Source organism: Heptranchias perlo, chromosome 3 (genome assembly GCF_035084215.1).
Source record: "Heptranchias perlo isolate sHepPer1 chromosome 3, sHepPer1.hap1, whole genome shotgun sequence".
In the NCBI taxonomy this organism is placed as follows: domain Eukaryota; kingdom Metazoa; phylum Chordata; class Chondrichthyes; order Hexanchiformes; family Hexanchidae; genus Heptranchias; species Heptranchias perlo.
This window is the reverse complement of record NC_090327.1, coordinates 39,038,273-39,326,630: the sequence shown is the minus strand read 5'-3', so window position 1 is coordinate 39,326,630 and position 288,358 is coordinate 39,038,273. Positions and strand designations below refer to the sequence as shown.

General features: G+C 44.1%; 2 protein-coding genes across 4 annotated transcripts; both read right to left on the bottom strand.

Annotated features, from left to right (window-relative positions):
• Positions 1-3,868: 3,868 nt before the first annotated feature.
• Positions 3,869-67,583, bottom strand: LOC137308059 (chondroitin sulfate proteoglycan 5-like). The gene is made up of 5 exons (XM_067976995.1): positions 67,481-67,583; positions 63,004-64,285; positions 52,719-52,907; positions 10,565-10,640; positions 3,869-4,066 (listed from the first exon to the last, which is right to left on the bottom strand). Exons 1-5 carry the CDS (start codon positions 67,581-67,583, stop codon positions 3,911-3,913), a joined length of 1,806 nt encoding a protein of 601 aa, XP_067833096.1. The 3' UTR covers positions 3,869-3,910.
• Positions 67,584-91,805: 24,222 nt separating this feature from the next.
• Positions 91,806-288,105, bottom strand: smarcc1a (SWI/SNF related, matrix associated, actin dependent regulator of chromatin, subfamily c, member 1a). 3 transcript variants are annotated; one of them, XM_067979058.1, is made up of 28 exons: positions 287,923-288,105; positions 282,590-282,709; positions 280,011-280,096; positions 270,953-271,034; positions 269,538-269,630; positions 267,403-267,472; positions 267,086-267,155; positions 253,608-253,683; positions 251,832-251,963; positions 246,328-246,452; positions 243,959-244,083; positions 240,366-240,425; positions 235,322-235,359; positions 232,996-233,123; positions 229,027-229,098; positions 226,270-226,383; positions 223,294-223,447; positions 222,272-222,388; positions 220,266-220,325; positions 216,049-216,307; positions 193,270-193,431; positions 167,120-167,181; positions 165,546-165,672; positions 151,965-152,131; positions 142,652-142,786; positions 127,864-128,101; positions 109,410-109,586; positions 91,806-98,998 (listed from the first exon to the last, which is right to left on the bottom strand). In XM_067979058.1, exons 1-28 carry the CDS (start codon positions 288,052-288,054, stop codon positions 98,925-98,927), a joined length of 3,255 nt encoding a protein of 1,084 aa, XP_067835159.1. In that variant the 5' UTR covers positions 288,055-288,105; the 3' UTR covers positions 91,806-98,924. The 3 variants fall into 3 exon arrangements, with proteins under 3 accessions (XP_067835159.1, XP_067835174.1, XP_067835167.1); XM_067979073.1 differs by having other exon boundaries at positions 109,416-109,586; XM_067979066.1 differs by having other exon boundaries at positions 167,120-167,178.
• Positions 288,106-288,358: the final 253 nt, after the last annotated feature.

Sequence of the window (288,358 nt, the reverse complement as noted above, 5' to 3'; positions counted from 1 at the left end):
CCCACAAATCAGCCCAAGCCTGGATGTTGTCCAGGTCTTGCTGCATGCAGGCATGGACTGCTTCATTATCTGAGGAATTGCGAATGGAACTGAACACTGTGCAATCATCAGCAAACAACACCATTTCTAACCTTATGATGGAGGGAAGGTCATTGATGAAGCAGCTGAAAATGGTTGGGCCTAGGACACTGCCCTGAGGAACTCCTGCAGCAATGTCCTGGGGCTGAGATGATTGGCCTCCAACAACCACTACCATCTTCCTTTGTGCTAGGTATGACTCCAGCCACTGGAGAGTTTCCCCCTGATTCCCATTGACTTAAATTTTACTAGGGCTCCTTGGTGCCATACTCGGTCAAATGCGGCCTTGATGTCAAGGGCAGTCACTCTCACCTCACCTCTGGAATTCAGCTCTTTTGTCCATGTTTGGACCAAGGCTGTGATGAGGTCTGGAGCCGAATGGTCCTGGCGGAACCCAAACTGAGCATCGGTGAGCAGGTTATTGGTGAGTAAGTGCCGCTTGATAGCACTGTCAAAGACACCTTCAATCACTTTGCTGGTGATTGAGAGTAGGCTGATGGGGCGGTAATTGGCCGGATTGGATTTGTCCTGCTTTTTGTGGACAATGACTTTAATGTATTTTTCACTTCACTCCTCCACTCCACTAGCTGAACTATGGAAGGGAAGCAACAAAGGTGCCTCCCGTTGGTGATTGTTCACCGTGAGCCTTTTGAAACACCCGGACTCGTGGAGTCACGCACGCATGACCGAGGCTGACTCAGTACCTGCTCATACAGCAGCGCTGTGGGACTGTGAGCTGCTACGCAATCTTTGCAACCTGGGCCAGTGGTGCAATGGATAACGCATCTGACTACAGATTAGACAACTGTAGGTTTGGTTCCTACCTGGCTCAAAGGTTTTTGCAAATTGCATATTATTTTATGACTTGATACCTTGCAAGCTCTCCTACTTGGTAGTTTTGCCTGGTTCCGTACATGGCAAGTGCCTTCTTAGCGCAGCCGGCAGTGCGTCAGTCTCACAATCTGAAAAACCTCAGTTCAATCCACAGAGAAAGCACCAGGGCTTGTGAAGCTATTTTTCCATCTCCCACCTCATCATTCCATTTTTGCTGGATATCAAAACCAAGAACACTGCAGCACACCAAAAGTTCTGCTGTCCCTTGACCTCTCTGTACCATAGAAAGCGGCAAAGCTTAATAAGTACCTGGGCAATGGGCTCACTGACAACTGACGCCACTTTTGATCTGGACAATTTCCCCAAGGCAAAAGGTGAATGGAGAATGTGGGCATCGATCCGATTAAACTAATTCCCCAGCTGCTTCTTGTCAACTGCCCTCACAGTGCAGTTGACAAGAAGCAGCCCCCATCGCACGGCCCCCAAGCTACTCCATGACCAGCGGGGAAATCTTGCCTTGGGTTGGCCCGCTCCCGCATGCAGCAAGACCTGGACAACATCCAGGCTTGGGCTGATAAGTGGCAAGTAACATTCGCGCCAGACAAGTGCCAGGCAATGACCATCTCCAACAAGAGAGAGTCTAACCACCTCCCCTTGACATTCAATGGCATTACCATCACCGAATCCCCCACCATCAACGTCCTGAGGGTCACCATTGACCAGAAACTTAACTGGACCAGCCACATAAATACTGTGGCTACAACAGCAGGTCAGAGGCTGGGTATTCTGCAGTGAGTGACTCACCTCCTGACTCCCCAAAGCCTTTCCACCGTCTATAAGGCACAAGTCAGGAGTGTGATGGAACACTCTCCACTTGCCTGGATGAGTGCAGCTCCAACAACACTCAAGAAGCTCGACACCATCCAGGACAAAGCAGCCCGCTTGATTGGCACCCCATCCACCACCCTAAACATTCACTCCCTTCACCATTGGTGCACAGTGGCTGCAGTGTGTACTATCCACAGGATGCACTGCAGCAACTCGCCAAGGCTTCTTCGACAGCACCTCCCAAACCCGCGACCTCTACCACCTAGAAGGACAAGGGCAGCAGGCACATGGGAACAACACACCTGCACGTTCCTCTCCAAGTCACACACCATCCCGACTTGGAACTATATCGCCGTTCCTTCATCGTCGCTGGGTCAAAATCCTGGAGCTCCCTTCCTAACAGCACTGTGGGAGAACCTTCACCACACGGATTGCAGCAGTTAAAGAAGGCGGCTCACCACCACCTTCTCAAGGGCAATTAGGGATGGGCAATAAATGCCTGCCTCGCCAGTGACGCCCACATCCCATGAACGAATGAAAAAAAAAATACATTAATTGCTTTGCCCCAATCTGCAGTACTGAACATCAACAAGCGAACAAGAGCAGAACGGGAAGCCACAGTAATCCAGAAGAGAATAGCCCGAGCAGACGAGGTCACCGCAAAGGAACAGCCGCCCATGCTTGAGGGAAGAGGCGACAGCCCTGTCTGACTGACTGCCAGAAGCATTCTTTTGCCTGATAGTGAGTGCTGAGTGCTTTGAATTGTTGCTGCTCGAAGGCACTCCCTGCTGGTGAGCAGAGAGAAATGCTCAAACAAAACAGATATGTTCGGGCAGACACAGAAAGCTTTAAGGTTTGAGAAAGGAAAAGAGGTGTTCTGTGCTTTAGTGGCAACATGTTAAGCTATAAGCTGCCTACAAAGTTAATAGAGCTGCCTTGAGCTAATTGCTGCTTACTTGCTCCTCCTAGCCAGAATTGAACCAGTAACCTAAGGATAACTTTGATTTATTTTATCACAACAGTCCTCCACTCCACGAGCTGAGCTATGGAATGGAAGCAATAAAGGTACCTCACTTTGGTGATTGTTCACCATGCGGCTTTTGACACACCTGGACTCATGGAGTCACGTAAGCATGACCGAGGCCGACTCGGTACCTGCTCATATTGCAGCACTGTGGGACTGTGAGCTGCTACTTGCTCTCCTCAACCAGGGTCAGTGGCGCAATGGATAATGCGTCTGACTACGTATTTTATTGTAGTTTCGACTCCTACCTGGCTCATCATATTTGAAAAAGTAACGTAGTAAATAGCATAATGATTAGGTGATGCCAGGTTACATAGAATGTGATTATATCCATCTGCAGCTACCTGTACAATCCTCAATCCCATTCCTATCTGGGAATTTGGCTGGGAGTCTATTCTATACATCTACATTTGTGTGTGTTGGTGGGGGGAGGGAATCTTCTTTGATCCTTCAATCGTTCTGTTCTGTGATTAGGTTATTTCAGACCAGTAGCTGAGTACTAGCTTGGCTCAATGGCCTGGGATGTAAAGGTTGTGTGTTAAAGCCCCACGCCGGGATTTGAGCACCTAATCCAGGCTAACACTCCAGTGCAGTACTGAGGGACTGTCGGAGCTGCTGTCCGTTAGATGAAACCAAGATCCTGTCTGTTCTTTTTGCAACCTTACACTTGTGTACCCAGGGTAAAGGTGAGGGGTGAAAACCACACAGAAATTTTCCAGTCACAAAGAGAAGGATGAAAAATAAACACACACACTTGCTACCATTAAATTTAAAAAGATTTATTTCAATAATCAATATCTTTTGTTTTCAGATTCTCAGGTCCAAACGAAAAACCCAAACAAAAGAAAAAAAATATAGCCAGATAGGCTAAGTACAAAAACTCAGCAGCAAATGTAAATCACGCCATCAAACTGCAACATATGGTCAATCGAAGCAAGGGGCAGTTCACAATTCAGAGGTTCGGGGGTGGGGGGGATTTTTTTTTGCTGTTTTCTGTCTTTTTTGTCAAACGAATAACAAAGGATTTCTTGTAATTGTCTCTCTTTATATATATATTTATATAAAATACATCAAAGCATGCTAAGTGATTCATAAGGCAGGGGAAAAATGTAATTTTTATTAATTTACACCTTTGTTGTGATTGATTTACATCATGTTGTTCTGTAGCGAGTTTACCTCAGCGCTTGCGCTGTCCTTGTTGTCGTGTTTTGGCGTCCAGTTATTTTGCACGTTGAGTGAATCTTCGTCTTTCGGGCAGGTTTTTAATGAATCTTGGGTTTTATTTTGTCCGTTCGCATCGTCCTGGAGATAGAATTGTTTCAAAACAAAAAAAAACCCACACACACGGGGAAGAAGAAAAGAGAAGAGAAGGTAATAGTGGGTGAGTTGTTCCTGGGAGTGATGCGCAGTCCCTCAGTCCACTGGAGAGTGTTTGAGAAGGAGAAGCATCTGTTGCCAACCACAGCACATTTGGCAAATTACTTCCTTAATTCAGGAGAGGAAGTGATCTCATTTTAGTGGGGCCCAAGAGTCTGTGTAGGGTTACAGCCATTCCTAATGATTAACTAAATGAAAATAATTGAACCGATGACATCAATTTGGTGCCACCTGGGAGAGGTTACTGAGTGACAGTGTGAGGGAGCTGGATTAACATCAGTAGAGATACAATCAGTAACACAGGGTGCTGGGGGGATTACTGAGTGTGAGGGAGCTGGATTAACATCAGTAGAGATACGGTCAGTAACACAGGGTGCTGGGGGGGGGGGTGGGATTACTGAGTGTGAGGGAGCTGGATTAACATCAGTAGAGATACAATCAGTAACACAAAGCACAGGGGTAGGCATTACTGAGTGACAGTGCAAGGGAGCTGGATTAACTTCAGTAGAGATACAGTCAGTAACACAGGGTCCTGGGGGGGGTTACTGAGTGTGAGGGAGCTGGATTAACATCAGTAGAGATACAGTCAGTAACACAGGGTCCTGGGGGGGGGGTTACTGAGTGTGAGGGAGCTGGATTAACATCAGTAGAGATACGGTCAGTAACACAGGGTCCTGGGTGGTGGGGGGGGGGGTTACTTAGTGTGAGGGAGCTGGATTAACATCAATAGAGACACAGTCAGTAACACAAGGTGCTGGGTAGGGGGGGGTTACTGACTATGAGGGAACTGGATTAACATCAGTAGAGATACAGTCAGTAACACAGGGTCCTGGGGGGGGGTGATTACTGAGTGTGAGGGAGCTGGATTAACATCAGTAGAGATACAGTCAGTAACACAGGGTCCTGGGGGGGGGTTACTGAGTGTGAGGGAGCTGGATTAACATCAGTAGAGATACAGTCAGTAACACAGGGTCCTGGGGGGGGGGGGGGTGGGGGTGATTACTGAGTGTGAGGGAGCTGGATTAACATCAGTAGAGATACAGTCAGTAACACAGGGTCCTGGGGGGGGGGATTACTGAGTGTGAGGGAGCTGGATTAACATCAGTAGAGATACAGTCAGTAACACAGGGTCCTGGGGGGGGGGTGGGGGTGATTACTGAGTGTGAGGGAGCTGGATTAACATCAGTAGAGATACAGTCAGTAACACAGGGTCCTGGGGGGGGGGGTTACTGAGTGTGAGGGAGCTGGATTAACATCAGTAGAGATACAGTCAGTAACACAGGGTCCTGGGGGGGGGGGGTGATTACTGAGTGTGAGGGAGCTGGATTAACATCAGTAGAGACACAGTCTTTAACAGAGAATGCTGACTGAGAGTAGTTAGTATGAGTGATCAGGAAGAGGAACCTTGCCTAACCCAGGGGCACTTGGTTCCATCATATCCCCCCCACCCCCTTCCCACTACTGTCCTGACTGAGACCAAGCTATCAGCACGGATCAGGAATCAAACCTGGAACCTTCCTGATCTGTGCCTCAGCAAATTCACCCTCTGAGCCGTGGCTGAGTCAAGTATGTCTGTACAAATAGCACCACACAGATCACCCATGTGGCAATAAAGTGCACAGAAGAACATCTGCTGACTCTTAGAGTGGGCTTGTAGTCATTTCATTGAATGTAAATTGATCAACGTGTCAGCACATGCTCTGTGTGATATCATCACTTTGCCGATGGCATTACCTGCGCACTTCTAGAAACATCAGTGACAAACATTCCAAACCACGATGAGCAAGTCACTAAAGAGACACTCTCTTCAAGGCAAAGCGTTTGGGCAAAGCTTTGTGTCAGTTCAAAGAATCATCGAAATTAAGCACAGGAGGCAACTCGGCCCATCACACCAGTGCTGGCTCTTCAACTGGAGCAGTCTACTCGAATCCCATATCCCTGCCCATTCCCTGTAATCTTTTATATTCTTCCGTTTGAAATCCTTCTCCAATTCCCTTTTAAATGATCAACCTCAATAGCCTCCTGTGGTAAAGTGTTCAATGGAGATGATAATTAGGAGAGGTGTATAACGGGCCGCCGATTTGATATCATCCATTTTACATAATCGCCAAAGGTTAAAATGACCCCCTCCATGTTCTAGTAGCCCACTGTGTGAAAATATTTCTTCTCACTTCCCTCTTTGTTCTTCTAGTGAGATTCCTCAGTCTGTGTCCCCTTGTTACTGATTTACCAACCAGTGGATACAACATTTCACTATTTACCCTTCTGAAACCTTTCATAAATTGAAAAAGATCTATTAAAGTTCCCCTTTACCTTCACTGTTCCGTAAAAATAATCCCAATTTTTCCTCATTACTATAACCTCTGGATTGTGGCGTCATTCATTTACAAGCGCACTGCTCAACAATGTAAATCATATCCAAAACTTCAATGCGTCATTTCATATAACATCACCTAGCTCTTCTCCCTCCCCCAAACAAAATGTGCTCTGCCCAAATGCTTTGACATGGAGAAAATGCCCCTTTAAGAATGACGTTCTACATTTTAAAAGCCGTGGGCTGATTAAGCAATGAAATCCAGCAGGAATGAACGCGAGAATCACATCCCAACTCATCCTCAATCTTTAAGCCTGAGGGTTGAAGCCTTGAGATGAAGATGAAGGTGAGACCACCTCACGAGGATGTGATGTCCCACTGATGTCACAAATCAGCTGGGTTGCTCTAGATGCTCTATAATAAAGCAATACAGTCAAACTCTGATAAACACATCTCCCACCTCCCAAGATGCTTCATATTCTGTAGGGTAGGAAAGGGAAGGGAATTGTTACACTGGGATTCCACATACCCGAGGTCAATGGGATATAGTCCTGCTCATTGGAATTTCATGCAATGGGAGTGAATGGGAAGGGGGTTAAGTCAATTATAATTCTGTACACTGTGCGTGAATGGGAAGGGGTTAGTCAATTATAATTTTATTCAACGGATGGGAATGGGAAGGGGTTTGGTCCATTGGGAGTCCATGCAATGGGAGTGGATGGAAAGGGTTTGTTCAATTGGGATTCCACTTAATAGGAGTGAATGGGAAGGGGTTGTCTCCATTGAGATTCTATACAATGGGATTGGATGAGAAAGGGTTTGTTCCATTGTGATTCTACACAATAAGAGTGAATGGGAAGGGATTTAGTTCATTGAGATTCTACACAATGGGAGTGAATGGGAAGGGATTTAGTTCATTGGGATTCCAAACAGTGGGGGAGAACAAGATGGGATTTGGGTCGAGATCTGTGTTTATCTGGACTGTAGCAGCAGCTAATCTGTTTATGTAACTACAGGGCAAGATGAGCAAACAGATCTTATTATTTTCAGTCCCCTTTAATGAGTAATGCATCACCTCCTTTTCATTTTGGCAGTTTTTAATTTACTGCAATTTTAGCAATATTTAACATTCAATGACCATTCTGTTTCATTAGAGAAGGACAAACACATATCACATCATCCCACCAGCTACATTCTGTAGGCCAATGCTAACTGGCTTTAAGATGTAGCACTGGCATCTGAAAGATGGATGTCTACTCATCAATCTCAGAAGTCTGCCTTTAGAAGATTTGATTTTGTTCTTTCTCTCTTGCCCGATTCCCCTCAGTTTTTTTCCCTCTCATAACTCTCTGACTTTTACTGGGCAGTCCCGTGCAGTGATTCTCCTTTCAACTTTTGAGCGTTGACAGGCAATTCAACCATGGAGTGAGGATATTACAATCAATCCTGTTCTTACCCAACGTACACGAACATGCACTTTTGCCGGTGGGGGTGGATTGGGTGGCAGGCAGGGGAGGGGGGGTCACGGATCATCAGGAAGTACCTACTCTGGCTACGGGATGCTGAGCAAATTGCAACATCACCCCTTCACTCTAGCTGGGATTCACCCATTCAACGTAAATTGGGGATTTGGACCTAGGACATTCTGGACTACTTAGCTCATTGCCGAACCAGATTGTGCATCTCTATTATCAGATTTTCCTCAGGATGAGGGCGACACTGACAAGGTCACATTTATTGCCCATCACTCGTTACCTCGAGGACATTAAGAGTCAACCATATAGTGTAGGATTGGAATCACATGTAGATTAGTCCAGGTAGGGGAGGCAGGTTCCCTTCCCTGCAGCACATTAATGAACCAGTTGGGTTTTTACAACAATATGGCAGTTTTCAAGATCATTTTTCTGGTGCCAGCGCACTGAATCCGATGTACTGAATCCAATTTCACAACTTTCCATGGTGGAATTTAAACTTATGACTTCTGGACTGCTTGTCCAGTAGCATAACCACTAGGCTACCGTATCTAGTATAATTAAGTTATTGATGGGTCAAGTTGACAATTAAGCAGCAATGCTTGGGTGGGTCATTGGTGGGTCATGGTGGATGTTTCTGAGCACTGGCCTAACTGCAGTCTCCTGTTCTACTTTAGTGTTATTGGGTTGAAACCTGCTGGCAAATGGACCAACTTCCATGAAACTTGTTGCGCACTTATACCACCGCAGGGGTTCCCACTCCAAATCTCCCACACAGCGTGTTCCTAAAATGAGCCATCCCGCTGCAAGCTGAGGATAGAAAATCAGAGTGAGTAGGATATCCCTGGCCATTTTAAGGTGCCTTCTGGAGACCATGTGCAGAGATCTTTGGCAGCATACTCGAATTTGTGATCGGAAATTGGTGCCAAGGACCGGGAAGAGCCTTGGGAAGCAACTAAACTTTCAAAATGGAAGAAACATTTTACAAAGAAAGGCCCTTCCCCTTCTCAGAGAGCTACTCCATTACCCACCCACCCTCAAACCGTATCCTGTAATCCCTCCACTGAAAGGGTGATGGAAGCAGATTCAATAGTAACTTTCAAAGGGGAATTGGATATATACTTGAAAATAAAACATTTGCAGGGTTATGGGGAAAGAGTGGGGAAGTGGGACTAATTGGATAACTCTTTCAAAGAGCAGCACTGGCACAATGGGCCGAATGGCCTCCTTCTGTGCTTTATGATTCTATGATTTACTTTCCCCTGAAAAACGGAGGTTGAATTTCCATGAAGGTTCTCCCGCTTGTACACAGTAATTGCTGTGAAAGAGATGTGGAAACTCCGAAAAAATGGCATTAACACCATTCTTTCAGAATTTAAGGGGAAGCTAGATAAGTATATGAGGGAGAAATGAATAGGATATTCTGATAGGGTTAGATGAAATAGAGTGGGAGGAGGCCCGTATGGCGCTTAAACACCGGCACAGACCAGGTGGACCAAAAGACCTATTTTTGTGCTGTAAATTCAATGTAATTTACATGGCTCTTCTACATAGAATCTATAGCACAGAAAGAGGCCATTCGGTCCAACAAGGCTATGATGGTGTTTATACTCCACAAGAGCCTCCTCCCACTCCAATTACCTCTTCCCACCCTGCCCCACATCCCTCTATTCCTTTCTCCCTCCTGTATGCATGAAGCCTCCCCTTAAATGTGTTAATACTATATGCCTCAGATAGCATTGATACATTTAGGGGGACTATGTCTTGCCTATGTGGGCGTAGCGATTGTGTTACTGGACTAGTAACCCAGAGGCCTGGACTACTAATTTCAAAACGAACATGAGTTCAAATCTCACTATGGCAATTTGAGAATTTTAATTCAGTTAAAAGTAAATCTGGAAATAAAAGGCTGGAATCAATAAAAGTAATCATGAAGCTGTTGGATTGTCATAAAAACTCAACCGGTTCACTAATGCCCTTTGGAGAAGGAAACCTGACATCCTTACCCGGTCTGGCCGATATGTGACTCCAGTCCCACACCAACGTGGTTGACTCTTGACTGCTCTCTGAAATGGTTGGGCAAGCCACTCAATTGCATCAAACCGCTACAAAGAAGAAGGCCCACCACCATGTTCTCAGGGCAACTAGGGATGGGCAATAAATGCCAACCTTGCCAGCGATGCCCACATCCCTAGAATGAAAGAAAAACTCCACGTGGCAGCGAGCTCCACATTCTCACCACTCTTTCGCTGAAGTAAAGATGGACGAGAAGGACAACCTCCACAGAAATTCATCCCCCACATCTCTTGAATCCATTTACGCTGCCCACTGCTAACTTATCCTACATCTCAATTACAGTTTAGGAGAGAAAGCTTCCCCTGACTTTAGCGAGTTTCTTTTTTCCGAGCACTGCTTTAGAAATTCTCAAATTTCCAAAGGTGATTAGAGAGGGGCATTTTTCAGCTGTAAGATCAGACTTGCTCTGGATAGCAGGTTGACTCTGCTTCTAGCTGCGGGATCACAGGCATTTAGACAATACACAAGTAAAGAGATTACCTGACATATAATATTATCATAGTAAGCCAACGCACGGGCATGGGGTAAAAGATTAGATGAAGTGGTGCATAGTTTTCTTACATTTGCTTGGGAGCCCTCGGCAATGGTGGAGAGAGAGAAATTGTCATTGTGTTGTTCCAGCTGAGGCCTGTATTTGCTGAAAAACAGAGCAGAAGTTTTCATTTACTGTATTATATCAATGCAAAGTACCGAGGGACAGACGTGCAATCTCACCCGCAGGTTATGGTGATCTCCCCAGCTCCTTGTTGCACGATTGAAATCTCACGCATGTGTGCCCTCTGTAGGCAATTCATGGCCTTTAATTCACATCTTTGTTCTTCTAATTTGTTTTTAATCTTTCTGCTCATCAGGTGAGGGATGTTAGTGCTGCAGACTGGAACACTTCTCATTGCAGGTACCAAATGTTAGCATCAAACTCCCAGGGAAGGTACAGCACAGGTTAGATGTACAGCAAAGCTCCGTCTACACTGTCCTATCAAACATGCCCAGGGCAGGTACAGCACAGGTCAGATGTAGACTAAAACTCCCTCTACAATGTCCCATCAAACAATCCTAGGGCAGTTACAACACGGGTTAGATACAGAGTAAAACTCCATCAAACATTCCCAGGGCAGGTACTGTAAGAATACAGATATGTTTTTACATTATTCTAATACAGAACAGGAAAGAACAGCTAATATAGCAAAATTGTTTAAACTGTTCGCTCGCAAATCCTGTCCTTTCCCCCTCAATGACGCTGATAACATTGGAGAGGATGAATTTCAAGGCCGAGGACATAGATTATTAAATAAATAGGATTGTTGGATAATATGGAGCTAAAAGGGTTGTTAGGATTAAATCACAGGCTTTTGATCACAGCAGCGGGGAGTGTAAGAGAGGACATTGCTGCAATATAAAAGGCAATGGGTTCCTGTTGCTATGTTACATCAAAGGTTTGTAGAACAAAAACTATGACTCGGGAAAAACAAGGTTGGGAAGCAACAGTATAGTGTGGGGTCCCTCATCCCTGTCTAGCAATCCGATCAAAGAACTAGGGGTCATAAAACACCCAATGGTGTTGCATCCAGCAGGAATTGGACCATAAAAGAAATGGTATAAAAAGAGATACAACATTTCGCTCAGTAGGAACTTTGCCTACCTTCAAGAACAGGTAACGTGAATTTTTTTTTTATTTGTTCATGGGATGTGGGCATCGCTGGCAAGGCCAGCATTTATTGCCTATCCCTAATTGCCCTTGAGAAGGTGGTGGTGAGCCGCCTTCTTGAACCGCAGCAGTCTGTGTGGTGAAGGTTCTCCCACAGTGCTGTTAGGAAGGGAGTTCCAGGATTTTGACCCAGCGACAATGAAGGAACGGCGATATATTTCCAAGTCGAGATGATGTATGACTTGGAGGGGAACGTGCAGGTTGTATTGTTCCCAAGTGCCTGCTGCCCTTGTCCTTCTAGGTGGTAGAGGTTGCGGGTTTGGGAGGTGCTGTTGAAGACGCCTTGGTGAGTTGCTGCAGTGCATCCTGTGGATGGTACACACTGAGCCACGGTGCGCTGGTGGTGAAGGGAGTGAATGTTTAGGGTGGTGGATGGGGTGCCAATCAAGCGGGCTGCATTGTCCTGGATGGTGTCGAACTTCTTGAGTGTTGTTGGAGCTGCACTCATCCAGGCAAGTGGAGAGTATTCCATCACACTCCTGACTTGTGCTTTATAGATGATGGAAAGGCTTTGGGGAGTCAGGAGGTGAGTCACTTGCCGCAGAATACCCAGCCTCTGACCTGCTCCTGTAGCCACAGTATTTATGTGGCTGGTCCAGTTAAGTTTCTGGTCAATGGTGACCCCCAGGATGTTGCTGGTGGGGGATTCGGCAATGGTAATGCCGTTGAATGTCAAGGGGAGGTGGTTAGACTCTCTCTTGTTGGAGATGGTCATTGCCTGGCACTTGTCTGGTGCGAATGTTACTAGCCACTTATCAGCCCAAGCCTGGATGTTGTCCATGTCTTGCTGCATGCGGGCACGGACTGCTTTATTATCTGAGGGGTTGTGAATGGAACTGAACACTGTGCAATCATCAGCAAACATCCCCATTTCTGACCTTTGGATGGAGGGAAGGTCATTGATGAAGCAGCGGAAGATGGTTGGGCCTAGGACACTGCCCTGAGGAACTCCTGCAGCAATGTCCTGGGGCTGAGATGATTGGCCTCCAACAACCACTACCATCTTCCTTTGTGTTAGGTATGACTCCAGCCACTGGAGAGTTTTCCCCGATTCCCATTGACTTCAATTTTACTAGGGCTCCTTGGTGCCACACTCGGTCAAATGCGGCCTTGATGTCAAGGGCAGTCACTCTCACCTCACCTCTGGAATTCAGCTCTTTTGTCCATGTTTGGACCAAGGCTGTAATGAGGTCTGGAGCCGAGTGGTCCTGGCGGAACCCAAACTGAGCATCGGTGAGCAGGTTATTGGTGAGTAAGTTCCGCTCGATAGTGCTGTCGACGACATTTTGCTGATGATTGAGAGTAAACTGATGGGGCGGTAATTGGCCGGATTGGATTTGTCCTGCTTTTTGTGGACAGGACATATCTGGGCAATTTTCCACTTTGTTGGGTAGATGCCACTGTTGTAGCTGTACTGGAACAGTTTGCTGGAGGCGCAGCTAGTTCTGGCGCACAAGTCTTCAGCACAACAGCCGGGATGTTGTTGGGGCCCATAGCCTTTGTTGTATCCAGTGCACTCAGCCGTTTCTTGATATCACGTGGAGTGAATCGAATTGGCTGAAAACTGGCTTCTGTGATGATGGGGATATCGGGAGGAGGCCTAGATGGATCATCCAGTCGGCACTTCAGCTTCGTCTTTGGCACTTACGTGCTGGACTCTGCCATCATTGAGGATGGGGATGTTTACAGAGCCTCCTCCTCCCATTAGTTGTTTAATTGTCCACCACCATTCACGACTGGGTGTGGCAGGACTGCAGAGCTTTGATCTGATCCGTTGGTTGTGGAATCGCTTAGCTCTGTCTATAGCATGTTGCTTCTGCTGTTTAGCATGCATGTAGTTCTGTGTTGTAGCTTCACCAGGTTGGCACTTCATTTATAGGTACGCCTGGTGCTGCTCCTGGCATGCTCTTCTACACTCCTCATCGAACCAGGGTTGGTCCCTTGGCTTGTTGGTAATGGTAGAGTGAGGAATATGCTGGGCCATGAGGTTACAAATTGTGCTGGAATACAATTCTGCTGCTGCTGATGGCCCACAGCGCCTCATGGATGTCCAGTTTTGAGCTGCTAGATCTGTTCTGAATCTATCCCATTTAGCACGGTGATAGTGCCACACAACACGTTAGATGGTGTCCTCAGTGTGAAGACGGGACTTCATCTCCAGAAGGACTGTGCGGTGGTCACTCCTACCAATACTGTCATGGACAGATGCATCTGCGACAGCTAGATTGGTGAGGGCGAGGTCAAGTAGGTTTTTCCCTCGTGTTGGTTCGCTCACCACCTACCGCAAGCCCAGTCTGGCAGCTATGTCCTTCAGGACTCGGCCAGCTCGGTCAGTAGTGGTGCTACTGAGCCACTCTTGGTGATGGACATAGAAGTCCCCCACCCAGAGTACATTCTGTGCCCTTGCTACCCTCAGTGCTTCCTCCAAGTGGTGCTCAACATGGAGGAGGACTGATTCATCAGCTGAGGGAGGGTGGTAGGTGGTAATCAGCAGGAGGTTTCCTTGCCCATGTTTGACCTGATGCCATGAGATTTCATGGGGTCCAGAGTCAATGTTGAGAAATCCCAGGGCAACTCCCTCCTGACTGTATATCACTGTACCCCACTCTCTGGTGGGCGTGTCCTGCCGGTGGGACAGGACATACCCAGGGATGGTGATGGAAGAGTCTAGGACGTTAGCTTAAAGATATGATTCTGTGAGTATGGCTATGTCAGGCTGTTGCTTGACTAGTCTTTGGGATAGCTCTCCCAATGTTTGGCAGAAGACCCCAGATGTTAGTGAGGAGGGCTTTGCAGGGTCGACTGGGCTTGGTTTGCCTTTGTCGTGTCCGGTGCCGGGTGTGGTCCGTCCGGTTTTATTCTTATTATGACTTTCTGTAGCGAGATCGTACAATTGAGTGGCTTGCTGGGCCATTTCAGACGGCGATTAAGAATCAACCACATTGCTGTGGGTCTGGAGTCACATATAGGCCAGACCAGGTAAGGACAGCAGGTTTCCTTCCCGAAAAGGGATTAGTGAACCAGATGGATTTTTATTACAATCGGTAGTTTCATGGCCACCATTACTGATACTAGTTTTTTTTAGTCCAGATTTTTTATTTAATTAATTGAATTTAAATTCCCCAACTGGGGGAATTTGAACTCATGACTCCAGATTATTAGTCCAGTAACATAGCCACTATGCTACCGTACCCCTGGATAGGCTTGGATAAGCCATTCTCGCAGTTTCCCCCTGGAACTTCCCTGCACAGATGGATTTAGACATAGGGCTAAATGTGTACTATGCTGTATGAAGAGTTAAAGGATGAATGTTTTGAAGCAGGAATAAATTAAGTTAATTCTCAGACAAAGTACTTTCTCTAACTTTATGAATCTGTTTAAAGGATAAGGAAGGAATTATCCCAACAAGTACAACAGGTACAACACGGGTTAGATACAGAGTAAAACTCCCTGTTCATCTTTTATGGAGCATTGACAACTGGTAAGCGATTTCATGGTGGTCAGCAAGAGATATAAAGACTACCGAAAAGTTGCTCTGAATCAGTGCAAAATAGGCATCCATAATTGGGAACAACTTGCTCAAATTAAGAAAGCAAGGCAAAAAGCCACCCATGAAACTCCCTCCTACTTTGAAGCCTGTTGCATTGCTGATGCTGAATGTAAACGCTAGCTGAGGAAGTCTCACCTGAAAAATCAAGATTCCCAACCTGGTGCATCCGGGATCCACTGTTCACTCTGTGAACACTCATTCCGAGCAAAAATAGGACTCATCAATCATCAAAGAACTCACTGCAGGAAATGAGATGATATTCTGGCTGACTTCTTTGATATCAAAGGATGAACGAGCTGTCAACCAGCTATCCGACAGGTGCCACAGACCAGTTCACAGAGAGAAGGGAGCAGAGGGCGGTGGATCAGAGCAGGTCCAGTCTGTGTTAAGCCAGCCAATCACAGGGCCAGTACAATCAGCCTCAGCGTTCCTTGCTCCTGATCTAGGGTCGCCAACCTTCCCGGATTGTCCATGAGTCTCGCAGAATTAAAGATTAATCTCCCAGACACTGCTGTCTTGGGTCAGACACAAAGGAAGGTCATTTGGAACAAGATGTGGGAGGACAGTCAGCATCCGTGGAGCTCTACCTCAGCAGGAATCACTGAGGTAGATTTTGACTTTGTGCGATAGTGTAAAATGGATCAGTGGAAGTCGATGGAAATAAAAATCGGAAGGGATGTAAAATGTACAGCCAATTTGCTATCACGCGTTTTATTATCGCACAAAGTCAAGGTCTACCCCTGTGAGGGGAGAGGGGAGCAGAAGAGTTGGGAAATCACGGATGGAGCAGAGCCAGTTTAGTTTCAAGTTCTGTCAGAGCCTGGAATGGAAGGGACATCTCATTCCCATAGTTTCTAGTTATCTCTGGTGCTGATTCAGTGTGTAGGGGGAGGTGCGCAGATCACAGCAAGTCTTTCAAAATCACGACCCTGCCTCACTGGGGAAACTATGGCAGCCTCACTCAGTCGTGACCTGCTCAGGAAGCCCTTTCCTTCCTGAATCTAGGCATATGTAAATGAATCTCTGTGTCAAGCTGTCTCAATAGTCTTGTTTCTATTATTGGGGCAAGGGGGTGGGGTGAAGACTTTCTAAAGCAGTTTCTTTGCCCAACTGCTCGTTACCCTCTCTCTTTAAATGAAAAAGCTCAGCAGATGAGAGGATCCCACCACCACTGCACTGGCGAGCGTCGGGACACGAGGCTAGAAGGATAAGGTGATAGGATTAGATGAGGAGGCTCGTATGAAGCATAAACACAGTTGGGTCGAATGGCCTGTTTCTGTGCTGTACATTCTATGTAATTCTATGTAAGCTAATTCAGACTTTATTAGCCGATTCCAGGACACGATTTGCACATAATCTTATCAAACACCGAACACGATCGGGTAAATTCACCGATCCCATGCTCCCAGTGTGAGGCCACACAGCCAGGGAGCACAGGTTGGAGGTGGAGCTGTAGCCAAATCTTCGACTCTCAGTGCCTTCGAGCACGTGTCCTCGCTGTGATGGATCAAAGGCGGGTAAATGGAGTTGAGGTACAGATCAGCCATGGTCTAATAGAATGACATAACAGGCTCGAGGGCTGAATGGCCTACACCTGTTTTATGTGAATACGGGATCCATGAATTTACTCTCATTTTCCAATTATGAGTTCCAATTTCTCCATTTGTTATTTTTCCTCCTTTTTTTGTCAAATCGAGCTTTTTAATTCTGAGCAAAATCAGACTTTGTAGATTTTTAAGCATTAAAATGTTAAGCTTAACTCAGTTGCAGGATCCTCTCCTCTGAGTATAAAAGTTGTGGATTCAAAGCCCCAATCCAGGACTTGGGCCCATATCATTTTTTCAAAGAAAAAAGAGGGAGTTCTCCCGATGCTTTGGCCAACTTTCCTCCCTCAATCCAAACCATACTCCTTGGTCATTCATTTCATCCTCTCTGTGGAATCTTGCTGTGCACAACATGACTTCCAGGTGTGCCTACATATCAAAAGTTACTGTACTCAAAGTAATTTGTTGTACGTGAAGTGCTTTGAGTTGCTTCTGAGAGATACAATAAGGTGCCCTATAGATGTGTTTCCTCTGAACACAGAAACAAATTTTGGTACAGTCCCCACTGCATATAACGGGCGCGTTCGTACTAATGTGATTTGCCTGCTCTACGTGGTGGATGGTAAGTCCATATGAATGCACTAAGACATTGTAGCTGAGATTGGCCTGATTTCATGTTGACTGTATCAGCAGATTGAAGCTGCCTGAAGCCTCTGTTAGCTGTTCGCACTGTTAACTCTGTGGTTCTAACATCTGCCTGTTTATGTTGTAAGGTGAGATGTTGATTGGATGCAGCCATAAAAAAATTGGATTTTAAAAAGTCAGCTAGTACTGAACCACATGAAATAGTCGGCACGCTCAATATGTTTTAAGTGGTGCCTTTGTAATTGACGCCTTTGGTGATGACAAATGGTTGGCGCATTTGCCCGATATAGGCGGCTGTCCGCGATAAACAAGAACAGTGTAAGTGGTGGGGACTGTACCAGTAGCAGGAATTGGCTCCCAGTGCTGAGGGCACCTATGCACTCCTACACGAAGGGCATCAAAAACCATAGTAACTGTCAACAGTTCCCGGTCGCTTGTTTCTGCTGGAAATCAGTCAGAAGGGCACAAAGGATATATTTGAGGTGATCAGTGACACCAGGGGTTTGCCACCTTTGGATATTTTTCTCTGTGTTGCTTTAGTGGTTGTGTTTGCTTAATACCAAAAACTGCAATCCATAATTGGGAAGGAAAGAACTTGCATTTATTTCTCACCTTTCATGACCTCAGGACATCCCAAACCACTTTACAGCAAATGAGTTACTTTTGAAGCATTTTGAAACATAGTCACTGTTGTAACATAGGGAAACACAGCAGCCAGTTTTCACACAACGAGGTCCCACAAACAGCAATGAGATACATGACCAGATAATCTGTTTTAATGATTCTGTTTGAGGCATAAATGTTGGCCAGGACACCGGGAAGAACACCCCTGTTCTTTTTTGAATAGGGCCATGAGATCTTTTACATCCACCTGCGGTCGCTGTTGTAATGCAGGAGAAGGTGGTGGTGGGCTTTTTCCTTGAAGCAATTAAAACAGAGTGGCTTGCTAGGCCAGTAAAAGTCACCATGTAGTGTAGGACTGAAGTCACACGTAGGCCGAGACCAGGTTCTTTCCATGAAATTGGGTTTTTACAACACACAAACACCTTTCACAGTAATTTTTCTTGGTACATTGGTTGAGGGAGAGTGAGCAAAGATCATCAGGCCCTTCAAGATCATCACATCCATCAACATCGTTAAGCTCTTCAAGCTCATCGGGCCCATCAAGCTCATCGGGCCCATCATGCTCATAGGGCCCCCGCCTCACCTAGTCACACACCATTCTCCCAGCCCTTAGTAATACTGTCTCCCAAGAGGCAAAAAAAGAGGAAACCCTGCAGCCAATTCAAAAACTCTGTGAAATTCCTCTCCAACTCTCTATCATCATACAGGGCTCCAGGAAGCCACAGTTGTTGCATTACTCATTGGTGAGACCAAGGCCACGATATTAGCATGGAGGCGAGATGCCAGCGGGAGGGTGATTGGGCGCCCGCCCAATAAAAAATGTCCATTTCTCAAGCAATCGCAAGTCAATTGGGGCCACTTAACATGGCTTCCGGATTTGCCGTCCGAAAGCTGCGCAGCGGGCGGACTGAGCACCTGCATCACAGGCTGTCAGCTGATAGAGCTCTATTTAAAGGGGCAGTCCTCCAATGGCTGCTCCTGGAGCAAACACCCAAGTAACACAATGGAGCAGCCCAGGGGAAAGGCTGCTCCCAGATTCAGCGATGCCTCACTCCAGGTGCTACTGGATGGGGTGAGGAGGAGGAGGGATGTGTTCCACCCGGAGGACAGGAGGAAGTGGCCTACCTCTGCCAAGAAGGCCTGGCTCGAGGTAGCAGAGGTCACCAGCAGCAGCAACATCTCCCGCACCTGGATCCAGTGCAGGAAGCGCTTCAATGGCCTAACTAGGTCAGCCAAAGTGAGTACACTTACTCATTCTCCTACACTCCGTCTTCCGCATCACCGCCCCCACCCCCTCTAACTCATTCAGCACTGCCAACACTACCCTATCACATCACTCCTCACATCCACTTAAGGCTCATCTTCAACTTACCTGGACTTCCTCAGCACTTCCTCATCTCCCCATTATTCACCCCACCACTACCACTCAACCCAATCCTCATACAATGTCATGGCTCTGTCTCATACTCACCCTCTGATGCATCTCTTTCACGGTCAGCCGCACACAAACCAATGCATTCATCAGTTGGCCATGTCACCATCACTCACTCATGCGTCTGTACTTTCTCCCTTTATAGGAGAAGAGAGCCTAGAATGCACAGGAGAGGGCGAGGACCGGAGGGGGGCTGCAACAAATCGTCGTCCTCACAGACGCAGAGCAGGAGGCGCTGGAGCTGAGCCACACCCTTGAGTGCCTGTCCGTCGGGGACGCCAAAACTGGCACCCGACAAACGTCTGGTGACATAACTGTAACATTCAGCACACACAATATGAATTGATATTAACATGCCTTGCCATCTTCAGCACCTCAGTATGCTCATCGCAACATGACACATCTGTCATCATGCTTAATATTGCCTTCTGTTCTCTTACAGGGCCTTCAGCGACCGCTGTGACAGTGGAAGGCGATTCCTCAGAGGTCCTGCCGGCCTCTGAGGGCGCACCATCACATCTGACCGAGCCATCCACCAGCGCAGATACTCACACCTTGGCGGGTCCTAGTCCTCAGTTAGTTGGGTTGGCACCTGGTGAGTTACCACACACAAGTGAGCACGGGCAGACACTGGTGGCAGGGGCAGCTGCGGAGAGTCCCCGTCGGTGGGTGCACTCCTCTCCAGGCTCTGCTCAGCTGGACGCAGATGCTGAACCCTGGGGGCCATCCTTTAAAAGGAGGAAGATCGAGGGACAGCAGCACATTTGCAAGGTGCTGGAACAGGTGCCACGCGCACTCTCCACAAAAGCGCAGAGGGTGGAGGAGTCCAACTCCTGCATGAGAGGATTGGTGGCACAGGTACGGGAGGGAATCTCTGAGATAGTGTCACAGGGACGTGAGCAACTCCCTGAGATACTGTGATGTAGGCCTGGCCCAAGGGAAGGATGATGGCGAAAGGGGACATGGAAGTGGGGATGCCACTCAAAGTGCTCCCACGTCTCACCCGTTGCCTCCCTCTCAACCAGTACCCGTAATGCTGCCTCCGCTCCAGGTGGCCGAGTCTGCCCCTGCACAGGTGCAAGTGGAGCAGTCTTTGCAGGGGCCCTCACGGGCACCAAAGCCCAGAGGGTGTAGGTCCAAAGCATCTAATCGGTCAGGGCATGAACAAAAGCAACCTGCCACTACCTCTGCTGCAGCCACAGGGGTTGCACCACGTAGAAGTAGTCTGAAGAGAAAAGCGAAGGTTTTGTAAGCACGAAAGGTATGCACATGACGATTGGTCATGTTTTTTATTTATATTAGCTTTTTGTTAAACTCTCATTAAATATTATTATTGTCACCACTACTGCCGCATCTTGGCCATTCTTGACTGGCTTCTGTAATCGGGCCCTTTCATTAGGTTCACCATGAACAGCGACACTTGATGCCACCCATTGGGTCACTCTACAGTGGGTATATGTGTGGTTGCAGGCCTGTTTTGTGCAGGGGGGGGTTGTTGCTGGTGTGGGCGCTGCTCTATCCAGATGGTGTGAGGACTGGACTCTTCACACTGTCTGATGTTAGGAGAACCGTTCACATATCATTGATTCCCTGGCCACACGAGCAGCCAGGTGAGCCGCTGCTCTGCCCACGGGTTGCTCCTGCTCCTCCTCCTCCTCCGCCTCAGTGTGGGTGGCAGATGTGGATGGGGCCTCCTCAAGTGGCACCCCTCTCTATTGTGCCCTGTTGTGCAGGGCACAACATACGACTATAATGCGTCCCACTCTGTCTGATGCGTATTGAAGCGCTCCCCGAGAACGATCAAGGCACCTGAAGCATATCTTGAGCAGCCCTATAGCATGCTCAATTGTAGAGCTGGTGGCGATGTGGCTATCGTTATATTGACGCTGTTGCTCTGTGGTGGGGTTCCTCAGAGGTGTCATGAACGTGTGCAGGGGGTATCCCTTGTCCCCATGGAGCCAGCCCTTAAGGGTGTTCGGTCGTGGAAGAGGGGCGGGATGTTGGATTCCCGGAGGATGAAGGAAACATGGCAGCTGCCAGGGAATCTGGCGTACACATGAAGGAATCTTTTGCGGTGGTCACAAATGAGCTGAGTATTGATGGAGTGATAACCCTTCCTGTTGATGAACAGTCCTGGCTCGTGAGGTGGTGCTTGTATTGCTATATGCGTGCAATCGATTACACCCTGCACCCGTGGGAAGCCAGCCACAGAGTGCAATCCCACTGCCCTCTCTGTCTGGCTGAGGTCGTCCATGGGGAGGTTGACGTACTGCAAGGCCCTGCGAAACAAGCCATCGGTGACCTGCCTTATGCACTGCAGACGACTGAGAGACCCCGGCGATGTCCCCGGTGACACTCTGGAATGACCCAGAGGCGAAGAGGTTGAGGGCAGTGGTGACTTTGACAGCGACAGGTAAGGAGATGCTGCTCGGCCCAGCCGGGAGCAGCTCAGCATGAAGGAGGCTGCAGATGTCTGCAACCACCTGGCAACTCACTCTGAGCCTCCGTATGCACTGCTCCTCAGAGGTCCAGGAAGCTGAACCTCGGTCTGTACACCCTGTGCCTCCTGCGACGGCGCTCTCTCTGTTGTTGCCCTCTGTGCTCTTGTGCAGGTGCCTGTGGCGCAGCACTGTGTTGTGGAGCTCCACGTGGCGGAGGTGGACGTCGTGCCTGGCGAGGCTGGTGATGTTGCTCATCCTCGGATGTAGTGGTGAATGCAGCCATGGTGCCCTCCCCCACCCCCCCACCCTGATGGTGTGAGTTTGAGGGGGGTCCGCAAAGTAGTTGGATATGTTTGAACCACAGAATTTTGAGTGGAAAGTAAGAATTTTGAGTGAAAACACAAAGATCTTGCAGCCAAAACTTTGTCTGAAGTGACAGAGCGCCCTGCTGCAATAAATGACATTTTCTCCCCACCTGTCAAATAATCATTTGCATTTCCCACTGGCTGCTGGCTGAAACACGTGTGTTGCAACAGGGAGTGTTTCCCACCGCACGATCCTTCAAAATCGCACCCCTGCCAAAATGTCAAGACAATTAAGTACTTCAAGTTCTTCAACCAGCTCAACAACTATGTAAATGATCATCCCGCGGCTTTAATTGCCGGTGGGACTTCCGCATTCGGGAGGCGCGCGCACCCAGATGCGTCAATGGGGAACCTGGAAGTCTACGGGTTGGAGCTGGGCTCCGAACCCGTTCGGGATTTCCGCGATTTTCGGAGCCCCCCCGTCCCCAACGTACTCGCTACTTCACCCGAAAATCGAGCCCCAAGTGTGGAGTACCGAATGCAGTTGTAGCCTCTCTATTTTAAAAAGGCAGTGCAGAGAAGGGCATTTAGATGAATCGCAGAACTGAGGGGACAGCACTATGAGTGAAGGTTGAAAGCCAAAGGACTTTTCATACTTTTGAATAAGTTGTTAAACCACCCCATCATTGTAGCGTCTAACTGTTTCTTAAATAATTCCGGGGTTTTTGCCTCTACTCCTCTATCTGGGAGTCCACGCCAAGTGTTGATTATTCTCTGCGTGAAGAAGAATTTCCTGGTATGATTTTGTCTTTTACTAGTTTGAACCTATGTCCATTTATCCTATTCAGTCACTTTAATTTAAAGTTATATTCTGAATTTACCTTTTCCATGCTATTTACCATCCTATACCCGTTCTGTAAGATCGCCCCTCAGATGCCTCATTTCCAGGCTAAAGAGCTCAAGTCTCTCCAGTCTTTCCTCATAACCCAGATCACGAAAACCTGAGGACAGCCACATTGCTTTTCTCTGCACTGCCTCCAAAACTTGTTAAAAGGTTTCAAAACATGAAAGGCAGGAATGAAATAAAATTAGAAAATAATGGAAACATTCAGCAAGTCAGGCAGCATCTATGGAGAGAGAGTGATGATGACACTTTGTCAGAATGGTCCTCCTCTCACCTGACATTAACATGCATTGGTGTCAATTGGTAAGAATCACAGGGGCCTGATTATTCCCTCCTTAATTCAGAGGCTAATTTTAACAGCCAGCTGAGATCACAAGATAGATGTAATGAGAAAGGTTATTCAGCCCAACCAGACAGGAACAACCTACTATTCCCCCCCATCGCAGCAGCCAACTATTTTCTATCTGCATAAGCATTGCGAGCCACATGTAAAGTTTCAGTCCTTCTTCCCTTTAATTCCCAGATATCTTAACTTGCAGATACTAATAGATAGAAAAAAAATAGGAAACATAGAAAATAGGAGCAGGAGTAGGCCATTCGGCCCTTCGAGCCTGCTCCGCCATTCAATATGATCATGGCTGATCCTCTATCTCAATACCATATTCACGCTCTCTCCCCATACCCCTTGATGCCTTTTGTGTCTAGAAATCTATCTAGCTCCTTCTTAAATATATTCAGCGACTTGGCCTCCACAGCCTTCTGTGGTAGAGAATTCCACAGGTTCACTAGCCTCTGAGTGAAGAAATTTCTCCTCTTCTCAGTCCTAAATGTCCTACCCCATATCCTGAGACTATGACCCCTCGTTCTGCACCCCCCAGCCAGGGAAAACATCCTCCTTGCATCCAGTCTGTCTAGAGCTGTCAGAATTTTATATGTTTCAATGAGATCCCCTCTCATTCTCCTAAACTCGAGTGAATACAGGCTGAGTCGACACAATCTCTCCTCATATGACAGTCCTGCCATCCCATGGATCAGTCTGGTGAACCTTCGCTGCACTCCCTCTATGGCAAGTATATCCTTTCTTAGGTAAGGAGACCAAACCTGCACACAATACTCCAGGTGTGGTCTCACCAAGGCCCTGTATAACTGCAGTAAGACATCCTTGCTCCTGTACTCAAATCCTCTTGCAATGAAGGCCAACATACCATTTGCCTTCCTGACTGCTTGCTGCACCTGCATATTTGCTTTCAGTGACTGGTATACAAGGACACCCAGGTCCCTTTGTACATCAACATTCCCCAATCTATCACCATTTAAATAATACTCTGCCTTTCTGTTTTTCCTTCCGAAGTGGATAACTTCACATTTATCCACATTTATACTGCATCTGCCATGTATTGGCCCACTCACGCAACTTGTCTAAATCACCTTGAAAGAGCTTGGTGTTCTGATTTAGGATTTATCCACCAATTTGGCAACAGCACAAAGAACGGTCCTTTCCAAACTGCGGGGCCCATAAAATACAAACCAACGAATAACAAATAAGTACAAATAGGACTGAGATATCTGGGCTTCAAGGGTTAGATTGCCAGCACCCAGGGCTGGAATGCCAAGGCTCAGGAGCTCGATTGCCAAGGCTTAGGGGCTCGATTGCCAAGATTCAGGGGCTGGAATGCCAAGGCTCAGCGGCTCGATTGTCACGGTTCAGGGGCTGGATTGCCAAGGCTCAGGGGCTGGATGGCCAAGGCTCAGGGGCTGGATGGCCAAGGCTCAGGGGCTGGATTGCCAAGGCTCAGGGGCTGGATTGCCAAGGCTCAGGGGCTGGATTGCCAAGGCTCAGGGGCTGGATTGCCAAGGCTCAGGGGCTGGATTGCCAAGGCTCAGAGGCTGGATTGCCAAGGTGCTGGGGCTGGATTGAAAGACTCAGGGGCTCGATTGCCAAGGTTCAGGGCTGGATTGCCAATACTCAGGGGTTGGATTGCCAAGGTTCAGGAGCTGGATTGCCAAGGTTCAGGGGCTGGATTGCCAAGGTTCAGGGGCTGGATTGCCAAAGTTCAGGGGCTGGATTGCCAAAGTTCAGGGGCTGGATTGCCAAAGTTCAGGGGCTGGATTGCTAAAGTTCAGGGGCTGGATTGCCAAGGCTCAGGGGCTGGATTGCCAAGGCTCAGGGGCTGGATTGCCAAGGCTCAGGGGCTGGATTGCCAAGGCTCAGGGGCTGGATTGCCAAGGCTCAGGGGCTGGATTGCCAAGGCTCAGGGGCTGGATTGCCAAGGCTCAGGGGCTGGATTGCCAAAGTTCAGGGGCTGGATTGCCATGGCTCAGGGGCTGGATTGCCAAGGTTCAGGGGCTGAATTGCCAAGGTTCAAGGCTAGTTTGCCAAGACTCAGGGTCCAGATTGCTATAACTCAAAGGAGCCCACAGATGCCCCTTGCCCCACAGTTTGGACATGTTAACGATGACCAAGTTTTTGGCTCCACCACCCTATCCCAGAGCCCATCCCAAGAATTGAGTGATCTTTGATCACCTTTTTGATGCTATATCGAAGTGTATGTGCTGGCCCCCTGAAGGTGAGAGCCTTCTACAGCCAATGGCTTTTCCAGCTGTTAGCCTTACTGAATCCAGCAAGTTTTCTTTGGTGATACTGGTGGCACTTAGTCCCAGTCTAAGGGCAGCTTTTGTAAGATTAGTAGACACAGTATCAACTGAGGATTGAATCTGGGATCCTCTAGGTCTGTACACTCGGGCAGTACCATTCAAAGCTTTTTTTAGGATGGGTTCTCAGGATGTGGCGGTGCTGACAAGGCCGGCAGTTATTGCCCTTCCTGGGAAGCTGCTGATGCGGTACCAATCGCTTTTACAAATGTGGCTTGATATATTAAGAGTCAACCACGTACTGTGGGACTGGAGTCATGAGTGGGCCCAGACCGGGTTATAAGACCATAATAAGACTATAAGAGATAGGAGCAGGGGTAGGCCATTCGGCCCCTTGAGCCTGCTCTGCCATTCAATGAGATCTTGGCTGATTTTTACCTCAACTCCATTTTCCTGCCCTTTCCCCATATCCGTTGACTCCCTTGCTGATCAAAAATTTGTCTAACTCAGCCTTGAATGTATTCAATGACTCAGCCTCCACAGCTTTTTCGGGTAAAGAATTCCAAAGATTCACGACCCTCTGGGAGAAGAAATTCCTCCTCATTTCCATCTTAAATGGGCGACCCCTTGTTCTGAGACTATGCCCCCTAGTTTTAGATTCCCCCATGAGGGGTAACATCCTCTCAGCATCTACCCTATCGAGTCCCCTCAGAATCTTGTATGTTTCAATAAGATCTCCTCTCATTCTTCTAAACTCCAATGAGTATAGACCCAACCTGTTCTCATAAGACAACCCTTCCATACCCAGAATCAACCTATGGTTGGGGTAGCAGATTCCTTTCCCTGAAGGACATTAGTGACCCAGTTGTTTTTTTACGATAATCCGGCAGCGTTCATGGTCAATCTTTCTGATTCCAGCCCACAAATTACCAGATTAATTGAATTCAGTTTCACAATGTGTTGAGGAGTGTACATATTACAGAGAGGGAGGTGCTGGAAGTCTTAACGCGCATCAAGGTAGATAAATCTCCGGGACCTGATGAAATGTATCCCAGGACGTTATGGGAGGTTAGGGAGGAAATTGCGGGTCCCCTAGCAGAGATATTTGAATCATCAACAGCTACAGGTGAGGTGCCTGAAGATTGGAGGGTAGCAAATGTTGTGCCTTTGTTTAAGAAGGGCGGCAGGGAAAAGCCTGGGAACTACAGACCGGTGAGCCTGACATCTGTAGTGGGTAAGTTGTTAGAGGGTATTCTGAGAGACAGGATCTACAGGCATTTGGAGAGGCAGGGACTGATTAGGAACAGTCAGCATGGTTTTGTGAGAGGAAAATCATGTCTCACGAATTTGATTGAGTTTTTTGAAGGGGTAACCAAGAAGATAGATGAGGGCTGTGCAGTAGACGTGGTCTACATGGACTTTAGCAAAGCCTTTGACAAGGTACCGCATGGTAGGTTGTTACATAAGGTTAAATCTCACGGGATCCAAGGTGAGGTAGGCAATTGGATACAAAATTGGATTGACGACAGAGGGTGGTTGTAGAGGGTTGTGTTTCAAACTGGAGGCCTGTGACCAGCGGTGTGCCTCAGGGATCAGTGCTGGGTCCGCTGTTATTTGTTATTTATATTAATGATTTGGATGAGAATTTAGGAGGCATGGTTAGTAAGTTTGCAGATGACACCAAGATTGGTGGCATTGTGGACAGTGAAGAAGGTTATCTAGGATTGCAACGGGATCTTGATAAATTGGGCCAGTGGGCCGATGAATGGCAGATGGAGTTTAATTTAGATAAATGTGAGGTGATGCATTTTGGTAGATCGAATCGGGCCAGGACCTACTCCGTTAATGGTAGGGCGTTGGGGAGAGTTATAGAACAAAGAGATCTAGGAGTACAGGTTCATAGCTCCTTGAAAGTGGATAGGGTGGTGAAGAAGGCATTCAGCATGCTTGGTTTCATTGGTCAGAACATTGAATACAGGAGTTGGGATGTCTTATTGAAGTTGTACAAGACATTAGTAAGGCCAAACTTGGAATACTGTGTACAGTTCTGGTCACCCTACTATAGAAAGGATATTATTAAACTAGAAAGAGTGCAGAAAAGATTTACTAGGATGCTACCGGGACTTGATGGTTTGACTTATAGGGGGAGGTTGGATAGACTGAGACTTTTTTCCCTGGAGAGTAGGAGGTTTAGGGGTGATCTTATAGAAGTCTATAAAATAATGAGGGGCATAGATAAGGTAGATAGTCAAAATCTTTTCCCAAAGGTAGGGGAGTCTATAACGAGGGGGCATAGATTTAAGGTGAGAGGGGAGAGATACAAAAGGGTCCAGAGGGGCAATTTTTTCACTCAAAGGGTGGTGAGTGTCTGGAACGAGCTGCCAGAGGCAGTAGTAGAGGCGGGTACAATTTTGTCTTTTAAAAAGCATTTGGACAGTTACATGGGTAAGATGGGTATAGAGGGATATGGGCCAAGTGCAGGCAATTGGGACTAGCTTAGTGGTATAAACTGGGCGACATGTTGGGCCGAAGGGCCTATTTTCATGTTGTAAACTTCTATGATTCTATCTATGATTCTATGAATGTGCTCTGGTGGGATGTGAACTCACAACCTCTGTATTGTTGGCCCAGTGCTAGCACTAGTACCCTAATACCACCTGAGCCACCAGTCACGGCATTAGACAGGGATAAAGCTGCTTTATCAGGTAACATTCTCGTAGGGTCAAGTTTCAATCAACTACGTGTGAATTTCAACTTCCCCCCACCCCCCCATCTGTGCTTAGTTAGCTAATTGTTCTAGAGTGGGGTGACTGACCGCTGATCACTACAATTGGCCTCAATACCATTGGGCTAAGGTTTTGGGGGCGGAAACAACTTGAATCCCCGCTCCTGATCACTATTTTGTGACACCTGCTGGAAAGTGAATGTCAGATGGGAGTAGGATCAGTCTCGGCTGTGATGAATAGCCCATCGAGACCTGCTGTCTAGGCTCACACAAGATGAATGGCACCTTGGGGTTGAGGAACCAGATGATAGCCAAGGGCCCATGGAAACTGTACCCTCGAAAGAGTTAACTTCAGAGGTCAAGATGAGGAACCGGGCCCAGTGGCCCAGTCTGTGAGTAACTGAACCTCACAGAACAGGGAGGTCCCAGGTTCAATGCCCGTTCTGTGCTGAGTTACCTGATCTCAGCCAGGACATAGGAACAGCAATGGCCATTCAATCCCTCAAGCCTGTTCCGCCATTCAATTGGATCATGGTTGATCTGTACCACTGTGTTAGGGTTGCTACACTTGGCCTCAGATTGGCACCCCATCCACCATCCTAAACATTCACTCCCTTCACCACCGGCGCACAGGATGCACTGCAGCAACTTGCCAAGGCTTCTTCGACAGCACCTCCCAAACCCGTGACTTCTACCACCTAGAAGGACAAGAGCAGCAGGTACATGGGAAGAACACCACCTTCACGTTCCCCTCCAAGTCACACACCATCCCGACTTAGAAATATATCGCCGTTCCTTCATCGTCGCTGGGTCAAAATCCTGGAACTCCCTTCCTAACAGCATTGTGGGAGAACCTTCACCACATGGACTGCAGCGGTTCAAGAAGGCAGCTCACCACCACCTTCTCAAGGGCAATTAGGGATGGGCAATAAATGCCGGCCTCGCCAGCGACACCCATGAACGAATAAAAAAAAAGGTAAGTAGGGTAAAATCAGAGTGCCCGGTTCCTGATCCTATCCACTAACTGATGCTGGAAAGAGTGAGTTCATGGAGGTTAGGCAAGGACAGGAATGGTGCTCGGCTGTGCTGCCTTCTCCACCCAATACTCACCATGTGTGGTACTGGAAGGTGCCCTCAGGAGAGAAGGGGAGAAAATCGGGATGAAAAAATTAGTTGTGTTTGAAAATCTTTCGCAGAACAATCTCTGGCTAATTTTCAAAAGCAATTCAGCAACTCATCTCCATGGAAACCACAGGCCGAGGCTGGATCATTCCTATTTAATCCCCACAGCATTCCTTCACCAGCCAGTTCCCAGCACTAATTAAATTTTTTGCAACTGACTGACACAATCTTGAGTGACAAGAGGTTACGAAACGATCGCTTTAAAAATTGTTTCTCTTCATCACATGAAGAAAACAGGAAAGGTCAACAACGACGGGACTCCTTAATTAGATTTCACATAAACCGCTCTTTCATTATTGATTGCATAGAGAGCACTGTCCGGCTCTGTGCTAATGAGCATTCTGCACAGACTCTATAAACACCCCACTGAGGGGCCTGCTCCCAATCAGTGATATAACCCAGGTCCTGTTGTGCCAAGTTCACTTGGTTCATACTGTGGGGGGCAGGTTCAATGACAGCTATCACTGCAAGTTCTGAAGAATAAAATTCTCCATGAAGCCAACTGGCCAAAAAGTCCTGTTCACTGGTAAATTATTTTATTTTATTTATTCTTGGGTTATCAAACCAGACTGAATATTCACAGCTGAGCAATGGAAAGAAATGCACTGTGTTGCTGCAAAAAACACAGGAATTTATGTGAAAATGTGCTAATTTAGCCTGTTGCCTCCAGGAGAGATCTAACACAGTGATAGAGGAATAAGTTGAATACAGATTGAAAGAGGGAGGAGTAATATATAAAGAGAGAGGGAGGAGTAATATAAACAGAGAGAGGGGAGAGGTGTGATATAAACCTTACGATAAGGTTGTCTAAATTGGTCAGTGGTCAGCGACAGGAGGGTGTGACTGTGATCAAGAAGGTAGAAGTGGAGGAGCCTCAGCCTTTGCAATTGTCCAATAGGTTTGAGGTGCTTGCAGCCTGTATGGACGAAAGCAGGGGCTGCAGAGTGGATGAGCAAACTAACAGTGGCACCATAGTACAGGAAGCCATTCAAGCGAGGGGAGTTAGTCGGAATGTAGTGGTAGTAGGGGACAGACACGGTTCTCTGCAGCCGTGAGCAATAGTCCAGAAGGCTGTGTTGCCTGCCCAGTGCCAGGGTTTGGGAGTAGGTTGGAGAGGAACATGCAGTGGGAGGGGGGAGGATCCAGTTCTCGTGGTCCACGTAGGTACCAACGACATAGGTAGGACAAGGGAAGAGGTTCTGCTTAGGGAGTATGAGCAGCTAGGGGCTAAATTAAAAAGCAGAATCTCAAAGGTAATAATCTCTGGATTATTACCTGAGCCACGAGCAAATTGGCATAGGGTAAATAAGATTACAGAATTAAATTCATGGCTCAAAGATTGGTGTGGGAGAAATGGGTTTCGATTCATGGGGCACTGACACCAGTCCTGGGGAAAGTGGGAGCTGTACCGTTGGGACGGGTTCATCTGAACCGTGCTGGGGCCAGTGTTCTGGCAAATCGTATAACTAGGGCAGTAAAGAAGGCTTTAAACTAAATAATGTGGGCGAGGGATCAAGTAAGGGAAGATGAGATAAATTAAAGAAAGAAAACAAGCAAGAGAGCAAGGTAGCAATAAGGGAAATGATAATCAGAGAGTGGCAGGAAGGAACAGAGCATGCAAACTTAAGAGTGTACCAGCAGATAAGGCTAGAGGTTGCAAAAATAGTAAAAAGGCAGCAATAAAGGCTTTGTATCTGAATGCGCATAGCATTCGTAACAAAATGGATGAATTGACAGCTCAAATAGAAATAAATATGTACGATCTGAAAGCCATTACAGAGACATGGCTGCAAGAGGACAAAGGCTGGAACCTGAATATTCAAGGGTATTTGACATTTCGGAAGGACAGAAAGCTAGGAAAAGGTGGAGGGGTAGCTCTGTTAATTAAGGATGACTTAAGTATAATAGAGAGAAATGACCTTAGTTCTAAAGACCAAGATGTAGAATCAGTTAGGGTGGAGATAAGAAATAGTAAAGGCAAGAAGTCACTTGTGGGAGTAGTTTATAGGCCCCCTAACAGTAACCACACTGTAGGACAGGGAATACAGGAAGAAATAACAGGGATAATCATGGGTGATTTTAATCTACGTTTAGATTGGAAGAATCTGATTGGCAATGGTAGCCTGGAAGATGGGTTTATAGAGTGCTTTCGAGACAGTTTCTTAGAGCAGCACGTTCTAGAGCCAACCAGGGAGCAGGCTATTCTAGATCTGGTAATGTGTAATGAGACAGGATTAATTAATAACCTCATTGTAAAGGATCCTCTAGGTAGCAGTGATGACAATATGATTGAATTTCGCATTCAGTTTGAGGGAACGAAGAGTAAGTCTAAGACTAGTGTTTTAAATTTAAATAAGGGCAATTATGAGGGCATGAAGACAGAGCTGGCTAAAGTGAACTGGGAAATTAGGTTAAGGGATAGGTCAGTCGAGATGCAGTGGCAGACATTTAATGAGATATTTCATAACACTCAGCAAAGATACATTCCAGTAAGGAAGAAAGACTCTAGGGGAAGGATGTACTATCCGTGGCTATCTAAGGAAGTTAAAGACAGTATCAAATTGATAGAAAAAGCATACAATTCCGCAAAGATTAGTGGCAGGTTATAAGATTGGTCAGAATATAAAAAACAGCAAAGAGTGACTAAAAGAATAATAAGGAGGGAGAAATTAGAGTACGAGAGAAAGCTAGAAATATAAAAACAGATAGTAAGAGTTTCTACAGGTATTTACAAAAGAAAAGACTAAGTAAGGTGAGTGTTGGTCCTCTACAGAGTGAGTCTGGGGAATTAATAATGGAGAATAAAGAAATGGCGGATGAATTGAACAGATATTTTGCATCCGTCTTCGCTGTACAGGATACAAATAACATGCCAGAAATAATTATGAATCAAGAGATGAAAGCGAGGGAGGAACTTAAAACATTTACAATCACCAGGGAAAGGGTTTTGATAAAATTATTAGAACTAAAAGCTGACAAGTCCCCAGGTCCTGACGGACTTCATCCTAGGGTCTTAAAAGAAAAGGCTGCAGAGATAGTAGATGCATTGGTATTAATTTTCCAAAATTCTCTAGATTCTGGAAGGGTCCCATCAGATTGGAAAATAGCGAATGTAATTCTTCTATTCAAGAAAGGAGGGAGACAGAAAGCAGGAAACTACAGGCCAATTAGCTTAACATTTGCCATAGGGAAAATGCTAGAATCTAATATTACGGAGGTTATAGCAGGGCACTTAGAAAATCTCAATGCAATCAGGCAGAGTCAACACGGCTTTGTGAAAGGAAAATCGTGTTTGACTAATTTATTAGAGTTCTTTGAAGAAGTAACAAGCAATGTGGATAAAGGGGGTCCTGTGGATGTGGTGTACTTGGATTTCGAGAAGGCTTTTGACAAAGTGCCACATCAAAGGCTACTACACAAAATAAGAGCTCATGGTGTAGGGGGTAACATATTAGCATGGATAAAGGATTGGTTAGCTAACAGGAAACAGAGAAAACGCATAAATGGGTCATTTTCAGGTTGGCAAGATGTAACAAGTGGAGTGCCACAGGGATCAGTGCTTGGGCCTCAACTATTTACAATCTATATCAATGACTTGGATGAAGGGACCGAATGTATGGTTGCTAAATTTGCTGATGACACAAAGGTAGGTAGGAAAGCAAGTTGTGAAGAGGACATAAGGAGTCTGCAAAGGGATATAGAAAGGTTAAGTGAGTGGGCAAAAATTTGGCAGATGGAGTATAATGTGGGAAAATGTGAACTTGTCCACTTTGGCAGGAGGAACAGAAAAGCAGTATATTATTTAAATGGAGAGAGATTGCAGAACTCTGACGTACAGAGGGATCTGGGTGTCCTAGTACATGAACCACAAAAAGTTAGTATGCAGGTACAGCAAGTGATTAGGAAGGCAAATGGAATGTTGTCATTTATTGCAAGGAGAATGGAATATAAAAGTAGAGATGTTTTGCTCAGTTGTACAGGGCATTGGAGAGGCCACATCTAGAATACTGTGTGCAGTTTTGGTCTCCTTATTTAAGAAAAGACATAATTGCTTTGGAGGCGGTTCAGAGAAGATTCACTCATCTGATTCCTGGGATAAGGAGGTAATCTCATGAGGAAAGGTTGGACAAGTTGGGCCTGAATACACTGGAGTTTAGAAGAATGAGAGGTGATCTTATTGAAACGTATAAGATCCTGAGAGGACTAGAAGGGGTAGATGCTGAGGGGATGTTTCCCCTTGTGGGAGAGACTAGAACAAGGGGCCACTGTTAAAAATAAGGGGTCTCCTATTTAAGACGGAAATTAGGAGAATTTTTTTCTCTCAGAGAGTTGCGCGTCTGTGGAACTCCCTTCCCCAAAGAGCGGTGGAGGAACAGTCATTGAATATTTTTAAAGCTGACTTAGATAGATTCCTGATTAACAAGGGAGTCAAAGGTTATAGTAGGTAGACGGGAAAGTAGGGTTGAGGTCACAATCAGATCAGCCATGAACTTATCAAATGGCTGAGCAGGCTCGAGGGGCCGAATGGCCTTCTCCTGCTTTTAGTTCGTATGTTCATTTGTAAACAGAAAGGGAGAGGGGGAGGTGTGATATAAACAGAAAGGAAGAGGTGTGATATAAACAGAAAGGGAGAGGTGTAATATAAACAGAGAGAGGGAGAGGTGTGATATAAACAGAGAGAGGGAGAGGTGTGATATAAAGAGAGAGGGAGAGGTGTGATATAAACAGTGAGAGGGAGAGGTGTGATATAAAGAGAGAGAGGTGTGATATAAAGAGAGAGAGGGAGAGGTGTGATATAAAGAGAGAGAGGGAGAGGTGTGATATAAAGAGAGAGGTGTGATATAAACAGTGAGAGGGAGAGGTGTGATATAAACAGAGTGAGGGAGAGCTGTGATATAAAGAGAGAGAGGGAGAGGTGAGATATAAAGAGAGAGAGAGAGGTGTGATATAAACAGAGAGGGGGAGAGGTGTGATATAAACAGAGTGAGGGAGAGGTGTGATATAAACAGAGAGAGGGATAATTGTGATATAAACAGAGAGAGGGAGATGTGTGATATAATTAGAGTGAGGGAGAGGTGTGATATAAACAGAGTGAGGGAGAGGTGTAATATCAACAGAAAGGGAGAGGTGTGATATAAACAGAGAGAGGGGGAGGTGTGATATAAACAGAGGGAGGGAGAGGTGTGATATAAACAGAGAGAGGGAGAGGTGTGATATAAACAGAGAGAGGGAGAGGTGTGATATAAACAGAGAGAGGGATAATTGTGATATAAACAGAGAGAGGGAGATGTGTGATATAATTAGAGTGAGGGAGAGGTGTGATATAAACAGAGTGAGGGAGAGGTGTAATATCAACAGAAAGGGAGAGGTGTGATATAAACAGAGAGAGGGGGAGGTGTGATATAAACAGAGGGAGGGGGAGGTGTGATATAAACAGAGGGAGGGGGAGGTGTGATATAAACAGAGAGAGAGGGAGGTGTGATATAAACAGAGGGAGGGGGAGGTGTGATATAAACAGAGGGAGGGGGAGGTGTGATATAAACAGAGGGAGGGGGAGGTGTGATATAAACAGTGAGAGAGGGAGGTGTGATATAAACAGTGAGAGAGGGAGGTGTGATATAAACAGAAAGGGAGAGGTGTGATATAAACAGAGAGGAGAGGTGTGATATAAACAGAGGGAGAGAGAGGTGTGATATAAACAGTGAGGGAGAGGTGTGATATAAACAGTGAGAGGGGGTGGTGTGATATAAACAGAAAGGGAGAGGTGTGTTATAAACAGATAGAGGGAGAGGTGTGACATAAACAGTGAGGGAGAGGTGTGATATAAACAGAGGGAGGGAGAGGTGTGATATAAACAGTGAGGGAGAGGTGTGATATAAACAGATAGAGGGAGAGGTGTGACATAAACAGTGAAGGAGAGGTGTGATATAAACAGATAGAGGGAGAGGTGTGATATAAACAGAGGGAGGGAGAAATGTGATATAAACAGAAAGAGAGGGAGAAATGTGATATAAAGTGAGGGGGAGAGGTACGATATAAACTGAGAGAGGGAGAGATGCGATATAAAGTGAGGGGGAGAGATGCGATATAAAGTGAGGGGGAGAGGTGTGATAGAAACAGAGGGAAGGAGGGAGAGGTGTGATATAAACAGAGAGAGAGGGAGAGATGCGATATAAAGTGAGGGGGAGAGGTGTGATAGAAACAGAGGGAAGGAGGGAGAGGTGTGATATAAACAGAGAGAGAGGGAGAGATGCGATATAAAGTGAGGGGGAGAGGTCTGATATAAACAGAGGGAAGGAGGGAGAGGTGTGATATAAACAGAGAGAGAGGGAGAGATGCGATATAAAGTGAGGGGGAGAGGTGTGATAGAAACACACGGAGCAGGAGAGCTGTGATATAAACAGGGAGGTGGATGTAACCCTCAATGAGAGTGACGGGAAGTGTTTCATCCATTGGAATTGAATCTATTGGGAATGAATTAAAAGAGACTGTATTAAACTTAAATAAGGGCAATTATAAAGGAATGAGGATAGAATTGGCTAAAGTGGACTGGGTAAACAGATTAGATGGTGTGATGGTGGATATCCAGTGGCAAACATTTAAAAAGATATTTTAAGACTCGCAACAAAAATATATCGCTCCACAAAAAGGCTGAACCAACCATGGCTAACTAAGGAAGTAAAGGATGGTATCAGGTTAAAAGAAAAAGCATACAATCATGGTAAGACTGAAGATTGGGAAAACTTTAAAAACCAGCGACGGATGACTAAAAGAATAATAAAGAGGGAGAAAATAAATTATGAGAGTAAACTAGCAAGAAATATAAAAACTGACAGTAAAAGCTTCTACAAGTATATAAAAAGGCAGAGGGTAGCTAAAGTAAACATTGGTCCCTTCGAGGATGAGACTGGGGAAATAATAATGGAAAACAAGGAAAAATATTTGTCTTCACAGTAGAAGACACTAATAACATACCAATAATAGTAGAAAATCAAGGGGCAAAGGGGAGAGAGGAACTAAAAACAATCATTATCACTAGAGAAAAAGTACTAGGTAAACTAATGGGTCTAAAAGCTGACAAGTCCCCTGGACCTGATGGCTTGCATCCGAGGGTCTTAAAGGAAGTGGCTACAGAGATAGTGGATGCATTGGTTGTAAATCTTCCCTAATTCACTAGATTCTGGAAAGGTCCCAGCGGATTGGAAAACCGCAAACGTAACACCCCTATTCAAGAAGGGAATGAGACAGAAAGCAGGTAACTGTAGACCAGTTAGCCTAACATCTAGCATTGGGAAAATGCTAGAATCCATTATTAAGGAAGTAGTAGCAGGACGTTTGGAGGCTAATAATACAATCAAGGAGAGTCAACATGGTTTTATGAAGGGGAAATCGTGTCTGATAAATTTATTAGAGTTCTTTGAGGAAGTAACGGGCAGGGTGGATAAAGGGGAACCAATGGATGCAGTATATTTGGATTTCCAAAAGGCATTCAATAAGGTGCCACATAAAAGATTACTGCACAAGATAAGAGCTCATGGTGTTGGGGGTAATATATTGGCATGGATAGAGGATTGGCTAACTAACAGAAAACAAAGAGTTGGGAGAAAAGGGTCATTTACAAAATGGCAATCTGTAACGAGTGGGGTGCCGCAGGGATCAGTGCTGGGGCCTCAACTATTTACAATATATATCAATGACTTGATGAAGGAACAGAGTGTCTTGTAGCCAAATTTGCTGATGATACAAAGATAGGTGGAAAAGCAAGTTGCGATGAGGACACAAAGTGTCTGCAAAGGGATTTGGCAGGTTAAGCAAATGGGCAAACATTTGGCAGATGGAATATAATGTGGGAAAATGTGAAGTCATCCACTTTGGGAGGAAAAATAAAAAAGCAAAATATTATTTGAATGGAGAAATACTACAAAATGCTGTGGTACAGAGGGATCTGGGTGTCCTCGTACATGAAACACAAAAAGTCAACAGGTAATCCGAAAGGCAAACGGAATATTGGCCTTTATTTCTAAGGGGATGGAGTATAAAAGCAGGGAAGTCATGCTACAACTGTACAGTGTACAGGTGAGACCACACCTGGAGTACTGCATACAGTTCTAGTGCCCTTATTTAGGGAAGGACACACTTGCATTGGAGGCAGTTCAGAGAAGGTTCACTAGGTTGATTCCAGGTATGGAAAGGTTATCTTATGAGGAAAGATTGAACAGGTTGGGTCTATACTCTTTGGAGTTTAGAAGAATGAGAGGAGATCTTATTGAAACATTCAAGATTCTGAGGGGGCTCAATAGGGTAGATGCTGAGAGGATGTTACCCCTCATGGGGGAATCTAAATCTAGGGGGCATAGTCTCAGAATAAGGGGTCGCCCGTTTAAGACGGAAACGAGGAGGAATTTCTTCTCCCAGAGGGTCGTGAATCTTTGGAATTTTTTACCCCAAAAAGCTGTGGAGGCTGAGTCAATGAATACATTCAAGGCTGAGTTAGACAAATTTTTGATCAATGTAAAGAATCTTACAACACCAGGTTATAGTCCAAAAATTTTATCTGAAAATCACAAGCTTTCGGAGGCTTTCTCCTTCGTCAGGTGATCAGTGAGGGAGTCAAAGGATATGGGGAAAGGGCAGGAAAGTAGAGTTGAGGTAAAAATCAGATCAGTCATGATCTCATTAAATGGCGGAGCAGGCTCGAGGGGCCGAATGGCCTACTCCTGCTCCTATCTCTTATGGTCTTATGTTCTTATGGTCTTATAGGTTCGGCCCATGAGGATTTATGTAACGAGAATGAATAGTTTAGAAAGTTGGGGACTGGGTGTCATGGTGAATCAGCATGCAGTCCTTTTATTTCTGAAGGCTGAGTTGAATGCAGCTCTGATGTATTGCAATCCTCTTTCTGCTGACTTAAAAGGGCCAATGCGAAATGAGTCTGGATCAGCTTTAATCCAGACCTAGAAGACAAACCTACCCATAATTCAGTACATACTAAGATTCCTGGGAGCATGTGTGTTTGAAGAGGGCATCCATGGGAGTGTGTATATATTAACAAGGGGTCCCTGGAGTGTGTTACTATTAAGTGTGTCTCTGGGTATGTGTCAATATTGGCAGGCTGTTTCCAGTGGGGTGCCGCAGGGCTCGGTACTAGGTCCTTTGCTTTTTGTGGTATACATTAACAATTTGGACTTAAACACAGGGGGCATGATTAAGAAATTTGCGGATGACACAAAGATAGGCCGTGTGGTTGATAGTGAGGAGGAAAGCTGTAGACTGCAGGAAGATATCAATGGACTGGTCAGATGGGCAGAAAAGTGGCAAATGGAGTTCAATCCGGAGAAGTGTGAGGTAATGCATTTGGGGAGAGCAAACAAGGCAAGGGAAAACACAATAAATGGGAGGATACTGAGAGGTGTAGAGGAAGTGAGAGACTTTGGAGTGCATGTCCACAGATCCCTGAAGGTAGCAAGACAGGTAGATAAGGTGGTTAAGAAGGCATATAGAATGCTTTCCTTTATTAGCCAAAGCACAAAATATAAAAGCAGGGATGTTATGCTGGAACTGTATAAAATACTAGTTAGGCCAGAGTTTGAGTACTGCGTACAGTTCTGGTCACCACATTACAGGATATAATTGCACTAGAGAGGGTGCAGAGGAGATTCACGAGGATGTTGCCAGGACTGGAGAATTTTAGCTATGATGACAGATTAGATAGGCTGGGATTGTTTTCCTTGGAACAGAGGTGGCTGAGGGGTGATTTGATTGAGATGTACAAAATTATGAGGAGCCTAGATAGAGTGGATAGGAAGGACCCATTTCCCTTAGCGGAGGGGTCAATAACCAGGGGCCATAGATTTAAAGTGATTGGTAGAAGGATTAGAGCGGAAATGAGGAAAAATGTTTTCACCCAAAGGATGGTGGGGGTCTGGAACTCACTGCCTGAGAGGGTGGCAGAGGCAGAAACCCTCAACTCATTTAAAAAATACCTGGCTGTGCACCTGAAGAGCCGTGACCTGAAGGGCTACGGACCAAATGCGGGAAAGTGGGATTAGGCTGGATGGCTCGTTTCTCAGCCGGTGCAGACATGATGGGCCAAATGGCCTCCTTCTGTGACGTAAATTTTCTATGATTCTATGATTCAATATTAACAAGGGGTCCGAGGGTGTTTGAACATCAACCACTACAACTTTCATTTATATAGCGTCTTTAATGTAGTAAAACGTCCCAAGGCACTTCAAATGAGCGTTATCAAACAAAATATGACACCAAGCCGCATAAGGAGATATTAGGACAGGTAACCAAAAGCTTGTTCAAAGAGGTAGGTTTTAACGAGCATCTTAAAGGAGGAGAGAAGGGTAGAGAGGCGGAGAGGTTTAGAAAGGGAATTCCAGAGCTTACGGCCTAGGCAGCTGAAGGAATGGTCGTCAATGGTGAAGCGATTAAAATCGGGAATGTGCTAAGAGGCCAGAATTGGAGGAGCGCAGAGATCTCAGATGGTTGTAGGGCTGGAGGAGGTTACAGTGAGAGGGAGGGGCGAGGCCATGGAGGGATTTGAAAATAAGTATGAGAATTTTAGTATCGAGGCATTGGTGGACCGGGAGCCGACGTAGGTCAGTGAGCATAGGGGTGATGGGTGAACAGGACTTGGTGCAAAAACATTAACAGAGGGTCCCTGGGAGTTACTTAATATGAACAGAAGGTCCTTGGGAGTGTGTTAATATTAAGAGAGGGTGCCTGGGACTGTGTTAATATTAACAGAGGGTTCCTGGGACTGTGTTGATATTAACAGAGGGTGCCTGGAAGTGTGTTGATATTAACAGAGGGTGCCTGGGACTGTGTTGATATTAACAGAGGACGCCTGGGATTGTGTTGATATTAACAGAGGGTGCCTGGGATTGTGTTGATATTAAGAGAGGGTGCCTGGGACTGTGTTGATATTAACAGAGGGTGCCTGGGATTGTGTTGATATTAACAGAGGGTTCCTGGGACTGTGTTGATATTAACAGAGGGTGCCTGGGACTGTGTTGATATTAACAGAGGGTGCCTGGGACTGTGTTGATATTAACAGAGGGTGCCTGGGACTGTGTTGATATTAACAGAGGGTGCCTGGGACTGTGTTGATATTAACAGAGGGTGCCTGGGACTGTGTTGATATTAACAGAGGGTGCCTGGGACTGTGTTGATATTAACAGAGGGTACCTGGGACTGTGTTGATATTAACAGAGGGTGCCTGGGACTGTGTTGATATTAACAGAGGGTTCCTGGGACTGTGTTGATATTAACAGAGGGTTCCTGGGACTGTGTTGATATTAACAGAGGGTGCCTGGGACTGTGTTGATATTAACAGAGGGTGCCTGGGACTGTGTTGATATTAAGAGAGGGTGCCTGGGAATGTGTTGATATTAACAGAGGGTTCCTGGGAGTGTGTTGATATTAACAGAGGGTGCCTGGGACTGTGTTGATATTAACAGAAGGTTCCTGGGACTGTGTTGATATTAACAGAGGGTGCCTGGTATTGTGTTGATATTAACAGAGGGTGCCTGGGATTGTGTTGATATTAACAGAGGGTGCCTGGGACTGTGTTGATATTAACAGAGGGTTCCAGGGAGTGTGTTGATATTAACAGAGGGTTCCTGGGAGTGTGTTGATATTAACAGAGGGTTCCAGGGAGTGTGTTGATATTAACAGAGGGTGCCTGGTACTGTGTTGATATGAACAGAGGGTGCCTGGGACTGTGTTGATATTAACAGAGGGTGCCTGGGATTGTGTTGATATTAACAGAGGGTGCCTGGGATTGTGTTGATATTAACAGAGGGTTCCTGGGACTGTGTTGATATTAACAGAGGGTGCCTGGGACTGTGTTGATATTAACAGAGGGTGCCTGGGATTGTGTTGATATTAACAGAGGGTTCCTGGGAGTGTGCTAATTACATTACATAGAATTACATGGAATGTACAGCACAGAATCAGGCCATTCAGCCCAACAGCTCTATGTTTATGCTCCACATAAGCCTCCTCCCACCCCATTTCATCCAAGCCAATCAGCATAACCTTCCGTCCCTTTCATGCAACTATGCTATTTGCCTCAATTACTCCTTGTTAGCAAGTTCCACATTTTAACTATTCTGTCGGTGAACAAGTTTCTCCTGAATTCTCTATTGGATTTATTAGTGACTATCTTAACAAGGGGTTCCTAGGAGTGTCTTAACATTAAGAGAGCATCGCTGGGAGTCTGTTAATAATAACAAAAGTCCACAGGAGTGTGTCAGTATTGATAGGGGGGGCTGGGAGTGTGTTACTATTTACAAAGGGTTTCTGGGAGCGTGATAATATTAACAACGTGTTTCTGGGAGTGTGAAAATATTAACAGGATGTTTCTGGGAGTGCGAAAATATGAACAGGATGTTTCTGGGAGTGCGATAATATGAACAGGATGTTTCAGAGAGTGTGATAATATTCACAGGATGTTTCTGGGAGTGTGATAATATTAACAGGGTGTTTCTGGGAGTGTGATAATATTAACAGGGTGTTTCTGGGAGTGTGATAATATTAACAGGGTGTTTCTGGGAGTGTGATAATATTAACTGGATGTTTCTGGGAGTGTGATAATATTAACCGGGTGTTTCTGGGAGTGTGATAATAGTCACAGGATGTTTCAGGGAGAGTGATAATATTCACAGGGTGTTTCTGGGAGAGTGATAATATTAACTGGATATTTCTGGGAGTGTGTTAATATTAACCGGGTGTTTCTGGGAGTGTGATAATAGTCACAGGATGTTTCAGGGAGTGTGATAATATTAACAGGATGTTTCTGGGAGTGTGATAATATTAACAGGGTGTTTCTAGGAGTGTGAGAATATTCACAGGATGTTTCTGGGATTGTGATAATATTAACAGGATGTTTTTAGGAGCGTGAGAATATTCACAGGATAATTCTGGGGGGTTGATAATATGTACAGAATGTTTCTGGCAGTGTGATAATATTTATAGGATGTTTCTGGGAGTGTGATAATATTCGCAGGATGTTTCTGGGAGTGTGATAATATTCACAGGATGTTTCTGGGAGTGTGACAATATTAATATGATGTTTCTGGGAGTGTGATAATATTCGCAGGATGTTTCTGGGAGTGTGATAATATTAATATGATGTTTCTGGGAGTGTGATAATAGTCAGAGCATGTTTCTGGGAGTGTGAGAATGTTGACAGGATGTTTCTGGGAGTGTGATAATATGTACAGGATGTTTCTGGCAGTGTCATAATCGTCACAGGATGTTTCTGGGAGTGTGATAATATTCACAGGATGTTTCTGGGAGTGTGATAATATTAACAGGGTGTTTCTGGGAGTGTGATAATATTAACAGGGTGTTTCTGGGAGTGTGATAATATTAACAGGGTGTTTCTGGGAGTGTGATAATATTAAAAGGTGTTTCTGGCAGTGTGAAAATATCAACAGGGTGTTTCAGGGAGTGTGATAATATCAACAGGATGTTTCAGGGAGTGTGATAATATTAACAGAGTGTTTCAGGGAGTGTGATAATATTAACAGGATGTTTCAGGGAGTGTGATAATATTAACAGGGTGTTTCTGGGAGTGTGATAATATTAACAGGGTGTTTCTGGGAGTGTGATAATATTAAAAGGTGTTTCTGGCAGTGTGATAATATCAACAGGGTGTTTCTGGGATTGTGATAATATTAACAGGGTGTTTCTGGGAGTGTGATAATATTAAAAGGTGTTTCTGGGAGTGTGATAATATTAACAGGATGTTTCTGGGAGTGTGATAATATTAACAGGATGTTTCAGGGAGTGTGATAATATTAAAAGGTGTTTCTGGGAGTGTGATAATATTAACAGGGTGTTTCTGGGAGTGTGATAATATTAAAAGGTGTTTCTGGGAGTGTGATAATATTAACAGGATGTTTCAGGGAGTGTGACAATATTTACAGGCTGTTTCTGGGAGTGTGACAATATTTACAGGATGTTTCTGGGAGTGTGATATTTACAGGATATTTCTGGGAGTGTGATAATATTAACAGGGTCTTTCTGGGTGTGTGATAATATTGATAGGATGCTAAAGGGAGTGTGATAATAATCACAGGGTGTTTCTGGAAATGGGATAATATTAACATGATGTTTCTGGGGGTCTAAAATATTAACAGGGTGTTTATGGGAGTGTGATAATATTAACAGGATGTTTCTAGGAGTGTGATAATATTAACAGGATGTTTCTGGCAGTGTGATAATATTAACAGGATGTTTCTGGCAGTGTGATAATATTAACAGGATGTTTCTGGGAGTGTGATAATATTAACAGGATGTAACTGGGAGTGTGATAATATTAACAGGATGTTTCTGGGAGTGTGATAATATTAACAGGATGTAACTGGGAGTGTGATAATATTAACAGGGTGTTTCTGGGAGTGTGATAATATTAACAGGATGTAACTGGGAGTGTGATAATATTAACAGGGTGTTTCTGGGAGTGTGATAATATTAACAGGATGTTTCTGGGAGTGTGATAATATTAACAGGATGTAACTGGGAGTGTGATAATATTAACAGGGTGTTTCTGGGAGTGTGATAATATTAACAGGATGTAACTGGGAGTGTGATAATATTAACAGGATGTTTCTGGGAGTGTGATAATATTAACAGGATGTTTCTGGGAGTGTGATAATATTAACAGGGTGTTTCTGGGAGTGTGATAATATTAACAGGATGTTCCTGGGAGTGTGATAATATTAACAGGATGTAACTGGGAGTGTGATAATATTAACAGGGTGTTTCTGGGAGTGTGATAATATTAACAGGATGTAACTGGGAGTGTGATAATATTAACAGGGTGTTTCTGGGAGTGTGATAATATTAACAGGGTGTTTCTGGGAGTGTGATAATATTAACAGGATGTTCCTGGGAGTGTGATAATATTCATGTGATGTTCCTGGGAGTGTGATAATATTAACAGGATGTTTCTGGGGGTCTGAAAATATTAACAGGGTGTTTATGGGAGTGTGATAATATTGATAGGATATTAAAGCGAGTGTGATAATATTCATAGGGTGTTTCTGGAAATGTGATAATATTAACAGGATGGGCTTCATTTTAAAACCCGCTATCGGGTGCGTTCCTCGAGGGGTGGGCTCCAAAAATCGGGGAATCCCGGAGTGGGTCCGGAGCCCGGCTCCAACCCGCCCACTTCTGGATTCCCCACAGACACGCCAACGTGCGGGCGCAGCCCCCGCATGTGGGACTCCCGCAGGCAATTAAAGCCGGCGGAGTGCCACTTGACAGTATTTACTTAGCTATTTCAGGTCATTAACTGACCTGATTAAGGGAATAGGTCAGGAGGGGTGGGATTTTACAGACAACTGGGACTGTTTCCCATACTGGGGGAAACACTCCCAGTTGAAATGGACGTGTGTCCCAGTTGAAATGGACGTGTTGCAGACGTCAGCCTGTGGCAGCTGCAAAGGTCCATTTGATAGGTGGGGTGGGGGAGACCCTCACACATTGCAGGGGGCCACTCTGTCACTTGGGACAAAGTTTGGCCTCCACCACCCTCGTCCTGACAAGAAAATTCACCAACTTGCACACTTACCCCGGGGTCCAGAGACATGTACCTACCTTGCGGACCCCCTCAGATGTACATCTTCCGGATGGGGGCCGCCGTAGCTGCAGTCATGACCTCCTCAGAGGGCGAACAGCATCACCAGCCTCACCAGCCTCATCGCCCACGCCGTCCAACTCTGACACGTGGAGCTCCACAACACAGTGCTGTGACACATTCAACTGTACAGCAGGAGGGAGGGCAACCGCAGAGAGAGATGCGTCGCAGAGGGCACTACCCTTGCCACAGGGTCCACAGACTGAGGCTTTGCTTCCTGGACCTCTCTGAGCAGCAGTGCGCACGGAGGCTCACAGTCACTCGACATGTAGTCGTGGACATCTGCAGCCTCCTTCATGCCGAGCTGCTCCCGGTTGGCCCGAGCACCATCTTCTTACCTGTCGCTGTCAAAGTCACCACTGCCCTCAACAACTTCTCCTCCTCACCTTGCAGGGTGCCACCGGGGACATCGCCGACGTCTCTCAGTCGTCTGCACAAAAGAGCCCTGCAAATACACCTACACCCACTCTGCAGTGACACAATGGGTGTCATCAGTTGTGGGTCTTCATTGTGATCCTCAGGAAAGGGCATTATTGGACAAACCAGACAAGATATGCAAAGACGTGGCAGTAGTGGTGCCAATATAATATGTAATGTGAGTTGGTCAGAAATTAAATAGAAGCAAAAACTATGACAAACCCTCAAACACCCTTGTGCATCCCCTTCATGCTCACGACACATTTGCCTTACGCTGTCTACTGCACATATGTGATGCATGCCCTGTAGCTGCAGCACAGGTAGTGGCAGGTTGAGTGAGGCTGACTGTGAAAGAGATGCACGAGAGGGTGAGTATGAGATAGAGCCATGAGACTGTATGAGGATTGGGTTGAGTGGTAGTGGCGGGATGAGTACTGGCGAGGTGAGTAAGTGCAGGTAAGATGAGGATGAGGTTTCAGTGGGTGTGAGGGGTGATGTGACAGAGTAGTGTTGGCAGTGCAGAAGGAGATGTGGGGTGGGGGCGGTGATGTGGCAGACGGAGTGTAGGGGAATGAGTAAGTGTACTCACTTTGGCTGACCTACTTAGGTCATTGCAGCGCCTCCTGCACTGTATGCAGGTGGGCGATATGTTGGTGGTGCAGGTGACCTCCTCTGCCACCTCGAGCCAGGCCTTCCTGGTGGCAGAGGCAGGCCGCTTCCTCCCGCCCGACGGGGGGGAAGATCTCTGTCCTCCCCCTCCTCCACACCCCATCTAATGATACCTGGAGTGAGGCATCATTAAACTGGGAGCAGCCTTCCCCCTGGGCTGCTCCATGCTGTAATTTTTGCTATTTGTTGCAGCATCTGTCAGTGGAGGACTGCCCCTTTAAATAGAGCTCCTCCAGCTGACAGACCTTACTGCGCATGCGCAGCCTGCCCGACGCGCAGCTCAGCAGTGGGGAACCCGGAAGACCAGGTAAGTGGATCCAATTAGGCTGCAATCGCGCGGGGGGCAGACTGATTTCACCGGGCGCGTTACCCACGTGCCCAATAGCCCCCCCGCCTCGAATCCGCAGCCCTGGTAACATCGAGCCCGACGTTTCTGGGAGTGTGATAACATTAACAGGATGTTTCTGGGAGTGTGATAACATTAACAGGATGTTTCTGGGAGTGTGATAACATTAACAGGATGTTTCTGGGAGTGTGATAACATTAACAAGATGTTTCTGGGAGTGTGATAACATTGACAGGATGTTTCTGGGAGTGTGATAACATTAACAGGATGTTTCTGGGAGTGTGATAACATTAACAAGATGTTTCTGGGAGTGTGATAACATTAACAGGATATTTCTGGGAGTGTGATAACATTAACAGGATGTTTCTGGGAGTGTGATAACATTAACAAGATGTTTCTGGGAGTGTGATAACATTGACAGGATGTTTCTGGGAGTGTGATAACATTAACAAGATGTTTCTGGGAGTGTGATAACATTAACAGGATGTTTCTGGGAGTGTGATAACATTAACAAGATGTTTCTGGGAGTGTGATAACATTAACAAGATGTTTCTGGGAGTGTGATAACATTGACAGGATGTTTCTGGGAGTGTGATAACATTAACAAGATGTTTCTGGGAGTGTGATAACATTAACAGGATGTTTCTGGGGGTCTGAAAATATTAACAGGGTGTTTATGGGAGTGTGATAATATTAACAGAATGTTTCTGGGAGTGTGATAATAGTAACATGATGTTTCCGGGAGTGTGATAATATTAACAGTATGTTTCTGGGAGTGTGCTAATATTCACAGGGTGTTTCTGGGAGTGTGATAATATTGATAAGATGTTAATGGGAGTGTGATAATATTAACAGGGTGTTTCTGGGAGTGTGATATTATTCACAGGATGTTTTGGAGATTGTGATAATATTCACAGGATGTTTCTGGGAGTGTGATATTATTCACAGGATGTTTCGGAGATTGTGATAATATTCACAGGATGTTTCTGGGAGTGTGATAATATTCACAGGATGTTTCTGGGAGTGAGAAAATATTCACAGGATGTTCCTGGGAGTGTGATAATAGTCACATGATGTTTCTGGGAGTGTGATATTATTCACAGGATGTTTCTGGGAGTGTGATAATATTAACAGGATGTTTCTGGGAGTGTGATAATATTAAAAGGTGTTTCTGGGAGTGTGATAATATTAACAGGATGTTTCTGGGAGTGTGATAATATTCACGGTGTGTTTCTGGGAGTGTGATAATATTCACAGGATGTTTCTGGGAGTGTGATAATATTCACAGGATGTTTCTGGGAGTGTGATAATATTCACTGTTTGTTTCTGGGATTGTGATCATATTAACCGGGTGTTTCTGGGAGTGTGATAATATTCACAGTGTGTTTCTGGGATTGTGATCATATTAACAGGATGTTTCTGGGAGTGTGATAATATTCACAGTGTGTTTCTGGGATTGTGATCATATTAACCGGGTGTTTCTGGGAGTGTGATAATATTGATAGGATGTTAATGGTACTGTGATAATATTAACAGGATGTTTCTGGGAGTGAGAAAATATTAACAGGATGTTTCTGGGAGTGTGATAACATTAACAAGATGTTTCTGGGAGTGTGATAACATTGACAGGATGTTTCTGGGAGTGTGATAACATTAACAAGATGTTTCTGGGAGTGTGATAACATTAACAGGATGTTTCTGGGAGTGTGATAACATTAACAGGATGTTTCTGGGAGTGTGATAACATTAACAAGATGTTTCTGGGAGTGTGATAACATTGACAGGATGTTTCTGGGACTGTGATAACATTAACAAGATGTTTCTGGGAGTGTGATAACATTAACAGGATGTTTCTGGGAGTGTGATAACATTAACAAGATGTTTCTGGGAGTGTGATAACATTAACAAGATGTTTCTGGGAGTGTGATAACATTGACAGGATGTTTCTGGGAGTGTGATAACATTAACAAGATGTTTCTGGGAGTGTGATAACATTAACAGGATGTTTCTGGGGGTCTGAAAATATTAACAGGGTGTTTATGGGAGTGTGATAATATTAACAGAATGTTTCTGGGAGTGTGATAGCATTGACAGGATGTTTCTGGGAGTGTGATAACATTAACAAGATGTTTCTGGGAGTGTGATAACATTAACAGGATGTTTCTGGGAGTGTGATAACATTAACAAGATGTTTCTGGGAGTGTGATAACATTAACAAGATGTTTCTGGGAGTGTGATAACATTGACAGGATGTTTCTGGGAGTGTGATAACATTAACAAGATGTTTCTGGGAGTGTGATAACATTAACAGGATGTTTCTGGGGGTCTGAAAATATTAACAGGGTGTTTATGGGAGTGTGATAATATTAACAGAATGTTTCTGGGAGTGTGATAATAGTAACATGATGTTTCCAGGAGTGTGATAATATTAACAGTATGTTTCTGGGAGTGTGCTAATATTCACAGGGTGTTTCTGGGAGTGTGATAATATTGATAAGATGTTAATGGGAGTGTGATAATATTAACAGGGTGTTTCTGGGAGTGTGATATTATTCACAGGATGTTTCGGAGATTGTGATAATATTCACAGGATGTTTCTGGGAGTGTGATATTATTCACAGGATGTTTCGGAGATTGTGATAATATTCACAGGATGTTTCTGGGAGTGTGATAATATTCACAGGATGTTTCTGGGAGTGAGAAAATATTCACAGGATGTTCCTGGGAGTGTGATAATAGTCACATGATGTTTCTGGGAGTTTGATAATATTAACAGGGTGTTTCTGGGAGTGTGATAATATTAACAGGGTGTTTCTGGGAGTGTGATAATATTAACAGGATGTTTCTGGGAGTGTGATAATATTAAAAGGTGTTTCTGGGAGTGTGATAATATTAACAGAGTGTCCGGGAGTGTGATATTATTCACAGGATGTTTCGGAGATTGTGATAATATTCACAGGATGTTTTTCTGGGAGTGTGATATTATTCACAGGATGTTTCTGTGATTGTGATAATATTAACAGGATGTTTCTGGGAGTGTGATAATATTCACGGTGTGTTTCTGGGAGTGTGATAATATTCACAGGATGTTTCTGGGAGTGTGATAATATTCACAGGATGTTTCTGGGAGTGTGATAATATTCACAGTTTGTTTCTGGGATTGTGATCATATTAACCGGGTGTTTCTGGGAGTGTGATAATATTCACAGTGTGTTTCTGGGATTGTGATCATATTAACAGGATGTTTCTGGGAGTGTGATAATATTCACAGTGTGTTTCTGGGATTGTGATCATATTAACCGGGTGTTTCTGGGAGTGTGATAATATTGATAGGATGTTAATGGTACTGTGATAATATTAACAGGATGTTTCTGGGAGTGAGAAAATATTAACAGGATGTTTCTGGGAGTGTGAAAATATTCACAGGATGTTCCTGGGAGTGCGAAAATAGTCACATGATGTTTCTGGGAGTGTGATAATATTAACAGGGTGTTTCTGGGAGTGTGAAAATATTCACAGGATGTTTCTGGGAGTGTGATAATAGTCACATGATGTTTCTGGGAGTGTGAAAATATTCACAGGATGTTCCTGGGAGTGTGATAATATTCACAGAATGTTTCTAGGAGTGCGATGATATTCACAGGATGTTTCTGGGATTGTGATAATATTCACAGGATGTTTCCGGAGCTCAGGTCCCAGATCTGATGTTTCCCAACCTTCAATCAAAATGCAGAAGCTCGGAGGAAATGAGTTACATAGGAACATAAGAAATAGGAGCAGGAATAGGCGATACGATCCCTCGAGCCTGCTCCACCATTCAATAAGATCATGGCTGATCGTCCATCTCAACTCCACTTTCCTGCCCTATCCCCACATCCCTTGATTCCCTTAGTGTCACGACTCTCTGAGTGAAGAAATTTTTATTCATCTCGGTCCTAAATGGCCAACCCCTAGTTCTAGACCCTCCAGCCAGGGGAAACAGCCTCTCAGCGTCTTTGCTGTCAAGCCCTCTAGGAATTTTATACATTTCAATGAGATCACCTCTCATTCTTCTAAACTCCAGAGAATATAGGCCCATTCTACTCAATCTCTCCTCATAGGACAACCCTCTCATCCCAGGAATCAATCAGGTGAACCTTTGTTGCAACCCCTCTAAGGCAAGTATATCCTTTGTTAGGTAAGGAGGCCAAAACTGTACACAGTACTTCAGGTGCGATCTCAACAGAGCCATATATAAATGCAGCAAGACCTCCTTACTCTTACACTCCAACCCCCTTGAAATAAAGGCTAACATACTATTTGTCTTCCTAATTGCTTGCTGTACCTGCATGTTAACTTTCTGTGATTCGTGTACAAGGACACCCAAATCCCCCTGAACACCAACATTTCTTGGGCTCTCATCTTTTATAAAATTTTCTGCTTTTCTATTCTTCCTACCAAAGTGGATAATTTCACATTTCCCCACATAATACTCTATCTGCCACCTTCTCGCCCACTCATTTAACCTGTCTCTATCCCTTTGCAGCCTCTTTATGTCCTCCTCACAGCTTACTTTCCCATCTAGCTTTGTATCGTCAGCAAACTTGGATATATTACACTCAGACCCCTCATCTAAGTCATCGATATATATTGTAAATAGCTGAGGCCCAAGCACCGATCCTTGCGACACCTCACTAGTTACAACCTGCCGACCCAAAAATGACCCTTTTATTCCTACTGAGTTGACTGCAGCTGAATTCACTGACCGTGAGAGAACAGACTTATATAGAATTACATACAATGTCCAGCACAGAAACAGGCCATTCGGCCCAACAGGTCCATGATGGTGTTTATGCTCCACACAAGCCTCCTCCCTCCCTATTTCATCTAACCCTATCAATATATCCTTCTATTCCTTTCTCCCTCATGTGTTTATCTAGCTTCCCCTTGAATGCATCTATGCTAGTTGCCTCAACTACTTCTTGTGGTAGCGAGTTCCACATTCTAACTACCCTCTGGGTAAAGAAGTTTCTCCTGACTTCCCAATTGGACTTATTAGTGACTATCTTATATTTATGACCCCTAGTTCTGGGCTCTCCCGCAAGTGGAACCATCTTCCCTGTGTCTACCCTATCAAACCCTTTCATCATCTTGAAGACCTCTATCAGGTCACCCCTCAGTCTTCTGTTTTCTAGAGAAAAGAGCCCCAGCCTGTTCTATCTTTAGGTATAACCTCTCAGTTCTGGCATCATCCCAGTAAATCTTTTTGCACTTTCTCCAGTGCCTTTATATCCTTTTTATAATATGGAGACCAGAACTGTGCACAGTACTCCAAGTGTGGTCTAACCAAGGTTCCATACAAGTTTAACATAACTTTGCTTCTATCTTTGTCTCCTACATCCAAATGTGATTGGAGGCCGAATTCTGGCCAGTGGATTGATGGAGCCAGCCAGTACTTTTAGCGGGTGGTGATTGTAAAAGCAACAAAGGCTTCCAAGTACAACATTTCAGAGTTTTTAAGAACACACCTGCAGTTTCTCTGTGACATTCAGATCATTACACATCATCTCGAGCATTGCTTCCCACCCAGCTCCAAACCCAGTTTTGCCAATGATTCTGGTCCCTGTAACCTGCTCACTTGAGTCTGGATGTTGCTGCCTCTCACCGCCCAACTGCTGCCTATCCCTCAGTTTGGGAGACAAATAGCAGAAGGAGGTAAGGAAGGGATAAAGAAAAAGAAAATGAGAAGACATTAAGAGAAAGCAAAGTAAAGGAGCAGTGAGAGAGAGAAGTGAAGGAGAGAGAGAAACGTGAAAGAGTGAAGGAAAGAAAAGTGAAGGAGAGAGAAAGAGAGAGAAAGTGACGTGAAGGAGAGACAAGTAGATCAGTAGATCGGCTATGGTAATACCGCTGTTTAAATGTAAGTTGTTTAAGCATTTTTTTCATGTACTTGCCATTGTGTTTGTTCCAGAGGGATGGTGTCACTATACCCACCTCCTTTTCCGCAGCTTTTTGTTTTCAGTTTTTAAGGAGTACACCTTCTTTGCGAAGAAGACAGTGAGCATGAAGAGGAACAGGATCACCACTGCTGAGGAGCCGATCGCTATACACATCACCTGGAACTCTGTGATGATAAACTCACACCGAATTCCTTTGTGCCAGATGTAGTCCTGAGCATTGCATCTGCGGGAAGAACACATTGCAGTGTAAATATCAGATTTGGCCTCTGGTCCTCTGCCTGTTGTTAGACTTGGCAACACTTGTGTGTTTGGTGGGAAAAGGCACGAGCACATTATGGAGGTAGGTCTCTCCTAGAATTCATAGTGGTAACGAAAGCCCTCTATTTCAGCTATAGGCCATATACTTTTAATAGTGGGCTTGCAGTAGAACAATGAATGCTGGGATAGCCATGCTACGTGGCTTTCTCTTTCTTTTTTTATTCTCCAGCAACAAAAGATGCCCCTAAAGACTGAGACTGGAAAAATAGATACAAAGAGGGGCAGAGAAAAGGAAGATGAGAGAGCAAAATACAGTAAATGCAATCTTGCTTGTCCCTGAGGCCCATCCAACAGACGCAGTTTTGATACAAAGGCAATGACTCAGGAGTATGGCTCTTGATTAAAAATCTCCAATTTTGACACCTCCCACAGCCAAACAGCCCACTGACATACGCTGTCTAGGCTCACACATGAAGAATGGACAGGGGAAGCTGCTTGTATCTATGGAACTCTATCCTGGCGTTGGTCACCATGACAACACCTGTCATCAGTCATAACCTGAAACTCTAACACTTACTAATTCATTTAAGTGCAATTGATTCCATGGGGATCAGGATCAATAAAGAGTGAGGGATTGGCCCCACATCACTGCTAAAATCAGGTCACTGCCTGTTGCACCAAGCCACGGATCGTTATGTCAAAATGGCTCCCATCAACAATGTGCACTGACCCATTAGAGTCAACTGAAACACAAAGGAATACTTTCCTCTAGACACGCATGCTCAAACAATCCATTTGGTTGAAATAAAACCATTCTGCATTATCAGAGGTGCCGTCCTTCAGATGAGACTTTACACCAAGGCCCCGTCTGCCTGTTCAGGTGGACGTAAAAGATCCCATGACACTATTCGAAGGAAAGTGGGGGAGTGCTCCTGGTGAGCTGGCCAACATTTATCCCTCAACCAACATCACCAAAAGCAGATGATCTCACTGCTGTTTGTGGGATATTGTGCACAAATTGGCTGCTGCGTTTCCCTATATTACAACAGTGACTACTTCAAAAGTTCATTGGCTAGGAAGCGCTTTGGGACATCCTGAGGCCGCGAAAGAAGCTGTATAAATGCAAGTTCTTTATCTCGTTAGCGATCAGATGGTCTCTCGTCACCTCCAGTAATGGAAGACACCAGCCGCCATATTGTTCGTACATCATAATTGTACCATGCGGAATCTGTACACCCCCATATGCCAGAGACAGATTCGGCTTTTAAGGTAGATGTGTGCAATTTATTAACTTAATTCCCCCCACATTGCTACTTTATTCCCTCCTTCCTTGATGTCCCTGACCCTTGCTGGGGTTTAGTTCCACAGGAACGAGCAGCGTGAGGGGCCATTCTTCATCTGTGACCCCAGCCGATCTGATGCAGGAACCCTGGTAGGTTTTTCCCCTCCCTAACCAACTGTGTCCCAAATGCTGTCCTAGCTGCATTCAGCAAAAGGCTGGGCATCAGAACTAGGACCATCCCAGTCTGTATGGGCTCAAGGAGCATTATGAGAGTACTGTCACCACTAGGACTGCAGCGGTTCAAGAAGAAGGCCCGCCACCACCACCTCAGGGCAACTAGGGATGCACAATATATGCTAGTCTTGCCAGTGACGCCCACATCCTAAGAATAACTTTAACAAAGGAATGGGTACAGATGTTAAGACCCCCTCCAATGCCTTCACTGGGAGATTCAGACATGGGCCCAGCCCCCTTGCACTGCAAATGCAAGGCTGCCTGAAGATTGTCTCTCTGGGACAACAGGTACCCTGAAACGAGAATCACCTCAGATCTCTAAGCCTTCAGGGGAACCGTCGCAGCCCCACCATGTTCGACTTCATGCCACTCGGGGAGGACTTTATAGGAGTAGTAGATTAGAAACTAAAGTAAGTAAGTTAGCTGGCACAAAGGGTGGTTATGGTGTTAAAAAGTAATTATAGAACGGGAGAACATATTTTGTTGGTACTTCTTGTTGTTGTTTCACATAAAGATAGCTTCATTTCAGAGGCTTCAGTGTGTTGCCATAGAGGGAGTGCAGCGAAGGTTCACCAGACTGATTCCTGGAATGGCAGGACTGTCGTATGAGGAGAGATTGGATCGACTCGGCCTGTATTCACTTGAGTTTAGAAGAATGAGAGGGGATCTCATTGAAACATATAAAATTCTAACAGGGCTAGACAGACTGGATGCAGGGAGGATGTTTCCCCTGGCTGGGATGTCCAGAACGAGGGGTCACAGTCTGAGGATACGGGGTAGCACATATAGGACTGAGATGAGGAGAAATTTCTCCACTCAGAGGGTGGTGAACCTGTGGAATTCTCTATCACAGAAGGCTGTGGAGGCCAAGTCACTGAATATATTTAAGAAGGAGCTAGAAACATAGAAAATAGGGGCAGGAGTAGGCCATTCGGCCCTTCGAGCCTGCGCCGCCATTCAAAATGATCATGGCTGATCGTCTAACTCAGTACCCTGTTCCCGCTTTTGCCCCATATCCCTTTAGCATTAAGAAATATATCCATCTCCTTCTTGAATACATCTAATGACTTGGCCTCCACCGCCTTCTGTGGTAGAGAATTCCACAGGTTCACCACCCTCTGAGTGAAGAAATTTCTCCTCATCTCGGTTCTAAATGGCATACCCTGTATCCTGAGACTGTGACCCCTGGTTCGGGACTACCCAGCCATTGGGAACATCCTCCCTGCATCTAGTCTGTCTAATCCTGTTAGAATTTTATATGTTTCGATGAGATCACCTCTCATTCTTCTAAACTCTAGTGAATATAGGCCTAGTCGACCCAATCTCTCCTCATACGTCAGTCCTGCCATCCCAGGAATCAGTCTGGTAAACCTTCATTGCACTCCCTCCATGGCAAGGACATACTTACTCAGATAAGGAGACCAAAACTGCACACAATACTCCAGATGTGGTCTCACCAAAGCCCTGTACAACTGCAGTAAGACATCCCTGCTCCTGTACTCAAATCCTCTTGCAATGAAGGCCAACATACCATTCGCCTTCCTAACTGCTTGCTGCACCTGAATGCTCCCTTTCAGCGACTGGTGTACGAGGACACCCAGGTCTTGTTGCACCTCCCCTTTTCCCAATCTATCACCATTCAGATAATAATCTGCCTTTCTGTTTTTACAACCACAGTGGATAACCTCACATTTATCCACGTTATACTGCATCTGCCATGTTCTTGCCCACTCACCCAACTTGTCTAAATCACATTGGAGGCTCTTTGCATCCTCCTCACAGCTCACATTCCACCCCAGCTTTGTGTCATCTGCAAACTTGGAAATGTTACATTTAGTTCCCTCATCCAAATTATTGATATATATTGTGAATAGCTGGGGCCCAAGCACTGATCCCTGCGGTACCCCACTAGTCACTGCCTGCCACCTGGAAAAAGACCTGTTTATTCCTACTCTCTGTTTCCTGTCTGTCAACCAATTCTCAATCCATGCCCGTATATTCCTCCCAATCCCATGTGCTTTAATTTTGCACACTAACCTCTTGTGTGGGACCTTATCGAAAGCCTTCTGAAAATCCAAATACACCACATCCACTGGTTCTCCCCTATCTATTCTACTAGTTACATCCTCAAAAAACTCCAGTAGATTTGTTAAGCATTATTTTCCTTTCATAAACCCATTCTGACTTTGTCCAATCGCGTTATTGCCCTCCAAGTGTTCTGTTATCACATCTTTTATAATAGCCTTTTCCCTACTACTGATGTTAGGCTAACTGGTCTGTAATTCCCTGTTTTTTCTCTCCCTCCTTTTTTAAATAGTGGGGTTACATTTGCCATGAGACTAGAGGTGACAAAAGTATGGATATGAGTTTCAGCAGAGGTAGGGGCAATGTTGTGGATATAAGTAGTCTTAGTGTTGGATAGGATATGGAAATTGAAACTCAGCTGGAAAGAAACAATTTATTTGTGCTCCAGAACTAGCCGCTCCTCTAGCCAAGCTGTTCCATTACAGCTACAACACTGGCATCAACCCGACAATGTGAAAAATTGCCCAGGTATGTCCTGTCCACAAAAAGCAAGTATGGATATGAGTTTCAGCAGAGGTAGGGGCAATGTTGTGGATATAAGTAGTCTTAGTGTTGGATAGGATATGGAAATTGAAACTCAGCTGGAAAGAAACAATTTATTTGTGCTCCAGAACTAGCCGCTCCTCTAGCCAAGCTGTTCCATTACAGCTACAACACTGGCATCAACCCGACAATGTGAAAAATTGCCCAGGTATGTCCTGTCCACAAAAATCAGGCCAATCTGTAAGGGAACTACATTTGTCTTCACTAATTTTTTTCTCTTGACATACATATAGAAGCTTTTACAGTCAGTTTTTATGTTCCCTGCTAGTTTACTCTCATACTCTATTTTTCCCCTCTTAATCAATCTCTTTGTCCTCCTTTGCTGAATTCTGAACTGTTCCCAATCCTTAGGCTTGCTGCTTTTTCTGGCAATTTTATATGCCTCCTCTTTGGATAGATTTGGGTAGCTAGATAGATTTCTAGACATAAAAGGCATCAAGAGGTATGGGGAGAGAGCGGGAATATGATATTGAGATAGAGGATCAGCCATGATCATATTGAATGGCGGAGCAGGCTCGAAGTGACAAATGGCCTACTCCTGCTCCTGTTTTCTATGTTTCTATGTACTATCTACTGGACAAGGCTTCAGTGGCAGCACGTCCCAATCCCGTGACCTCCACCACCTAGAAGGTCAAGGGCAGCAGGTGCATGGGAACGCCACCACCTCCAACTTCCCCTCCAGGTCACCCATCATCCTACCATGGACATATATTGCTGTTCCTTCATTGTTGCAGGGTCAAAATCATGGAATTCTCTACCTACCTAAGGTGTCAGCTGTGGTAGCACTCTCGCTTGATTCAGAAGGTTGTGGGTTCAATTCCCACTCCAAAGACTTAAGCACAAAATCCAGCCTGAAACTCCCTTCCTAAAGCTCTTCAACCCTCCTCAAAATCCATCTCTCTAACAAAGCTTTTGCTGACCCCGCCTAGTATCTTCTTCTTTGGCTCAATGTCCTTTTTTTTTCCACTTACACCTCTGTGAAATACCTTGGGATGTTAAAGGTTTATAAATGCAAGTTGTTGTTGACATCCAAACAAGAACACACACAAGTTCCAATCGGTGATGAGCAAAAATTGGTGTTTGGCAGATTTACTTCTTCCTAACACAGGACCATTGAGGCCAATCTGATTTTCTGGCCTAGCTGAGATCACCTAATTGGGATTCAGATCTGGAACATTTTGGCCTGTAAGGTCAGCACTAATATAGCCCTAATCTGGGATACCAGTCATTTTAAAAGATTTAACATTTTGATGGACTAAACCCCTTTCCATTCACTCCCATTGTATAGAATCTCAACGGACCAAATCCCTTCCCATATGCTCCCATTGCATAGAATACCAATGGACCAAACCCTTTACCATTCACTCCCATTGTATAAGATCCTAATGAACTAATTTACTCACAGCATACAGAATCCCAATGAACTAAATCCCTTCCCAACCACTCCCATTGTATAGGAACTCAATGGACCAAGCCAACTGTCATTCTAGAATAAACTACATTGAAAAGTAACTCCACCTTAGTACAGAAAAAGCCGGCCTTTTAACATCTCAACCAAACAGTGGAGATCGTATAACTGGTATTGACAACTATCCCAGAAAATTCCAGTGACTTGTCCCAGTTTTCAGAAAGATTCCGGACTCCCGCTGCAGCACAGAATGCCGTCCATAGATGGGAATGGGTGAAGTCATCTTGGCAAGTTTATCACAAACTGATTGAATGAGGACTGGATGGCACATAGATTCAACATATCACCCATCATCCCTGGGACCTAGGTTTGAATACAGCCATGCAATGGATTAAACTTCTCTGAAGCTTACTGTCTATAAGGATTCAAAAGTAAATGAGCTTGGGCATTGTTCAGCTGGTATCTGGTGTGTATGGGCTATGCCTAATACATTACTAAATGGTACTCTCACTCCTTGAGGCCATAATCGTGTCTGGTCTGCAAAGTGTTGCAGTGGTGCAATAGAGAATTCTTTTCTGAGATTGAGGCATAGAGGGAGCTCACTCTGTATCTAACCCAGGCTGTACCTGACCTGAGAGTATTTGATGGGACAGTGTAGAAAGAGCTTTAGTTTGTGCCTAACCTATATTGTACCTGACCTGGGAGTATTTCATAGGGAAATGCAGAGGGAGCTTTACTCTATATCTAACCTGTACTGTACCTGACCTGGGACAGTTTGATGGGGTAGTGTCGAGGGAGCTTTATTCTGTACCTAACCAGTACTGTACCTGACCTGGGACAGTTTAATGGGACAGAGTAGAGGGAGCTTTACTCTGTATCCACCCATGTTGTACCTGACCTTAGAGTGTTTGATGGGACTATTCTAAGAAGAGCATGGTAGTTCTCTTAGTGTCCTGGCTAACATTGATCCTTCAACCAGCCCTTTCCATCCACTCCCATTGTATAGATTTCCAATGGACCAAATCCCCTCCCATCCATTGAAGGAATGCTGCAGTGTCGGAGGTGCCATCTTTTGGATGAGACGTTAAACTGAGGCCCCATCTGCTCTCTCAGGTAGACATAAAAGATCCCACAGCACTATTTCGAATAAGATCAGGGAAGTTCTCCCGGTGCCCTGGCCAATATTTATCATTCAACCAACATCATTAAAAACAGATTATCTGGTCGTTACCGTATTGCTGTTTGTGGGACCTTGCTCTGCGCAAATTGTCTGCCACGTTACCTGTGACTACAGTTCAAAAGTACTTCATTGGCTGTAAAGCACTTTGGGACTTCCTGAGGTTATAAAAGATGCGATATAAATGCAAGTCATAGAATCATAGAATGGTTACAGCACATTCAGCCCATCAAGCCCATGCCAGCTCTTTGTAAGAGCAATCCAGTTAGTCCCATTCCCCCGCTTTTTCCCCATAGCCCTGCAAATTTTTTCCCTTCAAGTATTTTTCCAATTCCTTTTTGAAAGCTACGATTGAATCTGCTTCCACCACCCTTTCAGGCAGCGCAATCCAGATCACAACTACTTGCTGCGTAAAAAAGTTTTTCCTCATGTCACCTTTGGTTCTTTTGCCAATCACCTTAAATCTTTGTCCTCTGCTTCTCGACCCTTCTGCCAATGGGAACAGTTTCTCTTTATTTACTTTATCTAAACCCTTCATGATTTTGAACACTTCTATCAAATCTCCTCTCAACCTTCTCTGCTCTAAGGAGAACAACCCAGCTTCTCCAGTCTATCCACATAACTGAAGTCCCTCATCCCTGGAACCATTCTAGTAAATCTTTTCTGAACTCTCCCATGCCCTTCAGAGTGTGGTCCACCAAGTGCGGTGCCCAGAATGGGACACAATACTCTCGTTGTAGTCGAACCAGTGTTTTATAAATGTTCAACATTACTTCCTTGCTTTTGTACTCTGTGCCTATTAAAATGCTTTGAATTGTTAACCAACCCTTGCACATACTTTTGTATCATCTATGATTTTAAGAATAGTTCTGTTGAAGCTTTCCTCTAGATAATTAATGGGAATGATGAACAGCCAATACAAAGCCCTGTGAATCCCCACTCTAACCAGGTCCCAGTCAGATTCCCTCCCATTCAAAACAATTCACTGCTTCTGTGATTTTAATTAGCTACCAATCCAACATAATAACAGCAAGCCCGTCATATCTAATTTTTCCTATTAGCTGCCTAAGCAGCATTTTATTGAACGCATTTTGGGAATCAGGGCTTACATCAGCCAACCAGACTCCCCTCATCCACCAATTTCTGTGGCTACTCAATCAGGTTAGTGAATCATGGCCTACATTCCCAGTAACCATGCTGGGTTTCCCTAATAAGCACTGAACTCTTCAAGTGATCATATGTCACATCCCATATGACGCTATCCAACAGCTTCCCTATGATCGCTGTCAAGCTCGTAGCCTGCTTGTATCATTCTTCAGATGTTAACAAAAGGTAAGATATTCTTAAATACATTGTTTTGTTAAACGTTATACTTTTTCAGAACAAGGAGAATTGGTTTTGTGCTCATCAACATGAGGGATGTCAGTATTAGTGCTGTCAGCATCAACTATTTCCAATTTAGGTAAAGTACAGATTAAACACAAGGTACAACTCTCTCTACACTGTTCCATCAAACTCTCCCAAGGCAGGTATAGCACGGGTTAGATACAGAGTAAAGTTCCCTCTACACTGTCCCATCAAACACACCCAAGGCAGGGACAGCACAGCTTAGATAAAGAGTAAAGCTCCCTCTGTACTACTCCAACAATGTGTCTGAGCCCCAACCTGAGAGACCATCTGTAACTGTACCAGTGGAGCACTTTTCTATTTCCCACACCAATCATCCTTGTGACATCTCAATGAAATTGCCAATTTTGTGCTGACTTCTAGTTTGTTTTTTGAGCAGTGGACACATTTCAACGAGAAACTGAATTGAGACGGTCCCAAACTGACCTCACGTTGGGACAATTATAGCCAAAGAGAAGAGGAGACTTCCGTCCCATCATCATGGGCTGGATTGAAGTCCAGGGTTCAACTATCCAACCCACTATACTCCCAGTGCCCACAGCAAATGCTTTGGGTTTAATTTTTTATTACTACTAATTTCTATTAATACATTTGAAAGAGCAAGCCTGAGCTAAAAACCTTGACCTTATATTTTATTTATTTACCCAAATCCATCAGCATTTTCTTTCCCTTCTCCGGTTTAGGGTTTCCTGTCCAAAACACGCCATTCACAATTAGAAGGTATTCACCCAGCCTTTTGTCAAGTTTCTGCCAATACTATTCTGTAAACTGAAGAGGAGCTAGGTTGATATCTATTGAGAAGATGCTCTGAGGATTAGAGAGATATTAACAGTACTGATAGATTTTTATTTTGAGGATTGGTGGGTGAGGGAACTTATAACAGGTGGCATAGGTCATAGGGTAGCCCTAAAATAGAATAATCCTACCTGGAGTCTGGATGGAGTGAAACTGAGGGACTATTCATGCTCTGGGTTTTCTTATATTCTTAGGTAACCAGTGGCGTCCAAATCAGTAGTATATCCAATCTGATCCAGATGTAGAGCACATATAAAGAGTTGGGGGAGAGGGAACTGCAGATCAATTCAGGCACATTTTGGAAAAGGCTGAACAATCCTAGTAATTTGACACTTATAGTCTTACCATTTGCATCTTGGGGGATTGGGAGAAAATTATAGCCCATGCCAAAGAATTTGGAGGGGACATGTTCCCCCCTCAATTCCTTAATGGTTATGCCAATGCCATGGTCTGGGTGTAACACACTCAAGTTATATCTCATCACAGTGATTGCGATTCCAGAACCAATGAGCCAGTTGGGGAACTGGACCTATCTGGATAGGGGGGATGGAGGACGCGAAACTGCCTCTCATTGCCTCTCCCACTCCTAATCATGAACACATCCTGCAGGGAGTGGTGAGTGCAAAGCCTACATCAATGCACTTGATATGACTCTGATTGATCAATACACATAACTGGAAACAAGAAAACTGAGGGGTCGATTTTAACTGTTACTGACGGGTGGGAAACTGATGCCAGGAAAGGAAAATTGGGGTGTAAAATGGGTGGCTGACCCCCCACCATCCATTTCCCAGCCACCAGAAACAGTTAGAATCGAGCCTTGAATGTGTACAGTTAGTAACATATTTGCCTCTGGGTCAAATGTTGGTCATTTCAAAGCCCCAAACCACAGTTTGAGCACAAAAATCTAGGCTGGCATTTCAGGAAGTGGTGTATTGTCAGCTCAGACACTAAACTGAGGCCTGTTGAGGTGGGTGTTAATGCTGTTATGGAAAGATAGTAGGGCTGGTATTGTAAAGTGGGCCTTCTTCATCTGAAACTTGTGATATGAGTCTCGCAAAACTTGCATTTTGTTAATGATGGACTAGCTTGCACGTCCAAACCCAACTCAGGAATAAGCTGCCACTTACCTGCAAATAGCTCCAACATTTTCCATGACGTAACACTGCCCGCCATTGTAGCAGTAGTTCGGGACCATGTCGCAGATGGACTTGCAAGACTTATTCTGCTTCAGGTATCCCAGCTTGCATTCACTCCCGCTTTCTCCAAGAACTGGGGGTGACAGGCTAGTGTCTTGTCTGGTCTCTGAACCAGAGGTGCCAGTGAAGACATTTTCCGTGAGGAAAGATTCTGATCTAAAGTCCTGGTTCGGCACAGATTGCCTGGTGATGCTTTCTTCCTTCACCAACATGGTCTGTATCTTAGGAGAGACTGTGGTTAGCCTAAGCTCATTCTCATCCTCCAACTCACTGGACATTACATCCCAATAATATAACGTGGCCATTTGAACATCTGAGATGCTGCCATCAGGAGGAAGAGTTAAGGCAGGAAGGTCAGGCAAGAAATCTTTTGTGGAGTCCAAGTTGGATGATGTCATGAGAACATCTGGAGCTTCAACAATGGGAAATCTGTCATAAGAGTCAATAGTTGTATCATTGTCAGGGTTGTAAATGTAATCTGTGGGCAGGTCAGAGGGCTCACTAGTTGTCAGGGGGTGGGAGGCAGAGGCGGTGCTCACCTGGGACCACAGTTGCATATCCAGGTCCAACCGGGTGTAGTCGGTGCTTCCTTCTGCTCCCTGGGTTGGGAGGTTGGTGGCCTCTTCAAACCAGCCCAACTTGGCATCCTGCTTCTCTTCGAATGTGGTGGACCCTCCTGTAGGTCCAAAGGTCTCTCCACTTCCCTCCGCCCCTTTTGCCAAGTCTAAGCCAGGGACTGTGATTTGTCCAGCAGATAGGCTGGCGGGGCTGGGTGGCTCCTCCTCTGATGCCCCCTCGGCTCCCTGGCAGCCTGGGCAGTCCCCGAGCTCCGGACTCAAGTCATTTGAAAGAGATGGGGAGGTCACACCAGGGCTGCCCAGTCCCTCTGACCCAGAGTGGCTGCTGTTTGCTCCCTGCTCCCAACCCACCTGGCCGTTTCCAGTCCCATCATCCGGCCCCTCACTCCGGGGCTGTTCTCCCACGGAGCTTACCCCTAATGCGTCTGCTGGAGCCTGGGAGGGTTCACCTGGAGTTGGCCAAGAGGAGCTGCCGGGGGCAGTGAAAACATTCAGGGAATCCTTGCGGTGAGGAATATGGGGAGCTGTCTGGGCCTCAGGGGGATGAGAACCGGTGAGAGATGAGGAACTCTCAGTGACTAGCACAGCTGGAGTGGTGTCCTCAGCGGGATAGGCAGACACTGTGACATCTGATCCTGGAATAAAGCAGAGCAGAGTGGGAATGAGGTGGGGAAGGATAGAGTGGAGTATCTGGGTAGAACATCTGTATAAAATGGACATACTATATAATATTTGTATACAAATGTGTATAATGTACATACTATATATAACTTCTGTAAATAATGAACAGACTATACAATACATCAGAATACAGATGTATATGTAATGGACATATTGTATATAACACCTATAAATGATTGAAATACTATTTAACAGCTGCACATAATGGGCTTACTGAGTTTAACATCTGTATGCAGGTGTATAAAAAGGTCATATTGCACAAAATATCTGTATATAACAGACATGCTATAGAACATCTGTATATAATGAACATACCGTGTATAACATCAGTATGCATATGTATATAATGGTCATACTGAATTTAACATCTGTATACAGGTGTATATAATGGTTATACTATGTAACATCTGCATGCATCTTTTTAAAATGGACATACTGCATTTAGCATTTGTATACATCGGTAAATAATGGATATATTGTGTATAAGATCTGTAAATGGCAGTTATGCCTTATACAATATCTAAAGGTAATTACCACTTAAATAACATGTACAAATTCTGCATATAATGGGCATAATGTATGTGATATCCATGTATAACGTATATACTGTGTGTACATTTGTACACATTTTTATATAACATGCACACTATACATGGCATCTATATATAATGGACATATTGTACATAATATCTACATAAATCTGTATAATTTATATACCGGTATGCACATTCCCCTTTGGTGCTTGGGCGTAAGTTCTTATTCTAAACTTTAGCACACATTGCACACGACTTTCACTCATTTGTTTCAATGGGAGGAAAATCGTGTACAGTTTGTGTCCACATTACACCCCATCAAGCACTTGCACCTGGGCACCAAAGAGGAAAATCCACCTCACTGTGTATCTATCTGTACATAACATGCATAGCGTATATTACATCTGTACATAACGTGCATACTGTATAGTACATCAGCATACGACGTCACTCTATATTGTTCATACTCTGTATATCTATGCAAAAGTATAGATGTGAAATGTATCTGTGATGCATATGTAGAGTATTCATAATATATACAAATCCATATTATGTGGCAAATGTATGCACTATATATGTGTATGTATACATGGTGTGATGCTTGTAATGGTTGTATAAACACAATTTGTACAAATACAACGTATTGAATCTGATAGCTGAAGCTGAACAATCTACATCCGTGTGTTGTGTATAAGATGCACTGACATGTACAGAGATACATATTACATGAAATCTGTATCTGCCAAGGACTGCGGACACCCATCTTCCCCACTCCCCTCCCCGGACTCTTTCGCTTCCTTTGAAATAGGAGATGGCTCCGATTCGGCAAAAAAAAAGCCGAGTAGAGGTTGACTGCAAAAAAGAAATAAATCGCTGCCCAGCCCACGGCAGACATCTTAACAGGCGGATTCCGGCTCAGCAGCAAGAGTGTGAACAAAAAGGCACGAAGCTGCTGGTTACCTTCTCTGTCAAAAGTGTTTTTAGAATAGACGGAACATCACAGCGCGCTGAAATCAAGCTTTGTGTTAACATTTACAAATATGCGATATTACAGCCTTCTCCGCACCCCGTATATAGGAAACTATATACAATCGATATTAATCAACCTGTATACAATCTATATCACCCAATCTATATACAATATATAAGCCAACATATATACAATCTGTTTCCCGATCTATATACATGCTACTTTACCCAATCAATATACAATCTACATCAGAACATATACACAATCCAAATTACCCAATCTATATACAATCTACATTTCCCAACCCATATGCAATCTATATTACCAAACATATATACAATCTATATTACCCAACCTATATACAATATACATCACCCAACCTATATTACTTAATCTATATACAATCTGCACCACCCAATTGAGATACAATCTTTTTACCCAACATATGTGCAATCTGTATTATCCAACCTATATGCAATCTAAATTACCCAATCTGTATAAAATCGATATATATAATCTATATTATCCAATCTGTGATCAATCTATATAACCCGACCTATAAAAAGCATATATAGAATCTATACTCGCCATCCATATGCAATATAATATATTACCTGCCCTATATGCAATCTACATTACATAAACCGTATACAATATATCTTACCCAGTCTATATGCAATCTATATTACCCAATCCATATACAATACACGTCACCCAACCGATATACAATCTATATTACTTAATCTATATACAATCTACATCACCCAATCTATACACAATCGATGTTACCCGATCTATATACAATCTATATTCCCCAACCTATATACAATCTGTATTAGCCAATCTGTATAGTCTACATTACCCAACGTATATACAATTTATATTACACAATCCATATACAATCTATATCACACAATCCATATACAATCTATCACACAATCCATATACAATCTATATCACCCAATCCATATATATATAATGTGCATTACCCAATTTATAAACAATCCATATTACCCAACCTATAGGCAATCGATATTACCCAGTCTATATGCAATCGATATTACCCAGTCTATATGCAATCTATATTGCCCAATCTATATTGCACAATTTATATATATGTATTACCCAATCTATATACAATATATATTACCCAATCCATTTGCAATCGATATTACCCAATAGCCCGGCATAAGCTTGGGGCAAAAAAAACCTATTTGGAAATTGTACAGTTTTTATTTAAAGGATCGCACAGAGGCTGTAGTGGGTCTTTCACCCGTCTGACTATCTCAAATACATCAATTGTACGAGCTGGAGCTGCTCTTCGTCCTTTCGGTACATACGTTGTCTGTCGAACCCCTCCTCCCCTCCCTCTTTAAATCATTCCTCCACATTGCATTGCAATTCCATTGAAGCTCCCTTCCTGCCTCCTATTTATAGCAGGGTGGATTGTACAGGCATTTAAAAGACTAATGGGATCAGCAGTTTAACCAAATATATTAGATTATATACAGTAATATTAGATGAAAAGACAAAGGCCATGGGGGTGTCTAATGGAGGTCGAAGCTGGGTGAACAGACCCCCACATTAACCGTGACCCGCAGGGATTGGTCTCTGTAAATTATTGCCACAAGTTATCAGTTACTCACCGGTAACAACCGCTGCCAGGAATTGGACTGAGAAAGCCCAACACAACAGAAGCAGCTTCCAACCCAGGCTGGTGCGGGGCTCGGGCTCATTCCTCCTTCCCATGCTGGAATATCTCGATTCTCTCTTCTCACAAGGAACCCAACTTCCAGCTTCTGTCTGTTGTGATTTTTAAAAAATGCTGCAGGTCTTCATTTTTTTAATCCATTTGGATTTTTTGGGGGGAGGGGGAGGGAAAGAACGAGGGGCTGGGTCCACACTGTTGGAGAAGATGAGAACCTAATTAATTTGTGGATCTCTCCCTCTCTCGGCACCAAAGTCTATCTGCTGCAGACGTAGCGATGACGCGCCCTTGCTGCTTCTAGTCTCAACTCCACATCAAACATTCACACACACTCCCCCCATTCTAACCCCGGGGGTTTCTTCGGGTTTGTTGTCGGGGATGGGGGACATCGTCTATAAAGCAGTATTATAGTAATCGGTTTACACTCTGTAACCTGGATTGTTAGTCTGTGAACTCATTCAAACAGACAGGCAGAGAGCGAAACAGACAGCCAGCCAGCACCGTCCGCCGCTCTCCGCATCCCATTGTTAGTGATTCATGCCGGGGGCTTGTCAGTATGAATGGACGAGAGAACGTTCACACACACTATACACACACTCACTCACACTTACATACACGCACACTTACACTCACTCATACACAAGCATACATTCATTTACACTCGCACTCAGGCATTGATGCACATGCATAACACACTCATTTTTTCACACGCAGTCACGTACACAGACACACACATACACTCATTCATTCTCACACGCACATGTACACTCACAAGCACGCACTCTCAATCATACTCCTATACTCTCAAATTCTCACTCTCACACTTACCCACGCTCTAATAGTCACACATACTCTCTCACACAAGCTCAGACTCACACTCGCGCATTCACACACACACACACACACACGGACTCATACATAATTCACTCACACACACACGGTGACACACACTCTCATACTCACTCACGGACTGCACTCTTACTCACATTCAGTCGCTCACACTCACATACGCCCAACTAATGAACGTATCTTTGCGGATTTGCTCGGGGCCGGAGGGAGTGCTCAGGGTCTGGAGCCGGTGCAGAGCCCCTCCACTCCCGCCTCATCTTTTGGAGGTGCTCAGTCGTGATCTGGAAGCTACATTTCGACGGGGCTGACTGAATTTGTCAGTCATTCGTTTGCATTTAAAATGCATCAGTTCGAACCGTTTAGCCACACACCCATTGTAGGTCAGAAGGGGAATACAGGGAGAATCTTAAATGGGTCCACCTTCGCGTCTCCACCATGCAGTGAGAGAAGCGGGCGGGCGGGAGCTTGAGAAAGGAGCGGGAGAACGTGATTATTTTATTAATGAGTCCTAGGCAGCAAGGCGTTGGGGTCAGACAGAACTAGGTAGAAAAGAAGGGTGGGTGAGTGAGTTGCAAAGGAATTAATAAAGAGGAGGAGAGAGGGTTAACAGCGAGACTGAGAAAAAACAGAGACTGAGAGAAAACAGAGAGGCTGAGAGAAGAGAGAGAAAACAGAGAGGCTGAAAGAAAAGAGAGACTGAGAGAAAACAGATTGACAGAGAAAACAGAGAGACTGAGAAAAGAGAGAGAAAACAGAGAGGGAAAACAGGGACGGAGAGAAAAGAGAGACTGAGAGAAAACAGAGGGAAAACAGAGACACTGAGAGAAAACAAAGACTGAGAGAAAACAGAGGCTGAGAGAAAACAGACAGACAGAGAAAACAGAGTCTGAGAGAAAACAGAGAGGCTGAGAGAAAAGAGAGGGTGAGAGAAAAGAGAGAGTGAGAGAAAACAGACAGAGAAAACAGAGAGGCTGAGAGAAAAGAGAGAGGGTGATAGAAATCAGAGAGACTGAAAGAAAACAGAGAGACTGAAAGAGAGAGAAAACAATGAGGGAAAACAGAGACTGCGAAAAGAAAGACTGAGAGAAAACAGAGAGGGAAAACGGAGAGACTGAGAGAAAACAGACAGGCAGAGAAAACAGGGAGGCTGAGAAAAGAGAGAGTGAGAGAAAGCAGACAGTCAGAGAAAACAGAGAGGCTTAGAAAACAGAGACTGAGAGAAAACAGAGACGCTGAGAGAAGAGAGAGGCTGATAGAAAAGAGAGAGGCTGATAGAAAACAGAGAGACTGATAGAAAACAGAGAGACTGAAAGAAAACAGAGAGAAAACAATGAGGGAAAACAGAGACTGAGAGAAAAGAAAGACTGAGAGAAAACAGAGAGGGAAAACGGAGAGACTGAGAGAAAACAGACAGACGGAGAAAAGAGAGAGGCTGAGAGAAAACAGAGAGACTGAGAGAAAACAGACAAAGAAAACAGAGAGGCTGAGAGAAAAGAGAGAGACTGAGAGAAAACAGACAGACAGACAGAGAAAACAGAGAGACTGAGAGAAAACAGACAGACAGAGAAAAGAGAGAGTCTGAGAGAAAAGAGAGAGACTGAGAGAAAAGAGAGAGACTGAGAAAACAGACAGACAGAGAAAACAGAGAGACTGAGAGAAAACAGAGAGACAGAGAAAACAGAGTGACTGAGAGAAAACAGACAGACAGAGAAAACAGAGAGACTGAGAGAGAACAGACAGACAAAGAAAACAGAGAGACTGAGAGAAAACAGACAGACAAAGAAAACAGAGAGACTGAGAGAAAACAGACAGACAAAGAAAACAGAGAGGCTGAGAAAACAGAGAGACTGAGAGAAAACAGACTTAGAAAACAGAGAGACTGAGAAAAAACAGAGACTGAGAAAACAGAAAGACTTAGAAAAAAGAGAGACTGAGAGAAGAGAGACTGAGAGAAGAGAGACTGAGAGAAGAGAGACTGAGAGAAGAGAGACTGAGAGAAAAGCGAGACTTAGAAAACAGAGAGACTTAGAAAACAGAGAGACTGAGAAAAAACAGACTGTGAGAAAAGAGAGACTGTGAGAAGAGAGACTGAGAAAGCAGAGACTTAGAAAGCAGAGACTTAGAAAGCAGAGACTTAGAAAGCAGAGACTTAGAAAGCAGAGAGACTTAGAAAACAGAGAGACTGAGAAAAAACAGACTGTGAGAAAAGAGAGACTGTGAGAAAGCAGAGACTTAGAAAGCAGAGACTTAGAAAGCAGAGAGACTGAGAAAAAACAGACTGTGAGAAAAGAGAGACTGTGAGAAAGCAGAGACTTAGAAAGCAGAGACTTAGAAAGCAGAGACTTAGAAAGCAGAGACTTAGAAAGCAGAGAGACTGAGAAATAAAGAGAGAAAACAATGAGGGAAAACAGAGACTGAGAGAAAAGAGAGACTGAGAAAACAGAGGGAAAACAGAGAGACTGAGAGAAAACAGACAGACAGAGAAAACAGAGAGGCTGAGAGAAAAGAGAGACTGAGAGAAGTTTGAAAAAAGAGAGGCTGAGAGAAGAGTGAGAAAACAGAAAGGCTGAGAGAAAACAGAGAGGCTGAGAAAAGAGGGAAAACAGAAACACTGAGAGAAAACACAGAGGCTGAGAGAAAACAGACAGACAGAGAAAACAGAGAGACTGAGAAAACAGAGACTGAGAGAAAAGAGAGACTGAGAGAAGTTAGAGAAAACAGAGAGACTGAAAGAAGAGAGAGAAAACAGAGATGCTGAGAGAAAAGAGAGACTGAGAGAAGTTAGAGAAAACAGAGAGGCTGAGAGAAAACAAAGAGGCTGAAAGAAAACAGTGAGACTGAAAGAAAACACAGAGACTGAGAAAAGTGAGAGAAAACAGAGGGGGAAAACAGAGAGACTGAGAGAAAACAGAGACTGAGAGAAAACAGAGAGGGAAAACGGAGAGACTGGGAGAAAGCAGACAGACAGAGAAAACAGAGATGCTGCGAGAAAAGAGAGACTGAGAGAAGTTAGAGAAAACAGAGAGGCTGAGAGAAAAGAGACAGGCTGAGAAAACAGAGACACTGAGAGAAAACAGACAGACAGAAAAAAGAGAGGCTGAGAGAAAAGAGAGACTGAGAGAAAAGAGAGAGACTGAGAGAAAAGAGAGACTGAGAGAAAAGAGAGAGAGAGACGGAGAGAAAACAGAGAGACTGAGAGAAAACAGAGAGACTGAGAGAAAACAGAGAGACTGAGAGAAAACAGAGAGACTGAGAGAAAACAGAGAGACTGAGAGAAAACAGAGACTGAGAGAAAACAGAGACTGAGAGAAAACAGAGACTGAGAGAAAACAGAGAGGCTGAGACAAGAGAGAGAAAACAGAGAGGGAAAACAGAGACTGAGAGAAAACAGAGAGGGAAAACAGAGACACTGAGATAAAACAGAGACTGAGAGAAAACAGACAGACAGAGAAAAGAGAGAGGCTGAGAGAAAAGAGAGAGGCTGAGAGAAAAGAGAGGCTGAGAGAAAACAGAGAGGCTGAGAGAAAACAGAGAGGGAAAACAGAGACACTGAGAGAAAACAGACAGACAGAGAAAAGAGAGAGACTGAGAGAAAACAGAGAGGCTGAGAGAAAACAGAGAGGCTGAGAGAAAACAGAGAGGCTGAGAGAAAACAGAGAGGCTGAGAGAAAACAGAGAGGCTGAGAGAAAACAGAGAGGCTGAGAGAAAACAGACAGACAAAGAAAAGAGAGAGGCTGAGAGAAAACAGAGAGGCTGAGAGAAAACAGAGAGGCTGAGAGAAAACAGAGAGGCTGAGAGAAAACAGACAGACAAAGAAAACAGGGAGACTGAGAGAAAAGAGAGAAGCTGAGAGAAAGGAGACAGACAGAGAAAACAGACAGACAGAGAAAACAGAGGCTGAGGGAAAACAGACAGACAAAGAAAACAGAAAGACTGAGAGAAAAGAGAGAAGCTGAGAGAAAGGAGACAGACAGAGAAAACAGAGAGGCTGAGGGAAAACAGAGAGACTGAGAAAACAGAGAGAGAAAATAGAGAGACAGAGAAAACAGAGAGACAGAGAGAAAGCAGAGAGACAGAGAGAAAGCAGAGAGACTGAGAGAAAACAGACAGACTGAGAGAAAATAGAGAGACTGAAAGAAAACAGAGAGACTGAGAGAAAACAGAGAGACTGAGACAAAACAGACACTGAGAGAAAACAGAGAGGCTGAGACAAGAGAGAGAAAACAGAGAGACTGAAAGAGAAGAGAGAAAAAACAGAGAGGGAAAACAGAGACTGAGAGAAAGCAGAGAGGGAAAACAGAGACACAGAGAAAACACAGAGGCTGAGATAAAACAGACAGACAGAGAAAAGAGAGAGGCTGAGAGAAAAGAGAGAGGCTGAGAGAAAAGAGAGAGGCTGAGAGAAAAGAGAGACTGAGAGAAAACAGAGAGGCTGAGAGAAAAGAGACAGACAGAGAAAAGAGACAGACAGAGAAAAGAGACAGACAGAGAAAAGAGACAGACAGAGAGAAAGGAGAGACTGAGAGAAAACAGACAGACAGGGAAAAGAGAGACTGAGAAAACAGAGAGACAGAGAGAAAACAGACAGACAAAGAAAACAGAGAGGCTGAGAGAAAGCAGAGAGGCTGAGAGAAAGCAGAGAGACTGAGAGAAAACAGACAGACAGAGAAAACAGAGAGACTGAGAGAAAACAGAGAGGCTGAGAGAAAACAGAGAGGCTGAGACAAGAGAGAGAAAACAGAGAGACTGAAAGAAAAGAGAGAGAAAACAGAGAGGGAAAACAGAGACTGAGAGAAAACAGAGAGGGAAAACAGAGACACTGAGAGAAAACAGAGACTGAGAGAAAACACAGAGGCTGAGAGAAAACAGACAGACAGAGAAAAGAGAGAGGCTGAGAGAAAAGAGAGACTGAGAGAAAACAGTGAGGCTGAGAGAAAACAGACAGACAGAGAAAAGAGAGAGGCTGAGAGAAAACAGACACTGAGAGAAAACAGACAGACAAAGAAAAGAGAGAGGCTGAGAGAAAACAGAGAGGCTGAGAGAAAACAGAGGCTGAGAGAAAACAGAGAGGCTGAGAGAAAACAGACAGACAAAGAAAACAGAGACTGAGAGAAAAGAGAGACGCTGAGAGAAAGGAGACAGACAGAGAAAACAGACAGACAGGGAAAACAGAGAGGCTGAGGGAAAACAGACAGACAAAGAAAACAGAGAGACTGAGAGAAAAGAGAGAAGCTGAGAGAAAGGAGACAGACAGAGAAAACAGACAGAGAAAACAGAGAGGCTGAGGGAAAACAGAGAGACTGAGAAAACAGAGAGGCTGAGACAAGAGAGAGAAAACAGAGAGACTGAAAGAAAAGAGAGAGAAAACAGAGAGGGAAAACAGAGACTGAGAGAAAACAGAGAGGGAAAACAGAGACACTGAGAGAAAACAGAGACTGAGAGAAAACACAGAGGCTGAGAGAAAACAGACAGACAGAGAAAAGAGAGAGGCTGAGAGAAAAGAGAGACTGAGAGAAAACAGTGAGGCTGAGAGAAAACAGACAGACAGAGAAAAGAGAGAGGCTGAGAGAAAACAGACACTGAGAGAAAACAGACAGACAAAGAAAAGAGAGAGGCTGAGAGAAAACAGAGAGGCTGAGAGAAAACAGAGGCTGAGAGAAAACAGAGAGGCTGAGAGAAAACAGACAGACAAAGAAAACAGAGACTGAGAGAAAAGAGAGACGCTGAGAGAAAGGAGACAGACAGAGAAAACAGACAGACAGGGAAAACAGAGAGGCTGAGGGAAAACAGACAGACAAAGAAAACAGAGAGACTGAGAGAAAAGAGAGAAGCTGAGAGAAAGGAGACAGACAGAGAAAACAGACAGAGAAAACAGAGAGGCTGAGGGAAAACAGAGAGACTGAGAAAAGAGAGAGAAAACAGAGAGACAGAGAAAACAGAGAGACAGAGAAAACAGAGAGACAGAGAAAACAAAGAGACAGAGAAAACAGAGAGACAGAGAAAAGAGAGACTGAGAAAACAGAGAGACAGAGAGAAAGCAGAGAGACTGACAGAAAACAGAGAGACTGAAAGAAAACAGAGAGACTGAGAGAAAACAGAGACTGAGAGAAAACAGAGACTGAGAGAAAACAGAGACTGAGAGAAAACAGAGACTGAGAGAAAACAGAGAGGCTGAGACAAGAGAGAGAAAACAGAGAGACTGAAAGAAAAGAGAGAAAAAACAGAGAGGGAAAACAGAGACTGAGAGAAAGCAGAGAGGGAAAACAGAGACACTGAGAGAAAACAGAGACTGAGAGAAAACAGACAGACAGAGAAAAGAGAGAGGCTGAGAGAAAAGAGAGGCTGAGAGAAAACAGACAGACAGAGAAAAGAGAGAGGCTGAGAGAAAAGAGAGACTGAGAGAAAACAGACAGACAGGGAAAAGAGAGACTGAGAAAACAGAGAGACAGAGAGAAAACAGACAGACAAAGAAAGCATAGAGGCTGAGAGAAAGCAGAGAGGCTAAGAGAAAGCAGAGAGACTGAGAGAAAACAGAGAGACTGAGAGAAAACAGAGAGACTGAGAGAAAACAGAGAGGCTGAGACAAGAGAGAGAAAACAGAGAGACTGAAAGAAAAGAGAGAGAAAACAGAGAGGGAAAACAGAGACTGAGAGAAAACAGAGAGGGAAAACAGAGACACTGAGAGAAAACAGAGACTGAGAGAAAACACAGAGGCTGAGAGAAAACAGACAGACAGAGAAAAGAGAGAGGCTGAGAGAAAAGAGAGACTGAGAGAAAACAGTGAGGCTGAGAGAAAACAGACAGACAGAGAAAAGAGAGAGGCTGAGAGAAAACAGACACTGAGAGAAAACAGACAGACAAAGAAAACAGAGAGGCTGAGAGAAAACAGAGAGGCTGAGAGAAAACAGACAGACAGAGAAAAGAGAGAGGCTGAGAGAAAAGAGAGACTGAGAGAAAACAGACAGACAGAGAAAAGAGAGACTGAGAAAACAGAGGCTGAGAGAAAACAGAGAGACTGAGAGAAAACAGACAAAGAAAACAGAGAGACTGAGGGAAAACAGAGAGACTGAGAAAACAGAGAGAGAAAATAGAGAGACAGAGAAAACAGACACACTGAGAAAACAGAGAGAGAAAGCAGAGAGACAGAGAGAAAGCAGAGAGACTGAGAGAAAGCAGAGAGACTGAGAGAAAGCAGAGAGACTGAGAGAAAGCAGAGAGACTGAGAGAAAGCAGAGAGACTGAGAGAAAGCAGAGAGACTGAGAGAAAGCAGAGAGACAGATAAAACAGAGAGACTGAGAGGGGTAGAGACAGAACGACAGAGGAAAGAGGGAGAAAAAAGAGAGACAAAGGGACAGAAAAACTGCGCGAGACAGAGACATAAATATATAGAGAGAGAAATAGAAAGAGGGACAGAGAAGACCGTACAGAGACAGATAAGTTTGAGGGATTAACAATGATAAAGAGAGATCACTTAAATGGAAACCCAAAGAGCGGGAGCACAGGGAAAAGGAGTCAAAGGGATCAGTTTAGAGAGAGGAAACAACCAGCGAAATGGAGAAGAGGAGGGTGGTTTTCGTTGCCATTAAACCCATGTGTCCCAGGCAGAGGATGTAACATCATGAAAAAAATAGTTGAGGACAGTAATGGGGGGTCTCCAGCCCGTGTGTACATTTCCGGTGAGCAGAGGAAGTTCCTCCCTGAAACAGGTGGCAGCTTGTTAATTGACACAGAAAAGACACAGTGATACATCCAGTCAAACTCCAGGGCAGGCTCAACACTCTGACAGAGAAGGTCAAAGCAGCCTTGAACTGTTTTGCTTCCAGGCTGGCAGCAAGGGACAGCAGCAGCACCAGTCAATCTGCAGTGCAACAATGCAACGAGCAGGTGACTGATGCCATTTTTGCAAGGACAGGAAATAATATAGGAAAGAGCCCAAGAATTTTTCTAAATGGAAGGATTTCCCAAAGTTTGAGTTGTAATAATTTCTCTACATCTACCCTATCGAATCCCTTTATCATTTCAAACACTTCAATTAGATCACTCTGCTTTCTTATACACAGCTTTCACCATTTCAAAGAAAACAGTTCAATTCTGGGAAGCTCTTTTAGGCCTGGAACCCTAGCCCCTGAAACCATCAACAACGTTAACAACTTACAATATTATATGTAGAAAATGTCTCAAGGAACTTTACACCAAGAAGAAGAAATGAAAAATATTGAAGAAATAAAGGAATGAGTCAAGGTAGGAGAGGTTAGGAGAGATGACCAAAGACTTCACCATAGAAACATAGAAAATAGGAGCAAGAGTAGGCCATTCGGCCCTTCGGGCCTGCACTGCCATTCAAAATGATCATGGCTGATGATCTCACTCAGTACCCTGTTCCTGCTTTTTCCCCATATCCCTTGATCCCTTTAGCATTAAGAAATATATCCATCTCCTTCTTGAATACATCTAATGACTTGGCCTCCACTGCCTTCTGTGGTAGAGAATTCCACAGGTTCACCACCCTCTGAGTGAAGAAATTTCTCCTCATCTCGTTTCGAAATGGCATACCCCATATCCTGAGACTGTGACCCCTGGTTCGGGACTCCCCAGCCATTGGGAACATCCTCCCTGCATCTAGTCTGTCTAGTCCTGTTAGAATTTTATGTTTTGATGAGATCACCTCTCATTCTTCTAAACTCTAGTGAAAATAGGCCAAGTCGACCCAATCTCTCCTCATACGTCAGTCCTGCCATCCCAGGAATCAGTCTGGTAAACCTTTGTTGCACTCCCTCCATGGTAAGGACATCCTTCCTCAGAAAAGGAGACCAAAACTGCACACAATACTCCAGATATGGTCTCACCAAGGCCCTGTACAACTGCAGTAAGACATCCCTGCTCCTGTACTCAAATCCTCTTGCAATGAACGCCAACATACCATTCGCCTTCCTAACTGCTTGCTGCACCTGAATGCTCCCTTTCAGCGATTGGTGTACAAGTACACCCAGGTCTCGTTGCACCTCCCCTTTTCCCAATCTATCACCATTCAGATAATAATCTGCCTTTCTGTTTTTACAACCAACGTGGATAACCTCACATTTATCCACGTTATACTGCATCTGCCGTGTTCTTGCCCACTCACCCAACTTGTCTAAATCACATTGGAGCCTCTTTGCATCCTCCTCACAGCTCACATTCCACCCCAGCTTTGTGTCATCTGCAAACTTGGAAATGTTACATTTAGTTCCCTCATCCAAATCATTGATACATATTGTGAATAGCTGGGGCCCAAGCACTGATCCCTGCGGTACCCCACTAGTCACTGCCTGCCACCCGGAAAAAGACCCGTTTATTCCTACTCTCTGTTTCCTGTCTGTCAACCAATTCTCAATCCATGCCAGTATATTCCTCCCAATCCCATGTGCTTTAATTTTGCACACTAACCTCTTGTGTGGGACCTTATCGAAAGCCTTCTGAAAATCCAAATACACCACATCCACTGGTTCTCCCCTATCTATTCTACTAGTTACATCCTCAAAAAACTCCAGTAGATTTGTTAAGCATTATTTTCCTTTCATAAACCCATTCTGACTTTGTCCAATCACGTTAATGCCCTCCAAGTGTTCTGTTATCACATCTTTTATAATAGCCTTTTCCCCACTACCGATGTTAGGCTAACTGGTCTGTAATTCCCTGTTTTTTCTCTCCCTCCTTTTTTAAATAGTGGGGTTACATTTGCCATGAGAGTAGAGGTGACAAAAGTATGGATATGAGTTTCAGCAGAGGTAGGGGCAATGTTGTGGATATAAGTAGTCTTAGTGTTGGATAGGATATGGAAATTGAAACTCAGCTGGAAAGAAACACTTTACATTTATATGGAACCTTTCATGTTCCAAAGCACTTTATAGCCAATTAATGATTTTTGAAGTTAATCTGTTTTTGGTGGTGTTGATAAATACTGGCTAGGAGGGAGTAAGAGGGAATAACAGGGGCAAAGAGGGCGTATGAAAAAACATAAAGGGGAACCCAAAATTCATTTATATACATATAAATAGTAAAAGGGTAATCAAAGGAATGTGGGACTAATTAGGGACAAAAAAGGAGGCAGAAGGCATGGCTGAGGCACTAAATGAATACTTCACATCGGTCTTCACGAGAGAAGAGGATGCTGCCAATGTAGCAGTAGAAGAGGAGGTGGTAGAGATATTGGATAGGATAAAATAGATTGGCAGTATTCAAAGTAGAAAAGTAGGATACAGCAGAGAAGGAGTGGATATAAGTGGACTTGGTGTTGGAGAGGATATGGAGTTTGAAACTCAGCTGGAAAGAAACAATTTACTCGTGCTCCAGAACTAGCCGCGCCTCTAGCCAAGCTGTTCCAGTATAGCTACAACACTGGCATCAACCCGACAATGTGAAAAATTGCCCAGGTATGTCCTGTCCACAAAAAGCAAGATAAATCCAATCCAGCCAATTACCGCCCCATCAGTCTACTCCCAATCATCAGCAAAGTGATGGAAGGTATCATCGACAGTGCTATAAAGCGGCACTTACTCACCAATAACCTGCTCACCAATACTCAGTTTGGGTTCCGCCAGGACCACTCGGCTCCAGACCTCATTACAGCCTTGGTCCAAACATGGACAAAAGAGCTGAATTCCAGAGGTGAGGTGAGAGTGACTGCCCTTAACATCAAGGCAGCATTTGACCGAGTGTGGCACCAAGGAGCCCTAGTAAAATGGGAGTCAATGAGAATCAGGGGGAACACTCTCCAGTAGCTGGAATCATACCGAGCACAAAGGAAGATGGTAGTGGTTGTTGGAGGCCAATCACCTCAGCCCCAGGACATTGCTGCAGGAGTTCCTCAGGGCAGTGTCTTAGGCCCAACCATCTTCAGCTGCTTCATCAATGACCTTCCTTCCATCATAAGGTCAGAAATGGTGATGTTCACTGATGATTGCACAGTGTTCAGTTCCATTCACAACCCCTCAGATAATGAAGCAGTCCGTGCCCACATGCAGCAAGACCTGGACAACATCCAGGATTGGGCTGATAAGTGGCAAGTAACATTCGCGCCAGACAAGTGCCAGGCAATGACCATCTCCAACAAGAGAGAGTCTAACCACCTCCTCTTGACATTCAACAGCATTACCATCGCTGAATCCCCCACCATCAACATCCTGAGGGTCACCATTGATCAGAAACTTAACTGGACCAGCCATATAAATACTGTGGCTACAAGAGCAGGTCAGAGGCTGGGTATTCTGCGGCAAGTGACTCACCTCCTGACTCCCCAAAGCCTTTCCACCATCTACAAGGCACAAGTCAGAAGTGTGATGGAATACTCTCCACTTAGCTAGATGAGAGCAGCTCCAACAACACTCAAGAAGCTCGACACCATCTAAGACAAAGCAGCCCGCTTGATTGGCACCCCATCCACCTCCCTAAACATTCACTCTCTTCACCACCAGCGCACCGTGGCTGCAGTGTGTACCATTCACAGGATGCACTCCAGCAACTCGCCAAGGCTTCTTCGACAGCACTTCCCAAACCTGCGACCTCTTCCACCGAGAAGGACAAGGGCAGCAGGCACATGGGAACAACACCACCTGCACGTTCCCCTCCAAGTCACACACCATCCTGACTTGGAAATATATCGCCGTTCCTTCACCGTCGATGGGTTAAAATCCCTACCTAACAGCACTGTGGGAGAACTTTCATCACACGGACTGCAGCAGTTCAAGATGACGGCTCACCACCACCTTCTCAAGGGCAATTAGGGATGGGCAATAAATGCTGACCTTGCCAGCGACGCCCACATCCCATGAACGAATAAAAAAAATTAATATCAAAAAGAGCAATGGTCCTAATACCGACACCTGGGGAACACCGCTGATTACGTCCCTCCAGTCTAAAAAACACCCGTTCACCACTCGTTTCTGCTTTCTATCCCCTAGCCAATTTTGTATCCTCACTACCACTGTCCCTTTTCATCCCATGGGCTTTCATTTTGCTTACAAGTCTATGTGGTACTTTATCAAATGCCTTTTGAAAGTCCATAGACACAGCAACCGCACTACCCTCATCAATCCTCCGTTACTTTATCAAAGAACTCAATCAAGAGGACTTTGTAGCAAAGGCCAAGATTGCTGCACATCTAAAAGAGAATTTGATCAGCAGTGCTGGTGACTGTTTTGAGAGATAATTTGAATCAGTTCTGGGTTCCAATTCAAAAAGAGCTCCCTGAGTTGTCCCAAAGAGCCGTTGAAATACTTGTTCACTTTGCCTCAACATATCTGCATGAAGTGGGATTTTCTTTACTTACATCAGAAACAAGCACAGAAGCCGTTTGAACATAGAGACTGATTTGTGACTGAAACTCTCCGAAACCAAAGGGAGATTCCACAAATTGTGCGCCAGCAGCAAACAGGCTCATCCTACTCACTGCAACAAAGGTGATTCATCAAGTGTTCTCTTATGTTCAAGATCATTCAATTGTATAGTACTGGTACCATGCTATTTATGTTGCTTTCAGTCTTAAGCAATATGTTATATTTGCCAAGAATCTAAAATCTTCATGTTCCATGCAAAATAATTTGCCATGGAAAGAGGGGGCATGCATGGGACATGAATCTCCAAAGGAGGGCTCATAAAAAAAAACATTTGGGAACCTGTCTTAAGGGATTAGATAGATTGAACCATGATAATGGGGTCAATTTTAACAGTTCCCAGTACTTTTGAAATGTAGTCACTATTGTAACACGGCAGCCTTTTTGGGCACAGCAAGCTCCCACAAACAGCAGTGCGACCAGATAATCTGTTTTAGTGATGTTGGTTGAGGGATAAATATTGGCCAGGATACTAGGAGAACTCCCCTGCTCTTCTTCAAATAGTGTCATGGGATCTTTTATGTCCACCTGAGAGCGCAGATAGGGCCGCAGTTTAACGTCTTACCTGAAAAACAGCACCTACTGACAGTGCAGCGCTCCCCTAGTACTGAACTGGAGTGTCAGCGTAGATTATGTACTCAGGTTTCTGGAGTAAGATTTGAATCCATGACCTTCTGACTCAGTGGCAAGAGTGATACCACTGAGCCAAGGCTAACACCAAGTGTTTGATGTTGAAACAAAAAAAAATTATATTGCAAGAAAAAGCTACGCCAATAGGCAAAAGGTCATAAAATATCCTCAGAATTCTTCGATAGGGAAATTCCTTCAGTCCCCAGAGCCTGTGCCTGAAATTAACAATTACCCAACACCCCCTTCCCCCACCCAGCGCCAAGTGATTCTAACAGCAGCTGCATTTGACCCAGATAAAACGTTGTCACAATGGCTCTATAACAAATCTAATGGGAATGGACGGCTGTTTGTGGGAAATATCATGCTGGAATCCTGTTGGATCTTTGATACTGTCCAATTAACCCTTATAAAAACCTGAAAATGAGTAAAACATGATTGTATTATAATGAACAAATTTTCTATCATTAACCCCAGGCCCACATTCTAAATATCACAATGATCAGACAACTGCAGCTGTTGCTAGGTTACAGAAGACATCACTGCTTGGAAAGATGAAGGTTTATTCTCCGGGAGTGGGGAAGGAGACTTCCCCACCAGTTCTTTCCTCTCCAATTCTCTCCCCTCCAGTTCTTTCCTCTCCAGTTCTCTCCTCTCCAGTTCTTTCCTTTCCAGTTCTCTCCTCTCCAATTCTTTCCCCTCCAGTTCTCTCCTCTCTAGTTCTTTCCCCTCCTGTTCTCCCTTCCAGTTCCTTCCTCTCCAATTCTCTCCCTCCAGTACTCTCCAATCCAGTTCTTGCCCCTTCAGTTCTCTCCTCTGCTCTGGTAATGAGAACTGAAGCTAATGTTTATATGGGTAACTGAAGAGCCCTCCATACTTTTTTAAAAATTCGTTCATGGGATGTGGGCGTCGCTGGAAAGGCCAGCACTTATTGCCCATCCCTAATTGACCTTGAGAAGATGGTGGTGAGCCGCCTTCTTGAACCGCTGCAGTCCATGTGGTGAAGGTTCTCCCACAGTGCTGTTAGGAAGGGAGTTCCAGGATTTTGACCCAGCGACAATGAAGGAACGGCGATATATTTCCAAGTCAGGATGGTGTGTGACTTGGAGGGGAATGTGCAGGTGGTGTTGTTCCCATGTGCCTGCTGCCCTCGTCCTTCTAAGTGGTAGAGGTCGCGGGGTTGTGAGTTGCAGTCGAAGAATCCTTGGCGAGTTGCTGGAGTGCATCCTGTGGATGGTACACACTGTAGCCACTGTGCGCCGGTGGTGAATGTTTAGGGTGGTGGATGGGGTACCAATCAAGCGGGCTGCTTTGTCCTGGATAGTATCGAGCTTCTCAAGTGCTGTCAGAGCTGCACTCATCCAGGCAAGTGGAGAGTATTCCATCACACTCCTGACTTGTGCCTTGTAGATGGTGGAAAGGCTTTGGGGAGTCAGGAGGTGGGTCTCTTGTCACAGAATACCCAGCCTCTGACCTGCTCTTGTCGTCACAGTATTTATGTGACTGGTCCAGTTAAATTTCTGGTCAATGGTGACCCCCAGGATGTTGATGGTGGGGGATTCAGCGATGGTAATGCTGTTGAATGTCAAGGGGAGGTGGTTGGACTCTCTTGTTGGAGATGGTCATTGCCTGGCACTTGTCTGGCGCGAATGTTACTTGCCACTTATCAGCCCAATCCTGGATGTTGTCCAGGTCTTGCTGCATGACCAAAAGATTGCAGGTAAATGCAGGAAGTCATTTGGCCAATCCTAGCTCATCCGTATACCTGCCAATCTATCCAGGTCCTTCTGTATCGAATCAGCCTGTTCTGGGTTTGCAGTTTTCTCCAGTTTGGTGTTCCCTGAAAACTTGGAGAGTTTTGATCCTTTTCCACACTTCCAAGTCATTTATATGATTTTTTTATTTAGCAGAAATCATACAAGAGGCAAAAGGAATTCCTTTCGCAGATTTCGGGAATGTTACCTGCCACTTATCAGCTCAAGCCTAGATGTTGTCCAGGTCTTGCTGCATGCGAGCATGGACTGCTTCATTATCTGAGGAAGATAGTTGGGCCTAGGACACTGCCCTGAGGAATGCCTGCAGCGAACCCCTGATTCCCATTAACTTCAGTTTTACTCGGGCTCGTTGATGCCACACTCGGTCGAATGCTGCCTTGATGTCAAGGGCAGTCACTCTCACCTCACCTCTGGAATTCAGCTCTTTTGTCCATGTTTGGACCAAGGCTCTAATGAGGTCTGGAGCCGAGTGGTCCTGGTGGAATCCAAACTCAGCATCGGTGAGCAGGTTATTGGTAAGTGCCGCTTGATAGCACTGTCAGCGACTACTTCCATCACTTTGCTGCTGATTGGGAGTAAGCTGAGAGGATGGTAATTGGCTGGGTTGGATTTGTCCTGCTTTTTGTGAACAGGACATACATGGGCAATTTTCCACATTGTCAGGTAGATGTGTTGTAGCTGTACTGGAGCTGCTCGGCTAGAAGCGCGGCTTGTTCTGTCGCACAGGCCTTCAGCACTACAGCCAGGATATTGTCGCGACCCGTAGCATTTGTTGTGTCCAGTGCGCTCATCCATTTCTTGATATCACATGGGGTGAATCGAATTGGCTGAAGACTAGCATCTATTATGGTGGGGACCTCATGAGAAGGCCAAGAAGGATCATCCACTCGGCACTCTGGCTGAAGATGGTTATGAATGGTTCAGCCTTGTCTTTTGCAATCACATGCTGGGCTCTGCCATCGTTATGGATGGGGAAGTTCATGGAGCCTCTTCCTCTCGTTAGTTACATAATTGTCCACCACCATTCAAAGCCATTGTCTTTGGTCCCTGCCACAAACTCCGTTCCCTAGCTATTGACTCCGACCCTCTCCCTGGCCATTGTCTGAGGCTGCACCAGACCATTCACAATCTTTGCGTCCTATTTGACCCTGAGATGAGCTTCCGCCCACATATCTGCTCCATCACCAAGACCGCCTACTTCCATCTCCATAACACCGCCTGTCTCCACCCCTGTCTTAGCTTATTTGCTGATGAAACCCTCATCCTTGCTTTTGTTATCTCTCCACTTAACTATTCCAATGCTCTCCTGGCCGGCCACCCACCTTCCACCTTCCGTAAACTTGAGCTCATCCAAAACTCTGCTGCCCATATCCTAACTCGCACCAAGTCCCATTCATCCATCACCCCTGTGCTCACTAACCTACATTGGCTCCCGGTCTGGCAATGCCTCGATTTTAAAATTCTCATACGAACATACGAATTAAGAGCAGGAGTAGGCCATTCGGCCCCTCGAGCCTGCTCTGCCATTTGCTAAGATCATGGCTGATCTGATTGTGACCTCAACCCTACTTTCCCTACTACCTACTATAACCTTTGACTCCCTTGTTAATCAGGAATCTACCTAACTCAGCCTTAAAAATATTCAATGACCCTGCCCCCACCGCTCTCTAGGGAAGGGTGATCCACAGACTTATGACCCTCTGAGAGAAAACATTTCTCCTCATCTCCATCTTAAATGGGAGACCCCTTATTTTAAACTGTGGCCCCTAATTCTACTCTCTCCCACAAGGGGAAACATCCCCTCAGCATCTACCCCTTCTCGTCCCCTCAGGATCTTATATGTTTCAATAAGATCACCTCTCATTCTTCTAAACTCCAGTGTCCTCATAAGGTAACCCCCTCATCCCAGGAATCAGTCGAGTGAACCTTCTCTGAATTGCCTCCAAAGCAATTATGTCCTTTCTTAAATAACGAGACCAAAACTGCACACAGTATTCTGGATGTGGTCTCACCAATGCCCTGTACAACTGAGCAAAACATCTCTACTTTTATATTTCATTCCCCTTGCAATAAATGACAACATTCCATTTGCCTTCCTAATCACTTGCTGTACCTGCATACTAACTTTCTATGATTCATGTACTAGGACAGCCAGATCTCTCTGTACCTCAGAGTTCTGCAATCTCTCTCCATTCAAATAATGTACTGCTTTCCTATTCCTCCTGGCAAAGTGGACAAATTCATATTTCCCCACATTATACTCCATCAGCCAAATTTTTGCCCACTCACTTAACCTATCTATATCCCTTTGCAGACTCCTTATGTCCTCTTCACAACTTACTTTCCTACCTACCTTTGTGTCATCAGCAAATTTAGCAAACATACATTCGGTCCCTTCATCCAAGTCATTGATATAGATTGTAAATAGTTGAGGCCCAAGCACTGATCCCTGTAGCACTCCACTTGTTACATCTTGCCAACATGAAAATGACCCATTTATGCCTACTTTCTGTTTCCTGTTAGCGAACCAATCTTTTATTCATGTACTCGGACACCCAGATCTCTCTGTACCTCAGAGTTCTGCAGTCTCTATTTAAATAATATACTGCTTTTCTATTCCTCCTGCCAAAGTGGATAAGTTCACAATTTCCCACATTATACTCCATCTAATATGATACCCCCTACACCATGAACTCTTATCCTTGTTTTCAAATCCCTCCATAGCCTCGTCCCTCCCTCTCTGTAGCCTCTTCCACCACCTCCGAGATCTCTGCGCTCCTCCAATTCTGGCCTCTTGTGCATCCCCAATTTTCATCGCTCCACCATTGGTGGCCGTGCCTTCAGCTTCCTAGGCCCTAAGCTCTGGAATTCCCTCCCTAAACCTTTCCACCTCTTCTCCTTTAAGACATCCTTAAAACCTACCTCTTTGACTAAGCTTTTGGTCACCTGTTCTAATGTCTTCTTATACAGCTCGGTGCCAAATGTTGTTTGATAATGCTCCTGTGAAGTGCCTTGGGATGTTTTACTATGTTAAAGGCGCTATATAAATGTGAGTTATTGTTGTTTTGACTGAATGTAGCAGGACTACAGTGCTTTGATCTGATCTGTAGGTTGTGAGATTGCTTAGCTCTTCTGCTGTTTAGCTTGCATGTAGTCCTGTGCTGTAGCTTCACCAGGTTGGCACCTCATTTTCAGATGTCTCGTGCAGCTCCCAGCATGCTCTTCTACACTCGTCATTGAACCAGAGTTGGTCATCTGGCTTGATGGTGATGGAGAAGTGAGGGGTATGCCGGGCCATGAGGTTACAGATGGTGGTGGAATATAATTCTGCTGATGATGATGACTCACGGCGCCTCATGGATGCCCAGTTTTGAGCTGCTAGATCTGATCTTAATCTATCCCATTCAACACGGTGGTAGAACCGCACAACATGATGGAAGGTATCCTCAATGTGAAGACAGGACTTCATCTCCACAAGGACTGTGCAGTGGTCACTCCTACCAATACAGTCATGCACAGGTGCATCTGTTACAGATAGATTGGTGAGGACGAGCTCGTGTTGTTTCTCTCACCACCTGCCGCAAGCCCAGTCTGGTAGTTATGTCCTCAGAACTTGGACAGCTCAGTCAGTGGTGGTACTACCGAGCCATTCCTGGTGATGAACATTGAAGTGCCCCACCCAGAGTACATTCTGTCCCTTGTCATCCTCAGTGCTTCCTCTAAGAGATGCATTCAACATGAAGAAGGACCAATTCGTCAGCTGAGGGAGTGCAGTAGGTGGTAACCAGCAGGCGGTTTCCTTGCCCATGTTTGACATGAAGCCACGAGACTTCATGGGCTCTGGAGCCAATGTTGCAGGCTCCCAGGGCCACTCCCACGCAGCTGTACAACACTGTTCCCCCACCTCTGGTGGGTTTGTCCTGCCAGTGGGACGGTGATGGAGGAGTCTGGGATGTTGGCTGATAGTCATACAGAATCATACCTATGTCAGGCTGTTGATTGACTAGTCTGTGGGACAGTTCTCCCAGATGTTAACAAGAACTTTGCGGGGTCGACTGGGCTGGGTGTGCCTTAGTCATGTCCAAATCCGATTCCCAGGTTGAAACTCAATGGTCCATCCGGTTTTATTCATCTTATCCTTTTTTGTAGCAGTGCGATACAACTGAGTGGCTTGCTCGGCCATTTCAGAGGGCAGTTAAGAGTCAACCACATTAGTGTGGGACTAGAGTCACATAGAATCATAGAAAATTTACGGCACAGGAGGCCATTTGGCCCAGCGTGTCCGCGCCAGCTGAGAAATGAACCACCCCGTCTAATCTCATTTTCCCGCATTTGGTCCGTAGCCCTGCAGGTCATGGCTCTTCAGGTGCACATCCAGGTATTTTTTAAATGAGTTGAGGGTTTCTGCCCCTACCCCACTTCTCAGGCAGTGAGTTCCAGATCCCCACCACCCTCTGGGTGAAAATTTTTTTCCTCATTTCCACTCTAATCCTTCTACCAATCACTTTAAATCTATGGCCTCTGGTTATTGACCTCTCCACTAAGGGAAATAGGTCCTTCCTATCCACCCTATCTAGGCCCCTCATAATTTTATACACCTCAATCAAATCACCCCTCAGCCTCCTCTGTTCCAAGGAAAAGAACCCCAGCCTATCCAATCTGTCATCATTGCTAAAATTCTCCAGTCCTGGCAACATCTAGGCCACAATGAGTAAGGACGGCAAGTATCCTTCCCTACAGTGTATTATTGAACCAGTTGGGTTTTTACGACAATCCGACAGCTTCATGGTCACTTTTAGTAATAGCAGCTTTTTAGTTTCAGATTATTAAAAACTGAATTTAAATTCTCCAGTCCCACACCAATATTCTTCCTCTTTATTTTGATTGATTAATTTGATTATTAATTTTTAGGGAGCTAACATTGAATTAGTTGAAAATATTAATTCTGCATCTGGGGATGTCAAGGTATTATAAAAGAGGAATATTTTTAAAAATGGACTTTTTGTAAAGAAAAAAATTTAGATGTTTGGTGTGTTGTTTTCACTTGGGAAATTTCTGAACATACCTCTCAAAAAAAATGGACCGGCCCCTTTCCCCTCCTCTTGTTCATCTGAGATTCGCAGGGTTATTATCCATCCAGCTATTCAAGGTGCCCATTGTTTGGCCTCATTGATACTGGCAGCAAAGCAGCTGTGTCTTAGGAAAGAACAATGGATAAGCTGGAAATGTCAGACCGCGGATTATTTCTGATTATTCTTTTCTCTTCCCCATGGGATCGACTAATTAATTAAATTTGTTGTTCAGATTAACTGCTTGGAAAGATCTAGCCTTTAAACAAGGAAACCCGGGGCTGGTAAGTAATGTACAGTCTGCTCCAGGAGCAAAATCCCAACGTTAATTAATTTCTATCACTTCACTTAAAACAAGAAAAAAACAGAAGTGAATGTTTTAAGCACACTTAAAGGCCGTGGATTGCTGCAGAATTATCGCTAGCAGTTGTCAGTGACCAGGTCAAGACAGGACATTAAGTTTATAAAGTATGGAATGCAACACCTCAATGGCTTGGAGCACACGTACTTTGTCCAGTGTGACACAGACCAACAAAAGAATGACTTTGCAAAATAATTACAGATGAGGAAAGCTATTCTCTACATCTTAATTCATCCGTCCAGGCAGAGTCTCATGCTCCCCCTTCCACTGCTGCCGTTAGGGGTGCGGACGTGTCGTGGTTATGTTACTGGACAAATAATCAGGAGAAAGGGAGTTGAAATCCCACCATGGCAGTTTGAGAATTTGAATTCAGTTTTTAAAAATTTGAAAACAGAACTGGTTCACTAATGTCCTTTAGGGAAGGAAACCTGCCATCCTTACCTGGTCTGGCCTATACATGACTCCTGTCTCACACCAACGTGGTCGACTCTTAACTGCCCTCCGGAGTGGCCGAGCAAGCTACTCAGTCAGGGCAACTAGGGATGGACAAATGTCGGCCTTGCCTGCGACATCTATATGCTGAGAATATATTTTTAAAAATCCAATAGTTCTTTAAATAATTCCAGGGGTTTTCATTTCCACTCTTCTATCAGGAAGTACTACACTCAAGTTCAGTCCCAATAATATACTCCACTCTCTGCAGTGGGACTCAAAACCATGACTTTCTGACTCAGGAGTTTTTTAAAAATTCATTCTCGGGATGTGGGGGTCACCGGTAAGGCCAGCATTCATTGCGCACCACTAGTTGCCCTTGAGGTGGTGGTAAGCCTTCTTCTTGAACTGCTGCAGTCCATGTGGTGATGGTACTCTCACAATGCTGTTAGGGAGTTCCAGGATTTTGACCCAGCAACAATGAACGACTGGCAATATATGTCCAAGTCTGGATGGTGTATGACTTGGAGAAGAAAATGAAGGTGACCGTGTTCCAAGACATCTATTGCACTTATCCTTCTAGGTGGTGGAGGTCACAGATTTGGAAGGTGCTGTCGAAGAATCTGTGGCAAATTGCTGCAGTGCATCCTGCATAATATACACTATTGTAATGTAAAAAATTCAACAGCCAATTTACACACAAGGCCCCACAAACAGCAATGAGATACTGACCAGATCATCTATTTTGGTGATGTTGGTTGAGGGATAAATGTTGGCCAGAACACGAGAGAGAACTCTTCTTCCATCTGAGAGGACAGGGCCTTGGTTTAACGTCTCATCCAAAAGACGACACCTCCAACAGTGCAGCACCCTCTCAGTACTGCACTGGAGTGTAGCCTGGATTAAGTGCTCAAGTCTCTGAAGTGGGACTTGAACCCACAACCTTCTGACTCAGGAGTGCTACCAACTGAGCAAAGGCTAACAAAGACAATGTGTTGCCCAAATCTTTACTAATTTTCTCTCTTCATCTAAAGATGCCAATGCTTGCTGGAGCATGATTCCATGGGTGCAATCTGGTACCTCATATGGCCAGTATTTGTAAGAAAGCCGAGAAAAGGAGTCAAGAAAATATTCAACCACGAATGTCATCACAGCCAAACCTCATCTTGTCCACACAAGCATAGTTTCCAATAGAGGGTTACTGGATGGTGACCAGGATCAGGAACCATGACTAATTATACTCTCACTAGCTCAGGGGCACCAAAGGAAGGTGGTTTATCACTGGCAGATGCGGATCGCTAAGCAATTAAAACAAGGTGGTACCCAATTCTTAAAGTACATTTGGCAACAGTTATACAGCTGGTGGAATTTTGTTTTAAATTTGTTCATGGGATGTGGGCATCACGGGCGAGGCCAGCATTTATTACCCATCCCTAATTGCCCTTGAGAAGGTGGTGGTGAGCTGCCTTCTTGAACCGCTGCAGTCAGTGTGGTGAAGGTTCTCCCACAGTGCTGTTAGGAAGGGCGTTCCAGGATTTTGACCCAGCGACGATGAAGGAATGGCAATATATTTCCACGTCGGGATGGTATGTGAGTTGGAGGGGAACGTGCAAGTGTTGTTGTTGCCATGTGCTGCTGCCCTTATCCTTCTAGGTGGTAGAGGATGCTTTTCTCATTTCAATTAACTTAGTGATAAGTAACTTCCCAAATTTCCTTACTCTCATTTTATATCGAAATCTCACAATGCTCGAGTTTATCTTTAAATAGCTGGAGGTTCTTTTCAGTAGCTGAATGCAGGCGGCTTATAAATAGAATGTATAAAAGTATGGTGAAATTGCTTTATTGCCACTTCACTGCTCAGAAATTTCCCAGTCAGTGTCACGCACAAAAATTGTACTTCATAATATTGCTTTTGACAGTCAGTCATAGTGAGGCCTTGTGTGACAGTGAGGGTCAGGTTGGCCATGGATGGGGGAAGTGGACGTGAAGCATGAGGTTGAGTGAAGACAAGATTCAAAGAAATCACAGGAAACGGTGCGAGAGGAATTTAAGTGAATACGAAATCACTGAGGATGAGTCAACAGGCGGTGCACAGGGTGAGAGGAGGGAAGAGATTTCAGTTAAGAAGTTGCTGGCAGAGTTGGGAGGGATTAGATAGGAAGGAATGTAAAGAAGTGAGAGGGATGATACAGACAGATGCTTAAGGGATTTGTCAATGATTACAATAAGGTCATCAGAACTGGAGGGTTAAATCCAGTAAATAAATGTGTGGAAAGATTTCCTCCTCCCTCTCAAAAATATGTTTATTGGAAATGGACTATTAAGAGCACCAAAGTAAAAGGACACACTATTCGGCTCCTGATCCAACACACAGCAGCAGAGCAGCAGAGACAAGTGGTTTCCATTAGGCATATTTAGAGAACTGGAGCCAACGCACCAAGAAATATCACACTAAAGCCAATACCACTCATTAATGAGTATCTCACACGTGCATATTACGCATCAGCACGGATACTGGGGTTCTGCTTCCAACAAAAAAAAAGCAAAATTGATTAACCATAATTTTGAACTTGGCATCAGAATTTCCTCAAATCTTCTGTAATCTTGAGCAGATCTACATAAAAGTCATGAGTTGTTTTCTTCTGCCTGCTGCCCATCCTGTGATAAGTATATGCAAATCTGAACGACCACCTTCAACATTCAAATGCAAAAGAGTTGCAGGCTATGAACTAAAATGCTTTTACTGGTGGCGATTTAGTGATTTTAAATGGAATCAATTCTTAAACAGACCACAGCATCTTTTATTGTATTGTACATGTATCTAGAGGATATTGCTCAAAGTTACACATGCAGCACAAGGATGGCTTACCATGGTTGTAAACACAACTTAAATTAAAAATGCTGTTAACTACTACGGCTCTTATGGATTTGCTCAGCTGTGTTCAGTGGATAACACTGTGTACTTTTGGTTCCTTTAATGCTGTTCCTAATTATCATAGTCTTTGGTGATGCTTTTGTGTTTCAGTGGTGCTACAGTACCGAACCCCAAATTGCAGTGAAGAAGAAACAGCTTTCCGCTCTTATATCATGTACCTTTCTTTATTCATTATTAGGCTGTGGGCGTTGCTGACAAGGCCAGTATTTATGGACCACCCCTAGTTTCCGGGGAAGGAAGTGATGGGAGTGGTTTGATGCAATTGAGCAGCTTGATCGGCCACTTCAGAGGCAAGGTAAGAGTCAACTAGCGGTGGTGTGGGACTGGACTCTCATATAGGCCAGACCGGGTAAGGACAGCAGGTTACCTTCCCTAAAAGGGTAATAGTGAGGCAGTTGGGCTTTTACAACATTCTGACAGCTTCATGGTCACTTTCAACTTTTGATACCAACTTTTTATTTCCAAATATACCATGGTAGGATTTGTACTCATGCTCTCTGGATTAGTGCAAACATCCAGATTAGGAGCCCAGTAACATAACCACTATATATACACACACACATCAGCTTGTCAGTTGTAACCCAGAATGGTATGGCTTCAAATCCCACTGCAGGACTACGACACATAACCTAGACTGAATCGTCAATGCATTAGTGAAGGACTTCTACATTGTTGGAGGTGTAATCTTTCAAAGCAGGTGGTAAACCAAGGCCATGCCTGCTTTTACTGGTAGATGTAAAACAGCCCATGGCACTATTCAAAGAAAAGCAAGGAGTTCCCCCAATATCCAGGCCAATATGTAACACTCAACCAACACCACCAACTTCTCTCATTTGTTGTTTTGTGGGACCCTGCCAAGTGCAATTTGGCTGTCATGTTGCCTAGATAGCAACAGTGACCACACTTCAAAAGGTAATTCATTGTGAAGTGCTTTGGGACATCCTAAGGGTATGAAAGCTACTATATTGAAAGCAAATTCTTTCTTCCACCCACTCTTCATTTTGTTCAATCCCAATACGGGCTTGCCTTTCATCGAGATTTAATGAAGAATCCGTACTGGAACCATTTTGCTTTTTAGATGTTGACAAACCTGCTATTTCACACATTTTCTAATTTTAGTTCAGCTGCCTAGAGTAAAATTGCTATGGCTACACTGATAGTCAGAAAAGCTGCAACAATTCCTACAGCTAAGTTAGCTCACCCTAGACTACGGGAATGAATTGGGAACCCTGTTAAAGGGGATTGGAACACAGCCAAAAGCAGAGACCCTAAGGCAGGTCGATGTACACAAGCTGAGAGCAGATGGATGTCGAACCTCACACAGCTGTGGGAAGAAAGATCTGGGCAGTTGCGTACGATGAAAGTACAGACTTGAGGTCACATTACATCCTCATGTAATTTTTGTTCTCGAGGGGAAAATAGGTACGCACTACCAACAACAGAACTTTTAGCAGTGAAGCACTCAACAGCAGCTCAAGCTGTCCTGGGGACATTAGAGTCACAATGCAGCCGCCTTCATAAGTGACATTCCTGGAACATGATCACAAGATTAGCATGGATGAAGGTCATTCAGGCTATCTTAATTCATCCATCTAAGAATACAGATCCCCATTGCAACATCTGTTCCTGAAATTAAGGGGAGAAAAAGGGTTTTTACCTTCACTACTGCATTCCATATAGATGATCATTGTGCCAAGAACTTGCCACAATTGGTGCTAAATTTACCTTTTAATACTTTGAACCCATCTCCTTGTTCTACTCTCAGAATGTAATCATTCCTATAATGTTGGTGCCTTAGGTCGGACTTTTGGCTGAAGATGTCTGCACTCAGAATCAGGCTCCGCCATGGTAGAGGAAGGGATATTCATGGAGCTATCTGGTCTTATTATGCACCACCACTCAACTAGATGGGTTGGGGCAATAAAGCTTTGCTCTGATCCACTGGTTATGAGACCACTTAGCTCAGTCTCTAACCAGTTGCTTTTGGGGTTCAGCATGCAAGGAGCTGGTTGGTGCCTCATTCTGAGGTACGTTTGGTCCTGTCAAGTTCTTCGACACTCGCCATTGAACCAGAGTTGACTATCTGGTTTGATGGAGATGAAGGAGGGATGTGGCAGGCCATGAAGTTAGACTGGTGCTATACAATGCTGCTGCCGATGATGGTCCACAGTACCTCATGGATGACAACTTTGGGCTGCTAGATCTGTTCTTAAGATCAAGGGCAATTAGGGATGGGCAATAAATGCTGGCCTCGCCAGCGACGCCCACATCCCGTGAACGAATAAAAAAAAAAATAATAATAGCAGCACTACAGTACATGATGAAGGGTGACCCTCGCTATGAAGACAAATTCATGTTATTATGGACAGATGTGTCCAAGAGGTTGGTTAGTGAGGACAAGGTTACAATTTTGTGTTGGTTCTCTCATCAGCTCGTGCAGGCTCCTCAAGACTTTTTTTTTTACCTGAGCCACTCTTGCTGGTGGATAGTGTCATTCCCACAGCGTACAGTGGGTATTATTGAGATTCCCGCAGCTTTCATGCTCATGGCCAAGAAATGACCAGACTTACTGAAGTCAATTTTAAAATTTGCCACAATAGGGTTACAACTGACGTCTGAGGGGGTCATCCAGTACCATAGATATTGAAGTATGGTACTCAAGGACTGAACCATGTCAGAATGCACATGAGCTTGTTTAATTAGCAGAATAAATAGGAGTCACATTTTAAGGAAGATAAGGATGTGAAAAAGGAGCTTACTGCTTTGCCACCAGATGGAACATGTGCAGTCTCTCAAAGAAAACACAGGTATTGCTGCACAAAGAACACTATTCGAACGTGACCGGTTGGGCAATTGGCAGAGCTCCAGTAACAACCAGCATCCAAACAGAGGTTTTAAGGGATATTATTATACTTCTGCAATACAAGCATTAAACTCTCCCATTGAGAACACACACACTGCTATGGAAAACTTTTACAAAACTGGAACTACCAAAACTGTTCAGTTTGGTCAGATGATGACCGCTCAGAGTTTGGTAGTGAGATGAAGGAAGAGCAAATTACAAAAGCTTCAAAAATATTTTAAAGTCAAAGGATTGAGGTGTATGTGTGAGCAAGCATGGATGAGTGCACACAAACAAGAGCGGAGTTATGGGCTCTGTGGCTATGCTCCCATGTAATTTTTAAAAAACTGTTAAAGCACCTTAACAAGAACTTTACTTGTATGCACCCACCATCTCCCTCCTCATTATTTGCAGTCCTGTTGTGATCAATCTCAAATACCACCACCAGTACTTCAACCCCGATGAGACAACTCAAAATGCTCTCCCTGGATACATCGCCTTATTGGAAAAGAATCCATAATTATACTGCTGGATGAGCATCTTAAGTGGACAGAATTTTTTTTTTAAAAATCATACAACCACTGAAATCCCAGTGATAACAATGGGTTTGATCAAAATCAAGAGGACATTAACTATCTAATCCAGTTACCACTTTTTAATTAAAAACAGATACAGTATTAAACTTCTACCACTTGACCAAAAGTACAAAGGCAATGATGGTTTATTTTCAAAGTGACCATATCCCTCTGATCAATGCAAGTCAACTTCTAAAGCAAATGGCATATAAAATTCAAACTGAAAGAAATTCCCAGAGATTTGTTTTTGTTTAAAATTGGTTTTAATTTCACAGGTAGAGCAGTGCACCCTAAGTGGTACCTAACAAAGCCACAAAACCATTTGGGGGGGGGGGGGGGGGCGTGTTTTAAGAGAGAAAAACAGTAGGAATGACAAAGCACTCTTAAAATTGCAACAGACGGGCAACTTACTAGTGCAGTATTATGGATTGGTGGGAAGCAGATTCAAGCCCACAATGAGCCAGATGCCAAAATGTCTGATCCCAGTTATGCCAGTACAAGACCTGCTGAGTAAAGGCTGCCACTTTGCCACTAAGGGGGGCCTTGGGCAGGGTTGTGATAAAGATAAAGAGAGAAGAGTTTCCACCAGGGCCACATCATAAATTTTCAAGCAGCTAGCTTCACAGTGCCATGGGCAGAAGCTTACTTACCAGCTCTTCAGTTACACCCCTATATACACACACACACCATTTATATGCCTGAAACTAAAGGAGACCTGTGGCACAGGGTAGTACAATTGATCAAGAGCTTGATGCAGAGGTGTGTAATGAAAACATGCCCTTTAAAGTAAGGGGAAAGAAAAAGAATGTGAAATAAATAGAATTGAAGGTATTCAGTGTCAACCATGACACACACACACACACACATCTTTACACTTGAACCATCACCATGGCAGAACAAACACTGCATCACAGACAACATAATTGTTTCTGCTCTTTCACTAATTAAAAAAAACACCAACTGTATAAGAGCAAGTATTTAAAAGAAAAAGATTTCATTCTTCAATTAAAAATAAAGTTACCCCCCAACCCTTCCTCATACTGCTTATTTGGGACAGCAAGGCTCAAATACAAGTCAAGACTAGGATTCAATCTGTGGTCTCCCTGACTGAAGTCCAACTCTCTGGAGCAGTTGCCACTGACCTACAATAGCAATTGGTCCTCCGTAGCCCAACAATGTAATCAACCAAAAAATAACAACGCACTTTCCCCTTCCTTAAAAGAATATAAAGAATGCCTAAGTAAAGGAAGGGAGGTCCCCATGCTGCTACTTTTGATATTTCCTGAATGAAACAGCTGAGACCAAAGCCCAAGCCCCAAGGGGTGGAGGGATAGCTCCAGTATCATCGGGTCCAGGATTCTCCCAGGCTCAAGTTCAATTCTCTAATGCAGTGCCACTAGGCTATCTAAGTGCTTGGTCCTTCGAGTATGAAATAATAGCATGTCATGATATCCCGCAGTATCTAGAGGTCTCAGTAGCGGTTTCGTCGAATTTGTACGCAGCAGTGGGTGGGGTCTGCAGCATTTGGCTGGTTGCCTCAAACTGAACGATATCCATAGCACATTGGTCAGACAATTACACACTAGTCAGTGTTATTCTCCAACAAAAACAAGTTACTTATATTTACAGCTTCCCAGCAGCAAATGAACTTGCATCTTTCATCTCCCCTCTTGCTCCAACACCCTGCTTCAGTTTGCATTTAGAAGGCAAACCAGCTGTGATTTACCAGGAGTGTCCAAGCTTTTAGTCTCCATTGACCACGAAGCCGTGGGGGCCACACAAAGTTTAAATTGATGTTACCATTAATTTGCAAGTTGCTGATATGAACAGATCTCAGTGTTCCAATTTAGGATTTGTCCACCAATGAGGCATCAATGTTACAAACGTCCCTTTCCAAAACTCCAGGCCCAAGTAATTTAACCACTGATTAGGAAATTAAGCTCAAATAGGACTGAGTTGCCTGGGCCTTGGGTGTAGTTTGGATACTCCTGTGCTACATCGCCCTGCAATAGTGGATCAACCAATCCAATCATCCCAACACAAGTGGCACTCAATGTGGCCCAGCAACCGATTCAATCCGACCATTTTCTCACCTGTTCGCCCTCCCCAGATCTGCTGCTCCATGGAAGTGAACCTGAATTCTCCGGGTTATGGGTGATTTTTTTTAAAAAGAATGAAGCATGTGGAGTTCCTGATTGGTCATTTCTATAGGGGTAACCCTCAAGCACCTCGCTACTCTGGACAATTGTGGTCCTGAGTTAAAAGTGAGTATTCCAACTGTGTAGTCCAACATCACTATTATGCATCTGCTCTGTGAACCACAACTCCCCCCTTATTAAACCTCCCTGCAAAACAGAATTCAACATAGTAAAGGAATGCATTTCACTCTGGCTAAAGATTTCCTAACTTGTTATGCAAGTTAGATATTGCTGACCAAACTGGTAGATGCACTTCTCACTCTAAGAACTGTATTTTAAACTCAAGTATTTTAAAAGAAAGTTATCCGTCATGCAGAGTTCGCAATGGTTGTCAAGAACCTAAGAAGCAAGCCTTTGCTTCCCATGATTCAGTTTGTAAATTTTTTAGGCCAGGAAGCAACCAGATTCCACCCCTGGCCTGGCCTGGCCACTTTCAACCAAGAAAATGGTGGTGGGGGCACTCTAAGTGGTCTCAGGGTAGGAAGAGAAAAAAAATCAACCAGGGTTTCCACTCCTGATTGCTAGTCACTGACTGCTGCTGCAAAGAAAGACGTGTGAACGTTAGGTGAGATAAGGATCAGCTGTGGTGCCCCTGTCTTCACTCACTGTTCAGGCTCAAACACAAAGAACGGTCATATGGATTAGGTACCGGAAAGGAAGGGAACGGGTACCCCGGGACAAGTCAGTGCTTTCAAGAGGAGAGAAAACTGAAGGGAAAGTGGGGAGAGGGAGAGAGGAATAAAGATGAGCAGCTCCCTATATGAAACTCCACTAGCTGATTAAACTCTACCAACACTAGAGAGGCAGCAAGATTTTGCTCCTCCAACAATGCTGCCTTCTAGTCAATAGTCTAGATATAGACTGATAAAATATTTTATATGCTTTCCAGCTGAAAACTTTCTTCTTTTGCTGCTGTTGAAGCAGCTGTATAGAACTGCCTACTGAAAAGGACATCATGTCTTTTCATGAATGCTTTGTTACTGAAGTTCAGTCTATTTCACTACAAAGACCACAAAAGGAGGTAGGGTAGAGGAAGCACCCAGTTGCCATGAAACCCACCAAAAACAGGGAGGTAGACAAGTAACCTGGTTTTGTTTGTGGAAAAAGTGACTACAATGTGTTTTATTATTATTTTTTTGCCAAAGAAATTTCTGTTCTCCAAAAAGAAAACTTGACTGCAATAAAAAGAGGGAGCAAAAATAAAATGAGGAGGGCAAGCATTTTGCAACTTGCTGTCTTCAAGTAGGGAGGTAGCTGGACAGAGACTAGTAGGAGACGGTTGCTTGGGTTTCACCATTCAAGTCTCCTACTGACAGTATCAGGTGGTTGTGTTCCGTTCACACTGGTTACGGCGCTGCAGGCGTTGGAGCTGTCGTTGTGGGCACCGCTACACCTTCTGGCTGTACGGCTGGGCCTGGATCTGCAGAGTCAGATAATAAACAAGGTTGATAAGCTTTTACACACAAAAAAAGGTTACAGGGTATGTTAGAAAGAAGAAAGCCCTTCACCCATTTGATCTTGTCCTTCCAGGATACCAACTTCACCCTCTTCCCATCGACATCCACCTGCACAGGCAACAGGACCTCTGTTTAACATCTCACTGGAAGGATGGCAGCTTGCAGCACTCCCTCAACACTGCTTACATTATATGCTCATGTTCTGGTGTGATGGAACGCCAAAAACATCCAGAGGCCAGGGTGCTAAGAACTAGTCCCAAGCTGATGCTTGAAAATGAGCAAACAACTTCGGTTGTATGATGCCCTCATGGTTCAGGGACACATTAAAAATGAGGTAGTCAGGAGTAAAAAGGGAAGTCAGGCACAACTTTTTCCCCCAGAGAGTAATGAGAATTGAGGAGTAAATTAACAGGGAAGGACAATGAGGCAAACATTATAAATGGGGTCAAGAGCAAAATCTGATTTGAGAAGGGTTTGTGTGTCCTGGCCAATATTTATTCCTCAGCCAACATCACTAAACACAGATTAACTAGCTATTCATTGCATTGCTGTTTGAAATCTTGCTGTGCACAAATTGGCTGCCATATTCACCTACAAAAAAAGTGACTGCACTTCAAAAGTAACTCATTGGTCATGAAATGCTTTGGGATAGTAAGGATGTGAACGGGGTTGGATAACAAAGTTCTTGCTTTATATGGTGAGATTGAGCTATGCTAAAGAAAAAAAAGACTTGCATTTATATAGCGCTTTTCACCACCTCAGGTCATCCCAAAGCGCTTTACAGCCAATGAAGTACTTTTAAAAATGTAATCATTGTTGTAACATAGGAAACACAGCAGACAATTTGCACTCAGCAAGGTCCCACAAACAGCAATGTGATAATGACCAAGCAATCTGTTTTGAGGTGTTGGCTGAGGGATAAATATTGTCTAGGACACCTGGGAGAACACCCCTGCTCTTCTTCCAATTCTGTCAAAGGATCTTTCATGTCCACCTGAGGGGGCAGCTGGGGCCTCAGTTTATTATCTCATCTGAAAGACGGCACCTCCGACACTGCAGTACTCCCTCAGTACGGCACTGGAGTGTCAGCCCAGATTTTGTGCCCAAGTTCCTGGACAGGGACTTAAACCAACGACCTTCTGACTCAGATGCAAGAGTGTTACCATTGAAAGGGATGGGTGATTGGGCTCATGCCTAAAAGTGTGCTTTCTTTCCCCCCTCACTTTAAAAGAAAGCAAGTTTGCAAAATTATTTAAAAGAAAATTTCTCCCTTCCCCAGCCATACCACCACAAGCCTCAGAAGGTAGGCACCTAACCTGCTCCAAGGCCTCCACCAAAGCCACTTTTGTGTTGCTGTTGAATCCCTCCCAATGACAGCTTGCAAACAGAAGGACTCCACATTTGTGCTTAGTCTGTGTCGAGTTAGCTGATGTCAGCCAAGGCAGCAGTAGGGTTGACTTGAGTTTGGTGGGGTGGAGAAAAATAGTACAGTTGGAAAAAAAGCCAGCCTGGACTTCCTGCTTCTGATCGCTATTCAATGACCACTGGTGTAGCAATTAGCCTGTGCTTTGATGACTTCCACAGTTGAATAACGTATTAGCACCAAGGCTAGCATGTAGAATGTTAAAGTATAGAAACAGTCCATTCAGCCCTTTAAGTTTTGCTCCATGAGCCACCAGGTTTAAACTCATTTCCCTGCTTACTCCCCTTAACCCTCTTTTTAAGCAACAGTCTAAACATCATGAACACTGGAATGCCAGCATTTTCCAGAAAGATGGGAAGGAGAAAAAAAATTAGAAAGAAGAGCAGGTTTGGAACAGAGCATTGGAAAAAGTTCCCCTTTCACTAGTGTGAACAGAGAGTGGACGGTGACCTGCCAGAACTGCCCTGTAACTGGCCACCAGGGGGTGCACAAGAACAATGCAGTGACTGGCCTTACAATTCTCCCACCAAGGAAAGCCCCTACTTTGAGTCGACAGCACAGAAATAGGCCATTTAGCCCAACTGGTCGATGCCGGCGTTTATACTCCATATGAGCCACCTCCCTCCCTACTTCATCGAAACTTATTCCTTTCTCCTAAGCAGTGTGTCAGGAAGGAATCGAGAGCTTAACAGTAATAGACAATCAATCAGTGAATAAAGTCAAATCAGGAAAGTGATAGTAAAAAGTTAAATAAAAGGCTCCTTATCTGAATGCACGAAGCATTCGGAACAAGATAGACGAATTAATGGCACAAAGATAAATGGATTTGATCTAGTAGCCATTACTGAGATGCGGTTGCAAGGTGACCAAGGTTGGGAACTAAATATTCCAGGGTACTTGACTTTTCGAAAAGACAAAGAAAATGGAAAAGGGAGGGGGGGGGGGGGAAGGAGGGGAGTAGCCTTGATAATAAAGGATGACAAAGACAGTATAATCAGTATAGAGATAAGAAATGACAAGGGGCAGAATACACTTGTGAGAGTAATTTATATCCCCCCCTAACAGTAGTTATACTGTTGGACAGAATATTAATGAAGAAATAAGTGGAGCTTATAACAAAGGTAATGCAATAATCGTGGGGAACCTGAATCTTCATAGACTGGGCAAATCAAATTGGCAAAAGTAGTTTGGAGGACGAGTTCATGGAATGCATTAGAGACAGTTTCCTAAAACAATATATCGTGGAACCAACCAGGAAACAGGCTATTTTGGATCATGTTTTGTGTAATGAGACAGGGTTAATTAGTAATCTTAGTAAGGGATCCTCTGGGGAAGAATGATCATAATATGATTTAATTTTATGTTGAGTTTGAGAGTGGCGTACTTAAGTCCGAAACTAGAGTCTTAAACTGAAACAAAGCTAATTACATAGATATGAGGGGCAAGTCGGCTAAGGTGGATTGGGAAATTAGATTAAAAGATAAGATAGTAGATAAGCAATGGCAAACATTTAAAGAAACATGTCATAATTCTCGAAAAAACAGAAATAAAAACTCCACGGGAAAAGTGATCCATCCGTGGCTAAAGAAGTTAAGGTTAGTATTAGATTAAAAGAGACTTAGAATGTTGTCAAGAGTAGTAAGCGTAAGGATTGGGAGAGTTTTAGAAATCAAAGGATGACGAAAAAACTGAGGGAGAAAATAGAATGAGTAAACTGGCAAGAAATATGAAAACAGACTATAAGAGCTTCTACAAGTATGTATAAAGGAAGAGAGTAGCAAAAGTAAACATGGGTCCCTTAGAGGTTGAGACAGGAGAAATTAAAACAGGGAATAAGGAAATGGCAGAGACGTTAAACAAATATTTTGTATCTGTCTTCACAGTAGAAGACAAAAAAAAATACCAGAAATGGAGGGGAACCAAGGGTCTAATGAGAGTAAGGAACATAAAGTAATTAAGATCAGTAAAGAAAAAGTACTGGATAAATTGATGGGAATAAAAGCCGACAAATCTCCAGGACCTGACGGCCTACATCCTAGGGTTCTAAAAGAAGTGGCTCCAGAGATAGTGGATGCATTGGTTGTGATCTTCCAAAATTCCCTAGATTCAGTGGATTGGAAGGTAGCAAATTTAACACAGCTATTCAAGAAAGGAGGGAGAGAGAAAAAAAACAGGCCAGTTAGCCTGACATCAATCGTCGGGAAAATGCTGGAATCCATTATTAAGGACGTGGTAACGGCACTTAGAAAATCTTAACATGATTAGGCAGAGTCAACATGCTTTTATGAAAGGGAAATCGTGTTTGACAAATCAATTAGTTTTTTGAGGGTGCCTAACTAGCAGGGTGGATAAAGGGGAACCAGTAGAAGTAGTACACTTTGATTTTCAAAAGGCATTCGATAAGGTGCCAACACAAAAGGTTGTTACACAAGATAAGGGCTCATGGGATTGGGAGTAATATATTAGCATAGATAGAGGATTGGTTAACGGACAGAAAACACAGTAGGAATAAACGGGTCATTTCAGGTTTGCAGGCTGTTACTAGTGGGGTGCCGCAAGGATCAGTGCTGGGGACTCAGCTATATACAATCTATATTAATGACTTAGATGAAGGGACCGAGTGTAAAGTATCCAAGTTTGCTGATACAAAGTTTGGGGGGGGGGGGGGGGGGGGGGGGAGTAAGCTGTGAGGAGGACAAAGTTTGCAAAGGGATACAGACAGTTTAAGTGAGTGGGCAAGAAGGTGATAGATGGAATATAATGTGGGGAAATGTGAGGTTATTCACTTTGGTAGGAAGGATAGAAAAACAGAATATTTTTTTTAAATGGTGAGAAGCTATTCGACTGATTCCTGGGATGAGGGGTTTATCTGACGAGAAAAGGTTGGACAAGTTGGGCCTGTATACACTGGAGTTTAGAAGAATGAGAGGTGAGCTTATTGAAAGATATAAGATCCTGAGGGGTCTAGAAGGGGTAGATGCTGAGGGGATGTTTCCTCTTTTAGGAGAGACTAGAACTAGGGGCCACAGTTTAAAAATAAGGGGTCTCCTATTTAAGACAGAGATGAGGAGAAATTTTTTCTCAGAGGGTCATGAGTCTGTGGAACTCCCTTCCCCAGAGAGCGATGGAGGCAGGGTCAATTAATATTTTTAAGGCTGAGTTAGATAGATTCCTGATTAACAAGGGAGTCAAAGGTTATAGTAGGTAGATGAGAAAATAGAGTTGAGGTCACAATCAGATCAGCCATGATCTTAGCAAATGGCAGAGCAGGCTCGAGGGGCCGAATGGCTTACTCCTGCGCATAATTCGTATGTTCATATTGAAAGGGATTTGTGCGTCCTTGTACATGAAACACAGAAAGCTAACATGCAGGTACAGCAAGCAATAAGGAAGGCAAATGGTATGTTGGCCTTTATTGCAAGGGACTTGGAGTACAAGAGTAAGGAGGTCTTGCTGCAATTATACAGGCTTTGGTGAGACCACACCTGGGAGCACTGTGTACAGTTTTGTTCTTCTTACCTAAGAAAGGATATACTTGCCTCAGAGGCAGTGCAATGAAGGTTCACTAGATTGATTCCTGGGATGATAGGGTTGTTAGAATCATAGAAAGTTAAGGCACTGGAAGGAGGCCATTCAGCCCATCGTGTCCATGACTGCCGAAAAAGAGCTATCCAGCTTAATCCCACTTTCCAGCACTTGGTCCGTAGCCCTGTAGGTTACGGCACATCCAAGTACTTTTTAAATGAGCTGAGGGTTTCTGCCTCTACCACCCTTTCAGGCAGTGAGTTCCAGACCCCCACCACCCTCTGGGTGAAAACATTTCTCCTCAGATCCCCTCTAATTCTTCTACCAATCACTTAAAATCTATGCCCTCTGGTTATTGACCTCTCTGCTAAGAGAAATAGGTCCTTCCTCTCCACTCTATCCAGGCCCTTCATAATTTTGTACACCTCAATTAAATCACCCCTCAGCCTCCTTTGTTCCGAAGAAAACAAACCCAGCCTATCCAATCTTTTCTCAGGGCTAAAATTCTCCAGCCCTGGCAACATCCTCGTAAATCTCCTCTGTACCCTCTCTAGTGCAATCACATCTTTCCTGTACTGTGACCAAAACTGTACACAGTACTGAAGCTGTGGCCTAACCATTGTTTTGTACAGTTCCAGCATAACCTCTCTGCTCTTATATTCTATGCCTTGGCTAATGAAGGAAAGTATCCCGTATGCCTTTTTAACCACCTTATCTACCTGTCCTGCTACCTTCAGGGATCTGTGGACATGCACACCAAGGTCCCTCACTTTCTCTACACCTCTCAGTATCCTCCCATTTATTGTGTACTCCCTTGCCTTGTTTGCCTTCCCCAAATGCATTACCTCACACTTCTCTGGATTGAATTCCAATTGCCACTTATCTACCCACCTGACCAGTCCATTGGTATCTTCCTGCAGTCTACAGCTTTCCTCCTCACTATCAACCACATGGCCAACTTTTGTATCATCTGCAAACTTCTTGATCAAGCCCCCCTACATTCAAGTCCAAATCATTAATATATACCACAAAAAGCAAGGGACCTAGTACTGAGCCTTGCGGGACCCCACTGGAAACAGCCTTCCAGTCGCAAAAGCACACGTCAAACGTTACCCTTTCCTTCCTGCCATTGAGCCAATTTTGAATCCAACAAGGCACTTTCCCTTGGAACCCATGGGCCTTTACTTTTTAGACCAGTCTGCAATGTGGGACCGTGTCAAAAGCCTTGCTAAAATCCACGTGCACTCTCATTGTTCTATGAGAGATTGAGTAGAATGGGCCTAAACTCTCTGGAGTTTAGAAGAATGAGAGGTGATCTCATTGAAACGTCCAAGATTATAAGAGGGCTTGAAAGGGTGGATGCTGAGAGGCTGTTTCCCCTGGCTGGAGAGTCCAGAACTAGGGGGCATAGTCTCAGGATAAGGGGTCAGACATTTGGGACTGAGATGAGAAGAAATTTCTTCACTCAGAGGGTGGTGAATCTTTGGAATTCTCTACCCCAGAAGGCTGTGGATGCTCAGTCGTTGAGTATATTCAAGTGTGAGATCGATAGATTTTTGGACTCTAAGGGAATTGAGGGACATGGGGATCAGGCAGGAAAGTGGAGTTGAGGTTGAAGATCAGCCATTATCTTCTTAAATGGCGAAGCAGGGTCAAGGGGCCGTGTGGCTCACTCCTGCTCCTATCGCTTAAGTGCTTATCAAGCTTCCCCTTAAATGCATCTATGTTATTTGCCTCAACTACTCCATGTGGGAGCGAGTTCCACATTCTTACTCTTTGGGTAAAGAGGTTTCTCCTAAACTTCCTATTGGATTTATTAGTGTCCATCTTATATTTATGACCTCCAGCTTTAGGCTCCCCCACAAGAATAATCATTTTCTCTATATCTACCCTATCAAGCCCTTTCATTATAAGACCTCCATCAGGTCACCCCTTAACCTTGTCTTATCTAGAGAAAAGAGCCTGTTTAGCCTTTCCTGATAAATGTATCCTCAGTTCTGATATCATCCTTGTGAATCTTTTTTGCACCTTCTCCAATGCCTCTATGTCCTTTTTACAATATGGAGACCAGAACTGTGCACAGTACTCCAAGTGTAGCCTAACCAAGGTTCTATACAAGTTGAACATAACTTCCCTGCTTTTCAATTCTATCCCTCTAGAAATGAACCCCAGTGCTTGGTTTGCCTTCTTTTTTTACAGCCTTATTGACCTGCGTCGGGTACTTTTAGTGATTTATGTGTCTGTGACCAGAGATCCCTTTGCTCCTCTACCCCATTTAGAATATTATCCAAGCAATATGTGGCTACATTCTTCCTACCAAAATGTACCACCTCGCACTTATCCATATTGAAATTTTTTTGCCAATTACATGCCCATTCTGCAAATTTATTGATGTCTTCTTGCATTTTGCCACATTCTTCCTTTATATTAACCACACCTCCCAATTTGGTGTCATCTGCAAATTTTGAAATTGTACTTACGATTCCAGAGTCCAAATGGTTAATGTAAATTGTGGAAAGTGGTCCAAGCACCGATCCCTGTGGAACACCACTTCCCACCTTTTGCCAGTCTGAGTAGCCACCCTTAACCTCGACTCTGTTTTCTGTTTTGTAGCCAACTTGCTATTCATTCTGCTACCTGTCCCGACTCCACATGCTCTAACGTTAGCCATGAGTCTACAATGCGATACCTTATCCTAGGCTTTTTGAAAATCCAAGTATATTACATCTACTGCATTACCCTTGTCTACTCTTTGTACCTTCTTCAAAGAATTCAATAAGGTTGGTCAAACATGACTTTCCCTTCTGAAATCCATGCTGACTACTCGATTATGATTTTCATTCTCTAGATGTCTTTCTTTTACATCTTTGAGTAAAGATTCCATTATCTATAGTTCCCTGGGCTTGTTCTAGCTCTTTTTCAAATATAGGAATAACATTAGCAGTTCGCCAGTCCTCTGGCACTATTCCCTTCTCTAATGCATTTTTATAGTTATGTAATAGTGCCTCTGCTACCTCTTCCCTAACTTCTTTTAATATGCATGGATGCAATCCATCCAGACCAGGGGTTTTATCCTCTCTAAGTTTGATTAGTTTATCAATTATCTCCCCCTTTTCTATCTTAAATGTCTTTATATCTTTTTTGATCTCTTCTAATGTCATGTCCACCGTGATAGTTTTCCTAGTAAATACTGAGGCAAAGTAACTACTCAACATTTCTGCCATTTCACTGTCATTACTTGAGAGTTTATAATGTGCATCCCTTAGCAGCCCTATCCCTATCCTGATTTTTCTTTTGATATTTATGCGTCTGTAGAATACTTCACAATTTCCTTGATAATTTAGTTTCATGGCTCCTCTTTGCTTTCCTAATTGTTTTTTGGCTTCCTTCTTAATCTCTTTGTATTCCCTTTTGTCATCCTCTCCCTTACTGTCTATGTACTTAGAGTATACCTTTTTGTTTAGTTTCAATCTTACCCTTATCTCTTCATTCATGCATGGCGTTTGTTCTTGCTTTTTTTTTAAGAGGAATATATTTCTCCTGAACTCCAATGATCACCGTTTTAAATATTTCCCACTGCTGCTGCTGTCAATTTATTTTCCAGTTTACCTTTCTTTGTTCCATTCTTATCCTCTCAAAATTAGCTTTTTTCCAATCTATTACTTTGGTCTTTGTCTTCCTCAATGATTATTTTAAACCTTATTATGTTATGATCACTATTGCCTAGATGTTCCCCTACACTTACTTCTCCTATCTGCTTCAGTTCAGTTAAGATTACTGGATCCTGCCGAGCTTTTCTCATATTGGGTAAGAAAGGAGTCCTGTACATACTGTAAAAACTACATTCCCCTTTCCTTACTTTCTCGTCAGTTTTAGTGGTAGTTGAAATCTCCCATGATTATTCGATTTTTGTTTTTTTTACTACCCTCCACTTAGCTTAGTCTTTCCCATTAAAGTAGCAGACAAAAGCAAGATAATCCAGAGTCATGTCCTCTCTACCGTAGGGCCAGGTAGAGAGCACAGATTTCAAGTCCACCTATGTTTGGCGTAGCGCGTGCTGAGACCACAACGTCAAGAATTTATGCTAGATCGTTACAGTGCAGACTGGATGGGTCAAATAACCAGTTTCAGTGTTTTAACGCCCCATATTTTCTGCATTCTAAAACAATTCCATCAATAATATTGTTTTCCTTTGGATAACAGGCAATATCTTTCAAAAGTTAGGAGTGGAGGTCACTGGGAGTGCTTGCAGGAATATGCACAGGATTCCCAACATGACAAACTTTGAAAACCACTATTTTTCTCAGATTGGTGGACCCAGAATTCAATCTGATTAAAAATCAGGAAGAAAACAGGAAGCCTGATGCGTGTATGGCATTTCCAAATTTCATGACCCACGACCGATGCCCAATGGCGCTGCAGAATGACTGACAATTTGGAATGAAATGTGCACAATTTCGTGCTGCAACGTCGTTCACCAGAAACTGGGGCGAGAGAACCACAAACTCTGACAGAGGAGCCTCACAGCCAGTAGCGCAGAGACTTTCATTCCATCAGTCTGAGACCCATCAATACCAAGCTTCAAAGAGGTGAAAGAATGGAGGGTTAGCACGCCACTTCACATTAAGTGTCAACATTTAAACGGACTTGACTGAGATGCAATATAAATGCAAGTTTTGTTGTAATGCAGAGCCACAGCCTCAGGTCACTGGGATTAGAGTGTAGGAGTTGCAGACCTATTTGCTGGATGAATACACAGTGCAATGAAGTGATAGGGGCAGGTTTCCTAAATGTTGGAGTCCAGGGGATGCGTCACTTCCTTACATAAGTTAGCACCACCCCTCCCCCAACAGCCCAAAAGATGCAAAGACAATCCCCACTTGTTATGAAACAGATATTAGAGATTCTACACCAAAACGGGAATAAATATCAAAGATTTTATATTTAGTTTTCTTCAATGCCTTCCATCTGTACGATTGCAGGTCGATTACCTGATCCTGAAGTACAATGACACTTCCAGTCCTATAAAAGCTGCATGCTCCAGTGACATCTTGGCTCAGCTGGTAATACGGCCCCCTCTGAATTAGAAGATTGTGGCTCCAGCCTCACGATGACTTTAATCCATAATCTAACCTTCACTTCAGTGCAGTGCAACACTGTGGGAGGCCATCATTGAGATGAAACGGAATTCCCATCTGCTCTTGAGCAGGGAGTTCTCCTGATGTCGTGGCCAATGTTCCTCTCTCAACCAACACCAAATATAGATGAACTAGTCATTCATCTCACTGATGTTTGTTTTGTCTTCCTACATACAAAATTACTTCATAGTATCATAGGTACAGCACAGAAGTAATTCATTGTGAGTGAAGCACATATTTCTATTCTTTACACATAGAAGTGAAAGCACGTTATTGAAAAACCCTTACACATGCCATTGGTGGCAGCTGCTGGTCGTGGGCCCATCATGTTACCATGTGCTGGTGGTACAACGGTTGGGTTTGGATGGGGTGGTGCTCCTGAGGGTATATTCGGCTGAAGGTTCGGCATCATACGGCCTGCCATGGGCTGCCCTGGCATCATCGAACCAGCTCCTGACATCTGACCTGTTGGAAGACAAAAATCACAAAATAACAACGGAGACTTGCAAGAATTCTCAAAATCTCACACACAACTTAGCATATTACAATTCACAAGTCCATTTATATTACCACATCCAATTTGAACTACTGGACTCAAGATGGATATCAGCTCTGGGGAAATTAAGCATGTGCACTTTCTGGACCCAGTGCCAGCAAATACTTCTGACTGGGTACAGCAAAGGCAAATTGGACAGCAAAGCAGCCTTTACATTGCTTTACACCTAGATGACGTACAGCATAAGCTGAATTCAGAATAAAGCTTTCAGTTTGCCTCAATAATGCAGCTTAGCAGTAACTGTTAATTAGGCCATGTCCCATACTGTACTTCATTGTGGTTTCGGTGGAGCTTACCATTTAATACCTAATTGGGTGGTTTATGCTGTGGACCCTGTTCATAGAGTAGTGTTGAACTCAAGTCACCTTAAATGCACAAGAGTTTTTCATCCCATTAATCAACAGTCAAATCCACAGGTGAAAAGAACACATCAACAGACTTCACCACCTAATCACTTCCTCCTCAATGTCCAATTTAAGGATCTCAAGTAGAGAAAGTGATAAAGCACTTCCTGAAAGTGCCAGTGACAGTTGCTCAATGATTTTATCTACATAGCCAAGGAAGGCTCAATTCGATTCTTGGAGCACAATGAATTAGCTGATCTGGGTACCAGTAGGGGACTACAATTGGTCTCAAGGGAGGGACTCATGATTACTAGCCAGTGATCCCTACTAAAAGATCAATGACAGTAAAACAACACAATCACAAGCAAAGTTTCTCTTATTCAAAGATTAATCCTTCAAATAAGGTGAAGCTTTTACAATCCAAGGACCTCTGCAGTGAGAGGTCCACACTCATAAGTAGCCTAGAAAGGGGGCAGATAAGCGACGGCAGCGCCTGCAGTCTTCACTCTCCCCACTCGATCACAACCAGACTCTATAACAATGCCGCTTGCACCTTGTTCCAACTCCAAAACCACCAGCGAATAAATCCACAGGAGATGATCTCTAAAAAAAAACTACAAAGGGATCGATTCCAAGGTGACAATATTAACAAATGGATACAGCTTAGATTGTGACATTCTGAGCCCAACAGTTACACTCCAGCATGTAGCTCACACCCAGGTGTCCATTATAAACCATCCAAATCCCTGGATTATATTCCAGCCTGTAACTCACTCCTGTTACACACTTTTGCCACATGGAGGATTACATGTCAGTCTCTGCATTATTTGTACCTTGGAAGAATTTTCATAAAGACACAAATATAGTGAAAACAAATGAATATTACACCAACATACAAAAAACTGCACATGTTCACTGGGCTGGGGGCTAAAAAGAACAAATCAGCACATGAAAAGATCACCTCCACCATTGCTGTATTAGTTACACTCCAATTAGTGTGTGCCTGTGTACAAGCGAGAGCATGGGCATGAGACCGAGCGAGAACAAACGAGAGCGCAGTGAGCGAGCAAGAGCACAAGTAAAACTGGAAATTAAACTCATCAGTGCTATGATTAGTCCCATTTCAAAATGAAAAGAAAATCACTATAATTAGCACTCACCCATCAATAATGAGATTTCAAAATAACAGGCTGAAAGTGGTTTTAAAAAATCTCCAGGTGGAAAATTTCAAAATAAAAAAAGAAACTGTTGCCTATGGAAACCCAGGGATGTATGGTAAATTTATTCTGCAGATTCTAATCTGCAAACAACAGAATTTCTGCCTCATTTGTGCTCAATTTCCATAAGGCCTAGTAGATATACAACATCTCCAGATCACATAGATGCTAGTTTTTGTTTTCCCTCTGGGAGATGGAATGTGTGCTCATGTTATTGGCAAACTGAATCACTAATCAATTCATTAGCCACAATAACCTTGGTCCAACAGGAGGTAATCAGGCTCTGCGTCACTGCGCAGGGTCACACTCAGTCCTGTTCAACTGATGCTCGCCATTTTTAAGTTATACAGGGCTTTATCTTTCTGCCAATTTGGACACTTCTCTCCTCTTGTTCTGAAGCTGGTGACTTAAATAGAAATTACAACACACAAATAGGTTGCAATGCCCCATGTTGGTGTCAGCTGTGGCTCAGTAGGTAGCACTCTCCCCTTTGAGTCAGAAGGTTGTAAGTTCAAATCCCACTCCAGAAACTTGAGCCCATAATCTCGACCAACACCTCAGTGCAGTACTGAGGGAGTGCTACACTGCTGGAGATGCTGTCTTTCAGATGAGACATTAAACCGAGGCCCTATCTGTCCTCTCAGGTGGACATAAATGATTCCATAGCATTATTTGAAGAGCAAGGGAGTTCTCAGTGTCCTGGCCAATGTTTATCCATCAACCGACATCATGGAAATAAGAGATTATCTAGTCATTATCTCATTGTTGTTTATGGGACCTTGCTGTGTGTGTAAATTGGCTGCCGCGTTTCCTACGTTACAATAGTGACTATACTTCAAAAGTACTTTATAGGTTGCAAAGTACTTTAGAAAATCCCATTGTCCTGAAAGGCACTATATAAAAGGCAAGTTTGTTCGTTCTTTATCTTTCCACATGAGCAGTAGTTCTAATGCCATTGTTTGCCCTGTTCCTATAACCCTTCATTCTCCTTTCCAGATAGATTTCTTCCAGAAAATAACATTTGAATACAGGATGAGTAATTTGATGATGTGTATATGGACTTTCAAAAGGTGTTTGATAAAGTGCCACATAATAGGATTGAAGCCCACGGAATAACAGGGGCATTGGCAGCATGGATACGAAATTGGCTAAGTGACAGGAAACAGACAGTAGGGGTGAACGGTTGTTTTTCAGACTGGAGGAAGGTTAACAGTGGTGTTCCCCAGTGGTCAGTATTAGGACCACTGCTTTTTTTTGATGTGTATTAATGACTTGGACTTGGGTGTACAGGGCACAATTTCAAAATTTGCAGAAGACACAAAACTTGGTGGTGTAGTAAACAGTGAAGAGGATAGTAATAGATTTCAAGAGAATATAGACAGGCTGGTGGAAAGGGCAGACACATGGCAGATGAAATTTAATGCAGAGAAGTGCAAAGTGATACATTTTGGCAGCAAGAACGAGGAGAGGCAATATAAACTAAATGGTACAATTCTAAGGGGGGTGTAGGAAGCGCGAGACCTGGGGGTATATATGCACAAATCTTTGAAGGTGGCAGGACAGGTTGAGGAAGAGGTTCAAAAAACACATGGGATCCTGGACTTTATAAATAGAGACAAAGTACAAAAAGCAAGGAAGTTATATTGAACCTTTATAACACAGTGGTTCAGCCACAGCTGGAGTATTGTGTCCAATTCTGGGAACTGCACTTTAGGAAGGATGTCAAGGCCTTCGAGAGGGTGCGGTAAAGATTTACGAGAATGGTTCCAGGGATGAGGGACTTAAGTTCCTTGGATAGACTAGAGAAGCTGGGGTTGTTCTCCTTAGAAAAGAGAAGGTTAAGAGGAGATTTGATAGAAGTGTTCAAAATCATGAAGGGTTTAGATAAAGTAAATAAAGAGAAACTGTTCCCATTGGCGAAGGGTCGAGAACGAGAGGACACAGATTTAAGGTGATTGGTAAAAGAACCAAAGGCGACATGAGGAAAAACTTTACACAGCAAGCAGTTATGATCTGGAATGCGCTGCCTGGAAGGGTGGTGGAAGCAGATTCAATCGTGGCTTTCAAAAAGGAACTGGAAAAATAATTGAAGGGAAAAAATTTGCAGGGCTACAGGGAAAGAGCGGGGGAATGGGACTAACTGGATTGCTCTTACAAAGAGCCAGAATGGGCTCAATGGCCTCCTCCTGTGCTGTAACGATTCTATGATTCTATAATTTGAGACACGGCTTATGCTAAGAATAGCATGCTTGGGAGGAACAGGTGATTGGAGACCTATGGTTTCCAAAGCTTTTAACCACTGGGGGTTTTCCTCACCTCATGTCTTTGTCTCTGGGTAGACTAATTGAGAGATTGATTGCCATGATCATTGTAACATGCAACTACCAGGATAGTGGAAGACATACTAGAAAACACTGGTTACCACACCTTAGGAAGGATGTCAAGGCCTGAGAGAGAGAGAGTGCTGAGGAGAGATTGACTAGAATAGTACCAAAGATGAGGGAGTTCGGTTATGTGAAGAGACTGGAGAAGCTGAAGCTGTTCTCCCTAAAACAGAGAAGTTTAAGAACAGATTTGATAGAGGTGTTCAAAATCATGAACAGTTTTGTTAGAGTAAATAAAGAAAAACTGAAACATAAGATTCTGAGGGGACTTGACAGGGTAGATGCTGAGAAGTTGTTGCCCCTGGCTAGAGTGTCTAGAATTAGAGGGCATAGGCTCAGGATAAGGGGTTGGCCATTTAAGACTGAGATGGGGAATTTCTTCATTCAGAGGGTTGTGAATCTTTGGAATTCTCGACACCAGAGGGCTGTGGATGCTGAGTTGTTGAACATGTTCAAGGCTGAGAGAGATAGATTTTTGGACTCTAGGGGAATCAAGGGATATGGGGATTGGACGGGAAAGTGGAGTTGAGGTCGAAGATCAGCCACGATCTGATTGAATGGCAGAGCAGGCTCGAGGGGCCTTATGGCCTACTCCTGCTCCTATTTCTTATGTTCTTAAATCAGTCCAGGGTTTCTCACATCTCACTTTTAACCAATTCAGGATTTACTTCCTCCCCAATATCCTTCTCTTTTGTAAACAACGTTGCAAAGTACTTATCTCTGCCAATTCCCATTTATCCTCTCCAGTGCCCCACTTCACATTTAACAATTCTCTTAACGATATATGTGAAATATATAACTGTTCTTAATATTTAATACTTCAAATTCTACAGGCTACCACAACCCTCAGAAACCCGATTCAAGCCATTCCGCATGTGCAAGAGTACTAGCAGACTATTTGACTCTACAGGGCATAACAGCAGGGCCTGATCCTATCCCTAGTAGCAACCCACATGTGCATTTTCCAACAGGGGTCACAAGATAGGAAATTGGGCTAATTTCTTCATTCCGACAAGGGGAACTGAAGCCAATTGCTGCTTCGGTTGAGTTCAGCAGACTCAGCACAGACCAGAATCAAACCTGGCACATTCTGGTCTGCAGCTTCTTGCTATGTGTGGAGGTACCTTTATGCACGCATGCCACTGAGGCACCGCAAATTTTCCCACTCCTTCTATGCCATCCCCACAGAATGGGAAATTAGCTGGCATTACTGGGGAACTAAATCCCTGCTCTACACATCATAACACTTCAATCCAACAACTGACAAGCAGACTGTAAACAAAGGAAGAACTTGCATTTACGTAACGCCTGTCACGCCCTCAGAGCATCCCAAAGGTCTTTACAACCAATAAATGACTATCACTTGTAGTCACTTTTGTTATGTAAGCAAAAGTGACAGACAGTTTGCTCACAGCAAGATCCCACAAACAGCAAATGTTTTTGGAAGTGTTGGCGGAGAGAAATGTTGGCCAGGATTTTACATCCATCAAAACAGGTAGTTTAAAATCTCATTTGTAAGATGGCACCTGCGATAGTGCTGCACCGAAACAGCAGCCTAGATTATGTGTTCAACTCATGACCCTCCAACTCAAAAGGCCAGAGTGCTACTATTGAGACAAACTGACACAAAGTCAGTGTGTTGGGTCACTTGCAGCTTTCATATTTAACCTCGTCAGTGTATATAAACAGCATTACAAGTATATTGGTACATCTTAATAGATGGTCACCAATTCATCCTAGTGTTACACAGCTCAAAATCTCTCTGCAGACACAACCCATGTCTGGAAGCACAATATTTAATTGTACTGTTGGAGCTTTTTAAATTTATCTTTCACCAGACACAGAAGAAGAATTTCACACAGTTAGACAGTATAGTTGTCTCAGGGTGAAACTGAAAATTTGATTGAAGCCAAGTTCATCAGAAGCACAGAATACCAATGTATTAAATCACAATCCATTGAGTAGAATCCTTGGACCAAGCACACACTGTTCCCCTTCCTGTGTATTATAATGCTTAGGATGCCAGTCACAAATAGACTGCCAGATTTCACCCCGAACACAAAGACATGTAAACACTTTGGTGCAAAAAGGGTTTTTGTTCCGTGTTTGGACTGAGAAATCAAATCAAAAAAGGGCAGGCACACATGAAAGTTCCTTCATTTCATCTGGAAGTTCAAGAAATCCTGACATAACAAATAGGAACATAGGAACAGGAGTAGGCCATTCAGTCCCTCAAGCCTGTTGGACCATTCAATTAGTGGACGGCTGATCTCTGCCTTAACTCCATTTAACCACCTTGGTTCCATATCGCTTGATACCCTTACCTAACAGAAATGTATCAATAATGGTGACATCAAGGTTCTACAGCTTTTTGCGAGCAATTTCCTCCCCTTTCCTTCCCCAAAAGGCCACACCTCCAAGTGGCCATTCTTCATGTGCAAGCTTAAGCAGTATTGATAATTTTTCCTCTTCCCCAACCCAGGGGTTCCAAAGCCAATTGTATCCAACTGCTGCACCAGCTTAGTACAGGCCAGGAATCAATCTTGGACCCTCAGTCTGTCTATACTCAATGAGCCATCAGTGTGCACCAGAGCTTTGTGATGCTAAGTGGAAGGATTTAAAGACTTACTCAATGCTTGCAAGTTGCCAAAATCTCAGATGTACCACTGGATTGCCAAGCAATTCTCCCCTCTGCCCACAATATCTTTGAGTAGATAATTATAGCCATTGTTAAGAGAGTTGGCCGTAGGTCACTGGGTATGACATTGGGGATACAGGGGAAAAATATAGAAATTTTCCTGGTGAATGTACGGTACTCTGAACTAGATGGTTTATAACAATTACTTGAATGCTGCAGTTTTATTTCTTCTCAAGATCGAAGACAATGCAAAGCATTTATTGCCCATTGCTAACAATTCAGTGGTTTGCTAGGCACTTCAGAGGGCAATAAGAGTCAACCACATTGGTGTGGGGCTGGAGTCACCTGCAGGTCAGCCCACAGTGGTGGCAGGTTCCCTTCCCTGAAAGGACAGGACAGAACTAGTTGTGTTTTAGAACAATCCAGCAGCTTCTTCATTTTTTTCTGGTGCCAGTCCACAAATTCTCCCCCTAACCTTGTGATACTCCCCATGCCATCCTGAAACACCTCCCCAAACCTCTTGACCATTCCTTTAGTCACCATTGCTGCTCAGGGTTTTCTCACCAGTGTGAAGCAGTTTGTGACATTTGCTACTTTAAGACATGGTTGTTGTAGAGACATGGCTGCTCAAGGAAAGCTTAATGATGGACATTAGAAGGCCAGAAAATGAAAGTCAGTATATATTAACCATTAATCTTGGTACATTGCATAGCAAGCAGAAATAATAACAATTAAGTTTGTCTCCAAACGATGCCATTATACTTCATACTGGATGAATGAAGATGCTATTCATCTGAATTGATTTTTCCTTTTGATATGCTGATTCTATTTGCTACACGCCTTTTATGCACCATAAAGCTCAAAGTTTCAAAGGAGGCCTGCATCAAAAGGAACTTTTGTTATGCTAGTGAATTGATGTATTAAGAAGTAGGCAGATTAGTCGAGCTCCACAGACCCAGAAGGTACCAGGTTTGATCCCTGGTGTGTAGAGTTAGCTCTCAGCCATGGCGATAGTAGAGCTGCTACAAGGTTTGGGCACAAAATGTAAAAGGTCATATTTGCACTCCTGACCACAATCCAATGATAGCAACTGAAACTGTGTGGGTGAGAGGGAGAAGTGGGCTTGACTTGAGGTGATGAACTGCTTATGTGGGGTTATCAGAGGGCAACGAGCACTTGCCAAACTGTACCCCAAACAAGGAGTCAATGGCTTCAGGAGGGTAGGGGAAAAATAGATTCAACGCAATTACCTTTTTATTCCCCCATTACAATACAGGTTTCACATCATTAATGCAAGAGAATAGTGCACACAAACTGAGAGCACAACATTATGGATAGCTTTAACTGATTCAATTAAGATGTCACAATGTCATTTCCTCTGCAGAACCCAGTCCAAAGGGAAAATAAAAGACAGATGGTATAAAGATTAAGGATAGCTGAGCAGATAAAAGCAAGTGTGGAGCACAATCAAAAAAAGCCCCCAAAAAACATAGGCTTAATTGGAGAGCTAGTTTGAATAAATGTAAAATATTGCTGGCTTAATACACTTGGGCATTAACCCAATTAAGCACAGTAAGTAATGCAACCAGGTGTCTACATCCAGCTCCATCTTATGCAGATAATCCAATCTGGCAGCTTAGCTGATATTTGGTGCATCAGTTTCTTGGCAAAGTGCCTTCACGAGTAATGGGTTTTGTTTTTCTCCCCGACCGAAGGAACCAATGCTTGCTATGGGGTTCACTGACCTTCCCAGCCAAAGGGCATCGTTGTAATATAACTAATGCCCCAGCTGAGACCAGCTAACTCAGCACAAACTGGGAATTAAAGCTTCACCTCAGCTCCCCTTGCTCTCTCAAATTGGAATTCAATGCTCCTGTCCTCTCTGATCCTCTCCCTCCATAAACTTTCTTACCCATATTCACAGCCACCCCCTCCCATGACCTTGATCATTGATGAAGTTATCGCCAATCACTTCCTTGTATCCCTCAACCTCACTTCCTTATGCAACTATCACTGGGGGAAAAAACTCCAAGTTTCTCATTATCGTCCTTTCAAACTCCTAACTGCCTAGCATTTGGCCCATCGTTTGCCACAATACCTCTAACTCTTGATGTATTCCAATACTCCCTCATTTCCACTTTCAATAGTCTCATCCCAGCAATACCTTCCATGTCTCCCATACTGGTCGATCTCTTCTTCATTCCCTCAAGTTCAAGAGGTGCAAAATTCTCACCCCTGCCCCCTCACTTCGAACAAGTGTGTGGAGCTCATGGATTTTTTTCTCACCAAGATAAAGCCCACCCATTTATCTACCTGAGATGATTCCCTCCCTTTCCCAAGACATCGAAACCAATTGCTTCCCCCAACCAATCCTTCTAACTATCCAGCTCACAACCCACATCTCTGGTGAGTTCACTTCTCCAAGCTCATCCTACTCCCTCGACCCCCATTCCAACTGAAGACCTGCCCATGCAAATTCCATCCTGCCCCTATGCTAGATGACATAAATCAGTTACACAGCATTAGGAGTAGGCCTTTCAGCCCCTCAAGCCTACTCTGCTATTCAATTAGATCATGGCTGATCTGCATCTCAACTCCACTTCCCTCTCCTCAGATAATGGCTCCCCTTCCTCTCAATACCAGAATACACCTCAAAAAAAAAATCTATTCTTGATCCCCCTCCCATTCTCCTTAACTACTGCCCCATCTCCAACCTCCCCTTTAGTCTTTCAACAAGTTGTGACCTTCCAACTCCATGCACATTTCTGCCACAACTCCACGTGTGAATTCCTCCAATCTGGATTCCACCCCTCCTACAGCACCAGGCGGTCCTAACCAAAACCACAAACATCATTGTGACCCTGGTGCATCATTCATCCTCAGTGCAGCTTTCAACAGTCGGCCACACCTTCCTCCTCCAAAGCCTCTCATCCATTGCCCGGTTCAGTGGGACCAATTTCACTTAAATTCCAATCTCACCTATGCAATCGTAGGAGAACATCTTCCGGAATGGCTTTTCCTCTCGCCCTCAACACGGTTATTCGATCATTGGGCCCTTCCCCCACTCTTCTCATCTGCATGCAGCTTATCAACGACTTCACTACAACAGTCAGCTTCGACATACATGCTGATGACATCCAGCTCTTCCCTCTCCACCACCCCTCAATCCCTCCAGTACTTCTATGCTGTCAAGGCTGTGTCCAACATAGAGTTATGAGCTAGTCTCAACTGCGAGATCAACACTGGGGAGAATGAATCGATCATGTTCAGCCCCCATCACAAACTCTGCCCCCCGCTACTGGCTCCATCCCTCTCCTCAGTTACCGCCTCAGGCCGAACCAAACTATTCACAAGCTCAGCTCCCTGTTAGACCAGGAGCTCATTTTCCAATCCACATCCTCTCCATTACAAAGACCATGTACTTGCACCTCAAGCATCATTCAAAACACTTTGTATCCCATCCCTTGCACATCAATCACCACTCCCACTATGCCCGACAACCTTCTCTGACCTACATTGGGTCCCAGTCCCTCAACATCTCAAAACTAAAATTTTGACCCTCCATGACCTCACCCCTCTCTTTCATTGTAATCTTCTCCACCTCTAACATCTCTACCCTATCTTAAACTCTCCATTCTTCTGACTACAGCCTCTTCTCCATCCCCTCCTCCATTCAGCCTACCATTGATGGCCGTATCTTCAACCACTTAGGTCCCATGGAATTCCTTCCTTAAACCCCTCCATCTCACTTGAATTTAAGACTCTCCTCAAAATCCACTGCTTCAACCAAGTTGTTGATCAGCCCTCCTAATCTCTTCATTTCCTCACACCTCTAATGTCTTGCAACACATTTCTCCTCAGGTGGTGTATAAATTGGGATCTACCACATCACACTAAATGGTGCAATTACTTTTGCGTCTAAATTTGTGTCTCACTTCAATACTGCTTCCATGCCTAGCAAGGCTCTTGCAGCACTGCTTCTGGAAGTCTACGGTAAAGCTTGCGAATCTGACAGCTGATTGCGCTCCTAACTCTTGTCTTCAACCTCTCTCGCTCCATCAGAAACTATGTTGTAGCAAGTACAGCTCTGAATTTTCCCTTATTGCCCAAATACACTGTCCTACTCATTTCTTCTACTTCCTAATTGCGTTGAATCAGGAACTCAATACCACGTTTAACATACCGGAAAGAAAAAAAAAGTAACAGTCCTCACTAATTGACATTATTTTTTCTATCTGGCCTCAAAATGTGAGCAATGCTGCCATGGTGACATTTATTGCCCATCCCTAGTTGCCCTGAGGTGGCGATGGTGGGCCACCTTATTGAATTGCTGCAGTTCTTTCCTCAAAGCGATCGTTTTTACAACTGGGTGGCTCGCTAGGCCACTTTGTAGGGCATTAAGAGTCGACCACAGTCACTGGAGTCAATTGTAAGCCTGACTGGGTAGGACTGGCAGGTTTTATTAGTGAACAATCGAGCAGCTTTGTCGTTTCTGGTGCCAGCACACAAAAACTAAATTTGTGCAATTCAATTCTGATTGCAAGTCCAGTACCATAACCACTACATTACCATGCCCTAACTACGGTTACAAAAGTGGGAATCCTGTTGCCAAGAGGTTTGCCTTCATTTTGTGGAAAGAAGGAGCGAGAACACAACGATTGAGAACACGAGGGTGTAGGATGGAAAGAATGACCATGAACGCCAATTACTCAAAATGGCAGTCCTCAAATTTCAGTGCCCTCTCCCACAAACCAGAATTGTCAACCTAAAGTCAGCAAAGACATGTGGAGCAAATGTGAAGTGAATTAGAGTTTTTATACCTATCCCTTTAAGAGCATACTGGATCACCTAATGCACCTTGCCCTTTTCTGAATCCAATAGAGTATTTCACTAACGATGAAAAGAAGAAAAGCTACATTTATTAGGCACTGTATTACCTCAGGACATATCAAATCGCTGCACGTTTAGATGGTGTGATAAGGCATTATATAAATAAGCGTTTGCACCCTCTCTTCAATTCCACATAGCTGCCAGCCGAGGGGAATACATACGAACATACAAAAATAACGGGCAGGAAAAGACCAGCTGATCCATCAAGCCTGACCCGCACTCTATGCCTGAAGCATCAAGACTAAAAGCTTCCTTTCCCCACCCCCCACCCACAGCCATGTAATCTCCCAGGAGATGCAAAAAAAACTCAGAATTCAATAATACTGAGGCAACTTCAGCAATGTGAGTACTTTCACTCAGATGCCAAAGGACAAAATTCCATTTGCAAAGTTAGTACTGATCAGCACTAACCTCTCAATCTCAAATTGGAAAGCTGCACGCAAGGATGGCTGGTATGGGAAGTTAAACTGTGACAACGGTGCACGAGAGGGTGTTCCTCTGATTAAGGTTATCGGGCATTGTTGGGACAGTGCCGAGGGAACATCTAACTGGACTATATCTAACCTGCAACTACTCAATGTTGACAGGGTGATCAAATGGTGGAACTGTTCTATTCCCTAGTGCTGAAATCTCAATGCACATGAAAGTTTAACTTGTATTTTTAAAAAAAAATCATTTCATGCACAAAATTTCTAAGCAAAGCTCTCCCTTGCTAACTTTCTTTTGTATCCCAGAGACACAACTCCTGCACAATGGAATGTCTTCCTCAATCCCCATCAAGGGACAGATGATCTGACAGGAATGCTAAGAACTTGGAAGAACGACTGCTTCAGTAAACTATTCATCTCTGGCAATAAAAAGAAAAACCACAAACAGAAAACAAGCTTCACACTCAAAACCTTAACCCTCTCTTTTTCTCAGTCAGTTTATCAATCCACCTTCACCAATTTCACACCAAGGATAGAACAGCTTTCCTGAAGCACTGTCATCTCTGGAGGCAAGCACAGTTACAGAAGCTGGAGACGGTGGCCAGAACGACCATGCCAAACACCATGTCCTCAACTACAGCCAAACCTGGTACCAATGGTTAAAAAGTACAGAAACTTTCATTGTGAAGAAAAGGTGGAAAACTTCAAACAGCTGTTGTTTAGAATCCAGTACCCAGCAGGATTTCACCATTTTTGTCCATTCAAGAAAAACACACAATTGAAAACAAATGAGTATCCACTGATCTTGTCACACGTTGATTGCTGGTGGACAGAAATGAGACAAAGTCCTAGCATACAGTGCATGGAGCACTAAGTGGCAGGTTATTCAGGGCATGGCAGTATATAAAGGAAGGCGACAGTTTTCTTGAAAGTTTATCAGTTTAAAGGTGGACAATTTTTTTAAAACTGTGCTCTACTTATATGGATGAGGCTGGCAAGGCCACATTTATGGCTCCTCAGTTGCCTTGAGACAGTGGTGGTGGGTCTTCTTGAACCGCTCCAATCCTGGAGGTGAAGCTTCCACAATGCTTTTAGGTAGGGAATTCCAGTATTTTGATCCTTCATCATCACTATGACAAAATCCTGGAGTTTCCTACCTAACACAATCATCAGAACTGTAGCAGTTCAAGGCAGCAGCCCATTATCACATGAAAACTAGGGATGGTATGTAAGTGCAGGCTTGAACAAACGTACCCCGTATGAAATTTTAAGTGAATAAACCAAAGAACACACAGATGCTTGCATGTCTGTGTGGCCGAGTTGAGATTCGCCAATGCACAAGTTCTTTCGTGCCCAGTCTGTTGAACTTTTTTCAAAATAAGCAAACACTAAGCAAAAACGTGTTACGAGGATTTCAATCAAGGGCAAGGGGTGTGGTGAAAATATACTGTTCAATGGAACTGTAATTCCAAAAAAAAGACCCAGCAGTAGTTAGAAACTTTGCACTTCCAATGATGGATTGCATCCGAAGAGAATATTTTGAGCTATAAAACACCAGGGTGAAGTACTGCTGGTGGTGGCAGTGGTAGGAGCAGTTTGAGGTGTTGATCAAAAGCATCACGCAGAAAATATATTAGTTTAAGGACAATTATTGCAAAGGAATGTTAATACCAATGCACTAATATCACAACGACATTGTGGCTGACTGGCCGTACAAATAATATGCAGATTCAGTCTGCAGTGAGCTACAAGAAACATATTGGCATTTGCAGTGCCCAGTAGTTCTGCAGTCCGTACCGCCTGACTTTGAATCTATATCTGTTGCACTGCAGTTAACTGGATGAGTCACCCAAACGTTAGCCTCAGTTTCTCAAAGATGTTCAGTTGAAATTTCAATACGTACACAATCTTCTCCTGATAAGTTACCGTAACAACACTCCACTCCAGTTGGTAACACCACCTTATCTTGTAATAACTTAGACACTATATGACATGTTACTGTTGCTATTTGAATCATGATAACAGCTTGAAAATTAACTCTCAACCTAGGAAAATATGGAGCACAAAAACCCATGCAAAAATAAATAGTATAGACTGCACAAGCACCAGCTTGAGCCTGTATTTTATTTGTATCGCATGCTGGCATTTACGAGAGAAATCCACCTTAAGCAGTCATAGAGGGGATATGAATAACGTCAGCACAACCCAACCCAGGATGGGGGTGGATCCCAACTTCAGGCACACTGAAGTCGGGTAAGGATAGGATTTGGCTCAGTTGAGGTGCCCTTGCCTCCAAACAATGACATATCCTGTTCAGGGTCGCATGTTAAGGATAGTCGCTTAGCCACCCAGTAGGTTACTGGTGCCTTTAAACCTCAATCTCAATAAGACTTAGTGCCTTCAAAACATAACAACACTACCATATTGTATTAAGGGTAGGGTAGTGGTTACAGCACACGTCCACTACTGGACTATATAATCCAGAGGCCTGGACTAACAATCCAGAGAACATAAATTTAAATCCCACCAGCGCAGTTTAAAAATTTGAATTTGGTTTTAAAAAATGAGAAGGAAGCTACCATCCTTACCCACTCTGGCCTCTACGTGACTCCAGGTTCACACCAGTGCGGTTGACTCTCAACTACCCTCTGGAGTGGCTAAGCAAGCCCTACAATTGTATCAAACTGCTACACCACCACATCAAGTCAAGTAGGGCTAAATGCCAGCCTTGTCAATAAATTAATTAAGGGCAGAGAAAAGCAGGGAGACATTTATTATTTTACAATAACAACTTGCATTTATACATCCCTTCAACGTAGGCGCTTTACAGGAGCGTATTCAGACAAAAATTGACAAGTCAAAGGAGATATTGAGGTGATTAAAAGCTCGGTCAAAGAGGTAGGTTTTAAGGAGGGTCTTAAAGGGAGAGAGTTGTTTAGGGAGGGAATTCCAGAGCTTAGGGCCAAGAAGGCTGAAGACACGGCCACCAATAGCAGGGCAAAGGGAGTGGCGGGTGCACAAGAGGCTAGAATTGGAGGAACGCCGGGTTCTTGGAGGACTGATTAGCTGGAGGAAGTTACAGAGCTAGGAAGCGGTATGCCATGGAGGGATTTGAAGATGAGGTGAGGGTGAGAATTTTAAATTCATGACATTGGTGGACCTGAATCCAATGTAGATCAGCAAACACAGGTGTGATGGGTGAAAGGGACTTGGTGCGAGTTAGGATACGGGCAGCAGATTATGGATCAGCTCAAGTTTACGAAGGATGCAAGATGGGAGGCCAGCCATGAGGGCATTGGAACAGTGGAGTCAGGAGGTAACAAAAGCATGGAGGAGGGTTTCAGCAGCAGATGGGCTGAGACAGTGGTGGAGATGGGTGATATTACGGAGGTGGAGATAGGTGGTCTCTGTGATGGAGAGGATATGGTATCAATGCCCTGCACAAGTACAATTAGAATCATAGAATTTTATAGCACAGAAGATCGTGCAGCCAGTCATGGGTACACAGGTTCTTTGAAAGAGCATTCACCCACCCTTACCCTTTAATATTTGAACAAAAAAATTTACTTCATTTCCCCTTTAAAAGCTATTATGGATTCTGTTTCTACCACTGTTTCTAGCAGGGCGTTCCATATTCTAACAACCCTCGATGTAAAAAACATTGTAACTTGCTTCTTTTGATCTTTTGATGATGGAAATAGTTTCTCCCAATTTACTTAATCAAAACCCTTCAAAATTCCAAATCAAATCTTCTCTTAACTTCTTTGCTCTAATGAAAAAAAGCCCAAATTGTTCTCGTGTCTCCTCATAACTCAAGCCTCTCGTTTCCAGTATCAATGAATCTCTTCTGCACCTCCTCCCTGGTCTTGACATCCTTTCTAATATAGGGTGTTCAAAATTGGACTCAATATTCTAACTGTGGTCTAACCAGTAACTTATTTAGGTGTAGCATTACCTCTCCGTTCTTGTACTTTATGCCCCTATTCATAAAATTAGGATCTTGCTTCTTTTTTTCAAAAAGACACAGCTTTATGAACTTGCCCCCGACTTCCAAATTGTTATCCTTCCTGATGCTCCTGCAGTCCATCAAATCTGGGTGCTCAGTGTCTACAAGTCCAGTTAACATTGGCTCCAAAAGAACAAATAAAAGGAGGGAGGGGAAGAGGAAGGGAACAAGGAGTTAAAGAAACAAAATAGTGAGAAAAAGCCTGAACTGAAGACAATCAGGAGAGGAAAAATGCAGACACAAGAAAGTTTGTAACTGGCTTGCTGGTCAGATGCTTGGGAACAAAAGCAGTTATCAAGAGACAACCCAGCACTCGCAAATCAACCTGCATAAATAAATAGCAACATATGGATACAAGGATTCACACAATTGATGAGTCGTGCAAATGAGTAGCTATTTACAATCTATATTAATGAGTTAGATGAAGGGACAGAGCGTAATGTATCCAAGTTTGCTGACAATACGAAGCTAGGTGGGAAAGTAAGCTGTGAGGAGGACACAAAGAGTCTGCAAAGGGATAGAGACAGGAAGGTGGCAGATGGAGTATAATGTGGGGAAATGTGAGGTTATTCACTTTGGCAGGAAGAATAGAAAAACAGAATATTTTTTAAATGGTGAGAAACTCTTAAATGTTGGTGTTCAGAGACACTTGGGTGTCCTCGTACAAGAAACAAAAAGTTAGCATGCAGGTACAGCAAGCAATCAGGAAAGCAAATGGAACTTAATCTTAAAGGTCTTAAGGTTACGGCACGGAAGGAGGCCATTTGGCCCATCGAGTCCGCACCGGCTCTATGCAAGAGCAATCCGGCTAGTCCCGCCCCCTGCCCTATCCCTGAACGTTGGCCTTTGTTGCAAGGGGGTTGGAGAAAGTAAGGAAGTCTCACTACAGTTGTGCAGGGCTTTGGTGAGACCTCACCTGGAGTACTTTATACAGTTTTGGTGTCCTTATCTAAGGAAGGATATAATTGTTGTAGAGGCGGTGCAGCGAAGGTTCACGAGATTAATTCATGGGATGAGGGGGTTATCCGATGAGGCAAGGTCGAGTAGAATGGGCCTATACTCTCTGGAGTTTAGAAGAATGAGAGGTGATCGAATTGAAACATATAAGATTCCTTAAGCCTCTGGGAAGTGCCTTGTGACACTTTTCAATATTAAAGGCCATCATCAACTGCAAATTATTGTTGCCAATTGGACCAAGTCCCATTCACCCATCACCCCTATGCTCACTGACCTACATTGGCATCCAGTCCAGCAACGCCTCGATTTTAAAATTCTCATCCTGGTTTTAAAATCCCTCTATGGCCTCATCCCTCCCTATCTCTGTAACCTCCACCAGCCCTACAATACTCAGAAATCTCTGTACCCCTACAATTTTGGCCTCTTGCGCATCCTCGTTTTTCATCACTCCACTATTGGCGGCTGTGCCTTCAGCTGCCAAGGTCGAAAGCTCTGGAATTCTCTCCCTATACCTCTTCATCTTTCTCTCTCCTCCTTTAAGACGCTCCTTAAAATATATCCCTTTGAGCAAGCTTTTGGTCACCTGTGCTAATATCTCCTTATGTGACTCAATGTCAAAATTTGTTTGCTAACACTCCTGTGAAGCGCCTTGGGACATTTTACTAAGTTAAAGAAACTACATAAATGCAAGTTGTTGTTGCATTTACAGCCCAAATACCACGATTATACATTAAGTCCTGTATGCAGTGAATAGCGGTTCCTGTGTGGATAACAAACTGCTTGGCCAACTGATCAACTCAGATGATAAACCATAAGAGGATACACAAGAGCAGAACCAATCATTTCCATCACTGTTTGATGTAAAATTCTATAGCTAAGGGTTTGTTCTCAGTTTTACAGGTTAACCACAAGACTGTGAAAGTGCAAAAAGGGTTGATGTAGCAATAACACTGTCACTATGGATGGCTTTTTCCATAACTGTATGTGTGATGGTTACCAGCAGAAGCTCTAGAAAGCAGTCAGTCTAGAGCAGGAAACCCTGGTTAATTTGCCCCTTCCGAGCCCCCAAAGGTATCTAATATTAATCGGTTACATCAGCAGATACTGGATCCAAACCACAGACCTCCTAGGTTCCTTTGGCTTATTAGCACATCACATTATGCCATCACCCAGTAAGGCATCAAGGGGAGCTGCAATGAAACTTGTCTTGGTGTTTAACTGAGATGACAACCATTGACTGGACACAAACAGTCCATTAGTTCCTTTATTGGTCTACACATTGGGGAAATAAGGATTTGATCCAATGTGAGAACACTACTGACCAAGCTGTTGCTGCATCTGATGGTGCATCATTGGATAAGGAGGTGGCGGCGTTGGACCTTGTTGCATCATGCCCATAGAACCCAGCTGCTGCATTCCAGGGGTGGAGGGGGGATTTTGCGAATGCTGCTGCTGATGCTGTTGCTCCAGCTGCTGTCGGGCTCTCATTTCAGCATATTTCAACTGCTCCATGTGGAAGGCCTGGCGCTCCGTAAGCAGCTGCTGTCGCTGCTGTTCCAACTGAAACAAAGCACAAAGACGACACACGTGAACACTGTCCAACAAATGAGCGTGCACATTTAAAGCAATCATCAAGCCTTCCAAAGGCATTCATTTTTGCTGGAGCATACTTCCAAGGGAGCCAGGGCCATCAAATAACTTCCCCAAGTGGCCAGTCTGGATGTGAATCTGGACAGTGAGTGCTGGTCGATTATTCAACCCTAACTGATGATGTTGTCAAACCTAACCCCATCCTCGCTAGACATCACTGTACAGCAAGAACGCTAATTTTTTTCCCTTTGTGCCCTGGGGGTGCTGAGACCAAATGGAGTACCCCAATTAGCTTCTCTTCTAAATCAGCCAATAGGAATTGAAATTGAGAACTTGTATGCTGCACAGTTCAGTACAACAATTGGTATCTTTACCAACTGGGTCATTGGGGAGCTTATTTATACATTTATTAAGGTCTATAATTTCCATTTTTGCTTTCCTTCACTCCAAGGGAAGTTATACAATTTTCTTTTACTTCAGCTTCACTGACAGTTTTTAGGAATGATCTCTCAATTGTACCATTCCTTGTGTCAGCATGTGATCATTTAGAGTCAGACACTCATCCCAGTTTCCCCAACCCCCTTCCCCGCCCAGTATAGCTCTCTGCTAATCACTTCATTCTACTTGTTGGCTCCGATTCCAAACTTCCATCACAGATGCGTCGTTGTGGAGCCACTGCGACACCAAAGAGACCCCATGCACTTCCCCTTATTCTCTCTGACCCAAGGCGAGCTAAGAGAATGTTTTCCGTGTCTCCCACAGGTAAACTGCTCATATCTGTTTATTTGTATGTATTAAATATGAGGCCATTCAGCCAATCCAGCGTGTTACACTATTTTGTTCGCCATAGCAGTTCTATTATTGCCCATTTCACAGTCTTTCTCTACATTTTTTTTCCCCAAATAAGCATCTAGCTCATTTTTCAATACCTCAATTGATACTGCATCAATGGCCTCCTGGGGCACAGCCTTTTATGGGAAAATGATTTTTGTGGCTTAGTTTGAATTCTAAAATTACACTGCTTTGTATTGGCTGACCCATGTTCAACTGCTGTTCAAATGGAACCCTTCTTCCCCTTCGGCCTTCAAAGTTCTTGATTGAATATTTGCCACTACCAAGATCTGCACCAGTGGCGGCTCCACCTGTACAGGATACGGTGATGGAACAATCTGCGTTTATATAGCGTCTTTAAAGTAGAAAAACATCCCAAGGCACTTCATGAAGGTGCAAGGGGAAAAAAATGGACACCGAACCAAAGGAGGAGGTATTAGAAGGGGGTGACCAAAATCTTGGCCAAAGAGGTCAGTTTTAAGGAGGCTCTTAAAGGAAGAGAGGGAGATGGAGGGGTGGAGGAGTTTAGAGAGAATTCCAGAGTGTGAGGTCCAGGCAGCTGAAGGCACAACTGTCAATGGTGGGGGAGGGGTGCACAAGAGGCCTGTGTCAGAGGAACGGAGAGTTTGAGGGGATTATCAAGAGGAGCGTCCAAAAGCCTAGATTCCCCTACTCAAGAAAAGCCAGTCTCTATCTAACGTGTCAACTGCCTTTATTATTTTAAATGTCTCAATCATGATATTATCAATCTCATCACCCAGCAATATAACCCAATCACTGAACTTTTCTTAATGGTGTGCCCAAAACTGAACACAATGTTCCAGCACTTTGGACAACTGCAGGAATACTTCTTTACTTTTACATACTATACCTCTGTGATGAAGCCCAGCATCTCACTCCTCTCCAAATGTTTTTCATATCAGTGTAAGAGATTGTAAGGACTAATGTACTGGGACCCCTAAATTCCATTGTTCTTCCAGTAATAAAACCATCCCTGATGCTTACCTAATTCTATTAGTGTAATATTCATATTTATTTCAGTACCAAGGCACCTGGCTTTAAACAAAAAAGATTAGTCGAGGGGGACCAGAGTTTCCCGAATCATGTCCTCTTCAACCTATGCAGTACAGTGCTACAAAATGCTGCTCTAGTTTTCAGATGGTTATCCTATGACCCATCGCAACATGAATGAGGGTGGCCTACATGTTTAGCTTGCACTCAGACACTTACTAGGGCAGCAGGAGCAGGCAAGTCACGGATGCAGTTTTCTTCCAAAAACTGAACATGTTTTTTAAATCCTCTCATAAGCAAATATCAATAGTGGATTTACACCTCCCTACAGACTCGTGCCTCCTTGAATCACTGTGTGGACGTGTGGAAGGGGAGGATCACAAGAACACATACATCTTGGCCTATTGACTAACTGTTCCAACCAATGTATCGATCGCTCATTTTTAGTGTGTTTGCATTTCATTTAAGCCAATGTAGTTAGTGGCAAACAAGATATTTCTGCCAACACTAATTAGCCCATTTACAGAAGGAATGCAACGCCACAAAAGTAAATATAAATTACACACTGTGGTATAATTACACGCACTAGATTGGTTAACAGGCAGCTATAAATTCAGAATAAAAATGTTTCACTTTAAGCACCGACATTTAAATAAACATTTTAATATAAGCATTCATCACTTCTTTCCTGCCTTTCCCTGCTAATATACAACGTGACAGTGAATGAATTATTCAGCAGTCTCTTTATAGACTGCGCACCATTCAATTAACAGGCTACACTCTTTCACGGTCTTCTGATTCCTTTGTCCTTAATTTAAGCCGCGTTTAACAAGTCGTCGTTTTTCAAAAGACAGCGCATCATTTTGAGCACACACATTCAGAAAATCACTGAGACCCAAACAAGCTTCCCATATGTAAATTGTGATCCACGAACATATATTATTCAAATTAGATAAACACTAGACTGAAGGATAAAAAAAATCTCACTGCTCCCAGCTTTGAATTGGTCTTTTACCAATATGATTCCATATGTATAGCTTGTACTCTCTCCGCCACCTCCCTCCAAAAAGGCACTAATTCAACATTAGAGTAGTGGAGTGCAGTGCAGTCACAATCCAGTAACTCACCCGTCAAAAGCTGGAAATTCTAACACTTAGCAGGCTACTGTACTGAAATTTTCAAAACCAAGAGAGATTTTTGTTAGGTAAGAGCATCAAGGAACAGGGAACAAAGATGGGTGGGTAAATGGAGTTGAGGTACAGATCAGCCATGATCGAACTGAATGACGGAACAGGCTCCAGGGCTCACTGGCCTTCTCCTGTTCCCACATCATTTGCTCCACATCACAGGGCAGTTAGCACTCCCTTCCTGTTCGATTCAACAGAAGGCAAATGTTACCTTGGTTGCATCTATAATGTGACCGTATCAACATAGTTATCTTTGCCATTTGTTTGAAGATCTGGTCTTTAATGCCAGCTTTAAGCCAAGTGGCAACTGTTTCAAAGTTGTCACCTCCAAAGTGGACATTGGGAACCAGCAGCACAAAGGAAGCTGGGAACGAAGAAGCAATAATTTTAAATTTTAGTACAAAATAGGTAGAATAGAACAAGTTGCAGTGAAATTGAAGTTGAAATAAAATTTGGTACAGAAAAGGAGGAAAATTGGGATCTGAAGAGATTATTTTCATAAATTTTGTTTAAAACTGCTTTCAGTACTTTAGGGTTAATATTGCAGCAATAGATCTAGTCTGGATGTTTAAGCAGCATTACTACTGCAGTGCACAAGTTTCAAACATTTTGGTACTGCTTAAGACAATTGCCAGGGAGGGAAATGGAATCAGTGGCAAGGGTATGGAGTTTCTGGAAAGAGCGGTAGACGATGGCTTCAGTCTTCCCATGGTTTAGCAGGCCATCTAAGACTGGATGTCAGACAAGCAGTGTGACAACACAGAGGCAGTGGAGGGCTCAAGAGCCTTGGGGAAATTTAACTTGGTGGACAAGGGAAAGAGGTCAAGCAAAAGTGGCAGCTTGAACAGACGCTCTTCACCTTACTGACAAGAAAGTCCATGAGCCCCTTGCACTTGTCAGAGGTGAAGGCAGAGGGGGAAGGGGAAGGAGGTTTGAGGAGGCGGTTGGTAATGGAGAAAAGCAGAGGGTTATCTTTGCATTCCAGGATGATCCCAGAGTTGTGGGTGGTTTTAGCAGAGCAGAGCAAGGCCCAATAGCACTTTATGTGGTCCAGTCAGATCCAGTCATGGATGGCTAAACCAGTGTGTCAGATATGCTCAGATCCATACTCCCAGACTTAAAAAAGCAAAGATGGGGGCGACACTGGAAGGAACGATGAGAATGGGAGAGCACAGAGGTTTTGCTGTGGACAAGGTCAAAGATGGTGAGAGAGTTGCTGAGCCAATCTACAGCTGTAGAAGTAGTGTGGCGAATGGAGAGCCAAAGGTGAGCAAGTTGAGTGTTTGAAACTGCAGTTGTAAGGGGACTTGGAACCCAATTTATTTCTGGGTTTTTGTACAACTTTGCACTATACAATTTAACAGCGAATTGGCAAAGTGTCAGAAGCAATTTCCCTTTCCCAAGGTAACTGAGGTCACAAAAAAGTTTTCAGCGATTTAAACATCTAGAACATAGCTTAGCTTATGAGGTTGTCCTGTAAAATAAAGAAAACTAGACTACTAAACGACATGGAGAAAGATGAAAAGCTCACATTTTGAAGAATAAAATGACACTAAAAATAAAGTTGCTGGAAGCAATAACTTTTCAAAAAAGGATTTGATCTGCATGAGCATGACGGAGACGGAATAAATAGAACTCTAAAAATGTAAAACTTTTAAAAGGGGCTCACGCATGCATTAGCAGAGCCAGACGCACAAGAAGCACCATCTGTAAGGCTTTACAAATATGCTTTTAAAAAAAAATTCATTCATGGAATGTGGGCGTCACTGACAAGGCCAGCATTTAATCCTCATCTCTAATTGCCATGGAGAAAGGTGGTGGTGAGCAAACTTCTTGAACCCCTGCAGTCAGTGTGTGAAGGTACTCCCACTTTCTGCGGCGAATCACTCACCCCTTGACTCCCCAAAGCCTATCCACCGACAAGGCACAAGTCAGGAGTGTGATGGAATACTCTCCACTTGCCTGGATGAGTGCAGCTCCCACAACACAAGAAGCTTGACACCATCCAGGACAAAGCAGCCCACTTGACTGGCACCTCATCTACCTCCCTAAACATTCCACCCCCTTCACCACCTGTGCACCGTGGCTGCAGTGTGAACCACTACAGGATGCACTGCAGCAACTCGCCAAGGCTTCTTCAACAGCACCTCCCAAACCCCCGTGACCTCTACCACCTAGAAGGGCAGCAGGCACATGGGAACAACACCGCCTGCACGTTCCCCTCCAAGTCACACACCATCCCGACTTGGAAATATATCGCCGTTCCTTCATCGTCGGCGGGTAAAAATCCTGGAAGTCCCTACCTAACAGCGCTGTGGGAGAACCTTCACCACACGGACTGCAGCGGTTCAAGGCAGCGACTCAGCACCACCTTCTCAAGGGCAATAAATGCTGGCTGGTTGCAGAGTTGCTCAGCTCTGCCAAAAGCATGTTGCTTCCGCTACTTAGCATGCACAGTTCTATGTTGTAGCTTCACCAGGTTGGCATCTCATTTTCAGGTACGCCTGGTGCTGCTCCTGGCATGCTCATCTCTACACCTCATTGAACCAGGGTTGATCCCCTGGCCTGTTGGTAATGGTAGTGAGGAATATGCCGGGCCACGAGGTTACAGATTGTGCTGGAATACAATTCTGCTGCTGCTGATGGCGCACAATGCCTCATGGATGCCCAGTTTTGAGCTGCTAGATCTGCTCTGAATCTATCCTATTTAGACAATTGTAAACAATTTTACAGCACCAAGTTATAGTCCAGCAATTTTATTTTAAATTCACAAGCTTTCGGAGGCTTCCCCCTTCGTCAGGTGAACGATGTGAAAATATATCCTATTTAGCACAGTGGTAGTGCCACACAACACGTTGGATGGTGTCCTCAGTGTGAAGAAAGGACTTAATCTCCACAAGGACTATGCAGTGGTCACTCCTACCAATACTGTCATGGACAGATACATCTACGACAGGTAGATTGGTGAGGACGAGGTCAAGTAGGTCTTTCCCTAGTGTTGGTTCGCTCACCGCCTTTCGCAGGCCCAGTCTGGCAGCTATGTCCTTAAGGACTCGGCCAGCTCGGTCAGTAGTGGTACTACCGAGCCCCTCTTGGTGATGGACATTGAAGACCCCCATCCAGAGTACAATGTGTGCCTTTGCTACCCTCAGTGCTTCCTCCAAGTGGTGCTCAACATGTAGGAGGACTGATTCATCAGCTGAGGGAGGGCGGTAGGTGGTAATCAACAGCAGGTTTCCTTGCCATGAGATTTCATGGAGTCAATGTTCAGGGCTCCCAGGGCCACTCCCTCCTGACTGTATATCACTGTAACACCACCTCTGGTGGGTCTGTCCTGGAACAGGACATACCCAGGGATGGTGATGGAAGAGTCTGGAACACTGGCTGAAAGGTATGATTCTGTGAGTATGGCGATGCCAGGCTGTTGCTTGCCTAGTCTGTGGGACAGCTCTCCCAATTTTGGCACAAGTCCCTAGATGTTAGTGAGGAGCACTTTGCAGGGTTGACTGGGCTTGGTTTGCCTTTGTTGTGTCCGATGCCAAGTGGTCCAATGCCAGGTGATCCATCCGGTTTTATTCTTAGTATGACTTTTGTCTGTCAAAGCCTTGGTGAGTTGCTGCAGTGCAACTTGTAGATGGTACACACTGCAGCCACTGTGTGCCGGTGGCAGAGGGAGTGAATGTTGAAGGTGGTGGATGGGGTGCCAATCAAGCAGGCTGCTTTGTGTCTAGCTTCTTGAGTGTTGTTGGAGCTGTGCTCATCCAGGCAAGTGGAGAGTATTCCATCACACTCCTGACTTGTGCCTTGTAGATGGTGGAAAGCTTTTGGAGAACCAGGAGGTGAGTCACTCGCCGCAGAATACCCAGCGTCTGACCTGCTCTTGTAGTCACATTATTTGTGCGGATGGTCAACAGTGACCCCCAGGATGTTGATGGTGGGGGATTCGGCGATAGTAATGCCGTTGATAGTCATGGGGAGGTGGTTAAACTCTCTTGTTGGAGATGGTCATTGCCTGGTACTTGTCTGGCACAAATGTTACTGGTCACTTATCAGCTCAAGCATGGATGTTGTCCAGGTCTTGCTGCATGAGGGCACGGACTGCTTCATTATGAGGGGTTGCGAATGGAACTGTACCCTGTGCAATCATCAGCAAATATCCCCACTTCTGACCTTATGATGGAGGGAAGGTCATTGATGAAAATGTTTGGGCCCAGGACACTGCCCTGAGGAACTGCGATGTCCTGGGGCTGAGACGATTGGTCTCCAACAACCGCTACCATCTTCCTTTGTGCTAGGTATGACTCCAGCCATTGGAGAGTTTTCTCCCGGACTCCCATTGACTTCAATTTTACTGTGGCTCCTTGATGCCACACTCGGTCAAATGCTGCCTTGATGTCAAAGGCAGTCACTCTCACCTCACCACTGGAATTCAGCTCTTCTGTCCATGTTTGGACTAAGGCTGCAATGAGGTCTGGAGCCGAGTGGTCCTGGTGGAACCCAAACTGAGCATCGAAGAGAAGGTTATTGTTGAGTAAGTGCTGCTTCATAGCACTGTTGACGGCACCTTCCATCACTTTGCTGATGATTGAAAGTAGACTGATTGGACAGTAGTTGGCCGGATTGGATTTGTCCTGCTTTTTGTGGACAGGATATACCTAAACAATTTTCCACTTTGTCTGGTAGATGCCAGTGTTTTAGCTGTACTGGAACAGCTTGGCTAGAGTTGCAGTTAGTTCTGGAGCACAAGTCGGGTTGTCTGGGCCCATATCCTTTGCTGTGTCCAGTGCACTCAGCTGTTTCTTGATATCATGTGGAGTGAATCGAATTGGCTGAAGTCTGGCTTCTGTGACGGTGGGGATCTCGGTAGGAGGCCAAGATAGGCTCTGCCATCATTGAGGATGGGGATATTCACGGAGCCTCCTCCTCCAGTTAGTTGTTTTATTGTCCACCACCATTCACGACTGGATGTGGCAGGACTGCAGAGCTTTGATCTGATCTGGAGTATTGTGTGCAGTTTTGGTCTCCTTATATAAGAAAGGATATACTTGCCATAGAGGGAGTGCATTCAAGGTTCACCAGACTGATCCCTGGGATGGCAGGACTGTCGTATGAGGAGAGATTGGGTTGACTAGGCCTGTATTCACTCGAGTTAAGAAGAATGAGGTGGGATCTCATTGAAACATAAAATTCTGACAGGGCTAGACAGACTGGATGCAGGGAGGATGTTTCCCCTGGCTGGGGGATTTAGAACGAGGGGTCACAGTCTCAGGATACAGGGTAGGACATTTAGGACTGAGATCAGGAGAAATTTCTTCACTCAGAAGGCGGCGAACCTGTGGAAAACTCTACCATAGAAGGCTGTGAAGGCCAAGTCACTAAATATATTTAAGGCGACAGATAGATTTCTAGACACAAAAGGCATCAAGGGGTATGGGGAGAGAGCGGGAATATGGTACTGCAATAGAGGATCAGCCATGATCATATTGAATGGTGGAGCAGGCTCGAAGGGCCGAATGGCCTACTCCTGCTCCTGCTCCCATATTCTATGTTTCTATGATCCGTTGGTTGTGGGATCACTTAGCTCTGTCCATATAGCATGCTGCTTCCGCTGTTCAGTGTGCACGTAGTCCTGAATTGTAGGTTCACCAGGTAGGCATCTAATTTTTAGGTATGTCTGGCGCTGTTCCTGGCATGCTCTTGTAGACTCCTCATTGAACCAGGATGGATCCCCAGGCTTGATGGTAATGGTAGAGTGAAGGACAAGCCGGGTCATGAGGTTACAGATTGTGGTGGAATACAATTCTGCTGCTGCTGATGGCCCACAGCACCTCAAGGATTCCCAGTTTTGAACTGCTAGATCTGTTCTGAATCAATCCCACTTAGCACAGTGGTGGTGCCACACAACACAATGAACGGTGTCCCCAGTGTGAAAACGGGACTTCGTCTCCACAAGGAATGTGCGGTGGTCACTCCTACTAATACTGTCAAGGACAAATGTATCTACGACAGGCAGATTGGTGAGGACGAGGTCAAGAAGGTTTTTCCCTTGTGTTGGTTCTCTCACCACCTGTTGTCGGCCTAGTCTGGCCGCTATGTGTTTTTTTTTTATTCGTTCATGGGATGTGGGCGTCGCTGGCAAGGCCAGCATTTATTGCCCATCCATAATTGCCCGAGAGAAGGTGGTGGTGAGCCACCTTCTTGAACCGCTACAGTCCGTGTGGTGAAGGTTCTCCCACAGTGCTGTTAGGAAGGGAGTTCGAGGATTTTGACCCAGCGACGATAAAGGAATGCCGATACATTTCCATTGTAAACAATTTTACAACACCAAGTTATAGTCCAACAATTTTATTTGAAATTCACAAGCTTTCGGAGGCTTCCTCCTTCCTCAGGTGAATGTTGTGGAAATGAAATCCTCGAACCCTTCGCATTTATAAATCACAGAACAATACCTGGTGATTACAGATAGTCTTTCCAACTGCCCATTGCCAAGGCAATCACAGTGTGCAGACAGAGAGGTGTTACCTACAAGGCCACCAAATATACAAACACCCAAAAAAAGGAGGCAGAAACATAGAAACATCCGGAAGGAAGAGAAAGACAGCAAATAACCCGTTATATTAAAAACAGATAACATTTGTTCGCTGGTGGGGTTACGTGTAGCGCGACATGAACCCAAGATCCCAGTTGAGGCCGTCCTCATGGGTGCGGAATTTGGCTATCTATTTCTTCTCGACGATTTTGCGTTGTCGTGTGTCTCGAAGGCCGCCTTGGAGTATGCTTACCCGAAGGTCGGTGGCTGAATGTCCTTGACTGCTGAAGTGTTCCCCGACTGGGAGGGAACCCTCCTGTCTGGCGATTGTTGCGCAGTGTCCGTTCATCCGTTGTCGCAGCGTCTGCATGGTCTCGCCAATGTACCATGCTCTGGGGCATCCTTTCCTGCAACGTATGAGGGAGACAACGTTGGCCGAGTCACAGGAGTATGAACCGTGTACCTGGTGGGTGGTGTCCTCTCGTGTGATGGTGGTATCTGTGTCGATGATCTGGCATGTCTTGCAGAGGTTACCATGGCAGGGTTGTGTGGTGTCGTGGGCGCTGTTCTCCTGAAAGCTGGGTAATTTGCTGCGAACGATGGTCTGTTTGAGGTTTGGTGGCTGTTTAAAGGCGAGTAGTGGAGGTGTGGGGATGGCCGTAGCGAGGTGTTCGTCGTCATTGATGACATGTTGAAGGCTGCGGAGAACATGGCGTAGTTTCTCCGCTCCGGGGAAGTACTGGACGACAAAGGGTACTCTGTTGGTTGCGTCCCGTGTTGGTCTTCCTACAAAAACTCAGTACCCACGGACCAGTTGAACCAGGAATACTTCTCACCACGATGGACGTCTCGGCACTCTACACCAGTATCCCCCACGATGACGGCATCGCTGCGACAGCATCAATACTCCTCAGAAGACTAACACGGGACGCAACCAACAGAGTACCCTTCGTCGTCCACTACTTCCCCGGAGCGGAGAAACTACGCCATGTTCTCCGCAGCCTTCAACATGTCATCAATGACGACGAACACCTCGCTATGGCCATCCCCACACCACCACTACTCGCCTTTAAACAGCCACCCAACCTCAAACAAACCATCGTTCGCAGCAAATTACCCAGCTTTCAGGAGAACAGCGTCCACGACACCACACAACCCTGCCACGGTAACCTCTGCAAGACATGCCAGATCATCGACACAGATACCACCATCACACGAGAGGACACCACCCACCAGGTGCATGGTTCATACTCCTGTGACTCGGCCAACGTTGTCTACCTCATACGTTGCAGGAAAGGGTGCCCTAGAGCATGGTACATTGGCGAGACCATGCAGACGCTGTGACACCGGATGAACAGACACCGCGCAACAATTGCCAGACAGGAGGGTTCCCTCCCAGTCGGGGCACACTTCAGCAGTCAAGGACATTCAGCCACCGACCTTCGGGTAAGCGTACTCCAAAGCGGCCTTCGAGACACACGACAATGCAAAATCGTGGAGCAGAAATTGATAGCCAAGTTCCGCACCCATGAGGACAGCCTCAACCGGGATCTTGGGTCCATGTCACGCTACACGTAACCCCACCAGCGAACAAATGTTATCTGTTTTTAATATAACAGGTCATTTGCTGTCTTTCTCTTCCTTCTGGATGTTTCTATGTTTCTGCCTCTCTCTCTCTCTTTTTTTTGGGTGTTTGTATATTCGGTGGCTTTGTCGGTAACACCTCTCTGTCTGCACACTGTGATTGCCTTGGCAACGGGCAGTTGGAATGACTATCTGCAATCACCAGGTATTGTTCTGTGATTTATAAATGCGAAGGGTTCGAGGATTTCATTTCCACAACATTCACCTGAGGAAGGAGGAAGCCTCCGAAAGCTTGTGAATTTCAAATAAAATTGTTGGACTATCACTTGGTGTTGTAAAACTGTTTACAATTGTCAACCCCAGTCCATCACTGGCATCTCCACATCATGGATACATTTCCAAATCAGGATGGTGTGCGACTTGGAGGGGAATGTGCAGGTGGGTGTTGTTCCCATGTGCCTGTTGCCCTTGTCCTTCTAGGGGGTAGAGGTCATGGGTTTGGGAGGTGCTGTCAAGGAATCCTTGGCGAGTTGCTGCAGTGCATCCTGTAGATGGTACACACTGCAGCCACAGTGTGTCGGTGGTGGATGGGGTACCAATCAAGCAGGCTGCTTTGTCCTGGATGGTGTCGAGCTTCTTGAGTGTTGTTGGAGCTGCACTCATCCAGGCAAGTGGAGAGTATTCCATCACACTCCTGACTTGTGCCTTGTAGATGGTGGAAAGGCTTTGGGGAGTCAGGAGGTGAGTCACTCGCTGCAGAATACCCAGCCTCTGACCTGCTCTTGTAGTCACAGTATTTATGTGGCTGGTCCAGTTAAATTTCTGGTCAATGGTGACTCCCAGAATGTTGATGGTGGAGGTATCGGGGATGGTAATGCTGTTGAATGTCAAGGAGAGGTGGTAAGACACTCTCTTGTTTAAGATGGTGATTGCCTGGCACTTGTCTGGCGCGAATGTTACTTGCCACTTATCAGCCCAAGCCTGGATGTTGTCCAGGTCTTGCTGCATGCGGGCTCGGACTGCTTCATTATTTGAGGGGTTCCGAATGGAACGAACACTGTGCAATCAGCAAACATCCCCATTTCTGACCTTATGATGGAGGGAAGGTCATTGATGAAGCAGCTGAAGATGGTTGGGCGGAGGATACCGTCCTGTGAACTCCTGCAGCAATGTCCTGGGGCTGAAATGATTGCCCTCCAACAACCACTACCATTTTCCTTTGTGCTAGGTGTGACTCCAGCCACTGGAGAGTTTTCCCTGGTTCCCATTGACTTCAGGGCTTGGCCAGCTCAGTCAGTCGTGATGCTACCGAGCCACACTCGATGATGGGCGTCAAAGTGCACCACCCAGAGTACATTCTGTGTCCTTGCTCCAAATGGTACTCAATATGGAGGAGTACGGATTCATCAGCTGAGGGAGGGTGGTCGGTGGTAATCAGCAGGAGGCTTCCTTGCCCATGTTTGACCTGATGCCATGAGGCTTCATGGAGTCTGGAGTCAATGTTGAGGACTCCCAAGGCCACACCCTCCTGACTGTATACCGCTATGCTGCCACCTCTGGTGGGTCTGTCCTATCTGTGGGTCAGGACATACCCAGGGATGGTGTTGGAGGAGTCTGAGACGTTGGCTAAAAGGTATGATTCTGAGAGTATGGCGAGATCAGGCTTGTTCAAAAAAGGGCGTAAGGATAAACCCAGCAACGAAAGGCCAGTCAGTTTAACCTCCGTGGTGGGGAAACTTTTAGAAACAATAATCCAGGACAGAATTAACAGTCACTTGGATGAGGATGGATTGATTAGGGAAAGCCATCACGGATTTGTTAAAGGCAAATCATGTTTAGCTAACCTGATTGAGTTTTTTGATGAGCTGACAGAGAGGGTAGATGAGGGCAATGCAGTTGATGTGGTGTATACGTACTTACAAAAGGCGTTTGATAAAGTGCCGCACAATAGGCTCATCATCGTGATTGTGGACCATGGAGTAAAGGGGGCAGTCGCAACATGGATACAGAATTGGCTAAGTGACAGGAAACAGTAGTGGTGAACGGTTGTTTTTCGGACTGGAGGGAGGTGTGCAGTGGTGTTCCCCAGGGGTCTGTGCTGGGACCACTGCTTTTGTTGATATATATTAATGACTTGGACTTGGTTGGACAGGTCACAATTTCCAAATTTGCAGATGACACAAAACTTGGAAGGTTAATAAACAGTGAGGAGGATAGTGATAGACTTCAAGAGGATACTGACAGGCTGGTGGCATGGGAGGACATGTGACAGATGAAATTTAACGCAGAAAAATGCAAAGTTATACATTTAGGTAGGAAAAACGAGGAGAGGCAATATAAACTAGAGGGCACAACTCAAAGGGGTAGAGGAACAGAGAGAGATCTGGGGGTATATGTGCACAAATCGTTGAAGGAGGAAGGACAGGTTGAGAATTCGGTTAAAAAAGCATACAGGATCCCGTTCTTTATAAATAGAGGAGGAGAGTACAAAAGTATGGAAGTCATGATGAACCTTTATCGAACACTAGTTCGGCCACAACTGGAGTACTGTGTCCAGTTCTGGGCACCGCACTTCAGGAAAGATGTGCACTCTGTATAAGGCCTTTACAAGAGATTTCCTAGAATGATTCCAGAGATGAGGGACTTCAGTTACATGGAGAGATTGGAGAAGCTGGGGTTGTTCTCCTTGGAACAGAGACGGTTGCAAGGAGATTTGATGGAGGTATTCAAAATCATGAAGGGTCCAGACAGCGTAGATAGAGAGAAACTGTTCCCATTGGCAAAAGGGTCAAGGACCAGAGCACATTGGTTTAAAGGTGATTGGCAAAAGAACCAAAGGTGACATGAGGAAAAACTTTTTTTTAAAACACATCGAGTGGTTAGGATCTGGAATGCACTGCCCGAGGAGGTAGTGGAGGCAGATTCAATCATGGCTTTCAAAAGGGAACTGGATAAGTACTTGAAAGGAAAAAATTGGCAGGACTACGTGGAAAGGGCAGAGGAGTGGAACCAGCTGCATTGCTCTTGAATGGAGCCAGCGCGGACTCCATTGGCCGAATGGCCTCCTTCCGCGCTGTAACTTTTCTAGGTGAGGTCTCACCAAAGCCCTGTACAATTGCAGTAACAGTTCCACACTCTCGTACTCCAAACCCCTTGAAATAAAGACCAACATGCGATTTGCTTTCCGAATTGCTTGCTGTATCTGCATGCTAACTTTTTGTGTTTCTTGCACAAGGACACCAGAATATCTCTAAATAAGTTTTGGAAAGAAAAGGTGGGCCTAATGGCCTTTCCCTGTTCCGAAATTTTCTTCTGATGAACTGCACAATCTTATCAGGAATACCTGTTACCCACAAATATTCCTACTAAAGACCTTACCGCTTCTCTCTCTCGGTCCATAATGGTTTCTAATTCCTCGAAGTGGCGTAGCTTTATCTCCAGTTTCTTCATTTGGGTTTCCACCAAAAGAGCTACCAGTGACTTAATCTTCCTCTCCTCTACCGCTGCAAGGTGCTGAAATAAATGGGAAGGAGATTCAGCAACAAATTCAGTTAGGGAACAAAAAAAGGGAGAGGGAGTGGACTGACAGACATAACAAAAAAGGAAAAACTGCAACTACGGGAAATCTGAAACCAAAACTGCTGAAACCACACACAACGTTTGAAGAGTCAGGTTAGCATTTTTGGGTGAGACCCTTAGTCAGAACTGTAGGCTGTTACTTTTATGTAGTTTGTTGCTCAGATTCAATGAACCGCAATGGCAATCTTATACTATCTGATAGATCAGGTCATTTACAGCTTTACCATCCAGGTTTCAATTCAGTCAAATTTAGGAATTATTAGATTAGAATGCTAACTTGTAATGGCAGTCACCTTTCCATCTTCAAAGGGCTTCCCTTAGAGCACAATGAAGTGTAACTGCCATACATAAGCAAGTGATAGACTGTGAACAATGCTCCATAACCTGGGGAACCGAACTAGTATCAACAGGTTTCAGACCAACACAGGGTCTTGTGCAGCAGTGAGGGACTGCTGCATTGTCAGGTGCACTGTCCTGCAGATGAGATTTACCCATGCCCGCTTGGTGAAAGTTGAAGATTTCACAATGCCACATAAATTGTTCTCGGTATCCTGACCAACATTTCCCTCTTCAACACTATCGATACTGGTTATTCATCCAACTGTTGTTTCGTGTGGCCTTGCTAAGTGCAAATTGGCTGGTTATGTTTGCCTACACAAGTCATTGCACTTCAAAATAATTGACATGAAGCCATTTGGGATGTTTAAGAGATGTAATAAGGTGCTACACAAAAGCAAGGCTGTTGCTGAACATTCATTGTGCTGCTGGTGTACACAAATTACATTTTAAACTGCTGCCTTCATGTCATTTGCAAGTGCACGTTAACATTGTGATAAACTCGACCATTGGGTCCTTTTTTTGTTGCAGCTTTTTAAGTGGACTTCCACGTATAAAGATTTCAGTTCCTCACAGAGCTACTTGTTCTTCCTTTCTAATGATGAAACGATCAGGAAAGTTTAATTGAACACTGCAGAATTGCCCTTGAAAATGTTGACACTGCAGGTTTGTTACAGGGCATTCCGGCTGCGTTAAAAATTTGCACTGACAGCCCTTGGAAAACGTGAAGTGTACTGCAACATTCTGAAGGGGTTGCGAGCATCTGGATTCCAAATGAGTTTCCAGAGCTCAAGGAACAGAGCATCAACTGACTGCACCACTCAGTCCCTTCATACCTAATCTGGTATGTCTCGTTCCAGTCTACCATCGTGGCAGATGTAACAAATACATCCCTGTACTTTGGAATCCTCTTCTTTAACTTGGTCACCTTGCTGTCTCTCTCCCCACCTTAAGAAGCCTCATAAAACATAACTGCTGATGAGTGCATGTGGAGCGATACTAAATTAGGACATAGCTTGGCTCAATGGCCACACCCCTGGGTGGAACTCAATGGTCTTGGAGAACAAGTGAACTGCCACTTGAAAAACATCCAATGGTATGCTTGTCTGTTACTTTATGACCAGTATCACTAACAAAACATGCGATTGCAAGGAAGAAAGGGCTGCATGTCATGTAAGGGGGAAAGAGGAATTTGCAGGTTCTTCACATTTTACTGAAAAATAAGCCAGTGTGTCAGCAAGTAGATGCAATTCTTATCTATGGTGACACATGCTCAGCTTGGCTCAGTTGTTAGAACTCTAATTTGAGAGTCATATAGAATGGTTGCAACACAGAAGGAGGCCATTTGGCCCATTGAGCCCGTGACGGCTCTGCAAGAGCAATCCAGCTAGTCCCACACCCATACCCTTTCCGCATAGCCCTGCAAATATTTTCCCTTCAAGTACTTGTCCAATTACCTTTTGAAAGCCACGATTGAATCTGCTTTCCACCACTCCCTCAGACAGTGCATTACAGATCACAACCACTCGGTGTGCAAAAAAAAGCTTTTCCTCATGTCACCCGTGGTCCTTTTTCCAATCACCTTAAATCTATGTCGTCTGATTCTGACCTTTCCGCCAATGGGAACAGTTTCTCTCTATCTATTCTGTCTGGACCCTTCATGATTTTGAATACCTCGATCAAATCTCCTCTCAACTTTCTCTGCTCTGAGAACAACCCCACCTTCCCACGTAACTGAAGTCCATTATCCCGAGAACCATTCCAATAAATCTTTTCTGCACCCTCTCTAAGGCCTTCAGAGTGTGGTCCAAAGTACGGTGCCCAGAATTGGACACAATACTCCAGTTGTGGCCGAACCAGTGTTTTATAAAAGGTTCATCATAGCTTCCTTGCTTTTGTACTCGTGCCTCTATTTATAAAGCCTCGGATCCATATGCCTTTTTAATTGCTTTCTCAACCTGCCCTATCACCTTAAATGATTTGTGCACATATACCCTCAGGTTTCTCTGTTCCTTCAACCCCTTCAGAATTGTACCCTTCAGTTTATAATTCCTCGCCTCATTCTTCCTACCAAAATGTATCATAAGACCATAAGAGATAGGAGCAGGAGTAGGCCATTCGGCCCCTCGAGCCTGCTCCGCCATTTAATGAGATCACGGCTGATTTGATTTTTACCTCAACTCCACTTTTCTCCATATCCTTTGACTCCCTTGCTGATCAAAAATTTGTCAAACTCAGCCTTGAATGTATTCATTGACTCAGCCTCCACAGCTTTTTGGGGTTAAGAAGTCCAAAGATTCACGACCCTCTGGGAGAAGAAATTCCTCCTAATTTCCGTCTTAAACGGGCGACCCCTTATCCTGAGATGATGCCTCCTACTTTTAGATTCCCCCATGAGGGGTAACATCCTTTCAGCATCTACCCTATCGAGTCCCCTCAGAATCTTGTATGTTTCAATAAGGTCTCCTCTCATTCTTCGAAACTCCAATGAGTAAAGACCCAACCTGTTCAATCTTTCCTCATAAGACAACCCTTCCATACCTGGAATCAACCTAGTGAACCTTCTCTGAACTGCCTCCAATGCAAGTATATCCTTCCTTAAATAAGGACACCAGAACTGTGCGCAGTACTCCAGGTGTGGTCTCATCAGCACCCTGTACAGTTGTAGCATGACTTCCCTGCTTTTATACTCCATCCCCCTAAAAATAAAGGCCAATATTCAGTTTGCCTTCCGGATTACCTGCTGCACCTGTATGTTGACTTTTTGTGTTTGATGTACGAGGACATCCAGATCCCTCTGTACCGCAGCATTTTGTAGTATTTCTCTATTCAAATAATATTTTGCTTTTTTATTTTTCCTCCCAAAGTGAATAACTTCACATTTTCCCACATTATATTTCATCTGCCAAATGTTTGCCCATTCGCTTAACCTGTCCATATCCCTTTGCAGACACGTTGTGTCCTCATCGCAACTTGCTTTTACACCTATCTTTGTATAATCAGCAAATTTGACAAGACACTCCGTTCCTTCATCCAAGTCATTGATATATACATATTGTAAATAGTTGAGGCCCCAGCACTGATCCCTGCGGCACCCCACCAGTTACAGATTGCCATTTTGAAAATGACCCTTTTATCCCAACTCTTTGTTTTATGTTAGTCAGCCAATCCTCTATCCATGCCAGTATATTACCCCCAACACCATGAGCTCTTATTTTGTGCAGTAATCTTTTATGTGGCACCTTATCGAATGCCTTTTGGAAATTCAAATATACTGCATCCATTGGTTCCCCTTTATCCACCCTACCCGTTACTTCCTCAAAGAACTCCAATAATAAATTTGTCAGACATGATTTCCCCTTCATAAAACCATGTTGACTCTCCTTGATTGTATTATGAGTCTCCAAATGTCCTGCTACTACTTCCTTAATAGTGGATTCTAGCATTAGTTTATCTCGTACTTTTTCTCTAGTGATAGTTTTTGGTTCCTCCCTCCCCTTTGCCCCTTGATTTTCTACTGTTATTGGTATGTTATTAATGTCTTCGACTGTGAAGACAGATACAAAGTATCTGCTTAATTCCTCTGCAATTTCCTTGTTTTTCATTATTATTTCCCAGTCTCATCCTCAAAGGGACCAATGTTTACTTTAGCTACCCTTTTCCTTTTTATATACTTGAAGCTTTTGTCAGTTTTTATATTTCTTGCTAGTTTACTCTCAATTTATTTTCTCCCTCTATTGTTCTTTTAGTCATCCTTTGCTGGTTTTTGAAGTTTTCCCAATCTTCGGGCTTACCAGTAATCTTTGCTATGTTGTATGCTTTTTCTTTTAACCTGATACCATCCTTCACTTCCTTAGTTAGCCATGCTTGGTTCACCCTTTTTGTCGAGTCTTTCCTCCTCACAGGGATATATTTTTGTTGCGAGTCATAAAATATATTTTTGAATGTTTGCCATTCCTTATCCACCATCATACCATCTAATCTGTTGACCCAGTCCACTTTAGCCAATTACACCCTCATTTGCACTTCGCACTTGTGTTAAATTTCAGCTGCCATGTGTCTGCTCATTCCACCAGCCTGTCTTTGTCCTCTTTGAGTCTATCACTATCCTCCTCACTATTCACTACATTTCCAAGTTTTGTGCCATCTGCAAATTTTGAAACTGTGCCCTGTACACCCAAGTCTAAGTCACTAATATATATCAAAAAAAGCAGCGGTCCTAACATTGACCCCTGGGAAACACCACTGTATACCTTCCTCCAGTCCGAAAAACAAACGTTCACCACTACTCTATTTCCTGTCACTTAGCCAATTTCGTATCCGTGCTGCCACTGACCTTTTATTCCATGGGCTTCAACTTTGCTGACAAGCCTATTAGGTGGCATTTTATAAAACGCCCTTTGAAAGTCCACGTACACCACATCAACTGCATTGCCCTCATCGAGCCTCTCTGACCTCCTCAAAAAACTCTTATCAGGTTAGTTAAACACTATTTGCCTTTACCAAATCCATGCTGGCTTTCCTTAATTAATGCATATTTGTCCAAGTGACTTAATTTTGTCCTGGATTATTGTTTCTAAAAGTTTCCCCACCACCGAGGTTAAGCTGACTGGCCTGCAGTTGCTGAGTTTATCCTTAGACCCTTTTTTAAACAAGGGTGTCACATTTGCAATTCTCCAGTCCTGTACCACCCCCCGTATCGAAGGAGGATTGGAAGATTATGGCCAGTACCTCTGCAATTTCCATCCTTACTTCTCTCAGCCACCTTGGATGCAACCCATCTGGACTGGGTAACTTATCCACTTTTCGTATCGCCAGCCTTTCTAGTCTGGGGTTCAAGTCCATGACATAGTTGAAGCTGACACTTCAACGTGGTACCAAGGGAAAGCTACATTGGGTCAGAGGTGCCATCGTTTGGATAAGCTGGTCAAGTGAGGCCCTGTCTGTTTACGTGAACACAAGAGATTCCACTGCACTATTCAATGAAACATAAGGAAGTTCTCCTGTTATGCTGGCAAACATTAGGAACAGGAGTAGGCCATTCAGCCCCTCATGCCTGCTCCGCCATTTGATAAGATCATGGCTGATCTGTGATCTAACTCCATATACCTGCCTTTGGCCCATATCCCTTAATACCTTTGGTTGGCAAATAGCTGTCTATTCTTCCCTCAAGCAACACCTCAGAGATAAACTACTCATTCACCTCCACGACAGAGCTTTTGGCATCCTGGTAGCATTCCTACTTCTGAGACAGAAGGTGCACGATTTGAACCCAGTTCCAGACAGTCCTGGTGAGTGGAGAGCAGAGGTCCGGCTCTGAATTCTCGGTTGACATTCAGTGGGGTACTCATATGGTGGGTGTGGGTGCCAACCACACGCTCATCATGTGGATTGTGGGAGCCCATAAAACCCTCCCGCCGTAAAGGACTAACCACCCCATCGGCTGGTATAATGATAGCTACAGCCATGGAAGGAGTGTACATGTTGCGGCCTGTCAGACTGTTAATCAGCCTGCGAATCCTTCCACTACTTCACACCATTCTCCAGGGGAAGTGTGAAGGTATGAAAACAATCACCTCCTCCTTGGTGTTTGCTTAGCACAAACTGACTGCCGCATTTGCTGACATAACAGTGATGACACCTTCAAAAACGTAATTCATTTTGGTTGTCCCAATACGAGAAAGGCACTACGTAAGTTAGTTCTCTCGCTCTACAGCAAGGACCATAATCTGATCAGATTTTTGAGTGCATCCCCAAAGGCGGCAGGGAGGAAGAACTTCAACTTGACCAAATGACGATCCCTTTAGATTTAAAAGCTGCAGCATTAAGAAAATGCTTCACATCTCCCCTTACGCTGCAGTTAGAGAGAGTTAAAGACTGCCCCGGCTGCAGCAAAAACCCACGGTTCTTCACTACAGCAGAATTCACCAGCTCCCGACAGGAGAACACCGATTGGAAGTGTCAACAGGGGAACTGCACTGGGGTGGCAGGATAGTGCCAACTGGCAAAACTAGCAGCAAGATATAAAAGTGCCTTGAGGGCAGCACAGCCAGACGTTGGGAGCAGATAGTTTGAATGACCTCTGCTTCAGCAGGACACAATCACTTGTGACAACCCAAGAAAGGGATGATGACAAACACAGCTGAGAAAAACAAGAATATTTCTGTTGCCTCCTCTCCCCTCCCCTATTGTAAACACCAGCAAATACTGCAACACCCTCAATTGAAACCAGTCACGTAAATGAGCAGAGACAATCAGCTGAGTTTTCAAACCATTCACACACAGCAAGGTGGAAAATTATAAGCACCTTACCATGAAGAACGATACAAGTTGGCAGTGTTTTGTGTGTTTTTGAAAATGTGTATCTCACAGCATTGTCACTTGGCTAAATTGCATGTGAACCACCACACTAAAATGTGCAACAAGTTAATGTGATGTTCTTAATGTTCAAAATCAGCTCCCACCACTACCAGCAGTCCTGAAGGTACCAGATAAAGTAGCAGACAGTGAAAAGCACATTGGTACAAGGCGTAAAGTCAGTAAAGGGTTCAACTTCTCCACTCACTAAAGGAGGAAAGCAGCATTCCCAATCCGCCACTCCCCAAGAAGTGTCTTGCATTTTTCTAGCCCTGCACTGACCCACCAGGGGAGGAAGGATCTTACACTAAAAGCAGACTAGCGCTAAATTCAAAGCAAAAAGAACCGTCTATTTAGTCTTTCAAGTACACGAAGCACCTTGGAATCAGAGTTCCCAATTAGTAAGAGCCGCTAATGAGCACATTATATCCTATGATGCTTCAGTGTACATTGTCAGGTTACCATGAGACAACATAGTGACGACTTAGAATCAAAAAATGATACAGCACAGGAGGCAGCCATTTGACCCACTGTGCCTGTGCCAGCTCTTTGAAAGAGCGATCCTCCTCGTCCCATTCCCCATTGCCCAGCTGGTTCACATAGGCCGCTCCTTTTAAGTCTCAACAACGTGAACCTGCAAGACAGATTAACCATAAAGGGCTGGAACTATGCAAGAGATATGCTGACAAAAAGCAGCAAGTAATCAGAATCTTTTATCAGAACTGTCAAGAGAAAATGCCAAGGAAACGTGATGTATAATTCCCCCAGCACACCTGTCCAGCACAGGCAAAACTGATGAGATGAGATCCAGCAATCCCTTGAACAAATCCATCAAGTTACTTCAATGAGAATGCTGGGCTGTTTTTAGTAAGCCAATCTCCGTCTATATCATATTAAAATTACTCACACACTCACCATGACATGTTTGTTATTCCCTCAGCTGCCCACAAAAGAATGCAGAAGCTTCCACCACTGCATCTATCTGGCCTTTAATGGCAGCTTCAAGATCATTTGCCAATGACAGCACCAACATGGCACCCTAGTTTTCAGGGTCACATTCACTGTGTGCTCTACTCACTGGGATAGGAGCTCATTTTAACAGGCAGGTTCTTGCTGTGTGGGGTACCCTTTGGTACCTCTTTCTTCACCTTGGTCCTGGACAATGAGTCAGCAATAAATAGATAGGGTTTCAGGGTAATGCATTCACAGCTCAGTCCTCACTTGACATCAACAGATGTGCACTTTTTACTAGGGGATACAATACGGTGATCAGGAGTGGGAACATCCAACTGCTTTTCCCCCACTACTATTCCACGTGTACATTTTCCCACAGAGGCGTTACTGTTTATCAGTCACTGTATTGTAATCATTTTAGAATTGAGCACAAAGCAATATAGGCCCTATACAACTTACACCTGGACAAATCTGACTTCCAGCACTGACCAGAGAGGGATATGGGACAGGGGCTTATAGTGGACCAACTGTATAAACAAACTCATTGTTAGCAGCTTGCTCTATCATAAATTGACGGATAAACAGGGAACGCCTCAGTGGGGAAATATACACATGGAATAGTAATGGGGGGGGAAACCAGCTGGATGTTCTCACTCTTGATCACCCCGTTCTGCATCCTACTAGAAAGTGCACATCTGTTGATGTCAAGTGAGGACTTAGCTGTGAACGCATTGTCCTCAAACCCTATCTGTTTAATGCTGTCTTACTATCTAGGTCCAATGTGAAGAGGTACCAAAGGGATGCCTATATCCTGGAACCACTTTTTCACAAGCGATCAGGACAAGAGGAAAAACTATGATGTGCAAAAGAATTGTTTTAATGAGGGTCTGCAACTCCTTGCTAGTTACTCATAAAGGTATTACAAGAACAGGCAATCTTGAACAGAAGCCATTACCTGAATTCTAGCGCAAGGTGTCAGCTGTGGCTCAGTGTTGGCCGTCTCACCTCACAGTCAGAAGGCTGTGTGTTCAAAATCCACTCTAGAAACTTGAGCATATAATCTACGCTGCGACTTCAGTGCAATACTGAGGGAGTGCTGCACTGCTGGAGGTCACTTTTTTGAACGAGATATTAAAGTGATGTACTGTCTGCCCTCTGAGGTGGACACAAAAGATCGCATTACACTATTTGAAGAAAAGCAGGGAAGTTCTCAGTGTCCTGATTAATATTTACTCCTCTACCAACATTACTGGTAATTTATCTCATCACTTTATGTGGGACCTTGCTGTGTGCAAATTGGCTGCTGCATTTCCCTACATTACAACAGTGATTGCACTGACAAAATATATTGGCTGTAAAGCGCTTTGGGATGTCCTGAGATTGTGAAAGGCATTATACAAATGAAAGTTCTTTCTTTTGGACTGTTCTGATCACAGAAAAACTGACAGCTGAATATAAAAGTTACCTTTGCCTTCGTAGCAGCTGAGGCCAGAGCCGCGGCGGCAGCAGTGACAATGTTCCCTTCACCAATGTGGTGGTCGAGCTTCTTCCTCCCAACGTCCAACTCTTTGTCTTTGCCACTGACGTCAATATTCTCCTTGTTCTCCTCTTTGTCTTTTTCATCTGCTACAACTGTCAGACCAAAAGACCAAGTAAATTCGAAAAGATGAGGAAAATCTAAACATAGCTCAATAAAGCACAAGTTGTCTTGGCTTTGTTCACATACACTTGTCCTTTCGAAAACGGAATAAACTGGTTTAGCTTTCCAAACCTGTGCTTCAACTTCCATACAACACATACCATACAACTACTTCTGCTGTTTTCTGAACACTTGCTAAAAAAGAATCCAATTAAAGCCTCGCCAATATACTCTCAAAAGGACATTGTTGGTGCAAAGGTATCTTATCTATGATCAGACACCCAGTCTGGCAGATTGCAGTCACTAATACTTGCACAGAAAAAGATAAACGCGACACTATGCAATGAGAAATTCACTTACCACATATCAAAAACAATGCACAGCAGTCCAGACTGCTGTGCATTGATTACACCTCACCCCACCCCATCCTCCTCACTTGGGGAACAGTGACTGGCACAAGTGCACTACAGTTTACAGTAGATTTAATTTTCTTTATTGCAGTTTTATCCAGAGCTCCAACAATCCCCTACAACCTCTGAAGCAATCAGTATGCAAAAATTAAACCATGACAGGGTAAGAAACACACTGGTAGAAAATGGCTAAAGGCAAATTCAGAACTGATGTCAGGCAGTTCTTCACATGGAATTTACAACATGGAAATAGGCTGTTTTGCCTAACCAGTGTTGGTGTTTATCCTCCACACGAGCAGTAGTCTTAATCCCATGTGCCCGTCTTGTTCTCAACATAGAACACAGACATACAAAAAGAGTAGGCCATTCAGCCCTTCGGGCCTGCTCCGCCATTCAAATTAATCTTGGCTGATCATCTAACTCAGTATACTGTTCCCGCTTTTCCCCATATCTCTTGATCCCTTTAGCATTAAGAAATATATCAATCTCCTTCTTGAATACATCCAATGACTTGGCCTCCACTGCCTTCTGTGGTAGAGAATTCCACAGGTTCACCACCCTTGGAGTGAAGACATTTCTCCTCATCTCGGTTCTAAATGGCATACCCCGTATCCTGAGACTGTGACCCCTGATTCTGGACTCCCCAGCCATCGGGAACATCCTCCCTGCATCTAGTCTGTCTAGTCCTGTTAGAATTTTATATGTTTCGATGAGATCACCTCTCATTCTTCTAAACTCTAGTGAATATAGGCCAAGTCAACCCAATCTCTTCTCATACGTCAGTCCTGCATCCCAGGAATCAGTCTGGTAAATCTTCGTTGCACTCCCTCCATGGCAAGGACGTCCTTCCTCAGATAAGGAGACCAAAACTATACACAATACTCCAGATGTGGTCTCACCAAGGCCCCGTGTAACTGCAGTAAGACATCCCTGCTCCTGTACTCAAATCCTCTTGCAATGAAGGCCAACATACCATTCGCCTTCCTAACTGCTTGCTGCACCTGAATGCTCACTTTCAGCGACTGGTGTACAAGGACATCCAGGTCTCGTTGCACCTCCCCTTCTCCCAATCTATCACCATTCAGATAATAATCTGCCTTTCTGTTTTTACAACCAACGTGGATAACCTCACATTTATCCACGTTATACTGCATCTGCCATGTTCTTGCCCACTCACTCAACTTGTCTAAATCACATTGGAGCCTCTTTGCATCCTCCTCACAGCTCACATTCCACCCCAGCTTTGTGTCATCTGCAAACTTGGAAATGTTACATTTCGTTCCCTCATCCAAATCATTGATATATATTGTGAATAGCTGGGGCCCAAGCACTGATCCCTGCCTGCCACCCATTTATTCCTACTCTCTGTTTCCTGTCTGTCAACCAATTCTCAATTCGTGTCAGTATATTCCACCCAATCCCATGTGCTTTATTTTGCACACTATCCTGTTGTGTGGGACCTTATCAAAAGCCTTCTGAAAATCCAAGTGCACCACATCCACTGGTTCTCCCCTATCAATTCTACTAGTTACATCCTCAAAAAACTCCAGGAGATTTGTTAAGCATGATTTCCCTTTCATAAACCCGTGCTGACTTTGTCCAATCCGTTAATGCCCTCCAAGTGTTGTTATCACATCTTTTATAATAGACTCTAACATTTTCCCCACTACTGATGTTAGGCAACTGGTCTGTAATTTCCTGTTTTTTCTCTCCCTCCTTTTTTAAATAGTGGGGTTACATTTGCCACCCTCAAATCTGTAGGAACTGTTCCAGAGTCTATAGAATTTTGGAAGATGATCACCAATGCATCCACTATTTCCAGGGCCACTTCCTTTAGTACTCTGGGATGTAGATTATCAGGCCCTGAGGATTTGTCAGCCTTTAGCCCTATTAATTTCCCTAGCACTTTTTTTTTAACGAATACTGGTTTCCTTCAGTTCCTCCCTCTCACTAGACCCTTGGTCCCCTAACATTTCTGGCAGGTTATTTGTGTCCTCCTTTGTGAAGGCAGAAATATCTCATATCCTTGTCTCCCTCTTTCCTTCAACCATCTATCCAACTTACTCTTCAATGTTGACATGGTCTCTGCTTCAATCAGTAGCTCTGGTAGTGCATTCCAAAATCTCAACCCCCTCTGTAAAACAGTTTTGCCTGCTCTCTGACCTAAATTGCTTACATTTATTCTTGGATATGACCACTCGTTCCAGACCCCTCAATCACTAGAAACATGTCTTTCTATTTGCTCTGTCAATTCCCATCATAATTTAAACACCTCTATCAAATCAGCTCAATCTCCTCCAACAAAAACAGCTGGAATTTTCCAAGTCTTCCTTTGTCTTCATATTTCCTCACATCAGGCAGCTCCGAGTAAATCTCTGCTGTCCCCTCTTATATTGCCTCAACTTCCTATCAAGTGGAGCCCAAAACTGCACACAGTACTCCCAACTGCAGTCTTACCAAGGTTTCATCTACATTCACCTGAACTCCTACTCTCCTTTGTCCCTTCATAGAATCATAGAAATTTATGGCACAGAAGGAAGCCATTCGGCCCATCATGTCTGTGCCAGCCAAAAAAGAGCTAACCAACCTAATCCTACTTTCCAGCTCGTGGTTCGTAGCCCTGCAGGTTACGGCACTTCAAGTGCACATCCAAGTACTTGTTAAATGAGTTGAGGGTTTCTGCCTCTACCACCCTTTCAGGAAGTGAGTTCCAGACCCCCCATCACCCTCTGGGTGAAAAGATTTCTCCTCAGCTCCCCACGAATCCTTCTACTAATTACTTTAAATCTATGCCTCCTGGTTGTTGACCCCTCTGCTAAGGGAAATAGGTCCTTCCTATCCACTCTATCTTGGCTCCCTCACAATTTTATACACCTCAATTAAATCACCCCTCAGCCTCCACTGTTCCAAAGAAAGCAACCCCAGCCTATCCAGTCTTTCCTCAGAGCTAAAATCCTCCAGCCCTGGCAACATCCTCGTAAATCTCCTCTGTAACCTCTCGAGTGCAATCACATCGTTCCTGTAATGTAGTGACCAAAACTGTACAGTACTCCAGCTGTGGCCTAACTAGTGTTTTATACAGTTCTTGCATAACCTCCCTGCTCTTATATTCTGTGCCTCGGCTAATAAAGGAAAGTATCCCTTATGCTTTCTTAACTACCTTATCTACCTGTCCTGCTATCTTCAGGGATCTGTGGACATGCACTACAAGGTCCCACTGTTGCTCCACACTTCAGTATCCTATCATTTATTATATATTGCCTTGCCTTGTTCGCCCTCCCCAAATGCGTGACCATACAATTCTCCAAACTGACTTCCTTTGCCACTTGTCTGCCCATCTGACCAGTCCATTGATATCTTCCTGCAGTCCAAAGCTTTCTTCCCCACTATCAACCACGTAGCCAATTTCTGTATCATCAGCAAACTTCTTAGTCACACCCCCTACATTTAAGTCTAAATCATTGATCTATACCACGAAAAGCAAGGGACCCAGCACTAAGCTCTGTGGAACCCCAATGGAAACACCCGACCATTATCCTTTGCTTCCTACCACTGAACCAATTTTGGATCCAACTAGATACTTTCCCTTGGATTCCATGGGCTTTCACTTTTCTGACCAGTCTGCCACAAGAGATCTTGTCGAAAGTCTTGCTAAAATCCACGTCGATTATATCAAACTTGCTACCCTCATTAACCCTCCTTATTGCGTCCTCAAAAAATTCAAGTTGGTCAGACACGACCTTCCCATAACAAATCCATGCTGACTGTCCTAATTATTGTGTGCCTTTCTAAATGACAATTTATACTGTTGCTCAGACTTTTTCCAATAATTTGCCCACCACCAGGGTTAGACTGACTGGCCTCGAATTACTCGGTCTATCCCTTTCTCCCTTTTTAAGCAACGGTACAACCTTCCAACCAGTTTTTTCTGCAATTTGCTACTTTTCCTCGAATTCCATTCCCTTCAATCTTCTCCAATAGTTTCCTGTGTGGTACCTTGTCAAATGCTTTCAAAGTCCACGTACACCATATCCACTGCATTTGACCCCATCCGCTATATCTGTCACCTCCTCAAAGAACTACCTGGTTTGTCAAACGCAACCGATCTTACTTCCTGAAATTTGCTTCAAATTATTTATTCTTCATCTACTCCAAATCAGACACCATCCCGACTTGGAAATATATCGCCGTTCCTTCATCGTCGCTGGGTCAAAATCCTGGAACTCCCTTCCTAACAGCACTGTGGGAGAACCTTCACCACACGGACTGCAGCGGTTCAAGGCGGCGACTCATCACCACCTTCTCAAGAGCAATTAAGGATGGGCAATAAATGCTGGCCTTGCCAGCAATGCCCACATCCCCATCCCATGAACGAATAAAAAACATGTAGTCATTTCATCTTTAATTGATTAATCCAAAACAGTCCCAACCACAGATGTTAAACTAACTGGCTTGTAATTAATTACCTGGGTTAGCTCTGCCTCTCTTTTCGAAAAGTGGGTATTACATTGGCCACTCTAGTCCACTGGCACACATCCACTCTCAATAGAGCCCTGAATTATAATTTCTAGAGTTCCCACTACTTATGCCTCCATTTCATAGAATCTTACAGCACAGAAGGAGGCCATTCAGCCCATCGTGCCAGTGCAGGATCTTGGAAAAAGCTATCCAATTATTCCCATCCCCTTGTTCTTTCCTCCTCAGGATCCTTGAGCTTAACCAACTTTTCCATACTTGCATTTTAACTATAAAATCTCATCTTACTTTTAGTCAATTCAAGATTTACCTCCTCCCCATATCCTTCTCTTCTGTAAAAACAGATGCAAAGTACTTGTTAAGTATTCATGCCAATTTGTTTATCCTCTACTGACTGATTACCCTCTTCTTACAGGTGTCCTAACTCATTTAATAATTCTTATTGATATATTTGTAGAATACCTAACTTTTCTATTCAATGACATGAAACCTTATTATTATTGTCACCATTCCTGAGGGGCTCATCCACATTTAACTCATCTACTTCATCTATTTTGTTACTCAATGAGATCCAGCGAAGCCTATCCCCTTGTCGGCCTACAAACAGACTGTTTAAGGAAAGAGTCGTGCACACAATTTAGGAATTCCATTCCATTTTCTCTGTTTACTCCCTCCCAGTCCCAATGAGTGGTAAAGTAAAATCTCCTGGAATGCTAATTTTGTCATTCCTATTTCTCTCTGATCTGTCCACAAATTTCCTGTTCCATTTCCTTCTCACAATTAGAGGGTCTGTAGTACAAACCACTAATGTAACAATCTCTTGATCTTTGATCTCTACCTGTGTTCTGGGTAGCAGTGGAGACGAAAATCTTGGAGCTCAAATACCTGTCCCAGGCAGCACTCGGTTACTAGCTGACTCTCTTCTAATGTTAATCCAGTTCCCTTTAATGCAATAAAGCATCCCAAGGTACCTCATATTGGAGACCAAACAAAAGGGTTATCAGTGGATTGATTAGGGAAAGCCAGCACAGATTTGTTAAAGGCAAATTGTGTTTAACCAACTTGATAGAGTTTTTTGATGAGGTAACCCCATGAAATCTCATGGCATCAGGTCAAACATGGCACGGAAACCTCCTGCTGATTACCACCTACCGTCCTCCCTCAGCTGATGAATCAGTCCTCCTCCATGTTGAGCACCACTTGGAGGAAGCACTGAGGGTAGCAAGGGCACAAAATGTACTCTGGGTGGGGGACTTCAATGTCCATCACCAAGAGTGGCTCGGTAGCACCACTACTGACCAAGCTGGCCGAGTCCTGAAGGACATAGCTGCTAGACTGGGCCTGCAGCAGGTGGTGAGCGAACCAACACGAGGGAAAAACTTACTTGACCTCGTCCTCACCAATCTACCTGTCGCAAATGCATCTGTCCATGACAGTATTGGTGGGAGTGACCACCGCACAGTCCTTGTGTAGATGAAGTCCCGTCTTCGCACTGAGGACACCATCCAACGTGTTGTGTGGCACTACCACCGTGCTAAATGGGATAGATTCAGAATGGATCTAGCAGCTCAAAACTGGGCATCCATGAGGCGCTGTGGGCCATCAGCAGCAGCAGAATTGTATTCCAGCACAATCTGTAACCTCATGGCCCGGCATATTCCTCACTCTACCATTACCAACAAGCCAGGGGATCAACCCTGGTTCAATGAGGAGTGTAGAAGAGCATGCCAGGAGCAGCACCAGGCGTACCTAAAAATGAGGTGCCAACCTGGTGAAGCTACAACTCAGGACTACATGCATGCTAAACAGCGGAAGCAACATGCTATAGACAGAGCTAAGCGATTCCACAACCAACGGATCAGATCAAAGCTCTGCAGTCCTGCCACATCCAGTCGTGAATGGTGGTGGACAATTAAACAACTAACGGGAGGAGGAGGCTCTGCAAACATCCCCATTCTCAATGATGGCGGAGTCCAGCACGTGGGTGCAAAAGACAAGGCTGAAGCGTTTGCAACCATCTTCAGCCAGAAGTGCCGAGTGGATGATCCATCTCAGCCTCCTCCCGATATCCCCACCATCACGGAAGCCAGTCTTCGGCCAATTCGATTCACTCCACGCGATATCAAGAAACGGCTGAGTGCACTGGATACAGCAAAGGCTATGGGCCCCGACAACATCCCAGCTGCAGTGCTGAAGACTTGTGCTCCAGAACTAGCTGCGCCTCTAGCCAAGCTGTTCCAGTACAGCTACAACACTGGCATCTACCCGACAATGTGGAAAATTGCCCAGGGATGTCCTGTCCACAAAAAGCAGGACAAATCCAATCCGGCCAATTACCACCCCATCAGTCCACTCTCAATCATCAGCAAAGTGATGGAAGGTGTCGTCGACAGTGCTATCAAGCAGCACTTACTCACCAATAATCTGCTCACCGATGCTCAGTTTGGGTTCCGCCAGGACCATTCGGCTCCAGACCTCATTACAGCCTTGGTCCAAACATGGACAAAAGAGCTGAATTCCAGAGGTGAGGTGAGAGTGACTGCCCTTGACATCAAGGCAGCATTTGACCGAGTGTGGCACCAAGGAGCTCTAGTAAAATTGAAGTCAATGGGAATCAGGGGGAAAACTCTCCAGTGGCTGGAGTCATACCGAGCACAAAGGAAGATGGTAGTGGTTGTTGGAGGCCAATCATCTCAGCCCCAGGGCATTGCTGCAGGAGTTCCTCAGGGCATTGTCCTTGGCCCAACCATCTTCAGCTGCTTCATCAATGACCTTCCCTCCATCATAAGGTCAGAAATGGGGATGTTCGCTGATGACTGCACAGTGTTCAGTTCCATTCGCAACCCCTCAGATAATGATGCAGTCCGAGCCCGCATGCAGCAAGACCTGGACAACATCCAGGCTTGGGCTCATAAGTGGCAAGTAACATTCGCGCCAGATAAGTGCCAGGCAATGACCATCTCCAACAAGAGTCTAACCACCTCCCCATGACATTCAACAGCATTACCATCGCCGAATCCCCCACCATCAACATCCTGGGGGTCACCATTGACCAGAAACTTAACTGGACCAGCCATATAAATACTGTGGCAACGAGAGCAAGTCAGAGGCTGGGTATTCTGCGGCGAGTGACTCACCTCCCGACTCCCCAAAGCCTTTCCATCATCTACAAGGCACAAGTCAGGAGTGTGATGGAATACTCTCCACTTGCCTGGATGAGTGCAGCTCCAACAACACTCAAGAAGCTCGACACCATCCAAGATAAAGCAGCCCGCTTGATTGGCACCCCATCCACCACCCTAAACATTCACTCCCTTCACCACTGGCGCACAGTGGCTGCAGTGTGTACCATCCACAGGATGCACTGCAGCAACTCGCCAAGGCTTCTTCGACAGCACCTCCCAAACCCACGACCTCTACCACCTAGAAGGACAAGAGCAGCAGGCGCATGGGAACAACACCACCTGCACGTTCCCCTCCAAGTCACACACCATCCCGACTTGGAAATATATCGCCGTTCCTTCATTGTCGCTGGGTCAAAATCCTGGAACTCCCTTCCTAACAGCACTGTGGGAGAACCGTCACCACACGGACTGCAGCGGTTCAAGAAGGCGGCTCACCACCACCTTCTCAAGGGCAATTAGGGATGGGCAATAAAGGCTGGCCTCGCCAGCGACGTCCACATCCCGTGAACGAACAAAAAAAGAGGGTAGATTAAGGACAATGCAGTTGATGTGGTGTATATGAATTTTCAAAAGGTGTTTGATACAGTGCCGCACTGTGTGTTTATCATCAAGATTGCGACCCATGGAATAAAAAAAAGGGACAGTAGCAACATGGATATGGAATTAGCTACGGGACAGGAAACAGAGTAGTGGTGAACACTTGTTTTTTGGACTGGAGGAAGGTATATAGTGGTGATCCCCAGGGGTCAGTGCTGGGACCACTGTTTTTCTCGATATATATTAATGACTTGGACTTGGGTGTACAGGGCACAATTTCAAAATATGCAGATGACACTAAACTTGGAAGTGTAGTGAACAGTGAGGAGGATAGTAATAGACTTCAAGAGGACATAGACAGGCTGGTGGCTTGGGCGGACACATGGCACATGAAATTTAACGCAGAAAAATATGAAGTGATACATTTCCGTAGGAAGAACGAGGAGAGACAATATAAACTAGAGGGCACAATTCTAAAAGGAGTACAGAAACAGAGATCTGGGGGTATATGTGCACAAATCGTTGAAGGGGGCAGGGCTGGTTGAGAAAGCGGTTGAAAAAGCATACGTGATCCTGGGCTTTATAAATAGAGGCATGGAGCACAAAAGTATGGAAGTCATGATGAACCTTTGGAGACCAACTGCCCATGAGGGAACTGTCTGGATGTGAGTGGGAAGAAATGCAAGTAATGGGCATTTTTTGAATGCTGTCCAGCCTAGTTGTGGCCACATAGCACCACCAGCAAATTAAAAAAACTGACAAACTTGGGTGAAATGATCACAGGTCATAGTCAGCAACAAGTTTTTACTCAAATCAGTTTGTTACCATCATGTTATAGGGGCCCAAACAAGACTCGGATATACAAAGAGCTGCTGTTGGGTTTCAGGCTGATTTTGTTGGGTGGGGTGGGAGAAGGGAGGCAGCTCATGAAATACAATTTCACAAACATGCACCACAGAATCGGATTGACCTCAGAAGTTTGCCAGCTGCAGACCACCTTGGCAGTCTTTCCAATTAAGGGGAGTCTCCAGTACGAATAATACAACCTTCATGCCTTTGGCAGCGTCCCAGATCTGCCAAAGGCAGCACAAAACTCCTCTTCTATGGGCCTCTGCTGGAATTGGTACACACTTCATAAAAAGTTTTCAAACTGCATCCAACTACCATTCCACCGGAGTCCGAATGACAATGTAAAAACACTATAGAATAGCCTAGGTACCCTTCAGCCAAACCAGATGTACAAAAGTAACTGAACAGATTGGCAGATTTCATTAACCATTGCCAGCAGTTTAAATGCGGTCAAGACAGCAACCGCCCCCCACCCCGCCACCCTCCCTCTTCATTCAAACTGCGTTTAGCCGAAAGCAACGGTGTAAAAACAGCAATCAATCTGGGGAGAAGCTCAATTTCTTCAGCGAACACATGCATTATTCAGCACCACTACTGGAACAAAATGAAAAGCACCTATTCAAGAGGAAAAATCGCCTCCGAAACATAGCCGCACTTGACAATCTCATTATCTGCCTAACCCCATCATAACAAAGCTTCTTCAACCGTGTAAACCACTTAGAATGGAACGAAGCCACTGCTCAATGCTTCTATGACGTTACAGTCACCACAGTGAAGGAGAAAACAGCTGAAATTTTGCCATTCAAGAAAAAAAAATGCACCAATCTGTGCAGTAACGAGAAAACTTAAATAACATTACAAGTCACCGTGAGCGAAACACAAGCCACGATATGACAGCACCATTGCAGTATCACTGGCCAGTCTCCCCGCTATATTCCAGAGCAGGTGGCTGTCATAAGGCTGTAAAAGTCAAAAAAAATGTGCACTATTACAGGACACTAACTGAGGCGTTTAAACGGGACTATTGAAGTAACGTAACACTACAATATCCTGCAGTAGACGCAACCTTATTTTGCCCTTTTACCCCCAAATTTTCCCTTCCTCCCTCTGAAGGTAATGACTCTTCAGGATACAGCTGTGTAGTGGTTATTGGCTCTGAACTACCAACCTGGAGCTTGTGAGTTCCAATCCCACTTCAGCATATGGTGAAATTGAACTCAATAAATCTGGTAATTTGCAGCTGAGAAAATGATCAAAGTCGTCAGACTGTTACATAAACCCAGCCAATTCACTAACATCCTTCTGGGAAAGGAACTTGCTCACTCTACCCAGCCATGTGACTCCAAATGTAAACCAAGTGGTTAATCCTGAATGCCCTCTGAAGTGGTCTACAATCAGTACTTAAGAAAGCCCACCACCACCTTCTCCGGGCAATCGGGGATGGGCAAAAAATGCAGCCTTGCCAACACCACCCATATCCCAACAACAAAAACTCTGGCCGAGTGTTCTGAAGCTCGAATGCCTTACCCATACATGCAAACCAGGGCGAGCACTGGTCAGTCATGCCACTAATTGAGAACTCACAGCCAAGTTGAATCCCAAGAGATACATGTACACTTCAGCCTTCCCTCATCTGTCGTTTATTGCTGCTCAAGAGTAGCTCAGGAGGTAACATTGTGTGTAACTGCCCTCCAATAACTTTATTCCCATTCATACCACAGAAGACACAGAAGAGAAACTACAGATGAAAAAAAATCTGCATATATTCAGCACCTTAACACACTGCTGAACGATCTCGGTCTATCACTAAAAGGGGAGAAACATCTGAGGCAAGATCAAACCAGCAGTTTTGAAAACAATAGTGAAGAACTGAGGTGACCCAATATGTGCACTATCGATCATCCTTTAGCACGTTTATGATTATGTGGCACTTCAGTGGTATCCAGTTCTTTAATTGCAAACCAAGATGAAAACAGTGGATTAACAGTAGTCTTTCATTGCAGATTCAAATACTACTCTGCCAGATTGAATTGCAAAATGAAAGAGCAGACGTTTATGTTAGAGGACACACAGATCTCTCCACCTTCCCTTTGCTAACTAAAAGTGGAATCTTGTCAGCTTAGGTCACATCACTTAGCAAGAATGATCTTTCTCTGCGCGCATTCAACTCGGCAAAAAATATCTGTCCTGATCAGCTAGAGTTCCGCCAGCTTGTCGGAACAAACTCAACAATAGGGGAGTTTGTTCCACCACTCATCTTCTCCCCTCAGTTTTCTCTCATCGCTCTTGAAGGAGCCAACTCCAATATGTTCTTGGGATGCGGCCGACACTGACACCAGTATTTATTGCACATCCCTTGTTGCCCTGAAGGCACTAAGAGTCAACCTTGTAGTATGAGGCCAGAGTCACGTGTAGGGCCAGACCACCCACAGGTGCCAGGTTCTCTTTCCTGAAAGTCAACAGTGAACCAGTTGGGTTTTTATAACAATCCGACAGCTTCACGGTTATTTTCTGATGCCAGCCCGCAAATTTCCAGATTTCTTGAAGTCAAAATTTTGATTTGAACACTTGAGCTTGGAGTTGCTAATCATGTACCAGAACCACAAGGCTACTGTGCCCTTCTCTTGCTGGGGGACAACTTCAGGGGTACCTTGTCCATATGGCCACTGTCCACGAGTCTAAATAGCGAAGGCCAGCCTTTTTTTTTATTCGTTGATGGGATGTGGGCGTCGCTGGCGAAGCCAACATTTATTGCTCATCCCTAATTGCCCTTGAGAAGGCGGTGGTGAGCCGCCTTCTTGAACCGCTGCAGTCCATGTGGTGAAGGTTCTCCCACAGTGCTGTTAGGTAGGGAGTTCCAGGATTTTGACCCAGCGACGATGAAGGAACGGCAATATATTTCCAAGTCAGGATGGTGTATGACTTGGAGGGGAATGTGCAGTTGGTGTTGTTCCCATGTGCCCATTCAAACATGTAGGACATGATGGCTACACCCAATCCAATCATAACCAGATGCCCACAGAAACAATCATTGCACAGAGGCCAAAAGCAGGAACCCCAGCTGCTTGGCCATCCCCTCCGCCCCCCCCAAGCCCAGGGGAAGGAGGAGTTGCAGTACACTCACTGCTGTTCTGACTGAGATCAACAAACTCCACACAGCTGAGAAATCAAACCTGGGGCCTTTCTGGTCTATTTGGTTGAATACATGAAAAGACAACATATTTACCCAGTAGGACAGACACTCCATGAACTCCCACACCCAGCCCCAGCAGTTACTTTCTATTTGTGCACATCAAGTTCCTTGGACTATCTGCTTCAGCTTTTTGAGCATCACAGGCCTGCAGGATTTTAAAATGCTCCCTGATGGGTTGATTTAGGCCAGGGATTTCCAAACACGGAGCTGGAAGCCAGATACTCACCTGGAAGGTCAAAGGCAGCAGGTGCATGGGAACATCACCACCTCCAAGGTACACACCATCCAGACTTGGACATATACTGCCGTTCCTTCATTGTCGCAGGGTTAAAATCCTGGAACTTCTTACCTAACTGCACTGTGGGAGCACCTTCACGACATGGACTGCAGAGCTACCAGCGGTGAGCAGAGCAGGTGTCACAATAGACCAGACTGAGTGGCAGAAGATAAGAGGTTAGTGGGCCAGACAAGGCTATGCCAGTAAAGGGCCATGCCAGCTGAAATTGGAGCTGGATTTTTACAACACATGGGAGTTTATTTTTTTTTATTTTTAATTGTCAGTGGGAAACTGTGCAAATGGTATTACTAACACTCAAGTCATCCTGAAATTTTTAGACGTATTTTTAAATGCTTGAGTCTTAAGAAAATTTGAAATCTAGTCTTCATCCACAGCCCACTCACTTGATGCGGCACATGAACCCTGTTTGACATCCATTTCAAAGTTTCTCACCGTATGAAAGGCACTTCTTGCGCCTACCTGGCTTAACATCCATGCTAGCCGTTTCGCCTTCCATGGGTTTCTCTGACACCAACTCCTTCGGAGAAGGGGCTTGCATCTTCTCTGTACTCTCAGAAGCTGCTTCGGTCTCTTCTTTGTTTTCCACCTGGTAAAAGGCAAACACGTCTGTTCAATACACAACTCCCTTATAAGATTTCCTTGTATGCTTTGGGAGGATGATGGTGTGGTCAACCATGTCAAAGGCTGTAGAGCGGTCGAGAAGGACAAGGATGAACAATGCACCATGGCTACGGTCACAAATTTAAGAGAGCTGGAGAAACTTTTTTTTTTAATATACAGATGGTTGTGAGGCTGTGGAATGCACTACTGGAGTTGGTGATTGAAGCAGAGACCACATCAACATTTAAGAATAGGTTAGTTTAGTGGTTGAAGGAAATGGGGATAAAGGGATATGGGAAACACATGGGATTAGGACTACTGCTTGTGTGAAGGATATACACCAAAATGGACTGATTAGGCTTAATGGCCTGATTCTATGTTGTAGTTTGTACATAATTCTACTTTGGGATTCATCACACAATGAGCTGTTCTTGCCTAGGTTAGGCAACTTGCTCGCAGGCCTGTGTCACTGTTTTCTGCATTTAGATAGCGCCGTTAACATAGTAAAAAGTCCCAAGGCTCTCAGGTGGACGTAAAAGATTCCACGGCACTATTTCGAAGAGCAGGAGAACTGTCCCGCTGTCCTGGCCAATATTTATCCCTCAACCATCACTAAAACAGATTATCCGGTCATTATCAAATTGCTGTTTGTGGGAGCTTGCTGTGCGCAAATCGGCAGCCACGTTTCCTACGTTACAACAGTGACTACACTTCAAAAATACTTCATTGGCTGTAAAGCACTTTGGGCCGCCCTCAGGTCATGAAAAGTGCTACATAAATGCAAGTCTTTCTTTTTCTTTTAATGGCTTTTGCGGAGCACCTCCACCACACAACAGCACAGGAGCTTGGAAGGACATTAATCGCTTGCAAAGAAAATCTGCTGATCCATACCCTCTGCGAAATGTTCAATCAGCCTCCTTGTCACTTTGACTCCAGTCATAACACTCGTCTTCAGGACAGAAGTTTGTGGGTTAAAGCCTTGAGTGCATAATCCAGGCTGACGCTCATGCAGGACTAAACGAGCGCCGCATTGCATTGCCTGAGGAGCATTTCTTCGGATGAGGCTTCACACCAAGGTCTCATTTGCCTGCTTAGGTGGATGTTCGAAGATCCAGTGGCATTGGGACAAGGAATTCTCTCAGTTTCCTGGCCAACAACCCTCCCTCAACCAATACCACCAAAAACAGATTAACTGGTCATTTATTTCATGGCTGTTCATGTATCATTGCTTGGGTAAGAATGGATTCATAACAGTAACTGCTTTCAAAAATACTTCACTATCAAGTACTTTCAGATGTTTTGTCACTATAAAAGGTGCGATACAAACTTGCCTTTCCTTCAGCATACAGTATTGAGCAGAGCACTGGAATTGCACATCATCTTGCCACTCCCCCCATCTGTGTGCAGCCGCCCCAGACCATGATTTCACTCACTTTTTCTGGTTCTTGCCCTTCAGATTCCTGAGTTTCCATTTTTTCCTCTTCAACATCTGCTGCTTAAAAAAAATTAAAACATTTCAGTGTACGGCACAATAATTGCTGTGTTTCCATATACTGACTACATTCCCCTAACTTAGATAGAAGAAAGCACCCAAGAGCAACACTTTTCCTCTCTTAGAAAAGCAACGTTGGAATAGCTGTAATCCATTTAACCCTTTCAATCATTTCCTGAAGGCACATGGGTACCGGCATGAACCTAGATAGTAAGCAATGGCATGCCATTAGACCATGTAGGCCATTACAACCAATATCCAGAATTGCAAACTTTCAGCAAGGGTCAGTGCATAATCCGGAACAAAAAGCCTGGTTGACTTTCCTCCTTCCTGGCCCATTGGTGGGGCAGCCAATGTTGCTCTCCTGTTAACAGCACAGATCAAGGATCAAAGCTGTGACCTTAAGGTCTGTATAGTTTAGTCCCAGAGTGTAAAAAAGGATAGGTAACTTCGCTCAATTTGTGCTTATATTGGTTACGTGTTGGTCAGTTCAGTTTGAATTTGCACCTTGAGATTTGGAAAGAGCTGTTAATGCTGTTGTCTCACTAGTGGATAAATTCTAAACGTGAACACCAAGCTATGTCAGTATCAGCAACTTGAGAATTATGGAAATTGAGGACATGAATTTAAACTTGATATGTGGGGCCCCAGGCTCCATGGTGCTCACCTGTGTGGCCCAAGATGATTGGCTTAGTCCACACTATGGAGTGCCTTCACTCACTAACCCAACAGGCAAGGTGAAATAAAGTAACGTATAGTACTTAAAAGTTACAGGCACAGTTGTGTAGTGGTTATGGTGCTGGACTAGACGATCACTAGTTCAAATCTGACCACAGTACATAGTGAAACTGAAGTCAATAGATGAGAGAATTTATGGGTTGGCACCAGAAAAAGTGACTACAAAGTTGCTGGATTATAATAACACAACTGGTTCACTAAGGCCTTTCAAGAAAGGAAACCTGTGACCTGGTCTTACCAACAGACATTGTAGACTGGGTGCTTGAGTTAATGCCTTCTGAAGTAGCTGAGCAAATTAATCACTACTTGGGCAGTATTTGAAACACACTCAAGGCAAATTTCAGCATTATTGCTGCTCCAGCTGCTTTTGTACATGGTTTAATCCACCTCCCTCCACCCAACCACCTACATCAGGATTTAAGCCCAATCTAGACCGATACTCCAGTGCAGCACTGAGGAAGTGCTGAATTGCCATAAGTGGTGTCTTTCAGGTGAAAGTTTAATAAAAAAAAGGCCCCGCCTACCTGTTCAGGTGTGTGCTAAAGATTTCATAGGACTATTCGAATAGCAACAGAGAGTTGTCCTACCAACCTCTTCAACATTCCTCAACCAAAAAAACTACATTAACGGTGCTATATAAAAGCAAGCGACTGTTCTCGTCGTTAACCGGTCATTTATTTTATTTCAGTTTGTGTGTTACCACTGGTGGAGAACGTCTGCTGTATTTGGGTACAGTCTCAATAGATCTACGTTACTATGTTTCACACCCTCACTCACATCCCATCGCCCAGTCTTCGCCAAGTTCTACGAGCTCATGTCCCAAATTCAATAATACCCCCTCCCGTGACTTTAGCCCACACTAGCTCAGCAATCACCCAAAATCAGACATCCGTTCACTCATTTAATACTGACTCATTTCCCTGCTCCCTTCATTCCGCCATCCGCAACTGTATCCAGACACCATCCTCCAGCCTTCTGGAACAGTCTCTGCCAACACCTCTACCTTGTCACATCCCATCCCTCAAAAGACATCTTAAAACACCTTCCCTCACGAGACATTAAACCAAGGCCCCTTCTGCCCGCTTAGCTCAGGATCTAAAAGATCCCATGGCACTATTCAAAGAAGAGCAGGCTAGTTTTCACACTGTCCTGGCCAATATTTATCCCTCAACCAACATCACTAAAACAGATCATTTGGTCATCATCTCATTGCTGCTTGTGGGACTTCGCTATGTGCAAATTAGCTGCAACAGCGATTACGCTTCAAAAAGTACTTCACTGGCTGTAAAGCGCTTTGAGACGTACTGAGGTTGTGAAAGGTGCAATATAAATGCAAGTTCTTTCTTGTCTTTGTCGTGCTTTCCCACCACTCATCACCCCTGTTCTTCCTTTGTCTCCTGTTGCTCTTACCAACCTGAATGTGACTGGACATAACTCCATGTGAGGAGCACATGAAAAATACAAGTTGATGTTTTGATATGAAGAATGCTGTAAGAATGCCAATTTTCTCTTCTGCCCGAGTCACTGAATGCAGGCTATTGTAGTCCAGCACTCAAAAACAAACCACAATGTCAAAATCTTCAATCTCAAGAATGCACACACACCATCATGCATCAATGATGCAATAAACTTCTTTTCATCACCCTTACTGCTGCATACATATAAACATGAAAAAAATAGGGCAGGAGTAGGCCATACGACCCCTCAAGCCTACCCCGCCATGTTGCCACTCGACGCAACACACTATAAGCGGTCAGGCTCTCCATTTTGGCCTCGGGAGATTGCATACAATCTTGCCATCAGCTTGGCCAAATAATAGCCTTCTCACCTCAGTGACCAGGTTTTAGGTTGCACCTCACTCCAGGTTATTAGTGGGTAAGCTGGCATGACGAGAATGTTACTGCAAGTCAGGCAGGTATGGGGACCCAGAATGCAGTGATGGAGCAGCCTCAGCCTTTGACCTTGTCCAACAAGTACAAGATACTTGCTCCTTGTATGGACAAGATCAAATACTGCACGGAGGATGGGCAAACTGACCACAGCACCATGGTACAGGAGGCCATTCAAGTGGGAGGGAGCAAAAAGGAACGTAGTAGTGGGTAGTATCGTCGGGGGATAGATACTGTTCTCTGCAGTCGCGATCGAGAGTGCCGAAGGCTGTGTTGGCTGCCCAGTACCAGGGTTAAGGACATCTCGCGGCTAGAAAAGAACTTGAAGCAGGAGGGGGAGGATCTAGTTGTCGTGGTCCACGTAGGAACCAACGCCATTGGTAGAACCAGGAATGAGGTTCTGCTGAGGGAGTTTAAAGAGCTAACGACCAAATTAAAAAGCAGAACCTCAAAAAGTAATAATCTCTGGATTACTACCGGAACCATGGGCAAATTGGTATAGGGTCAAACAGATTAGATGGTTAAATGCATGGCTGAAAGAGTGGTGTGGGAAGCAGGGGTTTCAATTCGTGGGGTACTGGCACCCTACTGGGGAAAGAGAGCTGTTCTGTTGTGGTAGGTTCTACTTAAATCAGGCTGGGACAAGTGTCCTGGCGAATCGAATAACCAGGGCAGTAGATAGGGCTTTAAACTAATCAGGCGGGAAGGAGGTGGGGGGGGCGGGGGAAGGTAGAGCAGAGTAGCGATTTTGGTAAAAAGTAGCAGAGGGTGTCAGGAAGGGACAAAGTGTTTAACAACAACATTAGTGACAGAAGTCACATCAGGGGAAAAAAGTGACAAGTTAAAAAGGTGCTGTATCTGAATACACAAAATATTCGTAACAAGATAGATGAATTAATGATGCAAATCGAGGTAAGTGGGTTTGATCTAGTAGCCATTATTGAGAGGTGGTTGCAGGGTGACCAAGGTTGGGAAATAAATATTCCAGGGTACTTCAATTTCAGAAAAGATAGGCAAAAATGGAACAGGGCGGGGGGAGCCTTGATAGTAAAGGATGAGATAAAAGCAGTAGTGAGAAAGGATCTTCGTTCAGAAAATAAGGATGTAGAATCATTACAGGTGGAGCTAAGAAATACCATGGGGCAGAAAACACTGGTGCAAGTAGTTTACAGGCCCCCTAACAATATTTGTCCTGTTGGACAGAGTATAAATCAGAAAATTAGAGCAGCATGTAAAAAGGGTAATGCAATAATCATGGGGGCCTTTAATCTTCATATAGATTCGGCAAACCAAATCGGCAAAAGTAGTTTGGAGGATGAGTTCATGGAATGCATCTCAGATAGTTTTCTAGAACAATATTTCGAGGAACTAATTAGGGAACAGGTTATTTTAGATAAAAACAGAAAATGCTGGAAAAGATCAGCAAGTTAGGCAGCATCTGTGGAGAAAGAAACAGTTAACATTTCAGGTTGAAGAGCTTTCGCAGATCTGGAAGATGTTAAAAGAGTTAAAGTTTTTGAGCAAGTACAGAACCAGTGAAAGGCGGGGTGGGAGAGGAGAGGAAAGAACAAAAGGGAATGTCCGTGGTAGGGTAGAGGGCAAGAATGATTAAATGTCAAAAGGGATGATTGTGCAAGACAAGGTGGTAATAGGACAGGTAAAGAAAAAAAGATTGATCAGGAGTAGCTGTAAATGGCAGCAGCAAAACCATTACCAGCACTAACTGACCGAAAAAAATGGGAGCAGTTTTTATCATCTGAAGTTATTGAAATCAATGTTGAGTCGGGAAGGTTGTAAAGTGCCTAAACAAAAGATGAGGTGCTAGGAACATAGTAACATGAGTGGGCCATTCAGCCCCTCGAGCCCACTCCACCATTTGATAAGATCATGGCTGATCTGTGATCTAACTCCATATACCTGCCTTTGGCCCACATTCCTTCATACCTTTGGTTGGCAATAAGCTATCTATCTCAGATTTAAAATTAGCAATTGAGCTAGCATCAATTGCTGTTTGCGGAAGAGAGGTCCAAACTTCTACCACCCTTTGTGTGCAGAAATGTTTTCTAATCTCTCTCCTGAAAGGTCTGGCTCTAATTTTTAGACTGTGCCCCCTAGTCCTAGAATTCCCAACCAGCAGAAATAGTTTCTCTCTATCCACCCCATCCGTTCCCCTTAATACCTTATAAACTTCGATCAGATCACCCCTTAACCTTCGAAACTCTAGAGAATACAACCCCAATTTGTGTAATCGCTCCTCGTAACTTAACTCTTGAAGTCCGGGTATCTTTCCAGTAAGCCTACGCTGCACTCCCTCCAAGTCTAACCAGGGTTTTGTATAGCTGCAGCATAACTTCTGCCCTCTCGATATAAAGGCCAGCATTCCATTAGCCTGAGTGATTATTTTCTGCACCTGTTCATGACACTTCAACGATCTATGTACCTGAACCTGCAAGTCCCTTTGGACATCCACTGTTTTTAACTTTGGACCAAAGGGTGCTTTCTAAATGGTAAAAAGTGGTTTGGATATCCCTTGCAAGTTTCTTTTCATACTATCTTTTTGTAGCTCTTACTATCTGTTTTGTGACCCTTTGTTGATCTTTGTATCTTTCCCATTCGCCAGGATCTGTGCCATTTTTTGCCTTTTTGTATGCCCTTTCCTTATTTCTTATATTGTCCCTTACCTCTTCAGTTGTCCATGGCTGTTTTTTTGGCAAGTAGAGTTCTTGCCCCTCAGGGGTATAAACCGGTTCTGTATCACTTTAAATGTTTCTTTAAACATTTCCCACTGATCATCAGTCGTTTTACCCATTAACAGACTTGCCCAGTTTACTGTGGACAGTCTCCATCTCATCCCTTTGAAGTTGGCCTTACCCAAGTCTAGAATCTTAGCAGCCGATTCACTTTTTTCCCTTTCAAACACTACATTGAACTCGATCATGTTATGATCGCTATTGGATCGATGTTCATGCACAGTTAAGCAGTTAAGTAAATCTAGTATGGCTTGCCCCCTTGTTGCCTCTAGGACATACTGCTGTAGAAAACTATCCCGGACACACTCAAGAAATTCACTACCTTTCTGACAGATTGAGAAAAGCAGACTAGCAACTATGTGAAGGTTAAAGTCCTCCATTAAGACCACTATGCCTTTCTTACACGCTTGTCTAATCTCTGCATTTATACAATCTAGCACTTCAGAGCTGCTGCCAGGGGTCCTATACACAACTCCCACAATAGTCTTAGATCCTTTCCTATTTCTCAATTCAACTCATAAGGTCTCTTTTGGCTGCTTACCTCTCGTTATATCCTCCTTTATCATTGAAATGATTTCATCTCGAATCATTAAGGCTACTCCTCCCCCTCTTCCATTTTCCCTATCTCTCCTTTGGACCTTATAACCCGGTATATTTAGTTCCCAATCCTGACCATCCTGCAGCCACACCTCAGTAATAGCTATCACATCATATCCTCCAATTTGAATTTGTGCCTGTAGTTCATTTAATTTATTCCTTATACTCCGTGCATTTGGATATAGAACTCTTAGTTGGGCCACACACCCTGGCCTGTCCTTCAGCTTTGATGCTGGGTTAAATCGCTTTATGCCTTCTAGTTTTCACTTTATCTGTAGTACCTAAAGTACACTTTCTTTCTCCTGCACTACGCTTCTCCATTTCACTTGTTCTTGAACAACTATTTGTGTTGTAAATATCTCTTGGGTCCTCCCCTCTCTTGCTGCTTTCAACTTTACTCTCTTCTGACTCCCCGCTCAGGTTCCCATCCCCCTGACACTCGAGTATAAACCCTCCCCAACAGCAGTAGCAAACCCCTCTGCGAGGATATTAGTCCCGGATCTATTGAGGTGCAACCCGTCCGGCTTGTACAGGTCCCACCTTCCCCAGAATCGGTCCCAATTCCTCAGGAATCTAAATCCTAAATGCTCGAGCTTCATTGGAACATTGTCAGAGGCTGAGGACAAAGAGGTCAGAGCAGGAGTGGGAAGGAGAATTAAAATGGCAAGCGACCGGCAGGTCAGGGTCACGCTTGCGGACAGAGCGGAGGTGTTCAGCAAAGCAATCGCCCAGTCTGCATTTAGTTTCCCCAATGTCGAGGAGACCGCATGTGTGCAGCAGATACAGTATACTAAATTGAAAGAAGTACAAGTAAACCGCTGTTTCACCTGGAAGGAGTGTTTGGGGCCCTGGACGGTGGGAAGGCAGGAGGTAATACATCTTCCCCGGAGATCTTCCCTCAGGCCCCAAGCCCCACAAAGCCCACTTCTATCTCCTTTCCAAGATCCACAAACAAGACTGCCCTGGGAGCCCATCGTTTCAGCCTGTTCTTACCCCAAAGAACTTATTTCCTTCTATCTTGAGTCTTTTTTCTGTGTCCAGTCGCTTCCAAGCTACATCCACGACTCTGACGCTTCCGCCACTTAACAGTTTCCAGTTCCCCAGCCCTAACCGTCTCCTTTTCACCATGGACGTCCAGTCCCTCTATACCTGCAACGCCCACCAGGACCGCTTGCGGGCCCTCGGCTTCGTCCTTGAACGGAGACCCAACCAATCCACATCCACCATCACCCTCCTCCTCTGCCTGGTTGAACTTGTTCTTATGTTGAACAACTTCTCCTTTGACGTCACTCACTTCCTCCAAATAAAAGGTGTCACTTTGGGAACCTGTATGGGTCCCAGCTGTGCCTGCCTTTGTGGGATATGTAAAACATTCCTTGTTTCAGTCATAGAAACATAGAAAATAGGAGCAAGAGTTGGCCTTTCAGCCCTTCGGGCCTGCTCCGCCATTCAAAATGATCATGGCTGATCGTCTAACTCAGTACCCTGTTCCCACCTTTTTCCCATATCCCTTGATCCCTTTAGCATTAAGAAATATATCGATCTCCTTCTTGAATACATCTAATGACTTGGCCTCCACTGCCTTCTGTGGTAGAGAATTCCACAGGTTCACCACCCTCGGAGTGAAGACATTTCTCCTCATCTCTGTTCCAAATGGCATATCCCATATCCTGAGACTGTGACCCCTGGTTCTGGACTCCCCAGCCATCGGGAACATCCTCCCTGCATCTAGTCTGTCTAGTCCTGTTAGAATTTTATATGTTTCGATGAGATCACCTCTCATTCTTCTAAACTCTAGTGAATATACGCCTAGTCGACCCAATCTCTCCTCATACGTCAGTCCTGCATCCCAGGAAGCAGTCTGGTAAACCTTCGTTGCACTCGCTCCATGGCAAGGACATCCTTCCTCAGATAAGGAGGCCAAAACTGCACACAATACTCCAGATGTGGTCTCACCAACGCCCCGTATAACTGCAGTAAGACATCCCTGCTCCTGTACTCAAATCCTCTTGCAATGAAGGCCAACATACCATTTGCCTTCCAAACTGCTTGCTGCACCTGAATGCTCCCTTTCAGCGACTGGTGTACAAGGACACCCAGGTCTCGTTGCACCTCCCCTTTTCCCAATCTATCACCATTCAGATAATAATCTGTTTTTCTTCGTTTTTACAACCAAAGTGGATAACCTCACATTTATCCACGTTATACTGCATCTGCCATGTTCTTGCCCACTCACCCAACTTGTCTAAATCACATTGGAGGCTCTTTGCATCCTCCTCACAGCTCACATTCCACCCCAGCTTTGTGTCATCTGCAAACTTGGAAATGTGACATTTAGTTCCCTCATCCAAATCATTATATATATCGTGAATAGCTGGGGCCCAAGCACTGATCACTGCCTGCCACCCGGAAAAAGACCCGTTTATCCCTTCTCTCTGTTTCCTGTCTGTCAACTACTCAGGTCCCCTCCCTCACCTCTTTTTCTGGTACATTGATGACTGCATCAGTGCCGTTTACTGCTCTAGCCCCAACTGGAAAATTTCATCAACTTTGCTTCCATTTTCCAACCTTCCCTTGTCTTCACATAGTCCATCTCCGACTCGCCTATCTCCATTTCTGGGATAGACCGTCAACCAATATCTATCATGAGCCCACCGACTCCCACAGCTACCTTGATTACACTTCCTTCCACCCCGCTTCCTGTCAGGACTCTATTCCCTTCTCCCAGTTTCTCAGTCTCCATCGCATCTGTTCTGATGATGCCACCTTGCGCACTAGTGCTTCCGACATGTCTTTCTTTTTCCTCAACCGAGGATTCCCCTCTATGTAGTTTGAAGGGCCCTCGACTGGGTCAGTCCTATTTCCCGCACTTCTGCCCTCAACCCTTCCCTTTCCTCCCAGAAACACAATAGGGCCCCCCCCCCCCCCCGCTTTGTCCTCACCTTCCACCCCACCGGCCTCCATATTCAACGCATCATCCTCTGTCATTTCCGCCACCTCCAGCTCAATCTCACCACCAAACACATCTGCCACTCCCCTTTCAGCATTCCGAAGGGACTGCTCCCTCCACGCATTCTTGGTCCACACTTCTATCACCCCCAACACCCGCTCTCCTCCCCACGGCACCTTCCCATGCGAGCGCAGGAGATGCAACACCTTGCCCCTTCACCTCCTCCCTTCCCACCGTCCAGAGCCCCAAACACTCCATCTAGGTGAAACAGCGGTTTGCTTGCACTTCTTTCAAGTTCATATACTGTATCTGCTGCACACAATGCAAACTCCTCTACATTGGGGATACCAAATGCAGACTGGGTGATCACTTTGCTGAACATCTCTGCTCTGTCCGTGACCCTGACCTGACTGTCACTTGCCATTTCAATTCCCCTTCCCACACCGATTCTGACCTCTCTGTCCTCGGCCCCTTATACTGTTCTAATGAAGCTCAATGCAAGCTCGAGAAACAGCACCTCATCTTTCGTTTAGGCACTTAACCTTCCGGACTCAACATTGATTTCAATAATTTCAGATCATAACCACTGCTCCCCATTTTTTCAGTCAGCTGGTGCTTGTGATGGTTTTGCTGTTGCCATTCACAGCTAAACCTGATCAATCTTATTTTTTCTTAACCTGTCCCATTACCACCTTCCTTGCCTTGCACCATCATCCCTATTGTCATTTAATCAAAAAAGGATAGAACAGGGTACTTTCTAAATGGTAAAAAGTTAAACACAGTGGATGTCCAAAGGGACTTAGGGGTTCAGGTGCATCAATCATTGAAGTGTCATGAACAGGTGCAGAAAATAATCACTCAGGCTAATGGAATGCTGGCCTTGAAATCTAGAGGACTGGAGTACAAGAGGGCAGAAGTTATGTTGCAGCTATACAAAACCCTGGTTAGACCGCACCTGGAGTACTGAGAGCAGTTCTGGGCACCGCACCTTCGGAAGGACATATTGGCCTTGGAGGGAGTGTAGCGTAGGTTTACAGAATGATACCCGGACTTCAAGGGTTAAGTTACGAGGAGAGATTACACAAATTGGGGTTGTATTCTCTAGAGTTTCGAAGGTTAAGGGGTGATCTGATCGAAGTTTATAAGATATTAAGGGGAACGGATGGGGTGGATAGAGAGAAACTATTTCCACTGGTTGGGGATTCTAGGAGTAGGGGGCACAGTCTAAAAATTAGAGCCAGACCTTTCAGGAGCGAGATTAGAAAACATTTCTACACACAAAGGGTGGTAGAAGTTTGGAACTCTCTTCCGCAAATGGAAATTGATATCAGCTCAATTGCTAAATTTAAATGAGAGATAGATTGGTTGCCAAAAAGCTACGGTATTAAGGGATATGGGCCAAAGGCAGATATATGGAGTTAGATCACAGGTCAGCCATGATCTCATCAAATGGCGGAGCAGGCACGAGGGGCTGAATGACCTACTCCTGTTCCTATGTTCCCAATCACTCGTCCCCTCTACCCTATCACAGATCTTCCCTTTTGTTCTTTTCTCCCCTCCCCCTCCTTTTCCCTGGCTCTGTACTTGCTCAAAAACATTACCTCTTTAACATCTTCCAGTTCTGACGAAAGGTCTTCGACCTGAAACGTTAACTCTGTTTCTCTCTCCACAGATGCTGCCTGACTTGCTGAGCTTCTCCAGCATTTTCTGTTTTTATTTCAGACTTCCAGCATCCACAGTATTTTGCTTTTGATTGAGACTATTTTACATGTAGTATTATGTAATGAGACAGGATTAATTAGCAATCTTTTAATAAAGAATCCTTTGATCGTATGATGAATTTCAGAGTTTGAGAGTGATGCAGTGAAGTCCGAAACTAGAGTCTTAAATTTAAACAAGGCCAATTATGTACGTATGAGGGGCGAGTTGGCTAAGATAGGTTGGGAAATTAGATTAAAAGATATAACGGTAGATAAGCAATGGCGAATGTGAATATTCATAATGCCCAACGAATATACATACCCTTGAGGAATAAAAACGCCACGGGAAAAGTGATCCAACTGCAGCTAACTAGAGAAGTTAAAGATAGTATTAGATTAAAAGAAGAGGCTTACAATGTTGCCAAGAAGAGCAGTAAGCTGAGGATTGGGAGGGTTTTAGAAATCAGCAAAGGATACCCAAGAAATTGATAGAGGGAGAAAATTGAATGAGAGTAAACTCAAGAAATATAAAAACAGATTGTAAGAGCTCTACAAGTATATAAAAGGGAAGAGATTAGCGAAAGGAAACGTGGGTCCCGTACAGGAAGACACAGGAGAAATTATAACGGGGAATAAGGAAATGGCAGAGATGTTAAACAAATATTTTATATCTGTCTTCACACTAGAAAACACAAAAAAATAGTGGGGAACCAAGGGACTAATGAGAGGGCGGAACTGAAATTGGGGAACTATTTCTTATGTTTTCAGCTTTGCTTTTTGTATTCATTCTCAGGACGTCGGTGTCACTGGCAAGACCGGCATTTATTACCCATCCCTGGTTGCTCTAAGAAGGCGAGCCGCCGCCTTGAACTGCTGCAGTCCATGTGGTGAAGGTACTCCCACAATGCTCCTAGGTAAGGAGTTTCAGGATTTTGACCCAGCAACAACTTGGAAGGAAACATGGAGGTGAGTGTTGCCAGACATCTGTTGCACTTGTCCTTCCAGGTGGTGGAGGTCATGGATTTGGGAGGTGCTGTCAAAGATGCCTTTGTGAGTTGCTGCAGTGCATCCTGTTGGTTGAGGGATAAATACTGGCCAGGACGCCAGGGATATCTCCCCGCTGTTCTTCGAAGAAGTGCCATGGGACCGTTTACGTCCAACCGAGGGCATTGACAAGGCCTCAGTTTAACCCCTCACCCAAAAAGCATCATCTCCAACAGTGCAGCACTCACCCAGTAATGCACCGGAGTGCCAGCCTACATTTTGCCTGAAGTTTCACAAAGTATCAGGTAAGATGGCAGGTCTTGACTGGGGCAGCTGAGTGGGACAGTATTTACCTCAGTGCCACTGGAGATACAGCATGTAAAATTAGACAGAGTTCACACTCCTGATCCTTTGTTCATTGTTGGGTGAGGCAAGATTGGGTACAGTCTTAATGGTCCTTTTTGTAGCCTGGCTGCACTCACTGCAAGAGTTCATGTGTGTTGAATGGTCACTTGTGCAAGGTAATGCTGGTTGCTGGTACCATTGGAACACCACCTCAGGGTGACTTAACAACTTCAGGATAGGAAGGGAAGCAGGAGATAGGAAAATCTTAGACGGAATCCAATCCACCTTTCCTTCCTACCAAAACCTGAGATAACTCAATCCAAGGTATCCATAATTCTCCACGTGTCGCACACGGCAGTTGAGACTAGACTGTAGATTACTGGTTTATAGCACACCTTGCCTCAGGGTCAGAAAGTCATGGGTTCAAGATTCACGTCAGCAATTTTAGCTCAATGTAGGTTGACACTCCAATAGGCAGACTGAGGGAGTGCCACACTGTCAGAAGTGCCTTACTTCGTATGAGATGCTAAACAAGGAACTTGCCCTCAACCATCACCACAAACAGTAAAACCAGTCAGTCAGTCATTCAACACAGTGTGGCATCTTCCTGTGCATAAAATAGCTGCCATGTTTGTCTCAACAGTCATTGCATTTAATGTGCTTTGATGAGCTCCTGAAACATGTGGTAATGTACTATACAAAATTAAGACTTTCCAGGTAGGGTTATACCTCAATGCAAGAGTACTGGGGGAGATTCCATCAACAGTTGATATTTGCACATCCAGCCCTTACAAATTATATTTAGACTGTATATTTTATTAAAAGCTGGAAAGCACTGGTGGCAACTGTTAACTGAAGCGATTAAAGCCCACTTCAACATCGACCATCCTTCCCAAATCACTCGCAAGATCACACGTACAAGAAAGCTTTCAAATAAACATTACGCTTCCAAAATCAAGAGGAAAGAGCTTCCAACAACAGCTCGCTTTGCTGCATGCAGCTGCCAGCACATCAGAGCCAATTACCCAGCTGCAGTTTGATGAGGGAAAATGGCTGACGCTTTGACAGGTCATGCCAAGTGTGATGGAAAGAACATGGACGTCGAAGTCTTTGAAAGGAAAAACAAAAAAAGCCTACAATGCAAAGCACACACACTCAGGCACTTGTGCAGGTCCAGTTACAAACCAGTGGCTGCAGACGCCTGGGCTATGGGGAGAGAGGAGGGTCGTGGGATTAGTTTTGGAATGCTCTAGCGAAGTGTTAACAGACACAATGGGCACAATTGCGGTCCTTTGCTCTGAACCTCCATGATTCTTTTAGAGCAGTTAACCTTTATTTGGGGATAGGGAAAGGGAGCAAAACAACTAAATGAATGGGATACGAAAGGAAATATTTCCATCAGGATGTTTGTTCGCTGCCCATTTCACATCTCAGCCATATGAATAACCAGCTGATACAAAACTTTGCTGCCCGTATCCTAATTCATTCTAAGTCCCGTTCACCCATCACCCGTGTTCTGATCTACATTGGCTCCCGATCCAGCAACACCTCAAATTTAAAATTCTCACTCGTGTTCAAATCCCTCCATTTCTCGACAACCGCCACCAGTCCAACAACCATCCGAGAACTTTACTTTCCTCCAATTTCCACTGCCCCACCATTAGCAGCTGTGCTTTTACCTACCTAGGCCCAAACTCCCAAATTCCAGAGAACCTCTCTGTTCTCTCCCCGCCTTTAAGATGCTCCTTAAAACCTACCTCTTGGACCAAGCTTTTGGTCACCTGTCCTAATATCTCATGTGGCTTGGCATCAAACTTTGCTTGATAACACTCCTCTGAAAGGCCTTGGCACATTTTAATTCATTAAAGGCGCTATATAAATCCAAGTTGTTGTGGCTGCTGTTAAGCTCGGAAATTTCATAGCAACTGCAGTACGCCATTCGGCCCACAAGCCTGTTCCGCCATTATCAAGTATGATACAACATAGGAGGCCATTCGGCCCAACGTGCCTGTGCAGGCTCTTTGTGAGAGCTATTTGTTTAGTCCCATTCCCCCGTGCTTTCCCCATGGTCCTATAAATTTTTTCCCTTCAAGTATTCATCCAATTCCTTTTTGAAAGTTATTATTGAATCTGCTTCCACCACCTTTCAGGCAGTGTATTCCAGATCATAACAATTGCTATGTAAAAAAAAAAGTTACCTCATGTCGCCACTGATTCTTTCGCCAATCACCTTAAATCTGTGTCCTCTGGAAACAGTTTCTCCTTATTTACTCGAGCAAAACCCTTCATGACTTTGAACGGCTCTATCAAATCGCACCGTAACCTTCTCTGTTCTAAGGAGAAGGATCCCAACTTCTCCAGTCTCTCCACAGAACTGCAGTTCCTCGTTCCTGGTACCAGTCTTGTAAATCTGTTCTGCACCCTCTCTAAGGCCTTGATATCCTTCCTTAAGTGTGGTGCCCAGAATTGAACACAATACTCCAGCTGAGGCCTAACCAGCGTTTTATAAAGGTTTGGCGTAACTTCCTTGCTTTTGTACTCGATGCCTCTATTAATAAAGCCCAGGATCCTATATGCTTTTTTTAAAAAAAACATCCTTCTCAACTTGTCCTGCCACCTTCAAAGATTTGTATACATACACGCCCAGGTCTCTGTTCCTGCACCTCCATTCAAATTCTAACATTTAGTGGTTTTTTTTATTCGTTCATTGAATGTGGGAGTCACTGGCAAGGCCAGCATTTATCGCCCATCCCTAATTGCCCTTGAGATGATGGTGGTGAGCCGCCTTCTTGAACCGCTGCAGTCAGCGTATTGTCCATATATTGCAGTCCATTTATATTGCCTCTCCTCATTCTTCCGAACAAAATGCATCACTTCACACTTATCTGCGTCAAATTTCATCTGCCAGGTGTCTGCCCATTTCACCAGTTTATGTCCTCCTGAAGTCTGTTAATATCCTCCTCACTGTTTACTACATTTACGAGTTTCGTATCATCAACAAAGTTTGAATTTATATCCTGCATACCCAAGTTCAGGTCATTAATATATATCAAAAAGAGCAGTGGTCCTAACACAAGCCCATGGGGAACACCATTCTATACTTCCCTCCAGTCTGAAAAACAACCATTCACCACTACTCTCTGCTTTCTGTCCCTCAGCAAATTTTGTATCCACCCTGCTACTGTCCCTTTAATCTCATGGGCTTTAATTTTGCTAAGTCCATTATGTGGTACATTACCAAATGTCTTTTGAAAGTCCATATACACATGAACCACACTACCCTCATCAACCCTCTCCATTCTAATAGATCATAATTGATCTGTACCTCAACTCCATTTACCCACCTTTGACACATATCCCTTGATACCCTTACTGAACAAAAATCTATTGAAAATGTCAATTTCAATACAGGAGGCTGTCATTCAATCCACTGTCCTGATGCTAGCTCCTGCACCAGACCTCAGTTCTATTTCTTTGCATCCTTCAATATTATTCTTTTCTTCAAATGTTTTGCTAATTCCCTCTTAAATGTCATTCAAGGAAACCATCAAAATGGGAGGCTCCAGTTTAGCCAGCTGATCTGAAAAGAACTACTGAAAACACAGTAGGTGGATTCTCAAACCAATTTGAGAGCTGCTTCTACCTGAAAAGAGATTAAAGGTGCTTCATTTCAGATGAGAAGTTAAACATAAGTCTCGTCTGCCTGTTCAAGGTGGATGTAAAAGATCCATCGTAACTGCAGCACGTGGGAGCTCGTGGAGAGCAGTGTGATCCCCAGCAACCACAGTTGCAATAAGTGTCTTTTTAAAAAAAAAATTGTTCATGGGATGTGTGTGTTGCTGGCAAAGCTAGCATTTATTGCCCATCCTTAATTGCCCATGAGAAGGAGATGGTGAGCTGCCTTCTTGAACCGCTACAGTCCGTGTGGTGAAGGTTCTCCCACAGTGCTGTCAGGTCGGGAGTTCCAGGATTTTGACCCAGCGACGATGAAGGAACGGCGACATGTTTCCAAGTTGGGATGGTACGTGACTTGGAGGGGGAACGTGCAGGTGGTGGTGTTCCCATGTGCCTGCTGCCCTTGTCCTTGTCCGTGGTAGAGGTCGCAGGTTTGAGAGGTGCAAAGAAGCCTTGGCAAGTTGCTGCAGTGCATCCTGTGGATGGTACACACTGCAGCCACGGTGCACCGGTGGAGGAGGGAGTGCATGTTTAGGGTGGAGGTTGGGGTGCCAATCAAGCCGGCTGCTTTGTCCTGGGTGGTGTCGAGCTTCTTGAGTGTTGTTGGAGCGGCACTCGTCCAGGCAAGTGGAGAGTAGCTCAGAGTTGTTGAGCTGGAGTCTAATCTGCAGACACTACGATGGGGGAGAGTTACATGGACACATCGAGGCTATTCAAGTGGGCGGAGTAAAAAGGAACGTGGTAGTCATAGGGGATAGTATAGTCAGGGGGACAGACATGTTTCTCTGCAGCCGCGACAGAGAGCCCCGAAGGCTGTGTTGCCTGCCTGCTGCCAGGGTTGAGGACATCTTCTCGTGGCTGGAAAAGAACTTGGAGCATGGAGGGAGGATCCAGTTGTCGTGGTCCACGTCGGAACCAACGACAGAGGTGGAACTAAGAATGAGGTTCTGCCGAGACAGTTTGAGGAGATAGGGACTAAATTAACAAGAACCTCAAAAGGTGGTAATCTCTGGATTACTATCTGAGCCATGTGCAAATTGGCTTAGGGACAAACAAATCAGAGTGTTAAATGCGTGGCTCAAAGAGTGGTGTGGGAGGAAGGGGTTTTGATTCATGGGGCACTGGCACCAGTACTGGGGAAAGAGGGAGCTGTTCCGATGGGATGGGCTCCACTTAAACGGCTGGGGCCAGTGTATTGGCGAATCGAATAACTAAGGCTGTAGACAGCGCATTAAACTAAAACAAAAGCGGGGGGTGCGGGGAGAGGGGTCAGGTGAGGGGAAATTTAGAAATCTAATGAGAAAAATTAAGACCATAGAACAGTGTAGTGACTTGGGTAAAGATAAGCAGGGTGTGGCAGGAAGGGACAGAGTTTAAAGCGTGCGACAAGGTCAAAATAGTAAAGAGTCAAAATTGAAGGCTCTTTATCTGAATGCACGGAGCATTCGTAACAAGATGGATGAATTAATTGCACAAATAGAGATAAATGGGTTTGACCTAAGTCATCACAGAGACATGGTTGCAAAATGACCAAGGTTGGGAACTAAATATTCCAGGGTACATGACATTTAGAAAAGACAGGCAGAATGGAAAAAGAGGGATGACATAAGGACAGTGGTGAGAAAAGATCTTTGCTCGGAAGATCAGGAAGTAGAATCAATATGGGTGGACTAGTTTATCGGCCCCCTCATCGTAGCAATAGCGTTGGACAGAGCATTAATCATGAAATAATGGGAGCTTGTAACAAAGGAAATGCAGTCATCATGGGGACTTCAATCGGCATACAGACTGGGCAAATCAAATTGGCAAAGTTAGTTTGGAAGACAAGGTCATGGAATGTATTTGAGACGGTTTCCTAGAGCAATATGTCACGGAACCAACCAGGGAACAGGCTATTTTACATTTTGTATTATATAATGAGATCAGGTTAATTAGTAATCTCACAGTAAAAAAACCTCCAGGGAAGAACAATCATAATATGACTGAATTTCACATTGAGTTTGAAAGTAGCGTACTTAAGTCAGAAACTAATCCAAACTTAAATAAAGCCAATTACATAGGAATGAGGGGCAAGTTGTCAAAGGGCTTTACAGTTGAAAAGCAATGCCAAACATTTTTAAAAATGTCAATATTCTCAACAAATATACATTCCATTGAGAAATAAAAACTCCATGGGAAAAGTAATCCACCCGTGGGTAACTAAAGAAGTTAAGGAGAGTATTAGATTGAAAGAAGAGCCCTAGAATGTTGCCAAGAAGAGTAATGAGCCTGGGGATCGAGAGATTTTTAGAAACCAAAGCATAACCAAAACATTGATAAAAGGGAAGTAGAATATGAAAGTAAACTAGCAAAAAATATAATAACGGATTGCAAGAGCTTCTAAAAGCACGTAAGAAGGAAGAGAGTAGCAAAAGTAAACATTGGTCCTTAGAGACTGAGACAGGAGAAATTATAATGGGGAATCAGGAAATGGCAGATGCATTAAACAAATATTTTCTGTCTTCACAGTAGAAGGCACAAAAAGCATACCAAAAACAGTGGGGAACCAAGGGGTAATAGAGCAAGGAACTTAAAACAATTAATATCACTAGAGAAAAAGTAATGGACAAATTAATGGGAACAAAAGCCGACAAATCCCCTGGGGTTCTAAAAGAGGTGGCTGCAGAGATAGTGGATGCATTGGTTATGATCTTCCAAAATTCTCTCGATTCTGGAACGGTCCCAGTGGACTGAAGGTAACAAACGTTACCCCGCTATTCAAGAAGGGAGGGAGAGAAAACAGGAAACTACAGACCAGTTAGCCTGACATCGGTCGTCGGGAAAATGCTGGAATCCATTATTAAGGAAGTGGTAACAGGGCACTTAGAAAATCATAATATGATTAGGCAGAGTCAACATACTTTTATGAAAGGGAAATCGTGCTTACAAATTTATTAGAGTTTTTTGAGGATGTAACTAGCAGAGTAGATAAAGGGGAACCAGTGGATGTAAATCTGCAGTGGATGAAAAAATTTGCAGGGCCAGAGGGATAGGGCAGGGGAGTGGGACTAGCTGGATTGCTCTTGCATGGAGCTGGCTCGGACTTGGTAGGCCGAAGGGCCTCCTTCCGTCCTGTAACCTATGTAGTATATTTGGATTTTCAAAAGGCATTCAATAAGGTGCCACATAAAAGGTTGTCACACAAAGTAAGGACTCATGGGTTGGGGGTAATATATCAGCAATGGTAGAGGATTGGTTAAAGGACAGGAGAGTAGGGATAAGCAGGTCATTCTCAAATTGGCAGGCTGTAACTAGTGGGGTGCCGCTAGGATCGGTGCTTGGGCCTCAGCTATTTACAATCTATATTAATGACTTAGATGAAGGGACCGAGTGTAATGTATCCAAGTTTGCAGACCATACAAAGCTAAGTGGGAAAGCAAGCTGTGAGGAGGACACAGAGTCTGCAAAGGGATATAGACAGGTTAAGTGAGCGGGCAAGGTGGTGGCAGATGGAGTATAAAGTGGGGAAATGTGAAGTTATTCACTTTGGTAGGAAGAATAGAAAAACAGAATATTTTTTAAATGGTGAGAAACTATTAAATGTTGGTGTTCAGAGAGACTTGGGCGTCCTCGTACCAGAAGCACAAGAAGTATGTATGCAGGTACTGCAGGCAATTAGGGAAGCAAATAGCATGTTGGCCTTTATTGCAAGGGGGTTGGAGTATAAGAGTAAGGAAGTCTTACTATATTTGTATAGGTCTTTAGTGAGGCCTCATCTGGAGTACTGCATACAGTTTTGGTCTCCTTATCTAAGGAAGGGTATACTTGCCTTGGAGGCGGTGCAACGAAGGTTCACTAGATTAATTCCTGGGGGGAGAGGGTTGTCTTATGAGGAGATTGAGTAGAATGGGCCTACACCCTCTGGAGTTTAGAAGAACGAGAGGTGATCTCATTGAAACATAAGATTATGAGGAGGCTTGACAGGGTAGATGCTGAGAGATTGTTTCCCCGGGCTAGAGAGTCTCAAACTAGGGCGCATAGTCGCCGGATAAGGGGTCGGCCATTCAAGACTGAGATGAGGAGGAATTTCTCCACGTAGAGGGTTGTGAATCTTTGGAATTCTCTACCCCAGAGGGCTGTGGTTGCTGAGTCAGTGAATATATTCACGGCTAAGACAGATAGATTTCTGGACTCCAGGGCAATCAAGGGATATGGGGTTCGGGCGGGAAAGTGGAGTTGAGGTCAAAGATCAGCTATGATCTGATTGAATGGCGGAGCAGGCTCTTGGGGCCGTATGGCCTACTCCTGCTCCTTGGCAATAAGGACCAATGCCCTGGTCATTTTTCATCCATCAACCAACACCACTAAAAATATATTAAATGCCCATTAAATTCTCATTACTGTTGCGGGGCTTCGTAAAGTAATTGTCGTGATTACCTGCCAAACAACTAACCAGCTGCCCATTTAATTTCCTGACTATCTGCCCCCACTCCCTCCCCATGAAGTCTGTTTCATACATTCACCACTGTGTAAAGCAGTTAAATCTAAAATGGGTGTTCAACTTCCTTCTCCCTGAGCTCAATTCTGTGCCCTGGTTGATCTATTAAACATTTTGGTGCCCAAGGTGTGTTACCAGTACCCATTACCCTACACACACTGAGCTGAGTGGGTTTACACACATTGACCAAATTGTAGAGTGAAAATCCAATTGTCATTCTGAAGGGTGAAGGCCAAACAATAAATCTTTATTGAACCACTGATTTCAATATTAAATTTGAAACAAGGAATTGCAAGCAGCAATTGAGACGAATTTAAAAAACAAATGAGCTTCAAGCAGCTTTCTCAGTTTAAAAAAAAGGTCACGTCCCTTTCCACAAGTTGTTACTCCGTAAGTGTCTTCACCCATCGAGGACACAGGAAAAACAAATCCAAACAGCAGCCATCAGTATGTCGTTTGTATTCATTCACAACAACAGAGAAATGTCAACACTTCAATTTCAAGGGATCCACAGGAGTCAGCTCACGTTACATCGAAATTATAGCACAGAAACAGGCCATTCGACCCAACTGGTCGACGCCAGTGTTTATGCTCTACACAAGCCTCCTGCCTCTCAACTTCATCTAACCCGACCAGCATTCTCTTCTATTCCTTTCTCCCTCATTTGCTTATGTAGCTTCCCCTTCAATGTATTTATGCTATTTGCCTCAACTACTCGTTGATAGCACGTTCAACATTCTTACCACTCTTTGGGTAAAGAAGTTTCTGCAGAATTCCCTATTGGATTTATTAGCGACTAGTTAATATTTATGACCTCTAGTTTTGGACTCCTCATAAGGGGAAACATTTCCTCTATGTCTACCCTATTAAACCCTTTCATAATCTTAAAGGCCTCGATCAGGTCCCCCCCCCAGCCTTCTCTTTGAGGGAGAAGAGCAACAGCCTGTTCACCCTTTCCTGATGAGTATATCCTCTCAGTTCTGGTATCATCCTTGTGAATCTTTTTTGCACCCTCTCCAATGCGTTTGATGAGACCTCATCAGGAGTACTGCGTACAGTTTTGGTCTCCTTATCTAAGGAAGGATGTACTTGCCTTAGAGGCAGTGCACCAGATTAATTCCTGGGATGAGAGCATTGTCCAATGAAGAGAGGTTGCGTAGAATGGGCCTATACTCTCGAGTTTAGAAGAATGAGAGGTGATCTCATTGAAACATGAGATTATGAGGGGGCTTGACAGGGTAGATGCAAAGAGATTGTTGCTCCTGGCTAGACAGTCTAGAACTAGGGCGCACAGTCGCAGGATAAGGGGGTCGGCCATTCAAGACTGAGACGAGGAGGAATTTCTCCACGCAGAGGGTTGTGAATCTTTGGAATTCTCTACCCCAGGGGGCTGTGGATGCTGAGTCATTCAATATATTCAAGGCTGAGACGGATAGATTTTTGGACTCTCGGGGAATCAAGGGATACGGGGATCGGGCAAGAAAGTGGACTTGAGGTCAAAGATCATGATCTGATTGAATGGCAGAGCAGGCTCGAGGGACCGTATGGCCTACGCTTGCTCCGATTTCTTATGTCTCTTTTTCCTTTCTGTTGTATGGAGACCAGAACTGTGCACAATACACCAAGTGTGGTCCAACCAAGATTCTATATAAGTTTAACATAACTATTCTACTTTTTAATCTCTGCTCAATTCTATCCCTCCAGAAATGAACCGCAGTGCTTGGTTCCCTTCTTTATGGCCTTATTAACCTGTGTTTAACCTACTTAGTGATTTGTGTATCTGTACCCCTAGATCCCATTGCTTCTCTATCCCATTCAGACTCATCATTCAAGCAGTATGTGGCCTCATTCTTCCTACCAAAATGCACCACCTCACAATTACCTATATTGAAATTCATTTGCCAATTACGCACCCATTCTACAAGTTTATTTATGTCGTCTTGCATTTTGACGCATTTCTCCTTTGTATTAACCACAACACCCAATTTGGTGTCATCCACAAATTTTGAAATTGTACTTCCGATTCCCAAATTCAAATAGTTAAAGTAAATTGTGAACAACAGTGGTTCCAGCATCGATGCCTGTGCAACACCACTTCCCACTTTTTACCAGTCTAAGCAGCTACCCTTAACCCTTGTGGTTTTTGTCACCAACTTCTAGAACTAGGGGGCATAGTCTCAGGATAAGGGGCCAGCCACTTAGGACTGAGATGAGGAGAAATTTCTTCACTCAGGGTTAGAAATCTTTGGAATTCTCTATCCCAGAGGGCTGTGGATGCTCAGTCGTTAAGTATATTCAAGGTTGAGATAGATAGATGCTTGGAATCTGAGGAAATCAAGGGTCAGGCTGGAAAGTGGAGTTGAGATCGAAGATCAGCCATGATCTCACTGAATGGCAGAGCAGGCTCGAGGGGCCAAATCCTACCACTTATGTTCTTGCCATCCATTCTGCTACATGTCCCCCGAATCAACATGCTCTGACCTTAGTCAGACCTAACAATGCAGTTCCTTATCAAAGGCTTTTTCAAAAGCCAAATATATCACATGGACTACATTACCAATGTCTACGGTTACTTCTTCAAAGAATTCAATACGGTTGGTCAAGCATTACTTGCCCTTCTGAAATCCGTGTTGACCATTATATTTTCGTTTTCTAGATGTTTTCCTATTACATCTTTGAGCAAAGATTCGATTATCTTTCCTACCACTGATGTCAAGCTAATTACTCTACAGTTCCCTCGACTTGTTTTGTCTCCCTTTTTAAATATCAGAACATGAGTTGTCCACCGGTCCTCTGGCACAATTCCCTTGACTAATAATTTTTATATGTAATAGTACCTCGGCTATCGCCTCCCTAACTTCTATTCTTTTAATATTTGCGGAGGCAATCTATCTGAACCAGAGGTTTTATCCTCTCTAAGTTAGATTAATCAATTATCTCCCCCCCTTTCTATCTTCAATGTTTTCATATCTTTTTTGATCTCTTCTAATGCCATGCCCACCTTGTTAGTGTCCTTGGTAAATACTGAGGCAAAATAGCTACTCAATATTTCTGCCATTTCGCTGTCATTACCAGAGTTTATTTTGTGCAACCCCGAGTGGCCCTATCCTGATATTTCCTTTGTTATTGATGCATTTGTAGAAAACTTTCCTATTTCTTTTTATATTCCTACATAATTTAAGTTTTTTGTTCCTCTTCACCGTCCTAATTGTTTTTGACTTCTTCCCTAACGTCTTCATATTTTGTCATCCTCTCCTTTATTGTCAATGTACTTACAAGCTTTTTTCTTCAGTTTCAATTTTTCCCTTATCTCTTTATTCTTCATGTTGCTATGGTTTGGATGGCTCCAAGGATGATGACAGGAGCTTCAGCCAAGACCAGGTGGCTTGCAGCACCCATTGAGAAACAGTACTGACTAGACCTCTACAATGCATTGGTGCTCTTAAGTAAGGCAATTTTCTTTGCACTTCGAGGATGACTGTATTTCCTGTTGGGATACAGTTCCAGTATCTTGCAAGTAAGCAACGGGGTAGAGAGGCAGAAAAGGTGGTTTGGTGGGGGGGATTGGGGATAAATCAGGCAGGCAGCAGATCCTCGAGCTGACTCGTCCCTTCCCTACTGAGGGATGTGCGGGCCGGATACCATGCCCCAAATAGTCCTCTGGCTCAGCACAAAGCATGAGATGAGTCTATGTGGCTCAGTGCTGCACTGGGTGCTGCCTTTGCCCAATAGGCCATCAGGGAGCTACAAAATGTAACTCCAATGTATTTAGCTAATAGGGAATGTGCCCATGATGCTCCATTAGGTGAGACACCAATGTCAGTCATTATGTCGAGGAACAGCATTTCTCCCAACAGCAGGTCACAAACGAACATTGGCAGATGTCTGGCAGCAAGTGATTAGCCCTACTTAAAAAGAGGAAATACATGGCATGAGCAGGGGAGAAGCAAAATTGAGATAATTTCCTCAATTACCAGAGCAATCAATTCAGGTCCAATGCAAGCCTTAAATCTAGATTAGATATGCTGATCGATAGCAGATTTTTAAAAAGCCAGAATTGCTGCTGGGAACTGAGGCAAATAAATGTCAACAGTAGTGCTCCAATCAAGATGAGATATACATGGAAAGTTAATTTCTTTCATTTTTTTCCGCGGTATTGGCTGCATATATTGCCCGTCCCAAACTATTTGTTTGTATAGCCCAGTGGCTTGCTAGGTCATAAAGTATCAACTTACCGTTAACTAGAGTCAACCCCATGTGAGGGTTGGGGTAGCATGGTTCCTTCCCTACAGGACATTAGTGTACCGGTTGTGTTTTTATATCAATTCATCAGCTTCACTCCATTAGGGTTCATGGGAATTGGGGGCAATATATTGGCATGGATTGAGAACTGGTTAACAGACAGAAAAGAGAGAGTAGGAATAAATGGGTCATTTTCAGGTTGGCAGGTTGTAACTCGTGGGGTGCCAGAAGGATCAGTGTTTGGGCCTCAGCTGTTTACAAACGATATCAATGACTTAGATGAAGGGATTGAGTGCAAAGTATCCAAGTTATCCGATGATACAAAGCTAGGTGGGAAAGTAAGCTGCGAGAAGGACACAGAGGATGCAAAAGGATATAGACAGGTTAAATGAGTGGGCAAGAAGGTGGCAGATGGGGAAATGTGAAATTATCTACTTTGGTAGGAAGAATAGAAAAGCAGAATATTATTTTTAAAAGGTTGGTGTTCAGAGGGACTTGCGTCCTTGTACACAAATCGCAAACTTAACATGCAGGTACAATTAGCAAGACAAATGGTTTGTTAGCCTTTATTGCAAGGGGATTGGTGTATGAGAGTAAGAACGTCATGCTGCAACCAGGGCTCTGGTGAAACCACACCTGGAGTACTGTGCGCACTTTTGGTCTCCTTACCTAAGGAAGGATCTTCTTGCCTTAGAGGTGGTGCAATGAAGGTTCACTAGATTAATTCCTGGGACAAGAGGGTTGTCCTATGAGGAGAGGTTGAGTAAAATGGGCCTATATTCTCTGGAGTTTAGAAGAATGAGAGGTGATTTAATTGAAACATAAAAGGTTATGAGGGGGCTTGACAGGGTAGATGTTGCTTCCCCTGGCTGGACAGTCTAGAAGTGTCTAGTCCTAAGATAAGAGGTCAGCCATTTAAGACTGAGATGAGGAGTAATTTCTTCATTCAGAGAGTTGTGAATCTTTAGAAATCTGTGCCCCGCAGGGCTATGGATGCTCAGTCATTGAGTATATTCAAGATTGAGATCGAAAGATTTTTGGACACTCAGGGAATCAAGGGATATGGGGATAGGGCGGGAAAGTGGAGGGGAGGTAGAAGATCAGCCATGATCTTATTGAATGGCAGAGTAGGCTCGAGGGAGCGTATGGCCTAGTCCTGCTCCTATTTCTTATGTTCTTGTGTAGCATAATTAATTTTTATGAGCAACGGCCCACAAATTACCAGATGTACTGAACTTAACCGAACAATGTCCCATTAGCAAGGGTTTCGGGGTGGGGTGGGGGGGGGGGGGGGGTGGGATTTGAACTTGCAAACTTATGTTGTGAACTCGGAACAAACAGGGCCCCGAACCATGACTTGTCATATTTACTTGTCCAGGCAGACATCAGATGCGGTATCAGCAAGTTCGAGACGGCTGAACAGGCCTTTTTGGCAAAAGCAGTAATTCATGGTAATGTATGATCAACTGGAAAAGCAAGAGAAAGAATGAAAATACAGCGTAGAATTTTGTGAACCTTGGAACCAGCCAGGTGGAACACAATGGTCTTTTCCAGTTTTGCACATTCCTACATCACTTACAAAGAAAGCCAGAGGAATGAACACAGGGGCAGAAGGGGACTTACCCTGACACAGGTCACGATGGCCTATCATAATCAAATAGCACTAAGGGAGGTAGGAGCACTTACCTGGAATATTGCAGGCTGGACATGCAGGAAAAAAAGTACTGAAGTCGTTTCAACTTACCAGTTTTCTCTGGTTCCTCCGGAGCAGTGCCTGCAATGCCACTGTTTTCCAGGCCATAGGAAGGATCCACTTTCCCAGAAGACCGGGCCATCTCTTGTACCTTCTTCACATGCGCCTCCACCAGTTCAACTGGCACCTCCTCCCTCACATGGGAAAATTCCTCTGCGAAGAGAAATACCAATACTTGCAGATGCCGCAAGCTAAGGGTGCCTGCAGGTCACACTTTACCAGGCAGCATTTTAAAAAGCAATGTTTCTCTCAACTCCACCCAACTAATAGAGAATTTCACCTTCCCCAAGCACCATGCAACATACAAATCAAGTTGGAGTGTCTCTTTTCCAAAACCCTTCCCACCAACCCAATAAAATACAAGACGGATACAGATTAAGAACAAAACCAGAGGAAAATATTTACATACAGCCAAAAATACATTGTGTTGCAGAATATCGAAGAAATACATCCATCTAAATTCAGATGTTGTGCTCTAAGAGGAAGGTACAGTTTACAGGTGCCTCACATCTGTGCCTGGTTACCATTTTGTGGTTTAAAACTGCAGGTTATAATCAGTCTAGACAGATATTTTGCATAACCGTTCTTGCTGTGATGTGTGGAGCAAACTGCGAGCCCAATTAGTCAAATAGGCATGGTTAAAAATGATAACGGGATTCGATATGCAACATAGAGAAACTATTCTCTCTGGTGGGGGAATCCAGAACAAGAGGGCATAATCATAAAATTAGAGTTAGGTCATTTAAGATTGAAATCAGGAAGCACTTCACACAACAGGAAGTGGAAATCTGGAACTTGCTCCCCCAAACGGCTGTGGATACTGGGTCAAGTGAAATATTCAAAACCACGATGGATAGATTTTTGTCAGGTAAGGGCATCAATGGATATGGAGCAAAGGCGGGTAAACGGAGCTGAGATAATGATCATTCATGATCTTACTGAAAAGCGCAACAGGCTTGAGGGGCTGAATGACCTACTCCTGTTCCTATGTAAAGCAGTGATACCACACATGCAAAGATAATTGTAATATCGTGGAACGCAATCTGGATCACTTTGGCTTTCAATCATAGTTCACTCCAGAACTTATTGAGTTGGACAGGGCTGAGTGGGGCAGTAGGATAATATAGTGGGCGTCAGGTTTGGGAGTTCTCAGCAGGTGGGATGCATAGCCTGTATAAATCATATTTGGAAACTTTCCAAGGCCACTTATCCCACCAAGTAATGCTCGATCAGCAATTTACAGACCTTGTAGCTAAAGAGAAAAGTATCAGGAATTCTACTGACTAGGATGGGAATAAAATGTACCCAGATATTCAAATGATGGTTGACTGGGCATGTCTTTATCTCTGGCTACAAGTGTTTTGTAAGCCAGAGGCAAAAATAATCATATTTAGGTGCCAAGCATTTTATACAACAACTGCAGACACTTGGCACAGTATCTAATGTTTTCAGTAGCAGCTGGTGCAGCCACAGTGACCCAACCATGAAGCCACTTGGTTTTTGATTCAGACACGTACGCCATAGGTCAGGGTCGAAGGACACAGAGTAAGACCACAGTCCAGCCAGGACACATGCTCTGTGCCAAATATAAAAATCCCAATTTGCATCTCAACCCCTTCAATGTTAATGCTCCTTCGGTTTTGCCTGCTTTAGTTACTGCGTAGAGTGAGAGCGAGCAAACTAAATCAGAGAATCATAGAAAATTTAAGGCACAGAAGGAGGCCCTTCAACCCATCGTGTCCGCACCGACCGAAAACGAGCCACCCAGCCTAATCCCACTTTCCAGCACTTGGATATGCACATAAACTACAAGGCAACAGACCAGGTGCTTTTTAAATGTGATGAAGGTTTCTACCTCTACCACCCTTTCAGGCAGTGAGTTCCAGACCTCCTCCACCCTCTGGGTGAAATTTTATTTCCCTCAGCTCCCCTCCAATCCTTCTACCAATGACTTTAAAACTTTGCCCCCTGGTTATTGAACCGCCTGCTAAGGGAAATAGGTTCTTCCGCTCCACTCTATCTCGGCCCTTCATAATTTTGTGTACCTCAATTAAATCTCCCCTCAATCTCCTCTGTTCCAAGGAAAACAACACCAGCCGATCCAATTGTGCCTCATAATTTAAATTCTCCAGTCCTGGCAACATCCTCATAAATCTCCTCTGTATCCTCTCCAGTGCAATCATATCTTTCCTGTCGTGTGGTGACCAGAACTGTATTTAGTACTCAAGCTGCGGCCTGACTAGCATTTTATACAGTTCGAGCATAAAGTCCCTGCTCTTATATTCTATGCCTTGGCAAATAAAAGAAAGCATCCCTTATGCCTACTTAACCACCTTATCTTCCTGTCCTGCTATCTGTGGACATGAACTCCAAGGTCCCTCACTTCCTCTACACTTCTCAGTATCCTCCAATTTGTGAGTTCCCTTGTCTTGTTTGCCCTCCCCAGATGCATTACCTCACACTTCTCTGGATTGAATTCCATTTGCCACTTTTCTGCCCTTGATGTCCCCCTAAGGTCGATAGCTTTCCTCCTCACGGCCAATTTTTGTACATCTGCTATCTTCTTAAATATAGGGGACATGATTAAGTCCAAATCATTAATATATACCACAAAAAGGGACCTAGTACTGAGCCCTGTGGAACCCCACTGGAAGCAGCCTTCTGGTCACAATACCTGTCAACCATTACCCTTTGCTTCCTGCCACTGAGACAATTTTGGATCCAACTCGCCATTTTCCCTTGGATTCCATGGGCTTGTACCTTTTTGACCATTCTGCCATGTGGGACCTTGTCAAAAGCCTTGCTAAAATCCATGGAGACTACATCAAACGCACTACCCTCATTGACCCTCCTCATTACCACCTCAAAAAATTCAATCAAGTTCGTCAGACATGACCTTCCCTTAAATCTATCCTTTTTAAACAATGGTAAAACATTAGCAGTCCAACAATCCTCTGGCACCACGCCTGTATCCAGGGAGGATTGGAAAATTACGGTCACAGCCTCCACTATTTCCTCCATTGCTTCTTTTAACAGCCTGGGATACATTTCATCCGGCCCTTGTGTTTTATCAACTTTCAAAGATGCTAATCCCCTTATTATTTCCTCTTCCACTATGTTTATCCCATCCAATATTTCACACTCCTCCTCAACTAGAACGTCTGCATTGTCCCTTTCTTTTCTGAAGACAAATGCAAAGTATTCATTAAGAACCAGACCAACATCTTCCGCCTCCACACACAGGTTACCTTTTTGGTCTCAAAAAGGCCCTTCTCTTTCCTTAGTTATCCTCTTGCTCTTAGTGTATTTATAAAACATCTTTGGATTCTTTATTTTACTTGCCAATATTTTTTCATGCCCTCTCTTTGCTTTCCTAATTTCCTTTTTAATTTCACCCCTGCACTTTCTATATTCCTCTAGGCTTTCTGCAGTATTGAGCTGTGGGTGTCTGTCATAACCTTTCCTTTTCTGCCTTATTTTACCCTGTATGCTCCTTGATATCCAGGGGGCTCTAGATTCGGCAATCCAACCCTTTTTCTTTGTGGGGACTTGTTAACTCTGAACCCCTTGAATCTTCCCCTTTGTGCCTCCCACTTCTGACATTGATTTACCTTCAAATAGCTGTTTCCAATCCATTTTTGCTAAATCACTTCTCAGCTTTGTAAAATTGGCTTTTCCCCCAATTTAGAACTCACCTCCTTTTCGATCTTTATCTTTTTCCATAACGATGCTAAAACTAACTGAATTATTGATCACTACCACCAAAATGCTCTCCCACTGATAGTCCTTCCACCTATCCAGCTTCATTTCCTAAAATGAAATCCAGAACTGCCCCCTCTCTTGTTGGGCTTGCTACATAGTGGCTAAAAAAGGTTTGCCTGAATGCAATTCAAGAATTTTAGGCCTTCAATAATGTTCACAAGGTTTGTATCCCAGTTAAATATTACTGCCCTATTGTTTTGCACCTCAGAAATTTGCCCACATATTTGCTGTTCCATCTCCCTCTGACTGTTTGGGGGTCTATGGTACACGCTCAAAATCCATGTAGACTACATCAAATCCATGTACTGCCTCTTTTTTGTTCCTAAGCTCAACCCTTATGGCCGCATTTGATGATCCTTCCAACATATCATCCCTCCTCACGGCTGCAATTGTTTCTTTAACCAAAATTGTCACCCACCACCCCCCCCCCCCCACCTCCTTTTTTATCCTCTGGATCTCGTCTGAAAACCCTGTAACCAGGAGCGTTGAGTTGCCATTCCTGCCCCTCTTTAAGCCATGTTTCTGTAATAGCTAAAATATCATACTGTCACGTGTCTATCTGTGCCCTCAGCTCATCTGCCTTATTCACTGTACTCCTTGCACTGAAGTATATAACTTTAAGCACTGCCAAACTCCTTTGTTAATTTTCGAACCTTTCTTTCCTCTGCCTTCCAAACTCTCACTAATTTTGTGCCATCCATTGCCAGTTCTGCTTCTCTCCCATCTGAATCTACATTCAGGTTCCCATCCCCCTACCAAGCTAGTTTTAACCCTACCAAGCTAGTTTTAACCCTCCCCAACAGCACTAGCAAACTTTCCCGCAAGGATATTGGTCCTGGCCCTGTTGAGGAGCAACCCATCCGGCTTGCACAGGTCCCACCTTGCCCCAGTACTGGTCCAAAAGCCCCAGGAATCTCAAGCCCTCCCTCCTGCCCCATCTCTCCAGACACGCATTCATCTGCTCTATCTTCCTATCTCTATACTCACTAGCGCGTGGCACCAGGAGTAATCCGGAGATTACTACCTTTGAGGTCCTGCTTATTAATTCCTTTCCTAGCTCCTTAAAATCTGCCTGCAGGACATCACTCTTTCTACCTATGTCATTTGGTACCAACATGGAACACGACCTCTGGCTGTTCACCCTCCCCCCTCAGAATGTTATGCAGCTGCTCAGTGACCTCCTTGGCCCTGGCACCAGGGAGGCAACATACCATCCTATAATCACATCTGCGGCCGCAGAAACACCTGTCTATTCCCTAACTATTGAATCCCCTATCACTATTGCTCTCATGACCTTTCTACTCCCCCCTGCACAGCTGAGCCACCCACGGTGCGATGAACTTGGCGCTGGCTGCACTCCCAAGAGGAACCCTCTCCCTCACTGGTATTCCGGTTGGAGAGTGAGATGCACTCTGGGGACTCCTGTACTACCTGCCTAGTTCTCCTAGTCTGTCTGGCGGTCACCCGGTCCATCTCTGCCTGCACACTCATCAGCTGCAGGGTGACCACCTCCTGAAACGTGCTATTGGTTGCTGATGTTAGCTTAAGACTAAAAGAACACAGCTTTTCTTGCCTATGATTGCTCAGAGAGGACAGCCTTGTTGTGACCTTTCTGGGAATCCATCGCTCAGTGCAAGCAACAGTATCCTGGGAAACCTAAAAAACAAACCTGGGCAAGCTGAATAAATTAACTGAACGTTTGATACAAGGGTATGCTCCGAGAGGGGCTGGAAACTTTGTTCTAAAATATGTTGTGGTACGAAGAACCTTTGGGTGGAGGGGGAAAAAAAAACAACTGAACCTGAGCTGTTCTGGGAGCTTGATACAGTGCGGGGTAAGAGATGGTGCAACATTTTGACATGCATGCTCATGATTTCCCCAGAACCTATAAAGCTGAGCTATCCTCTGACTGCGGAGGATGCAGAACTGAGCAGAAGCATGGGCTCTCAAAGCCCTCGGAGAGACTAGCTATTTAACAGCTCATCTACTTCAACTGTGTCTGTCAAATGGCATTTCAGCTGAATGTAAAAGAGCATGCCTTCCAGCAAACTATGCCCGAGCAACTAGATTTGCATTACTGCTGATTGAGGTTGTGCATATGATATACATGTATACATGTATATATATATATATATATATATATATATACATACATGCAGATGAACATGCTGGTCACTGCTTCCCATGAATACGAAGCTGTTTCAGCATTTCAACATGTTACATTCACATTTGTAATTGTCGACTTTTAGACACAATCAACCTCAATGTCCAGGAGATCAATGACTTGTGCAAAGGTTAAAGCAACATTCCTACAGCTTTCAACAATGTTACAGCATTCGGTTCTCATTGGGAACCTAGTCTGTACAGACTTTAAACTTCAATGAGGCTCATACTTAAACCAGATCAAGCGACTTCTGCAGTTGGATTTTGTATCTTCATACAGTCTTCAATGTCCACTTGAAATGTTGTTCCTCAAAAAAAAAATGGAGCTTGGTCAGGCATGATCTGCGCCCCTTCTGAAGCAATTCTGGCTTCAACTTTCTGCGTTATTTTCAGAGGTACTTAAGCTTTCAAGCTCAATGATGGGAGGAACAGTAACTAGTGCAGATGGGAGAAAGAAGTTGCAAGAGGTCATAGACAGATTAAAGGAGTGGGCAAAACTATGGCAAATGGAGTTCAATATGGGCAACTGTGAGATCATCACTTTGGACCTCAATGATAAATCGGAATATTTTCGAAAGAGTGAGAAACTAGGAACTGTATAGGAAGAGATTTGGGAGCCCAAGTTCACTAACCATTAAAAGCTAGTAGACAGGTAAAAAAAAAAGGCTAAATGGAGTGTTGACCTTCATCTTAAGGGGGCTGGAATACAAAGTTATGCTTCAGTTGTCTGGAGCCTTGGTCAGATCCCACCTGGAGGACTTAGTTCAGTTCTGGGCACCAAATCTCAGGAAAAATATATTGGCCTTGGAGGAGGTGCAGCACAGATTCACCAGAATCATAGGATTGAAGTGTTAAATTATGAGGACAGGTTGCATAAACTTAGCTTATATTGCCTTGAGTATAGAAAATTGAGGGGTGATCCAATCAAGGTGTTTGGAATGTTAAAAAAATTTCATAGGATAGATATGAAAAACTATTTCCTCTGATTGGAGAATCCTGAACATGGCACAATCTTCAAATTAGAGCTCGGCTTTTCAGGAGCGAAATCAAAAAGCAATTTTTCACAAAAAGGATAGCACAAGTCTAGAATTCTCCTTATGAAGGCTGTGGATGCTGGGACAACCAGAGCTTCAAGTCTAAGAGATAGATTGTTGTTAGATAAGGATGTCAAGGGATAAGGAACAAAGGTGGATAAATGGGGTTGAGGTCCAATTCACCAATGATCTAATTGAATGGCAGATTCGAGGGGTTGAATAGCCTACTCTTGTGCCTATGTAAATACCAGCGAAGTTTCAATCATTTTTCTCAGTAAAACTATCCTTTGTATGCAATACGTTCCATTGCAGTCACTGGAGAGAATAGTGCCAGAGCAAGAGTACAAAAATTTGCTTTCATATAGCACCCTTTACAAAGAAAAACATCTCAAAGCACTTCTTAAGGTATAGAGTACATTACTGAGCAGGAAATAAATAAAAAGGTTAATGGGGAGGATACACAAGTGTGGTCAGAGAGAAAAGTTCTTAAGACTTTGGAATTCTCTCCTTGAACAACTTTGCCTTGCTACCTCTTCTTCAAAGACCTGGAGCAGTGACAAAGGTCTTGTTCTGATTACAGAATGGACGACAACCTGAGGGTATGGGCTGGGACATGCAGGTGAAGATCATTCAGAAGAATACAAGCAATCTGCAACTCTCCCATTGATATGCCCATTTCAATTTCTGCAAGTCTCTGAAATCCCAGCAATCATGAGGGTTAAATTCATGAGTTGCCTGTCCTCTTCACTGCTCGCTCCAGTTGCAAGCACAGGCCATCACAGTGTACAGATATCACCCTTTGACATTTAGCACGGCATGAAATTTCAACAGAAAGGGAAGGCAGACAAAAAAAAGTCAAGAGTATTATTTCCTTCTTTCAATTTGATTGTTACAGCCAAGTCAAGCTTCTCAATTATCGGTCATAATTGTGTGTGGCGTAGCAAAGGTGCACAGCTCTTTTTTTTTATTCGTTCATGGGATGTGGGCGCTGCTGGCGAGGCCGGCATTTATTGCCCATCCCTAATTGCACTGGAGAAGTTGGTGGTGAGCCGTCTTCTTGAACCGCTGCAGTCCGTGTGGTGACAGTTCTCCCACAGTGCTGTTAGGAAGGGAGTTGCAGGATTTTGACCCAGCGACGATGAAGAAACAGCGATATATTTCCAAGTCGGGATGGTGTGTGACTTTGAGGGGAACGTGCAGGTGGTGTTGTTACCATGTGCCTGCTGCTCTTGTCCTTCTAGGTGGTAGAGGTCGCTCATTAAACAGTCAAGCTCCAACAAGGACTGTTATTCTGTTATCTCATTAGTATTTAAGAGACCCATCAACAAAACTTGATCACGCTGGCCCATTAAATGCACGTATTTGCCCTCGTGATGAAGTAATGAAGGCAGCCATGTTCCCCATTCCAACTCTCCCACAGGTGTCAATAAAAATTCATGGATAATTTTCATCCACCCTCTGATGTGCCTCCCCCTGGGATCTGGCCCCTTCTACCAGGTGCTTGAGAATCTTGTGCTTTGTTTAACACACCACACAAATTCTAATCAGCTGCCGTCCTTCACGATTGTGGACTTTATCCTGACTTCAGCAGAATGAAAAGAGAAGAGGAAAACAATTGCACAGCATTGTTCATACAACCTAGGAGTGGTTGATAGTGAGCAAGGAATGGATAAAGAGTGACTTTTGAAGGAGACATGGATAGAGAAGGATAGCAAGAAACACCGGCTTTGGGAGAGACTGAGTGCAGGGGCAAGTTTATTGCAAGAGGGCTGGAGTACAAGAGTAAGGAAGTCTTACTACAATTGTACAGGGCTTGAGTGAGACCTCACCTGGAGTACGGCGACAGTTTTGGTCTCCTTTTCGAAGGAAGTAAACACTTGCCTAAGAGAGGGTTGCAACGAAAGTTCACTAGATTAATTCCTGGGATGCGAGGGTTGTCCGACAAGGAGAGGTTGAGTTGATGGGCCTGTACTCTCTGGAATTTAGGAGAGGTGATCTCATTGAAACACGTAAGATTATGAGAGGGCTTGATAGGGTGGATTCTGAGAGGTTGTTTCCCCTGGCTGGACAGCCTAGAACCAGAGGGAACAGTCACAGGGGTCGGCCATTTAAGACTGAGATGAGAAGGAATTTCTTCACTCAGAGGGTTGTGAATCTTTGGAATTCTCTACCCCAAAGGGCTGTGGATATTCAGTCGTTCAGTGTATCGAAGGCTGAGATAGATAGATTTTTGGACTCCAGGGGAATCAAGGGATATGGGATCGGGCAGGAAAGTGGAATTAAGGCTGAAGATCAGCTACGATCTGATTGAATGGCGGAGCAGGCTGGAGCGGCCGTATGGCCTACTCCTACGTCTTATGTTCTTAAGTTGATTGAAGGGATTAGGGAAATGGAAAGTGGACCCTGCAGAAGACCAGTGCTGTAAGACCAACGGGTGGGAGCTAGGTCAGAAGGCAAGAAAAGATTGGAGAGTTAGGATGGAGCATGGCCACAGAGGGATATGAAGGGGCAAAAAATGTCAATAATGGTAGGTGGCTGCACATTTTCCTCTTTCATGATGGCGGATACATGGAGTAAACTGCAGGCAATATTTTACTCTCCAACAGGCAAGTATGTACATATGTTCCAATGGACATTAAAACACTTCAATGGGAGGGTCAGTCGGGTTGGTTTTCTGGAAGGATGAGATCAAATGAGCCAAAGGACCTTCATCATCCCAAATGATCTTGATATAAGAAGCTAAAGTGTTAGCAATTAACAGACACAACAGGTTTACCTACCTAATTGTTCCAGATCATAGAATGAACTGTAGCGACCTGCATGGCCCTTGTGCGTGAAGAAAGAACTTCAATTTATATAGTGCATTTTATAACATCAAGATGTCCCAAGGTGCTTCACAGCCAATAAAGTACTTTTGAAATTTAGTCACTGTTGTAATGTAGGAAAACGTGGCAGCCAATTTGTGCAGCGCATGGTTCCACAAATAGCAGTGAGATCATGACCAGATAATCTGTTTTTAGTGTTGTTGGTTGAGGGCCAAGACACCAAGAGAACTCCCCTGCTCTTAGAATAGTGCAAGGGGACCCTTTACGTCCACCTGAGGGGGAAGATGGGACCTTGAATTAAAGTCTGATCCAAAAGACAACACTCCCTCAGTATTACCCTGAAGTGTCGGCTGTGATTATGTGAAGTCCTGGAGTAGTGCTTGAACCCATGATTTTGACTCAGATTCAAGAGTGCGACCACTGGGGCAAGGCCAACACCGAAATTCTTGTTAATTCCTAACGCAAGGCCAGCAAACTATTGATGCATACAAGGTTTTGTCTCAAGATTCCATTCAATTCAGAAATCCCGATATAATGGGCACCTCCGGTTCTTGAAACATCATAGAATCATAGAATCATAAAAGTTACAACATGGAAACAGGCCCTTCGGCCCAACATGTCCATGTCGCCCAGTTTATACCACGAAGCTAGTCCCAATTGCCTGCACTTGGCCCATATCCCTCGATACCCATCTTCCCCATGTAACTGTCCAAATGCTTTTTAAAAGACAAAATTGTACCCGCCTCTACTACTGCCTCTGGCAGCTCGTTCCAGACACTCACCACCCTTTGAGTGAAAAAATTGCCCCTCTGGACCCTTTTGTATCTCTCCCCTCTCACCTTAAATCTATGCCCCCTCATTATAGACTCCCCTACCTTTGGGAAAAGATTTTGACTATCGACCTTATCTATGCCCCTCATTATTTTATAGACTTCTATAAGATCACCCCTTAACCTCCTACTCTACAGGGAATAAAGTCCCAGTCTGTCTAACCTCTCCCTGTAAGTCAAACCATCAAGTCCCGGTAGCATCCTAGTAAATCTTTTCTGCACTCTTTCTAGTTTAATAATATCCTTTCTATAATAGGGTTACCAGAACTGTACACAGTACTCCAAGTGTGGCCTCACCAATGCCCTGTACAACTTCAACAAGACATCCCAACTCCTGCATTCAATGTTCTGACCAATGAAACCAAGCATGCTGAATGCCTTCTTCACCACCCTATCCACCTGTGACTCCACTTTCAAGGAGCTATGAATCTGTACTCCTAGATCTCTTTGTTCTATAACTCTCCCCAACGCCCTACCATTAACGGAGTAGGTCCTGGCCCGATTCGATCTACCAAAATGCATCACCTCACATTTATCTAAATTAAACTCCATCTGCCATTCATCGGCCCACTGGCCCAATTTATCAAGATCCCGTTGCAATCCTAGATAACCTTCTTCACTGTCCACAATGCCACCAATCTTGGTGTCATCTGCAAACTTACTAACCATGCCTCCTAAATTCTCATCCAAATCATTAATATAAATAACAAATAACAGCGGACCCAGCACCGATCCCTGAGGCACACCGCTGGACACAGGCATCCAGTTTGAAAAACAACCCTCGACAACCACCCTCTGTCTTCTGTCGTCAAGCCAATTTTGTATCCAATTGGCTACCTCACCTTGGATCCCATGAGATTTAACCTTATGTAACAACCTACCATGCGGTACCTTGTCAAATGCTTTGCTGAAGTCCATGTAGACCACGTCTACTGCACAGCCCTCATCTATCTTCTTGGTTACCCCTTCAAAAAACTCAATCAAATTCGTGAGACATGATTTTCCTCTCACAAAACCATGCTGACTGTTCCTAATTAGTCCCTGCCTCTCCAAATGCCTGTAGATTCTGTCCCTCAGAATACCCTCTAACAACTTACCCACTACAGATGTCAGGCTCACCGGTCTGTAGTTCCCAGGCTTTTCCCTGCCGCCCTTCTTAAACAAAGGCACAACATTTGCTACCCTCCAATCTTCAGGCACCTCACCTGTAGCGGTGGATGATTCAAATATCTCTGCTAGGGGACCCGCAATTTCCTCCCTAACCTCCCATAACGTCCTGGGATACATTTCATCAGGTCCCGGAGATTTATCTACCTTGATGCGCGTTAAGACTTCCAGCACCTCCCTCTCTGTAATATGTACACTCCTCAAGACATCACTATTTATTTCCCCAAGTTCCCTAACATCCATGCCTTTCTCAACCGTAAATACCGATGTGAAATATTCATTCAGGATCTCACCCATCTCTTGTGGTTCCGCACATAGAGGCCCTACTCTCTCCCTAGTTACCCTTTTGCCCTTTATGTATTTGTAGAAGCTCTTTGGATTCACCTTTGCCTGATCTGCCAAAGCAATCTCATATCCCCTTTTTGCCCTCCTGATTTCTCTCTTAACTCTACTCCGGCAATCTCTATACTCTTCAAGGGATCCACTTGATCCCAGCTGCCTATGCATGTCATATGCCTCCTTCTTATTTTTGACTAGTGCCTCAATCTCCCGAGTCATCCAAGGTTCCCTACTTCTACCAGCCTTGCCCTTCACTTTATAAGGAATGTGCTTACCCTGAACCCTGGTTAACACACTTTTGAAAGCCTCCCACTTACCAGACGTCCCTTTGCCTGCCAACAGACTCTCCCAATCAACTTCTGAAAGTTCCTGTCTAATACCATCAAAATTGGCCTTTCCCCAATTTAGAATTTTAACTTTTGGGCCAGACCTATCCTTCTCCATAGCTATCTTAAAACTAATGGAATTATGATCACTGGTCCCAAAGTGATCCCTCACTAACACTTCTGTCACCTGCCCTTCCTTATTTCCCAAGAGGAGGTCAAGTTTTGCCCCCTCTCTAGTCGGGCCATCCACATACTGAATGAGAAATTCCTCCTGAATACACTCAACAAATTTCTCTCCATCCAAGCCCCTAATGCTATGGCTGTCCCAGTCAATGTTGGGAAAGTTAAAGTCCCCTACTATTACCACCCTATTTTTCTTGCAGCTGTCTGTAATCTCCTTACATATTTGCTCCTCAATTTCCCGTTGACTATTTGGGGGTCTGTAGTACAATCCTATCAAAGTGATCTCTCCCTTCTTATTTTTCAGTTCTACCCATATGGACTCAGTGGGCGAACCCTCGGATATATCCCCTCTCACTACTGCCGTGATGTTCTCCCTAATCAAGAACGCAACTCCCCCTCCTCTCTTACCTCCTGCTCTATCTTTCCTATAGCATCTGTACCCTGGAACATTGAGCTGCCAGTCCTGCCCCTCCCTTAGCCATGTTTCAGTAATAGCTATAACATCCCAGTCCCATGTACCCATCCATGCCCTGAGTTCATCTGCCTTGCCCATCAGACTTCTTGCATTGAAATAAATGCAGTTTAATCTAGACTTCCCTTGGTCTTTGCCCTGCTTTCTCAGACCATCTGTCCGGTCATGTTCTGTACACTCTCCCTTACTGCCTTTTGTTTCTGTCACCACTTTATTTCCCACTGACTTCCTGCATCGGTTCCCATCCCCCTGCCACATTAGTTTAAATCTGCAGTAAAGCTAAGAGGTTTACACTTAAATGTAATTCCTATACCTGAGAAGTAGTTATACAAGCTGCTTCAAAGCCTCTAAAATTTCACTCCTCAACTGGACAGCCTGTTGATAGAGGGTAACAGATTCGCCAGTTTTCTCTGCCTTGTCATGATTGGGGCTGTTAATGGGTTTCCGATACTGTGTTAGCATGCCAGGAGACCGGTTGTAAACATGACTCTCCCAGTGTTTCTTTTGCAATGTCCTAATAAGTTGGTGCCCCATATTTCTGCCTACTGCAGATTAGTTCCCAGGGCCGACAAGAATTCAGGTTGTGGATGACAAATGTCCAGAGTACTACATCAGTAACCCTGATGGCAAATTACAAACATGAAGATCACTGGTTGGGCCCCATTTGGAGCGTAGCGTAAGGTTTTTGTTCACCGTCCTACCTTTGGAGAAGGTACAGAATAGGGCAGCTGAGCTGATGAGAGACTGGGCATCTGTGTTACAAGGAGAGACCAAGGAAGCAGAGAACATTTACACTAAGGTACGGTAGTGCAGTTGTATTACTGGACTAGTAATCCCGAGGCCTGGACTAATAATCCAGAGAACATGAGATCCACCATGGCAGTTTGAGAATTTGAATTCATTTTTTTTTTAAAAACTGGGAAAAGTGATGAAGGAGCTGTCGGATTGTCATAAAAATCCAACTGGTTCACTAATGTCCTTCAGGGAAGGAAACGTGCCGTCCTTACCTGGTATGGCCTATATGCGACTCCAGTCCCACACCAACGTGGTTGACTCTGAACTGCACTCTGGAGTGACCCAGCAAGACACTCAAGTTGTATCAATGCGGGCAACAAGAAATGGGCAATAAATGCTGGCCTTACTCGCGACATCCACATTCAGAGAAAGAATTTTTTTTTAAACTGGAGAAGGTGGCTCAAGGAAGATTTTCTAGGTCTTCAAGATTTCATGGTGTACAGATAAACTAGACCATAAATTAAGTGGTTGATTATCACAGACCAAGCAACCAATGAGCATGGACTCAAACCCATTGGAGGGAAGGTGGACAGACAGTTTAGATTTAGTTACTTTGCAGAGAATGGTGACGTGTGGAATATTGTGGTCACGGAAACCAGAAGTGGTTAGTGAAGCAAATTCACTTGGGAGCTGCATAGTTTTCTTTTGAGGGGGAGACGCCCAACAACGCGGGAGACGGGGAACATGTGAGGGTTCGACGGGGAATGTGTGGGGAAACATATGACAGGAAAACAGAGGATTGGAGAGGAAAAATGGAAACATGAGGGCAAAAGAACAAGGAATTTAAGGGGAAAATGGGGAAGGTGAGGGCAAAATAGGAAATGTGTGGGACAAACAGGAGTATGATGGGAAACAGTCAATGTGAAGGGAAAATAGGGCACTCAAGGGAAAAAACTGAATGTGAGGGCAAAACTGGGAATTTGAGGGGGAACTGTTAAGGAAAAAACTGGAATGCGAGGGGAAAAGAGGGAATGTGAGGGAGAAAACTGTGAAAGTGAGAGAAAAACAGAATGTTAAGGGTAAACTGGAAATATTATGGGAACACAGACAATCTGATGAAAATAGCCGGAACAGGCTCGACGGGCCAAATGGCCTCTTTCTATGCTGTAATGGTTCGATAATAGAATCCAAGAAGTTTACAGGGCAGGAGACCATTCAACCTATTGTGCCCGGCCACACGAAGAACATAAGAAATAGGTGCAGGAGTAGGCCATATGGCCCATCAAGCCTGCTCCGCTGTTCAATAAGATCATGGCTCATCTTTGACCGAAACTCCACTTTCCTGCCCAATCCTCTAATTCCACTGCCCTACTCTGTCTTCCTTGCCGAAGAGAGGGGAAAGGAGAAACAGGTGGAAACCTGAACCTGATCATATATTGTGACATCGCACCACCCAAACAGGTGAAAGCATTGCCCAGTATTAAACCGGGAGAAGGGTAAGCAGGAGGGCAAGAGTGATGAACAGATGAGGTTCAATTGTGTGAAGCACCACGATCATGCCAGTTACCCACACTACTAGTGCTCTACAATCATCTTCATTCTCCCCCCAAGACAAGGAATCTTTGTTGCAGCATTGTTCTTGATGTGCCAACACTCCAATATCTCAAATCTAGTAGCCATTCTTCATCCATGACACGAAGGCTATTTGGTTATGGAGGGTATCACAGTCTGATCCTTCACAGTTTTTACCAACGAGAACATCGATATGGTGCCACCATTCGGGAAAGTGACCTTTATTGCACACAGTGATTTGTTGCCAAGTACCACAGATTTTCATGAAAAGTTCTGGAGGCAGTGTATTCCATGTCTTGACTTGCCCCTGGACAAAAAGAGAGGTCTGAAATTCCTTGTTCAATGGCCCTGTTCACCAATTACAAGTAGAACCTCAAATTTATGACTGATGGCACTGGTTTAAAAAACAAACCCATTTTACATTTCAGGGAAATGAGAGATAAATCACTTGTGATTAAATAGTGTGGATATGTCAACAGCTCACTTCAGGAGGGAATCACTGATCACCAACAGAGTGGTGATTCACATTCTGATATCGTTAGCCTATCAGAGAGGGAGTTACAAAGATATAATCCAGTGTCAGCCGTGGCTCAGTGGCATGACTCTCACCTGAAACAGAAGGTCGTGGATTGAAGTCCCACTCAGGAGGCCTGAGTACGTAATCTAGGCTGACATTTCAGTGTAGTACTGAGGGAGTGCGGCACTGTCGGAGGTGCCGTCTTTCGGATGATACGTTAAACCGAGGTCTCGTCAACCCTCAGCTGGATGTAAAAAATCCCATGACACTATTTGAAGAGAAGGAGTTCTCCAGACGTCTTGGCCAACATTTCTCCCTCAACCAACATCATAAAAGTACATTATCTGACCATGTATCTCACTGCTTTCGAGGGACCTTGCTGTACACAAATTGACTGCCATGTTTTCCCTACATTACAACAGTGACTACACGTCAAAAGTACTTCATTGGCTGTGAAGTGTTTTTGGATGTCCTGAGGTTATGAAAGGTGCCATATAAATGCAAGTTGTTTTTCTTTCTTTCCAATCCAAAATAATTCACAGCAATACCAGAAAGCACAAAGACAAACACCAGAGCCCTCGTATTAAAAGTGGCCTGCCAATGTAACAAAGCTGAAATTCATCCACAACCTCATTATCCTCCAAAAGAAAACAAGACTGTGGTTTGAACTGTGGTTTCGAAAAATGACAAGAACCGAAGATGCAAGCCCAGAACCAATCACCCAAGATCATTCCTCACAGACTCTGTACGATCTGCCCAATCACTTAATCTCCCAAAAAAAAGTTTTGCACTGAAAGGGCAACCAAGTAAAATGCCAGAACACTGATTTAACGGTACACTGGTAAATTGAACGCTGAGAGGAAGAGGAGAACAAGCTGGACCATATGAGTACCATAAGTAACACAAGATATTTCATCCAACAGAGTTTTATGAGCTTTACACTCCATCCCAGCTGGAATATCGTCAGTAAGCACAAACTATGAAAGATTTGTTAAACGCAGGATGAAGGCCTGATGGAAGGCTGTAGAATCCTGGGCAGCTGAAAAGAACATAGTAACAGGAGTCGGCCATTCAGCCCCTCGTGCCTGCTCTGCCATTTGATAAGATCATGGTTGATCTGTGATCGAACTCCATATACCTGCCTTTGGCTCACATCCCTTAATACCTTTGGTTGGCAAAAAGCTATCTATCTCAGATTTAAAATTTGCAATTGAGCTAGTATCAATTGCCGTTTGCGGAAGAGAGTTCCAAACTTCTACCACCCTTTGTGTGTAGAAATATTTTCTAATCTCGCTCCTGAAACATCTGGCTCTAATTTTTTAAGACTGTGCCCCCTACTCCAAGAATCCCCAACCAGCAGAAATAGTTTCTCTCTATCCACCCCATCTGTTCCCCTTAATACCTTATAAACTTCGATCAGATCACCCCTTAACCTTCGAAGCTCTCGAGAATACAACCCCAATTGGTGTAATCTCTCCTCGTAACTTAACCCTGGAAGTCCGGGTATCATTCTAGTAAACCTACGCTGCACTCCCTCCAAGGCCAATATGTCATTCCGAAGGTGCGGTGCCCAGAACTGCTCTCAGTACTCCAGGTGCGGTCTAACCAGGGTTTTGTATAGCTGCAGCATAACTTCTGCCCCCTTGTACTCTAATCCTCCAGATATAAAGGCCAGCATTCCATTAGCCTTATTGATTATTTTCTGCACCTGTTCATGACACTTCAAAGATCTATGTACCTGAACCCCTAAGTCCCTTGGGACATCCACTGTTACCATTTAGAAAGTACCCTGTTCTATTCTTTTTTGATCCAAAGTGGATGACCTCACATTTGTCGACATCGAATTCCATTTGCCACAATTTTGCCCCTTCTCAAGGGCAATTAGGGATGGGCAAAAAATGCCGGCCTCGCCAGCGACGCCCACATCCCATGAACGAATTAAAAAAAAATTCACCTAATCTATCAATATCCCTTTGTGATTTTGTGTTTTCATCTACACTGCTTACAATACCACCAATCTTTGTGTCATCAGCAAACTTAGATATGAGACTTTCTATGCCTTCATCTAAGTCATTAATAAATATTGTGAATAATTGAGGCCCCAAGACAGATCCCTGCGGGACTCCACAAGTCACATCCTGCCAACGTGAGTACCTTCCCATTATCCCTACTCTCTGTCGCCTTTCGCTCAGCCAACTTCCAAACTAAGTCCGTACTTTTCCCTCGATTCCATGGGCTTCTATCTTAGCTAACAGTCTCTTATGTGGGACCTTATCAAATGCCTTCTGGAAGTCCATATAAATAACATCCATTGACATTCCCCTGTCCACTACTTTAGTCACCTCTTCAAAAAATTCAATCAGGTTTGTCAGGCATGACCTACCTTTCACAAATCCATGCTGGCTCTCTGATTAACTGAAAATTCGAGGTGTTCAGTCACCCTATCCAAGAAAAATAGGGTGGTAATAGTAGGGGACTTTAACTTTCCCAACATTGACTGGGACAGCCATAGCATTAGGGGCTTGGATGGAGAGAAATTTGTGGAGTGTATTCAGGAGGAATTTCTCATTCAGTATGTGGATGGCCCGACTAGAGAGGGGGCAAAACTTGACCTCCTCTTGGGAAATAAGGAAGGGCAGGTGACAGAAGTGTTAGTGAGGGATCACTTTGGGACAAGTGATCATAATTCCATTAGTTTTAAGATAGCTATGGAGAAGGATAGGTCTGGCCCAAAAGTTAAAATTCTAAATTGGGGAAAGGCCAATTTTGATGGTATTAGACAGGAACTTTCAGAAGTTGATTGGGAGAGTCTGTTGGCAAGCAAAGGGACGTCTGGTAAGTGGGAGGCTTTCAAAAGTGTGTTAACCAGGGTTCAGGGTAAGCACATTCCTTATAAAGTGAAGGGCAAGGCTGGTAGAAGTAGGGAACCTTGGATGACTCGGGAGATTGAGGCACTAGTCAAAAAGAAGAAGGAGGCATATGACATGCATAGGCAGCTGGGATCAAGTGGATCCCTTGAAGAGTATAGAGATTGCCGGAGTAGAGTTAAGAGAGAAATCAGGAGGGCAAAAAGGGGACATGAGATTGCTTTGGCAGATCAGGCAAAGGTGAATCCAAAGAGCTTCTACAAATACATAAAGGGCAAAAGAGTAACTAGGGAGAGAGTAGGGCCTCTTAAGGATCAACAAGGTCATCTATGTGCGGAACCACAAGAAATGGGTGAGATCCTGAATGAATATTTCACATCGGTATTTACGGTTGAGAAAGGCATGGATGTTAGGGAACTTGGGGAAATAAATAGTGATGTCTTGAGGAGTGTACATATTACAGAGAGGGAGGTGCTGGAAGTCTTAACGCGCATCAAGGTAGATAAATCTCCGGGACCTGATGAAATGTATCCCAGGACGTTATGGGAGGTTAGGGAGGAAATTGCGGGTCCCCTAGCAGAGATATTTGAATCATCCACCGCTACAGGTGAGGTGCCTGAAGATTGGAGGGTAGCAAATGTTGTGCCTTTGTTTAAGAAGGGCGGCAGGGAAAAGCCTGGGAACTACAGACCAGTGAGCCTGACATCTGTAGTGGGTAAGTTGTTAGAGGGTATTCTGAGGGACAGGATCTACAGGCATTTGGAGAGGCAGGGACTAATTAGGAACAGTCAGCATGGTTTTGAGAGGGGAAAATCATGTCTCACGAATTTGATTGAGTTTTTTGAAGGGGTAACCAAGAAGATAGATGAGGGCTGTGCAGTAGACGTGGTCTACATGGACTTCAGCAAAGCATTTGACAAGGTACCGCATGGTAGGTTGTTACATAAGGTTAAATCTCATGGGATCCAAGGTGAGGTAGCCAATTGGATACAAAATTGGCTTGACGACAGAAGACAGAGGGTGGTTGTAGAGGGTTGTTTTTCAAACTGGATGCCTGTGTCCAGCGGTGTGCCTCAGGGATCGGTGCTGGGTCCGCTGTTATTTGTTATTTATATTAATGATTTGGATGAGAATTTAGGAGGCATGGTTAGTAAGTTTGCAGATGACACCAAGATTGGTGGCATTGTGGACAGTGAAGAAGGTTATCTAGGATTGCAACGGGATCTTGATCAATTGGGCCAGTGGGCCGATGAATGGCAGATGGAGTTTAATTTAGATAAATGTGAGGTGATGCATTTTGGTAGATCGAATCGGGCCAGGACCTACTCCGTTAATGGTAGGGCGTTGGGGAGAGTTATAGAACAAAGAGATCTAGGAGTACAGATTCATAGCTCCTTGAAAGTGGAGTCACAGGTGGATAGGGTGGTGAAGAAGGCATTCGGCATGCTTGGTTTCATTGGTCAGAACATTGAATGCAGGAGTTGGGATGTCTTGTTGAAGTTGTACAGGGCATTGGTGAGGCCACACTTGGAGTACTGTGTACAGTTCTGGTCACCCTACTATAGAAAGGATATTATTAAACTAGAAAGAGTGCAGAAAAGATTTACTCAGATGCTACCGGGACTTGATGGTTTGACTTACAGGGAGAGGTTAGACAGACTGGGACTTTTTTCCCTGGAGAGTAGGAGGTTTAGGGGTGATCTTATAGAAGTCTATAAAATAATGAGGGGCATAGATAAGGTAGATAGTCAAAATCTTTTCCCAAAGGTAGGGGAGTCTATAATGAGGGGGCATAGATTTAAGGTGAGAGGGGAGAGATACAAAAGGGTCCAGAGGGGCAATTTTTTCACTCAAAGGGTGGTGAGTGTCTGGAACGAGCTGCCAGAGGCAGTAGCAGAGGCGGGTACAATTTTGTCTTTTAAAAAGCATTTGGACAGTTACATGGGTAAGATGGGTATAGAGGGATATGGGCCAAGTGCAGGCAATTGGGACTAGCTTAGTGGTATAAACTGGGCGACATGGACATGTTGGGCCGAAGGGCCTGTTTCCATGTTGTAACTTCTATGATTCTATAGACTCCAGTATTTTCCCCACAACAGATGTTAGGCTAACTGGTCTATAATTCCCTGGTTTCCCCCTCTCTCCTGTCTTAAAAAGCGGAGTAACATGTGCAATTTTCCAATCTAGAGGGACAGTTCCTGAATCTAGAGAACTTTGAAAGATTATAGTTCGGGCATCCGCAATGTGCTCACCACTTCCTTTAAAATCCTGGGATGGAAACCATCTGGTCCTGGGGATTTGTCACTCTTTAGTGCTATTATTTTCTTCATTACTGTTGCTTTACCTATGTTAATTTTATCGAGTCCCTGTCCCCGATTCAATATTAGTTTTCTTGGGATTTCCGGCATGCTATCCTCTTTTTCTGCTGTAAATACTGACACAAAGTAATTGTTCAACATGTCCGCCATTTCCCCATTGTCAATGACAATATCCCCACTTTCAGTTTTTAAGGGGCCAACACTGCTCCTGACCACCCTCTTTTTCCTAATGTAACTATAAAAGTTCTTCGTATTGGTTTTGATATCCATGGCAAGTTTCTTTTCATACTCTTTGTAGCTTTTTTTTATTCGTTCATGGGATGTGGGCGTCGCTGGCGAGGCCGGCATTTGTTGCCCATCCCCAACTGCCCTTGAGAAGGTGGTGGTGAGCCGCCTTCTTGAACCGCTGCAGTCTGTGTGGTGACGGTTCTCCCACAGTGCTGTTCGGAAGGGAGTTCCAGGATTTTGACCCAGCGACGATGAAGGAACGGCTGTTTTGTGATCCTTAGTTGATCTTTGTATCTTTCCCATTCGCCAGGATCTGTGCCATTTTTTGCCTTTTTGTATGTCCTTTCCTTATGTCTTATACTGTCCCTTACCTCTTTAGTTGTCCATGGCTGTTTTTTTTGGCAAGTAGAGTTCTTGCCCCTCAGGGGTATAAACCGGTTCTGTATCACGTTAAATGTTTCTTTAAACATTTCCCACTGATCATCAGTCATTTTACCCATTAACAGATTTGCCCAGTTTACTGTGGACAGTCTCTGTCTCATCCCATTGAAGTCGGCCTTACCCAAGTCTAGAATCTTCGCAGCTGACTCACTTTGTTCCCTTTCAAACACTACATTGAACTCGATCATGTTATGATCACTATTGGATAGATGTTCACGCACAGTTAAGCCGTTAACTAAATCTGGTTCATTACTCATTACTAAATCTAGTATGGCTTGCCCCCTTGTTGCCTCTAGGACATACTGCTGTAGAAAACTATCCCGGACACACTCAAGAAATTCACTACCTTTCTGACAGATTGAGAAAAGCAGACTAGCAACTATGTGAAGGTTAAAGTCCCCCATTAAGACCACTATGCCTTTCTTACACGCTTGTCTAATCTCTGCATTTATACAATCTAGCACTTCAGAGCTGCTGCCAGGGGTCCTACATACATCTCCCACTATAATCTTAGATCCTTTCCTATTTCGCAATTCAACCCATAAGGTCTCTGTTGGCTGCTTACCTCTCGTTATATCCTCCTTTATCATTGAAGTGAGGTGAATTAGAGGAATCAAGGAGGAGATCGCAAATGGTGTAAGAAAGGGAAGTTGGAGGTAAACCATGACAAGATGGGAGCACAGATTCAAACTGGCAAAAAGTAAATTTAGAACTGATCATGAAGTTGTACTTTTCACAGTGATTAACATGGAATGAACTTCCAGGGTAGAGCAGTGGAAACAAAAATCTGAACTATTCAAGAAACAGCTGGCTATGATGGTTTGGAGACTGATTTTGTTCGCTGAATCAGCTAAAAAAAAAAGCTAAATGGCCTCCCTCGTCTCTAATTTACTTTCAGTTTCAATTTCTTATGAAGTCTCCTTTTAAGACAAGGCTTACTCGTGTTAAGCGATAACACAGATCGCAGGGACAATGTCGACACATTTCTTACCCAAAGCAGCCTTGGCAGCAGCTGCAGCCACTCGGGGATCCACAACAGAGGCCAGGAATGCCACAGTGCTCATGACAGGATTCCCAGACTGGCTGAAAGGAACAGGCTGGAAAGCCAGAGGGCCGAGGGAGGAGTCAGTGTCTTCCAGATAAGGGTCTTCGATGGGCAGTCGCAGGAAGTTCAGTATGCATTCATCCTGAGTGCGGCTGCCAACGTGCTCGGATACTTTATTCCAGTCATCTTTGTACATTTCTAGAGCCTACAAACGAAAATATCAAACTTAGTTTTTGTTTCAATAAACCAGTAGCTTTTACAAATTATATTTACAGCCAATTAATTAAGTAATATAGGAAAGCTCAGGTCATGAAAAGACTCTGCAGTCCATCTGGCCAATCTCAAAAACCAAACACTCTCCATCACTTACTCCCTCAAATATCTATCCAATTCCGGCTTCAATTTATCTACACTAGTTTCTGCTTGGACAGTCTTCTACATGTATAAAATAGTTAAATGTGAAGTGTTTGCACATCTTCCCTCTTTTCGAAGCTTGAGCTAACTTATGGCACTCAAACAACTATTTACAGAACTGGAAAAGCCCACTACGGTTCATTTCTTGGGTCCCAAAGATTACAAGTCCCATGTAAGATGAAATTTTTGCCCACTGGACTACTTGCTCGTTGAGTAACTTCTCTTCCTCTCTTCTCCACATCACCCCCACCCCAAGAGTGCACATTACCTAATAAAAAAAAAATCACTGCTCTCAACGCATCCATTGGGAAGTGAATGAGCATGCTAACTCATGGCATTTTCCTCTCCCTTCACACAGATGTAGGGTCTTTCTTGGGTTCAGATGTTTAGTTATTAAGGTACTGGACAATCAACTCAGTTCAAATCTCACCATGACAAGTTGTGTAACTAAATTCAATAAAACTGGTAATTTGTGAGTGGAGGCAGAAAACGACCATGAAAACTATGAATTGTCATCAAGTCCCAATTGGTTCACTGATGACCTCCAAGGAAGGGAACCTGTCACCCATCCCTGGTGCGGCCCACATGGCTCTCGTCACACATTTAACATCCTCTGAAATGGCCTGGCAAGCCACTCAGTTGTGAACACCATTTTGAGAGCAGCATTAGCACAAGGACTGCAGAATTTCAAGGAGGCCCACTACTGCCTCTGGAAAAGTAGGAATGGTAATAAATGAGACCTTGCCAGCATCATCCACATCTACAGAATAAAAACCAAATAAAATTCCTTTTTTCAGTCATTTCATTGAGGGGGAAATGACAACTTAGGAACGGACTTGTGCATCCCACCATCCTCTGGCGGAGAGAACGGCACAAATGCACTGTCACCACCACTTCTACCGGTGAAATTTTACTGAACTGTTCACGTATATATGCACACCTTGCAGCATGAAGTCACACAGATAAGAATGGCCCAAGAGAGACAGTGTCAGCGCCTGTACAACTGTGCAGGGTGTCTCAGCCAAACAAGAGACAATCAGCAGACATCCACAAACCTGCACCTGCAACAGGGTTTGCTGGGCAGCAATCAGGAGTGGGAACTCTGGCCAATTTTCACCTTCTACAACCCAGAAACTGACCCATGTTCACAAATGCTGCCCCAGCGGAGACAAGAGTCAAACCTGCAACCTTCCTGCTCTGTGCAGCTCAGCTATTTCACTCGCTTAACCTGATGAGCCATTGTTCCACTAATCTTCAAAAAGCTTTCCAAACCAATCACTAGGTGCAGTAAAATTAAAAGAATCTGACAGGAGACAAACAGAACATGTCGATACTCATGGTGAAGCTGCAGCATTTAAAAACTCAGTCGTTCATTATGTACTCCATGTTGCCTCAAGAGGATTCTTGCTAATTGAGCAGTTTTCATGCAAACACCTACTCATTAAAATGTTTTTAAAGCTTGGCATTACTACTTATTACATTAATGAGTATGTTGAACATTTATGGTACTTCGCTTCTTAGCTTTTTGATGAGATAACAGAGGGTTGATGAGGGCAATGCAGTTCATGTTGTGTATATGGACTTTCAAAAAGCATTGGATAAAGGGCCACATAATAGGCTTGTCAGCAAATTTGAAGCCCATGGGAAAAAAAGGGGCGGTGGCAGCATGAGTACGAAGTTGGCTAAGTGACAGGAAACAGAGTAGTGCTGAACGGTTGTTTTTCGGACTGGAAGAAGGTATACAGTGGTGTTCCCCAGGGTTCAGTACTGGGACCGCTGCTTTTCTTCATATGTTAATGACTTGGATTTGGTATACAGGGCACAATTTCAAAATTTGAAGATGACACAAAACTTGGAAGTGTAGTAAACAGTGAGGAGGACTGTAACAGACTTCAAGAGGACATAGACAGGCTGGTGGAATGGGCAGACACATGGCAAATGAAATTTAGTGGAGAAGTGCAAAGTGATACATTTTGGCAGCAAGAACGAGAGGCAATATAAACTAAATGGTACATTTCTGAAGAGGGTGCCGCACTTTAAGAAGGTGTGAAGGCCTTAGAGAGGGTGCAGTAAAGATTACCAGAATGGTTCCAGGGATGAGGGACTTCAGTAACGTGGATAGAATGGAGAAGCTGGGGTTGTTCTCCTTCGAGCAGAGAAGGTTCAGAGGAGATTTCATAGAAGTGTTCAAAATCATGAAGGGTTTCGATAAAGTAAATAAATAGAAACTTTAAAGAGAAACTGAAGTAAAAAAAGAGAAACTACCTGCAGCCAGAGCTGTTCATGACAGGCATTGTAAATGCTTGAAGCTCAAATGCAACATGACACCCCACCCCACCAAACCCCTGCTCCAGTTAATTTTTTTTTGGCTGAGGGATGAACCTTAGCTCGGCCATCAGGAGAACACACTGCACCTCTTCCTATCGTGCCATGGGATGGTGAACATCCACCTGAACAGGCAGACAGTATAAGATCTCATCTAATGGTCAATATCTTTAACAATGCAGCATTCTTCAGCCATCTCATGACCGTTTACTGGATGTTGCAGGTGCAAAATGGCTGCCACATTTGTCCACACAACAGCAGCACTCCAACTAAGTTCCTTCTGTGAAGTGTTTGAAAATGTCGCAGAGTATGATAAAAAGCAGTATAAATGCAAGAGTATAAAATGAAGAATTTGTGCAAAACATTGGTTTGGCCAGAATAGTAGAATGTGAAATCTGGGACACCCTGTTATAAAGGAGGCGGCAAGAGAGAGTCCTGGAAAGCGAATATCAGAGACTAACTCGAATGAAACCAGATATGAGCTTATAGTTATGCAGAAAGGGTCAGGCTTTTTCACGGCAACAGAGGGATGGATGTTTATTACGTGATTTCTTCCTTACGACACAAAAAACAGTACAAGTGAGCCAATCACCTCTTTCTACCTGTGCCAGTGTCACACTAGGTCAATCTAGTTCATGCTATCTCCCTGCCACCTTCAATTTCTTTCAAGTATTCACCTAATTGCCGCTTCACTATTGTGACTGACTGGTTTCCAATAGCCACTTCTGGTGAAGCATTCCACTTCAAATAACCCTTTGAATGAAAAAAATCCTCCTCTTTCACCCTCCAGGTACTCCTGTTACAGATTGACCAACTGGTGGAAATAATCTTTTATTACTTACACTTTCATAACTTCGATTCCTCCACCCCTCTCGTGAATGAAGCCTTGGATTTTAAAATCCTAACTTCGCTCTCATCCCTCATACAAGCCTAGCTAACCTATATTGCACCTTTTCCATCCTCTCTAACAGGTGCTGAAGACTGCACACAATACTCCAACTGTGCCCAGTCTACACAGATCCATCAACTCCATGCTTTTGTATTCACACGCACCATTTCTTAATACAGAGGACAATCACAAACTCGTATTCAGGTATGTGTCATTCTTTGTGTTGCCGACTGGAAGCTGGAATGGAAATCACCAAGCTGACATGGTCAGCAGGGCCTGAAAGCATTCTATCATGATTGGTACTGCAACAAGTTTTGTTGTTCCTTCCTCTTTGTGGAGGATTACAAGGAAGCACATACCGTGCTGCAACATATATACGACACCATTAACTACAAATTTACTCAGATTGTCTCTCCATACAACTGTCAAAATAAACCACAAATGATTTTAATGCTGTATTCTGGAAGCGCTCCTTCAGTAACTAAATATTCCAGCTATGTCTCAAGGAGTAAAGTTATAAATGAGAAGCACTCACCTCGAGAAGCAGCAGAGTTTCCTGGTCCGTCCAGTCTCTGGCCGCACTGGCCTTACTTTGCTGCAAGACAGAGGCACATTCAAAGTGAAACAGCACTTCAATGAACACATAGTATTCTATCCTGGTTTTCATTTTATTAATGTGCACTAGTAATGGCATACATAAAATACAACTCAGCATAATGCAATTTGATTTGCAGTCTGAGGTGTTTAAATTTTTTATGGGACACGTGAACGTGCCTATGGTCTGCAATTACATTCACCCATTTCAGAAATCAAACACCAGCAACCCCCAAGCTCTTGCCCAAGGGACAAATTAAAAATTTAAAGCAAAATGTGCAGAGTTTAAAATGGACAGTTAGCTGAGCACCTCTCCCTGACATCACTGAGGAAGGCGACAAGCAGGAGTCTTCAATCAAGTTAAGGGCAATCACTGTGGGAGTTCATCACATGGGATTAGAGTAGACAGGGCTGATGGCCGGCGCGGACACGATGGGCCGAAGGGCCTCTATCCGTGCTGTATGACTCTATGACTCTATTACCCCATCACCGAAAGTTTTCTATTTTTATGGACTAGCTGGGTGTGAGATATGCACAGAAACCCATCAGCCCAATTAAGAGTCTCCACAGAAAGCTGCTAAGAAATCCAAAGAGTTTCTGTTTGGCTGATAAGAGGACACTCTCACTTCCCAGAGACACAGGCCCTATTTATCCAATTCAACATTAGGTGTAGGTTTACAAAGGAAAGGCTTACGGAACCTCAAGTGCTCACAGACGTAGACCTGTAGTTCAGTCAGCCAAAACTGCGTACATCACGATCAAGTTCCAGAAAGCTTACCGCTGCTGGTCCATCTAGGACCTTCCAATCCCCTATGGCACTAAATTGCAGGATTATTTGCAGCCAGTGGGAGTAATCTCAGCCCTCTCAAGTTCTATGAGGAAGCCAGACCAGCTAGTAAATCACTATCAGAGCCCTGGAGTACTGCAGGCCTGCCTGACTGTGGTATCAAATGACAACATTTGCCAGAGGTGACTTGGCTCCAAACATGCATCTCTAGCCAAGTCATCTTAGAGCGACCCACAACCCTAATGGGAGATAGTGATTTGCTGGTCAGAGGCTCAAACAGGTTGCCAGCTTATCTGGAGAACGAAAATCCAAAAAGATCCGGAAATTATTTAAATTGGAAAACATGCTGTCAGAGCTTAAAACCCAAGTGCCAGGCTTGAATCTGTAACCATGGGAAACAAAACACTCCAGGTTGATCCCAGGAATAACAACATTAAAATGTTTGCAATTTGCCCATTTGACGTTAAATATGTTGATTCGTTTTCACAAAGCCAAATAAGAAAACAGAGGATGCCCCATAGCTTTTCTCTCAGTAAGTAAATGAAAGATGAATGTAATACTGTGTAACAGAACACATTCTTGAATAGATCTAGTGATCAGTAGAGCAACTGAAATCTTCGACTTGGCAAAACTTTAATCTACTATTGTTTGCTTAAAAAAATTCTGGAAAAAAAAAAATCTGTTGAAGCATTGCACTTTGAAGTGTCAAATGTATTTTAAAAATTCAGTCACAACAAGCTTTTTTCTTGGAGAACTGGAGCGTAGAAAATTAAAAACCTACAAATTTGCAATTCTCCAACAGAACAGCAATTAAACTCTGAATGACCTGTGTGTATTTACAGCAATTAGAATTTAAATTGCTTTAAGTGCTTGAAGGGCACAACTCCAACTTAGCAGCTCTGGAAACAAAAAATTTTACAGCACAGAAGGAGCCTGTTCCTCCCCATCTTGTCTATGCTGACTCTCAGAGCTTTCCACTTAGTCCTATTCCCCTCACCCTTTCCCAATAAACCCTTCTAAATTTTCTTCAAAGTTTCTCCATTTCTCTTCTGAAAGCTATTATGGATTCTCCTTCCTCCACTATTTCTGTTGAGGCATTCCCTATCCTAAGAACCCTCTGACCTATGCTATTCATTTTAAATAAAAAATACAACACTTACTTTTGCTAAGGTGCCCTTCTTGGTATACATGTCAGTACGCAGTCCGAAGTTCTGTAGGTCAGCCGGTTTGTCCTTTGGTTTTTCTGGGAAGTTCAACATCTGCTGAGAGGCAGGAATCTGCACAGGAGTTCGAAAGATTTGAGTGGACTGAGTTATCTAAATTATTATTTTGTTCCAAGTCAATTCATCGAATCATACAAAGTTATGGCACAGAAGGAGGCCATTCAGCCCATCGTGTCCATGCTGGCTGATAAAGAACTATCCAGCTTAATCCCACTTCCCAGCACTTGGTCCGTAGCCCTGTAAGTTAAGGCACTTCAAGTGCTCAATGAAGTACTTTTTAAATGAGTTGAGGGTTTCTGCCTCTTCCACCCTTTCATGCAGAGAGTTCCAGAACCTCACCACCCTCAGTGAAAAAACTTCTCAGCTCCCCTCTAATCCTTCTACCAATTAAAAGTGGTTTGCTGTTGATCTCAAATGTATCAATATCCCACAGGATTTACTTGTGCATCGGAAAACAGGGCATGCATCAGATTATAAAGAAAGGACAGGAGAAAACATCAGGGAGGCAAGAACTCAACTGGGAGGGGCGGGGGGGGGCAGCGTATGGAAAAACAAGTCAACTGTGCACCTGCAAAATTACAGCCGAACATTTAAGGAAAACTGCATGTGGTGAAAATCCAAAATAAACAGAAAATTCTGGAAAGACACAGCTGGTCCACCCAAAATGCAACCCATCTTTTCTCTGGTCTCAGTGTGACAAAAACCTGCTGTGCCGTTCCAGCATTTTCTGCATTTATAGCCCAATGGGGCGCCACTTAAATTAATGCACATCATGAGAACTTATTTCCACAAAGTTTTCAGGGAAGAGAAAAATACATGTGAATTCTAACATGAAATAATTCTGCTGCTCACTAGTTACCAAATCACATGGTAAATAACACCCCAGAGGTTACATTAATGGGAGTTTTGGGGGGGTGAAAAAGAGAGGCAGTGCAAACAGTTGATTTCTCATATCTTACTTGAGGAGTCCTGAGATGAACCGGTACCAAGCCCGAAGGAGTATCTGCGAGAACGTTGAAGTGTGGGGTCGGGGGAGGACCCATGGGCAGAGGTCGACTATCGGCATCCACTTGATAATTCACAAGGCCCCACTGCTCCAGGAATGCATGAACTCTATAATGAAAGCAGGAAGCGATGTGCACATGAATACACACATTAAAATTTCACAGCACTCGATCTGCTATTTCGATAATGTTATTTCAAGACCCTCTCTCACACTGCAGGTATGACTGGTGTAGGCAGAGCAGTTCTGAAGCATGCAAGTTGACAAACTCCCTCAAGAAACAAACCTTCATTTAAAACAATCAAAAAAATAAAAGCCCTTTCCAACCCCAACCCAACCAAAACCCAGCCCAACAGTTAATTTAAAAACAAACTTCACTGAAGCCAGTAAAAAGAGACACCAGTGACAGAGAGGCTGTATCTTTCAATTCCAATATAATCATCAATCTACAATTTGACAACGCCACACATCATGGAGACGTCACTTACCAAGGGAACAAAATATGCTTCATCAGATGGGGAACAGTAAGAGTGTCAGCTTGGTTCAGTGGTCGCACTGTCACCTGCGAGTCAGAGGGTTGTGGGTTCAAAACCCAAATCAAGACAAAATTACAGCTCAGTACTGGGAGTGTGCTGCACTGTCACAGGTGCCATCTTTCAGATGAGATGTTAAACCAAGGTCCCATCTGTCTTTTAGGTGGACATAAAAGATCTGATGGCACTACTCAAAGGGGAATACTGAGTTCTCCCCATGCTGTAGTCAACATTCATCGCTCAACTAACATCACCAAAACATTTATCTCCTTTGCTTTGTGGGATTTTGCTGCAGACAAATTGCCTGACATATTTTCTTAAACAACAGTGACTACATTTCAAGAGTAATTCATTGGTTGTGAAGCACTTTGGGACCTCCAGAAGGTATGAAAAGTGTTAAATAAAATGAAAATTCAAAAGATTTTGTAGCCAGACAACCAGTCTCAATAGTCTGTGGTGGATACAGGCCTGAAGGACGAAACTGGCCATTTCACTAAGTCCACAGAATACATCACATGGGAAATGGAAAATATAACCGCTGCTGTGCGTGTCACTTGAGGTCGGGACTGAAGCATATTGTTGCAGCAGAGCAGAAAAAACTTCATTTCTGTCCCTCATTGGCAGCATTTGACGCCGATGCTAGGCACCCAAAATGCAAAGTTTCGATGCTCGAGCACTAACATCCCTCACCCTGATACGCTCAAAATTAAACAAAAAAGGTCCATGTTACTCCTTTGTCTTCCAATTTGCGTTCCTTCTCTCCTGAACATCAACTCTAGGAGCCCTCCAACACTTGAACCAAGTGACCATTCTTCATTTGAGCCCAGACTGACCGTCAGCAGGCTGCTTGCGTATGAAGCACATCACAACTGAGCTCGATCCCCTTCTCACCTGATGTGCACTTTCGAGCTGGGAATATTGGACAACGAGCAGGAACCCTGGGTGAGTGTTTCCTTCCGTGGTCCAGCAGTGCACATCCATCCCAGTATTCAACTTCTGCCCCAACCGATAAATTCACACAAATCAGGCATCAAATTGGTGACTTCTGGTCTCTGGTTCAGTGCCACACCAAGCAGCACTTCCATCCACCAGGTATCAGGGAAAGCAAAGTAGTCAACAATGCAACACAACACAGATTTGATCTCAGGATGCAGGCAATACTGACAAGGCCACAATTATTGTCCATCCCCCATTGCCCCGTGGTGGTGGTGGCCGCCTTTTTGAAATGCTGCAGTCTTTGCGCCAATGGTGCTCCCACAATGGTGTTTGGTAGGGAATTCCAGAATTTTGCACCAGCAACAGTGAAAGAACAGCTGTTCAAGTCAGGATGGTGTGTGATGTGGAGGGGAACTTGCGAGTGTTCTCATGACATTGCCGCTCATCCTTCTCAGTGGATAAGGTCACAGGGCTGGGAGATGCTGTTACACTAAGTTTGGTCAGTTGCTGCAGTGCACGCTGTAGCTATTACATAGTGCAGCCACATTATGCTGGTGGAGATGGGGATGGCTATTGACTGTATTGGCAGGAACATCAACTGAGCAGCCAACTTTGCCCTGGGATGGTGTCAAGCTGCCCAAATGTTTTTACAGCTGGATTATCTATTCCTTTGTCTTATCTTCACCACTACCCCACCCCAAACAGGTTAAACCTCCATATAAAAATATGATATTGTGGTCACATTACCTCAGAAGGGGGTGTGGGACAGGAGAGGGGCAGAATGACCTGTAAATCTGTTTCAACAAGGATTTGCCGACAGCTCCCCAGGTCCGGGGGAATAACTACGTACCCTATTTGTATGTGGAGATGCATGCTTTTTTGTTGCTATTCGCTCATGTTCCACGGCATTGTGGCGAGAACAAAGGACGAACAGAAAATGTTCCCACCACCCCACCCACAAGGGATCAATGGATATGGAACAAAGGCAAGTACATGGAGTTTGAGGTACAGATCAGCTATGATTTAACTGAATGGCAGAACAGGCTTGAGAGGCTGAATGGCCTACTCCTGTTCCTAAAATCACTCTCTGCTGGCACAATTTAGATTGGATCGGTTCAGATCGAAAAAAGACCCCATTGCCCCATTTTTCTTTCTATTAAGGAATTAACATCTACCTGAACAGGTAGAGTGGCTTTAATGGCTCATCCAAAGGACATTACTTCCTGGTAATACGGTTACTCCCACAGTATACTGCACAGGAGTATCAATCTGGTGTGGAGCTTCAACCCACAATCTTAAAGCCAGCTGAGCCAAACCAATACACAATCGTTCAACATGTCCTCTTGAGGCTGAGCAAGGGCAGTGCTCAAAGATAAAGCAGACATCTCCTTCAACTGCTCATTGTGAAAACTTCCAACATGAGGTGACCTCTGGTCCCCCTCCCCAAAATTAACTGTCCTTACCTCATTACCGCGCACACATCGCCTGTTAAATTTCTGCGGCAAGATGTACTGGTTAGATATTCCTGAGGATTTAGCCGATAGGTGTCGATCATGAAGTTTCGGTACGCCAAATATCTGTTGGTAAATACAGGGGGGGAAAAATTGATAGACTTTTCTGGAAGTGACAGGTCCTGTGAGATAGCAATACGGAATCTCACACAGCTAAAACTCAAGGTACTGCAACTGGTTTCTTAGCCAGATTATCGCACGTCCCACAATCAAAGTAGATGCTGTAAGCAGAAGTTGTTTAATGAATTAGTGCCACAGTGGGGAAAAAGCAAACACTGCCCATCACATACTGTAGCTTTTCACCCATCCCCCAGGGGCTTATAAACCAGTCCTTTGAATCAGAATTAGTTTGGAGCCTTGAAATTGGCTCTCTGGTGTCCTTGATTTACAAGTCATGAAATTTTACACAGGGCTCACTGTTCACTGTAAGCATGGAGGCAATCACATTAAAGAGGATTCGCAACCGTGATGCTGTCAGCACAAGTTTACCAAGAAATCAAAAAGTGCTCATCACTGGGAAACTCAACTTCCTATTTATTTAGTGACCAATTTAGCTCACCACAGATACATTTATAGGGTGAAAACCGGTGAAACTCAACAGTCCTGTTACTCAAGACGTATTCCTTGGGTGAATCTTTAAACTTTCCAATAAAAATTCGTATTGGGAAAATTATGAATATTCATGTCAATGTTTTATTGAAGTCAGAATGGAAAATCAACCACGACACAGGTTGATGCCAGATAGACAATGGGATCCTACCACAAACTGCTTCCAGGTACATAAGTGACCCACATCAACAATCAACCAGAAAAAAAAAACGCCCCAACAAACTCTTGTCTGACGATTCTTCACCTCGCTCCTTCCTCAGTTACCTTAATCTGAAGCATGGAGAAATGACGGTGTACACATATGCACAACTATGCAATCAATGTACTGTGCTGTAAGCATGATTCAAAACCACATCAGTGTGCGAACCAATGCAGAATTCCAAAAATGTCCGAAGTAAACAAACAGTTACTGCAGCAAGTTAGTTATTTTCCTGTGTCGGTATCTGTAAGAAGATTCTTGAAATGGGACAAAAAATAAAAACTGTGCAACATTTAACCCATCTCCAGTATTGTTTCTTTCTCAGCTTTCCTGACTAGCATACCAGTACCAAAGATGCAACATATTCTCGTTTTTCCGAGACTAAAAGTCCATATCATTTTTTTTTGAACGAGCAAGATGTCTGTCCAGGTAAAAATGCCAAATGTGATTCTCTCTCACTTGGGTAATGCTGGAAATGCTTTATTCAGCACTAAGCGGATGCTAATTTCAACCCAAAACAAAATTCAAACAGAACTCCTGGTGCGTTCTGTGATTGTACAGCTGAAAATAAAACCATTTATGCCATTTACCTAACAGTAATCAGTCAATTGTTTCATTACATCAAAAAGGAGTGGATCTTCCGTTGATACTTTCCAACACAACAGGAGATGAAGTGGGTTGGTGAGAAAAATAACATCCACACGATAACCCTGAGTGTGACTCATAACATCTCATTGCACAGTGTCTGCCATATATACTGAAGTACACAGCACCCCATGAACAAGATGAACCAAACTCTGCACTGATCGTTCCACTCAAAAAAGTCATGGTCCATGTATTAGATGAGGGTCAGATGACCTGGTTCCACCGAGCAAACGACCATCGTTTAGCTGGATGCCATCCAACATCTTCCCTGTTCTTTCCTACTTAAATTGTTTGTTCCCATCAGCCACTCAACTCGAATTGCGCCATATTTAAATGGCAACTCGCCCTCCTCACTCCAGTCCAAGCTTCCCCTGCTGATTTTAAATCTTCTCTCCTTGTTCCTATCCTGCTGGGCTGTCTTAAAACTAAGCTCAGCACGAGGAGCTTCGTTTGGTGTTGGGAATAAGGAGGGAAAGTTTGAATACCACAGTGCTGAAGGAGCACAGTGGATTGATGGGAATACACTAATCTGGTGCTGTTACTGGCATCACGGTCTTCTGCAAAATTGTTCCACTCATTGAAACCTGCAGGAGTATACAAAACCCTCAAAAAAACACGCACACACAAAAACGACAGTGATGACGGACCACCATTGCAGTCATAGAGCTTCTATCCCCATTTCTTTTTGAGCCAAAGGGAGCCATCAAGCAGAGTACAGGCATTCCTTTGCTGGAGGGTGGAGTTGGGGCTAAGGACACCAGCAACAGACAACAGCTAGTGAAGAACAACACTGGTGAAAGCCTGGAAGCAAGATTCCAGCCCCAGCTCAACTGCAAGAATGCAGCCCAGAGTACCTCCAAGAAAAAGGGGATTTAAAGGACAGGAACCCTTACAAAATGGCAACAGAGCCTCAAAAGCAAAAGCTCAAATGTACAATGGATCTGAATTCAATTAAATGGAAACTAAAAATAGCCATTCAACAAACTAATGCCACGTATCAATATTATCAAGGGTCTCAACACAGGCTCATGTAACCCATTGCCCAATAATCAGCTTCATCTGAGGAACAATGAATCCATTAGTTAGATGAAACTTATGACAGAGAACTTCCTCCCGAGTGAACAGCAAGCTGACCGACATGAAATAAAGGCACTTCGGTTATCATTTTCAAACTAAAAATGACTTTCAAAACTTAGAAAACTTTTTCAGGCTTATTTTTGTATGGATATTAACTTAGCTTTATATGGTTTACTTACATTTCTGGGCTCTTGGACTTATTTTTCCCATTGAAGAATTCTGGCAAGGCACGACGTTCAATCTCATGGATACTACAAGACAGGTAAATTCAATTCATTAACTCCTCTTCGCACGTGTATTTCTACTCAACTCAGGGAGATGGTAAATGAAGAACTCCACTCCCCATCCCCACAATGGACAACATCAGGCCCTCGAAAGCAAGATCAAACACTGGCAAAAAGTACTATTATGTAACTCATGAAGCCTCTGATGTACTTTGGGAGGAAAACTGGAAGGAGAGATTATTTTTAAAATTATTTTTGGAAAACAGCCATATTTCACCCTTTCTATTTCAATTTTTTGATGAAACTAAAACACATTTACAATCCTCCACATGCCCCACACCCAATACTATCCTTCATCCCATCAAAACATAAAAGTGAGGTTTTGGAAATGTCTGGTCATGCTGTAAATTTTGGAAACAGAAAATCATGAAACTCTAAGCCAGCGTGCTCATTAACACACCACGTTGGAGCCAAAAGATGCAGGTGTGCACCTCAACACCATGACCCCACGCAGTAAATTCCCACTCCCAACCTGACTATGAAGAAGCGGGCCATGGATAAAAGCATTCAGGAAAAATAAGTGTTCAACCCATGCACTGCCCAGCAATCAGATTACAACCTGAAATGTGTGGGAAGGAGGAAGAGAGGGAAGCAGAGGAACCCATAATTTAAAGAAAAGTGCTCCCTGGGGAGGAGTAGTGCAAAAAAAGAGGGGTACATAAAAGAAAGGGAAATGCTACATTCGCCTTTATTGCAAGCGGGTTGGCGTACAAGAGCAAGGAGGTCTTGCTACAATTATATCAGGCTCTGATGAGACCACACCTGGTGTACTGTGTACACTTCTGGTCTCCTTACCTCAGGAAGGATATATTTGCCTTAGAGAGGGTGCAACAAAGATTCACTGGACTGATTCCTGGGATGAGAGGGTTGTCCCGAGGAAAGATTGAGTCGAATGGGCCCATGAGTTTAGAAGAATGAGGGGTGATCTCATTGAAAGATATAAAATTCTTATAGGGCTTGACAGGGTAGATGCTGAGAGGCTGCTTCCCCTGGCTGAAGAGTCTAGAACTAGGGGTCACAGTCTCAAGGGGTGGGCCATTTAGGACAGAGATGAGGAAAAATTTCTTCACTCAGAGGGTTGTGAATCTTGAATATACTCAACACAGCCCTCTGAGTTTGAGAATTCCAAGACTGAGATCAATCGATTTTTGGACACCAAGGGAATCAAGGGATATGGGGATAGGGTGGGAAAATGGAGTTGAGGTCGAAGATCAGCCATGATCTTATTGAATGGCGGAGCAGACTCGAGGGGCAGCTTGGCCGACTCCTACTCCTGTTTCTTGTGTTATGTTAAACCGTCACGGGTGCAAAAAACGTTTGGGGGTGAGGCAAATCGTTGGACCAGAATAGAAAGGGGCCTTCCCTGTATCCAAGACTTGCTGTACCAGACGCAAATGATGCTCAATAGACACTGTGTCCAAATTAGGAACATTCCATTTGCCGACAGCACCATTTGATGATCAAAACAAAAAATGCAAGTTCTCCCAATCACACTCAGTAAACTGCCCAAGAAACTGCATCTCAAATAAACCCGACACTTTAAAAAAAAATCCAATTATAAAGAATTGCAGTTAATATTCTTGGGTTTCTCTCAAATCTATTTGATCACTGAGTGTCAATTATGTAATCTAAGCCAAGTGGCTGGAGGACACAGGAGAGTCTGACATGAGGGACCTTCGCACACAATGACAATCACTGAAGCTTGCTAGGTCAAGAACTATTGCTGCACAACAAAATCCAACTCCTCCCAACCAGTAACCTGTGCTAATGAATGCACCCCGAGAGGCTATTACAGCTCACTGACATTGCCAGGCTCAGTAACTCCTCCCAACCAACAGTCTTAAGTTAACAACTGTCTGAGGATATTAATTCAGCTCCCTCAGATAGTCCAAGAATGCTGCACTTAACTTTCAAACCAGACTGGCAGCAGCACTGCTAGGTGAGTGAGACAGTGTAACTGCCTCTGGAAGAGCCAACAAGCACCTAAGGTGGTCCTTCCCATGTGCCTTTAGAGGTACCAGCAACATAAACAATCATCTCCAGCCACCACTTGGGTTGTGGTTCGGCCCAGCACAGGGTCACAAGGTATTTTCCACTTGCTGACCTGCACAAACCTTCTCCAGACACAAGGGACGATCCAACGGCCACAAATGGAAATCGCAATTTACTGATAGAGTTGCGCAAGCAGTTCACAGCTGATGATGCGGAATCTGCCTGAAATATAAATCCACATCACCAGCAGCCAAAACAAATGCAGGACTACTGATTTAAAGTAGTTCTGTAATATCAGTAAGACAGCTCTTCCCTCCCCATCCAGCACTGTGTTATTATTTCTACTGATGTTAATCCAGCTCCCTAACATTGGCATGCTCAGTATCTCCTCCCACCCAGCACTATGTGTAACTGACTCTAGGCACTTAACATTTATAAAACTGTGTCCAACAACAAACATGCAGTCAGCTGCAGCTAATACAAATTTGGTGACTTCCCTTCTTCCTGCAGCAGCAGAGACCCACTTGTTTTATTCATCTTCAGAGCAGTCAATAAATTAGCTGGATTTGGTTCTGCCTGATGCCTGATCGAGAATGGCAGCAGTGGAAGGGTCAACAGGAGAATGCAGCAGTGGGAGGTTGGTCTCTCACCACTCTGCTAAAACCAGCACTGAAATACAATGGAGCACAGTATCTCCACTGATGTTACCCCAACTCCCTCACACAGTCAGGGTTTGTAACTGCTCCCACCCAGCACCCTGTGGTAAAACCACATTTCATTACTGATCATGCCTTGTAGGGATTAGTTTGTGTTCTGTATTTTAAAAATTAACATGCTAAAATTGAGGCTATTTTAAAATTTCCTTCACCTCAAAGTCCCTCCATGTCACTCTTTTCCCCTTGAAATGACAGATAACTTGCTCCAATGCCTTTGGAAACGCTGAACTTGACACACGTGGGGAGAGGGATTTCCTGCTGGAAAGGAATGCTTCCAGCTTCACCACAACAGCAGAGTTTGGAAGCTCACTGTGCTGGGAGGTCACGGGAACCAACTGAAACCCAGCATCATTACAGCACAGAAGGAGGCCATTCGGCCCATCAAGCCCATGCCGGCTCTTTGCAAGAGCAATCCACCTAGTCCCATTCCCCCGTAGCCTGCAAATTTTTTCCCTCAAGTATTGATCCAATTCCTTTTTGAAAGTCATAATTGAATTTGCTTCCTCCACCCTTTCGGGCAGTGCATTCCAGATCATAACTACTCGCTGCGTAAAAAAGACTTTCCTCACGTTGCCTTAGGTTCTTTTGCCAATCACCTTAAATGTGTGTCCTCTGGTTCTCGACCCTTCTGCCAATGTGAAGTTTCTCTATTTACTTTATCTAAACACTTCATGATTTTGAACACTTGTCAAATCTCCTCTCAATCTTCTCTGCTCGAAAGAGAACAACCCCAGCTTCTCCAGTCTATCCACGTTACTGAAGCACTTCACAGCAGAGATCATCAGAGCTCCAGTGGATTGTCCCAACTACCGACAACAAACCAACCTTCATGGCTGAGTTGGTAACGCCAGCACGTGACTGTGATTGGGAAGGTGGTCCAGGATTTCATTTCCTGTCTGTGCTGAGTTACTTCACCTTAGCCAAGTTAACAAATGGGCTTCACATCTGGTCACAGCATCCCTGGGCTAGGGAGGGTCCTACTCCTGATCGGTATGCTGATGGAAAACTGGATGTCGAGAGAGATAAGTCAATGTATCACCTGCCAACACTCAACAGTCTATGCTAACACATGAAAAATGACCAGTTAGTTAAGAAGTTCGCCCTGAAACTAACCAGTCATCAAGGCAGAGGATAAAAGAGAATGCATTATTCTGACCTGTTATAGTCAAACCACGCCGAGTAGCTGGGGATGATGATATGATGGGTCTGCTCTGTGACATTATCCTCCGCTTGGTCCACAGGACGGATGTGATCACCTTTAGCATTGGCACTTTCCTCCTCTTCCTAGTGAATAATTGGCAAATCATTTTGCTCTTAGTTCAAACACCTTAAATCAGTGACATGCATTTTGTGTGTTGCAGCAGAACAACTGATATATTAATATTGAGAACACTTGCTCAGACTGGCAGAACAGCTATGGATCTTGCAATCAAGGGATCTGTATTAACCAAACTATTTAAAATTGATTTAGAGATTTCCATTAAACACTTCTTGCACAGGGAAAATCTAATAATCTAAAAATAATGACAGTTCAGACACTGATTTACTTTGCATCAGGAACTTTACAGAAGTGAACAGATTTTTGGAAGAGGGAGCAACTGCAATGAGCTGTTCAACGTGCTGTAGTGTTGCAGAGCTGGGTATGAATGAGTGTTTGTGCTGCCACATCTCAGCCAAGCCACTGGAGGTGGGGAGCTCAATCCAAGGATTTTCCCACAGGCAGGAAGCAAAGAGAAAAAGGGGTCACCCCAAAGGCTCCTCTCAAACCCCTGGTAGGGAGATCAAGAGCAGCACTTTCAGGGAGCCGGCAGGTCATCATTTGTTCACCTCCTTGGTTGGGGGGAAAACGCAGCAGAAAGGGTAGGAGACAAGAGTACTACTAACACTTGTTGGGGGTGCAAACCGACCTAGTTTGAAATGACAAGCAGCATCATCCTGTTTGGGTCCAAAGAAATTGTATCTGTTCACAATTAATACAATTCTGCAAAAAGGAAGCAAACACAGCCATGAAGACAAGTTTGTTCAATGCCTTGAGTACCACTCCTATAATCCGACACAGAACACCCTTTTTAAAAAGAGACTGTCTACTTGTTAAGATTACTTCCCAGTTTCAGAACTGTCCAAGTATTAGCTAACCATAACAAAGCAGATCCATTGACAGCACTCTCGCCTCTGGGTCAGAAGGCTACAGATTCAAGTCCCACAGCCGGACACAAGCACATCTAGGCCGACACTCCAATGCAGTACGAATGGAGTACCTTGCAGTCGGAGTTGTTGCCTGTCAGAGGAGGTCCCATCAAGTGAATATTAAAGATCCCATGGCACTATTTAAAATGAGTAGGGAGTTCTCCTGGTGACCTGTCCAACATTCCTCGCTCAACCAACATCACCAAAAAAAAAAACTGATTAACTGCATATTGGCCTTGTAGCTGTTTGTGGGTTGTGGATTTCCATTTTGAGCACAGGCAGTGTGTAAGGCACCTGTTCATTACTCTCCACTTTCTCTTTTTAATCTGCCCATGAGATTCTTTATGTACCTCTCAGTCTATTGGCTTTGCTCATTTTGTTGCCCTTTTTCGGAGTCTGATATTGCTGGAGAGTGGAACGGGCAGCTCAAGATGTGTGGGGGCAGGCAGCAGCCAAAGCCAGCACCGGAACTCAGGAAGGAGGTTATCAGCACGTGCACACTTTTACTCTGGAGTGTATTCTTCAGGTCAGGCCTGAATGGAACAGGGCCCTGGAGTATAAGGGTGTGGGGTCGTCTGGCGAGCTGGGGAGGAAGCAACAGTGACCCAGGGTTGAGGCTGTGGGTTTAAAAAAAGGGGAAGAAGACAGCCATGGAAAGTGGGATGGTGAGGTTAATGAATTTTACCTGTGTTGATGGGACACAAATTTATTTTTAGGGGACATAGTGCTGTGGGTGGTGACTTGTCAAGGTAGCTAACAACTGGTCAACTTATCAGGCAAAATGTCAACCTGGCTATCATTCCAAGGACAAATAAATCCAAACATAGGTGGGTGGGAGATGTCACAAAAGGGCCTTATTACCAGGCTACAAGAAAACAGCCATCAACATTGTCTGATCAGTTCCAAATCATACTAGTGACAGATGTGAAGAACATGCTCTGCATTTGCAGCCTGTGGAGCAAGGGACACTGTGCAAAGAATTCCTACAGTTTGCACACCGCACACATGACATGATTTGCTACCCACAATGTGCAAAGCTCTGGAGGCAGAGAAGGTGGTGATTGTCTCCAAATATATCTGAGCAACAATTGGCTTGCCTCATCATCCATGACTTGATAATCAAAAATAAATCACCTCCTACCAACAGCATGCAACTTCAACACCATAAACACACAAACATTGCCAATACAGGATACAGAAACACAGCTCTGGAGCCGAAATACCTGATTAGTTGCCATAGTTACCATTTCGATAGAGCTACTGGATAAGCAAAAGCAGCTTTTCATGTTAATTACCTTCCCTCCTGTAGACGATGGCTCATCCTCTTGCTCATCTGTAACGAGATTAATTCAGGAGATGTCTCAGCTTGCACAAGCGCGATCGAACGGTCACAAAGGTGAGATAGACGTCAGCAACCACACTGTAATCACCTGCTTTGTCATGGAGGCTCTAATTCAATTCCATCAACACTGAGCGACAACTGAATTACTGCACCGACAGGTTTCATTCTTAACGTTTGCGACAGGCAGCCATAAAATAACTTGTATCCGTGTCGCATCTCATTTCATCAGGTCACTGTCTGCACTGTAATTAACAGTGGCAGTCTGCAATGCCATCACCAGGGTGACAGTGAAGTATATATTTGAAACGGGTCACGTTTTATAGCCACTGAATCAGTAGAAAGTGCAGCCTTGACCTTTCAGAGCAAAAGGTTTAGAGGGCGCAAAATTCTTAACTTGCATTCAGGAGAACTTTTTTTAGTCAGTACGTAGTAAGCCCAACAAGACAGGGGTGCTGTTCTGGATTTCGTTTTAGGGACTGAAGCTGGGCAGGTGGAAGGAATATCAGTGGGAGAGCATTTTGGTGGTAGAGATCATAATTCAATTAGATTCAGCATAGTTATGGAAAAGGACAAAGATAGAACAAGAGTAAAAGTTCTAAATTGGGGAAAGGCCAATTTTACTTAGCTAAGTGATTTAGCAGAAGTGGACTGGAAACAGCTACTTGAAGGTAAATCAGTGTCAGAGCAGTGGGAGGCACTGAAGGGGGAGATTCAAGGAGATGCACAGTAAACATGTTCCCACAAAGAAAGAGGGTGGGACTGCCAAATCTCGAGCTCCCTGGATGACAAGGACCATACAGGGTAAGATAAGGCAAAAAAAAAGGGACACTTACATCAGACACAGAGCTCAATACTGCAGAAAGCCGAGAGGGGTATAGAAAGTGCAGGGGTGAAATTAAAAAGGAAATTGGGAAAGCGAAGAGGGGGCATGAAAAAGTACTGGCAAATAAAATTAAGGAAAACTCCAAAAATGTTTTATAAATATAAGAGCAGCAAGGGGAGAACTAAAGAAAGAGTAGGGCCTATTAGAGGCCAAAAAGGTAACCTATGTGTGAAGGTGGAAGATGTGGGTATGGTTCTTAATGAAGACTTCGCATCTGTCTTCACAAAAAAGGAGGACAATGCAGATATTGTAGTTAAGGAGGAGGAGTATGAAATATTGGATGGGATAAACAGTGAGAGAGGAAGTATTAGAGGGTTTAGCACCCTTGAAAGTAGATAAATCGCCAGGTCCAGATGAAATGTATCCCAGGCTGTTGAGAAGCAAGGGAGGAAATAGCTGAGGCTCGGACCATCATTTTCCAATCCTCCCTGGCTACAGGCGTGGTGCCGGAGGATTGGAGGACTGCTAACGTTGTTTAAAAAGGGAGAGAGAGGTAGACAGAGTAATTATAGGCTAGTCCGTCTAACCTCAGTGGTGGACAAATTATTGGAATCGATCCTGAGGGACAGCTTAAATAGTCATTTAGAAAGCAGGTTAATCAAGGACAGTCAGCATGGATTTGTTAAGGGGAGGTCGTGTCTGACTAACTTGACTGAATTTTTTGAGGAGGTAACAAGGAGGGTTGATGAGTGTAACGCGTTTGATGTAGTGTACGTGGATTTTAGCGAGGCTTTTGACAAAGGTCCCCGCATGGCAGACTGGTCAAAAAAGTACAAGCCTGTGGGATCAAAGGGAAATGGCAAGTTGGATCCAAAATTGGCTCAGTGGCAGGAAACAAAGGGTAATGGTTGACAGGTGTTTTTGTAACCGGAAGGCTGTTGCCAGTGGGGTCCCTTGCTTTTTGCGGTACATATTAATGATGTGGACTTGAATGTGGGGAGCTTGATCAAGAAGTTTAGAGATGATACAAAAATTGGCCGTGTGGTTGATAGTGAGGAGGAAAGCTGTAGACTGCACGAAGATATCAATAGACTGGTCAGGTGGGCAGAAAAGTGGCAAATGGAATTCAATCCAGAGAAGTATGAGGTGATGCATTTGCGGAGGGCAAACAAGGCTGTGGGGACATTTAATTGAGGTATACAAAATTATGATCAGACGAGATAGAGTGGGTAGGGAGGACCTATTTCCAATAGCAGAGGGGTCAGTGACCAGGAGGCATAGATTTAAAGTAATTGGTAGAAGGATTAGAGGGGAGCTGAGGAGAAATGTTTTCACCTAGGACGGTGGTGGGGGTCTGGAACTCAATGCCTGAAAGGGTGGTTGAAGCAGAAACCCTCAACTCATTTCAGTACCACCTGGATGTGCACTTGAAGTGCCGTAACCTATAGGGCTACGGATCAAGTGCTTGAAAGTGAGATTAAACTTGACAGCTCTTTTTCGGCCGTCACGGGCAGGATGGGCCAAACAACCTCCTTCAGTGCCTTAACTTTCTATGATTCGATACAATGGGTCACGGTCCTGTGTTTGGTGCTCAATGTAGGTGACCATATCCCTGATCATATTCATTAGGGAAATTTACATCATCACTTTCCAGACTGGAGTTACGCTGAGTCAGACGTCAGCGGCCTAACTTCATGATGTCAGCTCAACGCATTTTGCAACAGCATTTGGCTCCACTTTTGCCTCCCTCATCTCTGCCAGACAAAATTATTCTTCACATCAATCACCAAAAATAGTGGCCTGCCAAAGGCTTGTTATGGTCCATTACAACTGTCATGAAACTTGAACACATTCATACCAATATGCTACAAGCGAAATCACATATAAGACAACAGATATCAACGTTGTGTGATGCTTTTAATTCATGCCCTCCAATTGTTTCTACGACTAGTACTTCACTTCAGTGAACTGCAATTTTCAAAACAGATAGACAGATGTGTGTTAGGTTACGGCATCAAGGGATACGGAAAAAAGGCGTATAAATGGAGCTGAGGTACGATCAGCCACGATATAACAATGGCAGAATGGCCTACTCATGTTCTTATGAGTTATAGTTCAAATGTTCCATCCAGTCACAACCCATGTTTGAAAGAGCAGAAAGTAATTTTATCCACAATTCAACTGGACATAGTACAACTATTTTAATACTGCCTCAATTATGCTTTACTGAAATCAAAATGCCAACATGGCCTGTCCCTCGCGACTGCAGGATAGAGGAGTGCCCCAATTGCAGAAATCAAGTAACAATCCATCTGCTGATGGGGCAGGGAATCTTTGAAAGGAAACCAATAGTATGAGGATGAAAGAGTCAAAAATATTTGTACAGAATCTATTTGGTAAGCTATAATTCCATGTTTGGCTTGTACATTACAATGAAAGTTAGGGTGTTGGGCGTTTGCAGTGTGGAAGACAAAATGTCATCTCAAAATCCCTCAATCGACACCCCCCCCCCCGCCCATTTCCCAGAAATGCTGAAAAGCAGGATGACCAAAACACGATGCTTTTCTTCCATCTCAGAAGTGACAGAAGAATGTCTCCAAACATGTTTCTCTTGCTGTTTTGCCATTGACTGGCTTCTCCCTGCAACTCTGAATCAAGGCGAAGGAAGAATAAAAAAAAACACTCCCCTCATCGTACTACCCTCCGTACTAACATTATGTGACTATAGTCCTGGTTTGAAGTATGACATCAGGGTGGTCAAAACATGCTACTTCAAGGTTTAAAATGGACAAGAGACAGATGCTTTAAAAGCAACACCAAGCACATTTCTGCACATCATTTCCACAGTAGTGCAGAAGTGCTCTGCCATTGCTGACACTAGGTGGCTTGCAGCTACACTGCAATCATTAATAAAGAATAAATGGCAGATTCACTGAAAGCAGATTCCTGGGAGGGGCAAGATCAACTAAGTCCCTGAACACTTCAAGAAATGTGAAGAAAAAAAATACACCCCACAAGACCTCTAATCCAAAACACTACATTTCAAATGTGTCATCCCTCATTGTAAAACTACGATTCAAGCTCATTTTTTGTTGGAAACCCAATTCGCACCTTGTCAGCATTAAAATTCATATTTTTTTAAAAAAGAAAAAGAGTCCAGCACGACAGGTACCAGAGCACCTGGCTCCCAACTAGAAGGTTGCAGGTTTGATTCAGTTCTGCCAGTCAGCTCAGCTCACCGTCCACATGGGGTTAGCTACTGAAATGGGAATAGGACCTAATGCTACATTGCAAGGAGGTAGCAGTGAAGTCAAAAAATACATTGGAGGTTCCTAACCAGGTCTGGAGGAGAGGTCGGAGAGGGGGGGGGGCGGGGGGGGGAGTCAATGCTAGCCATACACATCAGGTCCATCAGCATCCATCAAACGAGGCCCAAAGTTGATGCGACACATGGAGACACCTCATCAGCAACCAGTCTCGTCTCTTTCTAGATGCTGACAGACCTACTTCTCCATTTTCACTTCGGATTTGGGGGTACAGATGCGAAGATCTTTAAATGTGCAAGTGCAGGTAGAAAATGGGATGAGCTTAATAGATGGGGAAATTAATATAAAAAGAAACGATGCTGACTTTGTGCGAGAGGTTAGCTGGATCATAGTTGGGAGTATTACTTGCACCTCTGGACACCATTATATGAGTAACATTAGAACCATGGGATGGGTAAAACAAAATTAATGATACCAGGAATCAAGGATGATAGTTATCAAGAAACACTGCAAACCAAGGATCCCCCCCCACCGGAACAAAGAAGGTTATGGAGTGAATCTGATAGAATTAATCAAAATGATAAAAGATTGTTTCCACAGGAAATGCTTCAAATTGCTATTAAAGCAGAGACTGTAACAATTTAAGAGAGAACTGGATAGGCATGTGAAAAGGATGAATTTAAGAACATGGGGAGAGAATCACAGATAATAGCTCCAGTTCAGGAGCTAGCATTCGTACAAGAGTCCGGATGGCCTCCTCTGCGCTGTAAATGATTCTATGAAATACTTTTGCCAGCATTTAAAGGGTAATGCTTTGCTGATTCCACGTGTAAACTACCCACTCCTCCTGCCACCCAAAAAAAGTTCATGCAGCAGAATATGGAGGTACAAATTAAAAATATAATTACCTAGATCTGCAATTGTGCCTCCCTTTACAGGTGTGTGCTCACTGTCCTTCTTGGGGTTCACTGGCAAAGAAAAGAGTTATAAACAGGCCATTCAAAACATATCAAAGCAAAACAGATTTGAAACCTGAGGTTCTGAGTTATAAGTAGTTGTCGAATGAATCCACAAATCGTACAAATGCACTCAAAACCATAAAGTACCACACACAGCAAGTTTTGAATAATACACAACCAATTTCGGGCATATACCATAGGAACATAGGAACAGGAGTCGGCCATTCAGCCCCTCGTGCCTGCTCCGCCATTTGATAAGATCATGGCTGATCTGTGATCTAACTCCACATACCTGCCTTTGGCCCATATCCCTTAATACCTTTGGTTGCCAAAAAGCTATCTATCTCACATTTAAGTTTAGCAATTGAGCTAGTATCAATTGCCGTTTGCGGAAGAGAGTTCCAAACTTCTACAACCCTGTGTGTAGAAATGTTTTCTAATCTCGCTCCTGAAAGGTCTGGCTCTAATTTTTAAATTGTGCCCCCTACTCCTAAAATCCCCAACCAGCAGAAATAGTTTCTCTCTATCCACCCTATCTGTTCCCCTTAATATCTTATAAACTTCGATCAGATCACCCCTTAACCTTCGAAACTCCAGAGAATACAACCCCAATTTGTGTAATCTCTCCTCGTAACTTAACCCTTGAAGTACGGGTAAACCTACGCTGCACTCCCTCCAAAGCCAGTATGTCCTTCCGAAGGTGCTGTGCCCAGAACTGCTCACAGTACTCCAGGTGCGGTCTAACCAGGGTTTTGTATAGCTGCAGCATAACTTCTGCCCCCTTGTACTCTAGTCCTCCAGATATAAAGGCCAACATTCCATTTGCCTTCTTGATTATTTTCTGCACCTGTTCATGACCCTTCAATGATCGATGTACCTGAACCCCTGAGGCCCTTTGGACATCCACTGTTTTTAACTTTTTAACCATTTAGAAAGTACCCTGTTCTATCCTTTTTTGATCCAAAGTGGATGACCTCACATTTGTCTACATTGAATTCCATTTGCCACAGTTTTGCACATTCACCTAATCTATCAATATCGCTTTGTAATTTTATGTTTTCATCTACACTGCTACCAATCTGTGTCCTACAGGGGGAGGTGGAGGGGGAGGGGGAGAAGGACCTTGCGAACTTCTTTTTTGTTTTCATATGCAACATGTAATGCCCACTTTCAGAATCTTTTGGGGAACACGCATATTATACTCAGATTTGCAATACTGCACTCCACTTAGCTTTGCTCCGAAACAATTTGATCAAGAACTCATCAAGCACAGGCGTTGGTAATTTGGCCCGTTGTGCCTGAGCCAAATCTAGTCCCACTACGCTGTTCTCTCCTCATAACCCTGTACCTTCCTCTGCTTCAAACATTTACCCAATTTTCCCTTCAAAAATGCAATGGATTGTGCCTCAACCACTCCCTGTAACATAGCATTATCTGCGCCAATAACCCTCTGTTCAAAGAAATTTCTAAAACCCTTTCTCCTCTATCTTAGCCACAATTTTGAATTCATGACCCTCATCACTGGCTCCCTAAAAAGAGAGAAGAGTCTTTACCTCTTCACTTTATCAAGCCATTCATAATTTTAAAATCCCCTGCATTCTCCTCTTAGCCTTCTCAGACCGGAATGATTGAAGGAACAGAGAGATTGTGATTATGAGGAATGATCATGTAAATTGGGCACGTTCTCACCTTGTAATTGGTGGCTGTGCCTTTATCCACTCTGCTCCTCGCTGTGGAATTCTACCCCCCCCACCCCCCGTCAAAATCCCTCCACCACCCTGTCCTCCTTTCAGGCCCTCCATTCAATCTCCTTTTACCAAGCTTTAGGTCACCCCTCCGATTTAATTCTTTGGTTCGGAGTTCATTTTTTGATTACGTCTCTGTGAAACACCTTGAGATGTTTTTCTACATTAAAGGTGTGATATTAACCCAAGCTGTTGTTGTTGCCCTGTTATAATGAAGTCTTGTTTTAGATTTACTTTCTCTTTCCTGTTAAGTATCTCATATACCTCCGTAAGGACCCCACTGAGACATCTCTAAGTTGAAGAGCCACAGCTTATGAAGTCATTCTGTAGCTCTCCTCAGTAACGTAAAGGAGTGCTTCAGGTCATGACCAAGACACTGTACTCTATATAGTATTGCAGGTACAACCTGGCCAGGATACTGTCTCTGGGGTTTAAACTTTTATTGCCAACTCACGCTGATCCCAAAAAACAAGCATTAATCCCAGCATTCCCTCTCTTCCTCACCAAGTTCTTGGAAAAATTCCAGGCACACAACCTATAATATTGCACCATGTACACCTCCCCACAGACCATGATAACTGAAGCTAGAACTGGGTGGTGCAGTGGATTTGACGCAAGATTTTTGCCTCCTGCACCTTGGACTGCTTGATGTGGACAGTTTAGAGAGAGCTTTGTTCGGTGCCTGTCTGTACTATACCTGATCTGGGTACCTGCAATGGAAATGACCCCAACATAAATGTCACACATCTTGCATATTAAAAGGTGATAGTGAGAAGACCGTCCAACCATCTAGCCCACCTATCCACAGTGGTCCATTATTAATAACCCTAAACCTCAGTTGTTTATAAAAAAAAACCTGTCCAGTTCCAAACCTTCATGAGCAGAACAAAATGCATTGCATTATACTGTTTAAGTACCAGCAATGAATGCAGAACAAGGCCCTACAACCTACAATGACTGGGATTTTGCCCTTACATTGCAGTTCATTTTTCTCTTTCTATAGTCACAGGGAAGCAGCAGAATTGCAATCATCAATATACAACCAGCGCTGTGGCATCGCCTCAATTACAAGTGCACATTACTGAATGCATGCCTCATTATGACGTGCGAAACTGTTCTAAAATTATGCAAAAATATTCTAAGACAAAGTCTTAAAAACTTTGAAAATAAGAACACTGCTGGTTTTTCTTGCACATTAGGCTGCAGATAAGTGCCGTTTTCATAAAGTCAACTGCATCATTCACGAAAAACAATTTCACATAAGCCTGTATTTTGCTCCCTCTGCTGCAGACAAGATGCAGAGAAATAAGTGGAACTGAGCCAGAATGTTTACAAACTTTCTGCACTGATACCCATTTTCATGGGATTCCCATCTGAGAAGTGCTGGCAAATTCATAAAAATAAACATAAAATTGGCAATTTTTCCCATAAGCTCTAACCTATCTTACTTGGAAGGGAGAGGGTTGGAATGGGGTTGAAGCCACTGATGATAAATTAAGTGTTCAATGGTAGTGTGGCAGAAGGTAACCAGCCCAAGAGCCAACACTCAGTAATGAGAGAATGGAAAACAGTCAGTGTGTAGGTGTTGGGATCAACACCATTGAAAGCCTTTCAACAAGTTCAACAGCGCTGTAATACGACAAATCTGCTACATGCTAAGAATCATACAAAGGTTACAGCACGGAATGAGGCCATTCGGCCCAGAGTCCAGGCCGGCTCTATGCAAGAGCAATCCAGCTAGTCCCACTCCTCCATCATTAAAAAAAGAGCAAGGGAGGGAACACACCAGCTTCCTACCATTTTTAGGTAAAATAACTTCTTCCACGTTGGGTACAGGAGTGGGATCCTCCATGTCTTTGGTCAGGTCCTCCTGCTCCTCTTCATCTCTCTGGCCTCTCCTCTTCAGGTACGGCGTGGTCTGCCTGCAGGCAACAGAAACTCATGGGAGCTACAGCTCACAACAACATAGCTCTGCATTCGTACATCCAACACTAACACATTAAACATGTCTATCCAGATGGGAGGTACCTACGTTCTTTACTTTCTCACCCCACAGAGTAATTCATATACTCCACTGAAAATAATTAAGGCATTAAATTTGCTCCATCTGGACTCAACACTTCTCCAGTACTAAAGGCTCAAAACAAACCCCCGCTGTCACTCACAAATTTTATAAAATGACCGAAAATAATGCCTGTATAATAAATACATTATTGCAACCTCAAATTCCAAAGCATTAAACCCCACGACAGAAATTCAGAGCACTGACAGAAAGACATCACCTACCTGGTTTAAATTAAAGACGATCATTCAGCCCTGAAATTTCATAACGCCTTTAACACAGTAAAGCGTCCCACGGTGCAATTTGCACGTCAGTGTCACTGGTAACGTCGACAGTCACTGCCATTCTGCTATAAAACCTCAGCAAACAAGGACAGTCTCACAAACTAGAGGTTTACAGCAGAGAAGGCGGTCATTCGGACCACCATGTCTATGCCAGCCCTGGGCGACAGCAATCTAAAACTGACCACACGGCCTGGCACTCTCCCCATTGATGTCAATCTTCCTCTGCTTCAAATATTCATCCAATTTTCCCTTAAAATATGCAATAGTCACTACTTCAAGCACTACCTCCAGCAAAGCATTCCATTATCCAACAAACCTCAGGGTAATGAAATTTCCCCTTACTTCTCTCCACGGTCTCTTCAATTTTTAAACTGATGAAGGCGATATATAAATGCAAGTTGTTGACTTACCACCCAGTGGAATAATCTTTCCCTATACATCCTATCAAAAGCTATTGAATAATTTTTTTTAAAAAACGATTCAATCTTAGATCCAATGGAACTAGTCCTCGTATCTAAAGTCACGCTTCTCATACCTAGCATCCTGGTGCATCCACGTCGCGTCCTCTCCGTGACTTGACTGTCCTTTCTATAATTGGGTGCACAAAACTGCACAAGTGCTCCAACTACAGCCTAACCAATGTTTTGTATAAATTCATCATGACGACTTCATGGCATGCTATGCCTCTATTTATAAAACCCAAAATTCTATTGGCCTTTTTATGGCTTTATCTACCTGCATTTACACTTCCAGAAATTATGTATTGAAACTCCTGCGGGTCTCTTCAGCCACACTCTGAAGTGTCTTTCCATTACGTCCATACTCCCATTTTTACTCTTCCAAAATGTATTACCTCGTACTTATCCATATTAAATTACATCTGCCACCTATCAACCCATTCTACAAACTTGCCTTCCTGAAGTCTTTTACAGTCCTCCTGTTTGCCAAACCTCCTACTTTTGTATTGTCTCTGGATTAAGTGGATTAATAACTTTTTTTAAACTGGCAATCTTGACTTGACAAGAGAAATGGTAACTCACTACTAGGAAATTTGTCATGCAGTAGAAAATTGTCCACAGGAATGTTTGCTGAGGTGAAGTATAAAGCACCAACTTCAAGCTTCAGAAATTGCTGCTTCAGCGTAACCAGATTATATCGGGGGCTCAAATTCTTTCACTATTCCCATTTACAGTGCATCCATCAATTCCCACCCTCAGCTCCTGTGCGTAATTTGAGCTCTTGCACTAGTTTTTACACCACTGAAATTTAAACACCATCATCATTTACAAACAAGAGACTTTAAAGCAAGGATCCAATTTTAACAAGGTTGGAACCACTGCATCACCTTCCACAGGAGTTTAATCCACCTTCTTGATTTAATGCTTCTATAGATATTCGGGATAATTCCATGATCCTAATGGACAGACCAACCTCGAAGAGACCGCAAGTCAGAGTCATGGCTCCAGCACCGCAACCCCGATTCTCTGATCTGTGCTCCTAAGAGTGCAATCACCCCTAATATTTGCTACAAAAGCAAAAGCAATGATCAATGGATAAAAGACTCAAAAAAAAAATTGCAGCAAGTACCAGCTGCACACCTTCTCAACACAACGACAGCATTCAGACTTACCACACTAATTTTTTTTAAAAGTGATTTTTTTTTTCCTCGAGCAGGTAATGTAGCAAAAAAGCAACTCTTAACAGGGACAACCCAGCAATCACAGTAGAAAAACATGCCAAATTCTCACTGCCTGTTTAATGGTCCAACACAACCAGTTTGAGTCTGTGATCATCTAGTGTACAAGAAGAACTTTGCTTACCCTTTCTTTCCGCTCTTTTTCCTGGACTCTGATGGTGTGGGTATTGGTGAAGGGGAACGGGAACGTTTCCTCTTTTTGGCCCCAGCTGTCGACTTTCTGTCCTTCCTATCTGGTGTCCGGGCAGCCTGGTTGAAATAGTTAAGATATGCGGCTTGTGAGACGTGTTCAACATACTGATCACACATAGCAATAGAAACAGTCAGAAATACATAGGAGGTCCATCAGCATCAGTCAGGTGAGAAGACGGGTTAAGTTTCAAATGTTGAATTGCTGCATTTCTCCCCAACTCCCATACCCGGTTCCAGTCTAATGCACCCTCAAGGAAAGTGCAATCTCACCGAGCAGGCAGAGTGGTGGAAAACAAACAGAAAATGCTTGAACTACATTAGATCAGTCAGCAGCTAAAAGAACAAAAAATAACTGGTTTCAAGTCAGATCTTCTGTGCCATCTCCTTCCAGCTGTTGGCATACACCCTTGGCACCTCTGCATTTTATTTTTACTGAAACTTTGCTATGTTCTGGTATGATAGTGTAGTGGTTATATTAGTTGGACTAGTAATCCAGAGGCCTTCACTAATAAAATCTGGAGAATGTGCATTCAGATCATGGCTGTTTGAGAATTTGAATACATTTTTAAAAATCTGAAATAAAAACCTGGTATCAGAAAAAGTGACCATGAAGGTGTTGGATTGTCATAATAATCCAACCAGTCCACTAATGTCCTTTAGGGAAGGAAATGCTCCTTACCCATCTGGCCTATATGTGACTCCAGTTCCACATCAACTTGGTTGAATTACAACTTCCCTCTGAAGTGACGTAGCAAACCAACTCAGTGGCATCAAAACGCTACAAGTGGTTCAAAGCGGCAGTCCATCACCCTCGAGATGGGTAATAAATGCTGTCCTTGCTAGCAAAACCCACATTGAGAATTAATGAAGAAAAACAGAAAACTGTACTGATGCTGCAGCAACCTCCTCCCCCAGTTAGAGACATAGCGAAAGAATATGTCTGTTACGTTCCACTTTTTGTCAGCATGGGACTGAAGGCACCAAAAATGGTTAAGAATATTTGCATATTATTATTTCAGCTTCACATCTCACCTTAATACAAATACATCTTGTGAAAACAGTAACAATTAATAAATTTCAATCATTTATACGTGGGATTTTTAATGTGTTTTGGTGAATTAATTTCTGAAAAGTAAGCTGGGTTGAATACAAGATAAAACTCGTTCAACACTGTCCCCACAACACAAGAGCAATTTATACACTGCACTGTCTGTGGAGATCTTAAGCTCCCAGAAAATAATCTGCACAGATATGCAGCTGGATAAAATACACAAGCTTGGCTCAGACAGTAGCATTGTCACCTCAGTGACAGAAGACTGCTAGATTAAAGACAACTCCAGGACTTCATCATATTGTCTAGGTGACATGGTCATGCAAGTCAGAATGTTGGCCAGGACACCGGAAGAACTCCCCTACTGTTCTTCAAATAGTGCCGTGAGATCTTTTACATTCGCCCGAGAGGGCAGACAGGGCCTCAGTTTAATGTCTCATCCGAGCACCGGCACCACCGACGCTGCAGTGCTGCACAGTACCAAACTGGAGTGTCAGCCTAGATTATGTGCTAAAGTCTCTGGAGAGGGACTTCAACCAACAACCTTCTGACTCAGAAGTGAGTGCACTATCAACTGAGCCACGCTGACACCCATAAGTTCATCTTAATCAATGGTAGCACTCTCTGGTCAGTTCAATTTATTGAAGTTTCTAGGTCTGGAAGTGACAGCTCTCTTATTGGTGGATTCAGATCAATAAAGAAGCAAACTATTTCCACACAAGGAGTCGCCATCAATCCTCCAGACCCAGGAAATTCGAAACATACCAATTTTCGAAAGCGAACCGCAGCGGAGATTGAGGAGGTAGCAGCGAGCTTTGGGCACAGTGGTGAAGACCATGAGGAAAAAGATGATCAGGGAAGCAGAGACATTGCAGCAGTGACGGTCACACCAAACACGCAAGCTTTTAACCAGGTCCAGCAGTATAGTTGGCAGTGCAACAGGCCAGGCCGAGCAGCATGGTCAATAGTAGAGTAATCCAAGTTTGATACAGACTAAGGTGCTGTACAAACACAAGTCCTTTTTATTGTATAAAGAAAAATAATAGCAGTAGACCAGCTGCTGACTACGGCACAAAAGCAGTTACATGGATGAACATAAGTTTAATCAAGTTCAGTAAAATAAAACACCCCAAAGTCCTAGCTCTATTCATGTTAATTGGACAGGATTCAGACTCAATACCCCTGCACACATCAGTAACCCATTTATGTAATTAAGAGCCAAGTTAAAGGAATGGGTAATTTGCTGTACTTGGCCGTTCTACTCCATTAACATGAAGATACTCAGTAAGAGGTTATTGAAACCATTAGACAAATTCCAGAACAATAAAGCTAATGAACTAAAGCACAACAGCATCTGCCAATCCCCACTCAGCAAATTCATGATCTTGCCCGGTGCCAAGCAAAAGCCAGCTGCTTCCCTGCGGGGAGGGCAGATTTATTTTAATTTAAAGCTGCCACAACTCCCTATGGCTGGCTTAATTGCCAAACTAACAGAAACTCGTCAGCACAGCAATCATTTTGTAAATCCAAGAAGAATGTGCAGTACTTGTAAGGAGAGAAAGGGGAGCTTAGAAAGATGGGGGGTGGGAGGGAAAAGAGAGATGTCCATCACTTCTCCTGACTGGGATGCACCATGAGAGACTGCAAGATAAGCTGGGCTGAGGTTGTGCAAGCGCATTTGATCAATGGCAACTTTTGTTCAAAGGAGTGTTAGATTAAACCTCGTTCAAAATCTACTACTTGCTCCAGCGATGGCGGAGTCGCTTGACCAAACACACAAGTCAAATCCCAGGTTCAACACCTGCTCTGTGCTGAGATAAGTGGACTTGGCCAAGAAGAAGGTAGAAGCGTTCAATACCCTTAAGTAGCGGTAGGGAAGCAAACAATAGAAGGGTGGGGGTTCCTTCCCCTGATCAGTGACCCCTGCTGGAAGTAAATATTTGCAGCATTAACAAGCTCCAGCTCAGCCATCATCCTGTGCTTAGATAGCCTGCCATCAAAACTCATGCATAACTGACGACGCTTGGGTGAGGTACCAGAAACCAACTAGCATCCGTGGAACTATAACACAGTTCGGAATCAAGAGAGGGGATCAAACAGGCAAAAAAAAATCAAAGGCACTCCCAAAGGCTTCGCATGCATAGGCATCACCTGGTGTAGTGTTAAGCCATACATACCAGAACAATTTGCAGTGGTATAGCATCTTTAACATCGTAAAATATTCCAAGGCATGTCACATCAGCATAATCAGACAAAAATGGACACTGAACGAAAGGAGATATTCAGAGGGTTGACTTAAATAGTAAGCATGATGCGAAAAGCCTCCTCTCCATGCTTCCTCACATTCTTCCAGTTACACAAAACTGTTCCGAATCAGTCACAACAATAACTTGCATTTACATGGCACCTTTAAACGTAGAAAAATGTTCCAAGACACCTCATGGAAGTATAATCAGACAAAGGAGTCAATGCCAAGACAAAGGAGGAGATATTGGAAGGGGTGACCAAAAGCTTGGTCCAAGTAGTGTGTTTTAAGAAGGGTGTAGAAGAAGCACAGGGAGGTAGAGAGGGAGGGAGGGATTTAGGAAGGAAATTGCAGAGTGTAGGGCCTAGATGCTGAAGGCACAGCTGCCAATGGTAGGGCGAAGGGAGTGGGGTTGCACATGTGGCCAGAATTGGAGGAATGCAAAGTTCTCAATAAGTAGGGCTGGAGAAGGTTACAGAGATAAGGAGGAGTGAAGTCATGAAGTGTTTTAAACGTGAAGGAATTTTAAATTGGAGGACTGGAAGCCAATGTAGGTCAGTGAGCATAGGGGCAATGGGTGAGCTGGACATGGTGCAGGATAGGATACAGGCAGCAGAGTTTTGGATGAGCTGTTGTTTATGAAGGCTGGAGAGTGGGAGGCCGGCGAGAAGAGCACTGACAGAGTCAAGTCTGGAGGTGACAAAGGCACCTAATGAGGGCCACGTTCAATTCCCAGTGTGCTGTGTATCACCCTTCTCAACTTGAGCAGTAGTTGAGACCTACAATTAGTCATAATCCCCATGGGCTCAAGACGGGCAGAAGAAAGGAACAGCCAGGTTTCCTGCTCCTGACTGCTATGCGACCCCAAGTGTAAAGTGCGCTGGGTTTCAGCAGGCGATTGAACCATTTGGGACATCAGAGCCAAGACTCAGACTTGCCCTCTTGGGGGAAGTATGAAGACTGGCCTCTGGAATGAAGCATTGGAAGGCTACCAACACTCGTGGCCCCCCCAGCACCCACCATAATGACGAAGCCCTGCCTTTATAACAGAAGGGGGAAAAAACAACTTCTGCAAGACTCCAAAAGGAATAATAAACTAGAACTACAACAGGAACATTTTCATTTTTCCACATTTCCCTTTCCAGTGCCAAGACTAAGATTTTATTTGTTGTGAGAAAAATAAAAATTAACTGCAACAGAAAGATAAGTCAATGTCACCCAGAGCAGTTTTCTGAAACAGAAGTCTATGCTCGGGGCAGTGGAGGGGGAGCGGGGGAAAGAGGAGGAGTAGGAGCTTGGTGCTTAATCCACCAAAACAAGTATTGAAGATTTCAACAAATCTCAAGGGTAAAGAAAAATGAGGAATGAAAATATAAATCATCTTCCAAAAGATCGAAAAGAATGAGTTTTCTGGGTGGCACGGTGGATTAGATACTGGTCTTACACCAGAGACCTGGGTTCAAATGCAGCCCAGACTGATGTGATGAACGTCTTCTGTCTGCAAAATAAATTTCAGAGCCTCAATCAACTTGAGAGTGGGCATGGGCATAAAGCACAGAGCCACCGCTAATTCTGCACTCCAATTTTTATAAAAATTCATTCCCGGGATGTGGGCATCGTTGGGAAGGCCAGCATTTGTTGCTCATCCTTAGCTGTGCTGAGACGGTGGTGATACAAATAAGTGGCTTGCTGGGCCACTTCAGCAGGCAGTTAAATCAACCATGTTGGTGTGGGACTCGAGTCACACATAGGCCAGACGAGGTAAGGACAGCATGTTTCCTTTCTTAAAAATTAAGTGAACCAGCTGGGTTTTATAAAGTAAATTCATATTCTCAAACTGCAATGGTGGGATTTGAACTTACATTCTCTGGATAGTCCAATCATATAACCACTGCGCTACCAGACCAGCTACATTTACAAGGCTGCTACCAACTAAGCCAAGCTTAAACAGCTAAAAGCCACACCGTTGATGAGTTGGGAGTAAAAGCTCCTTCTGTGTTATCTCAGGTGCAGAAAGATGGATTCAGTCACAGGAGGCCACCATATCCCTCAGAGAAAGAAAATCTTTCCACTCAACTGACCCCTCATTTCCTGTCCCTCTATTTGTTAACAGATTAAAGCACAGTTCATGATACTCTACCTCTTCAGCTACTGTTCTGATAGGAATGTGCTGTCGGTAGCTAACAGGTTTCCTGTTTTCATCGACCTCGTAGTCCTCTTCGTTCATCCACTCGTTGAACACGTCAGTGTCCAAGATCCACTTGGCATGCACCTGGACAGGTCAAAACAACATTAGAATGCTTTGCAAATCTGCTGAGGAATATGGACAAAACGCCCCATCGGATTAAGAAAAGGGATACAATTTCAGTTGGGGGCAAGAAAATAAAGAGAAGCTTCCATGTGTGACTCAACAACAGAGCACCTCTGCTAATATAACATTATACAAGAGCTGCTTGACAGTGCAATCTTCAAAGAAATCTACAAAATGCAAGAATCCTAACACTTACGTTTACAGTACATTATTGCTGCTCCTGCATGGTTCACGTTGCAGCATTAACGTTACAGAATGCTGAAGGAGCACGTCGTGTCCAAGGAGATGGGTTACATAAGCAGTATGCATCGTATTGGGAAGAGCAACACTGAATGCCAATCTGTAGGCTATAACTAATCAGTTTCGTGAACACTTGGCTTATAAAAAGCCACGGGTGTGGTTGATCTTCATGAACACCTCAGCTCTGCATCTGCTGCTCTTGTACGCAGCATGCTGTCACATCCCAATACTTTGACACTAACCAGAGTTGCTGCTCTGTGCTCTGCTTGGGTCAAGTGATTGTGAAAACATATTCCAGTCAAAGCAGCTCCTCTTCTCTCCCCAGCTGAATTTGGGTGCAATCCACGTGATATTCTTCTGCTTTTTACACTGATGTTTCCTTCCAAAGTTTTTGATTGGCCAGACTACCTTGAACCCCCTTTCCCTCTAGGGTACCCGAATCCATTGTTGCCACTCAGGTCCAGAATCACCCCTTCCACAACTCGTTTGAATCTAGCTTGGTTCCTCATCTACCCATAGCACAAAATGTAACAGCCTGTTACCAACATCCTATTTGTCTGTAACCGCAGCAATTATTCATCCTCGATCGTTATTCGGCATTCAACACGATCGATCACGCCAACCTGTTCCACCTCCTGTCCTTCGGAGCCCATCTCCAAGGGACTACCCTTGAATGATTCCACTCCTACCAGTCAGCTATTTAGTTGGTAGCACTTCTGCCTAGAAGTCAGATGGTTGTGGGTTCAGGATGAGCACATCAAGGCGGACTACCACAATGAGTGACTGCCGCATTGTTTGCAGGAGACATTAAATAATATCCTGTCTGCCTGTTCAGCAGACATTAAAAGATCCTAATGGCACTGCTCAAAGAATAAAAGAGTTTGCCTACGTCCTGGCCAACAGACTTTCGTCCATAACCACAAAAAAGCAGATTTACTTGACCTTCACCTCACTGAAGTTTCTTATTTCTTATGTAGTTTGTGGAACCTTGCAAAATGGCTGTTGCACTTCCCCACATGATGGTGATTAAATTGCTTTGTAATACATTGTAGGTGAAGTACTTTGGGAAGTTTGAAAGACACGAGTTCTATAGAAAACAAAAAAAGTTGCATCCTACAGCACTTTAAAACATTTGCAAAGCATCCCAAAATGCTTCACAACCAACTATTACTTTCTAAAGTGTTTTTTTTTGGAACCAGATCGATGTGCACTTTTAACTGTGTGTCAGTGATTTGTTGCTGACAGGACTTGCGTTATGTGGTTGTGCACCTCACTGCTTGCGAACATTGATCTCCTTATGTGTTAAAATTTTACTAATTCCTTTATAATAATGTCACTTGCTTTGTGCAACTGCATTTAACTGACCTTCCACGGCCTTTCAGGGATTGGTGGTTCCTCAATTTCAGCATCAATCTCGCTGGCAGGCATCCAAGTGTCATAACTAGCAAACAAATACACAATTAATATTTCATGGTATTTTTTAGAAATACAAAGTCATGAAGTCTTGGGAGGCTTTTGTGAATTGCATATGAATCAAGGTGAGGGGCATTTGTGTTACTGAATGGCACACTTTCCATTTCAGGTAACAGGTCAGTATTCGGATAATTCCTTCCTTATCCGTTTTATCAGATTTGTGCAGCTCAAGACAGGTCTGACAATTATAATTCATTCACTATTGTTTCAAAAAATTTATCTTAAAACTTCATCCTGAATAATACTAATTTCGCCTTGTGTCTAAAACAATCGTGTAGCAGTCTTCTAGTGGGAAATTGCAACTGTGGCGCATCCAAGCCTGTTCACTGGTCTTGAAGGTGGTCAAAAAGTTCCTACTGAGTGAAACGCCATAGCTCTTTCTATACCATTTTCTTTCATTGTCTAGCTCCTGCTGGACACAACATTATTGGGTGTGTTATGACCTGCAGACCATTGAACAGGTTGCTGGACAATTATGGGGGGGCCTCATACCGTTGCTTCCGATCCTTGCGCTTCACAAACTATAACTTTGTTCTACTCGCCTTTAATGTCTTAGACCTTGCAGTCTCTATAGTAAAAGGAACCCATTGCCTTATTTATACTGCAATTTCCTTCTTTTGCACTCCACCTGCTGAGATGAAAAAGCTCATTTTTCAAAAGCATGTATTTCAGCCTAACAACCCTTTTGGCTCCATATTTTTTAATTAATGCCAACTTGTTTATTTAATAATCTGTATGTGCCTATCCTTACAGCACAATGACTTCAGCCCTGTAATTCAGTCTTCTTCAATGTTATCAGTGTCACTGAGAGGAAGAGATATAATTTGTGAGCACAGTTTAAATCAATTCTGTATATTTAAACCCCTCTCCCCTCCAAGGAAGAGTGCGAGGAGCTCATGGACTTCTTTGTCACTAAGATTGAGACCATCCGTTCAGATGCCTCTGCTGCTTCCATCCCTTCCCCAAGCCCACCAAGCCAACCTTCCTCTAAGGTTTCCCCCTGCTCCAGCCCTGAAATTGTATCTTTTTCTAGTTTCTCTCCTATCTCCCCTCATGCCCGCTCCGAGCTCATCTTGACCATGAGATCCACCTTGTGCTCTCTCCACCGTATTCCCACCAAACTGCTGGCCACCCAACTTTCCTTCCTGCCCCCATGTTAGCTGATATTGTTAACGGTTCCCTCCTCAGGTACTGTCCCCTACCCCATGAAATCTGACATTGTCCCTCTCCTCAAAATATCCACCCTTGGCCCCTCTGTCCTTGCAAACTACTGCCCCATCTCCAACCTCCCTTCCCTCTCCAAAATCCTTGAACATGTTGTCGCCTCCCAAATCCATACCAATCTTCTTGCAACACTATATTTGAATCCCTCCAATCAGGCTTCTTCTCCTGCCACAGTACTGAAACGGCCCTAATCAAAGTCACAAATGATGTCCTATGTGACTGTGACCATGGTAAACTATCCCTCCTCATCCTTCTCTACCTGTCTGCAGCCTTTGACACAGTTGACCACGCCATCTTCCTCCAACACCTCTCCTCCGTCCTACGGCTGGGTGGGACTACACGCGCCTGGTTCCACTTACCTATCCAGTCGTACCAGAGAATCACCTGCAATGGCTTCTCTTCCCGCTCCCACACTTATCGCTGCAGTCGCCCAAGGATTCATCCTTGGTCCTCTCCTATTTCATATCTACACACTGCCCCTCGGCAACACCATCTGAAAACACGGCATCAGATTCCACATGTATGCTGACAACACAGCAGAGCGTGGGACCAGCGATAAAAGGAGGAGCGAGAGAGAAGGCCAAGAGCGGAGCCCGGGATCGGCAACAAAAGGACAAGCGAGAGAGGAGACCGAGAACAGAGCGCAGGATCAGCGATAAAAGGAGGAGCCAGAGAGGAGAGAGAGCGCGGAGCGCAGGATCGGTGATAAGAAGAGCGAGAGCAGAGGGAGCGCGGAGCGCAGGATCGGCGATAAAAGGAGTGAGAGCGTGCGGAGCTGGGAAGAGGGGTGAAAAAAAACACCTAAAGTGACGTCAGCACAAGGGAAGGAGCTAACTGGTGAGTAGCTGGTGAGTTTTTTTTTCTGTTTAAGTTTATCTTTGTTAAGTCTAGTAAACAATGTAATAAATAGAGGCATGGCAGGGCACCTCAGTCCCGTCGAATGCACATCCTGTGCCACATGGGAACTCCAGGACGCTTCCTGTATCCTGGACAACCACAGGTGCAGGAAGTGACGTCAGCTGGAGGAGCTCGAGCTCCGCATTTCAGAGCTCGAGAAACAGCTGGCGTCAGTTCAGTGCCTCCGCGAGGCTGAGAGGTACATGGATAGCATGTTTCTGGAGGCGCCCTGCAGCTTGTGAGTGTGCAGGCAGAGAGGGAATGGGTGACCGCCAGAGCCTTTCCACCGTCTGCAAGGCACAAGTCAGGAGTGTGATGGAATACTCTCCACTTGCCTGGATGAGTGCAGCTCCAACAACACAAGAAGCTTGACACCATCCAGGACAAAGCAGCCCACTTGATTGGCACCCCATCCACCACCCTAAACATTCACTCCCTTCACTGCCGGCGCACTGTGGCTGCAGTGTGTACCATCCACAGGTTGCACCGCAGCAACTCGCCAATGCTTCTTCGACAGCACCTTCCAAACCCGCGACCTCTACCACCTAGAAGGACAAGAGCAACAGGCACATGGGAACACCACCACCTGCACGTTCCCCTCCAAGTCACACACCATCCTGACTTGGAAACATATCGCCGTTCCTTCATCGTCACTGGGTCAAAATCCTGGAACTCCCTTCCTAACAGCACTGTGGGAGAACCTTCACCACACTGACTGCGGCGGTTCAAGGAGACTGCTCACCATCACCTTCTCTGTTGGTTGTGTCCCGTGTTTGTCTTCTGAAGAGGTCTATGCGATTTTTCACTGTGGCCCGTCGGAACTGTCGATCGACGAGTCGAGCGTCATATCCCGTTCTTACGGGACACAACCAACAGAGTACCCTTCGTCGTCCACTACGCCATGTTCTTCGCAGCCTTCAACATGTCATCGATGACGACAAACACCTCGCTAAGGCCATCCCCACGCCTCCACTACTCGCCTTTAAACAGCCACCCAACCTCAAACAGACCATCGTTCGCAGCAAATTACCCAGCTTTCAGGAGAACAGCGACCACGACACCACACAACCCTGCCACGGCAACCTCTGCAAGACATGCCAGGTCATCGACACAGATACCACCATCACACGAGAGGACACCACCCACCAGGTACATGGTTCATACTCCTGTGACTCGACCAACGTTGTCTACCTCATACGTTGCAGGAAAGGATATCCCGGAGCATGGTACATCGGCGAGACCATGCAGACACTGCGACAACGGATGAACAGACACCGCACAACAATCGCCAGGCAGGAGGGTGCCCTCCCAGTCGGGGAACACTTCAGCAGTCAAGGACATTCAGCCTCCGATCTTCGGGTAAGCATTCTCCAAGGCGGCCTTCGAGACACACGACAACGCAAAATCGTCGAGCAGAAATTGATAGCCAAGTTCCGCACCCATGAGGACGGCCTCAACCGGGATCTTGGGTTCATGTCACGCTACATGTAACCCCACCTGACGTAGAGTCATCCAGACTCAAGTCGTAGTTGGCTTGTTCTCCATGCACAGATGCAGCCGGACCTGCTGCGATTTCCAGCAAAAAAAATTATCTGTTTTTAATACAAACTCCAGCATCTGCTACATTTGACCCTTTGTGACCCCACCTCAGTATTCTTGGAGGTAATGTTTCCCTGACTAACCTGTTTGAACACCATTCACTCCTTTGATTGCTGTGATTATCTCTCTGCCGATAAAGGGCAGTTAGAAAGATTATCTGTAATCACCAGGCATTGTTCTCTGACTATATATGCTGTGCCAAAATGCATCTCTTCACTTCACCTGACGAAGCAGCAAAGCTCCGAAAGCTTGTGATTTCAAATAAAGCTGTTGGACTATAACCTGGTGTCGTGCGACTCCTTACATTTATCCTAAAATAGACTGGGATGGTAATAATAAGGGGCAAAGAGGGGGAGGAATTTTTGAATTGTGTTCAGAACTTTCTTGACGAGTACGTTTCTGACCCAACGAGGAAGGAGGCATTGCTGGATTTGGTATTGGGGAATAAAGCGGCCAAGTAGAGCAAGTGTCAGTGGGGGGGACATTTAGGGAACAACGATAGTAGCAGCATAAGGTTTATAATAGCTATGGAAAAGGACATGGACCACTCTAAAGTAAAAATATTTAATTGGAGGAGGGCCACTTTCAGTGGGATGAGAACAGATCTGGCCCAGATAAATTGGAATCAAAGATTGGCAGGCAAAACTGTAATTGAACAATGGTCGGCCTTTAAAGGGGGAGATGGTTCAGGTACATTCCCATGAGGGAGAAAGATAGGGCAACTGAAGCCAGAGCTCCCTGGATGACAAAAGACAGAGAGTAAGACGAAGCAGAAAAAAGGGGCGTATGACACTTGTCAAGTTGATAACACAAGTGGGAACCAGGCAGAATATACAAAAGTTCAGAGGGGAAGTGAAAAACGAAATAAGAGGGGCAAGAGATTATGAGACTAGACTGGCAGCCAACATAAAAGGGAATCCAAAAGTCTTCTATAGGCATGTAAACAATAAACGGGCAGTAAAAGGAGGATGGGGGCCAATTAGGGGCCAATAAAGAGATCTACTCATGGAGGAAGAGGGCATGGCCAAGGTACTAAATGAGTACTTAGCATCTGTCTTTACCCTGGAAGAAGAAGCTGCCAGAGTCTCAGTAAACGAAGATATAATTGAGATACTGGATGGGCTAAAAATTGATGGAGGAGGTACTAGAAAGGCTAGCTGTCCTTAAAGTAGATAAGTCACCCGGTCCGGATGGGATGTATCCTAGGTTACTGAGGGAAGTAAGGGTGGAAATTGCGGAAGTACTGGCCATAATCTTCCAAACATCCGTAGATAGTGGGGTTGCCGGATGACTGGAGAATTGCAAATGTTACAAGCTTGTTCAAAAAAGGGTGTAAAGATAAAGCCAGTAACTATAGGCCAATCAGTTTAACTTCAGTGGTGGGGAAACTTTTAGAAACGATAATCAGGGACAGAATTAGCAGTCACTTGGACAAGTGTGGATTGATTAGGGAAAGCCAGCACAGATTTGTTAAAGGCAAATCATGTTTAACTAACTTGATAGTGTTTTTTGATGAGGTAAGAGAGAGGGTAGAGGAGGACAATGCAGTTGATGTGGTGTATATGGACTTTCAAAAGGCATTTGATGAAGTGCCACATAATAGGCTTGTCATCAAGATTGAAGCCCGTGGAATAAAAGGGGGAGTAGCAGCATAGATACAGAATTGGCCAAGGGACAGGAAACAGAGAGTAGTTGTGAACAGCTGTTTTTCGGATTGGAGGGAGGTGTACAGTGGTGTTCCCCAGGGGTCGGTACTGGGACCATTGTTTTTCTTGATATATATCAATGACTTGGACTTGGCTGTACAGGGCACAATTTCAAAATTTGTAGATGACACAAAACTTGGAAGTGTAGTGAACAGTGAGGAAGATAGTGATAGACTTCAAGAGGGTATCGACAGGCAGATGGCATGGGCGGACACATGGCAGATCAAATTGAATGCAGAAAAATGCGAAGTGATACATTTCAGTTGGAAGAATGAGGAGAGGCAATATAAACTAGAGGGCACAACTCTAAAAGGGGTCCAGAAACAGAGAGATCTTGGGGTATACATACACAAATCAATGAAGGCGGTAGGGCAGGTGAGAAAGCGGTTAAAGCAGCATAAGGGATCCTGGGCTTTATAAATAGAGGCATAGAGTACATAGATTACAAAAGCAAGGAAGTCATGATGAACCTTTATAAAACACTGGTTCAGCCACAGCTGGAGTATTGTGTCCAGTTCTGGGCACCACACTTTAGGAAAGATGTGATGGCCTTAGAGAGGGTGCAGAAGAGATTTACTGGAATGATTCCAGTGATGAGGGACTTCAGTTACATCGATAGACTGGAGAAGCTGGAGTTGTTCTCCTTGGAACAGACACGGTTGAGAGGAGATTTGATGGAGGTATTCAAAATCTTGAAGGGTCTCGACAGAGTAGATAAAGAGAAACTGTTCCCTTTGGCGGAAAGGCCAAGAACCAGAGGTCATAGATTTAAGGTGATTGGCAAAAAAACCAAAGGTGACATGAGGAAATACTTCTTTACAGTGAGTGATTGGGATCTGGAATGCACAGCCAGAGGGGGTGGAGGAGGCAGGTTCAATCGTGGCTTTCAAAAGGGAACTGGATAAGTACTTGAAAGGAAAAAATGTGCAGGGCTACAGGGATAGGACAGGGGAGTGGGACTCGCTGGATTGCTCTTGCATAGAGCAGACACGAACTCGGTGGGCCGAAAGGTCTCCTTCTGTGCTGTAACCTATGATTCTATGACTCCATGCGCTACCTTACCACCTCTCCCGATCCCTCCACTGTCTCTCATTTGTCACACTGCTTATCCAACACACTGGATGAGCAATAATTTCCTTCAACTAAATATTGGGAAGACTGAAGCCATTGTCTTTGGTCCCCGCTGCAAACTCCATTCCCTAACCACCGACTCCATCCCTCTCCTTGGCCACTGTCTCAGGCTGAATCAGACCATTCCCAACCTTGGCATCCCACCTGACCCTAAAATGAGCTTCCGACCACATATCTGCTCCATCACCAAGACCACCGACTTCCACCTCCGTAACATCGTGCATCTCCGACCCTGCCTCAGCTCATCACCTCATCCATGCCTTTGTTACCTCTAGACTCAACTATTCTAATGCTCTCCTGGCTGGCCTCCCATCTTCCATACTTCATAAACTTGAGCTCATCCAAACCTTGGCTGCCCGTATCCTAACTCGCACCATGTCCAGTTCACCCATCACCCCGTACTCGCCAACCGACATTGGCTCCCGGTTCAGCAGCGCCTTGATTTAAAAATTCTTAACTTAATGTTCAAATCCCTCCATTGCCTTGCCCTTCCCTATCTTTGTAACCTCCTCTAGCTCTACAATGAGAACTCTGCGTTCCTCCAATTACAACCTATTGCACATCCCCGACTTTAATCGCTCCACCAGTGGCGGCCGTGCCTTCAGCTGCCGAGACCCCAAGCTCTGGAATTCGCGCTCTCTCTCTCCTCCTTTAAGATGCTCCTTAAAACCTACCTGTGACCAAGCTTTTGGTCACCTGTCCCAATACCTCCTTATATGGCTCGGTTCGATAACACTCCTGCGAAGCACCTTTTGATGTTTTACTATGTTAAAGGCGCGATATAAATCTAAGTTGTTGCTCTATTAGAATAATGTAAAAACATATCTTATTCAGATGTACAGTGAAGATCCCTCGACACTGCCCCAACAATGCAGATTAGGCTCAACCTCAGAACAAACACTATTATACTCGTGCACTAGTATTTTTTTTACACTAACCATGGCCTCTGAAAACTAAGGGCTGCTTTGCACTACAGGTTATTTTCCAGGAAGGATCTGGATTAATTTCACATTGGACCCTTAAAACCAGTAGATAGACCAGATTAACCATTAGTTTGGCTGTTCAACTCTATAACCAGAATTCAAATCCAGCCCAATGTTTAGCCACTACATCAATCAGGCACCAAAAGAAACAATTCAGTTTTGGCACCCATTCTTGGTATCAAGCACTCTTACCTCAAGTACAGCACAAGCTGTAACAACCCAAATCAAAGTTCCCTCCCTTTAGATGATGTCCCTTAACACCTCAGAAAGCAGCTTCCTACTGTGCAAATCCAACATTTCCATCCCCACACCACCTACCCTGTCCCACTGGAAACTGAGTGAAGACTGCCCATTCTTTTCCAGGATATCAAAAGCATCAAATTCTTGTCCTTCCTTCAGGTCTTTGAAAATCTAAGCTTGGTATCACCAACCCCCTCTTCCCGATTTCTTCTACTCTTCGACCTTCATACTAAAAGCCCTTCCAACTTTGTGGTTGGAGGGGGTGAGGGGGAAAGATGAGAAGAGAGCAAGAACAAACACATGCGGGGGGGGGGGGGGGGGGGGGGGGGTGGTGGTGGTGGTGGTGAAAGCAAGCGAGTATGTGAGCAAGAGAAAGAACAGGGGTGACATTTAAAAAAAGGAAAGGAAATTAGGAAAGCCAAGAGAGGGCATGAAAAAATATTGGCACGAAAGATCAAGGAAAACCCAAAGATGTTTTATAAATACATAAAGAGCAACAGAATAACTAAGGTCAGAGTAGGGCCTATTAGAGACTGAAAAGGTAACCTGTGTGGAGGTGGAAGACATGAAAATGGTTCTTAATCAATGCTTTGCATCTGTCTTCATAAAAGAGGGAGACAATGCAAACATTGTCGGAGGAGTGTGAAATATTGAATGGGATAAACAGTGAGAGATGAAGTATTAAGTGGATTAGCATCTTTCAAAGTAGATAAATGGCCAGGCCCGGATGAAATGTATCCCAGGCTGTTAAAGAGAAGCAAGGGAGGAAATAGCAGAGGCTCTGATCATGATTTTCCAATCCTCTCTGGCTACAGGTGTAGTGCTGGAGGACTGCTAACGTTGTATCGTTGTTTAAAAGAGGGAGAAAGGGATAGACCGAGTAATTACATGCCAATCAGTCTAACTTTGGTGGAAACAATTCTGGAGGACAGTATTACTCATCATTTGAAAAGGCACGAATTGATCAAGGACAGACAGCATGGATTTGTTGAGAAAGGGTAGTGTCTGACGAACTGGATTGAATTTTTTGAGGCGATGAGGAGGGTCGATGAGGGTATCATGTTTGATGTAGTCTACATGGGTTTTAGCAAGGCTTTTGACAAGGTCCCACATGGCAACTAGACAGGAAAGTAAAAGCCCATGAGATCCATGGGAAAGTGGCTAGTTGGATCCAAAATTGGGTCAGTGGCAGGAAGCAAAGGGTAATGGTCGACGGGGGTTTTTGTGACGGGAAGGCTGTTTCCAGTGGGGTCCCACAGGGCTCAGAGCTTTTTGTGTTATAAATCAATGATTGAGACTTAAATGTAGGGGGCATGATTAAGAAGTTTATAGATGATACAAAAATTGGCCGTGTGGTTGATAGTGAGGAGGAAAGCTGTGGACTGCAGGAAGATATCAATGGACTGGTCAGGTGGGCAGAAAAATAGCAAATGGAATTCAATCCAGAGAAGTATGAGGTAATGCATTTGGGGAGGGCAAGCAAGGCAAGGGAGTACACAATAAATGGGAGGATACTATGAGATGTAGAGGAACAGAGCGACCTTGCAGTGCATGTCCACAGATCCTTGAAGGTAGCATGACAGGTAGATAAGGTGGTTAAAAAGGCATATGGGATACTTTCCTTTATTAGCCGAGGCATAGAATATAAGAGCAGGGAGGCTATGTTGGAACTGTACAAAACACTGGTTCGGCCACAGCTTGAGTACTGTGTACAGTTCTGGTCACCACATTACAGGAAAGATGTGATTGCACTGGAGAGGGTACAGAGGAGATTTATGAGGATGTTGCCAGGACTGGAGAATTTTATCTATGAGGAAAGGTTGGATAGGCTGGGGATGTTTTCTTTGGAACAGAGGGTGCTGAGGGGAGAATTAATTGAGGTGTATAAAATTATAAGGGGCCTAGATAGAGTGGAGAGAAAGGACCTATTTCCCTTAACAGAGATCAATAACCAGAGGACATAGATTTGAAGTAATTGGTCAAAGCATTGGAGGGGAGTTGAGGACAATTCTTTTCACCCAGGGGGTGGTGGGGGTCTGGAACTCACTGCTTGAAAGGGTGGTAGGGGCAGAAACCCTCATCGCATTTGAAAAGTACTTGGATATGCACTTGAAGTGCCGTAACCTACAAGGCTACAGACCAAGAGCTGGAAAGTGGTATTAAGCTGGATAGCTCTTTTTCAGCCGGCACAGATATGATGGGCCAAATGGCCTCTTTCTGTACCATAAATGTCTATCATTCTATGAACACACAGAGAGCAAGTGAAAGACAATAAACAGCCTCGTAATATTATCCACATCCCAAGAATAAATTTTTAAAAACACAAATGTACACAAGTGATTCAACCATCCTAAAATAATTCCCAGTTATCATAAAGAGTTCATTCCTTTAACAGTGGATAAAAACAACTTGTATTTATATAACCACCTTTAACATTGAGAAATGGTCCACGACACTTCACAAAGGGGCAGGGATGGGGTCAAGACACCAAGTATTGGCAGGAGGGTGGGGAGTGGAAGGAGAAAAGAGTGATGACAGACAGGTTTTGAGGTGGCTTTTGAACGTTTGAAATTCTTTAAACCCTCTGCATCTCTCCAGAGTGCATAACCACACTGCTTAAGGCTCTGCCACTGACTGTGGAGAGGAGAGCAAGACTCACTGCAGTAATCACCGTGCCTGATGGTCAAGAGGAGGTTGCAGAAGTGTAGTCACAAAGGGATTAGAAATGAGGGTGAGGATTTTGAATTCAATGCATTGGGGGCAATGGTTTCCAATGGACATTGATGACGACAGGATTAAAATGTTGGCAGAACTTGGCACAGGAAAGAACGTGGCAGAGTTCTGGATTACTTGACGCTTGTGCGAAGAACTCTGGAGGCCGAAATAGAATAGAACTGGAAAAATCAAACCTGGAGATGACCTGTCCCACATTTGCCATACTGACGACAACATTGCACTGGGCAGATAATTTTAAGAATATGATCATAAATCCCTGTAACTCTTGACGCCTTAACACTACTCAGTTGCAATAATGTAGAACCTGCGGCACGTGACTGTGATTTACATATATTTATATCTTAAATCCAACAGCTGCAACATTAAAGAAAAACACACAAGTTCAAGAGCAACACCTGAATTATTAGTTACAATAACTGATGAGAAAGGGAGACAACAGCCAGACATTTGGCATTTCATTTCTTGGCATTTCGAAGCTCCATCGCACAGTATAGAGGGAGGCTCACGAGGGGCTTTTTTTAAAAAAAAGAACATTTTACTTTCAATTTTATATTTACCCACCCCACCACCCCCAGCTAGAGAGCAGTTTCACAAGCAGTAGCATGCACTCTGTACCTCATTGAGGGAGTTTCATGTGTGAGCCTAAACAGCAAAAGTTGGCAGGCACAAGCAATTACCAGTAAGGGTCACTGGACTGTAATGAGAAGCAGGAACTGCAGCATGTTTCTCCTTTCCCCAGCTGAGGAGCACCAAGACCAATTGCAGGATCAGCAATTGCTACTCTGCTGAGATTAGCTGCAGACCAGGAATAGGACCTGTATGGCACAGTATCTGCACTAGGCAGACCTGCTCCTAATTTCAATACAGTCATACTGCTGGAAAATGCATTGGTTTGGACTCTGGCCGAGGACATAACAGGCTTAGCTTGCTGTCTAGATTCACATAGGGCTTTCCTTGAGATTGGTACTGGGGTGATCATCATTCACGAAGCCTTCACCCAGTATAAATCAACAGTTCAGGAGACAAGGAAAAACACTATAAATGTAAAAAGTCACAAGGCAAAGGACAAATGTACTTTGATTTTTTTTTGAAAGTTAACTTATCATTCTAAAAATTCACAAACACGTACATTAAGAGCCACTTGAATTACTGAACTACAAAAATGGAAAAATGATATATAATCTACAAAAATAGGTTTTCTATTATCAATACCCTTGGGACTGACATTTGAAGGTACCAGCTATAAAAAAAACTCACTATCGCTCTCAAGTCATGCGTCACCGAGAACTGAACACCGTCTGGTCTGTGCACAAAACAGCAGATGAAAGTAAAATGAAGCCACACATCCTGGTGAGTAACCTCATGCATTTAACCATGATCTTAGCAACTATCCCAAATGGGATTAACAATTTAGATATTTTATTTTAAATGCTCTCTAGTCCCTCCTGCTGACACAGAACAGCTGCCACCAGGGCTCAATGGTAAAATGCACTGCCCACTGTGGTAATGAGCTATTAACACCAGGAATGTGCCAATATCCAATCAGTGCACAACAATCTTAGCACAAGACGACAGTTGGTGTGGCACAACCAAGGATCGTGCACCTGACCATTATCCAGTGAATAGGTGTAGACATCAGATGAGAGCTGGATTACACCCTGCAGTGTTGCCCTCCAGAGTCCAGCAACACTTAAATTTTACACTCACAAATGAAGAATGGACACTTGGGTGAGGTACATCGAGGGTCAACATCAGTGGAACCACACTCCAGCAAGAATCATCGAGTTGAGGGGGGACAAAATTAGGGGGCGAATTAGACCTTCTTTCATATCCCCATATCTGCTCGGAGTTGAGCACATTAGCAAGACTGAGACACCCAGTGCAGTATTGAGTGAATGCTGTATTGTTCTTCAGATGAGGCATTTAATCCCGACCCTCACTACCTGTTAGCTGGTTTTAAAAGAAGCTAAGGTACCATTAAGAGAGTTTTCCCAGTGTCATGGACAACAATGCTCACACAACCAATCCAGCCAAAGTTTTAAAAAAAACATGAAATAATCACATTTGCTCTGGTGAGGCTTGGCTGCCATATTTGCCTAATTAACAACAGCGATTACACGTCAAAAGTGAATCCTTGTATGTAAAGTCGTTTGGGATGGCCCGTGGTCACAATAAGTGCTATATAAATGCAAGGTATTTCTTAACAACGTGGATGAAGATGAGAAAGTAAACATTCTGGACTGGAGTTACACAATTCAAGCTCTATAATGGATAGAGCCACAATTAGAATATTGCACCCAGTTCTCAGTATCCTACTTTAGGAAGGATGTCAAAGCTAAGAAGAGTGGAGAAAAGATTCAGTAAGATGATACCAGGGATGAGAGACTTTGTGATAAGCAGAAGAAAGAAACTGGGGCTCTTTTCATTGGAACAAAGAGGGTTATAGAACATAGGGCCAACAGTAGATTTGATAGAGATGTTTGAAAGAAGTTAATAAAGTAAATTGGGAAAGAAAATATCCATGTGGGACAGGAGCGAGAAGGCATAAATTTACCACCACTTAAAGAACAATGGGAGAGGCAAGGAGAATGTTTTGTTATACAAATACAGAGGAATAGGATAGAGAATAACCTTGCAGGAACACTTAGAAACAGAATCCATAATACATTTTAAAAGGGAAGTAGAAAATGAGAGAAAAAAAATTAAACTGGTATAGGGGAAGGGACAAAGTAAATAGATGGTTCAGTCAGCACAGTTATGATAAGCTGAAAGGACCTCCTTCTCAGTTGTAAAATTCTACGCTTCTATGCTTTTTACCTGCCAGCATTTCTACAATAGTCTCACTAACACATACCTGTCTGGGAACATTCCCCAGTGCACCAGGACTTGCTTTTCTCGCTTCATAACTGGTCTCAACCACTCCTCTGCAACAGAAAAAGTTGAAGGTCGATCAGAAAAAGAGAAACACACAGGTTAAAAAGAGCTCTGCAAATGTATCTTTTTAATATCTTCCAAACCAAGGAGAAATTGAAAATCCTTGATTTGGGAGGGAAGATGTAGACATGCAAATATTATGTAGGTGACCATTTGGGTGAAGTACCAGAACAGAACTGCAAACTTCTGCCTGAATGACATTAGAAGGAATTTCGGTGCGATCACAAAATTTCTTACCTTCATCCAGAGGGCTGGGTATAGGATAAATTAAATGGGAGCCTTTCGATTTGTCTTCTGTAATTGTTCCCTAGGTGAGCAAAAGTAGGCACATATCAGTACAAAAACTTGCACAGTGCTAATTATTTATGTGCTTCTTACGAGATGAGTGAGTTGGCAACAACCCCAAAGGAATGGGTATAGTATGCCTTCAAATCATGCAAGAAATGACTTTTGTTGGCTCTGGTCGTCGGGAATACAGTTCAGCTGTCCCCACGGCTCAATAAAGGCCGTGTGCAGACACCGGCACCTGTCCTGTACCGCTGAGGAAAAGTTGGAAAAGCTTGGGACCCTACAGCCTTGAAAGATGGTGAATGAGAGGGGATCTTAAAGAGATACAATGTGCTCAGAGTAAGGGAAAAGGCGAATCCGAAGCACTGTATCAAGTTAAACCATGACTGCAGGATGAAGGAACACAGGTACAAACAAGTAAAAGGGCAAGATCAAGACTGATTAGCTAGTAGTCGCATGATACAATGATAACAGATTTGTTGACTAAACATAACAAATTAGATCATGGACAATCCATTTGCCTGCCTTTGCTCCATATCCCTTGATACCCTTACCGAACAAAAATCTACCGATCCCAGTCTTGAAAATTGATTGAATGAGCATCCACAGACTTTTGTGCGAGCACGTTCCATTTCAGAGTTCAGCTGCTGGTAACAGTCACTGTATAAATTGACAGAAAGTGCACATTGAACATTTTACGGCACTTGTATCTTTATGCGGTGCCATGGATCATCAATGTGTGATCCTTGAGTGCTGCCAAATATATATACATGCCCACTGCACAGCTTTTCATAATTTTGTTTTCTTAAATGGTGAGAGATGAGGAGCTTTGGAGACTAAAAGCTACTGCACAGGTACAAAAACTAATCAAAAAGGCTTATGGAATGTTGGCCTTTATCTCAAGGAGGCTAGAAAAGAAAGGAGGGGAACGGGGAGTGATTCTGCAGTTGTAGAGCCTTAGTCAGACCCCATCTGGAGAACTGTGTTTAGTTTTGGGTACTAAACCTCAGGAAAGATGTATTGGCTTTGGAAGTGGTACAGTGCAGATTCACCAGAATGACACCGGGGCTTTATCTAAGGATCCTGTCTGACTTTGATTAATTGCAGCATTTTCTGCTTCTTTAATTATAAGACTGTGTTTTTGCCTGCATGGCATCTTGCTCCACTCCACCCCATGGTCAGGATGTGCAGATGTCTGGATGTTTCAGTGGCCAGGCTGGATATGTAGATTAGCCTTTGGCATACAATGTCACACGCTCATCAATGGAATTACCACCCTACATAGCTCCACCTGCAGGCATAACTAGAAATGCATAGAATGCAGAGACTCACCGACCATTCTTAATATGCAAAGTAGGTAAGATTACTGGCAGATGTCTCGTGGCATTGCTCAAAAATGAAAAACCCTGAGCACACTGAAGACAAGAAACTGCACAGAGTAGAACAGAATTGAAAGTTCTGAAAAGCATCTGTGCGGCTCCAAGTGGTTTCCCAATTACTATTTTTTGACACTGCAAGTAGCCAGCCACAGTGGTGTTCTGCCAATTAATTATCAGGAATGTGAGGGGAAAAATACAGGAGCACCAGGTCACATTTAGCAGTCACATCTGATCGGAACAAACACGATTAAAAGGACCGTGAGGCTCCTTGTGCTCTCCTGACTTTCTTTTAAAAATGCACTGCAAGCAGACAGGAGGCAAAATAACACCCCACTATTTATTTTTATCAGAAGCTCGGAAAAAAAACACAAACCCCTCACCACATTTAAGGTAACAAACAGTAAAGTCTGAGCAGAAGAAACATGCCAAGAAGGATTTAAAGGCTTCAAGTGCTTTCCTTGATGCTTTTTTAAAAAAAAACACACTGCAAGTCGACTAATTAGTGTCAGGTTAAGCCTGAAGGCAAAAGAAAGGGAACAAGATACATAAAGGAGGTAGACACTATCCATTAAAAGCAATCTTACTTTTGGTGTGACTTCAGGCACTGCCAAATGTTCAGTATCACAACATGCAACAAAAATAATCACACAGGAAGTGTGTATAATCCTAAGAAATCAAATCTCTTCTGGTAGAAAATATGCATACCTGACGCCTTTTAACAATATCTTTCAATTTATTTGCAATCTTCTGGTCAAGGTCAGGGGAGAGGTAGATTGTCGGTCTTGTTAAACAGTTGTTCTGCAAAATAAACATTTTATACTAAGGGTGTAATAAAACATTCATACAGCAGCCATTTCTAGCATCTCCATAGTTTCCAAACATCACGTCTGTAATAAATGCACCATCAGCAATTCCAATTAATGGGGGGAAAACTTCCAAGACCCAATGCAACCATCCACCCAAACCCCCGACATACACATCAAAGCAGATATGCAAGTCTATTTTTAGAAGCCTGCAATCTCAGAGTTCCAATAAGCGTTGCAGTTTTCTTCATCTTCATTTAGGCTTCGTAATGACTAACAATCATCACTGCTATATGCTACTTTTCCCTCAACGTTCAGATCTGAGCGAGAAGCTCGAACATTTTATCAGAACCTGACTGACTGCAGTCTCTAAATTCACTGGGGTTCTTCTCCCCCCTACATAATATGGGTGAGGGGCTCAGTTTTAGTGCTGAGTCTGCCAATTGACATTAATACTGCAATTTTATCAACAATGATATGCAGCTGGTCACCAGGAAAATTCTTACATTTTCTACTAGTTTGCTTTACTTGGATTGAAAAGGGAGGAGAGAAAATCCTGCTGCATTATTACAATCCAGCAACCTCTGTGGAATTGCACGTGGATGCCAAGTGAGGGCTGACGCAAGCTTCGAACTGACAACCCACACAGACCAAGACCTACCAATTCTCATTAAGGATCATAAGTGAATTATTTTGGGGGTTTTTTGAGTGATGTACAGGGAGCAACCACTACAGGTGGAACTGCACCCAGCAGGGATGCCAACACCTTCAACAGGTGAAGTGGAGAGAAAACTGGAGGGGGAAAAATTCTTTATAGAAAATATGCAGTTGAAGCTGCTCAGCACAACCACCAGTAGACAGCAAAAAGGTTCACTAACGGGGTTTTATGTATATTAATAAAGTTAACACTCCAGCTATATACATCTCTCACACACACTTCCTCCAACTGAGCTGCATCGAAAGCTAAGTCAGGTGTAATGACAAATTTGTTCGTCAGGTGTTGGTTGAGGAAGGAATGTTGGCCAAGGCTCCAAGAGAACTCCCTGTCCGCAAGAGTGGTAACAGGGAATCCTGAACATGAACCTGAACCACAAGAGCAGTCAGACATAGCATCAATGTTTAACATTACATCCAAAAGATAGCATCTCTGCCAAAGCAGCATTCCCGTAGTATTGTACTATTAATCTAGATTCTGTGCTCAAGTCCTGGTGTCGTGCTTGAGCCCACAACCTTCTGAATCAGAAGAGGGCATGCTGTCAAAGCATCTTTCCAGTAAAAACTGCACATTGATTTTACCTGATCAGATGGGATACTTACCTGCACCAGTGTCTTTTCTATAGTCATAAACATTTCTACGTTACGATCCATTCTGGATGGATTTTGCAGGTCGAATCTTCGCCTAAGAAATGGAGCAAAGTCTTAGAACACACTATATTGTATATTTCACTTCCCAAAAAAAGTAGATCCAACTTTGTGCATAACAGCCTTAGCCAGAGGGTCCAATTGTTTATCCAGTTCACTTCAAAGAAAAATGTTAGTTAATCGCCATTAAATAGATAAACTGCACTCAATCACCAAGGATAAACCTAAAAAATTACAGAGCAATCTTGCTGATACCAGAGACTCTTAATATAGTGCGACAACCTGAAGAACCACCTTATCAGTTAGAAAAGAATAGGATGGATTTCACTCATGAGGAATGTGTAGTACAGATGATGGCTTTATGTGACATTGTCATGTTATAACGCTCAAGGTATTTACATTGCCATCAATTTTCAAAAGACTTCCGACCACATGCACTCCCGATAAACAAGCTGGATGTTCTGAGACAACGTGACCAAATCTTCGATTATATCCAAGATCTTCCAGCTCCAAGATTAGTGTATGGATAGATGAGGAACTCACTGAACCCACCCCTCTTGAAAGGAGGAAAGAAAGATGATGCAACCATCCCATTCAGTGCCTTCATTGATGATGCGTTAGATGGCCTTTTGCAAGCATTCCTGAAAATATTGCAGCACTCCTCATATAAAATAATGCGTTCTTGGAGCCTGGAGAGCCCATTCCAGACCATGCCTCGTGAATCTCAATCTCCTGAGCAGTGTCTTAAAGTAGAAGAAATATCAGCAGACACCCCCCCCCAGTCTAATTGTACCTTGACAACTTGACCCAACAGTACAGAAACATCAAAGCAAAACATATGTAACTTGGGAGGTACTTGCTTCCTGTGAGATTCTAAGGAGTGCCACACCATTGGAAGTGCAGTGAACAGTGAGGAGGATAGTAATAGACTTCAAGAGGACACAGGCAGGCTGGTTGAATGGGCGGACACATGGCAGATGAAATTTAACACACAGAAGTACAAAGTGAAACATTTTGGCAGGAAGAATGAGAGGCAATATAAACTAAATGGTACAATTCTAAAGGGGGTGCAGAAACAGAGAGACCTGGGGATATATGCGCACAAATCTTTGAAGGTGGCAGGACAGGTCGAGAAAAAGCATACAGGATACTGGGCTTTATAAATAGAGGCATAGAGTACAAAAGCAAGGAAGTTATGTTGAACCTTTATAAAACACTGATTTGGCCACAGTTGGAGTATTGTGTCCAATCTGGGCATCCCACTTTGGGAAGGATGTGAAGGCCTTAGAGAGGGTGCAGAAAAGGTTTACTAGAACAGTTCAAGGGATGAGGGACTTCAGTTACGTGGATAGACCGGAGAAGCTGGGATTGTTCTCCTAAGAGCAGAGAAGTTTGAGAGGAGTGTTCAAAATCATGAAGGGTTCAGATAAAGTATATATAAAAAAGAGAAACTTTTCGCATTGGTGGAAGGGTCGAGAGCCAGAGGACATAAATTGACAGTGATTGGCTAAAAAGCCAAAGGAGACGTCAGGAAAAACTTTTTTACGCAGCGAGTAGTTATGATCTGGAATGTGCTGTCTGAAAGGGTGGTGGTAGCAGATTCAATCTTGGAGTTCATAAAGGACTTGGATAAATATTTGAAGGGAAAAAATTTACAGGCTACGGGGGAAGAGCAGGGGAATGGGACTACCTGGACTGCTCTTACAAAGAGCTGGCATGGGCTCGATGGGTCGAATGGCCTCCTTCTGTGCTGTAACCTCTCTATGGTCCGAATTATTTCAAGACAACATACTGGCCTCTCATCCCAATATAAGTTGCGATTCACACCATTAATTGCAATTTATTGAGGTCACAGAAGGGGGAGGATTGGGGCAGAGGACAAAAAGGAAATAAACAAAAAGAAAAGAAATGCCACCTCAAAACACCAGTATATTACTTTGAGTTACTAAATCCAACGCTATCTCGGTCAACACGATCTCAAACACATCCCTCTTCAGTCAGCATAATAGGTTAGCATTTCCGAAGCTGCGATCGGGTAACATCAATATCCAGTCTTCACATACCAAGTGCCCAATGAGTAGAAGGACTAACTGGTGCACCACTATGGCATGCAGACCAAGTTTAATTAGAATTGGTGCCCTTGGGAAGGAGCCAGGGGTGGAAAATCAGCTAGAGTTTATTCTCCTGATCACCATGCAGTGGCCCCTGCTGGAAATTGCACACATTTCAACAGGTAAGGAAGCAATGGGCTCAGTTGTGAAGTCCCCCAACCCATCTCAGCCTACTGACATTCACTGCCTGGGGATCAAATCTCACTTAGGTGAGATATGAGAGGATTTTTTAAAATTCATTCTTGGGATGTGGATGTCGCCGGCAAGTCTAGCATTTATTGCCTATCTTTCGTTGCCCTTGGAGAAGGGCCTTCTTGAACCGCTGCTATCAGTGTCATAAAGGTGCTCCCACAATGCTGTTTGGCAGGGAGTTCCAGCATTTTGACCCAGCAAGAATGAAGGCATCCCATCCATGTCCAAGGCCCATGCACATACTGCCTTTATCCTTCTAGGTGGAGGAGGTCATGGGTTTGGAAGGTGCTGCCGAAAAAGCCTTGGAGAGTTGTTGCAATGCAACCTGCGGATAGTACACACTGCAGCCACGGTACACCGATGGTGGAGGGAGTGAGTGAATGTTTAAGACAGTGGATGGGATGCCGATCAAGCTGACTGCTTTGTTCTGGATAGTGTCGAGCTTCTTCAATGTTGTTCGAGCTGCACCCATCCAGGCAAGTGGAGAGTATTCCATTACACTCCTCACCGGTCCAGTGCGTGCAGAGTTGTTCTCCACCAGCTTCAGGATAGTAAGGGAGAAAATAGGGTTGGGTGGGAAGAAAAATATTCTCTTTCGGCAGTTCAATGATAAATTTCTATATCGCTGAACTAAAATTTTTGGACTGCAATAGTAATCAACTATTCATGAATATAGAATAGATGAACTGGTTAATCATCTCATTACTGTTTGTGAGATCTTGCCAAGCACAAATTGCTGCCTACAAAATATTGAGTGAACTTCAAAATTAATTCATGGGCAGTGAAGCACTATGGGACATGTTGCAGACATGAAAGGCACAATTTCTGTTTCCTTTAAATTTCCAAAGTTTTAATCAGCTAACATGCTGCAGAAGCCAGTATACAAGGTGTATTCCTGCAAAAGTCTGACCCTCCCTATCCCAAAATCTTTCTCCTCTTAAGGAGCTGATTCAGCTGGTATCTTGCCCAAGACGTCATTCTTCATGACAGCAAGCATCAGTGGGCTGAGTGCGATGGGGAATCGAAACACAAATGTTAAGAGTACAAGGTGTCAGTGGCTCAGTGGTAGCACTCTCACCTAAGTTAGAAGGCTGAGTTCAAGTCCCATTCCACAGACTTGAGCACAAAATCTACAGTGACACTCCAGTGCAGTCAACAGAGTGCTGCATTGTCAAAGACGCCGTCTTTCAGATGAGACCTCTCTGGTGAATGTAAAAGATCGCATGGCAGCATTTCGAAGAAGCTCTCCCTGGTTTCCCAGCCAATATTTATCCCTCAACCAACATCACTAAAAACAGATTATCTGATCATCACCACATTGCTGTTTGTGAGATCTTGCTGTGCACAAATTGGCTGCTACGTTTCATACATTGCAACATTGCAATCTTCCAGGAGGAGGAACTATCCATTGTATCACAACATGCCCATGTCAGGAGGAACTGCCTACTTGCTAAGGGATCCACAATGGCTGGTCTCTTCTTCCATCTCCCCACCCCCATGGCACAGCTTAATCATTACATCTATGCAGTAAAAATAAATTTTCCAAAGCAGATGCTTTCTTCACTGCAAGCAGTTGCTGATAACTGTGCAGAGATCATTAATTAAACGTCACACTGTTCGCTGATTAAAACACCTGAGGAAAAACAGAAATGCCAACACTGGGATGGGGCTTCTAACTTGATGAAGGTTTTATAGCAGGCTTTAGAAATATATATATATCCTAAGAGGCAGGACGGGAAAGTCTAACACTGGTTTGTAGTGCACGTGTGTAACCACACGAAGCGTGGTAAATAAGGTTGGTGAACTCCAGGCGCAAATAGCCACATTGGAATACGATGCTGTGGCAATAACGGAGACTTGGCTCAAAAAAGGGCAGGATTGGGTACTAAATATTCCTGGATACAAGGTGTTCAGGAAAGAAAGGAGGGGGGCTGGCAGTATTGATTAAGGAGAATATTGCGGTACCAGGGAGAGAGGGTGTTCTGGAGGGGTCAAGGACAGAATCTATTTGGTTAAGAGTTAAGAAACAGCTGAGGTGCCATTACACTACTGGGTGTATTCTATAGGCCACCAACTAGTGGGAAGGATGTAGAGGAGCTAATTTGCAGGGGAATTACAAAGAGGTGCAAAAGCTATGGGGTGGTGATAACTGGGGACTTCAACTATCCTAATATAGACTGGGATAACTATAATAATGTAAGGGGCACAGAGGGGGAGGAATTTTTGAAATGTGTTCAGGATAACTTTCCTAACCAGTACGTTTACGGCCCAACGAGGAAGGAGGCATTGCTGGACTTGGTTCTAGGGAATGAGGTGGAGCAAGTATCAGTGAGGAAGCAGCGATTATAGTATCATAAAAGGTTTAGAATAGCTTTGGAAAAGGACACGGACCACTCTAAAGCAAAAATTGGACGAGGGCTAATTTCAATGGGATAAGAACAGATCTGGCCTAGGTAAATTGGAATCAATAATTGGCAGGCAAAACTGTAATTGAACAGTGGGCGGCCTGTAAAGAGGAGATGGTTCAGGTACAGTCTAGGCACATTCCCATGAAGGAGAAAGTTAGGGCAACTAAAGCCAGAGCTCCCTGTGTGACAAGAGATAGTGAGTAAGATGAAACAGAAAAAAGGGACTTATGACAGATGACAGGTTGATACACAAGTGAGAACCAGGCAGAATATGGAAAGTTCAGAGGGGAAGTGAATAAGGAAATAAGAGGGGCAAAGAGACAGTATGAGGATAGACTGGCAGTCAACATAAGGGAATCCAAAAGTCTTCTACAGGCATGTAAACAGTAAACGGGTAGTAAGAGGAGGGGTGGGACCAATTAGGGACCATAAAGAAGATCTATTCATCGAGGCAGAGTGGTGGCCGGGGTACTAATTGAGTACTTTGCATCTGTCTTTACCAAGGAAGAAGATGCTGCCAGAGTCTCAGTCAAGGCAGATGTCAGAGATATTTGAAGGGCTAAAAATTGAGACAAAGGTACTAGAAAAGCTAGCTGTACTTAAAGTAGATAAGTCACCTGGTCCAGATGGGATGCATCCAAGGTTGCTGAGGAAAGGGTGGAAATTGCAGAGGTACTGGCCATAATCTTCCAAACATCCAAAGATACGGGGATGGTGCCAGGGGACTGGAGAATTGCAAATGTTACACCCTTGTTCAAAAAACAGTGTAAGGATAAACCCAGCAACTATAGGCCAGTCAGTTTAACCTCAGTGGTGGGGAAACTTTTAGAAACGATAATCCAGGACAGAATTAACAGGTCACTTGGATGAGGGAAAACCATCACGGATTTGTTAAAGGCAAATCGTGTTTAAGTAACCTGATGGGAGTTTTTTGATGAGGTAACAGAGGGTAGATGAGGGCAATGTAGTTGATGTGGTGCATATGGACTTTCAAAAGGCGTTTGTTAAAGTGCCGCATGGTAGGCTTATCATCAAGATTCCGGCCCATGGAATAAAGGGGGCAGTAACAACATGGATACTGAATTGGCTAAGGGACAGGAAATAGAGAGTAGTGGTGAATAGTTGTTTTTCGGACCGGAGGGAGGTGTACAGTGGCGCTCCCCAGGGGTCCGTGCTGTGACTGCTGCTTTTCTTGATATATATTAATGACTTGGACTTGGATGTGCAGGGCACAATTTCAAAATTGGCAGATGACACAAAACTTGGAAGGGTAGTAAACAGCGAAGAGGATAACGATAGACGTCAAGAGGATACGGACAGGCTGGTGGCATGGGCGGACACGTGGCAGATGAAATTTAACGCACAAAAATGCAAAGTCGTACATTTCAGTAGGAACAATGAGGAGAAGTAATATAAACTAGAGGGCACAACTCCAAAAGGGGCACAGGAACAGAGAGATCGGGGGGCGGGGGGAGTATATTTGCACAAATCGTTGAAGGGGGCAGGGCAGGTTGAGAAAGCTTTTTAAAAAAGCATACCGGATCCTGCGCTTCATAAATGGAGGGATAGATTACAAAAGTATGGGAGTCATGATGTACCTTAATAAAACACTGGTTCGGCCACAACGAGAGCAGTGTGTCGGGTTCTGGGCACCGCACTTTAGGGAAGATGTGAAGGCCTTAGAGAGAGTGCAGAAAAGATTTACTAGAATGAATCCAGGTATAAGGGATTTTAGTTACGTGGATAGACTGGAGAAGCTGGGATTGTTCTCCTTGGAACAGAGAAGGTTGAGAGGAGATTTGATAGAGGTATTCAAAATCATGAAGGTTCTAGACAGAGTAGATAGAGAGAAACTGTTCCCACTGGCTGAAAGGTCAAGAACCAGAGGACATAGATTTAAGGTGATTGGCAAAAGAACTAAAGGTGACATGAGGAAAAAAAATTTTTTCTTTTACACAGGAATTGGTTAGGATCTGGAATGCACAACCCGAGGGGGTGGTCAAGGCAGATTCAATCATGGTCTTCAAAAGGGAACTGGATAAATACTTGAAAGGAAAAAAATTGCAGGACTACAGGGAAAGGGTAGGGGAGTGGGACTAGCTGGATTGCACTTGCATACAGCCAGCACGGACTCGATGGGCCGAATGGCCTCCTTCCGTGCTGTAACCTTTCTATGATTCGATACATACATGTACAGAACTTGCATTTATATAGCGCCTTTAAAATAGTAAAACTTCCAAAGGCGCTTCACAGGAACGCAATCAGACAAAAAAAGGTCCAGATTCTCTCATGCCCCAAGATACACAAGATTTATTTGGATTCAGGGCTCCAAGTTATGATGGGATACTCAACTTCACAAGATTACAAAGATCAGACACTTGAAAATGCAGTGAAGCACTGATTACACAGATACAAGATTGCAACTTGGATTGTCATCACTGAACTAGATGACTTAAGTATAACATTTATACAATTAGTAAGCAAACATGGAGGGCTGAACAGCTTCATTCAGTGTGGTACCAAGCCAGATGAGGAAGATTACAGAGCAGAGATGGCTCCTCAGCCAAGTTAACAATCAACAGCAGGGGCTTATCAATTGGCCTCAGGGAGCAAAATATCAACCAAATTCCTGCTCCTGATGATGGCCAGCAATCCCTGCTATGGGATGACGTGAATGTTGGGCAAGGGCAAGAATGGGCTCAGCTGTGATCCCACCTAGCAGCGTCAAGGTCCACAGTTGAATATTAATTTGAGCCAGGTATCAGAGAATGACCATATCATAACAAGAAGTAAATGTGTTGAGGAGGTGGTGAGAAAACTGGTCAAGAATGGACACTAATCCATCCTCTCTCTCTCTTCCCCACCCCAACAGCTATTGCAGGTTCCCAGCAGTAGCAGTTCATTCTGTAGCTTAGCTCCATAAAGTTAACATATGGTCACAATCGGACTCAATACTGTAAGATGGCTGATCAAGTACTCCGTGGAAACACAACTTCCCGTACCACAGGGACCGTGGATGTCACCAATGAATTACAATTAGCACTGAGGTTCTAAGATTTAGGCAGTTGAGAAATTCCAGAGCTTTGTCCTCTTCGAGATTTACATGTACTAGGGTTGCCTCCCTCAATCGACAGAGTGGGTTGGATAAAGTGATAACTCTTCAGTCAGTGGATAGAAAGCTCTTCATGGGACAAATCATCTTTTCCAGTTCCTCCCCATGGCTCAGTGTTACATAACTGATGCATATACCAGATTCAATTCCTGGTCTGTACTCAGATGTTAGTCAAGATGATCATCTCTGTTCTTGAGAGAAGTTTGCAGGAGGAGGGGGTGATCAGCCTAATCACTAACATCTCCGACCAGAAAATGCTGGCTGGAAAACTCAAAATATGGCCAGCAGGTGCCTGTGGAAACTGTAACCAAGCATTGTTCAGTGCCTCTCGCTAAGAGGAAGAAAAAAATTACACCATGGAAAAAATAATTCTCTTCCACTAAAGAAAATGAAGCTATGAGATTGTCATAAAAACCCAACTGGTTCACTAATGTCTGTTTAGGGAAGGAAACCTGCCATCCTTACCGGTCTGGCCTATACGTGACTCCAGTCCCACACCAACGTGGTTGATTCTTAACTGCCCTTTGAAATAGGCTGACAAGCCAATCAGTTGTATCAAATCAGGGCAACTAGGGATGGACAATACCAGCCTTGCCTGCAATTCCCCTATTCCAAGAACGAAAACAGTTTTAAAAATAAAAAGACTAGGGGTCAAACTTGGGACCCTTTGGTTTATGTAGCTGGTTTCAAGATGGGCAGTGCCTGAACCAGATAGGCAACCAAAGGAAGGACCTAATAATTTTTAAGTATCATTTTATAGAATAATACAACATTCCATTCATATTCTTGTTCACAAGAGTGAGAGCAAAATACCTGAGCAAGCTGCTCACTATACTCAACCAATTTCAGCCAGAATTAAATAATGATTTTCTCCAGGGCAGCCTGGCGCGACTCAAACTTAAAATACACCAACTTATTTTGCATGCTGATTAAGTCTGCAAATAACAAGCAGAGGGGAGAGGAGAAATTATCAGACACCAGGTTCAGTTGTTCATTTTTTTCCTTCATCAACACACATCTTTTACCTGTGTAGGACACCAATAGCATAGTTAAACACAAACATTAGTGCCAAACTATAATTTGAATATCTCAGCCAGGTCATTGTAAAAACATGTAGCGCCCCCCTGAGCTCAGTTCCAAATCGACTCCTCAGTCAGTCATTGATTTCAATGCAGACCAAGCTGACTTACCATCCCTGCTCGCTCTTGAATTTGTAAGCAGCACCCAGGATATGACCCAAGGGTCCTCCAGCCTTGAAATCGAGGAAGCACTTTGCCTAAATTTAAAAAAAACACAAAAACTCCAACACTGGTCATGTACAGTTCTTCAGAGAGCTTTTACAATTTACTTCAGTAACACATGTGACAGGAAACAACCGTCCATCAGTGAGGCAACCCCAGCTCGAAGATACCTCTGCCTTTATAAGAAAGTAATCTCCAGTGGTGTTAGTTTTGTTTACTGGTAGTCTGTGGACTGGAGCATGATCGGGATTTCCAGCTGCTGGACTGTCTCTTAAAACCCATTGCTCAGATACTCCCCATGAGGCAGTTCCCTAAGCAGGTTCTGAGGTCAATTAAAGCTTGATTGCAATTTGCTAAGTGTTTGTAAATTTTTGAAATCCCTTCAAAAGTTTCCTGTTCCCCCACCTACATTGGCAGTTTGTTGCTTAGATTGATCTTCCTTTTGCTAAAATAAATTCTGTTTGAATAACCTGTTTACTTCAGTTTTCTTCATCTTGAATGTATGTTTCTGGAATTCAGTACATCAAACAGCTACTTCCAATTTACTGAGCCCCTTCATGATTTTCTATCAAGTCTCTCCTCTCCCTTCACTCCTTTCAAGAGAGAAAAGCCCCAGGGTACAAAGTCACCCTCCATAGATCAGTCCTCCAAGTTCTGTTATCAATGTTGTAGCCCCCTGCTGAACTTCTTCCAACACAATATCCCTTTTGAAGTACAAGGATCAAAACTGCAGAGTTCCAGATGTGGTCTCAGCAAGGCCCCATAGTGTTTAAATTCACCTCTTCCAATCCATATATTGTACCAAAAGCAAAATACTGCAAGTGCTGGAAATCTGAAATAAAAACAGAAAATGCTGGAAATACTCAGATGAGTTTTAACGTTTCAGGTCGATGATATTTTGTCAGTTCTGACGAAAAGGTCATCGGTCTGAAACATTACCTCCGATTCGCTCTCCACAGATGCTGTCCGACCTGTTGAGTTTTTCCTAGTATTTTCCATATATATCCTTTGTTATGTCGCTCAACATTGTGTTTCTTTTCTTCACCACCTCAAAACACAAGGCTGATGTTAGTGAGTAAATACTGCAAGATCTCCCTCCTGCTCAAATGCCTTATGCATGTTCTACTGAGTACATATTCCATGTGACTTTAACCAAATCTCATGACTCACATTCAAACAAAATTGCCACTGATTTGTGTGTCAATGTTGCTTCGCCAACCCCAAATTTGATACCATCTTCAAAGCTGTGACTCCTGCTGGGTACTGTTCCACTGTTACCCTAGTCACCATTTTTCACATCTGAGCCTGGACAGTATGAGCTGGATGTTCAGCTGTAATGGACATCATAGACAATCCCTAATACATCCTCACCTAAGACAGGCACTTTACTGCAGCAGGGTCAAGAATGGGAACGTGGCACAATCTGGTGCCCTCCTAACACCAGTGTCAAATGCAGCACACCCCCCACTGCTTCTCCCAGTGAGATCAGCTACAATTAACAGGATTAAACTATATAAAAAAAAGCCAGCAAGATTTCCAATGGTGCCTGACTAGCACCAGATAATCTCAGTTCGAACAAAAAACTACAAATATGCCGGTAAAGCAGATGTGGAACCAAAAATGACAAATAATACTGTTAACAGGCGAGAAAGTAAACCAGTTTTAAGAGGGTGGGGGGGGGGGGGGTTCCTTGAGTTTTGCTGTGTATTTTTAATCCATTCCTAAAGGATACCTCATTTACACTACAACGAACTATAATTTGGAAAATTCAGTGCTGCTCCAGGCCAAGGACAAATCAAGCTAAAAGAGCTAAAACCACCACCCATTTCCTAAAGCTTCAGGCTGCAATTGGAATTCTCAGTAAGAGTGCTAAGAGCTCCACTAATATCAGTTGGCAAGTGCATTGTGATTTGGAACAAAGCCATACAAAGCAGGAAAATCACAGGTCTGATCCTTGATCTTTGCCATGTGAGACAATGTGGCAGCAAGAGAAATAAACTGGCCACAGCTTGACTCATTTCGGTAATGGAAGGAATAGATTGCCTGCATCAGAACAGTATCAGATGTCTGGAAACTGGTCAAATAATAACTAAAGAAACATTGCATGCAAACCTGGGGGGAGGAGATGGAAATGCAAAACCAGAGTAAAATTTTATATATAAACTTGTGCGGTAGCTGCTGTGCAGTGATGCAGCAGCTGTTGCAACATGTATGGGAACAGAGTTGAATGGGGACTGGCTAAGACAACCGCAAAACGGACTACCATTGGTCCAGTTGCTCAACTGCTCTCCTCCCCTCCACCCATCAATTTTCACCTTTCTTCTCGAACACAATAGCTCTTACTGGACAACGATGTCATGGGCACTGCCCGTCCCCCAGGAGCTCACTCAATTTTCCATCTTCACATGCAACTTTACACATCAAGTTTCAGCTGTGAAGAGTATCCTTGCTGAACCCATTCCTGTCCTCGCCTAATGTACACACACACTAGCTGAGCCAGAACAGACTGTTCATTGGAAATTACTTACTGGGAGTTTAGTTAAGGCAGGATTGTTGACGTGCTTGCCAAATGCATCCTCCTGAAACTGAAGCAATTGCACCACAAGACCAGCCAGTGTTTTGTTTGAAGGTGAATCCGCCTGTACAAACTGAGAAATAGAAACTGATTTTAGAGCTTTGTCCATCAAAAGGGTAAAGAAAATCTAGCAAAACAACTTTTAAGATTTATACCTTATCGTTGCAATAAGCTGCACCATTCTTGGCATGGTATCATTATCAGGATTTCAGCAAAGTTCAGAGGTTAAGTGGTGTGTATATGAGATTTTAACACAAACTATGAATGCGCAGCAATGTGACTTTGGATTTTGTTACTCCAAACGTTGGTTAAGCACATTTTTGAAACATACAACACCAGAGTGAACTAACATGGCTTCAGGTCAGTCACTGGCGATGGTAGAAAGTGAAGATGAATTCAAGGAGTTTTTAATATCAGGGTAATGCCGCATTAGTGTCAACATTGATTTCAAGCAGCTGGAGACCAAGCAAAATTGGTAAATTCACTTAAGCCAACGACTGGGAAAACTATATATTGAAAACCGAGTGACCCCAGCTGTCTGCTTTAGTAAATCCAGTACTGGCTGTGCAAGACACACATGTTGGGTGCTGGCAGTACTAACTTGGTAGTACCAATATAAATGCAGTTTAAAGCAAAATTAAAAATCTACACCTGCACATCGAATCAAAGAATGATACAACACAGAAGGAAACCATTCAGCCCATCGTGCCTGTGCTGGCTCTTTAAAAGAGTTATCCAATTAGTCCCACTCCCCAGCTCTTTCCCCACAGCCCTGCAAATCTTTCCACCAAGTATTTATCCTTTTGAAAAGGTATTATTGAATCTGCTTCCACCACCGTTTCAGGCCGTGCATTCCAGATCACAACTCATGCGGAGAGTTTGGAATGGTCTGTCGGAGGTCACAGAGATGGCCTGTAGGAGGTCACAGAGTTAGAGAGGGATGAGGACCTGAAGGGATGTCAACGCAAGGGCGGGAATTTTAAACTCGATGCAATAGTATTGAGAGACCGGAAACCAACATAGGTCATTGAGGATAGGGGTTATGGATGAGTGAGCATTCATGCGGGATAGTATACGGGCAGTACATTTATAGATGAGCTGCAGTTTACGGAGCGTGGAAAATGATGGGCCGGCGAGAAGAACGTCGGAGTAGTCGAATCTGGAGGGGACGCAGGCGTGGATGAAGGTTTCGGCGACAGAGATGAGCAACGTTAGACACTCTTTACGATGGAGAGCATATGGGGTCAGAAACTCAGCCATAAAAATAGCCAATGGAATGCTAGGTTTTATCACAAGATGCAAAGAATATAAAAGCCACGGTAATGATGAGCCTATATAAAACCTTAAGACAACCCTGGTTAGAGTACTGTGTGCAGAATTGGGCTATCGGAACTCTATATTGAGGCTTTAGAGAGGGTACAGCCCAGATTCACTAGGGTGCCGCCTGTTATGAGGAAATATAGCTACGAAGAGAAACTTGAAAAATGGAGCTCCTAGCATCAAAAGTCCTCAATGATTTTGGAATTGCTGATTTTGTGCCAACCACACAGCTGACAACTACCTTTTATAAAGCTGAGATAGTCAGGTTCTCATGAGAACCCCAGTATTCTGTTCTTAAAGGCTGGTCTATTATGTCAGCCCTTCTCAGATGCAAAATGCATTGTAAAGAATTCAGTACTTTCTGCGTCTAACCCAGAAATTCGGATACAATCCATCAATATAGTTTAAAACATCTTTGAAAGATAACCAAAAGACAAACTGATGCCTCCTCATTAAAGATTAAAACTACAGTTAAAAGTTTAAAACTGTCAAAGTTTAAAAGCTAGATCGTCCCAAGCTGTTTTATCCTGGAGAGTAACACCACATCAAATTCCCGGAATAATCACAAGGACTACAGCGGTTCAAGGCAACGACCATACACCAGCCACATTCGAACATTAATTGTGGCCTTGCCATTGCCCTCCACATCCCATTAAAAAGTGAAACCCTTTGAGGAGGGCAACAGATAAGCATGTTACTGCAAAAAGCACAGTCCTGCTTCTAGGTCCTCACTCTCGTGCCTCAGGGTGAACTTGTCCATTCACAAAACACGAAGATAGCCCACAAAGGGTACAAAGAATAAACCATTCTGACAGTTCACAAACTCTTAGCACCCAGAGTCTTTCAATTATATCTAAACACAAATCTGTTGCACTTCTCACTGACTACACTTCAAACAAATTGAATTTACGTAAAGCACTTCAAGGGTGCACTTGCACTATGGCCCAGAATTCCATGGAGACTTGCGCCATTGGGTTCATTTTACACAGTAAAATTCTCAGGAAATTATGTTACGGCAATATTTATACCGCACCATAATTTCCTGGGATTTTTACAGCACTCTCGCCGAAAACTAGCAAAACTGATTGTGGGGTGGAGCTGTGACAGTTAAGTCAATAGCGATCATAAGCTTCCTGGATTTACACCACTTCGACTGAAAAATAAAGATGCAGGTGAATGCATTTCAAAAGTTGAGTTCCAAATAACAGATTGAAGTAAAATAAAATCTCAGATCTTAATAGAATCATAGAAGTTACAACATGGAAATCTTCCTTGATATTTTTTAATTGTGAGCTAAAACCCATCAAAACTACTTCATTGGGCCATATCTGAATAATTCCGACAAGCTGCAGTCATCTGTCGGATCTCCTGAGGCAGTTCAACAGTTTCTTCTGGACCAATTTGATCCCTCGGGTAAGTCCTGGGAGGCGGTGAAGGCATCCACAAGCCAGCAGGAGCCCACAGGCTTGCTGTGGAGCCAGAAGCAGCACTCCCACTCTTCTTGGCTGCACATTCAGTTCAGTTTAAAAAAAACCTAACTTTATGTTTGAGGACTCCAGCAGTCCTTCTAATTAGCGTTGGTTAGGCAGCAGAAGAAACGTGAAAAGGCATGCCTGGCGCCTGCTCTGCTCAGTTTCTGACCATTATTCATAGACGAGTCCATAAAAAGATGTTCCGCTCCATTAGCATATGCAAATGATCCATTGCCTGTTTACAGCGGCCGCCATGAACGCCTTAATGTCTTCCGAGCCAATATAGCCTTGGATGTATTTCAGGCGCCCTTGGGGGAGCGGGACATAGCCTCTGTTTCGCGCATGACCAAAGGGCAAAATGATGTCCAGTTTTGCCCACTGGACTATTGGTCCAGCCCTCTGGGTTATTCGTCCAGTAACAACCACTACACTACTGCACCCCTACTTTGCAATGGGTAAAAGTTCTGCTTCGGGTTAGCTACAGGGTGTTCAACCAGCTCTGCCATCTGCACATACATATATCTTTATTCTGCCAAATACAATTGCCGTTAAGTTAGTTTAACACTTGTTAAGTAGGCCAGTGCCAATGCCAGCTTCTCCAATTAAATTTAGCATTCCTCTTCCTTCAATACAAGTCAGGTCACCAACAGTTCAGCCGAAGTGACAGTAGCAATCAAAAGCAGCATTAATGCAGCAAACTGGACATGGCCATTGATTTTATCGGGGGCTGGGCTATGGTAACAGAATTCCCACTGTTCTGACCAGGGCCACGGTGGAGCTGCTCAGAAGGTGCCAGAAAATTTTGGCATGGTGCAAATCATGTCTTGAGTCACCTACACCACAATTTCCTAGAAAATGTGTGCCATGGTAACAGCATGTGCCATAGATGTGCCAATACTACAACATGTGATGAAGTACAGAACAGCAAATTCAGAAGTCTATGACTCAAGTCATACCAATATTGATCCACTTAATTGATGCAAATGAGATAAGCCATCGTCTGCACGATTTCTAAGCTCACAGATTCACCATAATGCTTCCTGCCGTATATTCAAATTACTTTCCCAGGAAATTTCCAGAAAACATCAGGCATCAAACGTCATCATTTATGCAGTAAGTCAAAAATTCTGGACCCTAAGTTTAGCTTCGCACCGATGCTAAATTTATGATGGATAAATTGGGCACAGAGACTTGAACTAGTTACGGAGCGAAACATATTCAACTCCTTCCTTCAAGAAGTCTCGCTCCACTCAGTTCCACTGTCCAACCAGGCTTGTCACCATTTTCAGATGCCATTTGCACTGACATTAAGCGAAATCACTTCACAGCGACAACTGTTATAAATATGTTGAGGTGCATTTCTACTATAAGACAAACTACTTATGAAACAGATTCATTCCAGTTTCTTTGTTACCTTAAACGGGATCTTGCAAATTCTTCAACAAAAACAGGCCGGTGGATTGGGTTTTGCCATTCTGATTCCTCTAAGGAAATATTTCAATAGGAAAAACTGTTGCACCCTCATTCACTCTATTACATCCAAACGAGTTTATAAATCTAAAATAGCGACAGTAACAAAAAAGGGCCAAAATATTGTGTCCACCAAATTGAAGCCAGCTACCACCCCTGCACCATCTCCCACATTTTCTGTATATGCCTCATTAAAGCGATTTGGGATGGGGGTGGGGGGAGTATTGGTTTAACACAAATTAATTCACCCACTACCTTACATACAGTTATCCAATCAGGCAGCAGTTTACCATCTGCTTCCACCCTCATAAGCTGCACGATCCTTTGTGTCATGCTGCACTCCTCTGGCTGAACAGTTCCTTTACTCTGTCACACCGACTGCTGTCCCGACTCCTCACGATAAACAAAATAATTAACACACACATGCAGCCTGAAACATGAGGTTAAAAAAATGACCGATGATGGAAAAATAAACCACAGCATCGCCACATTCTTCTAGGCACCTCATTCCAAACTTCTTTTCGAGAATTTATTTTTGCATTATATTTTTAAAACATTTAACAGCCACAAAATTACATTTCACTAAAATGAAGAAAATTAAATTTCCTCACCTACCACAAACTATTTTTTTTACGGAATTGAAATAGCAATTTAATTTTACTTTGCTTGTGTGGGAGAGAATAAAACTAGATTTGAAATATTTTTAAGGGAAGCTTCCTCCACATACCCCCTACCCACACATACATACACATACACATACCGAACACAAAGCAAGAGGCTCTGAGCCCAGCCCCTCAGACGGACGGGCGGCCTCCCCCAGGGAAATTTTGTGAATTCCAGATAATGGCGACGCTCATCGTAAACCCTGACATGGGAGCGAGAACTCTACTCCCCTTCCCCTCCTACCTTTAATTCGCACTCCGAAACCCGAGGCCTCGACCGCCATTTGCAGCCAATACATAAGATTAACCCGGTTCAGTCTCTCGCGCTCGCATCACCTAGGCCTCAGGCCCCCGGCACTCACTTTTTTGTAGTTCTTGCCCAGCCACAACCTCAGACCGTCGAACTGCGCCACGGTGTCGGACGACTCGAGGAACCTGACGTTGGGGCCTCCGTCTTTCTTGCGCGTCGCTCCCGCCGCCGCTGCCGCCGCCATCACTCCGCTCAGCTCCGCTCCGCTCTCGCGCTCACACAGAGAAGAAGAGAAAAAAAAAATAAGACAACAAAACAAAACTTTATTGTTCCAGTCGAGCGCAAGCGCAGTAGGTATTCTCGACCCACTCGACGAAAGAGTGCTCGCGTTTGCGCGTCCGCAGCGAGGTCCGACGGGAGATGTAGTGTACGACTTGGATTGGATTCCCTCCCCTTTCATCACAGAGCAGGATCTCAAGATCCAGATAAGAAAGGCCATTGAGAAAGGCCTATTTTAGGTTCTCCCAGGAGTGTATGGTGTGTACTTA

Coding starts and splice junctions, on each gene's coding strand:
- LOC137308059 (XM_067976995.1), bottom strand. CDS start 67,583: ATGGGAAGGAGGAATGAGCCCGAGCCCCGCACCAGCCTGGGTTGGAAG. Junction 52,908..63,003: donor AATGTTGGAGCTATTTGCAG/GTAAGTGGCAGC, acceptor TTCTTCCCGCAG/ATGCAATGCTCAGGACTACA. Junction 4,067..10,564: donor CCGAGGGCTCCCAAGCAAAT/GTAAGAAAACTA, acceptor TTCTATCTCCAG/GACGATGCGAACGGACAAAA.
- smarcc1a (XM_067979058.1), bottom strand. CDS start 288,054: ATGGCGGCGGCAGCGGCGGCGGGAGCGACGCGCAAGAAAGACGGAGGC. Junction 142,787..151,964: donor CAGCTGCTACGAAGGCAAAG/GTAACTTTTATA, acceptor CATTTATTTCAG/CACCTTGCAGCGGTAGAGGA. Junction 128,102..142,651: donor TGGACCGAGAGAGAGAAGCG/GTAAGGTCTTTA, acceptor GCTTTGTTTCAG/TTGGAACAGCAGCGACAGCA.